We start from the raw sequence: 240638 nt of genomic DNA, 5'->3' as shown, positions 1-240638 counted from the left end.
ACGATCTGTACCCCAACAAGCCTGGTATTTTAGATAGAGCGAAAAGAGACGCATGATTACTTAATTTTGTGAAGAATAATTTACAAAGCCAACATTTAAACCGATTAACGACTGAGATTTTCTGTTTTGTCTATTTTATGATGCATGAGTCTCAACATTAAAAAAAAACTACTGAATGATAATAAAAGAAGAAAAAAAACATAGATAGAGATGTATGCAAAACCAAATCTTCAAAGCCTTCAGCGAGCGAAATTGAAACGAATATTACAAACAAGGAAAAGAACACAGTTTGAAGATTGATTTATTGAAGAAGCAAATCTAAGAAAGTAAATATCGTAACATATCAAAAATCCATTTTTCCTCTAAACAGCATAATAAAATCGACAATTCAATAACCCGTTTCTGAACAGAGTAAGAATTTTAACAAACAAATAATAGCCAAGAGCCAAAAATAACCTAGCAGATTAAATAACATTCATCCCTCCCACGATATTGCTCTCTTTATCTCTATCTCTCTCAAAAATCGCATTTCTACCTTACTAGCGGTCACTGACTGTGTTTAATTCTATTTACTATTCTTCTATTAAGAGAACACACACGCATACTGTTACAGCCATTTCTCTCTCTCTCTTTCCTATCTATCGTACCTATATGTTCTACACATACCAATTTGTCCAGACAGTTAAAAAAAAGAAAGCAAATCCAATGTAGACAGCTCATTACCACTCTGAAACAGACTACATCTGCAGAAACGTATTTTTTTCGTGCATTGCAATATATTCACAAACCAACCCAAAACACATACATCTACATATGCATACACTTCAACGTTCATTCTGAATGGGCAGTGAAGCAATAGTCAGTCATCCGATGAAAGAGGGAAGCTCTACCAACAACAGTTATTGTTAATGTTTAAAGGAAGATAACAAAACTCGATAATACCTACATCCTAGCAGAAGAGAGAAAAGAAACGACTTAGATATAAATATGTGTAATTATTAAGGAGACCAACAAAATTGTATAAACATGTGGTTTTTAGTTAAAATCTAACTCTATGTTTTCTTTCATTTCCCTTTCGTTTCCCCGTGTCTGATTTCGCTTTGCTTTGGTTTTTGGTGATTTTCTCCGATTATTTGTTCGTTGATGTGATTCTCTTATTGTTATTTTTATTTCACAAAAGAAAATCTTTGTTCGTCGTTTCTATTATCAATCCTTCAGAAGTACCTACAGAATAAATCATTTCAAGATTGATTGTGATTGACATTGTCAAGGAGCCAAACTCTTATCGTAAGAATTACGGGAATTTTTAGAACTACAGTATAAACTCCATTTCTACAGAATCCAACCTACATAAAGGTATCCTTAACATCATAGTAGGAAAAAAGCACTAATTTTCAAAAATATTTTAACCGAAGTGTTAATATATCAAGAAACAGGAAAGTTTTCGCGATGTGAGTATTTTTTGTCATAAAAAATATTCTACCAACGTAAATTCTTGGTTGTCGGCTATCTCAGTCTTAATCAGCGAACGTTTTAATTTATTTTGCCCGACGTTTCGGCCATTTGTTGTGGCCTTTTTCAAGGGAAAAATGGTCTATGGACAAAAACGATAGACCATTTTTCCCTTGAAAAAGGCCACAACAAATGGCCAAAACGTCGGGCAAAATAAATTAAAACGTTCGCTGATTAAGACTGAGATAGCCGACAACCAAGAATTTACGTTTTCAACTTCCAGTCGCAACCCCCAATATATTCTACCAACTCTTTTTAAGGGGGCAGGATCCGTCATTGATTTCAGAATTTTCAAAAGCAGTTTTTTCGTTCAAAATCAAGAAAAATAACAGGAAAATGTGTTCACTGTATTCTATTATCCAACCGAAACACAGTGAACACATTTTCTTCGAATAATGTTTAGTTTTGAACAGAAAAACTGCTTTTGAAGTTTCGATAATGACGATGATTACGATGACGGAGCGTTGATCGTTAATGTATTCATCTGAGCAGAATCTCAATAGAGAAACAAAACAATAGATTGAAGTACCTTGTATCTTTCAATTCCGCACTTAAGGGGACACGGGAGACCGTGTTATTTTCCCTATCTTTCGTCTCACTCTTACAATTATCATCAAAACTTTGTGGAAGCAAATCTCGAGTTTTAGTGAACCGATGAAGCTGAAAATGTATCGAGTTGTGCACTACGTATATAGAATCATAGTGATACATTTTTCGTATCAATATATGGAGTGATTCTTGAGATTTGCTTCTTGAAATGGATAGGGTGATTATGATGACGTCCCGTGCGGCCTTAATGCTTATCTTTGACAAACACGCGTATTTCGACTACCACTTGTAGCCTTCTTCAGTGTCAGTTACTTGTATCCACTGGATGCGAGTAAGTGACACTGATGAAGAAGGCTTCAAGTGGTAGTCGAAATGCGCGTATCTGTCAATGATAAGCAATTAGGGCGGAACTGAAAGGTACAAGATACTCAAATATACTTTTTCATTATTCTATGAGTTGGGCTGTTAAGCTGTTGAAGGCATCCTTAACTTAACTTAAAATGCGAGCTGGTTATTTCCAGCCTGTACTCTCAGTGCCATTCAGATGTCCATCGTAGTGTTCCTTCCGCCTTTCTATCTATACTCTTGTCGATACAAACATTTGAGAATTTGTATGGAGCATTGTCTTCGGCCAGACATCACCTCATATATAACCACGAAGTACATGGAAAGTCCCTAAAGAATGTTCCGGTCCGCATTCTACTGATGACGCTTGATTTACTGGGCCTGAAACCAACCCTCAAGATTTCCGGAAGATCAAACTGAGTAGTTCAGCTTACTCATGTAAGTACGACTTATCAGCCCTAAATCAGCATCGGTAATACATAAACGCACTATAATAGCATCACTAATACAGACACACCCAACAACAGCACCTCCACCTCTTAGAAACTTTTTTATTGCATCAGTGATGCTTCTAAGTCTGGTTGTACAGGTATGCCAAGCATAATAGTAGTTTTTGCAATTACTCATCGTAATAGGCTGTTTTTGGCACGCTGAAGCTACGCACAAGTTGGGACCTTACAAATTAGCATTTTTCGTTTCTACATGTATACCTTTATTGAACAATAACATCTAAAGAAACGTTCGGATGTATGCAATTATGTTTACAGCAAGACTAACTCTGTGTTCAAGTGGGGCGGTTAACCTTACCATGGGCAAATTACCCCGCGTTGTACGAGGCAGTGATGTTGTTCCTAAAAAATCTTTCGAAATATACTCTGGGCTTATTCTACGAGTGGAGTGTAGTAGAAGAAGTAGTCTCCTGCTTCTCCTTATTGGAATGGCCGTAGGTCGGACAGACAAATAAAACACGTGTGTGTTCTATGAACTATAACGGGAAAGTGAAAATTTATTCTAGAATCTTAAGGCTAAGTAGCCCGTCATTCGTTTTGGCAACAATGATGACTTATCAGCTTGCATTTCAAAGTTATAAAACTCAGTCTTTATAGTTTATATTCACTTGAAAAAGTATCACTGTACGTGCTTACATGCATAAAGTATACTGATACTTTTTCAGCTGTGTCAGTGCAAAACCAATTGATTTTCTTTGATTCGAAATCGTGTGATGAATTAGCAACAATCATCAACGACGCGTACAAATTTCAATGACGGCCTACTTCGCCTTAACGCTAACCGCAACATGCGCGTAGCCATAGCAACATGCTTTAATTCAAATATTCATAAAAGATACTAAAAAATCATCTCCTACACTCCTCCTCGACGGAAAACTCCTGCAGCTTCACGAAAACTCCTCAGTTTTACGGACTGTAAAGGCTTCGTCATCATATCCGCAACCATCACGAATGTCGATTTCACAATTCTGCAGCAAACCTCGAATAAAGTTGAATTTCGTTTCGATGTGCCTCAAACGGCGACCAATGGTCAGTGAATTCGATTGTTTGATCACCCCTTGGTTGTCCTCGAATACCACCACTGGTGAGGTCACGTTAACGTCGAAATCGCTCAATATTCGGCGAACCCAACGAAACTCTTGGAGGATTTGGTGCTACTGAGTGTGAACCAAGTTTTCTTCTTCGAACTCCAGCTAATCGAACTACCAGCGAAACGGAACTAGTGTCGCCGGCCCAATCAGCGTTGACGTAGACCTTCACTACTGATCAATCAACTCCCAGGACCAACTCGTCGTGCAGTGTGTGCTTCAGGTATCGCAGTACACGTTTTGCTTCCAGCCAGTCAGCTTGTGTCGGGCAGCTAGTCTTCCTTCCCAGAATGGACACTGCGGCTGCAATATCCGGACGCGTTTTCACGGCCACTTTCAATAAACCACCAATCAAGTTGGCGAATTGATTAATATTTGGCAATTCGTCGGCATCTGTCTCCTCCTTTGATTGTGTGTGGCCGGTGCTGAGAGGAAACTTCGATGGTTTGGCATCCGTCATTTCGAAACGCTCCACCAATATTTGGATGTATATCGACTGATCAAAGCTTACGCCTTCACTGGATCGGCTCACCTCGATGCCCAGGAAATTCTTGATGTCTCCCAACGACGTTACTTCGGAATGCTGGTTTAGCTCTCGAATGATCCGCTCATACTCTTCTTCTTCTTCTTCTTCTTCACATGCAACGACCAGGTTGTCGACGTACACCACCAAGTAGGTGCACTTTTTCCCGGTTCGACGAACGTATAGACACGAGTCGTTTTTTCAATTGCTCGAAACCAATCTTCTTCAGGACCGTATCGAACGTTTGATTCCAAACTCGGGCGAATTGCTTCAGGTCATATTTTTCGAAACATGCACACTTTGCCCTCGTCCTTTGTAGACCTGGTGGCCTACGCATGTACACAGTTTCCATAAGAACCCGTGCAGGTAGGCTGTCTTCACGTCGGCGTGTTTGACGATCATCTTCTTCTGGCTAGCGACCAACAGCAGAACACAAAAGGTGACCTGCTTGACCACCGGGGCGAACACCTCGTCGAAATTGGTTCCGTACTTCTGTGTGAACCCCTGTGCCACCAGTCGAGCCTTATAGCACACACGTTGCCACGTTCGTCCAGCTTGCGCTTAAATATCCACTTGGATCAGATACCTTCCGCTCGGCGGCAAGGTCAGTCAACTCTCACGTGCGGTTTGCACGAAGCGATTGCAGCTCCTCCTCAATTGTAATTCCACAGTGCACTTTCGGGACCTTTGAGTGCTTCCTCGTACGTTCTTGGTTCGAGTGGTAAATTGTGTACCAAGCTGCTAGTTTCACGATACCGAACAGGAGGTAATGCGCCCCGATATACGCACTGGAGTGACTGGCTCATCAAACTTCTCGTCGATAGACTCTTCACCTGACTCATATTCAGCACACGAATCGGCATCCTCATCATCAGCTTGAAGCACCGATTACGTATTACGCGGTAAATCGATCTCGATAACATCGGTTGGCTTGATCGATTGCTTGAGTGGCTTCTCTCCATCTAAAAAACGTGCATCTCGGCTGCGAACGCAAACGGCATCACTACTCCATCGTTGCCCTTGGCAACACGTGCTTTCGGTTTTGACTGCTTGGCGTCGGGTTTTCGGCCCAGCGAAGGGCAATTGTTCTTCATGTGCCTGGTTGCTTGCAATGGTTGGCATGGACTTGATTTCGACGCGTTAAATGGACTCACCACGGCCGGATTTCTCGCTTCGCTTGAGGGCTTCATCAAGTTGCCTTTTCACCATGTCCATCGTCAATTCGTCTTCGGGGCGGCTCTCCAGTGCGGTCGTCAGAGCTTAATATGACGTCGGCAGGCTTCGCAAAATGAGCACAACCGTCAGAGTGGCTCCCAATTCCAGCCCGGTGTTCGCCAATCGTTGGAACAAATCCTCCATCTCGTGCAAATGGCGTTCCATGTCGTCGCCGTCCGAGTAGGTGAGGTTGCAAATCTGCTTCAAGATGGACACTTTCGATGTAAGGAAGGTTTTTTGGTGATGGTCCCTGAGCGTCTCTCAGATTTGCTTGCACACTTACGGATCAGTGACTGCTGCGTGATTTTCGACGAACAGCGAAATCGTCCCTTGCGTCTTGGCGTCTCCGTTTGTCCACGTCTTGGTGACTGGTTCTGGCGCGTCTGTGGTCATCTGATGACGTCGTCATCTCCTACATTCCTAGCCGACTTAAACATTGTTTCCCTCGACAGGGTCAACCTACGGACAGCTTTTGATGTTGAGGTAACTCTAGAGTTAGGTTTGAGTAGCTCTGAGCAAATTCCGTTGGAAAATGAATCGTTATTTTCAATAGGCATAACAACCAGTTTTTTTTTTTTGGTTTATTCTATGAGTGGTGTGAGGTTAGAAGTTCTAACTTAGAGCTGTCGGTCTCACATAGCGAGATGACAATACTCGACACGAGTGAAGTGACTAGCCTTGTAAATAAAATGGAGAGTCACTTCACTCGACTCTATTGTCACCTCGTTATGTGAGACCGACAGTTCTCACCTCACGCCACTCGTAGAATAGACCCAGTTATGTTTGAATCAATATGTCATTCGTTAACTCGTAGTGAAAATGGGTTAAAGTTTTTGGCGAAATGTTCAAAAAGATGTTAGAGAGTGCTTCGTGAAGCCCAAGCAGGACAGTTCGGTTTTGCGTCGTCTGATAAATTTGGCTCACGGTTTCGCGCATGTTTTCGTCGCCGGAGATTTTTTTTTTTCCTGTTTTCAAGCGTCTTGCTGGGTAGTGCTTCGTGAAGCCCAAGCAGGACAGTTCAGTTTTGCGTCGTCCGATAAATTTGGCTCACGGTTTCGCGCATGTTTTCGTCGCCGGAGATTTTTTTTTCCTGTTTTCAAGCGTCTTGCTGGGTAGTGCTTCGTGAAGCCCAAGCAGGACAGTTCGGTTTTGCGTCGTCCGATAAATTTGGCTCACGGTTTCGCGCGTTTTCGTCGCCGGAGATTTTTTTTTTCCTGTTTTCAAGCGTCTTGCTGGGTAGTGCTTCGTGAAGCCCAAGCAGGACAGTTCGGTTTTGCGTCGTCCGATAGATTTAGCTCACGGTTTCGCGCGTGTTTTCGGCTCCTAAGATTTTTTTTTCTGTTTTGGAGCGTCTTGCTGGGTAGGTATTTGGAAGGCACAAGCAAGACGGTTTGTTTTCGGGACGCCAAGAAGTTTTGCTGTCAGTATCAGTTTTGTGTTCAGTCGAGGATGGATTACCAACTGGTGAGTTCGTTTCATTCTTGTGATAACACATATTTTCTTGAAAGCGTAACTTTTAAGTAATTTTAAAACAAGCTTTGTATGGTTCGTCACTATAAGTGTCGGTATTATGTTTTTTTCTTATACAATTTCAATATACATATATTTGTCTCTTTTATACGTTATTAAAAATTATCTTTTGAATTGTTCGACATTGTGAATGTTGACGTATTTTTTAAAACTTGTACCATATCGAGACAAAATGCACAGTATTACTCATATGTAATTTTCAAACAAACTATGTATAGTTCGTCACTACAAGTGTCGGCATTATTCCTGTTTCATATAATTTAAAATATATACATGTAATTTTCAGTTTTCGTCATTAATAAAAACATCTTTTGAATAGAGTAGTGTTTGATCCTTCGACCTTGACATTTGCTCCTGCTGGGGCGGGTGATGAGGGCAGGATCAAACATGTCGCGCGTCGGTAGTGAAGCGGTGAAAAAGTGATCGGTTCGTTAGTAGTGTTTGATCCTTCCACCTTGACGCTGGCTCCTGCGGGAGCGGGTGATGAGGGCAGGATCAAATATGTCGCGCGTCGGTAGTGAAGCGGTGAAAAAGTGATCGGTTCGTAAGTAGTGTTTGATCCTTCGACCTTGACGCTTGCTCCTGCGGGGGCGGGCGATGGGGGCAGGATCAAACTTGTCGCGCGTCGTTCGCTCAGAGAAATGAAAAAGCGCCGCGGATCGCTAGTAGTGTTTGATCTATTGATCGCGTCGCTTGCTCTTGCGTGGGCGAGTGACGAACACTTGTTCGGCGTTTAATGCGATTATCGAATTATTTCGCGAATCCGGTTAGGCGTGATTATATCATGGCTCGCATCACCAAACATTGGTGACTCCCAGATCTTTACCTTATCCCACTAACCCAATATCCTCTCCATGACAACCGTGGAGATGCAGAGGTGATCTCGGTCTCTAGTAACAACGGTAGTCACACTAACATTCCTTCCCTTCCCCGATGACCGTAAGGACGTGGCCGGCGCCGTTATTGACTTTTAAATTTGAGCTCTCGATTTGTGCACATTGAAGAATGGTAAGCTAATCCCAAGCCCCATTCATTAATTCCCTGTGCAACTTCGATTGTTCTGGTCAATCACGGAGTAGCAACTACGGATTGTACGGTCATCTATGCTTATGCTTATGCTTATGCTTAAATGTTCAAAAAGATGTTAGAAGCGCGCTTTCACATATCAAACATATATTGAAGCTTTGAGGATTGGCAGGTAACGAAGCGCTAAGGAAGTTTGACAGTGAAGACATCTTGGCTATTTGGGGGCCCAGATAGCCGTAGCGGTAAACGCGCAGCTATTCAGCGAGACCAAGCTGAGGGTCGTGGGTTCGTATCCCACCGGTCGAGGAACTTTTCGGGTTGAAAATTTTCTCGACTTCCCAGGGCATAGAGTATCTTCGTACCTGCCACACGATATACACATGCAAAAATGGTCATTGGCATAGTGAGCTCTCAGTTAACTACCACAGTTAAGTGCTCATAAGAACACTAAGCTGAGAAGCAGGCTCTGTCCCAGTGAGGACGTAACGCCAGAAAGAAGAAGAAGACATCTTGGCTATGCAAATTCAAATACGTTTCCGAGTAGAAAGATTTTGGCGCTTTGGGACAAATTATCTTTCCAAGCCATTGAGGGACTACAACGGTGATTACATTGCGGAACACGTTTTTGTCTCAAGCACCAAAATACCACTATTCACTCAATTAAGGGCTGCTGAATCCATCGCCGTTAAAATATTATAGCAAATCTAGTTTTTTAGATATTTGTGCTTGTTCTGCGCGGCGTGTGAGTCGAGACGAGTCGCTCTCATCGCGAGTGACGTGAGACGACTAATGTTAATCAAATGAGAGCGCGTCGACAATTGTCACCTCATTCGACTCGTGTCACCTCACACGCCGCGCAGAATAAGCACGATTGGCTATTGAAAAATGCAAAAATTGATTATTGCAGCAAACTTGCATGCAAGTTTTCCAGCTTGTAAGTCAATTGATTTGCTTAATTTGCCGCAGAATGTAAACTTCATGTATATAACATTACTTATCATTAAAGTTTATAATATTTTCGATGCGGAAAAGTTTGTTTCTGATGATTAAAAAAAGTATTGTATTTTGCCATATAAAAGAAACGAAAAATTTTGTATAGAGACTGCAAACATGTTGAAAAAATCGATTTAATTTAAAATGTATCATGCAATTTCAACCAAATCATATCTAAAATGAAAAGTCCCATTTTGCATGCTTGGTGGATTAGATCACAAAAAAATTTGATAAATCATACTTTTAATTTTATGTAAACATCATTAAAATCAGAGTTTTATACAACTTTGGCAACATGTAGATAGAAATTGTGACGTGCTAGAACATTTCTGAAAGCGGTATCAGAAAAAAGAAACGGATTGCAGAAGTATTTATCAGCCGAGATTTCCCGCATCAATCAAGATCAAATGACCCTCAACTAACTCTACAAAAACCAGTACGCTGTAGGCGCTGCATTTCTATGGCCTTTGACCCTTGCTGAAGTACATGAAGCAATTTTCAGGAAGCTGATGTATGCTCAGCTGGCGTTTTGACCAGCCTACCTTGAGTATGCCCAAGGTTGTGTCTTGTTGGCATCTGCAACCGGCAGCAGAGATTATCATCTCATTTCTTAGCATGACAGCTTTTCTGAGTCTGCAACGCTTTCCGTTTTGATATCGAAGGCCTCTTGGTTGCGGGACTTGGCTTGTGTGTAATTATTGGATAAGTCAATCGGGAGCACGACAGAGACTTCCTGACTCAAAAACCTCAGGGTCGGCATGCTCAACAGTATAAATCGCGGTCAGAAAATTATAGGACTTAAATTAGTTAACCACAGCCCTTTTTACTAAAATGTATGGGCTGGCTAGCTTAACTACCGCTTTCATAAACCAATCTAATCTAACCTTACGCGGAGCCCCTTTCTGTATCTACCACACCTTTCCTATTCAGGATCTCTGTAGATCCTGACGGGTGTAGCTCACTGACGCAGATCTCTACGTCGAACTGCAAACGCTGCAATTGCGTGGTCCCTTCGGATGGCTTTTTTACAAGGGAAAATCTGTAACAACAGTGATCTCATTTCTGCTGTCAACCTCTACATATTGTCCCATAACACGCGTTGGTTTCTCTCTGGTTGAAACGTTGAGCATCCGGGCATCATCCCGGCTTTTTTTAAAGTTTGGTGTGCGCTAGCTACTCTTAAGCACATGATACGTGGTTTCCAACCCCTTTCGATTTCTGCTCGTTTGAAGCGTTTTTACCATACTGGTCTTTCATACCTCAATATGGATTGCGCCACGCCTGCCAGGAGCTTGCGTTTGCTGGCAATTACAATAACTGAGCTGTTAGACATCATCCTCGAAAGCGCCGCTATAGCCGTAGATGCCCTTTCACAGACATATTCAACGTGGCTAACGAAGCTGAGTTTGTCATCGATCATTACCCCGAGATGCCTAAGAGATCGCTTGGACTCTATGGACACCTACCGAGATAAGCACCCGTTCCTTGGACTTGCGGTTGTTGACCACCACCACCTCAGTCTTGTGGTGGGCCAGTCCTAGTTTCCTAGACCTCACCCATTCCTCAACTATGGATATAGAGTGCGTTGCTGTCAACTCTACTTCCCGCATTAATTCGCCACAGGACTTCCGGCCACTAGGTTGATGTCGTCGGTGAAGCCAACAATATTAACACCCATCGGAAGGGGCAGCCTCAGTACTTCATAGCACATCGTATTCCATTACATCGGTTCCAGGATTGAACCTTGAAGTACTCCTGCGGAAATTCGAACGCTTTTCTGCCTCGTCTCTGTGTCATAAAGTAGAATCGTACCATCAAAATAGCTTTCTAGAAGCTTACACTACTGCACCGGTACCTTGAGGCGGTAAAGTGCGTGTGCTATTGCTTCCCAGCTTACATCCAGAGTGACAAACGCGCAGAACGGATGCCGCTCCTTTTATGCTCGATTGCCACCACAGCTGTCTGAACGACCGACTGGATAGCGTCCAGAGTAGATTTACCTTTCATGAATCCAAACTAGTAGTTGGACAGGCCTGTTGAGGATCAGCCTCTCCAACAACTTGCTCATCGTTGACAGATAGGTCTATACGTCGATGGGTCACATGGGGGTTTCCCCTTTGGTAGTAGCACCAATTTCTGTCGCTTCCATATGTCTGGCAAGATTCCTTGATCTATGTAGCGTTTCATCGCGGTTCTTAACATGTCCAGATCTGGGCTCTTATGGAAACATTCGGGATACTATTGGGTCCCGGTGCCTTATTTGATTCGAATGATTTCACGATTTGCTGCTGCTGCTACCGTTTCGTCCGTCTGCGTCAACAATCGTCGATAAACTGATCTGAGGACACGATGCGATGCTCTTTTATACGTGCGTTCATTTTTGACAACCCAAGTGATTGGCTCAATTGATTGACCCATGAGCGGTCGCGAGACCTGATAGGGTATAAAAGCGTATGCTTGCTTTTTTCACTTTGTATTTGGCTCAATCTCTATTACTGCAATATATTCAACAAATCAAATTGCTGAGTTTCAGTTGATAAATTTCAGTAAAAAATTGCTCATTTCAGCAAATGATAATTTGGTGTGTAGTTACCAGCAAACATTTATCGCTCTCCGAATCGGCCATATAATATAATGCTAGTGCAAGACTTGTAAGTCATTTAAAAGTTATATACTAGCACTACATATATGCCAATTTGGCGAAATATAGGACTCCGCGTGCTTATCAGTTACCTGGGTTATAACGATCTCTTCGCTTTCAATTTTAGGTTTGGCGTTAAATTTCCGACCGTTTCAGTCGACGAACTATTGGCAAGTGAAGTTATAATGAAGTTGTCGACTGTGCGACAAGTGGCTAGCTCAGAGTCAGTCTTCTCAAGGTCGACACTATACCTGCTTGAAGCTACTCACAACACAGTTCTAGGCAGAAGTGGACAAAGGGTACAAAAAACCAACGGACGTGCATGCCGACCTTTCCCTTTTATAATTGAAAAAAGAGCTATAAATATATTTTCTTAATTTTTTATTTTAGATTTTAATTCATTTTGTTGTGAGGGCTAGCGTTAGGGCTAGTTCGTCTGTGATGTTGGAGCTCATGCTGACGTGCGTTGGAGGGTAAAAGCTTGTCATTGACATACCTTGCTCAGGGTCTAGAAGGGTTTCTCGATGCTACTGGTGCTTGAAGGGGTTACGAGACCCCCGAAGAGACTGGTGATCAATCCCCAACAGTGGGCGAGGGTGGGTGTATGGTTCTGCTGCCGAGTTGTATCCAGGGGTTCCGGCCACGTGGTTGTCAAATTTCGACTCAGAGAACAAATTAGTGGTGGCCAGCTGAAGCTGTCGACTTGGCCGGCCATCTTAAGAGGCCACATGGGGGTCGAATTTCAACCTGGGGTTCTTAGGGAAAACCGGTGCAGTTGACCAGAATTGCTTGGCCACCGAAATCGAGGATGATACCTTCCGGACCCTCCGTTGCAGTACGGGAATGGAGCTTGATGGACAGTTCGGAAAGGGGTCTCCACCAGGCAGTCTGGTGAATCCTCCTACTGGGGAAGTCGGGCAATGCCGCCGTTGGCCGAATCTATAGGTTGAGCTTGATTGTTGGCTGACGCCAACGGGTGAGGCTACTAGGATGATTGGTGCGGATGCTTTGGCTCTTTATTCCTCGGGACTTCGATTTGCGAAGACGGCTGATGGTCGGCTCAAGTGATCGGCTGATCAACCCTTCACTGAGAACAGCGTTGCGGTTGAAAATACTATATCAGAGTATTAAATTAAATACACAACGCCACTTGATTTGTGCAGACCTGAGACGAGACTCGCGAAGACGGTCTTCTTTTTCTGTGATAGCTGAGTTTTTTTTCTTATTCCACTTTGTGTTTATACCAATTATGCGCATGCTGTTCAAATCCTCACATGAATCTCTCAGCAAAAAATGATTGAGTTAGCATCACATCGAATCATAAATAGCCGTTTGAGTGAAATTTCATGCCAGTAAACGTAGCAGAGATTATAAATAATTAATCTTCTGCTTAGATTTATCTGCAACTTTGGAAAAAACTGCTCCGCCGAATGAGGTTTTTAATAACAGTTTACTTTGAACACAATACTTTTCACTTTTTCAGCCATAAAAACGGTGGGCTGCATTTGACGTTTCGTGAGAGGGGAATCTGGGCTGCATATGACGTTGATATTTTTCCTCTTCGCGAGTCTCTCTCAGGTGCAGACTAAATTTGCATTTATTTTGTGCATTCAATATTACCATGGCACCATTTGTATAGTAAAAATTACTATATCATGGTTAAAAACTTGCAGCAGACCAGAATCGAACCGAGGATCTGGCGATTGTCAAGCGCGAACGCTAGCCGCTCGGCTATCGAAGCGGATGGATTGAGAGGGAACAAAACGCAAATAAAAAGCGTTCATGATTGTAATTCTGGTCGATAACTCATTCTCATATAGATTCAGCATCCTCGGATGCAGTTCCAAATCGGTTCCACCGTGTACGTGGTACAGTGGTATACTGAAGCTACACTGTAAATAGTGGTCGGGTCAGTGATGGAAAATTTTTCTTGACAATCAATTTTCGAGCTGTTTAGTGGAATACCTATAAATAAATGAAAAATCGAACTTAGTACTATACCATATAATTCCTCTTGACCTAGAGTTTGTATCCTTTGACAGATGCGCGTATTTCGACCTCAACTGTAAGGCCGTCTTCAGTGTCGTGTACTAGACTAGTTGAGGTCGAAATACGCATATCTGTCAAAGGATACAGACTCTAGTGGAATTAAATGGTATAGTACTAAATTGAGTTTTTCGTGTATTTATATTCAATTTTTTGAGATAAATTTCGATTCTAAGCGAGCAAAGATATCTTATATTTTAAGATTACTAAATTTATTTTCTCCATTACCAAGTGTTTTATTACTTCAGTTTAGATTCCTTTAGATTTCGTTCTTTGTGGGTATCGTGTGTGATTGATGTAAATGTAGCTATAGTGTATATTTTTTGAGATAAACATATACAATTAGAACATTATTTAAATCATCGACAGTACCTTTTAAACACGATCCAAAAAGTAAACTAACTTTGATATGCTGTGTAAAGAGGAAGAAGATGAAGAATTACAAAACCGAAATGTATAGAGAGAATTCGCACAAGTTTATTCCAGCTTGCGCCTTACGTCTCTGTAAGTGTACCTTTTGTATAGACTTATTTTTTATTGAATAAGAACTAACAGATTTAAACGATATTTATTATTGGTAAATTAAAACCAGTGAATGTAAATATTTTAAAACAGAAAGAATAAAATAAATATGTAACTACATTTGCCACATTTTCCCTTTACATGGAGTCTTGTTATTGGAGAAAATTAAGAATGCTCCTTAGTTAAGACTAGTTATGGCATCCAGACTTTAAAATTTGTTAATGTTTTTCAAAAAATGTATTAGTGTAGATGAAAATTCGCGCGAGAGAAATACTGCTACTAAACAACTAGGGCCCGTGTGTAGTATCTAAAACTAAAACGAACGGTGGAAAGCTTTTACTTACTTCGAGCTCGGCAGTTCCGAGGAACCAAACTATGGGATATTGTCGACGATCGGTATTTTTGTGTGATGTCAATTATTGGTACATGATTGTGGGTTGCAGCAAACTATTAAACCTGATGATCATCATGATTAAGTGTTTGGTTTCCCTTAAGAAAAACACGAAAGAAATGTATTCCCACAACTAACTCAACTGATAGGCTTAGATGAAAAACCAAAACAGAACTATTCAGATGATGTACAAATGGTAAAAGCTCATAATGTGTTTCCTTCAGCAAACAACCACAAGTCCTAAATTTGTCATTGTTAACTCTTATTATCACTAATCGTACCAATCGTCACACACATACGGACAGTTTAAATAATAAAAAGAAAATCCATTTCTAATGAAATAATGAATAGACTTTATGCATTAAACCGAAGAGGAAGAAAAAGAATGAAATAGCAGTTTTCACTGTGATGGAAATCAAAATAAGCATACCGAATAAATGAGGAAAATAATAATTAGATTGATTTATTGAATCCGAATCACCTTTTATTCGAAAGTTTATCGTTTTGCGGAAAGTTGTTGGTTTTGTTTGCCAGAGAAGGACTCTAAGCTAAACTGCGCACTATGGTTCTTCGAACATTTAGGGGGAATTGTCTTCCGGAAGGTTGGTAAGGCTTGGCGTACCATTGGTACCTCGCGTACCTGAAGGAATAAACTAGACCCCTCTGTGCGGTCTTTAGCCTCTAGCCCAGCAACTCCTATCCCTACCTCCTCGCGATACTTGCCGGGGTACGAGTAACCTTAGGGAAGATCGGGTAACCAACCCCCGGTGGGAACTTTGGTCGTATGCTGACAGGGAAGGGTGGGTTTGCTTTTGCTTTTGCAAACCTTGAGCGTCTGTACTCCATGTTAGGAGTGGCTCACAACAGCGTCTGTTCCCCTTGTCAGGGGCGGCTGATCATCGTCCGAGTGCCAGAGAAGAACTCTAAGCTAAACTGTGCACTATGGGCCTCCGAACATTTAGGGGGAATAGCCCTCCGGAAATCTAGGGGGTTGGTGTCAGGCCCTGCAAGCCAGCCGTAAAAAATCAAGCTACGAATAATCAACGAGAGAATACGAACCGGGACAATCGGCAAAGACCACAGCGACGTAAAGGGACTAGCGATTGGAAACTCGGTACGTGGAAGTGTAAATCTCTCAACTTCATCGGGAGCACACGCATACTCGCCGACGTGCTGAAGAACCGCAGATTCGGCATCGTAGCGTTGCAGGAAGTGTGTTGGAAGGGATCAATGGTGCGAACATTTAGAGGTAACCATACTATCTACCAGAGCTGCGGCAACACACATCAGCTGGGAACAGCTTTTATAGTGATGGGTTATATGAAAATGCGCGTGATCGGGTGGTGGCCGATCAATGAGAGAATGTGCAAGTTGATTTTGCCGCCTTCAAGAATATGACCATTCGTAGCACCTACTTCCAGCACAGCCTTCCATACCAATACACTTGGAGATCACCACAGCAGACAGAATCGCAAATCGACCACGTTCTGGTTGATGGTCGGCACTTCTCCGACATTATCGACGTCAGGACCTATCGTGGCGCTAACATCGTCTCTGACCACTATCTGGTGATGGTCAAACTGCGCCCAAAACTCTCCGTCGTTAACAACGTACGGTACCGACGGCCGCCCGGTAAGACCTAGAGCGGCTCAAGCAACCGGATGTCGCAGCGGCATACGCGCAGCACCTCGAGGCTGCATTACTGGAAGAGGGTGAGCTGGATGAAGCCCCTCTTGAGGATTGCTGGAGAACAGAAAAAGCAGCCATCATCGATGCAGCTGAGAGCAACGTCAGGTACGTGGGACGGAGTCGACGGAACGATTGGTTCGACGAGGAGTGCCAGGAGGTTTTGGAGGAGAATAATGCAGTGCGGGCGGTTATGCTGCAGCAAGGGACCCGTCAGAACGTGGAACGCTATAGACGGAAACGGCAACAGCAGACCCGCCTCTTTCGGGAGAAAAAACGCCGCCTGGAGGAGACGGACGAGCGTGAGGTGATCGAAAGGTGGAAGCAGCACTTCGACGAGCACCTGAATGGCGCTGAGAGCACAGACAATGAAGGACGGGACAATGGAGGAAATGCCTTCGCCAATACTGCGGAAGATGGAAACCAACCAGCCCCCCCCCCTTTGAGGGAGGTTAAGGATACCATTCACCAGCTCAACAACAATAAAGCTGCTGGTAAAAATGGTATCGTAGCTGAACCCATCAAGATGGGCTCGGAGAGGCTGGCCATTTGTCTGCACCGGCTGACAGGCACAATCTGAGACACATAACAACTAACGGCAGAGTGGAAGGAAGGGGTAATATGCCTCATCTACAAGAAAGGCGACAAGTTAGATTGTGAGAACTTTCAAGCGATCACCGTTCTAAATGCAGCCTACAAAGTATTATCCCAGATCATCTTCCGTCGTCTGTCACCTGTAGCTAAACAAATTCGTGGGAAGCTATCAAGCCGGCTTCGTTGACGGTATGATCGTATCGTACCGTATCATATCTTTACTGTACGGCAAATCCTCCAAAAATGTCGTGATTACCAGGTCCCGACCGCGTAGAGATGCATAATCATGGACGAGAACAGCTTTCCCGGGAAGCTCACGAGACTGATGAGAGCGACGATGGAAGGTGTGCAAAATTGTGTGAAGGTTTCAGGCAAACATTCCAGTTCGTTTGGATCCCGCCGGGGACTACGACAAGGTGATGGACTTTCGTGCCTATTGTTCAATATTGCGCTAGTAGGTGTTATGTGGAGAGCCGGGCTTAACAGCCGGGGTACGATTTTTACGAGATCCAGTTAACTTGTTTGCTTCGCGGTATTATGGACATCGTCGGCTGAACATTTGAAAAGGTGGCCGACCTGTACACCCGCCTGAAACGCGAGGCAGCAAAAGTTGGTCTGGTGGTGAATGCGACCAAGACAAAGTACATGCTAGCTGGTGGGGCCGATCGCGATAGGGCTCATCTACACTGAGAACAGCGTTGCAGTTGAAAATACTGTATTAGAGGGTTAAATTAAATACACAACGCCACTTGATTTGTGCAGACTACAATTGCATTTATTTCAAATATTTTGTGCATTCAATTTTACCATGGTACCATTTCGACAGTAAAAATTACTATTTCATGGTTAAAAACGTGCAGCAAGCCAGAATCGAACCGAAGATCTTGCGATTGTCAAGCGCGAACGCTTACCGCTCGGCTATCGATGCGGTTGGATTGAGAGGGATCAAAACGCAATTAAAAAGCTTTCTTGATAGCTCAAACGTGATTAGAATCACTGCTGTTAAATGTCAACATTTCGGAAAAAATAAAATGCTTATAGCAAGCTCGCATTAGCAAATATTGGCAACCGATAGTAATTCGGTGAAGGTCACCCTGAAAAATATTTTCCGATGACTTTTTATACTAGGAGCGATGATATTAACAATATTCAAATGTCAAAGTCACGTGAAATTCGTCACATTTAACAACCCTGATTGGAATAGTAAATTTAAAACTTGTTCGTGGTTCTCGTCACTTCAACGCTTTTTTTCAGTGTATGTAGCAGTGTTACGATAGACAGGGATACGTTCGAGTTGGTCGACGAGTTCATCTACCTTGGTCTTTGCTGACGGCTGACAATAACGTTAGCCGTGAAATACGGAGGCGCATCATCAGTGGAAGTCGGGCCGTATGGCCTCCACAAGAAGCTGCGGTCAAAAAAGATTCACACCCCCCAGGTAACCATAAGCCGTATATCGGGCCCAACCCACCATATACGGCTAATATATAGTGCTATTGAACGGCTTATTGGCATTATATCAGCTGTAAATCAACATTTTGGCCCAATATACGGATTATTGGTTACCTGGGCCTCAACAAATGTAGCATGTACAAAACGCTCATATGGTCGGTAGTTCTCTACGGGAATGAAACGTGGACGATGCTCGAGGAGGACTTGCAAGCGCTTGGAGTCTTCATGAATTCAAACTTCGATTGCTTAGGACGCTTTTTGGTGGTGTGGAGGAAAACGGTGTGAAGGATGAATCACGAGCCCAACTTTGCGGCAAACCCACTATCCAGAAGGTGGCCAAAGCTGGAAGGATACGATGGGTAGGGCATGTTCGCTGCGGATCTGGTTGGTACAAGAAGGTGTAGCGCGCAGCGAGTTAGGTAGGCGGATTAAGTGCGTATCGATTTGGCGAGCGTGGGGCATGTGATGGAGAGATGTGACCACGAACCGAGTGGCGTGATATTGTTGATTCAGTATTGTCTGTTTAGATGTTAACTAAATAAATGAATGAATGTTAGAAAGTTTGCATTCTTATCCCTCTAAGTTCATATAGTACAAGTCAGAAAAAGCGCACCTACCGGCCAAGTTATCAACTAAAAGGATACCGTTTTGATTCATATTACGGACATTTAAGGCCTCTGTGGAGTATAAGTCATCAAAAAGCATATAAATTCAATCATTCTGTATGATTCCTTCCTCCTTTTAGACTTTAAAACACTTAACTTTCAAATGGTGAGTGAAGATTTTGATTCTGCAACACGAATAATTTAAAACAAATAAAAATTTGTAGACTTTTCATAATCATAAATAGAAAAGTCAAACCATTAAAGAGACGTCCAAGGTTGTTGGGCATTACAATTTTCATAGATATTAATGAAAAAGGCTCTTCAAAACGAACCCCGAAAGTGAGAAATATTGAACGGAAAAAATTGAAACATTCCGTGTGAAATGATTCCCATACAAAGTAGAGTGTCCGGAATTTCAAGCTGCCCGTAATATGAATCAAAACGGTAATCATCAACTTCTAAAGGCACGGTGTGCTGAAACTCATATATTATCGAACTTGCATGAACCTCCGATCTTTTTTCACTTAAAGTTAGCCTTGGTAGTCAAAACAAGCTTGCGACATATAAAAAAATCTTTTATCGGCAAAAAAATGAAAAAAGTCGATTTTCGTATTATTAGAATATTAGAGTTGCACTAATGTTTATGAATTTCAACAGCTTAAAGCCCAATTTGACATATCTTGAACACGAATGAATTACCAGACGTTTAAAAATGAGCATTATTTCTACCTACTCACACAATATGACCAGCCCTTCGGGGTGTGACGTTTTTATCGACTTCGCTTATTGACATAATCTATCTATCTATATAAATAAAAATGGAATGATGTTTGTATGTCACGAAATGGCTTGAGAACGGGCTATCGGATTCTACAAATTCTTCCATAGTTATGTTCCTGAAGTGTTCCGACGTGTTTGTGTGTATAAAAAGCACAGGATATTGAACGGGAAAGTTGAAAAAACAGGAGTGAACGGAACTTCCATTTTGTACGGGACGTTTCATGACGTTTTTCAACAGCCTACTTGATGGCAAGACAAAGTTTGCTGGGACCACTAGTCTTATATAAATTTAGAGTAAACATAGTGCAATGCTACAATTTTTCAATCTTATATATGTTTTCTCAATTTCTCTAATTTAAATCATTAGAATTCGTTGAAGCTTTCTTAAGAAAGTAGAAATGAGCTTGAGCTTGATTGGCAGCCCGTGGTTGCTACTCCAGTATCGCCAGATCAGCCGCATTTACACAAGGAACCAACCATATGACTGCATGGGATTAACAGACACCCTCTGTTTATAGGTGCTGGACCTCACTGTGATTTTTTATTTTTAGGCAATAATGGCGCCTGCTACGTCAGAATGCTGACCAATGAGGGGAAGGGGGAGGAAGATTGATTATGCATTATATATTACTATTTTTTTTTGTCCGTCTTCGGTTCTAGCAAATGCTATGAAGTGTGATAGATCAAGTGAGATATATTAAGAGTGGATGATAGAAGCAGGTGGAAGATGCAACTACAAAGTTCATGGAAAGAGACGGGCCTGGGATTAAACCCATAGCCTTCTGCTTATGAAGCAAAAGCGGTAGCCATTGGACCACCAACCGCGTCATTTCTCAAGATAGTAGAAATGTTAATAAAATTATACAATAACACACAGCTTTAAAATAGTGCGGTTCAAAATTTGAAAATGTTTGAAAATCCAATCTCCCATTCGTTTCTTACCATCCTTTCCATGAAAATAGTGTTCTGTGAAATTTTCAGCTCTCTAGGTGGTGATTTAAGGTGGCCCAAAGACTATGTAGCATGTAGGTTTATATTGAAATTACTATGGAGAAATTTTGAGAAATGTTTCAAACACGCTAGTACTTTAATGTAAGTACAAACTTATTATCCCATAGACAAAAACTCATTCTTCAAACCATAATAAAGAAATTTGCTGAAGAGAAAAATCAATCCGACGGATAGCAGAAGACATATATTGATTCATAGCGAATTGGTTGAACACAAATGTTCCAACTCGACGCCCGGCGGTCTCTCCGGTATGGGGCACTCCACTTTTGAGAAACCTGAAACGACGTCGCAATGCTCTTCAACGTAGACTCCGTCGCCACCGATCGCTTGAAAATATACGCAGTTTTCATCGCGCCTGTGATGAGTATCGGGAACTCAATTCGTCTCTTTACAAGTCATATGTGTTGCGAGTACAATCAAACCTTCAGCGAAATCCAAAACAGTTTTGGAACTACGTGAATTCCAAAAGAAAAAGCTCGACCATACCGATGAGTGTTTTCCTGAACGATTCCGTTTCCTCGTCACCTTTGGAGAAATGTGAACTTTTTGCCGCCCACTTCTCATCTGTATTCGATGCGAAACCCGCATCCCCATCTGAGGTGGATTCTGCTGTATCAGATGTCCCTAGCCATGCCATGGTCTCGCAAGCTGCCAAAAAATTGAAATGCACATTTTCACCTGGTCCGGACGGTATTTCTTCAGCCGTATATTGTCGTTGCATGAGTGCTTTGGCTGAGCCACTATGCCGGATTTTCAATCAATCTTTTGTTGATTCGACTTTCCCCGCGATTTGGAAACAGTCATTTCTGGTTCCGGTACATAAAAAAGGCGAGAAACGGAATGTACCCAAGTAGCACACATGTTATAAATGTGGTAAAATAACTATTATATAACTAAATCTAGCTATATATCAGTTCATATGCCCTAATTATAACATGTGTGTTACTCGGGTAATTAACTATAGAGGTATCACTAGCCTTTCTGCTGCATCGAAGTTGTTCGAGATGATCGTGAGCGATGTTATATTGGCGCAAGCCAAAGGCCATATTTCCATTGATCAGCATGGCTTCATGCCTGGACGCTCAGTGACGACGAATCTGCTTGACTTTTCAACGACCTGCTTTGAACAATTGGAAAATGATGCTCAAGTCGACGTGATTTACACTTATCTTAAAGCAGCGTTCGATACAATTAACCACGACATTCTGCTGGCGAAAATATCCAAACTAGGCGCGTCGAATCGACTATCATCATGGTTACTCTCCTATTTAACCGGAAGAACGCTGCGAGTCAAGGTCGATTCCTGTCCTGTTCCTGTCGGCGAGCTTTACAAGTATGTCTGGAGTGCCGCAGGGCAGTAACCTGGGTCCACTCCTGTTTCTTTTATTTTTCAACGACGTGATGCTGCTTCTAGGGCATGGTTGCAGGCTTGCATATGCTGACGATCTTAAGTTGTACTTTGTCGTACGCACAGTGGAAGACTGCGTTCGTCTACAAGCCTTGTTGGATATGTTTGTTGATTGGTGTAGACGGAACCGTATGACGCTGAGTGTACCCAAATGTATAGTTGTGTCGTTCTATCGAATGACTCGACCGATTATGCACAATTATGTTGTAAATGACGTCGTTCTTAAGAGAGCCGATAGTTTTTGCAATTTGGGAGTCTTGCTGGACCACAAGCTCACGTTTAATCTGCATCGATCCAATGTAATTGCGAAAGCTAACCGTCAGCTGGGATTTATAGCAAAAATCTCCCGGGATTTCACTGATCCGCATTGTCTGAAAGCTCTTTATTGCTCACTCATACGACCTATTTTAAAGAGTGCCGCTGTAGTGTGGACCCCTTATCAACTATCGTGGAGCTTGAGGTTAGAAAGCGTGCAACGGAAGTTTATGCGACTAGCACTGCGGAACCTTCCTTGGCGTAATCCGTTGAATCTGCCGCCATATCCGGATCGCTGTAGGCTGCTTGATTTGGATACGCTGGATCGTCGACGCAAAACCCAACAAGTTGCTTTTATAGCCAAACTCATGAACGGCGAGGTTGACTGCTCCCGATTGCTCTCGATGCTGAATTTCCGTGTCGCTCCAAGGGTTCTACGTGGCGGCGCCCTTCTGCAGCAAAGATTTCATCGTACTGCTTTTGGAAGTAACGAGCCTTTTACGTCGATGATCCGTGTATTTTCTATGTTTGAAGATCTCTATGACTTCGATGGTTCGTCCAACCAATTCGTTTCGCGTGTGAGGAGCTCGGACTTAATATAGGATTTAGTTTCAATTCATGTAGACAAAAGTCAGATGGATAATATACAAATATACAAATATATACAAATATGAGTTTGATTGTTATTATTTAGCTTAATATGGGATTATAGTCCTGCAAACATGTACAAAAATCCCAAACAAAATTAGCTCAGAAGAGATTTGTTTCTTCAGCAACATCTTTCATTAAGGTTTGAAGAATGAGTTTTCAATATGGTATGATAAGTTTCTACTTACATTACAGTACTAGCGTGGAACATTTTTAAAAAATTCTCTATAGCAATTTCCATATAAACCTATATCGTCTTTGGGCCACCTTTAAATCACCACCACAAATTTCACAGAACACTATTTTTATGGTAAGGATAATAAGGATGGTAAGGAGCATATGGGAGATTGAATTTACAAACAGTTTCAAAATTTGAATCGCCCTACTGTAAAAACTGACATCTATAAAATATAGGGCACTGCACTGTTCAGATTTTGTATAAAATTTTCACTTTTACTGATCTTGTTGTTTACAATTTTTGAAAAGAGTGGTAAATAAAAGAAAATTTTCACGTAGAGCTCTATATGATATGTATACATTCAAAACTATAGACACAAATATTGTAAAATATCGTTACATACACAGAAAATGTGAGATTTCAAACCAAATCAATTATATCCTTTCATTTCTCGTATGTCTAACAATATTATGAAATTTCTACCGGGTACCCCCGTTCGTTTGACCGCTTTTAATCTGAATACTTTTTAATTTGTACCCCGCTAATTTGCACATCGTTCAGACTAAAAATGGTTCAAACGAGATGTAGCTCTTGGAACAGAGTGAAGTGAAATGGAGCGCTGTGGAACGGAATGCAGAATAAAACAAACCAGAAACTCGTTTTTCTGTTATTTGTAGAGTAACCAGAAGTTCAAATTAAAAATGAACCCCGATGGTTTGCATGAGGTACCCCAAATTTGTATGTAGAATTGTATTGAAATCCAGCAGTCAATAGTTGGGTTCATTTCCCAGAACCACACATCATTAAAGTATCCATATATTAATTCACTTACTAAACTAAATACTAAAATTTGTATTTTCATGTTAGTAATTAAAATTGTAGTGTCTGTTTGCAAGCTGTGTTCTCTATAAGTTTGAAGTCGTGCGGGATAACGTCGGATCGATTTGCTATCTCTGCTGGATTTATTCTTCATCTTATGACAAATGATTGTGGCGAAGACACAGGTGTAGAGCAATAATGGGTAAAATGGACACCTTTTTATTATAGGAGAATATAAAGATTCTATTCATTGTACAGGACCAGTATTACGTAGTAGCGCGTCTTAAAATTGGTCGGCGTTAAGTCAGAGAGGACCAAGTACAAAACTTGGAAAAATTGGACTATTCTCTCATTAGATGCGAAATTAACTTACCTCCGTTACACTTTGATCAGATTTGAAGAATGCTGTAACTGCGAGAGATATTTAATAAATTTACTTTGGATGATCAACAAAAATCGATAAAAGTGTGCAGTCAGAATGGACCAAGTGCTTATTACCATATCAGCGAAAATGATCAGCGCGCTGAGGAATGTGAGGAAATGAAAAACATTTCAGGATATTTGTCTGATTTTTCAACATCGAATCATTCTTCTACTTATCCATCAATAGAAATTTATAAATATTGCTTGATTCGATGCATTTGAATTTGATTTTTGACCATTTACCATATTTGGATGGGTGGTCAGAAATTGCAACAAATTCTGTGCAGACAGAGCGGACCAAGTGTTGAAAAGCAATAAAATGATAGATTACTGCATTTTTTGAGTCAATTTCCGAGTCTGATAGAAGTTTACGGTAGTCCTATGGTGTATGTATGGCATGTTCTAGGACCCGCTTATTGGGCCAGCATATCTTGGTCGGTACTCAATATTTTCACTTGGTCCACTCTGACTGAACGCATATTTGAATATTTCTGGTCTTCAATGCCCTGACCCTGGAAAACCTTCATTTTCAAGCTATCATAATGTCACTGAATTTGGTATTTACTATATGGATTATTTAAGAATTCACGATACTCGTGTCGAAGAGTCTCGATAATCTGTTTATCTTAAAGATATGCACCCAATTTGACCATACAAGCATTAAATGATTGTTATTTTCCTAGAAATTGTTCAGTCAGAGTGAACCAACTCACTGAACGGTAGTCTTTAGTTCAGTCAGAGTGGACCAAGTACACATAGTCCATCAAAAAATCGTTCTTTTAGAGTTTAGGATTATGATTTTTCATGATTATCACTTCACGTTATATTGTTTGAAAGTAACATAGAGACGTGTAGAAATATTGAACCAAAATTTAAACGAGTTCAAAAATTACAGAGCGTTAGACTTTAAACCCATTTTTCTCAAATTATTAAAAATGTCACTTGGTTCACTCTGACTTGACGCCGACCAATTTGCCTTATTGTTCAATACTGTTTCATACTTACCTTTCGATCTTAATTATTTGGTAGCCCTTATTATGGATTGTATGTCATGAAATCAGCATCATTATGAAAAATATAAAAAAATGATAACATGGACTCTGTTCCATCAGAGACAAAAGGACACTGCATCACGTTTCATTGAAATCCTTTCCGTTGATTTATTAACGCCCACACGAACCGAACTGGATGCAATTTATCGGCCAATTTGTCACCAGTGACTTGCACGCGAGTACAAGAAGGAAACCCAACAATATTCTGTGTATGCACGAGTACAGGGCGGTCGGCTTTATTTCGATTCTTTTTATTTATTCAATGGTTCCACGTGTAGGTATATTTTTGTGCTTTTACAATTTCTGTGTGCTTTACGTCGATTAGCTGTTGTTTTTTTTTTACATGCTGGGTGACTAAATGCTAAATTTTTTTTTGGGATCATTTTACGAGAGAAAAGTTTTTGACACAACGTTTTCGGGAAGGGGAAAACTTATTTCCCACCTGGGTGATCTGTTTTTTGTTTTTGGCTGAGAGGAAAGACTCCTCAATATTCGTTTACCGGTCTGGTTGGCTTAGTTGCTAATCTTACGAGCTAAACTTATAGGTTAAAACCTTTCACTGGGTTGTTAAATAAAATCAATACTACAAAACAAAAATAAATCACAGAATGCAAATATTTTCTTACACCTTAATATGGTTATAAAAATACTGGAAACACTTAGAGACTGTCGTTGTTAATATTTTTGTTTGTGTGTTTCGTTTCGCTTAATACTACAAAAGCGAATTACAACAAGCATAGATGCAAATTCGTTTCATTTTTTTGATTCGGTACGTCACATTTACATGTTGAATCCATTGAGAATGCTTCAAAAGTGACTTACATAAATAAGTATTATGATATATCAGAGTAAGATTTTTTTAGATCCATAAATATACAAAAGTTCGAGACAAAATGGCATCATCAGTTTTGTGCAGAAATGGCTTTTGCGCGGAAAACTACTCTAGTCGCGAAATGGCAATAATTTACACTGATCAATTTATTTTGGCCGATTGGACTCGTGGTTCAGTTGCAGATGTATTCGTCCTTGCGTACATTGCACGTGTCGCACTTGACCGAACAGCACCAGACGAACTTGCAGTTGCACTTTTCTTCGACGTTCCGGATCCGCGTCTGATACCCGCGGCCACAGCACAGCAACCGGCAACCCTCGATGCCGTACGATGTGCGATTGCAGAATCGTCCTCGTGTGCCAAATATGCCGAGGCTGGAAGGAAAGGATAAAAGTAGTAAGTATTAGAAAAAAATTAGATCCGTGATTATAGACGATGATCTTAAACTCTTGATCCGTATTAAAAACGTGAGGAGAAGGCAATTTCAACGCACTCGCGATCCTGCTATGAAAATTATATGGCAGGATTTGCAGAAAGAAATCAAAAAACGTTTTTCTCAATTAAGAAACAAAAATTTTGAAAATAAAATTTCTCAATTGGACCCTGGCTCTAAGCCCTTTTGGAAATTATCTAAAATCTTGAAAAAAACCTCAGAAGCCAATACCGGCATTGAAAGAGAAAAACAAATTATTACTAACTAATTGCGAAAAAGCTCAAAAACTTGCTATGCAGTTTGAAAGTGCGCACAATTTTAATTTAGGACTTACTAGTCCCAATTGAAAATCAAGTTACTCAGGAGTTCGAAAATATTCTCAATCAAGAGAACGTTTTCGAAATTGCCTGGGAGACTGATTTGGAAGAAGTGAGAACTATTATTAAAAAATTCAAAAATATGAAAGCTCCTGGCGATGATGGAATTTTCTACATCCTCATCAAGAAACTTCCAGAAAGTAGCTTATCATTTTTAGTTGATATATTTAACAAATGTTTTCAATTAGCATATTTTCCTGGCAAATGGAAAAATGCTAAGGTTGTTCCAATTTTAAAACCAGACAAAAATCCTGCAGAAGCTTCTAGCTATCGTCCAATCAGTTTGCTTTCCTCCATCAGTAAACTTTTTGAAAAGGTTATTTGAACAGAATGATGGCCCACATCAACGAAAATTCAATTTTTGCCAATGAACAGTTCGGATTCCGCCATGGACATTCGACCACTCATCAACTTTTACGTGTAACAAATTTGATCCGTTCCAACAAATCTTAAGGCTACTCTACTGGTCTTGCTCTTCTAGACATAGAAAAAGCATTCGACAGTGTTTGGCATGAAGGTTTGATCGTAAAATTAAAAAAAACTTTAATTTTCCGACATACATTGTTAGAATAATTCAAAGTTATCTGTTAAATCGTACACTTCAGGTTAATTATCAGAACTCCAGGTCTGAAAGACTTCCTGTAAGAGCTGGTGTTCCTCAAGACAGCATTTTGGGACCAATATTATACAATATTTTCACATCTGACTTACCTGAGTTACCTCAGGGATGTCAAAAATCCTTGTTTGCGGATGACACAGGCCTCTCCGTCAAAGGACGAAGCCTGCGTGTCATCTGTAGTCGATTGCAAAAAAGTTTGGATATTTTTTCTTCATACTTGCAGAAATGGAAGATTTCTCCTAATGCTTCCAAAACTCAACTAATAATATTCCACATAAACCAAAAGCTCTTTATTTGAAACCTTCAAGTAGACATGTTGTCACGATGAGAGGGGTTCCAATAAATTGGTCAGATGAAGTTAAGTATCTAGGGCTCATGCTAGATAAGAATTTAACTTTCAAAAATCACATTGAGGGCAATTCATGCCAAATGTAACAAATATGTAAAATGTCTCTATCCCCTTATTAATAGAAATCAAAACTTTGTCTTAAGAACAAGCTGTTGATATTCAAACAAATTTTCAGGCCAGCCATGTTGTATGCTGTACCAATATGGACTAGCTGTTGTAATACCAGGAAGAAAGCTCTGCAGAGAATTCAAAATAAAATTTTGAAAATGATTCTGAGGCTTCCTCCCTGGTATAGTACCAATGAGTTACATAGAATATCCAATGTTGAAACATTTGAACAAATGTCAAATAAAATAATTAATAATTTCAGGCAAAAATCGTTACAATCTTCTATTGCCACGATTATTGCGTTATATGTTTAGGTTAAGTTAGGTTAAGTATATTAAAAACTTTTTTTTTCTCTTATAAGCAGGTGAAATCAACTCACCTGTAAAAAAAATCTGAACTGCTACGGCAAATGAAATGTAATATGTTGTTAACAAAAAAAATCTTAGATTTGTTTTACCAAATTAGGATGATAGTGTTGTCTAATAACACAGAACACCTAGATATAAGAAATAATGAATGTAATGTTTGGAATGATACTAATAAAAAAATTAAAAAAAAGTAGTAAGTATTATGAGTAAGAAAACAATATGATGCTATTCTAGATACAATAGGGTAACGAATTTTTATTTCGTTCTTAAACGCTAACAGTTGGCGCCAGCGGTAAAAAGTTCAGTTTCTCTCCCTGGTCACCGAGCGGCGTCACTGATGTTTTTATTACACTCACTGATCGCGTTACGCTGGATTCTCAAATTTCTCAAACTTTCAGCATAAGCGCATGGAATGGTATAGTCGAGATCTGTCAAAACGTATTGAAAATAATGAAAAACGTGGCCCCCGGGCTCCCACATTATAGGGCCCTCACAAGTCTAAACGAACAAATTTTTAGTTGAACTTTGTCGAATAATTAGAATCAATGCAATAGTACGTACTTTTTGGAGTCATATCATCACATCATATCATATCATATGATTTGAAAGATATAAATAAATAAATAAAATTGGTATAACATAATATGATAACATTCAGAATGGTTTTTTTCCACTTCACTAGAAAGATTAAGAAAGATTCAAAAACTGGAATAAACAAGTAGAGTTCCATCCTTTAGCTTAAATTCCTAAAGATTTTCTTACGTAAACTTTTTCAATTACAACGAAAGCTCCATCACCGAAGTTTAGGGCTAGTTTCGAATGCAATGTATATATCTACAGATCAAGTAATAGGACCTAATTATTTAGATATTTATTTCGATAATAGCTCTATAGATCACTCTGCAGGGCTGTAGTGTTTAAGTGCTTTGAAATATGCGAACTTTAGCGCCCTATAGCTTGAATAAAGAGATTTAAAATGGACCAAACAGGAAGCAGAAAAACAATGAGGAACCTAATAGTTAGGAACCAGAAGATAAGAGTTTGTTACTCCATCATAGAATCAGGCCAGACATTTCTCTTTTATGTAATTTCTCGTGGCATTACGACAGTGTTACTGTATGTATTTTTTCATGATTTTCGCTAGGAATTGAGTGTGGGCTAAGGTGTTTTCTCTAAGATTCAGAGATGTTTCGGAGATTCCTCTAGGAATTCATTAAGTAGTTATTTCGAGTGAAATTCCTCCAAGAATTTTCCTTAGGAACTCCTTCAAGAATTTTTTTTGTTGCTACCTCGAGAACATAAACTGTATTTTTCCAAGCATAATCATAGAAAATATGTAGGAAATTCTATCATGAATTTCTCCAATGGTTATTTTAGATATAAGTTTTCCAGGATTTTATCCAGTGATTTTCCATCGATTTCTTTAGTATACCCTCCATGATTTACGTTCAGAACATCTTTAAAAAATCTTTCTAAGATCTCCTACAATAACAATTAGAGAATTCGGTTGAAGGAAGGAAAAATATCTGAGGGAACTCCTAGTTCAGTCTCTGGGGAAAAAAGAGGTAAACCTGAGGAAATTACTGAAGGCAGTATCGTTGGAGTGCTCAAGGGTTTCCTGGAGACAACACTCTAAGCATCCTTTCAAAATCGTTAGAAGAATTGGTAAAGGATCCTCTAGAAAAAACAAAACCCGGAGATATTACTGTACGAGTCCCTGAAAGTATTTCAGATGAAATCTCAGAACATATCACTAGAAGATTTCTTTAAGTTTTTTTTTTTCTCACATGTCACAGTGCTTCCAAGGGCCTAAATTCGTGATCGAAAATGTTTTGCACCAGAAAAGTTGGTTTTAGAGGTATGGTGTCTTCAGAGAAGTTGTTCGGATGTTGAAGCCCTTCTTAAGAAAGAATTATTTTAGTGATGAATCCACCTAGCAGTGAGATAGATTTTTCACTTTTTTGCAAAAGTGGAGATACAGCAATGGTGTCTTCGGGCAAAGTTGTAGATAATTTCACTACATGAAAATTTGCTGAAGGACACTTTTGCTCTATCTATTGAATTTTAAGAGATATGGGTCATTTTTTTGTGACCCCTTAAAACTAGTTTTTTCGTTATATCTCTTTCTGGATATTTTTAAAAATTTTCACATGTTCTACAAAGTTGTTTTAATTGATAAAATATGCATTTCTTCAGAAGACATAAAAAAATGTATCTCTTATATTTCGGAGCTATATGATATTTTATGTTGAAAAATCGACTATTTTCACCTTCCTCTAACATTTACAGGGGCAAATTGGGGCAACATTTTTAGCTTGCATATAAAAGAGTTAACTTAATAGCTATCAAATCCATGGTAACTGACACGTGGCATGCTTTCCTTGACTACAAAATATGTTCCGTAAAATGTTGAAAAATTAAAAGTATGCAGCTTTTAATACCTTGTATTTTTTAAATACGCCATCTTTCATGGGTCTGGGTCATTTGGTATAAAGTCATTTGGCATAAGTTCATCTGGCATCAAGCCGTTTGTTATAAAAGACATTTGGCATAACGGTCATTTGGCACAATGGTCATTTAACATACACACATTTATAAAGAACAGGTATATTTTGAAAGAAAAATTTTTATTCTAATTATGCGAAATGACCGTTATGATAAATGGGCCATTATTTCAATTGGGCGTTATGCCAAATGACCATATGCTAAATGGCTTTAAGCCAGATGAACCGTTCCCATTTTTCATGGCTGAGTGGAAAAATTATCAGGTCTTCTAGGATATGATATTTTCGGTTATGACTGTAAAAACGTGATCTCTCAAATACTAAATATTTTTGGATATTTGTTAACGTGAAATAGTAAGATTATATTAAGTAAATATTGCACTAAAACTTTTAATACACAAATCTGGCGAAGTAGGCATCGAACAACCAGTGATTTTATTTTAGCTTTGTGCATTAGTAGAAAGCATAAAATAAGAATATAATGCTTGTTAATTCAATATTTGTTCAGTTAAGTGCTTTTAGAATGCGACAGAGATATAGCATAAGTCGGCCATTGGGATGACATCTCTAGATTCCGATATGTTTCACTTTAAGCACAGTGGATAATGTAAATAATCAATTCGCCTAGGACTACATATCAGCATATGAACATTTTGTAATAATAATAGTTAAAAGATAGTCTTTTATGGAGAAAGAAATTGTTGAGAGAGAGGATCAAATAAATAATCTACATAGGCAAAAATATTAAGATGTGGATAGTCGACTGTATGTATTATCGCACAGAAATATATAAAAAGGGTCTTATTTTAAATTTTCTTCTTCACATGCTCAAAAAGTAGTATCTAAAATCTTAAAAAATACACATATCAGCGAAATTATAGCTTGTTTATGGTAACAAATGATAGTTCCGTTTGAAGCCAATTCTGTTCGTATGTCACGCCACTTTAGTTTTATTTATATGAAAAGACGGATAGATTTATAAAAATTATGTTCTCTTGTGATTTGTATTCAGAGCAAAATACCAAAACTAAAGAAAACATTCTTTCCTTTATTATTGTTATTATTATATTATTACTATTATTATTATTACTATTATTATTATTTAAGCTTAAATAGGAATGACTTCCGTTTTAAGGCAAATAAATTACTAACATTATTCTATGTGCTTATACTACGTTCAGTGTAGAAGCTGATGTTACGTAATAAAGGCTATCTCTAAGAATTCATACATTCTAATTTTCACTGTAAATGAGAAGTTATGACGTTTGATTTCAAGATATCCTATTTTAAGCAATATCACCATTAGCTAAACCGAATATATCATTGCGTAAAAGACCTGAAAATTGTCACTCAGCCCTGAAAAATGGCGTATTTAAAAAATAAACGGTATTAAAAGTTGCATAAATTTTAATTTACAGTTGCATAATTTTATTTACAGAACATATTTTGTAAGGCAAGGAAACGCAGTGCCACGTGTCAGTTACCAATGGATTTGATAGCTATTAAGTTACTCTTTTATATGCAAGCTAAAAATGTTCCGCCCCAATTTGCCCCTGTAAATGTTAGAGGAAGGTGGAATAGCCGATTTTTTCAACATAAAATATCATATAACTCCGAAAATAATAAGAGCATATTTTTTTTTGTGTCTTCTAAAGGAATGCGTATTTTATCAATTAAAACAACTTTGTAGAACATGTGAAAAATCTCAAAATACCAGAAAGAGATATAACGAAAAAACTAGTTTTAAGGGATCGTTCACAAAAAAATGACCCATATCTCTAAAATTCAATAGATAGAGCTAAAGTGTCTTCAGCAAATTTTCATGTAGTGAAATTATCTACAACTTTGCCGAAGACACCATTGCTGTATCTCCCACTTTTGCAAAAAGTGAAAATCTATCTCACTGCTAGGTGGATTCATCACAAAAACATTTCTTTCTTAAGAAGGGCATCAACATCTCGAACAACTTCTCTGAAGACACCAATACCTCTAAAACCAACTTTTCTGGTGCAAAAACATTTTCGATCACGAATATAGGCCCTTGGAAGCACTGTGCATGTGTGAGACGAAATTCTTGAAAAACGTACTGAATAAACCGCTTTAAAGTCCTTTGAGTTTTTCTCTGGGAGCCTGTAGGATTTTGCTAACGAGATTCACTGCAATCAGAATAAGAAAAAAAAGGAAACTTTTAATTCTCATTAGAAATAGAGACTTTTTAGAGACTTAGGGGCTGTCCATTAACCACGTGGACATTTTTTTTTCTGGGACACCCCCCTCCCCCCTCGTGGTCCTTTGTCCATACATTTTTTTTTAATTTTGTATGGACCGTGGTCAATGTTCAGAATCCCCCTCCCCCCAAATGACAACGTGGTTTATGGACGACCCCTTACATTAAAGACCAAGTATCTAGAAAAAATACCCTACAAACAAGCCTACACCAATTCTTCAACTCAAATTGTTAAGTAAATCTGTTGTATCAAGGTGCCAATTAGGAGGGAATCATTAAAATAATTTTGTTGTTGACGAATAAGCCTCAAAAAAACATTGAATTTTACCTGTAAAAATAGATCTATTAGAATATCAAAGAAAACATAAGTTACATTTATTTAATTTACAATTGGTTTACCTTCATAAGGTATTTAACGCATTTTTCGAACGTTATAAAATAGTTTGACTTTCGGTAATGAGAACCTAACAAAACATTAAAAAATCTAGTCTATAGTAAAAGTATCAAAATATTTTTCCTGGAAAATGACACCCACCCCCCCAAGACAATGGTCCCGGGCTCCCGCATTTGTAAATCCGGCCCTGCTCAGGATACTCATAGAAACCACACAGTATACCCATAGAATTCTCACATAATTCCTACAGTAGGGTGCATAGCTACTTGGGCACTCACATGATTCACTTTGGCATGGGGTTTTTCTCGACCGAATCATTTGAAACTTTGTAATAAGAAGCGCTTCGATACGACACACATTGTGACCAAATGTGAGCTTAGTAGCTTCTAAAAAAAACCCACTGCTGAAGTGAATCAAAAGTGCCAAGAATAGGATCCGGCTCCTATCTCAACAAAATTCATACAGAATTCTTAAAGGTATCGCACAATGTTTTCAGAGGATTCTCACATAAACTCTTAAAAAAATGTATGAATAAGAGTTTATGCCGTCACTCACAGTTATGAACCTTTCATAGTTTTAAAAAAAAACATATTTATGGCTAACCGTTGTAAACGATTTAATGTGCAGTCACACATATTTTACAGATTTGAAATAAAAGCATGGAATGAGCTCATCAATTGATCCTTCATCCTTGATTGAGCAGCTTCAATCCACTCTCAGCTTTACAGACTTACTGAGAAACGCAAACTTTTCCGCACTCGTACAACGCGGGACCGAACACGATGGTCTTGATTCCGTCGCTCACCCTACTAGAGCATGCAACGGAATCGAAAGACCACACACTACCTTAAGGATCCGCATTAAAATACTAGTATTCAAACTGGAATTCCAGGATTTAAACTGGAGTTCAAGGATTGAACATACACTGAAATTCTTGGACCCACATACAATTCCAGAATTCACACTGATATCCTACGATCTACATTCTGAACGTTTACATTTACAACCCTATCCATATATAGAATAACAGTCGACTCTCAACATCTCGATGTTCTCCATACAGGGAGATATCTACACTACCCGTCATAAATACGGACTCACTGAAATAAGTATTGCAACACTCAGCTGAACAATGAATCACCCCCAAAAAGTTTAGCATCACCTCAAAACAGGTTAATTCACATTGCTATATCTCGAGATCCTTACGACTTGCAAAGAAGCGATCTTCAGCAAAGTTGTTCAGGGGATCAAGGACATCAGGAAAGAGAACAGTTTAGTTCACGATTTTGCCGTTAGGTGACGCTAGTGAGCATGTAAAACTGAGCATTTTGAACTAGTTCTAGCTTGTGATCCATAAGAGATAGAAAGTTCGGGTCTTCGGCAAAGTTGCTCAGGGGATCAAGGAAATCCGGAAAACGATCAGTTTAGTTCGCGATTTGCCGTTAGGTGACGCTAGTGAGCATGTAAAACTGAGCATTTTGAACTAGTTCTTAGCTTGTGATCCATAAGAGATAGAATGTTCGGGTCTTCGGCAAAGTTGCTCAGGGGTTCAAGGAAATCCGGAAAACGATCAGTTTAGTTCGCGATTTTGCGTTAGGTGACGCTAGTGAGCATGTAAAACTGAGCATTTTGAACTAGTTCTAGCTTGTGATCCATAAGAGATAGAATGCTCGGTCTTCGACAAAGTTGCTCAGGGGTTCAAGGACATCCGGAAAGGGAACAGTTTAGTTTCGCGATTTTGCCACTAGGTGGCGCTAGTGAGCATGCAAAATTAAGCATTTTAAACTAGTTCTAGCTTGTGATCCATAAGAGATAGAATGTTCGGGTCTTCGCAAAGTTGCTCAGGGGTTCAAGGACACCCGGAAAGAGAACAGTTTAGTTTGCGATTTTGCCGCTAGGTGGTGCTAGTGAACATGTCAAATTTAGCATTTTAAACTAGTTCTAGCTTGTGATCCATATGAGATAGAAAGTTTCAAGTCTTCGGCGAAGTTGTTAAGAAGGCCAAGTACATCCGGAAGACAAACAGTTAGGTTGTAGATTTCGCCACTAGGTGGTGCTAGTGAGCATGCAAAATTGAGCATTTCAAACTAGTTCTCACAAGGATCACAAGCCACATGAGATAGAAAGTTCGAGTCTCGGCAAAGTTGCTCAGGGGTTCAAGGACATCCGGAAAGGGAACAGTTTAGTTCGCGATTTTGCCGCTAGGTGGCGCTAGTGAGCATTTAAAATTGAGCATTTTGAACTAGTTCTAGCTTGTGATCCATAAGAGATAGAAAGTTCGGGTTGAAAACCCGAGACCCGACCATCTCTACTAAATAACACATGATGGATTTTCATATAAAAGTGAAATTTTTCAATAGTAGTTCAATACCTCCAGCAGTCCTCAATAGCTATCGAATATCGAAATGAAGTATTTTTAAATGTTTTAAACATTTTTTCCAATACTTTTATAATACCAAAATGAGGTATTTGACAACTGAACAATACCTAATTATGGTATGGTACCAAAATATGGTATGCATAAGTTGTTGTGAGTTAATTTTCCCCTCCTCTTGTATTTCGTATCATTGGTAACGTCGGATAACAACTGCAGCAGGGAAATTCGAAGACAAGTACATGATGAAGAGGAGCGCAACGAGCTAGGTGGTTTGACCAAGTGGAGCAGGAATCTTGGAAGTGTGGGCCATGGACCGAGCTAGTTGGCGTAACATTGTGGCGCAGGTCATGTCTTGAAGGATGTAGCGCCATCAAAAGTAAGTAAGTAACAACTATGCCAAAGACACCATGTGCCTATCTTCTTCTTCTTCTTCTTCTTCTTCTTATTCTTCTTCTTCTTCTTCTTCTTGACATTAACGTCTCCACTGTGACAGAGCCGGCTACTCAGTGTAGTCTTAGAACACTTCTACAATTATTAACTCAGTGTTTTCTTTGCCTAAATTGCCCATTTTCGCTATCGTGTGGCAGTTACGGACAATACTCTAACTTATGCCCTGGGAAGTTAAGGAAATTTCCATCACGAAAAAGATCCTGGATCGACCGAGAATCGAATCCAGACACCTTCAGCAGAACTTTGCTTTGTACCCGCGAACGCTAACCACTCGGCTAAGGAAGGACCCTGCCTATCTAAATGTTACGAAATAATATGTTTTTCTATCTCAATGTTACGTGAATTGATCACAAAACTTTTTGCATCAAAAGATGTCCTTTAATATACCAAGAAACTTCTCCCATTAAATTATATCGTTAAAATCCAACGGTTTGAGCGGTATTCAAAAAGCGCACGAAATCGACAAAATAAAACACTATGCACTAAGGACCAAAAATGGTTTCGAAGCATTTATGCAAAAACTAATAACCACCAAAGCATCCTTACAATAACCCAGACAACCAAAATGTACGTATGACAAAATCACCTGGAGGCTTTATATGTGCAAAATTTCACTTATAAGATGTCGCGAAAAAGCCTTCTACGTACAAAAGTGGAGGCGATATGCGTGCATATATTATGTGATGAACAACATACAATGCGAGTGTATCAATATTCTACCGAACTAACCTGTGATCTTATGCGACTTAACTTATGATAACAAATGTTGATTTGACAGCTGCTACGGATTGATTCGACTTACTTTGTACGAGTGTACGAGACGAAATAAAATGTACAAATGAACTCAGAAAAGAAGTGTTTTATGCGAGGAAACTCATCAATCTGACTAGTTTACCCACGGTGCTGTGCGGGTTTGATGTAATTAGTACGAATAAACGAGTTGTAACGTGCACTTTCATGCGATTTCTGGTTGTCTGGCTTAAGCCTAGATATGTCCTTAAATAAACAAAAATATTAATATATTATTTTTATTCTGTTCGATGCAATGAAAGTTCGACCGAAAATTACTTTTTTTTTTGTCTGAAAACGAAAAATAGCCATAACTGGTCCTAATATTGTCTTAAGAACAAACTGTTGACAAATTTACAGGCCAGTCATGTTGAATACTGTACCAGTATGGATCAGCTGTTGTAATATCAGGAAGAACGTTCCGCACAGGACTCAAACAAAGACTCAAAATTATTCTGAAGCTCCCTCCCTCGTTGGGTATTGAAGATTTATATAGAATATCTAATGTTGATACATTGGAACAAATATCGAATAAAATCATTATAATATTAGGGAAAAATCGTTGCAATCGTATATTGCCACAATAAATGCGTTAATATATCTAGGTTAGGTTAGTTGAAAGCATTTTTTTCTCTTATAAACAGCTGAATTCAACTCACCTGTAAAAGTTTTGAGCTGATACAGCAAATGAAATGTAAAGGTTGAGTCCAAATCAGGAGGCTTTGTACTGCCTAACACATAACATCTAGATATAAGAAATGAATGTTACGTTTGAAATGATACACAACACACAAGCGTGCGATTTTTACCTGTAAAAATAATGTTTCAACTCGTAGTTCACTCTGATGATGTAAATACGGAAGAGTTTACCTACGTATAGCGGTATTCATTATTACCTTACCTTACCTTACCTTAGACTGACTACACATATCAATGGTTGCTATTCCGTGATTGACCGAAGTCAGTGAAAATGCACAAAGAATCAACTAGAAGTTCGGCTGGGATTGGCCATAATCTTCTTCAGTGTGCATAATTCAGTGCCTCTATTTATACAGGGTCAATAACGGCGCCGGCCACGTCCTTGCAGTCAGGTGGGATTGGGGGAAGGAATGTTAGTGTGTAACCTTTGCTATTTGGAGACCGTGTTTGCCTCTGCATCTCCACAAAGGTTACTGGGAAGGATGTTTGTTAATGGGGAGGATCGTTGGGTCAAAGGATTCACTTTGATAAGTGATTAGACCATGATAAATAGTTTTTTGTCAAATATAAATATGCTTTTATGAAAATATATTATTTTCATTTGATATGAACAATTTCTATGTAAAGGAAAATTATGCCGACACTTGAGGTGACGAACCATTCAAAGTTTGTTGAACAAATATCTAAATGTAACATTCCTGTAGCTGTCAGGACGAAAGCATGTGTTATTATATTTTACTTATTTGAAAAGAAACCAAAACTCGATTGGCTGGAACATCATAGAACACTCTTATTCTTATGCCGACACTTACAGTGGCGAACCATCCAAAGTTTGTTGAATAAAGTGAACCTTTCGCAAGTCTACACTTGTAGTGTCGAACCATTCAAAGTTTTTTTTTTATAATTACAAAAATAAAGATAAAAAGAAAGGGGTGTTTTGAAAACAAAAAAATGTTAAACATAAATAATTCATGAATTAGAGTTTATGTCGACACTCACAGTGACGAACCATTCATAGTTTGTTGAAAAATCATATTTACGTCCTACCGTTGCATCGATTAAATGTGCAGTCATACATATTTTATAGATTAGAAATAGTAGCATGAAACGAGCTCACCAATTGATCCGTCATCCTTGACTGAGCAGCAACAATCCACATTCAGCTTAACTCGTTTGCTCGGCTATATAAAAGCACTCAGAGAAAATAGGCGCACGACCCGAGAAAGAAAACAATTGACGACTGCTCGGGCTTTCTTGACGCACTGCCAAGGAGCAATCGTCAAGGTCGAAGATCAAACAGAACTAACCGATCGCGGAACTTTTTCACTTCACTCGACCGACGCGCGACAGTTTAATCCTGCCCTCGTCACCCGCTCCCGCAGAAGCAAGCGTCAAGGTCGAAAGATCTAACAGAACTAACCGATCGCGGAACTTTTTCACTTCACTCGACCGACGCGCGACAGTTTGATCCTGCCATCGACACCCGCTCCCGCAGGAGCAAGCGTCAAGGTCGGAAGATCAAACAGAACTCCCTACGTATAGCGGTTTTCATTATTTTACCTAAAGGTTTTGTTACCCCCCGTTGACTTATACCTACTAGGCTTTCAGTGCTATAAATACCGTGTGTCAAAGGAGCAGCGATACAGACTTCTTTGACGGTGCATAGATTACTTATATTATATTTGTACATTGTAAAACACACTAGAATTCTTTTCAGTTCTAGATCAGAAGTTAGAAGCCTTAGACAAATTCGAAATATGTATCCTTATATCCACTTACCTTTCATTTTCCTCACAGTAATCGGGCGAATCTGCGATATACACGAGATCGGACTTGTTCACTTTCTTGTACTGAGAATCCTTCCGCTTCAATTTTTTGATGACACCTTTGTTTTCAACAGGCTGTGAATATAAATGTGAATTGAAAGTTTGAAATCTCAATAAGCGATTCGATTTAGAAACACTTACTTTGACTAGAGCGGCAGCATCAAACATCGAACCGAGAGTATCGGCCATCAATTTCATCGGCGGTAATCGACGCCAGCAGACACGGGTCGTACAGGATCCGGACATCCCGTGGCATTTGCACACTTTTTGCATTTTAGCTCGCAGCGTCTGTAACAATGGTTCATATGTTAGAATCTAAGAACTAATTATAAGCAAATTATCAAATAAACTAACAAAACAAAAGAAAATGCATGAAAACTTACTTACTCTTCGAGCTGCTTCATTGTTGTGGAGATTCATCAACCCAAAGCTCGTGGAGCGATCCTCCTGATGATCGACAAACTGTCGAGCCTGCTTGATACCGTAGTTGACGTCCTCCGAACATCCACCCCAGGTCCATTTGCTGTGCTTCTTCCGCTGAATGTGGTCACAGGTGCACATGGTCAGCTCTCCCTTGGTGCAGTATCGCGTTATGGTCCAAGCCAACGACGCTGAGTTTATTGCGCTAAGATACGCAGTTTCACGATTTCCTAGATGAAACAGATATTAATAGCAATAAAATGCAAATCTTAGTGGAAATCTCTTACCTTTATCATCGAAATTTCCGTAGAAAATTTCGGAACCACGTCGGACAGAACAATTCCACCTGCTGTTCTGGAAGTAACCTTGACACTCATATTTGGCGATGTTTGCTGCATTCACAATAACCTGCAATATAACGAAATAAAAAAATGACTTCAATACTAACATTGTAAAGCGAAAATAATAGAGTAGGTGTAACAGTTATGGGCAGTAAGTTGGTTAAAAAATATGTTTTACTCCACACCTTCCAATCGAATCAAGATCAAATCCTAAGTGTCCTCTCAAAATTGGAGCTCATTTGGATGAAAACTGAGACTGCAGAAGTCCTTCAAAGTTTTGTATGGGAATTACTATGGGAAAAGCGATTCAATAAATCGATCATAGTGTTTGCTCATGTGATCTTGAGAGAAGGCTGGATCACAATGGACCAGTGCATTAGTTCACTATTTGACGTTTGAGCGGTGCCGTGTTATTTATGTGACCATGGCAACGAGTGAATTCGGCACCGCTCAAACGTCAAATTCGTGAACTCGTGCATCGATCCATGGACCAGTGCACGAGTTCACTATCTGACGTTTGAGTGGTGCCGTGTTATTTACGTGACCATGGCAACTAGTGAATTCGGCACCGCTCAAACGTCAAATTAGTGAACTCGTGCATTGGTCCATAGTGTCGCGCTGATGCCGCGTTGTTTTGAAAACATTGCGTGCCATATGAGCCATCACAAAGACGCGTTGCACACTTCGCGTCACTGCACTAAAAATCCAAAAATGTTCTAAACCGAGCGCGTCGTGCGCGTCAGCACGTTGATTTTGAAAAATATCAAAATTGACGCGTTGGTTTCCGTCCTCGCCTAGTTGTCGTTTGGTGTTTCGGTCATCATATCGATGGAAGGGTCTTCTAGTCAAGATAGAGTTGTCCGAGAATTAAATTAAATGCTTTTCAACAATCGAATCAGCACCTGAACAACAATTTTGACAACTTTACTGCCCGCATAACAGTCCCATTTATATAGAAAATCCCATATAATATGGGACTGTTATGCGAGTATGGGCAGTTTATGAGGAGTTGGTCTTTTTGAAAACAAGGACAATGCAGTGAAGAACGCATGTTTTTTTGTTTCAAATAAGGTTAATATCCCAACATATGCTCTTTTCTTCTTTTTTCTGGTATCACATTCCTACTGGGAAAGTGTCTGCTTTGTCGTAAGACTACGTTTTTCTTCTTTATACAGGAGTGAAATTGGATTTCCAAAACCAAGAGCGTTACGTTGCACAGTGGGCAAAAACCGACCCAAAATCGCACTTATTTCGTGCCGCTGATTTCAGGAGGTGGGAAGTAGCTATTTTCATTGAAAAACATGCGAGGAATCGAATGGCGCCATTTTCATTCACCGCACGCCATCGGAAGTACCTCATTTTGCCCCATTTTCCCCTTTCTGATATGAAAACTAGAGTAACTCTAAACTGTTTTTAGGAGTTTATTTGCTTCTGCTGATTAAAATCGATGAATTATATTATTGAAAACCCATCGGCAAACCAAATATGTATGTACTGACACTTGATTTACAATTCATAACTCGCAAACCCTTCCATTAAAAGTTTGCGAAATGGACTGAGGGATATATCGAACTATGCGGACCACGACGAATAGCTCATTTTACCCCTTTTCCCCCAATATTTCTTCATATATGGCAGTTTTACGATATTTCATATTACTGCCGCCAGATTTTCAATTCAAACCGACAAATCCTATTGTAAAACAGTAGCATGTGAAAGCGAGATATGCGTGAATCATGGTTTACGAACCATGTTAAATAGCTCATTTTGCCCCTTTTCCCCTATAATTAGCTTTATACAAAGGTTTTACTATATTTCTGAATACTGCAGCCAGATTTTAAACATTAAACATATAATTTATTTTGTAAATAGTATGGGAATTTGACAGATGCATATATCAAGCTTAGCGTACCATGGTGAATAGCCCTTTTCCCCTACACTTCGATGCATATGGAAGTTTAACGATATTTCACATTACTGCCGCTAGATTTTCAACTCAAACTACCAAATCCTTTCGCAATACAGTAAGAAACATATGCGTAAATCATGGTGTACGAACCATGGTAAATAGCTCATTTTTCCCCTTCTCCCCTATAATTAGCTATATACGAAGGTTTTACGGTTTTTCTGAATACTGCAGTTCGATTTTAAACTTTAAACATATAATTTATTTTGTAAAATAGTATGGAAAATTGACAGATGCATATATCAAGTTTAACGTAGCACGGTGAATAGCCCATTTTACCCCTTTTACACTATACTTCGGAATATATGGAAATTTTACGATATTTCACATTACTGCCGCTAGATTTTCAACTCAAACTACCAAATCCTTTCGCAACACATTTAAGTAAAAACGACATATACGTATACATACGTTTCTCTTAATTTATCGTTGGACCAAATTCTGACAAAAATACAAAAATATTCTAATACATCGTTAATTTATTCGTGACAAGGTAATATTCTATCTGATATTTGAATTGCTATCTTTAAATTATTTTTTGTTCTAGCATCATACATCTCAAAACTAATAAACGCTTCAGGTCGTCACAACAGGAGGATTCCAACGAAAGCGGTATTCAAGACAATATCCATCGTATTGTGCATTAAACTGATGCAAATTTTGAAGTTTTTGCTCCCCTATGCTTAAACGAAGTCAATTATGATGAAAATGATCCTCCCAAAATTTGAAGTGATACGGAAGAAACTTGGTTGTGCAAACGCCATTTGAAATTTATATGAAAATAACTATGGAAAAGGAAAACCTTATGTGTTCAGTTCCCTAACTGCTCGTCATAATAATCTATGGAAAAGTGAACACAATCATATCATGTGAAAACTTCCCAGCTACAACTTTGCCGAAGACCACATTTTGATTAAATGTCCGGATAATTTGTTATTCTTGATTTCAAAGTTCAAACCACGCTGAGATGACCATTCAATTATTTTTAGAGCAACACTGCTTTTTTGCTGTAGAACATAGTAGCCTGGATTACTTTGATCTATTCTTCCCGCCAGGAGCACCACTGTTGCCTGCCGAGCAGTTGGTTAAGCATGTAAAATGCAAACCCACTTTATGTTGATGAATAACAATTTATCCTGACGTCCAATCAAAAAGTGGTCTTCGGCAAAGTTGTAGCTGGGAGGATTTCACATAAGAAGAATTTGTTCACTTTTCCACAAAATATTATGACGAAGAGATAGAGGTCTGAACACAAAATATTGGCGTCTCCATATAAACATCAAATGGCGTGTGCACAGTCAAATTTCTTTCGAATCACTTCAAACTTTGGGAGGATGCTATTTACCATAATTAAAACCGTTTAAGCATAGGGGAGCTATAATTTCAAAATTTGCATCACTCTATTGTGCATTCCACACTAGACTGGCCCAGCTCAGTATGGGCGAAAAATAAAGTTGTATGATTCCACGGGGCACCCACCAGGATTATTTCTTGGGGTTAGAGGAAGCCTTTCTGAAAAATTCAGCTCATTTGGTCGTTCCATGAGCTTGCGCCTTCCCTGGCAGCATTATAAGCTAAATACGGAACGTAACCCTTTACTTAGGGTCTTTGTCATCGGTTGACACCGCAGAATCGTGAAGTATTGACCTGTGAGGACTAGAGCTATATTCAACACTTCTTCCAGATTGTCGACGCACCATTTTGAACCAATCCACGCTGCACCAAAATCTATGTAAGTTGTATGGTGAAACTGTAGAGTCAAAGTACATGTATATTAGTGCATGACAAATAGTTTGTAAATCACGATTCTGTGATCAATCTAGTGGTCGTATGTTTGTTCAAAATGCTGAACATGAACACGAGAGCAATCGAAGGAACATTTGCGAACGCTCACAGAACATGAGCGTTCAAAATGCATCTCTGATTTCAAATACTGTTCACTAAACTGTTTCTTGACCAGTTGTAATAAGCATCTATCGATCTGAAAATTTTCTACATGTTAGTTTCAATAAAAAAAAAATCCATTGCAAATGTCATATTATATAAAGCAGAGCATTCATATTAACGCTTGTATTGGGTTTCGAATTCCGATATCCACAACTTTTACGCACATTGATCAGAAATAATTAAAATTTGCTCGAAGGCGAAACATTAGTGATTTTCATTTATTGTAAACTATTTAAATAAGTTTTATTGTCCTTCCGAACGCGTCCATGAATTTTCAATGATATATAAATCCCTAACCAAGACATCAACTTGATATACCAGATTGGTCGATCAGATGAAGGCGAAGAATACGAAAGGGAGGAACATCGTCTGCTATTCAAATTGTGTAAAACATACTACTCTCGACTGATTCGGTTCATTTCATTTAAGCTTTCAAGCTAGTAAGAGCTCCTCGTGATAATCGCAGCATCGGTACATTCAAGATACAATCCCGTTAGACATCACTACAAGAAGCCTCATGATCGGCTGATCCGAGAAGTTGCCAATCTTCGGGTAAGTGGAATCGCTCAAAATTGAGCTACGTTTCCAGATTTCGACTTAATCCCTGCAGTTGTCATATAGCCTATTTCCCAGATCAGAAAGCGAAGAAATATGCTAAATAGGAAATAAGCTATATGAAATTGATGTCTTGGCAGGGGATGTACAATTTGAGCATTATACTGTTATTGAATCCCGAAGGCACTGCAGCAGCGTCCTCGGAAACATCCTCAAATTATCGTATTGTCAATTATTCGTAATAAATCAGATATTGTGTGATGCTACGAGATGAATTAAGAGATTATTGCAAGTATGAAATTTACACATTAGGATATATTACACAAATAACTCTTTAGTACACACTTGTTGGCCCTGAAAAGGGCTGATTGAATTTTTGAATTCGAGTAACACGGACTCATTTTGACGGCGCACTGGTTGAAATCCTCCTCGTCCGATGAGGTTTACGGCTTCTTTGGGGTCTTCTTCATCACGGCGGTCTTTGAAACTTGGTGGGGTTTTGCTTAAGAACTGCCCTCTTTTTTTTCCCCCTTATTCTCGGATACCAACCACTTATTCTTCCTTCCTTCCTTCCTATTCTTCTTCTTGGCGGCGGTAGCGGTGATGGCTTTGGCTTCGGACGGTATCTTCTCTCGATCGGTCGACGGTCAGCTTGATTTGAGCGAAGCAAGACAAACGGGAGGGTTCTTCGCTATCGATGTCTGTGCCTCAGAAGCAAGCCGATCTGTTGCCTGTTGAGATGCGATTCAAGCGGAGAGTGAAAAGCAAATAACGTCAAATTTTCTCTAGCACCCCTATTTAGAGATTGGCTTGAAATCAACGTTCTCTTTTGAAACAGTTATTAAACTATTTGGACAGGTATGTGGGATTCAGTAAGTAAACGACATGACCCTTTTATGCCTTGTCTTCGTAAGCCAGCAAAAAGTTAAAAGAGTTTTTAATATTTCATGCCAACGTAACACTCTTGGTTTTGAAATTCAAATTTCACTTCTGTATAGAGAATTATTATTTTAGTATCAAACTGAGCAGCATAAACAGATGCAAACACATTCAGTTTCCGGTGGTAAGTACCTGTGCTTTTACTGTTCATAAGTCGCAAGATGGATCTTTCCCCGAGGTCGTGTACGACTATGACAAAAGCCAGGAACAGCAATTGATATATGTTGGTTTGTCGGGGGGTTACTTCACTGCAAAGGTTATTTTTGACAAACTCTACCATTTCTTTCAAGTTCCATCAAGCCAAAGGCAACCATTCTTCCATAAGAGTTGACTTGGGGAACGAGCTGCAGCGCTTGGGCAATCATCGATTACACGGTTGCTTGGAGATGAAATACTGGATTATAGCGGCCCTGCCTGCTCATTGATGAGTATCAATGTACAGAGCTCAAATGCTCATGCAATGGATATTGCTACAGACCAAATTCTGACCAGTGTAGAATTCCTTGCACTGAGTGAGACTTGGCTAGATGATCACTCCTCCGTCGACATTGCTGGCTACAGCTGCATCAACCAGTTCAAACGCCCAGGCGTGAGAGCTGGAGGTGTGGCGATTTACCAGAAGGATACGTAGCTGTTCCTCACACAATTCAAAAGATTAGTGAGGAATATGATGCAATGCTAGGCGTAGCAGATCAGGTGGGAGACTTTTGTGCGGCATCGATTATGGTTATGGACATTGAAGTACTGCTAATAACAGTGTACATTTCTCCAGGTACTACTGTGCAAGATACGAAAATGTTCATGACCCGTTATTTATTCAATTATGTAAAACAAGATACTCCTATTGTAGTCACCGGTGACTTTAATATTGACGTTTACAAACAAGAAAATATTAAATTTGTCGATTTCATGAATAAACATTTTAATTTAAAATGAAACGACCACATTAGGTTCTTGTATTGATTTAACGTTTATTAAAAATATAAGTGTAGAGTGCAGCCGATATTGTTAATACTTTTCTTACCATAGACCGATTCTATCGATTCTCACTATCGAAGTACCCGAGCTATCAAACATCTAATCTGCTGGAGGAGTTTGGCACACTACAGCTGGAGCCAGAACTATAACTGATCACCCAACCAAACAACACAAGGAAGCGACGACCAAAAAATAATTAAATCATCTGGCACATCACTGGATTATTCCTGGAACACCGAACTCGGAACCACAGAACGACAAATGGTCCTTTTCAGGACCACAAAAAAAATAGTTCCACCAAGGGAGTGTTGACTTACAGGTTGATTCCGAGGTTAGATATCTGGGTTGGGTCAATAGGCGCCGTGGGGAACTAACATTCCACCTGACACAGGTCCTACCGGGCCATGATTGCTTTAGACAGTATCTACACCGTTTCGGTCATGCGGGTTCTCCCGAATGTCCAGTTTGTGCAGGTTTAGAGGAAACGGCGGAACACGTTTTGTTCGTGTGCCCGCGTTTCCGCACAATGCGTGACCGCATGTTTGCCACATGCGGTCGGGACACGACTCCGGACAATCTGGTTCAGAGGATGTGTGAAGACGAGTTTGGCTGGAATGCTGTTTCATCGGCTATCACCCACATCATCTTGGAACTACAAAGGAGGTGGCGAGTGGACTCGAGGAGTGGCTAATGCAGACGCTAAACAACAGGTGGTCCAAGGGTTCGCAGTCGGCTACGTAGGTCATACCGGTGTCCTACGGTCGAAATCGACCCTTACAGCGATTAAGTGGCCGCGGGGAGAACATCCTGCTAGCGTTGCTGTCGTGGCGCTGGTCTACTTGGTTGGATACGAGCCTCTGGTTGTTCGGGGCAGGTGAAGGCCCCTTTGTCAGCAATCCCAGCTGGTGCTAGCTGATAGGGCCTGAGCCTTCAGTAGGTCAAATTGCGAAGCCCGCAGTATCAGTTCTTGATACCTGCGGCGCAGCTGGTCGCGGGCGTTGTGGTCGACCCTGCCCGCCTTCAGCGGACAATAGGAGGTAAGGACCACCTGGGAAGCTGACAAAGCGCCAGCATGCTACCTTGGTGGACCCCCCAAGCGTGTCATCGATGCTCGTTGCTGCATGGCTACGCAGCTAACCTGGAGTTTGCGATGTGCAATAGCCCCTCTTCGAAGCAATGCCTTCTTGGTGGTCCCGGAGAGACGAAGGGTTTGGCGGCAATGGGAATGGTTTAGTGGGTCGGGGGTGTAGTCCTGTTTACTGCTTGCATGTAGTAAATGGTCCCCAACCCTACACTCCCGGGCCTTGGTCCGGAGTCTGTTGAGCAGATTATCCCCCCATTGCTAAGAAGGAAAAGATAGGATCACCAAAATGAGTTCAAAAGAGTTAATTTCTGAAAACTTCATCCGATCAATAACAACACAAAACTAGTACACTTACAAATTCATACACATGGCAAATTATTAATAATCTTAAACTACACTCATACTCAAACTACACTGTCATTCAAACATCATAATCATATCAAATCCTTTTTAATGTATTTTACTTTTAAATCCGAATCTCTGAAAAGGCTTCCAAACCAAATGACAGATTACCTCCAGGATTTTTCTTGGGATTTAAACCAGGAATTTCTCAGGGAATGTCCTCCGAAAATTTCTCCGAGAATTTCTTCAGGAATTCCACTGGGATTCTTCAGGAGATTTCAAGGATTCATCAGGCGTTATCACCCATGAACTTTCTTCTTTTCTTCAGAAACGAAGAAAACAATTTTCTTCAGAAATTATTCCCATAAACTTGCTCCGGAGATTTCCTCCAGAAATTCTAACGGAGATTTGCTCCAAGAATTCATCCGTGGATTTCCTTCAGAAACTCCAACGATTTGCTCCAGGTATTTTTATGGGGATTTTGTTCAGGAGTTCCTCCAGAAACTCCTCTGGCGATTTGCTCCCGAAAATTCTCCGGAGATTTTCTCCCAAAAATTTCTCCGGACATTATTTCTAAGAACTCCTCCAGGGATTTCCTCCAGGAATTTCTACAGTGATTTTCTCCAGAAATTCCTCCGGAAAGTTATTTTCAAAAGATTCCTTGGGAGAATTTCTCCAGGAATTTCTCAAAGAATTATCAATAGCAATATTCCTCCGAGAATTTTGTCCAGGAATCCATCTGGGGATTTCATCAAGAGCCAGTTCGCGAGAACCGCAACCCCCTTTCCAAGGGAAGTTGTATTGATGTTCTCGGATCAGGCTGAAATTTTCAGGGATTGTTCTTCCACATAAAAGAAGATGTTTTGCAATATTTTAGATTTTTATATTAGGGGGAAGTGGGACAAAATGACCTTCAATGATTTCATGTCACTAAACATGCAAAATCACAAAAATAGAAAGAAGTTCCTTCGACGATATTTTCAGACTTTTTTTTCCGGAGAGTTCCTCCAAGAAATTTTTAAAAATTTGCCCCATGAATTTCTGCGGGGATTTCCTACACGAATCTTTCCGGGGATTTCAAGGATTCCTTCGGAGGGTATCCTGAAGAATTCATTAGAAGATTTTTGCTAGAAATGTTTCAGGGAATTTATAATAGCAATTCCTCCAGGGATTTTGTCCAGGAATTGCTCTGGGGATTAAGGTTAAGAAGTAACTCCGGGGATTTTTTCAGAGAATTTATCTGGAAATTTCCACCAAGAATTTCTCCGAGGATCTGCACCAGGAGATTTCCCTCAGGAATTTTTCCGGAGGTTTCCCTCAGGATTTTTTCCGGAGGTTTCCCTCAGGAATTTCTCAGGGAATTTCAACGATTGCTTCGGGGATATCCCTGAAGAACTCATTTGGAGATTTTCTCCAGGAATTCCCCAGGGGATTTGTAATAGCAATTCCTCCGGGGATTTCGTCCTGGAACTCATCTGAATCAATCAAATTTTTTTCCAAGAATTTCACTGGGGATTTCCTGCGTTGATTTTCTCCAGAAAATCTATCGAGGATTTTTTCAGACAATTTTTCCGGAGATTTCCTCCAGGAAGTTTTCGGGGTTCGCACCATGAATTGCTCCAGGGATTTCCTCCACGAATTTCTCCTGAAATTTCAAGGATTCCTTCGGGGGTATCCCTGAAGAACTTATTCGGAAATTTCCTGCCGGAATTCCCTGGGAAATTTATAATAGCAATTCCTCCAGGGATTTTTTCAGATAATTTATCCGGAGATTTCCACCAGGAATTTCTCTGGGGATTTGCATAACACGCTCAACAAAGAATTCTGGAAAACGTGAACTGTCAAAAATACACCATGAACTACCACAAATGGTCACATAAACATGATCTAGTTCACGGTGTATTTTTGTTGTTGACGAGTTCACGTCTGCTGTTCAGGGATACGAGAACGGATTTTTTTTCTGTGCAAGAGATTTCCCACAGGAGATTTCCCTCAGGAATTTTCTAACAGCAGTTCCTCCGGGAATTTCGTTCAAAAATTCTTCCGGAGATTACATACAGGAATTGCACCGGGGATTACCTCAATGAGCAACTCCGGGATTTCAGGGATTTTTTCAGAGATTTATTCCGGAGATTTCATCCAAGAAGTTTTTGGAATTTCTCCGAGGTTTTCCTCTAGGAGCTCCTCCGATGATTTCGAAAATATCTACTACTTCGGGATTTTCTCAACGAAATCCTCTGGGAATTTACAATTGTAATTCCTACGCAGAAAAAATTCCAGAAAATTTTCCGGAAGTTTCTTTCAGAAACTCCTTTGGGCATTTGCTCCAGTAATTCCTCCGGGGTTTTCTTCCGGTGATTTCCTCCAAGAACTCCTCCAAGAATTTCCTCCAGGAATTAATACGGGGATTTTCTCCACGGATTCCTCCGGTGATTTTGTTCATATATTTCTGCGAGAATTCCTCCAGGAATAGCTCCGGAGATTTGCTCTGGAAATTCAACCGGGATTTCCCCCAAGGATTTGCTCCAGGAATTCATCCGAGGTTTTCTCCCAGGAATTGCTGTGGGAATTTTCTCAAGAATTTCCTCCCGGGCCGAGGATATTCTTCAGAAGTTCCTCCAGAAAAAAATCCGAGAATTTCTCCGGGAACTCTTTTGGAGCTCCTTTAGGAATTCCTTCGCATTTCCTCCGTAGTTCCTCTTTTTCTCATATCTCCAGGAATTCTTCAGAGTTCCTCAAATAATTCCTCGGAAATGCTCAAGAGTTCCACTAGGAATTCTTCTGAAGCTAGTTCAAAAAATTCCCTACATCCCCTCCGGGAATTATTCCTCCAGAAATCCTCAGGAAATGTCTCAAGAGTTTCTTCAGGAATTCCTTTAGAATCTATGAAAGTGTGGCAGTGCATGTATTAGTAGGGTGGGGCTTATTTCCAAAAATCTTTCGTAGTTAGGATTTACAAAGTGGAAAATGATCATCGGTCCCAAAATAACATCCTGTGAAAAAATGAGAATTTCTGGTGAAGGTTTAGAGGTGGCGCAAAGGGCGTAAGTGCAGTTTTACCATTTTAGTGAACTCTGAAAAATTTTGGTATGCTTTTCAGCTTGTTTTGGCGATTTTAGGACCCTTAAGGGCAAAAAATGACCTCAAAATTGCGATATCTCCACTCCTTTTAATGATATTTGACGAAATATATTTTATGCATGCGATTTTTGGCCCTTGACTAGGTTACAATGACTGATTACTATGAACCCGAATAAGAATAGCTGGGGAGGATTCCTATGCTTGTAGAATGGAACAAAGAGCAAAGAAGAATGATAGAAAGACCAAAAAATATAGAAGAATATAAGGTGGGGTGGGTTAAACAGGGGGGAGGGTGTAACTGATGATATTATATTAGAATCAACTATGGAGCCGTGAAAATATCTCGGTTGGATGTATGAGATGTGATTATATGCAAGTTTAACACTCATTTAGTATTTTAGAATGTCCGTTTGATATAACTCCAGCAATTGCTTTTATAATCTGAAAGAAATTACAGAGGGGCCCAAATCCATACAGGCTCAAAATCCGTACGCTTCATACAAATAGAAGGAGTTTTATATGAAGTGGAAGGGTTTAGATTCATTTGTTAGGTTTCCAGCAATAACACTTCTCGAAGACTTATTCAAACAGACTCAAGTCGGAAAAGTTAACAAACTTACTTTATCAATCCTACGTGTTTCGCAGACGAAATTCTACACGTTCCGCTCTAAACCAACTCGATTTTTCACTTTTGAAACGTTTAATTTCCGGATTTACAAAACGACGAAAGTAAGATTCTCCACTTTCGTAACCTAAACGCTACTTTCGCCGCTCTGTTGTATGGGAGACAAAGTGACTTAACCACGAATCAAAACAAAACACTACTTGAGCCGATTTTACACTGGTAGAAAAACGTCGAAAGTAACTGAATGAAACGGCTTATCATTTTGTTATAATTATTTTTGTGGGAAATAATAAAAACTACCTAGTTTTTGAACGCAAACAGATTGTATGCTAAATTTAAGTGATGTACACGGCAAAAAAATGTTAAAAAGGTGGTTCATTTTAAAACAGTTTTAGAAGACAGGTTGTGATTCTTGTTAATTAATTTTCTCAAAACCGTATGAAAGTTACTTACGTCGATTTGAAAAAGTAATCGAGACTTCTTGTTAGAATTTCCACAGGAATTTCTGGATTATGATGCCATTTCAACAATTAATTGCGTTTGGGGTTCCAATACTTCACTTTCGCCACAACACCTTCAACATAACTTCGGACAAACGAAAATGCAGATGAAGTTCAATACATCGTTCTACATCTGTATTTGAAATCGATGTGTATAAACAACAGCAGAAGGAAAAAAAATCGGTAGTCAAAATTCAAAGTAGTGCACGAGCTTCTATGGGGTGCAAGAGATAAAGCACTTCAGGTTGAAAACCTCTCAAATAAAACCAAAATTAAGTCGTCACAGTTACCCGCGATTTATTTTATATGGTCGCAATTTACGATTTCCTTCGCTTGTCTTGTATAAAAGTTTAATTCTCTTGTGTTCTCTTCTCCAGTTTTTTTTTCTCTGTGTTGTCCCTTTTGTGTTGGATTGGGGATCCTGGCCATCCGGCAGACGAATACCGGCAAGAAATTGGTATCAACGCCATGACACGATAATAGAGCTACCACGCTATACCTCCCGGATGAGCTGCAGAGAACCCTAAACCCAATCCTTACCATGTCCTTCCCTTTCAAAATTGTGACCATTAACCTCGAGTTGCCACGAGTACCCTGGCTCCATCCCATACTAACTTTGGAAATGAAAAAGTAAATAAATTGTAAATAGTACAAAAAACGAACTTCGGCTCCGCAAAGCGTTACACGCATTTGAGCCCCAAATAAACGAACTAGTAAAAAAAAAAGTCGTCACAGTTGTGAAACATGTTTTTTAGGACAGAGTTACATGAAGGAATTTTCACAGGATGTCCTATGTATATTTAATAATTATATAAATCAGTTATGAGTTTAATAGATACTGCGTAAGGCTGAATTTCCAGGATGTAAATTTTGCAACGGTCCCTTTCGATATATTGCTATCATCATTCAGAAAAAAAAAACAACCAAACGATTATTGAACTGAAGCAGTAAAGTGACGTGCATTTATCTATATCTACCAGGAGAATAATGATGAAACTTCGCATGGAATTAAGGACATTTTAGCCGTTATTGAAATTTTTCCATAAAGGCCAATAAAGTTGCAATAAGTTCCAATAAAATCGTATACATGGGTCGAAAACTAGAGATGGTTAAAAAATTGATGCTCTTCCCCTACTTGAAGAAAAATTGCTCGAAATATTTCTGAAGTAGGTAATATTAAATAGAAGTCAAGGGGTCGGACCTGGTGTAGTGGTTAGAACACACACCTTTCACGCTGAGGATCTGGGATCGAATCTCATCCCCGAGAAAAAAAATGAAAAAAAATGAAGTCAATAAATATAATTATCGTTTTCTAGATTCCTCAGTCACCCTCCCACCTGTTTAACCCACCCCACCTTACATTCTTCTGTGTTCTTTCACTCATTCTTCTTTGCTCTTTGTTCCATTCTACTAGCATAGGAATTCTCCCCAGCTATTCATATGCTTATTCGGGTTCATATTAATCAGCCAGCGTAACCTATTCAAGGGCCAAAAATCGCATAGCATAGCATAGCATAGCATAGCATAGACTGACTGTACATGTCAATGGTTGCTACTCCGTGATTGATCGGAACTGGTAAGAATTGCACTACGATCCAAATGAATAAGGGATGGGAGTTTCCGCTTATTTTCGAAGTACAATTTTAGCAGATCTAATATTATTGATCAATAACGGCGCCGGCCAAGTCCTTACAGTCAGTTGGGGAAGGAATGTTAGGGTGTAATGATTGTTGCTTCTAGAGACCGAGAATACCTCTGCATCTCCACAATCACCACGGGGAGGGTGTTTATTAGTGAGGGAGGAAAAGATCTCGGAGTCACCATTGGTCAGTGATGCGATCCATGGATAAGGAGGGAAAATACAACTTAAACTTAAAGCTAGTTTTGTATTTTGTCTCGAGAAGTTTTCGGTAGAAGATATAAAATATACGTCAACATCCATTATGTCGAACCATTCAAAAGATGTTTTTAGTAATGGCAAAAAAAAAATATATATGTATATATTTTAAATAATATGAAAAAGGAACGATGCCGACACTTTTAGTGACGAACCAAACATAGTTTGTTTGAAAATTACAGAAGAGTAACGCTGTACATTATTGTCTCGAGATGAACAATTTTTGATAGGAGTTTTAAAATATACGTCAACATCCATAATGTCGAACCATTCAAAAGATGTTTTTAGTAATGTTAAAGAGAAAAAATATATGTATATTGAAATTATATAAAACAGGCATAATGCCGACACTTGTAGTGACGAACCATTAAAAGTTTATTTGAACATTAAATAAAATAACGTTTTCCTGAAAATATGTGTCATTATAAGCATGAAACGAGCTCACCAGTTGGTAATCCATCCTCGACTTAACACGGATATCTTTTCGCACTCACACAACGCGAACCGTAAAACTTCTCGGCGTCCCGAAAACGAACCGTCTTGTTTGGGCTCTCCGAAACACTGCCCAGCAAAACTCGCGAAACGAAAAACAATCTCCTGGCGTCCCAAAAACAAACCGTCTTGCTTGGGCTCTCCGAAACACTGCCCAGCAAAACTCGCGAGACGAAAAACAACTCCCGGCGTCCCGAAAACAAAGCGTCTTGCTTGGGCCCTACGAAACACTGCCCAGCAAAACTCGCGGAACGAAAAACAACTCCAGGCGTCCCGAAAACAAGGCGTCTTGCTTGGGCCCTTCGAAACACTGCCCAGCAAAACTCGCGAAACGAAAAACAATCTCCTAGCGTCCCAAAAACAAACCGTCCTGCTTGGGCCCTCCGAAACACTGCCCAGCAAAAATCGCGGAACGAAAAACAACTCCCGGCGTCCCGAAAACAAGGCGTCTTGCTTGGGCCCTTCGAAACACTGCCCAGCAAAACTCGCGAAACGAAAAACAATCTCCTAGCGTCCCAAAAACAAACCGTCTTGCTTGGGCTCTCCGAAACACTGCCCAGCAAAACTCGCGGAACGAAAAACCGTTAACAAAATTATAAGAGCTCAAGTGGCTCCTATTCAAGGGCCAAAAATCGCATGCATAAAATATATTTCGTCAAATATCATCTAAAGGAGTGGAGATATCGCAATTTTGAGGTGATTTTTTGCCCTTAAGGGTCCTAAAATCACCAAAACAAGCTGAAAAGCATACCAAAATTTTTCAGAGTTCACTAAAATGGTACAACTGCACTTACGCCCTTTGCGCCACCTCTAAACCTTCACCAAAAATTCTCATTTTTTCACAGGACGTTATTTTGGGACCGATGATCATTTTCCACTTTGTAAATCCTGACTACGGGAGATTTTTGGAAATAAGCCCCACCCTAATGTATTAGGTATTGGAAAAAACGTGACAGAGGGGGGAGGGGTCTAGAAATCACGAAAAACGATGGACGTTTGAATTTGAATCTTATACAAATCAAATTGAATCTTATACGGATACGATCCTGATTTCGTTGCTCACTCCACATGACAGGCAACAGATTCAATGGATCAAACACTACTACGCACATCGCGAACCGGACACAATTGATCTGGATTCCGTCGTTACACAAAGGATCATGCAACAGTTTCAACGGATCAAATTCTACTCCTAGCTCTAGTCCGTTGAATAAAACACCCTTGAATATGAGAATAGAATGTAAACATACTTATTTTTCAGATCAGAAAAGCATGACTAGTGATATTGCATCATATTTGAAATGTAATGAAATGTAAACATAATATGATCGGAAAAAGTGTAATTTCTCGTCATATATTCTGCGATTTGGGGCCTTCCTTAGCCGAATGGTTAGAGTCCGTGGCTACAAAGCAAAGACATGCTGAAGGTGTCTGGGTTCAATTCCCGGTTGGTCCAGGATCTTTGCGTAATGGAAACTTCCTTGACTTCCCTGGGAATAGAGTCTTATCGTACCTGCCACACGATATGCGAATGCGAAAATGGCAACTTTGACAAACAAAAGCTCTCAAGTAAAAAACTGTGGAAGTGCTCATAAGAGCACTAAGCAGGCTCTGTCCCAGTGAGGACGTTATTGCCAAGAAGAAGAAGAAAAAGAAGAAGATATTCTGCGGTTTTCAACAGATGTCTTCTATGCTTATTAAAACTCAAATAACCTACTTAATGTTTAAAATGGTTTTTATAGGCAACTACTAATATTCAATTCTACAATTCGAGATTATGTCCGGTTTTTAAGGCATATTGTAAGAAACCTGAAGTTCGTAGATACAAAAGTAGATTACATTATTTTCACAATTTTACATTTCAGTTTGTCCAAATTCGTAGACATAAAATTTTAAACAGTTTTTCTTCAAAACACCGTTGGCTGGTTTAAGTCGTAATAGACATGCCAACCCTAGTTACATATTGTAGGTTTATCAATGTGGTATTAAAATATATTAAATTGTATAAAACCTATAATTTTTAAGTTAGGAATGTTCGATGTCCCCAGATAATATTTGGACATTATTTTTCCAAATTTGAACATGATAGACAGTTTCGCACACAAAATTATAAATTAGCAGTTAACCTAAACATTCAACAAATCCGAATCTGAAAATTCGTTTAAAAATGCAATATGTCTACTCACAAGAGCAAATCTCCGCCGTACGGCAATCATTCCACTTATGGATACGTACCTTCAGCAGTTCCGGGTTGTTGTAGCAGATTTCCCTTTGATGTTGGGTGAAAAACGTGTTCTCGTTGTAGAATTCATACGTCCGGTTGGAGTCCCGGTGGAAGTGTTTTACATCAAGCGACAGGTCCGCCACTCGCCACCAGTTGCCATTAGTGAACTTATTGCAGTAGATTAGCACAATCAGCAACAGCAGCATGGACTTTCGTTGGACTGCATTTCTGCTGAAGACCTGATTTGTCGGCGGCCAGCTGGGACGGAACGGCGGGAATATGCTCGATAGTCGGAAGCAAAAGAATGTCTTATGCTTCACCATTTTCCACTCGTGCTACTCATCGGATATTAATGATGTGCCATTTCAGCAGAGAAGCTCTGTAAGAGAAAAAAGGAAAAGGATGAAAAGTTTTCAATTAGGGATTTTCGAATATAAAAATCAATTGAAGCTCGACAGAGCGAGAAGAACTGCGACCAAATTTTAATAACCGAAAATCAATATATTTGGATAGTATAAAACGAGAACATGTGTTACTGCAGTGCCAGAGTTGAGATGGGAATCAAATGGGCTCAAACGAGAAAAATCATATCGGGTTTTATTACTTTTATCGAATTGGCAGATGCGATCTTTCTGCTGCTTCTTTGACGAAACATGTGTTAAGGGAGATTGCATTTAGAACGACGCTTGATTGATCAAACATACCGTCGAGCGGTATTGATATCAATCTGGATTTTTTTTTATTTTTGTTAGTCGAAGTAGTGTTTTCGTTAAGCGAACTCGTGTATTTCGGTAGTTTTGTTCTCTTTCGTTAACAAAATCCTGTGATATTTCACCATGAGATGCGCTTTCATGCAAAAAATATTTATGAAAATTCTTAGATCAGTAGTAGAGAACCGGTCCGGTCTCCTCTACAAGTTTAGGAATGCAGGGTTGAGGCCCATTAAAAATAGAATGCGCCACCTTAAAGAAATTGCTCTCTAGCTTGTAAAACCCACCAATTTGGCGTCACGATGTTAGTTTTCGCATCTTTTCATAATCACTGTGTTATTTAAAAAGAAAATAACTTCAAAATGTATTAGTTTTGGAGCTTCGCAAATATCATCAAAAATTACCTATTTTTCAACACTATAGGCAAGACGGTCATCGAATAAACATCGCAAGTAATTCAATTCCACTTGTAATGATATTTTTATTTTGCTATTAATATTACTTACAAAGCAGAGGCTAATTGATAATTGAAAAAAAGCAGTTTACCGTCATAGGGGATACTTTATAACAAGGTTTATCACATTCGGAACTCTATACTAGTCAATTCGAATTATTAAAATGGTTATTTTTATCTCTATTTAATACGATATTTTTATTACTCTTTTAAAAACGTTTCAACTAGATCTGCACTAAGTAACGGAGGGATTCCACGGAGGCATGCAAGTCGATTCTGATCGACCATTTCACAAATATCTGAAACTTTGCACAGTTTTTCAGTTCCATCTAAATCTTCATTTTCCGATATCAAATCTTCAAGTTGAGTCTCGACTAACTTTTCAAAAGGGTGTATGTGAAAATGGTTCAAAAATATTCAAAAAGCTGCACAGCAAAAACGGTTCGGTAAAATCTTATAAAAATCCACTGAAATTTTATTGTTTTTACAAAAGTTGATGTAAATACGTGGAAAATAGTACAATTTTATCATATTTAGCTTAAACTATAATGAAACATATTGTTAAGCTTAAAGAGAAAACAATATTTTGTAATTTTTATTTAAAGCAGGGGTGGCACACTTGCCCCAAAGTCCGCTTATGGCGAATTCCTGTAGATGATGTAGAGAGGGTAAATGCTCCAGTTCCTTTTCGCCTAGAGAAAAACAAAACCAACGGCATGACGTAAAATCTATAATGATTTACTTTCACGTCATGATGTAAAAGTAAATCATTATAGATTTCACGACATGCCGTTTGTTTTTGTTCATGAAATTTTAAGAATTGGCGTAAATTTAAATCGAATGATTCACTTCTTTTATGTGCATCTATGAAGACTTAAATTTACATTACATTTCCAAAGAGTGCAGGATCTTCAAAAAGCGTTTATTTGAATTGCGGAACAAAAAAAAAACTCAATTAGTGATAGAGGTTAAAGTGATTATAAAACGAAGCCATACCTCAAATTTTCAAGAGCACAAGACTTGAGAACCAAACAGCGCTCCGCGTTGAAAATTTATCCCATTGGTCACCACCAGCAAGCAAGCAATTTGATTGATTTTCAACACGAACTGTTGACAGATTCTCCAGTCTTGGGCTCTTGAAAATTCCAAGTATAGGTTCGTTTTATAATCACAACAATGGCTGCTCAATCGAGGATGGATTATCAACGAGTGTGTTAATTTTACGCTTTTGTTTCAACTATGAACTATGAAAAATAATGTACTAAAATATTATAGCCTCACATTTGATTCGAAAACTAAAGACTTTACTTTTATTAATGGGGCTGTTCATAAGCTAGAGGTATCTGCCGAATAGGGTCCTAAAGCCCTGTTCCAATTTTAGTGCAAAATGCTTAAGTTTAGGCTAAAAACACATGTTAACTCATTTTTTTAATGTTTTTCGTTTCTTTAAATCCAAAAAAAAAACATTTTTTTATGTTTCTTCAGATTTTGTTACACCCCTTGCCTTAAACTCAAATTTTGGGTATATTTTCTTTTCCGTGTCCCTTCCAAAATGTCAGATAGGAACAACCCCAGTGTTAAAACTAAAAGCCCTGTGGTGTTTTTGTCGACTAAGCGAATGTCAAACATGATCAAAAGTGTCAAGGTTCAATTATGGACCAAATTTTTATATTAAAGTTAAATATGATACAGCCGATATTTGAGCGGGAAAAAAATACCAAAGTAGTTGCAGTAACATGCTCTTTCATATTAATGAATAAAAACAAGATTTCATTAAACATTTTAGGACCCAATTAAAAATGGTCGAAGCAGCATTATTGGGGTGACGACGATTTCTTTTGCAGCGGCGGCGGCGTGGATCGACGCAAAATCTTATATTTGTCGAAAAATAATATTTTTGTTTTCTAAACTTTTTTTGTAATCTGAACCAGAAGCCAAATGGGTTGGTGGTCTGATGGCTACCGCTTCTGCTTCACAAGCAGCAGGTCATGGGTTCAATCCCAGGCCCGTCCCTTTCCTCGTACTTTGTAGTTGTATATCTCTCACTTGCTTCTGTCTTCCATTCTAAATCTATCGCACTCAAACTATTCGTTCATAGCAAACGCTAGAACCAGAGACGGACATGAAACCGTTTCCCTAACGCTTCCATTCTTCCACGCGCATGCCTTTCCTTACGCCTGATACATAGGCAGTCTGCTAACCACAAAAGAAAATCTCTCTGCCATGCCTTTTCCACCAATCCATACACTCCGCATGTACTGGCGTCAGGCTATCGACATGATGGAGACACCATCTTCTATGGTGACAGAGGGCTCGATTGGCTTGTCAGATAGATCGGGCCCGGGACATCCTGTCTACTGCAAATCGCTGCAGTTGATATAGGGCATGTCCATTGCCTGACTGGCGTAGATGCAGTCGGTCTCCACGGTCTACAGTGGGCTAGTATAAGTGCAACATCATTTCCTCCCCCTTTCCCACATTGGTCTGCATTCTGACGTGACAGGCGCTATTATAGCCTAAAAATAGAAGATCACCAGAACTTATACACTGATGGTGTCTGTTAGTCCCAAACAGTCATTCGGTTGGTTCCTTGTGTAAGTGCAGCTGATCTGGCTATACTGGAGTAGCATCCATGGGCGGCCAATCAAGCTCAAGCTCAATCTGAACCAGAAGCCAAATGGGAGTCGCACTTGGTAACATTAAGATTGAAAAACCCAACTGTTTTAAAGTTTACTAAGCATATACATTTTTGATTGATAACAAAACTACGCGAAATGCTTATACCCTACTAACACAACTACCTCATCCTGTGATGTCTATGAAGATAGTTTGGGTTCCCTGTATCTTCTACATAAAGTAGACGTTGAACTAACATTCCTTCCCTTTCCTTAGCGATTGTGAGGACGTGGCCAGGTGTACAATTTGATGCTTGTTTTGTTAATTTCTAATATGTAGAAAAAAAAGCGTTAACTCCAAAACGATTTTTTTGCGACACTTCTTATTAGATTTCTCAAAACGAAAAGAGTTGAGAATTGCACAGCCACCCACGATTTGTACAGTCGTTTATGCTATGCTATGCGATAACAAAACTACGCGAAATGCTTATAAAAATACAATTTACTAAAAGTTGTTAATTAGAGTCGTGAGATTGTAAATAAGGGTAATTCGACTTTTTTTTTACAAAAGTCTCGTTTACAAATGTTATTAAAAATTATGTGCTGTTGTTATGAGAGTTAAAACTTATGAAAGTTTGAATCGGTTTAATATGAGAGGAATTTGAAAACACAATTTCGTGCCGACCCACAGCGTGGTGTCTGCTGGCCAAAGACCACGTGCCGTACATTTTTTGTAAGGACTTAAGACCACAAGGGGATGAGTAGAGCCGTGCGCCGCCGCATCACGCAGCTTCCGCCGATTCATTTTACGTCACGTCGGCGCTCAATGAGGTAGGGAGCCGGATCCAATTCTTGGCACTTTTGATTCACTTCGGCAAGGGGTTTTTTGAAAGCTACTGATCTCACATTTGGCACCAATATGCGTCGTATTGAAGTGCTTCTTATTGCAAAGTTTTAGGCACCCCCATGGAAGTGCCCAAGTAGCTCTGCACCCTATTGGTGGCGCGCCGATCAGCATTACGCCGCCGGTTTTGGGTTTTAACGCCGAACAATTATTTATTCATCTCGAAAAGAGAAAATAATAATATTTCTACGAGAGGAAGCACCAACAAATATTTAGACATTATTTTGGACTAAATTGACGCTTATATTGAGTGAAATTATGAAAATTATCATTAAATTGAGGTGAAATTATGAAAATTATCAAAAATTACCACGCGTAATGAGTTAATTAATTTAATAACCATGCGGATTGGATTACCGAACAGCTCAATATAAGCGTCAATTTATATTAGAGTGTTACTGCCTGTCTGTAGTAGTCATGTCGTCACTTGAGTGAGAACGACACGTTGATAGCCTTCCCACCTCTTTACTCTTCCACAATACAGTTGTTGTGGAAGCCATGTAGGTACGATAGGCAAACAGTTTCAACACTAAATAAATCACACTCTCTTTTCCCGTGTGTGTAGTTAACATGAGATGGATGGATATGGGTTATGAAACGGGTCCGCGTGGTCTGTAGGGATTTGACTTCTAAACTTGTAACCAACTCAGTTATTGGGTCACCAATAACACGTCTTAACTGGTTGAAGTATTGGGATGGAATAGCTTGTTAGGAAAAATAACAGAGGGTGGTTGCTTGATAGTAACACCTAGGGTTAGGGCGATTGCTACTATGTTAATACCCCCTCTCAATCGGCCATTCCAATTTGGCTGCATAGCGCATCTAGTCGTTTCTGGTCCATTGGCTTCGTGAACATATCTGCTAGCTGATGCTGAGTTGCAACATGTTCAATCTTCAGACGTCCATTCGCAATATGATCACGCAAGAAATGGTGCTTTATGTCGATGTGTTTCGATCGTTTCGATTCAAAGTTCCGGGCCATTCCGATACATCCTTGATTATGTTCGTAAATAACGAAGGCTTCGTCCTTTTGCTTCAGTTGTAGATATTCAAGTACCCCTGCTATCCATATTCCTTCTGACGCTGCGGAACTCAAAGCTACATATTCAGCTTCGCTGGACGAAGTAGCAACTGTAGTCCAAGAAACCAGATTTCCAAACACCTTGAACACATAGCCGCTCACCGACTTCCTGTCCAAAGTATCCGATGCCCAGTCAGCGTCTGCATAACCGATCAAAAATTCCGCATCATTGTTTCGCTTAAACTCCAAATGCCTTGACTTCCTTCCCTTCAGGTAGCGTACCACTCTTTTCAAACATTTCCAGTGAGATGATGAAGATTTCTGTTGAAAACGCCCCAGATAACTAACGGGAAAACACAGGTCTGGTCTGGTACACAGCATTATATACATTATGGTACCCAGCAGTTCACGATACGGTTCATTTGTAGATTCTCCATCTTCGTGCAACAAAAGTCCTTTTTCAAGTGGTGTTTTAACTGGATTACAATCCGACATTTGGAAACGATTCAACATCTTTTCAATATTTGACACTTGCGATAAACGTATTCTGGTGCGATCCTCGTTATATTCCAGCTTGATTCCCAAGAAATGGTTAGCTTCTCCAAAATCTGACATGGCAAAAACAGACATCAGCTGCTTCTTGAGTTTCAAGATTGACGATTTCTTCCTACCAACGATCAGCAGGTCATCTACGTAAAGCACGATGTAGATCTCATCTCCATTTTGACTTCAACGGTTTAACACCTGCCGGGCAGCTCGTGAAGTACCACACGTGATTCTCATCCATCGAACGAAGCTCGTCTTCCACCGCTTTCAGCCAGACTTTTCGATCGGGGCGGCCATTGATTTCAGTGAATGTCTCGGGGGCATCTGGTAGAAGTAAACTGGCAGAAGTTGCTCTATACCCAGTTAAGTAATCTAACAACTTACCGGGTAACCTGCGCTCCCGTCCGCTCTTGTAGCGGTCGTTCTGTTTGCGCGTCGCTGAACTCTTCTTCCGGTTCACTTTCACGAGCATCGACTTGCTCATGATTATCAGGGACAGCAACATCTTCGTTCTGGGCTTCTCTTTCCGTTTCCGTCTCGACTTCAACTTCACCTTCCCCCTCTTAATTTCTACCGGATCGTCCAACTTGCGGAGGTTTGCCAATACGGAGCTTTCACTTACCAAGTGATCACTGCATCCGGAATCTAATTTGAAAACGATCCTTCCGGCTCTCTTGCGTCTACATGGGTCCACATCCGCCATGAAACTCACCGCATTCTTCACAACTGAATTTGCTTCACTTTTGCTTTGTAGACGGCAATCTTTCTTGTAATGACCCCGCCTACCGCATCCGTGGCACTTTCCGTTGAACTTTTGCTGTTTCTTTTGCTTGTGTCCATGGCCAGTAAACGCTGCCGGTTTCACCTCTTCGAATTCTTCCTGGCGATCAGTCCGTTTCGATTCTTCTGCTAATAACCGTTGCTTGACGAAATCCAGCGTTAATTCTTTCTCAGCCACGTTCTCCAAAGCCGTTACAAGTGGGTCGTAGGTATCAGGTAACGTTAAGAAAAGCTGCGACACCAGATCTGCCTCCACCAAAGTCGCGCCGGCCGTCTTCAGCTTTCTTACCAATCCATCGAACTCCAGAAAATGGCTTCTCATGTCGATTCCGTTCTTCATACGGAGGCGCGCTAGTTGCTTCCGGATGAGAGTCTGGCTGGCAACGGACTTCTTAGCGTATGTTACCTCCAAACTTTCCCACATCAGCTTAGTTGTCGTCTTTTCGCGAACTACCTCCAGACAGTCGTCCGCCAGGCAGCTAACCAACAGCGCTTTTCCCTTACGATCCTTTTCGACGAATTTCGTCCTCTCGGCTGCTTGTTCCGGCACATCTTCCGTTAGCACCTCCGAGACTCCGTCCGCTTCCAGGAAAAGCCTGTCACGGTAGCTCCAATTTTCGTATCCTCCAATATTTCCGCGAAATTGCGGGATTCCATGAGCGAGATCCTTTTGCGTGGTGCCCATAACCTATTGAGGGTCTTGACTCGTAGTGTAAGACACGAACACGTAACGTAACGAACAAACTAGCTTTATTGATAACACGTCTTAACTGGTTGGAGTATTGGGATGGAATAGCTTGTTAGGAAAAATAATAGAGGGAGGTTGCTTGATAGTAACACCTAGGGTTAGGGCGATTGCTACTATGTTAATAGAAATGAATTTTAAAGTAAATGCGGTTATTTGGTCTTACCATCCTTGGGTGAGACATTCCCCCTGACCCCTCCCCTTTTTCTAGGTAACAGAAAAATCATGGACACCGGGGTCCTTAATTGGTTTAAAACGGATATACCAATATCTAATTAAGCTAGAAGCTTGGTGTTTTCAGCAAAGTTTTTCAGCATATCAAGGGCTATCCGACGATTAGTAATTTGATTGAGAATTCTCCCGTAGGTGGCACTAGTTACAAATTTTATTCAATCATCTATATCTCAAGATCCTTATCAGCTCGAAGGTTGGTGTCTTCGGCAAAGATATTCATCCACTAGGCTGCACTAGTGAAACAAATCTTCAATCTTCCCTACCTCAAGATCCTTATCAGCTAGAAGATTGGTGTCTTTGGCAAATCTGTTCAGCAGATCAACTGCTATCTGGCGGTGGAGAGTCTAATTGGAAATTCATCCGCTAGGTGACGCTAGTAAAAAGAAATCTTCAATCTTCTCTACCGTTGATTCGGCCGTTCAAAACCTGATTGGGCACATGATCGTAGTAAATCAGCAAACAATATGCAACAGTATTGTTGCTCAAGATTCTTGTCAGCTAGTATGTTTGGCAAAGATACTCGGCTATATTCAGCTGTCTTCGGCCAAGCCGTTCAACAGATTAAGGCTATCTTGTGGTGGTAAATCTGATAAGAAACACATCCACTTTTTGGTGCTAGCAACCAATTTTCTTCAATCAGATGATCCTAATCAGTCTCAAGATCTTTATCAGGTAATCAAGTGCTATATAGCCATCTGTCGAACAACTTGGCCGAAGACAGATGAATATAGCCGAGTATCTTTGCCGAAGACTCCAACCTTCTAGTTGATATGGATTTTAAGGAACAATACCGTTGCATATTGTTGTTTATACGGCCTTAGGGTATTGCTCACTACATAACAATTTGAAACGCATTGGTAATAATTTCTGGTCAGCCACACATCGGCGCCAATATTTTTTACCTCCAGATTGCCCTCAATCTGCTGCATATCTTTGCTGAAGCACCAACTTTTTAGCTGATAAGGATTTCAAGGTACAGACAATTGAATTACAATTGTTACTAGCGCCATTTATCGGATAGATTCTTATTCAGACTTTTTACGGCCTTTTAGGCCTAATTCGCCTGGACAGCTTTGCTGAAAACATAAACTTTCTAGCAAATAAGGCTGTGTCTCGAGAAAATTTGTTACTAGCGTCACCTAGCGGTAGAATTCTCAATAAGATTTTTTACCTCAAAAAAGCCATAAATCTGCCATATCCTTGCCGAAAACATCCACCTTCTAAATGATGGAGATCTTGAGGTAGAGAAGATTGAATATTTATTTTTACTAGCGTAAGCTAGCGGATGAATTTTCAATCAGACACTTCACCGCCTGATAGCGCTTGATCTGCTCAATAGCTTTGCCGAAGACACCAGTCATCGAGCTGATAATGATCTTAAGAAACAGACAATTAAAGAAAATTCGTTTTTAAATTTGTTTTACAAAATTAGGATGATAGTGTTTTCTAATAACACAGAACACCTAGATATAAGAAATGAATGTAATGTTTGGAATAATACTAATAAAGAAACTAAAAAAAAAAATCGTCACTAGCACTTCTTAGCGGATAAATTCTCTATTAGATTTTATACTTCCCGATAGTTCCAAACCTGCTAAATATCTTTGTTGAAGACACCAACCTTCACGACAATAGGGATAGACTGAAGATTTCTTTTTACTATCACCACCTAGCGGATGATTTACTGAACCGCTTTGCCCAAGACACCTACTATCTGGCTAGGATCTTGAGATGCAGACAATTGAAGAAAAATGGTCACTAGCGCCACCTAGCGGGAAAATTCTCAATCAGGCCCATAATTTAGTTGAAATTTCTCGATAAATTTGAGATTAAATTGATTTTTCAACATGCTTGCAGTCTCCATACAAAATTCTTAGTTTCTCTTATATGGCAAAATACAATACTTTTCTGACCCACAATAAATAACTTTTTACTATCAAAAATATTATGAACTTTGTATTATTGTAAGTATTGTATTATTGTAAGTATTATTTTACACATGAAGTTTGAATCCTGTGACAAATTAAGCAAATAAATTGTCATACAAGCTGACAAACTTGCATGGAAGTTAACTCAAATAGTGTTTTTTGCATTTTCGCAACAATGATTATCACAAAAACTAGACGTGCTATGATATTTTTTAAAACGGCAATGGATTCAACAACCCTTAATTGAGTAAATAGTGCTATTTTGGTGCTTGAGGCATTAATCGTGTTCCACAGTGTTATCAATATTTTGTATTTCAATCAGCGAAATTTTGCTCCATATTAGATTCGAACTCTTGCACCGGTAGGGCAAAAGTTCGTTGAATAGAATCCATAGAAGGTTAAATAGAAAAGAAGATTAATATTTAATACACGGATTTTGCTCATATTTTCTCAGTAGTTTCCGTTTATTTTTTCTGGGGGTCCAAATGAATAAATTTGGGAAGTATAACATAAGATTTTGGTTGTTTGATCTTTATGGGCCATCCTAATACCTATGCGCATGTTCAGTACATGATTTCGATCTACAAACAAATATACTAACCGATAATGCGTTTAATTTGAATTTTTTTTTGAAAATCATTCTATTTATTCGAATAAATCGAATTATGTGTTTTTTTTTTGCAAAAACAATTGATTTAAAATCGGTATATAATCCGCACTCATCTGACAGAGTATGTTGTAAAGCAAAGTAAAAAAAACAACTTTATGGCTGGTTGGCATGATGGCCGATTCCAAGACCTGCAAAATACGAACCAAATCCTCAGCCCTCCCCGAATGTCTGGATTCAGCATAAACAACGGTAAACATACATGCGAGATGCGAATGCCATATCTTTCACCAGAATAAAATATCAGATTTCAGCAAAATTGGTGGTACTCAGTAGCAGGAAGACGAAATGATAGATGAGAACGAAGAGCCAAGCGAAAATACTTGTGCCGGTGGTTATCGTAATGAAGAATGCTTGTAATACAAGCAGCAAAATATGTGAACCGAGTTATGTACACGAAAAAAAAACGGGAGCTGCAGACAAAAGATTCCTTTATTGTTTTTCATCTTCTACACCAGTTATGCTGCTTTGAGTCGGTTTGCCGGGAAGGGGAAGATTTCTAGCGAATTGGCAGAGATCCTAATGATGAGGAATGTATTTACGAAGCTTATTACGGTTGGACACCACTCCAGATTGTGCTTTGCTTCGCGATGGAGATGGGGAATATGGTTTCCTGGAGGTAAGATTGCATGGATCATAGGCATGAACGTGGTTGCTATAGGTTGTGGATGTATTTCTCGGAAAATACTTATCAATATTTCCCGTCTATTCAATGGGAACCAACCAAAATTAAAAGATGATGTTAATCATAGGATGATCTGTGTCACATTTTGTATATGAATGTTTCATAGCTTCACTGATTACAAATACATGGTTCCTGGAAACATTAAATTGAACAAAGCATAGCATAGATAGCATGCACAGACTGACTTTACATGTCAATGGTTGATACGTCGTGATTGATCGGAACTGGTAAGAATCTAAATGGGACTTTCCATTTACTCTAGAAATGCACATTTCAGCAGCCGATATAGGAGCTATTGGGATATAGGGATATTGATCAGAGGCCTCCCTTAGCCGAGTGGTTAGAGTCTGCGGCTACAATGCAAAGCCATGTTGAAGGTGTCTGAGTTCGATTCCCGACCGGTCCAAGATTCTTTAGTAATGGAAATTTCCTTGACTTCCCTGGGCATAGAGTATCCATCGTACCTGCCATACGATATAAGAATGCACAAATGGCAACTTTGGCAAAGAAAGCTCTCAGTTAATATCAATTAATAGCTAAGGAGCAGGCTCTGTCCCAGTGAGGACGTAATGCCAAGAATAAGAAAAAGAAGATATTATTGATCAATAACGGCACCGGCCAAATCCTTACAGTCAGTTGGGAAGAGAGGGAATGTTAATGTGTAATGATTGCTGCTTCTAGAGACCGAGACTACCTCTACAATCACAACCGGAACGGCGTTTATTAATGAGGGAAAACAGATCTCGGAGTCATCTTAGGAATGGGGGATAAATATTAAGGTGATTATAAAACGAAGCCAAACTTTGAATTTTTAAGTGCACAAGATGAGAGTATCTGACAACATTTCGCGTTGAAAACCAATCAACTTACTTGCCTGCTGGTAGTGACCAATGGGATAGATTTTTAACGCGGAGTTCTGTTTGGTTCTCAAGTCTAGTGCTCTTGAAAATTTGAGGTGTGGCTTCGTTCTATAATCACCTTAACCTTACTTAAAACTAGTTTTGAATTGTTGTGTCACGGTAAAAAGATATTGGTAGAAGAAAAAAAGTATGTCGGCATTCATAACTTCGAACTATTCACATGATATTTTAAGTAATGACAAAAATGAAAAGTATGTGTATATTTAAACTATATAAAACAGGATTAAGGGCTTATGCCGATACTTGTAGTGACGAACCATCCATAATTTGTTTGAAAATTGCCTGTGTTATCATAAGCATGAAACGAACTTACCAAATGCAGAGGCGTCGCGTCCACATGTGCAACATGTGCACTGCACAGGTGGCAAATCGTTCATCATAACAACCTACAATTTCTACTATTATTGAAGTACGGTTCTTCAATTCTCTCAATAAAATTTAGCCTATTTCAATTATCTTTATCATTGATCATCACAATTTACACCTTTCAAAATATTTGTTGTTATATTTTTGGTATTCAAATTAAATGCAAAAGCTGTTTGGTGCGGCGCGAGATCTGTGTCCTAATTTTCCCTACGCGCTCAGTGCGATGCATGCTACGCAACACTTTGTTCCACGCTACACGTTGCTGCTGTGACGATGAAACCCAACGTGTGCACTCTCATCGGGAGACGCGTTGCCTTTCGTCGTACACACAATTCTGTATATGTGGTAGAATGTTTTTTGCACTACAAATGCCAGTGTGTAAGTAGCCAAAGCGTCGACTCTGGCCGGTGCACAGTCTTGCCACATCAATCTGTGCGAGCGTGCGGTGGGAAGACAAGAGACAAATCAATCCACGAGAGAGATCCATTTTGCTTGCTCTCTTTTTTCCTTCGCTCTTTCAACATCACCACGCTTGTGGTGTGGAGTACTGGCGTGATTTTTTAGACGGCTGACGGTAAGAAGTTTCTGTAAGTTTGAGACCCAGGGCCCGCGCGTATTTTTGTACAATACTGGTTAAGAACCTCGCTTCCAGCATACAGTATTAGCGCGGTGGTACTTGTGATGGTCAATCGGAAGACAATCAGAAAATGAATTCAAAAGCGGTCGTGCCCTCCGTACCGTCATCGTCAGTATAACGCTAGTGGTGTGGTTTAAAAGCGAGCAATTTTCTTGATGCGTGCACCAAGTACACGAAGCGAACGATCTTGTATTAATTCTATGTAAAAATATGTGGGTTATGATCACTAACTCTATATTGCAATATTAGTTAGGATCCAGTGCTTTATAAATCGAAACTGATGACCCGCATAATTTGAATTATTTTCATATGTAATTTTACAATTTCCCCATAATGATGACTAATCGTTAGAAATGAAAAAGTGAGTAAATAAAACTAAACAACCCGATTAGCATCTGCAATCATGTATGTTTTTAATCAACTGAAAGACTAAAAACAAATATATTTGAAAACGAAGGTTAGTAAAGATTGATTATACATTTTATTACCTTAGAAAAAAATGGTTTGAATCCACGGTGTACCTAATAATTACATATATAAAATGACACTTATGTTGTTTTCGTTTTTAGGAACTGGGTCGGTTATCAGCACATAAATAATCCAACGTCAAGCAAATTGTAGTTCGGCCGAACTTGAATCGGGTTGGGGTTGAAACTGTGGTTCAGAACAGGTTGCGTCAGTTCCAACCTAGGTTAAAAAACGAATTCAACATAAATTAGAAGTGCACAGGTTGATAATAAGGCCACGCGACGCCTCTGACCAAATGGTAATCCATCCTAGATTGAACACGATTATCTTTTCGCACTCGCATATCACAAACTGGACACGATTGATTTTGATTACGCCGCTCCCCTAAAAGACAATCAAATTAGAATCAAAAAATGAGAACAAAAGCGAAAAAATGGTATTCGATGGTGTAACGCGATTCATCTAAAAGCTCCTAGCTGAAATTGAAACTCCAAAAACTAGAGGAGGAACGTGCTCTGGAGCACAAAGAAGCGGAAAAGCAGCGTAGTTATCTCAACAAAAAGTACGAAACGGTCGCGAACACCAAGAATCGGTAGCGGAAACACCAATTTCTCTCCTCGTGCATGTTTAACACCGAACAGCTAAAAACGTGAACAAGCTGCGTACGAGCTCAACTACGACGTAGCATCATCTGTAAGTCAGATTTCTGCATCTCACCACTATGCAATCTCAAAAGACCTGTTTTTTTTCCGGAAATCCCAAAGACTGGCCGATTTTTCTGTCGTCGTTTAACAGTACTACATCGATGTGCGGTTTCACGAATGATGAAAACATTATAGAGATAGATTGCAGAGGAGCTTGAAAGGTCGAGCGTACGAAGCAGTAAAGAGTCAGCTGATGCATCCAGCAAATGTGCCTGGGGTTATTAGCATTCTGAAGATGATGTTTGGGCAGCCTGAGGCCATTGTGCATTCCCTTGTAGCCAAGATCAACGCGTTACCAGCCATAAGAGAGGAGAAGCTAGACTCTTGTAGATTTTTCAGTGCTTGCGGCTTAGAGGACCACTTATATAGGGTGATGTGCTAGTATCCATCGTATTAAGCATTGGTTAGTGAGAACTGCAATTTTCCCAGTATTGCAGTTAATGATGCTTATACAAATCGATGCCAAACAGTTCTTTCTCAAAACGGCTTTAGCATTGTACAATAACATTTTGATAAATCTCGATCTCTTTTTGGAAATAATGCAAAGAAAATGCATCTTACCGTATTCTCAATCCGTCGTATCGTTTTCAACACCGTCGCAATCAGTTTCCAGATTCGTCTCACAACTTACGGCTCACTGTGTGTATTGAGTGGTTAAAACACAACATATCAACGCTATAATAAAATGTTTTACTAGAATATATAGATCTACGGGCATCTTCCTCCATTCCTTCAGCATGATGGAATATACTAATTTCCTTTAAAATTAATTGTTCGTCATCAAAATTCAGCCCGAACATATGAACACAATTCCTTTTGACCGTACAATTATGGCATTTGCTCACAGTACAGCGAAAACAACACAATCAAAGGAATCGTATTTTTACGTCGAGCGTCGCGCACACATTGATGCACACAAGCTTTTTTTTCAGTACGACGGATTGAACTTTGTTTAAATTCTTAATTATACGCGGCGGTTGAGGAAATTTCGTAAAATTTGGTGATTTATTGAAGTTTTACGGCGTGTGATTGGAATGAAATCCTTCAGTGAAGAAGTACGAAGGATTTCCATAGTGAAAATAAGTGCCCGGCGAAGTAAGTCACCCACGGGGGCGGGAAGAAACTTGTGTTGGAAAGTGGTGTGGCTCAGTCGATCGCTAAGCATTTCTCCCAAATCGTGTTCGTCCATGCGATTTCGGTAAAAAAGTGCAAAGTGGATGATTGAACTGAAGTTATTTACCAAAATACAGTAGTTTTATTGCATTTTTGGTGTACAAGTGTACAAACCATAACAGCTTTCACAAAATTACACTTGGATAATGAATCTATGTTGCAGGTAAGTTTGAATATCCGCCGTAGTGGAACATTTAAAGTTTGATACGACGAATAGTAGCGCTTACGACGAAGAAGAACAAAACCCTAACGTGTACAGCAACTATGTAGTAGCCAAGCTTCCCCCAACATTGAAGCTAGATTGGGCCTGTTACCGTTTATCTATGCCTCGAGTCAACTTAGCGACATTCGGAAATTTCCTCTATTCTCTTGCTGAGGCCGCCAGTACAGTCGTTATGCCTACGATTGTCACGGATCATCAACCCGGGAGCATCATGACAGCTGCAGTACAACGTCAATAGGCCTTTTCATGTGACAGGTCCGTCTATGCATTTGTTTACATCGGTGGAGGACCGGTGCATACACGAGGCTGTCATTTTCGTAGAAGAACTGTCAAAGAGCTTCCTGATCAGCTGTTTTGGAACGTCATGTGAATAGGCCTATGTACCGAAAAAATTTGGTCCGTGGTACTGTCAAACTCAATGAAATCATGGAGTGTGCTCAAGATAGGGCGTAAACTAGAATTATGCTTGATGGACATAAAAATGTTTTACAATTTTTGTTTGGCATTTATAATAGCATTATAAACGAGTGATCACCAAATAGCGATTCTTTGAAAGGATTTGTACGATCATCGGGAAGATTTTGTATGGCCCACGAGGGAGTTTTGAATAGTGGTGTGATGTGGTCCGTATGCTGTAAGTTGCTTATAGTAACCGATCCTTTGTTTACGAAATTATTTTTTGACCACTTGACAATTCAAAGCGAGAAAAATTTGTTAGGGATCGTTCAAATATTACATTTTGAATTTGTTTATCGGCATATCGGTCTATTTTGCTCGAAGTAAGAGGGAGCACGGAGAAAGCAATGAATACTAGATGGATAGGTACCGTAAGGGAACGGCGAGAGAAATTGGATTAGATGTTGAAGAGGGCATACCATATGAAATAGTATTACTTGAAACGTCCTTCCTTGTGGCTAACGTTCATATATTACGTAACACAACAGGGGGAGGTAAGGGATATTTTGTAGTGTTACGGTCCATACAATAAATTGAAATTTTCCATACAAAACCAGCAACTTCAAGGGGGGAGGGGGTTTAAATTGACAAATTTCTTCGTTACGTAATATTTGAATCATCCCTTAGATATTTACGATGATCATTAATTTATGGGAAATTGACTGTAGTTATAAGCTTGAAATCAATCTGATATCATATCAATTCTCAGTACATTTTCTTTTGCGGATTTGAACACTTTTTTTCTCATACTCACCACCAGATATCTAAGTTTCAATCAAATAAGTCTATGAACAAATATACGATGGCGTCACGCTGCAATTTCAGCGAGAAAAAACCTTTACTGCGGGCAATGTATTCAGAAAAATAAACGATTTCGTTGCACATTCATGGACAAGAATGCTCCAGTGGCACAGCCGAGAAACATTCCTGACGAAAATTTTAATGGCTGAAGCGGGAATCGAACCCTCACCCCATGACACGATACGCTTAAATGCCTGACGACACTAACCGCACGGCCACGAGGCCCACAATATTTTATTTTATTTTGTGTTACGGCCAGCGCTTTCTTTGAGGGCATAAAAGCGATCCACTAATCAGTTAGGCTGTATTGTAATCATTTCTTATGGATTACTTTCCCGCAAAACAAAGCACTAACAGGTCATTTAATCATTTCACCGAACGAATTGGTGCGCTCTTATGTTCGTTTGGTGCTTAAACTTGGTGATTTTATTAAATTTATTTCCATTGGCAGACGAAAATATCGGACTCGCCCTTATTTCATTTCATTCCATTCGTTGTTTTGCACCCGTCAACAACGAAACAAAATTCCGATCTGCCATAGAGCGCTGCATATGACGAGCCTAACCTCACTTATTTGACAGCTGCTGGTCCTATTGTTTACGTTTCGGACTTAGTCGTTTTTTCCATCTTCGAATTTCTATCACCAGCATGCTGATGGTGACGATTTTCCACGGTAGGAAGATAGAATAATACGATCCGTGGGTATCTGCAGTGGATTTGACCTCTCCTCGCAGCAAACTTTCACGAAATTAGGAATGATTCGAAAAAAGTACCAAGTCCAAACTGTAAACAACAGGACCAGTACCTGTCAAAATTGATGCGTGACGTCACAGTGCAGTGGAGTATAGTGAAAAATTGTGCCGGCAGCGGTGGATGGCCCCATTGTTTACGTTGCAAGTAGGTAGGGGAATTAGGGGCATAATGGACACGTTAAGCAAATTCCATTTTAAGGCCATAAATTGGCAATGTTTTTAATTTACCCCCGGCTAATTTTCAAGTTTGATGTTAGTACGACGTGCTAATTCATTCATGGTAGTAAAAATCATATCAAATGTCAGAAAAACGAGATAGAAAATTGGGTCAAAAACTAGGCTGGTAAAAAGGTATCGGGGCAAAATGAACACTTGTGTGAAATTTAGTGATTCCAATATATTCAAAGACTGTCAATCGTTCCGATATATAAAAGGGCTCTTTCTCAATCATAATAGCTAAAAGAACATTTCTGGAATCGTTACTTTTTACAAATAATAGATTTTTCCACCGCCTTGCTTATAAGCCAATTTGAAACTGAGAAAAACTTGAAGTCAAATTTCAAAGGACAATTGAAGCAAAAAATAAAGTTTTATACCGTCAAACATTTTAAATACCATACAGATTACCTGCAGTGTGGAGGTGTCCATTTCGCCCTGTGTGTTCATTATGCCCCTAATCCCCTTACGTGAAAATTGCGTTATCTGTCACTTCGCGGGGGGGGGGGGGGGGGTTGGTTGCGGATCATAAACAGACTCGACATTACTCTCGCCAATCGAAAACAGGAAATGCCTTCTTGAATGCTCACTTGGAATCTCCAAGCGAAATATCAGCATCGAAACCCTTTACACCGAGCACTGCCATCAACGTCGATGTACCGAAGGACCGTGTCAACAGTGAGTGCCCGATATGTAGAAGTAGCTACAAAGCGGCAGATAAGTGTCCTCAAGGCAACATTTTGGGACCAATATTATACAATATTTTCACATCTGACTTACCTGAGTTACCTCAGGGATGTCAGAAATCTTTGTTTACGGATGACACAGGCCTCTCCGCCAAAGGACGAAGCCTGCGCGTCATCGGTAGTCGATTGCAAAAAAGTTTGGATATTTTTTCTTCATACTTGCAAAAATGGAAGATTTCTCCTAATGCTTCCAAAACTCAACTAATAATATTCCCACATAAACCAAAAGCTCTTTATTTGAAACCTTCAAGTAGGCATGTTGTCACGATGAGAGGGGTTCCAATAAATTGGTCAGATGAAGTTAAGTATCTAGGGCTCATGCTAGATGAGAATTTAACTTTCAAAAATCACATTGAGGGCATTCAAGCCAAATGTAATAAATATGTAAAATGTCTCTATCCCCTTATTAATAGAAAATCAAAACTTTGTCTTAAGAACAAGCTTTTGATATTCAAACAAATTTTCAGGCCAGCCATGTTGTATGCTGTTCCAATATGGACTAGCTGTTGTAATACCAAGAAGAAAGCTCTGCAGAGAGTTCAAAATAGAATTTTGATAATGATTCTGAGGCTTCCTCCCTGGTATAGTACCAATGACTTACATAGAATATCCAATGATGAAACATTGGAACAAATGTCAAATAAAATAATTAATAATTTCAGGCAAAAATCATTACAATCTTTTATTGCCACGATTAATGCGTTATATGTTTAGGTTAAGTTAGGTTAAGTATATTTAAAGCGTTTTTTCTCTTATAAGCAGATGAAATCAACTCACCTGTAAAAAATCTGAACTGCTACGGCAAATGAAATGTAATATGTTGTTAACAAAATGATTATTGTTTTATGGCTATATCGGTCATTGTACAGCTGCGATAGTTCAATGACCGATATAGCCATAAAACAATAGTAATTTAAAAACAATCACGGTCGAAACCTTCTCCTATGTTAACAAAATGTTAATAAAATCTTAAATTTGTTTTACCAAATTAGGATGATAGTGTAGTCTAATAACACAGAACACCTAGATATAAGAAATGAATGTAATGTAATGTAATGGAATGATATTAATAAAAAAATTAAACGAAAAAAAAGAATCTTGAACTTTCTCGTGACTCGTGCTGGGCTACCATAGTGGATTGTGTCGAAGATGCCTCCGGCGTCATAATGGAAACTGTAACACGAAAGAATGTGGTAAGGACGGGTGTACCTTCAAGCATCATGTACTGCTACACAACTATCAGCAAAAACCTCAAGAAGCCATTTCAAGTACCGTACCGCAAACCTCGATCTCTGAAAGGCCGTACCATAACGGTCAAAACGTATGCCTTTTTTGATGAAGGTTCAGAACTTAGCTTGCTCGATGAATGTCTGGCGAAGTTGTTGGAACTGGATGGTGAGGTCAGCCCATTAGGAGCGCAACGAGGAGAGCTCCAGTATGGTATTGGTAAACGTAGAATTCAAGAATTGTACAATCAGGCGAAATCTTTCAACCTGAACGACGTAAGGACGGTTAATGATTTACTTCTCCCACATGAGACAGTCGATATGAAGGACCTATCGCAGCTGTACCCACACCTTCGAGGGCTTCCAATCGATTCCTACCAATCAGCACAACCACGTATACTAATAGGCCTAAAACACGCGTATGTTGGTTTAATTTTACACAGCAGAGAGTGTGAAATGAATCAATCAATTGCATCGAAGACTCGATTAGGATGAACTGTGTATGGAGGCTGTGTGGATGGCGTGCTCAACGTAGTACAATGTGCGTTCCATGTATAACAGTGAAGCGACAAGTCGGATGAAGCTTTGCATCTCGCCATGAAAGAATACTTCAGCTTGGACAGTCTCGGAGTTATGAAGCCTGCGAGTTTGCTGAAGATCAACGCGCCAAGATTCTCCTACGAACCCTCACCAAATTCAAGGATGGTCGATATGAAACTAGACGACTCTTGCGCTACGACGACGTGCGTTTTTCCGATAATTGTTCTATGACTAAGCGAAAATGATATAAGGAATTGAATAATAATCATGAAACTATTTAAAAACATTTAATTTGCTTTAAATTTTTGCTCCTTCGCATCTATAGTGGTACATCAGTACCCATAGTGCAGGGTCCGAATCAATGGATTGCGCCCCTAAAGGAACCATTCTTAAAACATAACTCCACTAAAGGCCTAGTGTTCCTATTATTGGTGCAAGGCATTTTGCAGGGAAATTTCAAATTAATCGTGATTTTTATACATTTGAATGATAGTAGGATTTGAAATCTATCGATTAATACGTTAAAATCATTAATTCTATGACTTTATCACCGTGTTTTTAGCAGTTTTCCCTTAGGTGCACCACTAATGGTACATTTGCCCTACCTTTTAATGAAAAGTTTTCAGCGCCGTTCTGAAACAGTAGCACTGCAGACTCTAATTAAACTTTGCCCTTTTTGAATAAAAGAGATTGTTAGTATAAATATGGGCGAAGTAAAACAACACTTCTCAGTATTGGCTCAAAAGCATTCGAAAAATAAATGAATAATTTAAAATTTTGTTAAGGTATGTTTTGCAGTTTTGCGGATTAAAACTTTCTTTTCGATCAATGTAGCGATGATTGTTTTCAACATCAGCAATTAATTGCAATCTCCCCCTTGAGTGTGCAAAAGGGGAGGTACCTTAGCCGCCACAGCTGCAATTGCATTTCACCAATCAAACATCGTTGGCAAGCTGCTGCCTGGGGCAGGTTGGACAAGTACAAATCAAAACTACACCCATCTGCAGCGCTACCAGATGTCTTTGCATCTCTGTCGGATCATTACTTGGGCTGAATTATTTGCCATCGACTAGTTGGCCAGAGAAATAACCATAAATTTTATGAGATTTGTGCGTAGAGCTCTCGGCCAATGGGAGTTCGGTTGACGATTTCAAAATAGACAAACACACTCTCGGCTGGTGCAGAAGGAAGGCAGTCATATAGTGGTCATACGGCAGCCAGAATGGGGGGCCATTTAACGACAACTTGCTGTGTGGTTGAAGAGTATAATTGTGCAACGAATCGGAAACCTTCATCTCCACCGTTTATGAGTGCAGCCCCGGCGCTCGTCTCACGGATCGGTACCTAGATGTTTGCTTTACCTTCCAATTTGGCCTGCAGGCCTGCAGAGTGCATTTTGGGATAAGAGATGCACCGCGCTGCGCTGCGTCGGCTTTTAAAGTCAGACATAATTAAGCTGCAACATTTTTTACTGATCTGTCGATGATTGGGGTAGTAGGATGCGGTATTGGCACAGGTGTTCTCAAAGAGATACGTACTGAATTTTTCATCTCATTATCGATTACCGTAAAACGGGGCATCATTTATCAGCGGGGTAATATTGATCGGAATGATCATCCTAGTAAAAATTCCAAATCAACATTTTTCGTTGAAATATTTCCAACTTATTTATTTGTCATTGGTAACTTTAATGCCAAACATCGGTCATGGAATAGTTTCTCAAAGTAATTCCAACGGCAGAATTTTATTTGATGAGTGCTCTTCAGGATATTTCTCAATTCAATACCCTGATAGCCCTACGTGTTTTTCCTCTGAACACTTAAAATAATGCACATGTAAGATTTTTTACAAGGTTTCTAAAAAAACAACCCTCTAGCTAGTTTTTCGTGTTTTTTTCCAAAGACTCCTCATAAACCATATTCTGGAGAATTGTAAGAGAGCTCTCTGTAGGAGACGATTCTTTGGAGCCTCTATGATTTTAAGTTAGGATTCAATGTGAGCAGAATAAGAAAAAAACTTGTTGGTTAAAATAGATAGAAAAAAGGCCATTTTGAATAACATAGATACTTCCATTAAAATAGAGAATTTTTAGAGATTTGCTTCAAAATAGTGAAAAAGTTTATAAAAAGAAACTAACTACCGAACCTGTTTTTTGATCATTCATTTGGATCAACTTTTATTATCATTCACATTAAAAATATGAAAATCCTCTATATTTACAGCCCTTTTAAATCAATTTTATTCAACAAATTTGATAAAAATAGACCAAACTGCTCGTCTTTACTACCAGTGAGGTTTAGAACATTTCTAGATAACAAATGTATGAACCAGTAGAAAGCCTGTGAATTTCTGTAGTTTTTTTTTCTCTTGGCAGCCGGTTGGTGATCCATCTAATCGAACAAGTTTCCAGGAGAAAAAAAAAGATGGTTGAAAAATGTTTCATCGCGCTGAGATTTTAACAAATATTTCGCTGGAATTTACTCTTTATAAACTTTCTTAACATCGTCAAAATCTGCTCTAAATATTTTTTTATGAATGATGTCATAAATATCAGTAAGAATATGATTTAATCATTTTCCAGGAGTTAACTAAAAACTTTTTACAGAAAATTTCTACGACAGTTCTGAATCAGCCAAGAACTTAACTAGAATTCTAGAGTGTGCTGTGGGAGTTCTATAAGAATTGCTCTGAAAATCATCAAAAGATTCAGCAATGCTTTGATAGACTATATCAAGAACGATAGACTAGATCAAGAACCGAATTTGTAAAAAAGGTCGCCTCTTTGGTCACAATTTAATAATGAAATTCTTTACGTAATAATCGAAAATTTCAACAATTCCTTAATTAGTTTCAATTATTATTTGATATTTTAGATGATTCTCAAACAATAATTTCAAAATTCAACATTGAAGTTTAAGTGATTATCCTCGGATATTAATAGCCAATAAAATTGGTTTAAGCATAAATTAATTTTGTGGTGTTCATATTCTTATAGGGTAAGTGTTCCCTTAGTTGTGGGTGTTCCTATAGTTGCGGTAGTGCCGTTTTCACTGATTTTATTACATTAGCCACAGAACCGACACTGCCAATCGACGTATTGGCTTGTTGATACTCGGAATAGTTGAAAAGAACGTTCAAATAGCTATAAAACTGATGAAATATCACTAAAATTGCTAAAACTGTTCTTGCTTGTACCAATAGTTGCGGTAAAGTGTTCCTATAGTGGAGGATCCCATAAGAAAACCACGGATACCGCAACTATAGGAACACAAATTAAAAATATACCGCAACTAAAGGAACAGTGTATCAATAGTGGAGGTATTATTTTTCACTGACATGCCGTGGATTACTGCGATGCAATATTTTTTTCTCATTAAGTCAATGGTCGTTACTTCCCGTTAAAACATTAACATGTACTTTAATTGCGCTTCTTCAATTTAGGACGTTAAATGAAGGTCAAAAGTGCTTAGTACCTCCACTATTGGTACATCTACCCTAGGTCCTTTTGAAAAATTGCGTAAGAATTATTTAACAAAAAGCGCTTGGAATTTGCTACGAATTTTTAAGCACTGCTAGCTTTTTTCAGTAATACTCGTGTGGAAAATTTACTAAAAGAAGATTACAACTGTTCTAGAAGCCGCAATACTTTCTCTTCTTGGAGTTGGGTTTTAGAAATGATATTGTAAAGTGATCTGACAATCAAATAGGCTTTGTAAAAAAAAAATATACACTGAAAAAAAACTTTTATTTTCATGAAAAAATCGAAATTAAACCTTAAACACTTATCTTCGTTTTTTTTTTTCAATTTTTTTCTGTAAAATTTCAATGTAAAACCAGAGGTTTTAAGCACAGTTTCAACATGGTGCAATCTAAAATAAAAAAGTTTTTCTAAGAGCAACTTTTGGTGCATTTCTGAAAATTCAATTTCTGGCCGTAGAAAAGACGTTTTGATGCTGTAATATGATTTTTCACCCAAAAACAATTCAAAATGCTAATAACAATGATCTTCCTAAAACTAGCCGTTTTCAAGATATTTAGGATTATGAAATATCATAAAACTTAAGAAAATACGCCCGTTTCATAAGTTACTCCAGATGCTCCACCAACAATGTTACGTTTATCTCTTTCCACATTAATATCCCATGTTTTAAGGGCAGTTTCAACAAAAAAACATAATCAAATAAGTTGACATTTAAAATCTGTTCTATCCAGCTTTTTACGCTCGCCATGCTATAAAAAATTTGACAGGAGCTTACAACCGCCACTGAACTGAAACTCGAAAATAAATCCTTAGTAACCCATCACTTACTGAAATAATTTTCATTGCTTCTCTGTCATTCAAACTTAAATTTAATTTCGATTTTCATAAATAATGCTTTAATAATCATTCCCTTTTTTTAGGTTTTATTTAAAGCAAGTCCGCAATACCTGCAGCTTGGCCATATCATTGAAATCATATAGTGCTGTACAACACTTCCGAATGAAAATCATTCAAAGAATTGATGTCTGGAAAATGGAATGAAATTTACCTTGAAAATGGGGATCTCTGCTACTGTGCAATTTACACAATATTTTGTGAGAACATCTCCCAGGATTTCGTGATAATATTGCCCAGAGTTAAAATCGTGCTCACTATTACGCCAGACTCTTGCTCAAAAAAAAAAAAAAAACTTTTGTCATGAAATCTGTGATGATGATGTCCACGATTTTGAAATTATCCTCTTCAGTATTCTGTAAGAAATCTACAAAATATTGCGTGAGAATCTTACCTCATATTATAAGGATTTCGCCAAATACCTTGTTAAAATATAGTTCCGAATTTTGTAAAAATAATGTTAAGGATCTTTTTCAAAATTAAGTAACAATTAGGAAGCTTTACTGGTTAACTGAGAATCGTTTGCTGTAATAAACGTGCTAGGAGTTTCCTTAGAACCTTATCCAAATTTCCAAACTATAATCCTGTCATGATGCCTAAGGCGGCATCCACAAATTACGTAACGCTCGAGGGGGAGGGGGGGGGTAGGCTCAAGCGTTACGACTCATACAAAAATTTAAAAATTTCCATACAAAAAGCGTTACGGACGGGGGGGAGAGGGTCAAAAATTTTCAATTTTAGCGTTACGTAATAAATGGACGCTGCCTAATGATGTTTTTTTTAGGATTTTATCATAATCTCACCCAGAAATATGTGAAAACCATGCCTTGAACTTTGTAAGTATTACGGCCCGACGACATGCTGCGTAAATTGTTTCCAGAATTATGTAAATCTGACAAACTTATAACACGATTCTGTGAGACTTCATCGTATGATTTAGTAAGGATATGTTTGATATATTTGACTGTGTTTAGCGAATTTGTAAGCCATGGTCTTGCGCATTTCAAAATGCTAAGCCGGGTCTTTTAAACATTTCTCCTTCAGGTTGTTGTGAGGTATGGCCGACTAACTTTTTTAAGCCTAAAATAAAATAAATAGTTCTTCATTATTATATGTAACCATTATGACTACTTCCGCAAATCCAAACAAAATTTTCATTTGATTGACAGAAAGAAAACGATAAAAAATTGACTGTTCGTCAAGGCATGCTGAGGACATTATTCATAGTTTCAGTTCAGTGGTGATAGTCAGCTTCCGTCAAATATTTTATAGCATATTGTTTTTATGGCGAGTGTAAAAAGCTGGATACCAATATATATTAAAACAAATAAAAATATTAAAATTATGTACAATAATCGTGAGAATAAATAAATAAGGTTAAGAAGTTTAAAGGCGTTTTTCCTTCTTCCCCTCCTTAACATCATTCATATTATCATCTTCCATCGTAATACCACAGACAAACAGAAGTAAATTCTCTCGACCACAAATACTACCACCATCTAGTGAGCTTATTGAACGAAATAACTTTTTGTGCCACATGTCCAACAGGTGGCGGTAGTGTGAAATGTCAAACACGAAGGAAAGCGACACGCGCGCCTCTGGTTGTGAACTTGACAACTGTTGTATTTTAAACTGATCGTTAAATTCGTGGGCGATGGAAATTTATCCAGTGTTACGTCTGTTTGTCTGTGGTAATACTTATATTAATTCTCAACAATATTCCAACAATCATCCTGTATGTTTCGAACAGTTCATCCAACCGTCTAAACGTCAAAGAAAAAGTAGATGGGATATTAATGTGGGAAGAGATTAACGGACCATTGTTGATGGAGCATCTGGAATAATGCAAGAAACGGGAGTATTTTCTTAAGTTTTATGATATTAATATAATTCAATCCCAAATATCTTGAAGCGGTAACTTATAGGAAGATCATTGATATTAGAATTTTGAATTGTTTTTGGATAAAAAATCATATTGCAGCATTAAAACGCCTTTTCTATAACCAGAAATTGAATTTTCAGAAATACACCAAAAGTTGCCCTTAGAATTTTTTTTTATTCTAATTTGCACCATGTTGAAACTGCCCTGGGATATTGATGTGGAAAGAGATAAACGTAACATTGTTGGTGGAGCATCTGGAGTAACTTATGAAACGGGCGTATTTTCTTAAGTTTTATGATATTAATATAATTGAATCCTAAATATCTAGAAAACGGCTAGTTTTAGGAAGATCATTGTTATTAGCATTTTGAATTGTTTTTGGATGAAGAATCATATTACAGCATCAAAACGTCTTTTCTACGGCCAGAAATTGAATTTTCAGAAATGCACCAAAAGTTGCTCTTAGAAAAACTTTTTTATTTTAGATTGCACCATGTTGAAACTGTGCTTAAAACATCTGGTTTTACATTGAAATTTTACAGAAAAAAATTGAAAAAAATCGAAGATAAGTGTTTAAGGTTTAATTTCGATTTTTTCATGAAAATAAAAGTTTTTTTTTCAGTGTATATTTTTTTTTACAAAGCCTATTTGATTGTCTACCATCCCTCCTCAGACACTATTTCTCTATAACAAACGGTTTCCGAGGTACATTTTTTTTTAAATGGTGGTGCCAAAAATACATACGCCCTTATCAGAAGTTACTCTCGATTCTAAACGATCCCCAATTATATGAGATAATTTTCGACTCGTATACTTAATACATCTGCGCAGTTTCATCCAAATCGGAATGGTACATGTCAGATTTCAGCATTTTATGGACGATTTCGCGTGGAACCGCTCACTCTACTAAAAAAATGGAACATAGGCTAGTTAAAAAAAAATGCTTCCATTTATTGTGAAATTCTTGCCAAAACTACTAAAAAATGTTTTCTTGAATAGTTGTTGTGCAAATCATTACGAAAATATTATTTTATTTTGTTCAAACAAACAAAACTATAGAAAACTTTTTGTGATTAAGAGATTGGAAAAAAATAAAAAAGAGTTCTGTTTGATCTTTCGACCTTGACACTTGCTTTTGACGGGGCGAGCGACGAGGGCAGGATCAAACATGTCGCGCGTCGGTCTCGTAAGTGAAAAAGTGGCGTGATCGGTGAGTTCGGTTGAAGAAAGTGAAAAAGTGCCGCGATCGGTTAGTTCTGTTTGATCCTTAGACCTTGACGCTTGCTCCTGGGCAGTATGTCAAGAAAGCCCGAACAGTTTTTTTTTTATTCTTTTTGGGTCGCGCGCTTATTTTTTTTTCCTGAGTGCTTTTTTATAGCCGAGCAAACGAGTGAAGCCGAAAGTGGATTGTGGCTGCTCAGTCAAGGATAACGGATCAATTGGTGAGCTCGTTTCATGCTACTATTTCTAATCTATAAAATATGTATGACTGCACATTCAATCGTTACAATGGTGGGATGTAAATATGATTTTTCAACAAACTATGGATGGTTCGTCACTGTGAGTGTGGACACAAACTGATTCATGATTTATTTATGTTTAACATTTTTTTTTTCACAACACCTCTTATATACCTTTATTTTTGTAATTAAAAAAACTTTGAATGGTTCGACACTACAAGTGTAGACTTGCGAAAGGTTCACTTTATTCAACAAACTTTAGATGGTTCGCCATTGTAAGTGTCGGCATAAGAATAAGAGTGTTCTATGATGTCCCAACCAATCGAGTTTTTTGTTTCTTTTCAAATGAGTAAAATATAATAACACATGCTTTCGTCCTAACAGCTGTAGGAATGCTACATTTAGGTATTTGTTCAACTAACTTTGAATGGTTCGTCACCTCAAGTGTCGGCATAATTTTCCTCTACATAGAAATTGTTCATATCAAATGAAAATATTATATTTACGTATAAGCATGTATATTTCTCACAAATCATTGTTTATCATGGTCTAATCGCTTATCAAAGTGAATCCTATGACCCAACGATCCTCCCCATTAATAAACATCCCTCCCAGTAACCTTTGTGGAGATGCAGAGGCAAACACGGTCTCCAAAAAGCAAAGGTTACACACTAACATTCCTTCCCCCAATCCCACCTGACTGCAAGGACGTGGCCGGCGCCGTTATTGACCCTGTATAAATAGAGGCAGTGAATTATGCACACTGAAGAAGATTATGGCCAATCCCAGCTGAACTTCTAGTTGATTCTTTGTGCATTTTCACTGACTTCGGTCAATCACGGAATAGCAACCATTGATATGTGTAGTCAGTCTAAGCTAAGCTAAGCTAAGTTAAGAGATTGGAAAAAAATAAAAAAAAGGTTCAGCGATTTCAAGAATATATTTTTAATGCTATGCTCACATTTTGTTTTTATTCATATATTCAGTAAAATATACAAATTATTTTCACTTACCCCATTTACCCACTTGCCCCGCGGTACCTTACATAAATTACAGCTTGAAGAGCATGGTTACTTGGGATGTTTTTCGAAAACTTTATTCACATACCTACAAACTTTATCATGAAAACATAATTGACCTAGGGGCGCTCAAAGAGAGATTTGCCAAGGGCGTTGTGAGGCTACGCTATGGCTCTGGTCCTACCCAGGTATTTTTGTGCATAGTACATGTCCTACCTGTCCAACCCACTTCCCGCGCCACTGGATTACATACATTAAGTAAAAGTTAGATGGTTGAAATCTTCGAATCTGATTTCAAACAAAAGTTTTCGAATCCTCTGAATGAATAGAAAGCTTGATTGTAAATAAGTTTTTTAGACTGCCATAGCAGGAACATTTAGTTTGAGAACCGCTGAGGCGGCCTGCATCCGATGAAGATTGAGTACGAGAGACCAGCCCAGCAGCGACAAGGGTGGCGAAGGGGATTAACTTCTTTTGGCAGACATTTGCGCTCATTCGGAACGACTTGACCACGCTTAATTATTTAATTGCAGCGAGCTTTTTTTGCGGTGCACCGGAAAATTATTTTATATTAATTGCTGTTAATTATTTCGACATGCACCAGTAGTGAAAACCGAACGCTATTTTTTTACTATGTAATGTAGATTTTGAACATGAAAATATTGTTTGTAGATCAAAAATTCTTCTCAAAAAAGCTCACATTGATCACACCGTCAGTAATTGATTTTTCAGATCATAAATTTAATGTATTTCTTTCGATTAAAATTAATTAAACATACATTTTAGTCTGAATGGATACTTGCGTCTGACTTTGGTTATGGTTCATTTAGGTAAATGAAAACAAATATCTGTACGTAAAAAAGATACTTGTTCCACCATGTTGAAACCCCGGACCGATTGTGGTGAAACTAGTCGTGGGAGCATCCTTGCAGCGCATGGACGAGAAATCCGCCTGAACACAAACGAATGGACGAAAACTGTTTGCCTCTTAGTTTATTGCCGTTAATTTATGAAATATAGGAAATAAATAATGCAATAATTGCTCATTACTTGAGTGTTTGTTGACAAGATGAGCATCTTACGCATCGACCTGGCCCACACACGGAGCGCACCTGAACGTTGTCTGGTTGTGTTTTACGGTCTGCCAGTAATTAGTGTCAGTTGTGTATGTTTGTGCAAATTCGCTCATTGATTTATTGAAAGAGTAAACACAGTTGTTGCAGCGAGTTTCTCCAAGGAAGAAATTGATAATTTATTGCACGTTACATTTGTGTTTGAGATTGATTTGAAGTTTAAAAATTGCCTTATTTTTTTGCTTTTCAAGTATTGTGAACTATAACAAGCAAAGGATAAGTGCTTATCTTTGTATAGCTATGAAGTAACATCTCTTTTAGAACAAGCTTTTCATAGTTAATATAAAATAAGAAGGTATAAAAAGGCCGGCTCCAGAGGTACGTTCCCACGAATTGAGAAATTTGTAAAATCTCCATTTGAATCAATTGGCATCATCTACCTGATAGAATAGAGAAATGTGGAAGGAAATGGTGGTGAAAAGAAGAATAGAAAAAAGAAATCGCATAATCGAAATGAGAGCCTATTATAGGCTATAATAGCTAATTTCCACAACGGGTTAAACATGACAAAATATCTTAAAGATTCAGGCTTCTGAAATCAGTTACAAAAAAGTGTTCATCAAGTAATTGGAATTGCAGTTCAGTGAAAACTGGACAGTTACATAACAATCGAGTCAGTGAAGTCTACAGCTGCAATTCTACTTTGACCATTTTGTTAAACACTTTGCCCCACCGCAAAATAGCTCAGTAAAATACAATTTTGTTTAACGACATGAATCCAAACTACTCCAGTGTTGTTTGTGTTGAGTTGTTATCCTACAATTGGTTTGAAGCTTCTCCCAGCATTTCAAAATCGGGATAGCTGGCTCATAACCAATGAAGTCATAAATGCTTCATCACGAGCCAACTCATCTACCAATTCATTTCCAGCAATGGCATAATTTGCCCTCTGCACTGAAAACAGATTTTTTTTTCTCCTATCCATTAGGAAGATTTCGTACATATAAAGCCATTTTTATTCAACATATGAAATATGTGTATTTGAAACATTCAACATTATGAAATATTCTTGAAATACAAGTTCTTCGATTGATCGTTTGATCAACGAAAGCATTCGTTGTATCTGCAACGTTTTCAGAATCATTTAGTAAAGAATTTAGCATTGCCTTAGATCCCCCGCATCGCATGCTCAAAAATGTGTAATGATTTTCACGAAGGATTCCGTACATTGCTAGCTCGTTGCGCTCCTCTTCGTTCCGTACCGGATTCGAGGTGAACACCATTTTTTGTGGGATTATTGTCCGTCATTCTCACAACCATTTCCGCCCATCGTACCTTTCCAGCTTTGGCGACATTCTGGATACTGGGTTCACCGTAGAGTTGTGCAAGTTCATGATTCATTCTTCTCTTCCATACGCCGTTCTCACATAGTACGCCAAAAAATCGTCCTAAGCACACGTAGTTCGAAAACTCCTAGCGCTTGCAGGTCCTCTTCGAGCATTGTCCACGTCTCATCCCTAGTAACACTAAGCATTATAACATTGCACGTATATCAACAATACTGTTGCGACATTGCTTTTATTCGACAAATTACAAGAGCTGTCAAGCAAAAGAGCATTAACGCTACATTTCAAATGTAGGGTAGATGTACCAATAGTGAAGGTACTAAGCACAATTGAACTTCTTTTAACCGCCTTAATTCATGAAGCGCAATTAATGCACATGTTGATGTTGTAACGGGAAGTAACGACCATTGACTTAATGAGAAAAAAGATTTCATCGTAGTAATCCACGGCATGTCAGTGAAAAATAATACCTCCACTATTGGTACACTGTTCCTTTAGTAGCGGTATATTTTTAATTTGTGTTCCTATAGTTGCAGTAGCCGTTGTTTTCTTATGGGATCCTCCACTATAGGAACACTTTACCGCAACTATTGGTACAAGCAAGAACAGTTTTAGCAAATTTAGTGATATTTCATCAGTTTTAAAGCAATTTGAACTTTTTTTTAAGTATTCCGTGTATCAATAAGCCACCCACAACCAGTGAATCAATTGTCACCCAACACGCAGAAACAAAAGACATTGTCACCTCCTATTCTTGTTGCAACAATTTTATTCCGCAACATGAGTTTATCATCACTTGAACAGAATATGACAAAGATCGATCACCACGTGCGCAGCGATTTTCTGGGCTTCGCATTGCAATTTTCGAGAACTTTCTCCGTGTTGGTAAACATTGACACATTATCAAACAGCATCCACAAAACAAATTTGGTTTTGTGTTTAAAATAACTGACTAATCGCGAGTTGAAAAGGTTGCAACAATGTTGCGCTCTGTGATTGTCATGACAATTTTGATTGTGTCCTTTTCCGCAACAGTTGCGACAAACGGTTGTGAGCGAGCTTGCTTTGTTGTTTGTTTTTCGTCTATTTTGATGATAATTTGATTCACTGCCCACAACTAAGGGAACACTTACCATATCAATGCACTAATATTACTTTATGAATTGCTTGGTTGCTTTATAAACATTCTTGCTTTAGTTCGACTATATCAGGGCCTTTTCCTACTTTTAAATTACTTTAATGGTAGGCTTACGGCAATGCAGCTGATTTATAGAGGCAATGATATAATGCTCCTTGGTTACTTGGTATGCTCTTAAATGACTACTTATCTTCTTATCATCGTCTTGTACATGGTACACTAAGTACGGAGGTGAAATTTATCAGACCATAAGGTCTTGTGGAGTCCGTAGTAAGCACGACTTTCGGCAATAATACGTTTTCGAATCTCTCAGCAGCAGTTGTTATCCGACGTTATCAATGATCAGAGGTAGACAAATTCGTAGATCACCATCGATAATCACGCATCTGTCAATGGGTGCTCTGCCGTACTCGATTTCTCCAGCCAGCAGATATTTCGTCTTCGATGTTCTGCTTCACGTTCAGCCTGGTATACTGTTCAGCCACCACCTGCAACGTTCTTCCGACAATGTCCACGTCGTCAGCGAAACAGATTAACTGGCTGCATTTATTGAAGATCCTCCCCGCATGTTGAAGCCCGCCCGTTTCATAACACCTTCTACCGCAATACTGGCAGGAAAGACCATCGCCTTGTCGAAGTCCTTTGCGTGTTTCAAACGGGTCCGATAACGCTATGTCAATGGGCGTCAAATGCCCAGCTAGGTCAATGGGCGACCTCTGGCGATTTTTCTTTGCAAAAGTAAGTTTTCCCATAGTAAATCCCATACAAACTTTGAAGGGTTGGCGCTAAAATATAGTTTCACCGATCGAGCTGAAATTTTGCACAGTTGTTATGGGACCTAAATGCAATCCAAAAAAGGACTGGAGCGAGAATCTAAATTTTGTCCCACACTACTGCCCAGCTCGTGTCTGTTGCTCTGGTATAATGTTATAACCATCCCTACACGTATGCACCGTCGACCCTTTCCAGCAAATCTGAGGACGGACCTGGTGTAGTGGTTAGAACACTCGCCTCTCACGCCGAGGACCTGGGATCGAATTCCATCCCCGACATAGTCACTTATGACGTAAAAAGTTATAGTGACGACTTCCTTCGGAAGGGAAGTAAAGCCGTTGGTCCCGAGATAAACTAGCCCAGGGCTAAAATCTCGTTAATAAAGTCAAACCAACCAAACCATCCAGCAAATCTCCTGCAGCGCTACGACGTCGAACTTGTGGACCCTCAAAATTCGGGAAGAATGCGGGCATTTCCCAAGAAACTGAGAGACTTACAGTTCCATGATCCGAGTTTCCAATCGTTAGTCCTTTTTCGATGCTGGTTGTTCCGGTGCGAATTTACGTGGTATGCTTCTTATACTGATGATTTTTACGGCTGGCTTGTAAGGCCTGCACCAACCCCCTGTCTCGCCCGTGCACTTCACTGTTTAGAGTTCCACTTTGGAACTAGGACGATGATCAGCCGCTCCTAAAATAAAGAACAGACGCTGTTTGAGCCGCCCCTAATATGGAGAACAGACGCTCTGATGAGCTACACCTTCAGAAGAGAGGAGCCCCCCTTCCCTGTCTGCATACGACCAAGGTACCACCGTACCGGGCTACTCGATCTTTCCTAAAGTTACTTGAACCCCAGGCGGCACTGCGGGGAGTAGGGATAGGGTTTTCTCGATATCCAATTGTGTAAAAAAGTCACTGTGGAATTTACAATATGGTCAGCAAGCTGCTTCACATAAAGAGGCATGTTTGCCAAAATAGACACCAGAGATGTGATGATCGATAATGCGTTCCACACATTTCAGAATAAAGGATGTAAGACTGATTGGTCTAAAGTTGTTCGCTTCTTCGTACGACGCAAGTTCTCCACTCAGGATAAACTTCACAGTAATATCAGCCAGGGTCTGGACATACTCCCGATTTGCAAGGAAGAGGTGCTTGAGGCGCTAATATTCTTTACCAACTAGTGCCTCTCTCATAGGGTGAAGGACCTTAACTGTAACACTATCGAACAAAGTAAGCCTGCATATTCCAGAAGTCACCCATCGACTTCCATAGTAATCCTGTCACATAGAGCGACAACCACTATGGGCGATGAGGTGGCCTACACGATTGGGTTTTCTTAAACATTATTGCATAGTAAACACTTCTATTAAGATATTCCTGGAATATAAAAGTAAGATCTTCTGCACTTCCCATTGATAGTGAATGTCAAAGTAAGAGTTCTTAGAAAAATAATTAAATTAGCCGAGTAACAGCCCTATAGACCAAAAAGGCGTATTAGCAGGCAAGTGGTTAATTCTTCCGTCGTCTGTCAACAGTAGTAAACGAATTCGTGGGAAGTTATCAAGCCGGCTTCCTTGACGACCGATAGTCAACGGACCAGATCTTTACTATACGGCAAATCCTCCAAGAATGTCATGAATACCAGGTCCCAACGCATCACCTTTTCATCGGCGGCATACGATAGTATCGACCGCGTAGAGCTATGGAAAATCATGGACGAGAACAGCTTTCCCGGGAAGCTCACGAGAGCGACGATGGAAGGTGTGCAAAATTGTGTGCAAGTTTCAGGCGAACATTCCAGTTCGTTTGGATCCCGCCGGGGACTACGACAAGGTGATGGATTTTCGTGCCTATTGTTCAATATTGCGCTAGAAGGTGTTATGCGGAGAGCCGGGCTTAACAGTAGAAGCATTAACCTAAGAATGCTAATGTCGCTGCTGTTCGTGTGACCAACATCTAGTTTGCAGCGATGTGACAGCGTGAGCACCGGTCCTCAAAGTGTCAAAGGCCAAAACAAAACATTCTCTATTGCGTGGGATCGATCAATTAATGAAAAATAGCAATTAAAGGTAATAATTAGATAAATCAATTTTGTGACAACAGCGCCATCAGCGTTCTACTACTAATATTTCTATTGGCTTAACAGACGGGGTACGATTTTTACGAGATCCAGTCAATTTGTTTGCTTTGTGGATGATGTGGACATTGTCGGCCGAACATTTGAAAAGGCGGCAGACCTGTTCACTCGCCTGAAATGCGAGACAACAAAAGTTGGACTGGTGGTGAATACGACCAAGACAAAGTACATGTTAGTTGGTTCGGCCGAGCGCGACAGGGCTTGCCTAGGTAGCAGTGTTACGATAGACGGGGATACGTTCGAGGTGGTCGACGAGTTCGTCTACCTTGGATCCTTGCTGACGGCTGACAATATTACGGTTATTAAGAAAATTTTCCGGTTTGCGGTAGCCGCTGAGTTCTACCGCAGCTGTCCAAGTTCTTCCGCAGGCTTCGAAATCATTCTATCATTGAAGCAAACAATTCAATCATAGTATGCTTGAAAGAGAAAACGGTATGGAAAAAAGCAACAAACAACAATTATTAAGACGGTATCTAAGGTATCATTGAAGCCTACTGATGATTTATCAGTACAAATCAGTGATGTGACAGCTGCGGTAGCTTTTCGTTGGACAGAAATTTCAATAACGTTAGCCGTGAAATATGGAGGCGCATCATCAGTGGAAGTCGGGCCTACTATGGCCTCCACAAGAAGCTGCGGTCAAAAAATATTCACCCGCACCAAATGTACCATGTACAAAACGCTCATAAGGCTGGTAGACCTCTACTGGCATGAAACGTGGACGATGCTCGAGGAGGACTTGCAAGCACTCGGAGTCTTCGAACATCGGGTGATTAGGACGATCTTTGGCAGTGTGCAGAAAAACGGTGTGTGGCGGCGAATGATGAACCACGAGCTCGCTCTACTCTTCGGTGAACTCAGTATCCAGAAGGTGGCCAATGCTGGAAGGATACGGTGGGCAGGGCATGTTGCAAGAATGCCGAACAGCAACCCTGCAAAGATGGTGTTCACTTAGGTTCCGGTTGGTACAAGAAGGCGTGGAGCGCAGCGAGCTAGGTGGCGGATCAAGTGCGCATCGATTTGGCGAGCGTGGGGCAGAACCGAGGATGGAGAGATGCGGCCACAAACCGAGTATGGACCAATGCACGAGTTCACTCGTTGACTTTTAAGCGGTGGCGTGTTATTTACGTGACCATGGAAACCAATGAATTCGACTCCGCTCAAACGTCAAATTAGTGAACACGTGCATTGGTCCATTGTGGTGTGAAATTTTTGATTCAGTGTTCTGTTTAGATGATAACTAAATAAATGAATAAATGAATGGTTTTTTGGGTTTGACTTTTTCAGTATTTCTTACATTTTTTTACGCGAGTTAATGCGGGACTGCTGGAGTGTGTGCGTAAGTAAGGGTATTTATTAACAGATCCATCGATGAACTGAGTACACTCAGTCGAAGAATTTTGACAGTAGAGGGGGCCACAACACGTGGGAAGCATACGGAAGCGTGCTCAGCTTAAATGTCATAATTATTGGACTCAGTGAATTCCGTTCACCAATGGATAAGTCAATGGCAGAGAGGCTTGCTATGGAAGACTGCTTACTGCCTATTATCAGGCGTTAGGAATGGCGTGTTATAATGATGAAAGACAAGTGTAGGAAAACGGTTTCTTGTCCCGTTTTTGGTTATATAGCGATTGATATGAACGATTTATGGTGTGGTAGTGGTAAGGGTGCAGAACCACTGCAGATTCACTTTGGCATGGGGGTTTTCTCAGCTGAATTGTTCGAAACTTTGCAGTAGGAAGCGCTTCAGTACGACGCATTTTGTGGCCCAATATGAGCTTTGTAGCTCTCAAAACCACCCTGCCCAAGTGAATCAAAAGTGCCAAGAATAGGATCCTGCTCCCTAGATAGAGTGTGGAATCAACTACAGAGAACAAGAAAAGGAACAGGTCCGAGATGGAACGCATGACTTGCTGCATATAAAACAAAAGCACTAGCCGTATAAAACTTCTTCATTAGTAGAAGTCAAGCCACAATTAGCTAGGTAAACGAATTTATTTCACTTGGAAATCTTTAGATTTTGCAAAGATTGTATTCAATCAGCTGATTTCACTCAACCAGAAAAAAATGTGCAAAGGTACTAAACGATCTACCAGAGCCTTCGATTCTGAACGACTCTGATTAAGGTGAACGGCGTATGTTCCAACTCCTTTTACAATCCATTCGATCTTATTGTTAGGCATGTGCTCTATGACACTATGACAAATGACCTACGGGCGTAAGATAGACAATGGAAATCAAAAAAGGGAAAAATTCTCGACTACAATTAAATTGAATTCATGATTGAATTGGGAAATCTATGCGTTCACTATTCATGCCCACTAGAAACACATTACCCTACATCATGATAGTATGCATACTCACAGTGTCATTTATTACTACGATGTGGCTTCCCTCCACGTAATGAAAATTTGATTTTCATTGAATCATGTAAATGCAGCAGCAAGACATAAAACGGCATCGACCACAAATCTTCTCCAGAATAAGTCAACTGACATTCATTACCCTACAAACAGCCTCTGTCACATAAAGCACACACAGTAGTAAGGAAACTCGACTCCCCGGAGATGCCATAATACTTTATTAACTGCTCGGTTACAGATGCTTGATAAATCATTCATTGATTGACTTCTCTGCAACTCTGTCGACGCGCTGCCAACGAAATGCTGTCGTCAGTTTGTCTCTCAATAAATAAATATGATTGCGATCGAATAACATTTGATCCTGCCAAGCCAACCCAAAGGAACCGAGATGTGTATAAAGGACTCGGCAAATACCTACCACTCAATCCCAGAACGACAATGTTTTGTCAACATCTGCTGTTTGCGCGCCTCAAGTCGTATCCTCCGTATCCTTCAAGCACAGGATGTGTCGGATGGTGTGTTTTATAGCCGGAGCGAATTCACATTGGGCCAGATCGTATAATTAGGAGGGAAAATTATTTGCATATGAAGATGGTGTTTTAGAACTACTTTGTCTATAATAAGGACTAAATTATGATATTATGGTCTTTTTCTTGGCATTACGTCCTCAATGGGACAGAGCCTGCTTCTCAGCTTAGTGGTCTTACGAGCACTTCCACAGTTATTAACTGAGAGCTTTCTTTGTCAAAGTTGCCATTTTTGCATTCGAACATCGTTTGGCAGGTACGATGATACTCTATATCCAGGGAAGTCTAGGAAATTTCCATTACGAAAAGATCCTGTACCGACCGGGAATCGAACCCAGACACCTTCCCTGCCGTTCTACGCCTATTTGTCCCATGTTCTATGTAAACCTTATACCGCGGTCCCCATGTGGATGGTTGTGATGGCTATGGCCGTGGTCATCACGTATATGGCAATCGCAGTGTCACCTCATTGAGTAGATTAATTGGGTATCCGCATTTAAATGCATCTGAGTATCCAAAGTTTTTCCTAGAACGTGTTGGATTCGAAAATATGGCGGCGGCGTATACTGCTGATGGTCTTCATGAAAGGAACAAGCGGATAATGCTGTCATCATCGAGGAAGCAACCCCTCTAACACGATGTAGGTAGCACAACCCTGGTTAGGTGGCCTGTCTAAGACGTTTTCACCAACCAAGAAAGGCAAAAGTAGAGCAAGCTGATTGATTTAACGGTAACAGACCCGGCAACGAATCGAAGAAAAAGAATGGAACGTCGGATCTTGAAACGTGGAACTTGGAATGAACTCACGCGTGTTGGGCTGCTGGCTCGTGAACTGTGGAATGTCGGCGTTACCGGCGTCGGCCGAAAACCGGATGTCATGGATGTCAGAACCTTTCAAGGCCCTAGTATCGTCTCAGATCTTTATCTCGTTGTAACTAAAATTCTGGCGCAGTCATCCAGCGTCACGTATTCCAGACTGATGAACTGAGACGAGCAGTTGGGATGAATCAACGTTTCTGCAGATGTAATCCATTCATAAAGCTGTGACAACTTTAGCGCTGGAAGTGATTATCACGAAGAAGACGAAACGACTGGTTCGTTGAAAAGTATCAGAGAGTGACAGACTTGGAGAATGTCACCAGAAGCCGTATGCTTGTGACCGTTACCCGACAGAACAGAGGGCGGTACGGATTAGCGAGAGCCGAAGAAAAGCACAGCAAGAAAAGCCAGTACGAAGAAACTGCAGTAGCTGAGGCCCAGACGACGGTGTTGACAGAGGAAAGCAAAAAAATTGCAAAAGCAAAAACAGCATGGACTGGAACAATATGCGGAAATTTTATGCGGTCAATGCGCGGCACATTACCGTATCAGTGCACGCCATGTGACAACCACAATATGCTTTTCGTTCTTCAATTCAGCCTAGATGATTATCAAATGCAGTATGTTATGCATTCGAAATTTTATGCGTCAACGCGCGGCACATTACCGTATCAGTGCACGCCATGTGACAACCACAATATGCCTTTCGTTCTTCAATTCAGCCTAGATGATTATCAAATGCAGTATGTTATGCATTCGAATCAAACAGATGACTACGATTTTCACCATTGCCACTTCGTGGATCTCAACATCGCCATCTCCTACATTGATTGGACTGCGCTGTTTTCACGGTAAGACAAACAGATGAAACGGTTCGTACGCTCTTTGATACTCTGAATGGGACTCTCAGCGAAAATGTACCGCGTAGACGTCGTAGATGCCAACCATTTAACCATTCCACCGCAGCTGTGGAAAGTTGCATCAATAAGTCCGATTTTCAAATCTAGTTCCAATCAGACTGCTGAGAACCAACGCGGCGTTTCCGTTCTGTGTTGCGTGAACTAAAGTCTTCGAAAATTTAGTTCTTAACGGCTTTTTATGCAGGCTGCTCAGCCGTTAATTTCAGATGATGGAATTGTTTAGAACTTCTATAATTATAGCACGCAAAGATACATAGGCAGTCTGCTAATCAAACAGCAAGCCTTCCTGCCATAAATATACCATTCCTACACCTTCCCGCATAAACTGGCGTACCCGGTCTACTGTGGGAAGCCAGTTTAATGCATCATCAATTCCTCACCCATCCTCCCATCCACTGATTTCGTATCGACTGCCCCCGAGAAGAATCTGGGTTTTCCGCGCTGGATTACTGATTGGCTCAAATTCATACCTGACAAACAGTGAGGCAAACGGAGCATAATCTTGAAACTTCGCTTATTACGTATCAGGTGGAAGTTCACTTTCCCTTGGTTTCTTTCATACCAATCTGACACATTTGTATTAGCTGATGGGTCCATCTACCCTTAGTGGAATTGTCCCATTCCTGCTGCCAACTTCTGAGCGTTGCCTCTTTACACGTGTCGCGGACCCCTCTGGTACCTCTTTGATTGAAGCATTGAACATCTTCCTTGATGATGAGCCCGATGGGCGTCATCCCGGCTATAATGCACACGGCTTTTTTAGATACCGTTCGGTATGCGCTTGATACTCTTAAGCACATGATCCTGTACCTACTTTCCAACCGCTTTAGGTTGCTGCTCGTTCTCAGCGCTATTGACCAGATTGGTCCTTTATACCTTAGTATGGATAGCGCCACGCTTGCCATGAGCTTGCGTTTGCTGCGAAATAAAAGCAGAGCTGTTAGACATAATCGTTAGCGCCGCTATAGCCGTTGGATTGCCCTTTTACAGGCATATTCAACGTGGCGTAGCGAAGCTGAGCTTGTCATCGATGCCTATGGGATCGCTTGGACTCTATGGTGCAATCACCTACGAGATCAGCGTCCGTTGCTTAGACTTGCAGTTGCTGACCACACCACCCCAATCTTGTGACGGGTAGTCCTAGTTTCCTAGACTGTTTCCCTCCATCGATTCGCTATAGGACCACTAGAGTGATATCGTCGGCGAAGCCAACAATATTAACACGCCGTCGGAAGGGGCAGCTTCAGTACGGTACATCGCATTCCATAACATCGGGCCCAGGATTGAACCTTGAGGTACTTCCCGCGGCAATTCGAACACTTTTCTGCTCTTCCTCTGTGTCATACAGGTAGAATCCTACCATCAAATTAGCTTTCTAGGAGCTTACACAAAAACACTGGTACCTTGAGGCGGGTGAAGTGCGTGGGCTGTCGCTTCCCAGCTTGTGCTGTTGAACGCATTCTTCACATCCAGGGTGACAACTGCGCTTTCTGGCTGTCTGTCGATCATGAACTGTAATAATATCAGCAAAGTCACTGCTAAATGATTCATTGCTTTAGGATTTATTCGACACTTTGAAGTCGTTGTATTGTACGTACGTCGTTGTTGGAAAATGTGTCCCTGTATGCTCCGTCCCATCAACTACGTGAACGTAACCTGCGATTTGTCTTCATACGGATTTCATAAATCCTCTAGATAAATGTTTTCGTGCGTTTCAAAAATGTGATGTGTTGTGTTCGACTTTAACCCTCTAATACCCAAATTTTTTATTTTCGGTCTGAGTATCATTTTTTCGCTATCTTAAATCGATTCTAATACGTTTTGAACTATGATTTATTTTTTATTCGCAATTATATGAATTTTTGATTTTTTAATTTTCCGTGATTTTTCCGTGTAACTAACAGAAGATTCGATTTGAAATTATTTCAATTCCACCAGTCTCTTTAGTGATAGGTTCATTGTACATTTTTTGTGAGGACCGCTCTACAACGAAACAGATATTTATATTGTGAATGGATCCTAAATAAGCTCCGGGAATATAACTTGCAGACTCACCATCTGTTTATTGATCTCAAGGCAGTGTACGATTCAGTGCATAGAAATGAGCTGTGGCAGATAATGTCAGAACATTATATTCCGGCGAAACTAGGCTGATATGTACATGCTACGCTGAATGGTGGCAACCTCGATTGTGACGTTAGACGGATTGAAGCACGGAAGGTCCATTCACCAAATTTGCATAACGCTGGAGGAGTAGGTGGATGATTGAAAGATGTTACGGATCATACAAAAACTGAATCACATTCATACATGAAGCGTTACAAGTGGGTGTCCAAAATGGTCAATTTCAGTATTATGAAATAAATTAATGAGGCCCGGAGACGCACTTTTGAATTTATTGTTAAAGATTGCAATCGAGAGTGGCGTGCAGAAAACCGGCTTGGCTTTGTGGACGATATTGACTTTTATTGGAATCGATCGCAGGTCAGTGGAGGAGACATTCGTTCCTCTGAAGAGGGAGACAGCTAGGATAGGCCTCACCGTCAATTCTACCATAATGAAGTACATGGTTGCCAAATTGAGATAGAGGTAGGTTTGGTAGTATAGGTGCTGTGGTAGTGTTGATGAGGATGTGTTTGAGATTGTTGAAGAATTTGTTTACGGCTTGTGACAAGTGACAACGATGTTTTCCGCTAAGTGAAAAGACTCGCAATCGGAAACAAAAATTCACCCTGTATAAAACATTGATTCTTCCGGTGACTCTCTACGGGCATATAAGCGGTGGACGTGGAAAGAGGCAGACCGGCAAGTCTTCGGTGTTTTCGAGCTTACTACGGACAATACTAGGTGGGAAACTAGAAAATGGTGTATGATGTCGGAAGGAAGAATTTGTGACAATAATATTCCCCAATAATATATTTCAGGTGAAGTATTCTTATTGAAAATATTGATGCTCCTAGAAATAATTCAACTATAACAAGAATTTTCATAAGTTCAAAAAACTTTTATATGCGGCTTATATACGGCTCGTTACAAAACTCGATATTAATCAGCTTTAGTCGTGTATATCATGTATGAAAAATCTTCATTTGACAACCATGGTTGCATAATATACAGGGACCATCGAGAAAGGGAGAGTTCGAGACATACACTACCAGAGCTGTTAAATGACCATGAATATCACGTGACTTTGACAATTGAATATTGCTTAATATCATCCTTCCCCGTGGAAATAACCTTTTATCTTTGGACGTTCTATCTGTTCGACCTTTTGTTTTTTTTTGACCTTTTGTCTTAGATTCTTCGGCAATTTTTTGTGTTCTTAGAGCTGCAACGACGGTTTCTTGTGCTCCCTTGGGACTCTAATGGTGGTAAGCTCCATCGAAGTTAATACGCCAATCGCGTATTATCCTAGATTTTACTATAGTAAAATCGAGGATAATACGCGATCGGGCGTATTAACTTCGATGGAGGCTTACCACCATAACTCCTTAGTAAAGATAAGATCCCAATCCTATATACAGGGTTTCTCAACCGGTGGTCCGCGAACTTTTCAGAGGGATCCGCGAAGCAATTGAGAATAAGTGCCGTTTTTTATTGATGATAAAGAGTAAGATGTCTCATACTAAGTTAGTTACAAAAAAGCATTTGATAAATCAAACATTATTGAAATTTAACTTATTTTTCCTTTTATAACAAGGGAAAGTGCACTAATTTTCGACCAATTCATACGATTTCGGCCTACTTTGTATGAAAAATCCGAAAATAAACACAATACTCTTTTAGATCGAAAGTTAGTTCTTACCTCCTACGCAAATATTAATAAACTCCCGATTAGGGGATTACAACTGAATTATTTACAGAATTTGTTACTTAGATACCATCAGTGCACCAGTATCCGCTCATGTACCAGTAGCCCGCTCACACCGAAAAAAAAGATAAGTTTAAACAAAATAAATATGAAAACTATAGCCACTAGACGATTCAAATCGACAAATTGAATTATACTGTGGACAATCTTTTGCGTATTTACTCAAATTACCTTACTTTTAAATCTCGTGAGCGGGGCTACTGGAACATGAGCGGATAGTGGTGCACTGATGGTAGGACGTTTTTTGTAAAACAATATGTTATAATTTTGGCAGGGTTAGTAGTTGAAACAACAAAAAATACAACAAAATTGCCTCTATATTAAACAAAATTGAAACAAAATATGTTATAATTTGAACAAAAATATAACTCATTATGTTATAAATTAAACTACTCATTTTAAGAACTTCCATAAATGACTTATAACAAAATTTGTTATTTTTCTAGCATGCAATATAGCTGACCATATATGAACAACTAGTATATTAAGATTTAAAATGTTTTTAATTTTAATTTTTAATTTTAGTTCATTCTATCATTAGGGCTTTTGTAGTCTGTTGATATTGACTGTTAAATAAACTATTGTCAGATACTTTGTAAAAAATTGTGTTATAATTATGATTATAATTAAAACAAATTTAAGGCTGCTTTCGATATAATAACTGATTTTGTTTACATTGTATTATAGGTTCTTCAACCAACTGCACATAATGAAACATAAGTGGTTATTTGTAACTAATTTTGATAAAATTGGGATACAATTTTGTTGTTATCCACTGGTCTGGCTACTTTTGATGTCATTCTTTCAATGAGAAATTACACAAGTGTAACACTACCCACCATAAGTATGGAATCGTTGTTCAGAAGCGAGAAATTGCGAAATTTTCAAATGCAATCATTTTTAAAGTACGAATATTTAGAAGAAGGCATGTTTCTACGAACCTGTTTACTTAGACAAAATTCAAAACATTGTGGAATATAGTTTGTTTACTATGTGCCCAAAAAATTCAAAATTTGACAATTTCGTCAAAATAGGCTATATTTAATGCCTTAAGAAATCGTACACAGTTTTAATTTATAGTTATTTCCAACATTCAGTTTAAATTTCGTATCCATCATTTCGCTAGAAGCAGAGCCACCATCGTCAAAATTGCTAACCAATAAGTGCTGCCTCTCATTGCTTTTAAGCTTCTGACCAACTTTGCTGAAGACACGATCATTCTAAGTGGTCAGGTTTATGAGCTAGAGCCTGCTAGGATATGACCAAATTACATGCACACTAGCGCCACGTAGCGGCAAAATGGCGCATTAAAAATTTCAGCTGATGAACGCCGTAAGGCTTCTGAGCAACTTTGCTGGAAGACCGCAGCTTTTTCTAGAAAGCTAAGGTTTCCAAGATATTGCGTCATCAATGTAATAGTTTACGGGTGATGCTAAACTTTTTGGGTGGTGCAGCAATATTCAACTGAGGTGTTGCAATACTAGATTATGCGATTCCATACTTATGGCGGGTAGTGTAGATTTTTTTAATAAACAGTAGAATGAAAATCACTCCGTTAGGAAAACCATAAACAGACGTCATTACGTCTTCGCAAATTGTTTTGAATTCCTAAAAACTAATATAGTAACTTTGATAATGGTCATATCGACATAAGAAGAGAAGATCGGGAATGTTCATCATATCGAGATAGTGACATATCGAGATAAGGAGGATATTAAGATATGGAGAGTAAAAATGTATGTAGAATGAAGGGACCGAAGAAATCATCGACATAGGAAAATTAAATTCATGTAGCACATCGATTTGTGGAGAGTCGACTGTATTTTTCTCATAATTTTGCAATCCAGCCCAAACGTGGAATGCCGGATCAAAACGGGGGTGACCGGACGACGACAAAATACGACGGAGTGGGTGGCGAAACGGTTCTGTCAACGGTAGGCGATGCAGTGGAAACAGTCGTCAGAGAGCACGTGTTGTCGTTTAAACACACCAACCCTAGAGATCAGATTCGAATCGCCCCTTTTTCGGCGCGTTCATATCAGACATATCGTCAACGGTGATCTGATATTTTATTTATTGCCTTCTTGCTTGCATCCTTTGCTTCTGGTTGTGGCCTGTTCTGTCTATGGCAGACGATGGAGTATTTGTTTGCAGTAGTCTAGTAAGTATTGTTCATAGTTGGCTTCTAGAATTTGTCATACGCGGATAATGGGAAGCCATTGCTGTTGTTTGTTTAAACATAGGATTTCCGATTGTTTGTGACAACCAGCAATTATGTAGAAATCCCGCATGTTAAAAAAGCATCTTAAAAAAAAAGAAGAGGAATCAAGGTAGATAATCTACATTTTTTAAGAAAGGGCACATTTGAAGGAAGCATCACGCTAGACAAATGTCTGACATGCAACGCCCAATGGAAACAAAAGTTCAATCAAATGGACGTAGTGGCTTAAACCTTTCCTACAAAAAAAAAAAACGCCTAACGGAACGGTCGGATAACATGGAATAAGTCTATAATGCCTAACACCGTTCAGGGAACGATTCTCAACACAATTCCACAGCAGAGATTTATTGACGGGTGCTCTCCAGGATATTTCTCAATTCAATACCCTTCAACTATTGATTTGCTTCTAATCGACACCAGTCAGCTTCGTAGCCAATGCTGAATTTTATTCTGATCAAGTCTCATGTATTTTTCAAATATCATAAAAGAGCAATTTCTAATCGTATTAGTTCTTCTTTCAATTATTTTAAAAATTATAAACGTTTTTATGAATAGAGATATTTTTATTTGCAAATACAACCTCACACTTGAATAATGGCCCTAAGAGTTTTTGAAAATTATTTTGAATTTTTAAAAAGCCTCAAAAGCCGATTCCGGCGCGTTTACAATACGATTTGTAACTCCTCTGAAGATGCCTCGCTTAACCGAATCTTGTTCAAATGTCTTGCCGAAGAATCAATTGTCACCCAACACGCAGCAACAAAGACATTGTCATCTCCTATTCTTGTTGCAACAATTTTATTCCGCAACATGAGTTTATCATCACTTGAACAGAATATGACAAAGATCGATCACCACGTGCGCAGCGATTTTCTGGGCTTCGCATTGCAATTTTCGAGAACTTTCTCCGTGTTGGTAAACATTGACACATTATCAAACAGCATCCATAAAACAAATTTGATTTTGTGTTTAAAATAAGTCATTAATCGCGAGTTGCAAAGGTTGCAACAATGTTGCGCTCTGTGATTGTCATGAAAAATTTGTTTTTGATTGTGTGCTTATCCGCAACATTTGCGACAAACGGTTGTGAGCGAGCTTGCTTTGTTGTTTGTTTTTCGTCTATTTTGATGATAATTTGATTCACTGTAGTCTTGCACATGTCAGGGTTCTTATGATGTGATCCCTGTAGGCTTCCATATCGTACGGGAGAGTAACCAGCTGTTGCTTACTAATCAAAACTTCATGAATGGGCTCTCATCGCACCAGTGTTAGTCGTTGCCAGCCGGCTCACACTAAATTGCAATTTATTATCCCGTTCACACCTCGTGCTTTCCTCAAAAAATGGCAAACCAGTCAATTGGTGCGTGGTTCCAATACCGGGGCGTGTGTCTACACTTATCAGAAAAATGTGTTGAAATTTATTTCCAAAACTTCTCCACCGAGAAGGCAAAATTACGACTAAACTTTTGTTTTGTTTCGAGTTTTATTTTTACGACGTCTGGCTTGTTCCTAAAAAGTTTCTGTTTGAAGATGATGATGCTATTTCCTAGAAGTAAACATATCGAGAGAACGCCGGTAGCAGTCAGCAGTCGTGGCTTATGACTCGTCCATCGTCAGTTTTCGACCTAAGCCCTAATATCACAAGAACAGCGTATGAGTAGAGATTGAATATTAGGGTGTCACAGAAAAAACAATGTTTGGAAATCACGGTGTTGAACCGTAGAATGAAAGAAACCTATTCAAAACAGTCTTGTAGAACAGAAATACCATCTAAAATCGAGATTGATAATGGAAAATGACCGATTTTGATACAAAAAAGTATACGAAATATTTTGACGTTTTTTGCAGAAGTTTTCCAACTTCACTATTTTTCTATGAATCAACAACGCTGACACTTAGTACGATCCGTCATCGATGATTTCTCATTTTTAGAGCTTTGACAATACATGCAGGAATCTCATAGAGCGTGCACTCAGTTTTTCATTTACTTTTTGTACTTTGATTCTCATCCACCCACTGACATTCAGTGGCAGCAAATTCATTTTTAGAACATTGTTTTATTTTCTTTTGCACCCTATCGAACATCCAAAGACGAAGATTAAGTTCTGTAATTGGGCCAATTCCACGCTCCATGTGAGACGATGCCAAGAACAATAGGGTTCCATGGCGACTCCCGAAGCCTTATCCGTGATGCACACGAAATAAATCATTTTTCCCCGAGAACGAGAAAACATTTTCCGCTTTTGCTTGTTCTTGCCACTATTCGCACAACAATCAGCCAAATTGGAGATCAAATCCCTCGTCTCCCCCGAATGAACTTGTCGAAAATAATTCCATAAATAGTACGTTTAATCGAACCGAAAAAGAAGTCGACATAAATTCGGCATCATAATTTTTATAGCTCTACGATTTTTCTTGCCGCGCTCGCCTCACACACGTCTGGCCAGGGTTGAGAAGTGGGGGAAATGCGGGGCCTGATGGTTGATTTCGCTAAACATTCCCCATCTCCTCCAAGCGACGGAAGACTTGAACACGACGACCGACGGTAAGCATAAGGAGCAAGCAGAGCATACCCAACAAGCTCATAACTTGGCGTCGGCGGCACTCTCTGTACTTCGGAATCGATTCGTTTAATAATGTGAAAAACGCAGTCTTATTTCTGTTGGAACCGCTCTTTTCCACATGTGTTCTTGCTGTGCTTTCCGACCAGCGGGAGGTGTCGAGAAGATACTTTATTAGTGTGATTTGATGAGTGCTGACTGTGGCGTTCGGTGGAAGTTGTAAGTAATTGAATGTTTCAAGAAAGCTGTGAAAATAGCTCTATTTTCGGTGCATTTTATTGTATGTATTCGATGAATCTAATGCGAGTCAGTCAATCAGTCAGACAAAGTTACTGGAAGATTTGACAGATTTTTTTATTTATCATAAATAATTTGCTGTTTCAAATTCCGCGCAAATAGTTATTTATGCAACAAGTTGCAAAATGATGATTTTTTCAACACGAGTCGTACATTTATTCGACGAGGGTTGCCAAGTTGGATAAATACGCCCGAGTGCTGGAAAAATCGAGTTTTGAAACGAGTTGCATACACCACTTTTTTGCTATTACGAAAATTGCGATGCAAGTTGAATTACAGTTATGACCCAATTTTGTCAGCCCCCGATTTTGTCTACCCCCGATTTTATCTACCCCCGATTTTAGCACCCTTTTAGACCCGATTTTGTCTCCCCCGTTTTTAGATTTTAGCGATCTATACTGGCCATATTGGGTGCATAAAGACAATTATGACTTTGGCCACGTCTAACCAACCATCTAAAAATCGAATTTTTGAAATTTGAAATTCTTAATAATTATCCAAGAAACTTATCAATGTTACTTTGGATTACGGTACATATAAAATGGAAGTAGAAAAATAATGTTCATATTAACAAAATCATAAAACTAAGCCATTCATTCATTTAGTTAACACCTACACAGATATCACTGAATCAACAATTTCACGCATCTCTCCATCCTCGGTTGTGCACTACGCTCGCCAAATCGATTACTATAAATAAAACTAAGTACTTAATTTAAAATAAAACATGAAACCAGTCGAAAAATTTTATCCCGATTTTAGCTCTTTCCTGATTCTGTCAACCCTAAATGCAGCATGGGGCTGACAAAATCAAGACATTACTGTATTTCTAAATAGAAGAACAAACATATTTCAAGAGAAGCCACAAGAGCATCCACACGAAACATCGACTTAATTTTCAATCAGGTAGGCTGTGATGCATTTGTATGACTGTCACAAATTTTCACGTCAATACCTTACGTACTTCCGTCTCTATTTTAAATTCGAGGACGTACCAGGTGACACATCGCAATTCAGTTTCCAACTATTGTACTCATGTGCCTCCAAGAACCGTTCAGGAATTGCTTTCAAGAATATGAGGTAAAGTTTTGAACATTTTGGGAATGATTCTACTGCCTCTTTTTCGAGCCGATTACAAATCAGTATGGCTCATTGGGCTCACCTGAGTCGGTTTGGGTTAGACCAATGCACTATGGTCCAGGAATCAGTTTTACGCGGAAAGATGCATTTTGAGCTTTAGAATGAAATATTAGACAAAAACGGTCTTCTACAAAGTTGCTTGTATTAGTTGAGCCCTTTGTTTGGTTTTATTGAAAATTAGGGTGGACCACATTTTCATAGAAATTGTGTAACTAACTTTCTTTTTTGTAGAAATTATATTATACATGCTTCAGCAAAGTTGTAGACCATTCAATTTCAAGCAACTTTGCCGAAAAAAGTTTTTTTGTATCTCTTAAATTGACCGATTTAGAGCTTTTTTCCTACGGTGACATAGGGTGGTCCGAAAAACTGGTTTTCTGGCTTCAATTCAAATTTCTCATCAAAGTAGTCTATGAAACACTTTACGAGCTTTGTAAAATTCGTAATTTGGTGAGTGAAGAAACTCGCTATCTCCTTCCGTTTAGGAGTTATTGTTGTTTTTCTCTCAAAAACATGCCTACTTTGATTGTGAATATCTCTGATTGGGGCAAACATAAAAAATATCTTTTGACGGCGTTCAAAATACAAAATAAAATTGTATATTATATCAAAAAATTACAGATGTGTTATTTTTGTAACTCTAATAAAACGTCTTGAAAGTCACATATTTTTTATCACAAATACTTTAATAACTTTTGAACTAAAATAGATATCAACAATATTTTTGCATGAAAATTTGCGTTTTGATAAGTTCTAAAAGTCGATCATAGACGACTTTGACGAGAAAATAATATAAAAAAACTAGAGTTCAAAAACTTATTTTTGTTGGACCACCCTGCGATGATTAGGAAAAAATGCTCTAGATTGGTCAAATTTGGAGCTACAGAAAAACCTTTTTTTGGCCTAGTTGATCAAAATTTCAAGTTCTACCCAAGTAACCATAAGCACTAATAATAAGCCCTTAATCAGCATCATAGATGCGTACATGCATTATAATAGCACCACAAATGCTTACACACCTTATAACAGCACTTCCGCTGCATATAAACCCTATTACAGCATCATTAATGCTTCTAAGCCTGATGCATACAGGCATTAAATAAGCACTATATTGGCTTTATATTCGAATACAGGGCATGTTTAAATGCCATCCAGTGTTTTGACAGATATACCACGTGCTCTGTGTTTGCATATAGTGGTAAGAGGGAGTCAAACATAAATCTTCTCACTACTACAATTGCAGGTTTTATGACGGGGAAAAGTGATGGTTTAAATTGGTCACTTTTCTTTCCAATACTATTCATCTTATGTGGCCGTAGGAGCAAAGGAGCAGGACAACAACTCAACAATACGGGTGTCGCAGGTTCGAGACGCAAAATGAGGAATTTCATCATCATAACGAGGATCAAAATGTGGCAATTGCAAGTCCTCAAAAGGATGAAAACTACCAAAACGAATATGTCTGATACGGAGAAGTACTATCTGTATCATTTTATTACATTTTTTGCATACTATTAGAGGTTTCCGTTTTCATTCATTAATTTATTTACCTCGTGTACCAGTTGCTTGGCCGCATACGCGAAAGCTCTCTTGCTGCGTACGCAAAAGCACAAAATAATCGCCCTAAAAACCTGGCGAAAACAACTGACGTTTCTCACGTGGTCTTATATCAGCATTAGTGGTGCAGAGAACCACGGTTATATCTTGGCACTATAATGGCACGCTATTTCGCCTTTTCTGGCGTTATAATAGCATTATATGCGTATATAAAACTGACATTATCGTCGTTCATAGAGGTCTCAGGTCTTCAGGTCTGACGACTTCAGATACAGTGCTGAAAAGTGCTACTTTTCAGCACCGTTTATAGTGCTGAAAAGTAGAAATTTTCAGCACTGTTTTTTACTGGTAGGAAAAACAGGCCATTAGGGTAAATGACCCAACAGTGGAGGTATTAAGCAAGCGCCATTCACATTTTATAACTTCCGAGATTAATGTAATTAATAATGCTAATAAATTTTACTTGTAACATGTTCAACGATGTCTCGCGCACCTCTTCTAAAAATAAAATATTTAAGAAATTCACCATTTGTACTTGAAATTTGCTAAATATTGAACCAACTAACTGCTCCTATAGTTGCGGTAGTGTTCCTATAGTTGCGGTATAAAGTGTTTTTTGAAACCAAAGAGTTCTAAACTATAAATTCAATCAATTTACTACAAGTAGTAGTTATTAGGGAAATGAAAGAATATACTAGAATATAAATTCGAATGCAATCCAATTTAAAATATCATTTATTCATATATTACAATTCATATCAATCGAGATGTTAACCATCCGCTGCAAAACTAAACATCACATAGTATGACTGCTTGAACATGCAAACTTCGAACACGTTTCGACTTCCGCGGATGGCCAACACGGCTTTCGTTTTTGGATGTAGAAAAAACGAAGTTTCATCACCGTTGTACACTCTCGACGGGTCTTGAAAGATGTCTAATTGGCCACGTTCCTCCAAGTATAATGAAACTTGGGTGAACCAGCCGCGAATGTCGGCCTCGGATACTTTGGCACTAGCTGAAGAAACAGCTTCAGGTGTCCTCAAAGTGATAGATTTGTGTCTTCCAAGGAATCCGTTAAACCATTTCCGTCCTGCAAAGTACTTAGCTTATAAGATGAAGTTGGGTGTCATAAGTGATGCAGATCTTACCGGGTACGTTGTTCCGATAAGGATTGGGTCTGGAGGTGGCATCAAAGAAAGATTTGATTTTGGAGTTTAAGGTTTCTTTTACAACTGGGATGCCTCTCTGTTGTCGTTCCTCCAACCACACAACGAGCTTTTCCTCCTCCTCTTTAGATATCACAGTTGCAGGGCCTTTCCGAGTTTTCTTGCTCCATTTGCTACTCAACCTGAATCGGATGGTAGACTCCGGGATACCGAACGACTTCGAAGCACGGTAAATTGATTGTCTCCCAGTTTTCACGTTCAGTACGGCCTGACGCACTGCATTTTCATCTGGATACGCTTACCAACACGCCGCTTCTTTTTTTGACCCGATTTGTCTTGCGATGCCATTCTAGAATAAACTGGTAATTTATCTTATGTACAGATAATATTAGAGCAGTAAATGTACCTACTGAATGTGCTCAAGTAACTGTAAAATTATTCACTGTAAATGCCAAACTGCAGATCACGAAAACATGGCGCAACTAAAGGATCACAATGTGCTGTGGTGTACCAATAGTGGAGGTACTGATTTTATCGTTATTTTGTCATTATTAGCTATGTTTCAGGTTTAAAATGATAAATAGACATACTACTTAGGATGTTGAAACATTTTCATTGAATATTTGGGTCAGACAATTGTGATTTTCATTGTTTCGTGCAAGCTTGCTACTATGAAAATGTTAGTGAATGGCGCGTGTTTGAACCGGTGCATGGAAAGTTATAATTTTTGAAAGATACGTTAACTTTTTATACGAAACTAGTGCTCCACAATACTTAAATTAAGAATATTTGTGACATCCATCATGTTCCAGAAGAAAGGTCAGTTACAAATAAGTTAATTATTCCTTTATTAGGCCCATACCGCAACTATTGGTGCTACCACAACTAATGGATCATTGACCCTATGTGATTCATCCTTTCGATGAAAAGTAGGCTTATTTATAGCGGAATTGCAAAAAATATTTACATCAACACCTGTTTGAATTGACTAATAATCTCTTATTTCTAGTTTTTCTGTGTTTAGCAACATTAAAAATAAAAAAAAATAACATTTCAATAACAACTTGTTACATTCCATTTGCCATAGCAGTTTGAAATTTTTACAGGTGGTTTCAATTCACTTGCTTCTAAAACAAAAATAAAAAACTTTTTAAAAAACTTAACCTAAATATAGAAAATAGCATCTTTTTTCTAAATTCCATCATATTTTTTGACATTCGTTCCAATCTTTCAACATGGGATATTATATTTAATACATTAGTACTGTAGCAGAGCTTCATAATTATCTACATTTTTATAGTCTTCTGTAGAATACTTCTGGAATTACAACAGCTAGGGTACCAATTATAGATAAACCACAGACAAACAGACGTAACAGTTAGAAAAATTATCAATTCGAAACATAGTCACGTGAACATTTACGCCCAATGCTAAAAATACTTCTTTGGCCAACCGCGAACTAGGTGGCGGTAGTGATCAAACATAAATTTCGAACAAAATTGATGCGATCGTCACGAGTGGCCCGTCCAAATATTAGAATTGGGCGCTATTTTGCTGTGCGATGAAAATAAATAGAGTGTTACGTCTGGTTGTCTGTGGATAAACTAAGAACAAAATATCATACAAAAATGATACTAATACTTTTTCATGAGAAGGTGATTAACCACAATTACTTTAGATTGTAATAACGAAATACACAGTTCGAACGAAACGTGTAAATGCACATAATTGGAGCGTGGTATATCATGGATATTTACATGATATGTCATGTAAACATCAATTATATGTCATGTAATTCAACAGGATCCTATGTGATTACGTGACATATAACACATATTTACATGATTACAGCCTTAAGTTTACATGGCGTCATGTTTACATCGCATAAATGAAGTTTACATGACGTGCAATCTTCATAATTTTCAACTGTGTATGACAGCAAACGTCATTTTTGACCGAGACATTCGTTTATCGGGGCCGCGCTCAAGTTCAGTTTTTCATTGATTGCTACATTTCTTTGAATGAGGAAATATGAATAATTCATTAAATAGTCTACAAAGTACTTGAAAGATCTTGGGATTGAATTGTGAAACATAGGATTTGGTGTAAAATGCATTGAAAATGGTATCCAATCAATCGGTTAGTTGTTCAGGGCACAACTGGTAACCAAGTGGCCAAAGGGCCAATTCCGGAGGCCGTCGAACGGTTACCACGGCATCCGGATAAGTGGTCAATTTATGTTTTTGGTAGAACCAACCCGTGCGGCACATCAAATTTTGCAGAATTTTATAACAAACTGATCCAAGACGTGGCCAGCTGAGTTTGGCAATATTGTCTAAATGGGTTACCATGTCAAATTTTTGGGTTCCCTTGGGGGCCAATTCAATCATTTGATAGAACCATATCATGCGACCTATGAAACTTTTCAGAATTTCATACAAAATTCATTGGAGATGCCTTCAATTATCTAAGGCAACATTGGTCACCTATTGGTACCGTAACAGGTTCCGGGACTCCCGGAAAAGTGGTAAATTCGTTCATTTGATTCAACTACATCAGGTGGCACATAAAGCTTTTCAGCATTTCATACAGAATTCATAAGATATTCATTTAGTTACCTTAGTAAATATTAATTACCCTATGGTTCCATAACAGGTTCCAGGATTCCCGGATAACTATCAAATTGAAACATATGGTAGAAGCCATGTGGTACACCAGTTATCAGTTATCTAAAGTATCATTGGGCACCTAGCGGTTCCGTAACAGTTTCCGGAGTTCCCGGATAAGTGTTAAATTCAAAAATTTGATAAAACTAAAGCGTAGGACACATCAAAATTTGCAGAGCTCAATACTGAACTCATCAGGCATATTTTAAGTTGTCTAAGGTAACATCTAGTAGTTTCGTAGCAGAAAAAGTGATCAATCCAAGCATTTCATAAAGCTAAACCGTGCGGAATGTCATCATTTAGATTTAGATTTCCATTTTAAGTTTATCAAAAATACCTACAGTTATTTTAGTGATCTTGACTGGTATTTTGTAAACTTAGTTTTGAATTTCGGCCTGCAGTCATAATCAAAAGCATTTGATTGGGACTGCAAGCTTAAATCCAAAAATAAATATCTACAGGTCAGTGTTGTGAAAAACTCAATTTCTCACAACTCACGCCTGAGATTTTTCATGCGTGAGTTGTCAATCACGCAACTCAGCAGTCAAAAAATCATGGATGAGTTAGCTCACCTTTTTAACTCATTGTCTCGTATTTCCCCAGTTTACTCACACACGGCAATAATTCCTTGTTAGTCTGGTAAAATTATAGTAATTCTTTCTAACGTAAACAAAAACATTCGGGTTTCACGAGTTTTTACCGGGATTTGCGACTGAATCATTTTTTACGGTTTGAGTTGATTGAGTTGATTTTGCATCAAAATCTCAAGCGTGAGATTTGTGAAGCAGATCTCTAATGAGTTTGCTCTCACGGGAGCGCGTATTGATTGACTTTTGAGTGTGAGTCTATCAACACTGCTACAGGTATATTGACTAACATTGGCCACTTAGTGGTTCCCCAAGAGATTCCGGGAAAGTAGCCAATATAAATAGTTGATAGATTTTTTTTTGTGCTGCTATCATAAATATATGCAGTTGTATCATACAACATTTGATCAACAATGTATATAACTGATTAGAAAATTCTCCAGCTACTTTGCCTGATGGAATATTTGTCATCTGGTGCTCCATGAACTGGAAAAATGCAATCACCAGGTTGTGAGCAATCCGCAAAACAAAAGTTCCATGCTCACTAGCGCCGCCTTTGTGTCGAGCTTTGTGGCTCAAATAATGTTAGCCCTTGTGCCGAAGACGCCATATTTCTAAGTGGTCAGGCTACTGAGTTATCGCCAAACAAAAGTTTAATGCTCACTAGCGCATGTCAGCCCTTGTGCTACTGAACAACCCTTCCGAAGACACCAACCTCCCAAAACATCAGGATCCAGAGATATCATATATCTTACAAAGTTTGCATCCTTATCCCTCGATGTGCATATTATGCAAATCAGGAAAAGCGCCCCTACTGGCCAAGTTCTTAACTAAAAGATATACGAGATATTCAACAACACCCCCAAAGTGATGAAATTCCATACCCTGGGTTTCCTATAACGCTCTAGTGTGTCTTATAGGAGTGCGCATGAGAGGAGAGCGCGTTATAGGAATACGTTTAATAGGAGACCTGACTGTATTTAAAAAGTTCACTTATCCAACACACTACGAAAAAATCATGTGATTTTACGTCTTTTGGATGCACATAAAAGAAGCGGGCCGAATGACATGAATTTATGTCACATTTCAAATACCATAGCGTCTGATTCGGGGAATGCCGATCATGTGATCATGTGATAAAATAATCACGGGGATTTAAACGTGATTAAATAATCACGGGGAATGCCGATCAAAATCATATGATTTTACGTCTTTTAGATGCACATAAAAGAAGCGGGCCGAATGACATGAATTTAGGTCACATTTCAAATACCATAGCGTCTGATTCGGGGAATGCCGATCATGTGATCATGTGATAAAATAATCACGGGGAATTAAACGTGATTAAATAATCACGGGGAATGCCGATCAAAATCATGTGATTTTACGTCTTTTGGATGCACATAGAAGAAGCGGGCCGAATGGCATGAATTTATGTCACATTTAGATAACGTGGACAACTCTGATGAATTATCTATAAAATTTTCAAGAATCCTAGACTCTTTTTCAGAACCACTGAGTGACCAATATTATTTTAGATAACTGAAGACATCCTCGATAAACTATTATCAATACTCAATCATATCAAATATTTGATTTAATTATTTATTCGCGAATCCCGTGTTACGTGGCCGCTAGGTTCACTATTTCATTCGAGATAACTGCAGACATTTATGATGGATGCTCAAAAAAAAAATTAAAAGATATGTTGTGTCACAAGGCTCAGTTCCATCAACTATTAGAGGAAGAGCACTAATTTTCGAACCAGTCATACACCATTCATGCCAACTTATAATGTTCAACCGTCTTAGACGTCTCTTCAGTTTTGACTATTTCAATTGATGATTTGTCTTTTCTATTAATGATTTCCATGAGCTGTCTGGAATTCGAATCAAAGTGTCCGGAATATGAGGCAAAAGTGATGAAACGTCTGGAATAAGAATCATAAAAAGGTCACACATTTCGATTTATTGAAAATTATTCAAGTTTCGGAAGCTTATTTTTTATCCACCATTCAAAAGTTGAGGGGTTCCTACGCTCGATAACGCTGAGAAATCACACAAAATGATTTTTTTGTATGCTCTATGCTGAGTTATACCGTTTTGATTCAAATTCCGGACAGCTTCTAATTTCGGACACTCTACTTTGTATGGGAAAGGTTTCAATTGAAATGTTTCAAAATTTCCTGTTTGAAAGTTCCCAACTTTCAGGCGCGTTTTAATATGAATTTCAAATAGCAATCCATGAAAATTTATAATGCGCAACTTGTTTTGACGTTGCTTTTACGAATGCGGGAGTTTAATTATAATTTAACTATTACGGTTGTTAAGAAAATTTTCCGGTTTGCGGTAGCCGCAGAGTTCTACCGCAGCTGTCAAGGTTCTACCGCAGGCTTCAAAATCATTCCATCATTGAAGCAAACAAATCAATTATAGTATGCTTGAAAGAGAAAACGCTATGTAAAATAGCAACAAACAACGATCATCAAGACGGTATCCAAGGTATCATTGAAGCCTACTGATAATTTACCAGTGCAAATAAGTGATGTGACAGCTGCGGTAGCTTTTCATTGAACCGTAAAACGGAAAGTTTTCCGTAAAATTGCAATATTAAAGTTTTTCTTTTCGTGAGTTGTCCGGAATTTGAAACAAGGTGTCCGTAAAATGAAGTAAAAGTGAGGTTGCGTCCGGAATAAGAATCAAGGAAAGATCATTAATTTCTATTTATTTTAGGTAATTCAAGCTTTGCTCACCGTTCGGTAATTCAAGCTTTGCCCACCGTTCGGAAGTTGAGTGTTTCAAAAGTCTGATAACGCACAGGTATCATGCAATATGTTTCAATTTATATGATTTTCAATCGGTTATACTTCACAGTGTCCGTGATATGAATCGAAACGGTAATAACAAGTTTTTACACAGGTTTCTATGCACACATTAAATCGAGCAACAAGAGACCCAGATAGCCGTAGCGGTAAACACGCAGCTATTCAGCATGACCATGCTGAGGGTCGTGGGTTCGAATCCCGCTGGTCGAGGATCTTTACTTAAAGGAAATTTTCTCGATTCCCAGGGCATAGAGTATCTTCGTACCTGCCACACGATATACACATGCAAAAATGGTCAATCGGCAAAGAAAGCTCTCAGTTAATAAGTGGAAGTGCTCATTAGAACACTAATCTGAGAAGCAGGCTTTGTCCCAATTGAGACGTAACGCCAGAAAGAAGAAGAAGAGTTAATCAGAGTTGTTCTGAAATTCACTCGAGAGGTTGCTCAGGAGCTGTCCCGCCCCTAGGTCCGTATTGAACCATATCAAAAGGTCCGGATTGGATCAATGCACATTTAAACCAGTTGAGCAGAAACAGTGCATAGACATATCAAAACCATATGGTCAGATGAATGCTTTGGCTTGGGGGATTCGATTATAAAATAACACGGATAGATTGGAGAATTATTGTGAATTACAGAAGCTTGGAAGTAATGCTAACCGATAGCACACTAAAGCACGTCAAAACAACAAACCAATATAAAAATCAAACGAATTAACTGAAAGGCGTCAAATGTTTTGCGTTAGATCCTAGCCAGTCGGTGGGTAGAAAAACGGCACACACGATCTTTACAGTAGCGCCAGTATTGAGAAGTTTTGAGATATGTTCCAAACATGCTATTACTGTCATGCAAGTACAAACTTTTAATTCCACAGTAAAAACTCGTTCTCCAATCCATAATAAATGAATTTGCTGAAGAGTGAAATTCAATCCGACGGATAGCAGAAGAGATATTCATGAGTTTGTTTGCTATTATTTAGCTTAATGTGGGATTATACTGCCGTGAATCGCAAGTCAGTCCCATCTGCATTTTCGCAAAATTGAGTTGAGTTCAGTTTTCAACATAACTTCCAATGCTCTTTCGGCTGCCCTAATGAGATAATAAGATTTATTCGGAAAAAGTAGGAAAAACAGCTAGTCAAATTGTCCCATAATGAAAACTAATCGCATGTCAGTCCCACTACAGACTTTTGCACCGTGTGACACAAAAATGAACCGTGTTTTGATCATCCTTATATTTTTCTTAGAAATATATTGTAGTAAAAAGCAAATTGTGAAAATTTCATTAAGATTTGAGCATGTTCCAGTCCTCTGGAATTTTTTGAATATTCTAATGGAAAATGAGTTTGAAAACTTCACAGCATTTTATAGATGGGACTGACTTGCGATTCACGGCAGTAAACCTGTACAAAAATCCCAAACAAAATTAGCTCAAAAGGGATTTGTTTCTTCAGCAACATCCTTCATTAGAGTTTGAAAAATGGGATGATAAATTTCTACTTCCATTACAGTACTAGCGTGTTTGGAACATTTCACAAAATTTCTCCATAGTAATTTCCATAGAAACTTACAATGTCTTTGGGCCACCTTTTAATCACCACCTAGAAAGCTGAAAATTTCACAGAACACTATTTTTACGGTAATGATGGTAAGGAGCATATGGGAGATTGGATTTTCAAACATTTTTAAAATCGCCCTAGTCACCACCAGCGAGTGTTTAGTGGGTGAAATTTTCACCACTAACGGTTGTCTGGTTTTCTAGATTCATATTCTTGAAAATCCGTGGTTTGGCTTCGATGCATCTTCACCTCACGACTGATTGTCGACTTCATAGTTTTTTTTTTGACATCTGACAAAAAATAATTTTGATCTTATAATATCTGAACAAGATATTGTTCAATACATCTCCATGTTTATTTTTAATATTATTCATGATCTTTTATCTCTTATCTACAACAAACCAGCAGAGATTGCAGTAAAAATTGCTAAAAATTCAGCAAGAAAAATGTTGACTCCAGCAAAGAAATATTGTTGTGTAGGGAAGCACCAGTAACAGCACCTACCAACACATATTTCATCCCACAATTCGGGACGTGTTCACATATCGTTGCGATGGCGATGTGAAAATGTGCGCCAAAAACATTCACAACCTGCGAAGGGGGAGTGACGACGACGAGTTGAGCTGAACTGAGCTGCTCGTGGTGAAGTGAAAACAGATGAAAGACAACAAAGAGCTGAAGCCGAAAAGAGGAAAAATTAGGGGAATTATATGAAGTAATGCTTCCCGTCGTCGCCGTCTCCGTTGAGCTCAAGCAATGAGGGGGAGGGGAAGGGTGAAACAAACAAGCATTGAAGACGATTACGATTTTTTTTGCAAGTTTGATAGTTTCCTGACTTTTGTATTACACGGCTCATCAAATCGTTTATTTTATTTATTTTATCAATTTCTCAAACACTCGCTGCTCAGGACGTGAATAAATGTTTGCCTCTTTGGCTCAAATGCAACTGAATGGTTTGTACCTACGTCAGTCTTGTTGGCATATGGTTAGTTTCTGCTCGAAGATGGGACGGATTCTGTTGTTCCGTTCAGTAGCGAAACAATTGTACTCATTTTTTTTCGTGATTATAAAACCTTGAACAATTCATCTAGTGGCGGTTGGATCATTTTTCGTAATTATCAAGATATAAAAGAGCGTAACTTAAGTTTTAAGGTTTAAATATGGTGATGGCTTCGTATTACTAATTATTGTTTTAATAAATAATCAATATTTGCTCAAGGTGTCAAAATAGACGGGTATTAAGGACTGTTCATTTTATAAAGTGGACACCTTGTTTATGCTATATCTTTTTTATTTATTGATGAAATCGTAAACGGTTTTCTGTGTATCGTTCAACTATTATTCTACAATGTTATGAAAATACAGAAACTTACAAAATGCTTTCGGTTGAAGAACTAAATAGTTTTTGCAAAAACTCCTAAGAAAAACTGTTCGTCAAGTTTAAGCATTATTTTTCGCATGAAAAAAATCCTAAATTTAATGAACAAATTGTACGTTGGTATCCTTTACTATTCAACTTAAGGTAGAGCTTTTAAAAACATCAATAATATTCCATCAATTCCTGACGCTGAGTCACTTTAGTGATCTATTCCTTATGGTCAAATTTGCTGATACACCATCTTTTTACTACCAGCAAAAAGTAAAGTAATAAGCGTGTTCAAAACTGGTTTAGATTACTAAAGAAACTATATATGTATAAAAAAAAAAGCAAAATCTTGAGTTTTAACCGCATTCTTGGGTACCAAATTTACTCTTTATGGTCGTTTTATTGAAAAATCCCATACTTTTAAAATTATATACGCATGTTTATCGATCTAGAGCAAACTGTAAGCGTTTTTCTCAAAATATTTTGATAGGTAGTCTCAGAATAACACATTCTGAAAATAATACATGCAAAATAAATTTGATTTAATTCAAGCAGTGTTCCCAATCTTGATGATTGTCATTGTGCTTTGAGTGGTCTTCTGAAAATAAATTATTTGTTTTTCTAATAATTATAATTAATTAATTAATAATAATAATAATTATTTGGCTTTACATCAATTATCTTGATAAAGCCTCGCCAACAATATTTCGCCAATTCCCTCGGTTCATGGCCGCTTCTCTCCATCCTCGACTGTGACCCACGCTCTCCAGGTCCTGGTGTACCTGGTCAATCCACCTAGCTCGCTGCGCCCCACGCCTTCTTGTTCCGACCGGATTCGTGGCGAACACCATCTTTACAGGGTTGTTGTCCGGCATTCTTGCAACATGCCCTGCCCAGCGTATCCTTCCAGCTTTAGCTACCTTCACGATACTGGGTTCGCCGTAGAGTTGAGCGAGCTCGTGGTTCATCCTTCGCCGCCACACGCCGTTCTCCTGCACGCCGCCGAAGATCGTCCTTAGCACTCGGCGTTCGAAAACCCCAAGAGCTTGCAAGTCCTCCTCGAGCATAGTCCACGCCTCATGCCCATAGAGGACTACCGGTCTTATGAGCGTTTTGTACATCGTGCATTTGGTGCGGGGGTGAATCTTTCTTGACCGCAGTTTCTTCTGGAGCCCATAGTAGGCACGACTTCCGCTGATGATGCGCCTTCGTATTTCCCGACTAACATTGTTGTCAGCCGTCAACAAGGATCCGAGGTAGACGAACTCGTCCACCACCTCGAAGGTATCCCCGTCTATCGTAACACTGCTTCCTAGGCGGGTCCTGTCGCGCTCAGTTCCGCCAACCAGCATGTACTTTGTTTTCGACGCATTCACCATTAGCCCGACTCTTGTTGCTTCGCGTTTCAGGCGGGTGAACAAATCTGCCACCGTTTCAAATTTTCTCCCAATAATATCCATGTCGTCCGCGAAGCAAACAAATTGTCCGGATCTCGTGAAAATCGTGCCTCGACTGTTAAGTCGAGGTTAGTTTTTCTATTATGCTTAAAATATGACGTGGGGACTAAATCAACAACTCTATGAAGGCGTAAGTTATTTTTATTATAAATACTATATTATTACTTCCGTCTGGACGTACTTTAAACCTTAAAATTCTACTCATATCAGTTCCATTTAAATTTAAGATATTTTTCTTTAAAAAAAATTGATAAAAAATGATTTTATGATATCTGCAAAATTGCTTCTCCAAAAATAACTTGATATTTTTTAGCAAGCTTCTAATTGATGATGCTTTCTAAGTACAACCATTTTTTTGAAAATAAAAAATATAAATTGTCGAATTTTCCTGCCGATTTTTAATAATCCTTGATTTTGATAACCTCCAAAAATCGACCGTTCTAAACGTTGTGCCTTATTATTGTGAAATCATATTATTTTGGTAACTTTTTTATTACCACAGCATTGTACAATATTAGTCGAACGATGTACAGAAAACCGATTTCGATTTCATTGATAAATTAAAAAGATATTGCATGTCCAAAGTGTCCACTTTATAAAATGAACAGTCCTTAGACTAGCCCACTAGTTCGTCTTTTTGGTCTTATACTGCTACTGTACGGCTAATATAGGGCATGACACCTCTATATTAGCACCTGAGAGAGACTCGCGAAGAGGAAAAATATCAACGTCATATGCAGCCCAGATGCCGCTGTCACGAAACGTCAAAAGCAGCCCGTCGTTTTTATGGCTGAATAAGTGAAAAGTATTGTATTAAATTTAAGGTATTATTAAAACCTGAGTCAGCGGAGCAGTTTATCTAAAAATGCTGATAAATCAAAACACAGAACTAGTTATTTATAATGCCTGCTACGTTTTCTGGCATGAAATTTCACTCGAAATGCCGTTTATGCTTCGGTGTGATGCAAACGCAATAGTTTTTTGCTGAGATGGTCATGTGATAGCTTGAACGGTTTGCGCAAGTTTGATGTAAACACTGAGTAGAATAAGAAAAAAACTCAGCAATCGCAGAAAAAGAAGACCATCTCCGCGAGTCTCGTCTCAGATTAGCACTATACTGCCGTGAATCGCAAGTCAGTCCCATCTGCATTTTCGTCAAAATTGAGTTGAGTTCAGTTTTCAACATAACTTCCAATGCTCTTTCGGCTGCCCTAATGAGATAATAAGATTTGTTCGGAAAAAGTAGGAAAAAACAGCTAGTCAAATTGTCCCATAATGAAAAGTAATCGCATGTCAGTCCCACTACAGACTTTTGCACCGTGTGACACAAAAATGAACCGTGTTTTGATCATCTTTTTATTTTTCTCGGGAAGATATCGTGGCGATAAGCATATTATGGCATATAAGGCGTTGAGGGTGGCGGAGGAGCGGAAACGAAAAAAAAGCAGACAAGAAACGGTTTAGCAACCATATTTTCAAATTATGTAGCGGGTTATATGGAGCTTTAAATATTGCTTCAGGTGTTTCTTGAACAAATAAGGAGATGCCTCACATTGCTCATAATCTTCTGAACAACTTTGCTGAAGACACGAACATTCTAGGTGGTCAGGTTCATGAGCTAGAGCCTGCTAAAATATGACCAAATTACATGCACACTAGCGCCAAGTAGCGGCAAAATGGCGCATTAAAAATTTCAGCTGATGAACGCCGTAAGGCTTCTGAACAACTTTTCTGAAGACCGCAGCTTTCTAGAAAGTAAGGTTTCCAAGATATTGCGTCATTAATGTAATAGTTTACGGGTGATGCTAAACTTTTTGGGGGGTGCTGCAATATTCAACTGATGTGTTGCAATACTAGATGATGCGATTCCATACTTATGGTGGGTAGTGTAGGTAGTTTTTTGTAGGTTTAACGAAAGGACGTTCAATGTGAAATAATCTTGTAGACACTGCAGATCTATTTGAATAAGCCGCGCTATATTAGCGGCTTCTGTGCCACTATACAGAAGAACCTTATCATCAGCCAAGAACTGCATTCTTCCATGTAGTTTAAGGCGTGATAGGTCATTGATAAATACAAGGAACAATAGTGGCCCAAGAATACTACCTTGTGGGACACCAATCGATATATGGCGTAAGCAGCTTCTTTCACCGTTGGCGGTAACAAATTGTTGTCGATTACCCAGATAATTTTCCAACAACAGCAGCGCTTTTCCTCGTATACCGTAACATTCGAGCTTACGAAGCAGGAGAACACATGGTTTATAGTGTCGAATGCCTTTTTTAGGTCCTGGAATAATGCTCCTGAGAACTTACGCTTATCAAGAGAACTATATATATATATATATATATAATACCACCGTTGCAATACCACGCAACGCAACGTAACGCATAGTATACAATTTTATTTTGTCTTTTGAATGCTATCAAAAGATATTTTTCTACCCACAGCCAAAGTAGGCATGTTTTCGCGAGAAAAAAAAACCTATAACTCCAAAACGGAAAGAGATAGCGAGTTTTTTCACTCAACAAATTACGCTTTTTGCAAAGCTCTAAAGTGTTTCATAGACTACTTTGATAAAATATTAGAAATGATTACGCTAGAGAGAGAATACCAGTTTTGCTTGGACCACCTTATGACCTGTCATTAAACAAACCTTGGCCATAACAGTCTCTATATGAACTTTCAACCTAAATAGCAACTGCAAAACGTTCTCGTTCATGTGTTCGAGTTAATATTTTTTGCTGACCAATAGGAGCAAAATCAGTTATTTGTGCGGCTGTGTTAAATGAATGTGAGCGCTTTTTTCTCAAAACCTACTTTTTTTCATATGCGACAATTATGCCTTTATGGGCAGATCGGCTCCGTAGAGCTTTGAGAAAACAATTGAGCCTTCCAAATAAACGTTTACAAAAAAGAATGGAATGGTGTTTAGAGCCTTCCTTAGCCGAGTGGTTAAAGTCCGTGACTACAAAGCAAATCCATGCTGAAGGTGTCTGGGTTCGATTCCCGCTCGGTCCAGGATCTTTTCGTAATGGAAATTTCCTTGACTTCCCTGGGCATAGAGTATCATCGTACCTGCCACACGAAATACAAAAATGGCATCTTTGGCAAAGAATGCTCTCAGGTGATAACTGTGGAAGTGTACATTAACAGCCGTTACTCGGCTTAGGAAGACCCTCACAGCCCCCATATAATGACCTTGACTTTGTCAAGTATCTTGGTTCTTGGTACCTTTTTTTAAAAAAACATTTTAAAACCTTCATTTTGTTTATGGATAATTCTGAATACGACCCCCAAAAACGGTCGTAAAAATAATTCGGAGTATAAAAGTTAATTGAACAAATGGCATATTTGTCGTTTTTACTTTTTTTTATTGATTGTTTCTCTTTAAAGTAACTTGAAACAACCTAGGTGTTCAAAAAAAAATCAAAATCTTGCCCACATTTCGCATTCTTAGGCATAAATCTGAATCACAAATCGTTCAAAACGTGAAACTTTTTACCAATCGCTTATTTGAAGGTGGAATTAATTTCCACGTGAGGAAACACAACGATAGCTTTTATTACATTAGTTACTCAGCAGTTTGTCTGACTATCGATCTCCTCACTTGCCTACAAGCATATCATATAGCGCCTAATTAGGTCCTGTTTACCGAGAAGTCTCGATGGCTGTGGCAAACGACGACAATGTGACAACGTCAGTAAAAATTGCTAAATATTCCATAGAAACCGACGTAAAGAGTCGCTGCGGATAACTGGCTTTCAAGTGTCATCGTTTTAGTACATAATAGAGCTTGTCTAGAATGTTAATCGAGCTGACGGGACAGATATGCTTCGAGTGGGTATCCGTCTTATAGTTATAGACTCAGAGACAGAAGACGGTTACAGCAGAACAGATATGATCACGAGAAAAGTGATGCAATGATTCTTAAAGCTCTGCCCTACCATCATGGCAAGTACTAATTTATGCACTCGTGAAGATGCACCACCATCGTCGTTCGATTTTAATGCTTTATAATAGACTTTGGAACTGCACACGCTATACCATACAATTCTGTGGCTGTGCATTAATGTAGCAAGTGGTTGAAAGGCAAATGTATGGGACGAGTAAATAATATTGTTCAACGTTTTATAGCAAGTGGATACCTTAGAAGCAAAATATGTTCAAGATTCCTACTTTTCAATATCACCTATTTTCATATGATTAGAACTACATAGGTACTTGATTGTCTGAGATATGCTTAAAAATTCCATTTGGCATCGCCCACCTTTAGGCGTTTGTCGCAGAGTTGTTATAATTTAGTTATCGTATCGTAAATCTTCTCGTAAACATTGAAATGAAAAAAAAAAAAATAGCTAGCGGATTTCATATTCGAAACTCCTAAATTAAGCATAAAGAGGTGTTGTTGTGTTGTTGAAATTTTAACAATCAATGATAACACTGCGGAACAAGTTTTTGTCTAAAGCACCAAAATAGCGTTATTTACTAAATTGCTGAATCCATTGCCGTTTTCAAAAAAGTTATAGAACGTCTAGTTTTTGAGGTATTGACTGTTGAAAATGCAAAATTTGACTATTTTAGCCAACATCATATACAACTGCCAACATCATATACAACTGCCAACATGTTCAATTGCCAAAAAAGCACTCAATTAAGGGATTGATCATTAACCACATGGTCATTTTCTCCGGATTTCCGGAAAACCCATCCTTTTGTCCATACAAAAAAATAAAATTTTGTGGACCGTGGTCTTTGACCAGACACCCTCTTCCCACATAAATGACCACGTGGTTTATGGATGACCCCTAATAACTGTGAAGGTGCTCATAAGAACACTAAGCTGAGAAGCAGGCTCTGTCCCAGTTGGGACATAATGCCAGAATTAAGAAGTCCCACATTAAAAGCGATTATTATTGCAATAGTAAATTTAAAAACTTTTTCATGGTTGTTATTAATTCAACTTTTTTTTTGTGCAGAGAAGTTTTTTTTTCTATCTATCAGAGCCGAAATACATTACAGTGATACCTCCATGAGTCGATGTTCCATAACTCGATATCGACTCATGGAACCATACTAAAATCAAAATTTCATGGTTACTACGATGGTCCCCTCAAACAGCTTTCCAAAGCATTTGTTTCCACGACTCGATATTTCCATGAGTCGATGGTCCCTTCAGATATTGACTCATGAAGGTTTGACTGTACAAACAAATACCATTTCATGGTATTAAATTAAATACCAGCATCCTATAGTCTGGTCTTTATAAGATTTAATTAATAATTAGAGGCAAAATATCAAAAGCACAGTAGGCCGCGCCGCAAGTGGTTGTGTTTTCAACTGTCTTTCACGTTTTTTTCGCTCTCTGCGTGATGGGTTTTACGCGATTCCGCTTGTGATTCGACCGGTGCTATGCCACCCGGATAGTTTTCCTTTCGTGTATTAGAAATTATAGCAGTTAGGTAAAGTGTACCAGTTATGGCCATAATGGTTCCCTATTTGGCCATATGTGTTTTCCCAAAATCTTTCACATTTTGAAAATTTTCGAATGTATTTGATATCAAACTACTAAAACACACCGAACGATTAAAAAATTGAAGATAATCAAACTATCGCGTATGGCGAAATAGAGAACCATTATGTCCATAACTGGTACACCTACCCTATTTAGTTGTAACATTTAATAGTGGCATTTAGTGCTTTTTTTCAGTTGACATGAATACAGTTTGAATTATGGAAACCGCTTTGTTTCTGATCGTCGTGCTAGGTGAAGGAGTGATTCAAAATCAATTGTCCAATTTCACTATCTTCATCCAAAGTGAATCTGAGGTAATATGCACCTTAAGGCAAAACGACTCACGGTGTTGTTTTAGTGTATTTACGAAGTAATTGGGGGCGATTTTCATCAAGGGATGGTAGTTGGGTATTGCATCCTCAACATGCAATTTTACGAAACAAACTCCAAGAAAAATGTCTAGAATGTCTAGAATATTCACTGCAACCCCGAGAAGTCGTTTTGCCCCGGTGGTACATATTACCGCAGATACCCTTATTCGACAGCAATACTTCAATGGTCGCGCTGTTGTAGTTTGTGTAACACATGTGGGAAAACCTTTTGGAAAACATGGTTTTTTATACGCATTTTTTTATACTATTTCGTAGCAAACGGAATCATTTGCTTAGATCGGATTTGGTGAGTTTGTTCCAATTGAAGTACTTATTTTCAATGAAACTATGGCTATTTCAGAGGGTGAGTCAATTTTTTTTTTCTAGTTTCAGAGAGCGAGCAATGGCGCTTAAACCAAAACTCTTTAGCTAGGACACAAGCTGGTGCATATACCTGTACCCCATGCCTGGAAGACACGCGCTTGGAGTGACATTAAATTTATTAGCAACGTCACTCCCAACCATTTAGATCCGGTCGTATCATTCGCTTATAGTTGATCCTAAACATTCCCTATTATTCAACTGTTTGACATCTATGAGGGCGTCGCACAGTGGGACGAAATAAAAAAATGGGGCATGTGTATTTGGGTGAAACTATTGGGTTAAGCGTTCCAATCTTTTCTACAAAGTTCCATTATTTTTTGAGTACTTCATTTGGACACTGAAAAAAATCACTTTAGGTGAAGAGAAGAAAATAAACTTTTTTATTCTAAAAAAATCTAAAATATTGCGACCGTCGTGATATGATGTTAGATTTCGAACTATAGGAAGGCTGCATCAATGACAATCGACTAAAATTCAAATGCAGAAAATCACTTGGCGTAGTTAACGTCATGCGGTCGTGTCTTGTACACAACCCCCTCTGATTTTTTGTATGCTTGTTCCTTTTTAACATTAAATCAAAGTGCACATTTACAACTCTGCAATGCAAGTAGTAACAACTAATATTAATATAATGCTATTCCACAAGCTATACCCTTCTCACATATGCAGAAATAATTCCAGGGGTTTAGATGGATCTATTCGTTCAATTGATAATTACGCTTTCTTGTAAATAAACTATGTTTTCAATTATTATTTTTTCATCTGTTACATTTTTTATTCTATTTTGAGATCTACTCTTTGCCCATTTCAAACGAAAGAGAAATTTATGATTTGTACATTACTTCTGAGGAAAAGATGTTGTCTTCTCCGTGCAATTCACTGAATTTTGTTTCTTAAAGTCTGTCGAATGCTATGATTCTTAATAATATACCCACCCCGGTAGTATTAACCCTTTAATACCCAATTTTGGCCTTACACTAGATACTGCTTGAATATTTTTGAAATTTTTCAAACCTTGGAAATCAACATGATTGTCATTGATAGCTATTAAATCTTCCAAACCTTTGTAGTCGTTCTGGCACTAAACCGAACAGCGCCATCCGCATTTTTACTAGCGCTGCCGTTTCTGTACGTAAAACCTAATATAAAAAACAGTCTTACATGTGATCAACTTATTACAGTCGAATATTGCTAAAATTAGCTAAAACCCTGCAGTGTTTTCCCCAAGCAAATATAGAGTTGCAAGTAGTAAACTCTATATTTGCTTGGGGAAAACACTGCAGGGTCGAAAACTAATATGATTGTTTGCAATCGTTGAGATAAAAAAAAATCCAATTTACAATTATCAAAAACTTAATAATTTTCTACACTTGCGACCAGAAATACTTTTTCCGTGATCTTGAATGGTGAGCTAATCTGGTGAGCTAATGGTGAGTGATCTTGAATGTTTTCATGAAGTTGGTACCTCTGCCAACTACCATGATTTGAAGAGTTCTAACTTTGGATTAGCTCTATTGTCTCTAGTACTAGACTTTGGATAGGAAAGTGGTTCATTTTGCACAACATGCTTTTTGTTATAAAAAAATATATTCATTTGTAACCGATTTACTTCCGTTTTTCACTGATTGCTTCAAAATCAAATAAAGGTTCTTCATTTTCCGAATGGAAAAAATGTTTTGACTACCGGTCCCCCAAGAGGTGGAAACTTGAAGCCAACGAATATGCCCATTTACGTATAGGACAACTTTTCTTATTCAAACCTTGAGTCATTAGCGGAGCCACTTCCCGTGGACTTAATAAAACTAAGGTTCCATGGGAGATTTACTCGGTTCTCAAACTATCTTTGTAAAGGTGAAAGGTTTGAAATTCCAGGTTTTACATAGTGTTTCATTTTAGTGTTCACATTATAAAAGCCTCTATCTAAAGCTGGTGTAAATTGTGTCTTTTACATTTTTCGATAGCAAAATGCTTCTTCAATTATGTCATTATACTTTTAGTTTAGCTGTAAAATAATCACCTGCTCCGCTAATTGAGTGAGACTGTATACTCTGTTAGAATGGGAGTCACCAATGCAAGCGCTTCCTTTCGCATTATTTCCATATTTAAAATCATGGCTTCGATTATGAGTTCCCATTCATTAGCATCCCGTTCAAATTCCCTTCATTATGATTATGATATCATCATTATCATCTCATTACCTTCCGACATTGGGAGCTACTCTAATTTCTCTTTCCGAACCAAGCAAGGGCAGGATAGACTGGTTTAAATAGTAAAATTGGTTTCAGCTTAAACATCTAATATCCAACCACGTCTTAAGGTTTTTTTTTTTGTTTGTACATTATTACTTTTTCACAGCTTTGAATTCAAAATAGTTATTTTTCTGGCCAATAAGTAGGACCATATCACGCATATCAGGAAAGTTCATAATGACTTCCAGAACATTTTTAAAAATGTTTGAAAAATTTAATTATTTTATAATTTACAAACATTGGAGTTTTATTTAGAGTGTCATACATAAATATTTTGGATTTTTCCATAATCAACATATCATAGAAACAAAATCTGGTCGTATTATGTTTATATCAATTTTTTCTCATATGATGTTTCAGAAAAAAAAATCAAGTTTTATTATGTATCAAAAATGTGTAACTAAAAGAGGCTTCAAAAACAAAAATAGGGAAAAAAACATAAATTTGTATTTTAAAATAAAATATTGCTCATAATGTGCTTATATCGATTTTATATAACGAAAAATGTCATTCAGAACGAAAATAAAAATTAGGGTTTTAGAAATTTGTTTTGCGGGTTTACAATTCATCTGAAGTGAAATTTTACGAGACTTCCTCTTTTTGGTTCGTTAGGCTCAGATTCAAAAACTTGATGTTCTCTGTACTTGACACACCGGTCTAAGTGACAAAGGTAGTGAACGTATAATTTTTCACGCTTCGTCGCACAACATTTAATTATGATATGCGCATTCACGTTAGTCCGTCCCCATCCGCGATAGATTGTGATGAGTCTCCCGAAGTCCGCGCGCTTTGGCGCCTGGGAATGGTTCCAATCTCGACAAGCCGATCAGCTGCAGATGGAAAGGCTTTCCTGGCGGCTCCAAAGAAGTGCGAATAGGTCGGCATGCGTGAAGCCACGGCTTGACTTTTTATGCAGTAAAAATATTAATTACCACAGTTATTTACAGTAAATTAAACCACAAAATTATGCACCGCTGCCTGGTTGACTGGTTGGTTGAGTTACCTTCTGATACACAGTGGTCCAGATTTTGAAAAGCTTGGTAAACTTCCTTATTTCGGGTTATTAAATCTATTTTGGGCAAATTCACAATTGGTTTATTCTCGTATAACAAAATTGGGTTTTCATATATTTTAAGACTCTCGACTATTAAAAAAAAACTTACATTTAGTAAGCTTTGGCAAAAGGAATCTTCTCTAATCGAATCTTTATTCTTGAAAGCTACGGTATTTGTAAGAATTTTACGGTATCAGGAAGCTGGCCTAATATTAGGAAGGTTAATGATACTTTAAAAAAAAAATTGCATCCAAGAATGCTGAATCTAGGTAAGAATGAGTTTTCGATTAGAAAAATTACATAAACTCAAAATTACACAGTTTTTTTCAAAAATGTATTAGGCGAGTTTTGAAGCAAAACTTATAGTTTTCGAACTGGATTCAAATTATGGTATGTGTTCTTATCTTATACTGTAGTTGAATGTGTAACTTTGTTTTTCAACTTAAAACATTTCTTAGAAATAGGATTTTTCTCAGCTTTCTGAAAAACTGAACCTCTGTTCGCCATCGTTGCGACGAGTGCGGTTTTGCTAACACGGCACGAACAAATTGAGATCGTGTTTTAATGACGGGCAACAAAGCGGAATGTGTAAAACAAAGCCGCAAAGTGGGATGTCTTCCTGGAATGGATTGCGAAATGCCGTCCTGCTTCCGACAAGTATGCGAACAACTTCATCAGAGTTTCACTCCGGTAGGAAATTGTCGACTCCTGATTCTTCTTTATCATCCTTTCGTTACGTTCCAACTGTGACAAAGTCTGCTGCTCTGCTTAGTGCTCATAACTGCACTTAAACAGTTATTAACTAAGAGCTACTTTTGCCATTTGACCGATTCCGCAGGAGAATAACGTGTGGCGAGCACAAAAATACTCTATGGTCTAACAAGTCAAGAAAATTTCCTTAGGGAAAAGATTCTCGACTAGCAAGTTTCGAACCTACGAGATCCTCATCATGGTCAAGCTGAATAGCTGCCAGTTTACCTCTACGGCTATTTGGACTCTCCGGATTCTACAATATTCAATTGCGTCACATTTTTTTCTTTCACATAACTAGATATATCAAATCAGTTATAGTTCGTTTTCATCATCATAATCATCAGTATCGCCACAGACAAACAGGCATAATACTAAAGAAAATTCCATCGACCACTCATTTTACGATCACTTCAAATTTCGCTATGTTTCAAACTAGAGGGTCTTGTTTCCCTGACTCAAAAATATACCGGTATTCGGGATTTTATTTTTGAAAATCCCGGGATTTCCCGGGATCCCGGGACAAAAAAAAGCTTCCAAAATGACTATAGAACGGCCGGAGCGGATATTGAAGGAGTGTTTAGTTTTATAGAGCAGTTTTATAATAACCGAACCTGTTTTTGAAGGTTAAGTCAAAATAAAATAGGCAAAAACAATCTTCTCTTAGATTTAATTCATCAATATTTCACCTATATCTTAAAGTCAATGGGCATTTATTGAAGTTAATTTGAAACTAAATTCAAGGTGATACCAATCACTCTCAAATTTAACCAAAACTATTTTCATTCTTGTGTCATATGGAAACTTCATACTTTTAAATTACAGCCACAGGCATGTTAGTCCTGGCAAAGTGTAAGATACATTGGGCAAACTAAAACGGTTACGGTAAGACAAAATGGCATTGATTAAATTTTAATATGATGATTCAACCACCAAAGCATTTTTTGACAAACGGAACAAACTGTAGAAAACTAAGCATTAGTTGCCTTAAACCTCAATAAAAACGCTTATTGAGTAAGCTAAATACAATAACAAAAATACATTCTTACAATAACAGTCACCAGAAAAACATGCAGCTTGTTTTGTGTCATTATAAGAATATAATACAACAGCATTTTCTAGTTCAACATAGAATTTCGGAAAATCCCGGGTTTTTTTAAAATATCAAGACCCTCTATTTCAAGCCTCATATCTAGAGGCGCGGGCTGCAAAATGGTGAGTCGACAATCATGAAGGAGCGATCAACACAACTCTGGTCCTCACAAGTTCCTACCTCGCGCTTCCACGGGTCAAATGATGACAAAGATCGCCAGCTAAGGGTTGCGTACTTAGCTGGTAGTGCAGCCATTCTGACATCAGCTAGAGTGAGAAGGTACGTTCTGAGCGTCTATACACCAGGAAGTGCGGCTCAAACAGTGTGTCTGTTCTGGCATCCAGCGGCTGAGTATGAAATGCTGTATCACGTCAACTCCACCTAAGATGGCAGTCCCATCAACGTGATATAGGTAGCGCGACCCCGGTAAGGTAGCATATCGAATTCATTGTCCACCACGAAAAATGGAGAAAGAAGTAGAAACGAACGTTATTTTCGGCAATCGACCTGACAACGAAATAATGACTATGATTGGAAACTCGGTACCTGGTATGTCTGGACCTTAAATGAACCTGGACGAGTGAGCCTTTTGGCTCGTGAATTGCGAAAAGTTGGCGTGTGCGTGGCTACTATTCAGAAAGTGAATTCAGAGCGGTAGACCCCGTCGCTAACACCGCATTCAAATACAACATCTACCACAACGGTGGCGATAAAGCTTAACACGGAGTCGGTTTCATAGTGATCGGGAAGCAGATGGAGCGCGTTATAAGATGGAGACCGATCGACGAGCGGATCTGCGAATTGAGGATTCGGGGAAAGTTCTTCAACTACAGCCTATGGAGAATGCCCAAAACACGACGTGAAAATTTTCATCGGCGCCGCTAATGCGCAGGTCGGAAGAGAGAACTTCTTCCGCCCTATCATTGATACAGAAAGTCTTCACTCTATTACCAACGACAACGGCCTACGTTTAGTGAACTCTGCTGCCACCAGAGGGATGGCCATCAGTAGCAACTTTGTACGCAAGGATATCCGCAAGCACACCTGACAACACCTAAATGGCGAACTTTGCAACCAAATTGTCCATGTTCTGGTAGACGGCTGACATTTTATTGATGTCATCGATGTTAGAACTTTCAGGGGCCCTAATATCGACTCAGACCACTATTTCGTTGTAAGCAAAATTCGAGCGCGATTATCAACCGTTTCGAGTTCTAGGAATCGACAATCGTTGCGTTTAAATATCAAACGCCTGTCAGCAGATGGTGTAGCAGCGGACTACCATCAAAAGCTTGACGAACGGATTAGCGAAATCAATGAAAGCGTTGACCTCAGCAAACTGTGGGAGTCAGTCCACGGAGCGGTGAGCACAGTAGCGCGAGAAGTGGTAGGTACTGCTCAACGGAGACCAAGGAACGGTTGGTTCGACAAGGAGTGTCAGAGAATGACAAACGAGAAAAACTTGGCTAGAAGTCGGATGCTGGTGTCTGGTACCCGTCAGAGCAGAGAGCGGTACAACGAAGCAAGAGCAGCCGAAAAAAGGAGCCATCACAGAAAGAAAAATGAGCATGGAGAGGCAGTAATTTCTCAGTTGCAAGAAGCTATGGAACAGAACGACATGCAACGATTTCACGAATCCGGCAATGGTGTGCGGAGAAAAACAGTTCCGTCTCCCGCCATGTGCAACGACCGCGAAGGAAGCTTGCTGACGGACAAAACAATGGTGGCCGCCAGGTGGAAAGAGTACTTCGAGTCATTGTTAAATGAAGATTACGGAAGTTAATATGGCAGCAGTATCCAAATCGATGACAATGGACAGGCTGTGGAACTTCCAACGCTAGATGAGGTAAAGAAAGCTATTACTGGGCTGAAGAACAAGTCTGCTGCGAAGGACGAGCTCCCGGCCGAACTTCTCAAACACGGAAGTGAACGGCTGCACGAACTCCTTCACCGTATCATTTCGAGGATATGGAAGGAAGAACAAATGCCTACTAGGTCTCATTTGCCCTTTATACAAGAAAAGACATCGACTGGAATGCGCCAATTACCGCGGGATAACACTCCTTAATTCGGCGTACAAAATCATGTCTGGAATTCTATTCAAAAGATTGAGACCGTATGAGGAGTCCTTTGTCGGCGAATACCAAGCTGGTTTTCGAGAGACCGGATCAACGACGGATCAAATGTTTACCCTGCCTCAAATCCTAGATAAATTCCGGGAGTACAACTTGCAGACTCATCATCTGTTTGTAGATTCCAAAGCAGCGTACGATTCAGTGAAGAGAAACGAGTTGTGGCAAATTATGTCCGAACATGGCTTTCCGGCGAAGCTGATTAGACTGATTCGTGCAACGCTTGATGGACCGAAATCAAGTGTGCGGGTGGTGAACGAGATTTCGTCATCGTTGGTAACCTTAGATAGATTGAAACAGGGTGAAGCTCTTTCTAACTTGCTGTTTAACATAGCGAAACGAAGTACATGATAGCTGGTGGTCAACTTGGGTCAGGACGTGTTAGTGGTAGCAAAATGGTGCTAGGTGGTGAAAAGTTTGAAGTGGTGGAATAATTTGTGTATCTTGGAACACTAGTGCTTTGCGATAATGATGTTACCCGCGAGGTGAAAAGACGTATGGCAGCTGCGAGTCGGGCTTTCTACGGGCTGCGTAACCAGCTGCAGTCCCGTAGCCTGCAAACGAAAACGAAACTCGCGTTATACACGGCACTGATCCTTCCGGTTGTCCTATATGGTCATGAATCATGGGCATTGAATGAAGTCGACCGAAGAGCTTTCGGGGTGTTTCAACGTAAAGTGCTGCGAAAAATACTCGGCGGTAATCTAGAAAACGGCATCTGGCGGCTTCGCATGAATCACGAGTGTATAGAGAGGTGGGTATTGTCAAGCGCATAAAATAGGGCAAGTTGCGTTGGACTGGTCACGTTGCTCCGAACCCGGAAGAACAACAAGTATAAAGTAACCAGAGGCGCGTGCATCGTTTTGACGTGTTTAACGTTACAAACTATAGCCATCTTCAGATAAAGGGCAAGCTCGAAGTTATTGCAACACTTACAACTGGCTACAACTTTTTTCCACTTGACAGAAATCAACCAAGTTTTACACAGTTCTTTTTTCAAGTGTATTGTTTACATCCTGTGAATTGCTTAGTTGTGTAGTTGTTGAAAGTGAGTCAAATGGAGGCGCGTGAAAAAATTGTGTACGCTGAGCGTATTGCGCTCACATGACAAATCTGGAGCTGTCCCATCGTGCTTTGGTAAAAATGCTGAAAATCTGTAATTCAACTGTCTGAAGAGTAATAAAAAGGTGCAACGACCGGTTGACTATCGATCACAATCGCGGACAGGATGGTAACAAGTCGGAAGACGGAGGAAAAGGTTAAGGGCCAATTCAGCCGCCAAGTTACGTCTAGAAAGATAAGACAAAACATTCAAAACATACAAAACATCCCAAACCGCAATAAACGGCAGCAAACTGTGGACAAAACCCGTGCTAGGAAGCTCTACACAGAGATGTTGACCAAATACAGTTGCTGTGCGATGGATGACGAAACATATGTCAATGCAGGCATCAAACAAGTGCCAGGACAGGAGTTTTACATCGTTTTCATCTGTCACGACAATGAAAGTAATGGTTTTAACTAGGGTAACGTATATAACTTGGACATGCATATAATATGGACAGGCAGGTCGTTCTATGCTCACTTACAATGAGCTGATGAGGAATTTATGTACGAAAAAGCATGTATTGCATTATTAATACACTATGCTACTTATTAATGATGGCGATTTTCATAACAATTACAAATTGGATTCAAAAATACCAATATTGTAAATTGTATCAACAGAACATCTGTGAAACCTACGAATGCAAGAGGATGTGCATTTCAAAAGCATACATTAAATGCAATAATAGCTCTCAGAATTAGCATTCATAACAAGTTTGAAAGTGAAAACATGATTAAATATGTCTAAAATTTAAGCTAAGTTCATCTAAAATCTTAACATGAGTATATAAGGCATAAACCAGGTGGTGTCCAAAATAGATTATGGTTTATGTTCAGTTGATATAATTTGGCCATCTGATGAAACGCACTGGAATGTCGCACGCATGCATACTTGCAGGCGTATTTCGTGGATCTTATGATATTAGCTTGCATTAAATGAAATTATTGATTATCATTAAAATAGACATCCAATAAGCGAAAAAACGCGTAAGTCACATGTAAACTCTTAAAACATTATAATATGACCGTATTTTTAAGAAACCATTGAATAGATATTGAGATAACGCCCCTGTCCAAATTATATTCTCATGAGGGTGTCCAAAATGTATATTTGGTGTCCGAAATGTATAACAGACAGGTTGCTAAAAACGCTATTTTGGCAGCTAATGCTACAGTTTATAGGCTTTTTCTCCCCAGAAACTAAAAATACAATGAGACATTAGGCATATATGTATTATAACGTAATTAAATATTAGTATCTAAGGCAGTTAATCGATCGCCGTTTCCAGACATATCCTTAGCCTGTCCAAAATACATAATTTACCCTAACCGTAGACAAAAATAGCTGCTGCCGTTTCATGAGTTATCCAGAATTTTGTTAAACACTGTTTTTGGACTGTTTTTGCTAAAACTATCATGAAATCTGAAAAATTTTGCTAGTAAAAGATGTTAATTTACTTTGTTATAGCATCGAAAACTTGTTGACAAAGTATTTTAACAATGTTTTCGTACGGAAAAATGGCCAAAATCCTTTTTTTTACGATTTTTAATAAAATGTCATACAGCGCTATCCACGTAGGGTAGAAGCACCGGTTTTGGCCATACGCCAGTTATAGCCATAGTGGTGTTTGGCAGTAGGCGTTGTCGCGAACGGTCGTGTTTTGTTTTGCTTGCCACACTTTTTTCATGCTCTCGTTTCGCGATTTTCCGATGATGTGGCTGGTGCTACGCCATCCGGATTGTAGTTCGTAAGCAAATAATAAAAAAAAACCTTGATATCGAATAGTGAAAAAAAAACTCTAGCGCGTTTCGTGTGATCAAAAATTTCTTCAATGTAATGTTTTATAACCGGTTCTAATTGGCTTTGCTAATGAATTTCCACCCGATTTTTTTCGTTAGTGTGTTGGTATTTTGGCTGACAGTATACTACGCCACCGAATGGTTTCACAAAAAAAAAAACATTTTGTAATAATTGTGAAAAAAGCGTGAAAGTAGGAGTAAAAATGTGGTCTAGAAATGACAAGTGGTATGTGCGTCACAAGGAGAAGTGAATGCACCTACCAAATTAGTTGCTGATTTGATTTGACAACGCCGCCTTGGATGAATTTTGGTGAGAATGTTCTGATTATATAATTATCTGTACTTGAACATTAAATACGCGCCAGTTTTAAAGTAACCATCTTTGAAACAGGAAGTGTGTATGCATTATCATTATCCGTTTGATAACGGTTATGCATACATGCGGGGCTTGTTGTGAAAGAAAGTGACTTCTGAATGGACGTGACTCTCCAGCCATTCTGAAATGGGTCACCGGATCTGCAATAGAGCTATCACCTTCTAACTCCCGGACTGAAGCTTTTTGCAAAAAATCACACACACACGCTAGTTATAGCCATAGTGGATTATACATCGTTTTACATTGCCAATCATCACGAAACATTTGTGTTCAGAAGATCACATTCAAATGATACAGCTACATTCATTTAATCGTCTGCATTGATTCAAAACATATGAAAAACAATCAATTTTCCTTATAATTTTAACTCCCATACATCTAATTTGACCAGGGTACTCCTAATTTGGCCACTCTCATAAGAAATCAATGTGATTGGCCAATTTAGGAACCGAAATTAAATCTCTAGCCGAAACTGGTTCTGGTGGCCTATAATGACCAACGACATTTTCAAAGCGAAAAAATGGTTTTAGCTCAGTTCGGATATTTTACACACATAATATGGATTGAAAGCTTGCATTGGACATAATTGTAGTATATTGTAGGGCTTCCCATATAATTTTTATTGACAATTGCTCTTAGACTGGCCAAAACCGGTGCTTATACCCTAGGTGGTAGAGGTGTCTTCGGAAGAAATGTCAAAAAAGGGTCAATGAACAACTTTGCAGAAGAAACTTCTAAAGAAAGTCTACGAAGCTCCTATCAGAAGAAAAAACTTATCTAGATCAGTTTTAACTTATCTAGATCAAATCCGAAGGAATCAAAATGTAGTGCAAATTATTCCAAAATACTTTGTTGAAAATACCAAATCTCTAGAATGCACCAAATCTCTAGAATGCATATCCTAAGCTTTTGAAAACAGCGATCTGCCTCAAAGTGCGCCGTATCACTTTTCCAGGGGCGTCGCAAGCTGATTCACATTAAATTTATAAATCAGCTTATACTCATTGAAAACTCTACAACAGGATTTTTTGCCAAATTCGTGATTCAATTGCACTAACTTTGTATGGGAAACATTTCAAATTAACACAAAATAGTGCTCATTGTGTTGATTGTCATTTCAAAATTCATTGTTGACCATGTTCGAGATACAAAGCTCTGCTCTCTTAAAACAAAGTTAAACAGGCTCTTCTGGACCAACACATTTGTGTGTAATTTTCAAACATGCTCTATTTGTGCTGATTTATGCTTATTTTTTTTAATTCCATGGTATATTGAGATGCTTTAAGTATCTTTGTTTGTCATTTACTTTGTGAATGTTTTGAAATCACTCACATGAAATGTTGATCCAGAAGAGTTTTGTGCGAATCATGCTCAAGTTTATGTAACTTCGTTTGCTAAAATATTATTATTATTGTCCTCATTTGAGTGGCCCAAAGTTCAGCAACCAAGAATTGTTACTAATTTTTATTAAAAATATTATTATTACTCTTCGTCATGGGTTTTTCTCTAAAACCAATCGAGATTAAAATTTTCATCAATATTCTTCGCACGTAAGCGCATCTTCCTGCTGAATTTCATAAGATTTAACTGTCAAAACCTCTCATGACGAAATAAACAAAGCTTCCGAAAAAACTGTAGTTCCCCTGTATATATTTTTCTGATATTTAAATGTTCAGTCTTGTTTATTTTAAAATTAATTTTGAGTACAGAAGGTTTTCTATTATCTCTGAAGGTTAAACGTTACTGTTTCTTTAAGCTATTGATTATCAATAAACAAGTAATTCTTAGGTGTGCCATGTCATTCCTAGAAAATTTTTCTAAGGGCGCCATGATCATGAAAAGATTGGGAACCTCTGATATAGTGTGAATTGGGTGATATATTTTAACCTTCCGGTCGTCGCGCTGTTGACCACCGCCAGAAGCACCTGGCTGATGCTGTGTATGAAAAACGAGGTTTCATCGCATGTGTAGTACAAAATATAACAGCGCAACTACTGAAGTGTCAACTAGATTTATTATTAATGTTAGATCCGTTCATCTGTGGTATAACCAAACTCGAATTTACTTCTCATTAGGAGCGGCTTCGCATGTGAATGTGTTTCAGCCAATTTCAAACGCCTATGCCATCGCTTCCCAAACTTGGCTTTCACGACCCCCCGACCAATCAGCGCCTCGTTTTGGTCGTTCAACAAAAAGCGAGGAGACGAGGCGGTGGGGGGTCGTGAAAACGAAGTTTGGGAAATGATGGCCTATACGATTTGGTTGTGCACTGCCCATGTTCGCATGATTTACATTCTACATAATCACCAGCAATATCATTCTTGCATCTGTTAACAATTTCAGTCATATAATCTGTTCATTTGCTAAAGATTGGAACAGTTCCAATTTTCAAACATTGGAGCAAATTTGATAATTTCAGGCGAAAATGGTAATATGCTTTATATGTTCAGCTAATTTTTTTTTTATTTTATAAACAGGCGAATTCAACTCACTCGTAAAAAATCTGAATTGCTACCGTAAATCAAGTGTAGTATGTTCTTAATGGAAGAATAAAATTAATGACTCAATTTAGTTTTAACACATTAGGAATATAATGTTTCCTAACACAAAGCACCTTCATATTAGAAATAAATGTAATGATTGAATCTATATCAATAAAGCAATGAATAAAAAGTTATAAGCAATGGCGCTTCAAACCACATGTATAAATCAATGATCTTCGCCGTTGCCCAAAGTCCCCTCCCGACCAATTGGATGGATCGAGATTCTACGCGGCTCCTAGGCGGATCATCATCATCAAACGGTTTCAAGTACCAACTTCCCCGAACATTCCCAGAAGACACTTTTAGTCTTAGACGTCCGAGAAAGATAAACAAAACATTTGGAGAAGTACACGAAACGTGCATTACTCGGGGAATAATGTCAATGTAAATAATTGTTTATCGAGTTTGAAATGTACCGATAGATGCCTTGGGAGGTTCAGAAGACTGTTGAACTATTCCCAGGCACTGGCTGCCTGCCTTTTTCCCGATGCATAGAGGAGTAACTGGATTAAATTCCTGGCCATATACTTATGAGCCTTTTATTTTTGTGAGATATTTGAATGTCTGCTACATTATGTAGCAATAATATAAATGCAATTACGGTGGGATTACGTTTTTCGCATGCTTAATTTTAGGCACTCCTCGATTTTAGCATCCGTTTTTGGCAACGTTTTAGAATGCCATTGAAATTTGTAAATTATTGTTAATATAATTGTGTTTTTTGTTCTAGTCATTTGATCAGCAGCTCACGCCTACTGCATTTCAGAGCTCTACCTACGTTGACATTTCGCACCAACTGCTGTTGCGTTTCATCCTTCTTATCTTGGTTCGCCTTTACAACTCCGTCATTGAAGCGAAAGTATTCCCGACTATCTGGAAGAACCCGATTCCTAAAGTCTCAAATCCGGTAAATCCCAAGGATTTCCGGCCAATAACTGTAGTGCCTGCAGTTAGCAAAGTGTTAGAAAAAAATCTCCACACGGGACACGGGCATTCGTTATCCCTCAACACACCAGCTCGATGAGGAAAAGCATACTCATTGCTGGAGTCATCAGTTGGAATCAATTATCATTAGGAACAAAACAACTAAACACAACATCAAAGTTTAAAGCAGCACTAAGAAATAATGTAAATCAGCTTCAATAATTTTAAATCGTTCATTGTTTGTTTAATTAGTTTCCACATCTGCAACTTTTCTTATTAGTTTTTCAATTGTTTTTTCCTTGACCTGACAAAAGGTTAATCCCAAAGGTTTGCGTTTTACTAATAAAATACAATACAATACAATACAATTTTAAAAGAAGGTGATGGCCCATACATACAAATAGTATGCATAAAGCTCATAAAACATCATTGAAGACATTTATGAGCTTGAGCTTGAGCTTGAGCTTGATTGGCCACCCGTGGATGCTACTCCAGTATCGCCAGATCAGCTGCACTTACACAAGCAACCAACCGAATGACTGCTTGGGACTAACAGACACCCTCAGTGTATAAGTGCTGGTGATCTTCTATTTTTAGGCTATAATGGTGCCTGCCACGTCAAAATGCAGACCAATGTGGGGAAGGGGGAGGAAATGATGTTGCACTTATACTAGCCCACAGTAGACCGTGGAGTCCGACCAAAGACAAATTAAAGACCCCGATGTCCCTTGCAGTTGCCCAAAATTTTATGGCTCATAAGATAATCTAGAATGCCGTGAAAAGTTGCGATCTGTCAAACTTGGGTACCTTTTGTACTACCAAGGGACCAAATGCAGTACTAGAAGTGGTACACTGAGCCCGAGTGTGACGGACCTGGTCCGACTGCATCTACGCCAGTTCATGCGGAGTGTTCCTTGAATCACATTCAATAATTTCGTTTGCGTATTTGGTAAAACTCATTTACTCGCTGTAACTGCTTCCGTTTAGAGCGATTACATATTCGAAAATAATCATGTTAATCACCATGAGAAAGCTTGAAAAGTTATCAGCCCCTGGTAAAACATTTTTTTTTTTTGCAATTTCTCATCGTAATAGGCTGTTTTTTATCACGCCAATCTGTCATGAAACGGCCTACTTTCCTGCACTGTGCGTATGCAGTGCGGGAGTAGTCATCACGCAACTGAAATCAGTGCTGTAACGATTCATTACGCAACGCTTTTTCATAACGCAACTGTTTTGAGTTGCGTAATGAATCATAACACAACAATTTTTCAGAAATTGTAAAATATTGGTGAATGCATTCCGATATAATTTCTGATACCCTCAAGTGGTCTTCTATGAAATTGCAAAAAATGTTGAACGTAACTCGTTGCAGAACTCGATTTTTACAGCACTCGTCGTAATTATCCTACTCGGCAAGCTTCGTATAAAATATATAAATTTACAACTCGTGTTGTAAAAATCATCATTCTGCAACTTGTTCCGTAAACTACTATAACAGGCTTTAAACATATTCACGGTCCAGTTCTCTAGTTTCAGACAGCTTGATTTGTTACAGTGTCTCAAAATACATTTATTTTTCATGGATTTTACCGATTATAGTATCAAATATACAATCAAAATAAGAAGAATAAAAATTTAGAACAAAAATCTGTGATCGAGCAAGCGGTAGGTATTTCGGCTCAATTCCGTACGGTAAAGAAATTTAAACTATTTTGAATCACACATTTCTTCTTCTTCTTCTTGGCATTAACGTCCTCACTGGGACAAAGCCTGCTTCTCAGCGTAGTGTTCTTTATGAGCACTTCCACAGTTATTAACTGAGAGCTTTCTTTGCCAAAGTTGCCATTTACGCATTCGTATATCGTGTGGCAGGTACGATTATACTCTATGCCCAGGGAAGTCAAGGAAATTTCCTTTACGAAAAGATCCTGGACCGACCGGGAATTGACCCCAGACACCTTCAGCATGGCTTTGCTTTGTAGCCGCGGACTCTAACCGCTCGGCTAAGGAAGGCCCCATGAACATTTGTGTTGGATTAAAACGAATCACAATAGACATGTTTAGCTAAACCTACGTTGTGGTACATACTACTGACTTATATCACAGAGCATAGTTGTAGTGGTTAATGAGGGTTGGGCTCTACACCGGTTGCATTTTGTCCGATCAATCTGATGTTTTTTTGATTGACGGTTAGCCATTGGCGTAAATAAGAGGACCTGTGACTAAAGAATTTGTTTCTTTCATTTTACCTAGTTCTGCATTTATGTAAAATTTCTGAAATTAGAAGACATAGAGACGTAAATTATATTTTCAATGAGGGTATCAGGGTATCAAATAAAGCTGATGAATCAATTTGGGACACTTTTCAGGTTTCGGCTGAAAGTCTCTATAATGAAGCAAATCAATCAATCACTTTTCAGTAGACTGGCCCTTAAACAAAAAACTTGTAAAACTTAACGGGGCACCCCCTAGATCTAAGCCTCAGGGTAAGAAAAACGCTCTCTCAAAATTTCAACTCAATTGGTTGCTCCACCAGCTGGCGCAATCGATATGAAGTTTGTATGGGATATTCGTCTCAAATATATGGAAAATTGATCCTATGTCACTGTTTCGTTCCGTATACTAATTGTTCGCGTGCAAATAAGCCCAGAATGACAAATACACTAGTTGATACCCTAATGAACATAATTGCAGAAAGTTGTACCTGGATTTAATCTCATTTTCATTACTTTTTCAGTTGTTGAAATTTAGGCTTAGATCAGCACTCCCGTACAGTCACTTATATGCATGCGACATGTGCCTCAGCTCGCCCAGCGTCATAGGTGGCTATGATGCGCTTAGTGGTTACCTCCAAGCTATGTTGAAGAAATACAAGCAGTATTGCATGATATACTTCAGTTGGTTAAACACCAACTATATTAATTAAGATCATGGTACAATCTTCTACAATATTCTTCGCTATTATATCAAGTAGTGTTTTTGACATTCTGGGTCCAATTGAACGCGATCATCAATTTTCCTGAACCAAACAGTAGATGATGTGCTGTAGCTCATATATTTGAGCTGGAAATCCCATATTAACTTCAATTCAAATGCGCCAGCTCATGTAACGACCAAATGAGCTGAATTTTTCAGAAAGGCTTCCTCTAACCCCAAGAAATAATCCTGGAGGGTGCCCCGTGGTATCATACAACTTTATTTTTCTCCCATACTGAGCTGGGCCAGTCTACTTTTCAGGTTTCGATCTAGGGAAAGACGGGGTAAGACTGCCCGCCTAAGCAATTTTATTTACAGTTGTATTCAGAGTAATAGTAGTGAAAGCCGATTTTCATACAAAATGCCTAACTTTGGCATGCTGGGCGAGCGGCTGTGTTTTGAACTTTGTGTCACGTTTACCTCGACCGCGTTTTTTTTTCCAATTCCGCTGATGAAAATAAGATGTGTGATTTTTGACGGATATGCAAAAAAGGGTGTTTAGGAATTTGAGTACATGAAACTATATTTTGCCAACAGCGAGAGTAATGATGTTTATCTAGTTCGAGACCAGTAAAACTAGCTCAGATAAGTTTATTAGCGAAATTATTCATTTGAATACGATTTATTCGTGCTGTTCGGGATTTGAATCAAGTTGTTCGGAATATGAGACAGAATGAACACAGTGTTCGGCATTTGAATCAAAATGTGTTCCATACTTTGACGTAAAAACAAAACTAAACAAGTTTAAATGAACAACTTTATCGGCACACTTAACAGCTAACAATTAGACTTTGCGAAGATGTTGAAACTTCTACAAACATCAGCTAAGTTATGCCTATAAGACGCATTTATGGTGGTAAACTCCATCGAAGTTACGACGCCAATCGCGTATTATCCTCGATTTTACTATAGTAAAATCGAGGATAATACGCGATTGGCGTATTAACTTCGATGGAGCTTACCACTATTAAAGTCGCTGTTGGCCGGAATATCAGTCAAATTCACTGTACTTCAAGAAGTATGATGTTTTATTTTATATTGTTTATCCTATATGTTAAATCATTTTTTCGGTAAATTAATTCTTAAATCTCAGATACCTATTATCACCTTACGACACCCATATTATGTAAACATATCTGAATTTGGCTTTCATTTTAACAAAATTGACATCAGTTCACTTGAATAACGATGAATAACGTAATTTTTGGACCTTTTTTGGAATAAAGTAATGGTAGCGATCTCTTATTTCTTATTTCAAAGCTAATTTTCACAGTTCATATTTCACTTCACCGAAGCATATTTCATATTTCATATTTTTACAAAAAATTCCATTGCGGAATCCTCAGGTGAGTAAATTTAGATCAAGTTCAATATCGATGAGCAAAAACATTGTTTATGACATATTACCCAAAATGCTTCGGAATGACAAAAATCTTATGATTAAGTAAAGTGCCGTCATTTTCATGCCATAATGGAGGTGGTCCGCCTTACCCAAGCGGGCGCTCTTACCCCGTCTTCCCTTACCATTGTATGAAAGTACGTTAGCGTTAGCGTTAGCGTAGTTACGGTATACTTCGTAGATTGGATACTAGCAACATTTATGTTTCTTTTTAATAATCTCATTCGGACTGCTTTCAAGAACAAGGATGGGGAATATTCTTTAATCCCATCTTAAACAAGAAGAATATCGCTATTCCTGGCCACGCCCATCTTTACCGTAACTTGGGATAGCTCATAAGTGCTACGGGGTTCGGAGAGGAAAAAAAAGTCAGGATTCGCTTCGAAAGCTAGCGATAGACCCATGGCATTTATTGTTTAAGCGTTTTGAATTTAATCTTTTGAATTCCGACAATCAAAGAGAAGCTATTTATCGTATTTAAGATATATGGGTAATTAGATTCCGCATAGAACTTTCCGTTTTAAATGATTATGTTTGCGACGAATCAAGTGTGTGTATCTGCTTATTAATAATTTAAAAGCAGAACTAATCCCTCAAGGGTCATCGGAGGAAAAGAATAGAAGACAACAGAAAAAAAAAACAGAAAACCACTACGCGTAAGATCTTCAAACCTAGTACTTTTTTAACTATTCGGAAATTGAACATTAGAAACAAAAAAAAACGTATCCAACTTATTTTGAAGAAATGGCGGCAATTCTAAAAAATAAAAAAAAACAGTAAAAAAGCGCCTCTTTATGTTTAAACTAAAAAAGCTCAAAAACGGAGAAAATGTGGAAATAGTGGCAAATTTAAAACATATTTCCACCTACATGCGAACCATTCGATTATCTGTGATCCCGAACCGACGATGCATATCACAAAAATAAACAAATCGTTCCCGCGGCACTTATCAAAATTCAATTATTGCGAACAATATTCTGATAATGCTTTGGAACAAACTCACCGGATCTCCCAATTGGGTGTAGCTGGTAAGATGACCAATCCATTTCCAACAGTTGTTCGTATTACCACGTACGCCAACCGTTAGGCTCAGGTAGCATTATTTCCCTAGCAAGAAACCGAACGTCCCCACGGCACACCTCAACACATTGCTTCTCCGGAAACCGATCTACTCGTCCTTCAAAGCTTAAATTGCACCGATAACACCATTCCACAAAAACAAATGACAGCCGAATTTTTTTTTCACGTCCACTCGCGCTCACAGACTGCTGCGATCTCTTCGAACTGAAGATGAAATCTCCTTACCATTGTATGAAGGTACGTCACTAAAACCTAAGACAAGACGTGACAGGTCACAGTACAAAAATGAAACCAATTGCCTGTCAAAAAAGACCACTTATCATTGGTCGTTTTGGCAAAGGCCTACTTTCACATTGATAAGTTGGATTTCAACAGGGCACTTTGTTGCTAGCCCGGCCGTGTTGCTAGATCATAAATTAAAGTTTCATAAAAAGTTTGAGAATTTTTCATGAACTCTTTTTGTTTCGAATCCATTTATATTCCATGTTAACTTTTCGGCATTTGCTCCTACAATACTAAAATCAATTAAATATACTTAATTGAGAGCAATATAATGGGAATTGTGTATATTCCCTCTACAAGTATTGCCAGTTTCTAATATAAACCTGATTTTTTAAAAATAAAGCATCCTCTATTGCACTATATGAATGAAGCGTGCAAGAAACAACCAAATTGTGGGCATTGATATTTGAATTTGTTCACAATATTTGCTTAAAATGAATACTGGTAGCACTGGCTTTTGTATCGTCAAGGATATCGGCCGAAAACAACTGGGCAGTCTTAGTTGAGCTGTCACGTCCTGTCCTAGACTAAAACCGGTTCATAAATATTATCGAAACAAGCATTGTAAAGTTATGTAAATCCTATACGATCTACTACCTCCAATGAGAAGGGTCGTGACCCCCCTTAAGTCTGATGGCTATTTACGCCTATGCATCTTGGAGACTACGTAACGCTTAAAAATGTTGCTGAATGCATTATCAATGAAAAAGTAATCCTGGAGTAAAAACATTCAATAATGTTCCATTTCACAGAATTCAAGACATTCGCAGATTGTGTCTGGTATTGAGGCCACTTTATGGTCAATTTTGTATAAAAATACATCGTTAAAATGAAATGCAAAATTGGAACATTACAAACATGATAATATTTATCATGTTCAAATGGGCAACAAGATCGCATAAAACCAATTTCCAATAACCACGAATTATTAATTTAGAGGCTTAGGTGTTCGGTATACTCTAGTATCACTCTTTTTACAAGCAAAATAACTACCAACTTTTACAGCTTATAGGCTGGTTTGCTACTGACAAGAAAAGGAATCGCCTATCTCGATGCGTGGAAAATTTCTTCCAAAAAATGGTCAAGTAAATCACATTTTTCTGATCGCAGTACGCAGTTGAGAAGAAATGTCACTTCAAAGGGGGTTCTCTGTAGGAAATTTCTTGACCCATTCAGTCAAGGAATTTCTTTACTTTTCTAAACGTCTGTTAAAATTTTAGCCAAGAAATATTTCCTGTTACTCCCATGTGCGATGGTATCTCCCGCCAGTTGCATTATTGTCGAAAGGATCCGACGGACGGATGGATCTGTGCCGAGAAGAAATGTTTCTATCCAGCAATGCGTGGACTGTGGAATCTGTGTTGTAAGGGAGGAGGTGGGGGCAAGCCGGCACTACATGTGTGCTTATCTACTTCCCCATATAGACAGGCGCGCGCACGTTAGGGAGATGGTTGGGAAAATTTAAATACCATTAATTAACACAAACCTTTTCGGAGTTGTCGGTGTTGCTTAATGAACTTTTTCTCCCCGGGTTCAGCTTCTCTCCTTTGTACCCGAGCTCTGGTGCCGTCGACGGATGGTGAGTTGAGTAGAGTTTGAGGTCCACAGTTTGTTGCTGGCCGCAGGTCGGAACTTTTAATCTGAATAGATTTTTCTTCTTTCTCAATGTTTAGAAATTGTCGGGAAATACACAACGCGCCGCACTGCACTTGGACCTAAATAGGTATACAAACACTTGGTGGAGTCGTTACGACTTTCACATTACAGTTGCATTACACTGTTGGTGGCGGAATAGAGAAACTTGTTTTCCTCTGTTTTTCTCAGATGCAGTATTTCACTCACTTTGGACTACTTCTATTACAAACATTAAATTGCAATTTGGTTGGGGGTGGTTGAAAATGATTTTGCTCCATTCCACTTTGATAGAACGCTTACAAAATTGTTTCAGATTTCAGATTAAAAATTTTAGATATAGATAAATATTAGAGACATTTCACATCAAAGTTTGACTATCGCGAAGTACGAGACTTTTGAGTTTGGCGGCTATACAAAAAAATGTTAAAAGCTTAAACGCAGTAATTATCAAATGGGTAGTGCGTACCAAATCGAGTTTGAAGCACCCATCCTTTTATCACATTTTCAATCACTGGCAGTTAAATGAAAATGGTATTAGTTAGTGGCTAAGGGCCTGAACGGTAGGAAGAAAGTGGAAGCAACATTTTCAGTTCAATGCGTGGAATAATGTTGAATGAATGAATGAATTTTCTTTATTAGAGAGACTTTCAGCCCTTGGCTGGTTCGTCTCTTCTTTCAAGGGAATAATGTTGAGTATTGATATAGATATTGGGATTCATTCACATATTGCACCGAAAATTGTGATTTTTACACCCACCGTCTCCCTTGTAACACTTTTTGTATGAATATTCTACAATTTTTGTATGAGCCGTGACAACATCAGAACACTAAGTCACCCCCTCCGACGTCATGAAATTTGTGAATGAGCCCCAAGAACATATTTCTGCACTGGAGAATTCATTGTCAAACATAAAGTTGATATGCGGAGGTGAAGCAAGCATAGATCAATTCGTATGGCAAGTTTAAAGAAATAATACTTTTTTAACAGTTGATGATTTGGGGTAATGCTATAATCATGCGGAATTTTAGACTCGATTATCCGAATTATGTTATTCGCGATTTTGTTTTTAGTTTATTTTTATTCAGAAATTTTGAGTAGTTTAGTACTATAATACACAATATGTCTGTTTTAGCAGTATTGTACGTAAACAGTAGGAAGGGAAGGGGATAAAAATGGGTTTGTTTTACACATTAAAACTCGATTTTACGTAGTGTAGGTATCCAAATTCATAAATTCAAATGAATATAAAAATTTCATAATCATACATATGATTATTTGAAGAAATATGAGCGAATCTAAGAACTGCAGTACGGCTGACATAAATAACTTCAATTATGATTGCATATGATAAACATTATGCATTCAAATTATCTGCAATTCCTACAGAGATTTCATCATGAGTTCCTTTAGTAATTCCATCAAAAGTCTTTCCAGTGATTCCGTCAGGAGTTAATTCAGAGATTCCACCTGGAATTCCTTCAGGGATTCCATAAGGAGTTCCTCTAAAAATTTCATCAGGAGTACTTCTCGGGATTTCATCAAGAGCTCCTCCAATGATTCCATCAGGAGTTCCTTCAAGAATTCTTTGAAAATTCCTCCAAGGATTCCTTCAAGGATTTTATCAGGAGCTCTTATAAGGATTCTATCAGGAGTATAAAAGGGCTATCATCAGAGTTCTTCTGGGGATTTCATCAGGAGTTACTCCAGGGATTCCATCAAGAGTTCCTTCTAAGATTTCACCTGGAATTTCACAAGAGATTCTATCAGGAATTCTTCTAGAGATTATATCAGGAGGTCTTTGAGGAATTCTTTCAATATTTCTTCTAAGAATATCGCAAGGAGTTCCTCTAGGGATTCTATCAGGAGTTCGATCATAAATGTTATCAGAAATACTTTCAGGGATTTCATCAGGAGTTCCTCCAGGGATTCTTTCAGGAGTTAATCTAGGAATTTCATCAGAACTCTCAAATGATTTCATACATACATCGAGGAGTTCCTTCAAGAATATCTTCAGGATTTCCTCCAAAGATTCAATTAGAAGTTGGTCCAGGGATTCCATCAGGAATTCCTATAGAAATTCTATCAGGAGTACATTGCCCATAACTGCATATTTGTCACATTCGGCATTTTTGACAATTTTGAGTTAATACCTAAGAGAGTTATCAAATAATAAATACTTTCGATCAACTTACTGAAATATATGAGATTATTCTAGAAAATTCGAAAAAAAAAATACCAAGTTGGTTGGTCACATTGGCAATTGTAACTGCATAACAGCCACCTTGAGATTGTACATGAGCCTCGTAATGTAGTAGCAATGATATTTCTATCAGAATTATTTTCTGACTATTTACCCAATATGCGATATTAGTTGTACAAAATTTCAGGCTCAAATAAGCACTTTTGATTTCTTAGTGATTTTTAGAAATTTTAGTTTCCTCTCATATTGCAATAAAATCCCAGCAAACCAGAGCTCATATAAGGATGTTCATTTCAAATTGTATAAATGTACAACTTTCGTTGGAATTGGATATGATGCAAGAATTAATTGACTGAAATCGTTAATGAAGTCATAAATTTCATCTGACTTGAATTTGCATCTTATAGAATTCCAATTTAATCTTACCAAATATCTAACTTCATTCTGCTACTCCATTACGATTTCTTTTTTACTTGGTATGAGTCTATTATAATCATCAATTAGAGATTACATATGAGTTCATCTGATGTAGAAATAAAATCATACAAGGCAATTCATAAACATAAGTACTATTGACTTACCGGTTAAAAGAACATCACCGTTCAACAGAAAAACAATGAAATTACTTTGCATTAGTATTTTCGTACGATGTCTATAACAAAATGCTGCACTTCGTTCCAACTGCAAACGTTAACATGAAACCTTCAGTGTTGCACTGGTTTGGTCATTTGCCAAATAACAATTAAGATCGGTAACATTCTCAAACAATGCTCTACAGTGTTTCATTTATATTTGCTTAGAAACCATATGCTGCAATGACAGCTGCGTGGCATAGTGGTAGCGTATTAAGCTAGTGATCTAAGGGTTTTTTATACGTTTTTATTTTATTTGTTTGTAAAAATTAAGTCATATAAACTTCAATACACAATCATACATGAAATTATTGTGAACGCCAAATCAAATTGTCAGGAGTTGTATTGACCATGATAAATTCTCTGAATTGTACGTATATGGCCTCCAGATTTGTGCGAATAGAGGGAATGTGTGCATTTTATACAATTTGTTTTTACCGAATAAGTGTTCACTTTATTCACTTGCAGTCTCAGTTATGTGAACATATTTGTTGGCTGGGATGCATACTTGGTATCCCATTTACTCAATGCCTACTTATGTCGAGTGTTACAAATATGAAGTTATGGGCAATACAGTAAGGCTTTGATCAGAGTTCTTCTGGGGATTTCATCAGGAGTTCCTCTATCAGGAAAAAATGGCTCAAGCGGCATGTTCCAATTTTGATATGGAATTCCTCAAAAGATTCTATCAGAAGTTCCTCTAAAAACTATATCAGGAGTGCCTCGAAAAAGTTCATTAATATTTCTTCTAGAACTTTTATGAAGAATTCTATCAGGAATCTTATCTTGAGTTCCTCCATGGATTTCATCAGGAATTTCTATAGGGATTCCATCAAGAGTTCTTCGAGAGATTCCATCAAGAGTTTCTCTTGAGATTTCACAATTATCATGTCAATGTTTCTCTTACGAATATCATAAAAAGTTCCTCTAGGAATCAGTGGAGGAAGTCTTGAATAACTTGTAGAGAAACCTTTGAAGGAATCTCTGGAAGAATGCTACCTAAAGGTAAGCCTTAAGAATTTTCCCCGGAGGAATTTCTGGTTGAATCGGTGGATAAATTTCCAGAGAAATTATTGATGAAATGCCTGGTAGAATCCCAGGAAACATTTTTGATGGAATCCCTAGTATAACCCATAGACTCCTGGAAAAACTTCGAAGTAGAATAACTAGAGGAAAAACTTCGAAGTAGAATAACTAGAGGAAACCAATAAAAGATTATGGATAGAATGTTTGAAAAAATTTCTATATTATCTAATCCACGATACGGTTTTTTTTTCTGATTTCTATAATGTTGACCCCAAATCAACTGCATAAAAATATTATTTTTTTAAACTTGCTTGAAACTTTCATAAAACAAAATTTTGTATTAATACAGTATGTAGTGTCGAGCAATCGGTGCCACTACTTGTTATCTATATAAATAAAAATGGAGTGGTGTTTGTATGTCACGAAATGGCTCACGAACGGGTCAACGTATTTGAATGATAATTGCTCCGTTTGGTTCCTCAAGGGTTCCGACGTGTTTGCATGTATAAAAATCGCAGGATATTTACCGGAAAAGTAGGGAAAACGAGAGTGCACGGAACTGTCATTTTGTATGGGACGATCCGAAGCGTTTTTCAACAGCCTACTTGATGGCAAGACGAAGTTTGTCGGGACCACTAGTATGAATATAAAACTTGAAACATTTGCGTTTTCAAATGAAATATTTATGAAACCTCCCCAAATATGATCAATATTCCCCCGGATTACGGTACTGTAAAAATCTTAAACTACACTCATCATTTAATTTTTCACTTTGGACCTCCTAAAGCTACTGTGAAAGTTTTAGAGGAATCCATCAAATCTAAGAGCAAGTTCAACTAACATGACGTTTTTTGAAGAAACCAATCAACTGTATGGGATAGACTGTTCCAATTGTACTTTCCACAGCGTATAGGTGGTGCTATGAATTTATGTCATTAATGACTTCAAGATTATACAATCAATAGAAAACATATTGCAATACACCTAGAATCTTTTCGTTTGACAACACGTAATTTCTAGAGAAACTCTCCCGGGGTGAAACGGGCAACTCCACAGAAAAAATGTAGTTTACGTAACAAGCCGCAGAATGATGAATTTCACAGCACAAGTCGTACATTTATCCAGCGAAGCTCGCCGCATTGGATAATAGCGAAGACAGGTGTAAAAATCGAGTTTTGCAACGAGAGTATACGAAATCTTATCGGGATGGGTTCACTATTATTTTGCAATTTCTGAAAATTGTTGTGTAATGATTGTTTACGCAACTGAAAACAGTGGCTTAATAAAACAAAGTTGTGTAATAGTCATTACGTAACTGATTTCAGCTGTGTTATGACTCCTACGACAATCCAAAATTCAGGTCAGTATAGTAGGCCGTTTCATGATAGATTGGGGTGATAAAATACAGGCAATTACGATGAAAAATTGAAAAAAAATCAAACTTCCTGCTTATTGAAGTCTGTTATCTATTCATTGGGGAATCTGCAAATCACTAACGTGGCTGAAAATGAAAATGCAACATACATTTTCTCATTCATACAATTTTCAACTCGTTGAACCCCATTTTAGACTGAAAGAAATCCATGTTCAAATTTTCACAGTAGTTTCTGAAGGTTACTTGGAGTAATTTGATCTGGTTGCTACCAAATAGCAGTTTCTTTCAAGGATGCAGAAAATTTCGTTGGCACCAATGACATTACATGTTTTCTAGTTGATGAAACTATTTTATATTTTACTAGTAGTCCTTCATTCTAGTAGTATTCATTTTTATAGTTAAGGTTAATTTACGATAGAAATATTCACTGTTTTGTAATACTGCTGGACCAAAATCCGGAGTAACATTGATCAGTTTTTTGGATATATAATAAAAGTTTTATCTGAAAATTAAAATGTTGCATGTTTTATATTTTTTAAAACAAGTACTGGTACCAATACCTTGGCTATATAATGAATTTTGTTTTAAGTGTCTTTGAAGTTTTTTCTTTGAACTGTAAAGCGCGAAAGTTACTGGGAATACAGCGTTTTTGTTTAGAATAATTTTCAGTAATAAATTTTGTTTTTTACTGACTTACAGTAGTTGTCATCACTGAACTTCCGTTATATTTAGGCTTTACCGAGAAATGAGTTAGTGCAGTTCTATACAATACCGAAAATTCAGTACCGTAATCCAGGGTATCATTGATCAGCGGGGTAACATTGATCGGAATGACTCATCTCGTAAAAAGTTCGTATCATTATTTATTGATGGAACATTTCCAAATCATGAATGGTGATTCTATTTCTCATATTCATAAGCTAATGAAAGTGAAGATTTTTGTGAAAATTGCGTTTCCCTTATGCGTATATTTGCCAACTTTTCGAAACAATGATTTCAATGGGTAAGGATGACACTACCGAAGATCCATGTCTCACATAAGTTCTGCAAACTATATGAGCAAGGAAAATGCAATTCTTACTAAAAATGACATCGCTGAAAACGATTCCGTTATCAAAACTTTCAAAGGAAGGTCAATTAGGCAACATTAACAAATTACTGTAAAGAATATAGAATTCCCTTAGGAAACTGCCTACCTTTAGGCGTATTCCGTGGTTCGAGGTGTTTTTAATTTTAAAACAACTCAAAAAGTAAATGACTTGTAAGCGTTTGGCCTTCATATTCGGCATCGGGGGTCATGATTTAAGTAAGTAACGACATTTTCAATATTACCGAACGTTGTTCACATAGGTGATCAATGTTACCCCATATCAGCTAAATCAAAAAAATCACTTAAAATATTTATTTAAACATGCTTAAATCTTTCAAAAAATAAAATGGAGTATATAGTCACGAGCTATGGGTGGCAGTACTTGTTTTAAAAATATAAAATTTGCAACATATGCATTTTCAAACAAAATATTTAAGAAATATTCAAAAAAAATGATCAATGTTACCCCGGATTACGGTACCGTAAAATGGAAGAACTTTGTTAGTTTTTGGACGAAAATATGATTATTTCTGCATTCTGATTTCAGGATTAATATTTTTTTAAACAAGTGCTGGTATCTTATTTATCAATTGTAGTTGAAAGATTACATAACTAAACTACTGTTTGACATTATTAAAGTTTGAAATGGATTTGAGCATGTTAATTTAGTTCTGGAATTACAAAATTTTAATTTGTAATTTGTTTATTTATTTTTACGGTAACTTGTTAGTTTACACTTTTTATCAAGTCAAGGAAATAGCGATTGTATTATAGCTATAGTATGGTATATAGTATTGAACTATATCTCTTGATAGAAAACGATTGAAAATCTTGTTTCGACATTCAACATACCATAAATCAATCGTTTTTGGAATATAAATTAGTTTATTCTGAACTTGCAAAGTTACCCGCATTATCAAAGATACCCCGTTTTACGGAACTCACTCTTTTGTAGTTAAAATGAAATGAAAACACGCAGACAACTGGTGGTACCATAATCCGGGGGCAAATCACTGTTTTACATATTTTTATTGTGTTATCCTTTGGAATTCAAATATTGTCAAATAAATTTCAATAAAATCAGTACTTCATTGATTTTTATCAATTCATGTAATCCATTATTTTTGAAATAACATTTAATAAATCGGAAAATTAGTTTAACATAATATAAAAAACTAAAAATTACACATTGGGGTGAAATTAATCACCTTATAACAAAGCAAACTTTATATTAAATAAAATCCCTATCTACAAAATTTGGGTCTCCTGAATTTAGAAATGATGTAAAAGTTCTTACAACTCGAGTATTTGATAATTTAATTGTAAAATTAAATAAATAAGCACGTTATTTGAGAAAGAACGGTATTATGAGCAAACAGCTGTGCTTGTTATGCTATATGAATTTTAAAATGAGTTCAGTAATTCACACTTCAGCGGATTGGTTAGTATCGACATTTCCAACAGTGTTTCTTACACCTTCCTTAATAAAAATGAAATAATTCAAAATCATTATTAGCCATCTATAAACTAGAAAACTTGTAATGTCTGAGATGCCAACGAAAAATACAACATTCTTGGAAGATAATGCTAACTTGTACCGATCTGATCAAATTCATCCCAGTGATCAATTTGCCCCCGGGTTACGGTACCATAGTAACCAAAACCGAAGAAACCAAAAAGAAATATTAAAAATAACATATGGATTTGGTGGAAAGGCATGCCAGGATGCCTTTTAGATATTTTAGAACAGCATGGCGCTAAAACTTGAGCAGCCAGCAAAATAAATTTCACTTACAATTTTCACTGAGTTATTAAATAAATTTTATTGGTCCATGAATTCTTCAATTCACCTAAAACTGTTTAATCCAAAAACCACGTAAAATTTTACCGATGTCGGTTACCTAAACTAGCTATGTAATGAATCATATTTTTCTCTAAGCCTGCTTTGTTAAACCTAGAGGTAATTGTACACGTCTAAAAATCGACATGTACATACAATGTACAGGCTAGACATAGCAAACAAGCATGTTCATCAAAAACTACCAAACGACTAAACATTGTACAGTATGGCCCATAAAAAAAAAATGCGAAAATTGTTTGAACGTGAATCTAGCATCCACAAGCGTTATTTTCATTGTTTTTGCTAGTGAATGTAATTTCTGATTATTGTAGTATATTCTAACATAACTTCGCTAACTAGGACAATTTTTGTCATATTTTTCTTACTGCCCTAAATAATGTAATAAAGCAAAGAAGTTCAAAGGTTTTGTCCGCCCAAAGCTAGAAACAGCGTCTGATTGTCGTATAAGGTACCCCGGGGCAAGTGAGAATCCGGGGTAAGTGGGGCGTTTCGTCATAGCTAAACTAGGAAAAGTTTTTCATGGGGGTATTCTTCTAGAAAGTTGAAGATACAATGACAAGGAATGTATTTAGTACTAAACATATTGTTATTTTTATTACCATGTGGTTCATGTAACAGTTGTCAGTTCAGCGCCATTTTCAACTTGCATGACAAATTGTGACACGTTTAACGTCTTTGGCATTGACTCGCAAAAAATAAATGTGTTTTAAAACAAATTTCCATCAGTAAGCTATAATTTTAAGTATTATTACAAGCTGCTAACGATAAACCAGTATTTTGTTTTCATTTCATATGAAATTTTCGATGGTCTATCTTACCCCAAACTATATTTGTACCTGGGGTAAGTGGGACCTATCAAAACAAAAACCAGAATCAAAACTTTTCGTACACGTTTCATACATTTTCCTAGAGAGTAGCACTAAAACATTCAAACAAATGATTTTCATCAAAAAAGATCAACCTCAAATTACGTAATTGCATAAAAGCGAGAAGAAAAGTGTTATTATCCTTTATTTCTTATTTTTTTTTTTGAAATACGACTTCAAAATTGTTCAATTTCTCTTTACGCTTTTATTGAGGAGTTTTCAGTTAATATTAAATGTGAGGTGACATACTATTAAATAAGGGTTTCTTCCTAAAACGTAACGTATTTTGTGGTTGATCCCTTATGTACATCAAATATGTACTTGAAATTGAAAACCTATGACTTATCAATCCTATTATTGTAATGGTTGACTTACTAATGTGGATTGACGCATGAAACTGGATGTGTCCCACTTGCCCCGTTTAGCGAGGTAACTGCGTCCAATGGCTCATTCTAAAACTTTCTTCCAAGGTTTTCACAATTTCGAAATTATTCGATTAGTTTCATGCACACATCAGCAAATATGTTGCCAAAACGTGATTGTGTTGTTGGATTTGAAAAATATTGACATTTGAAAATTTTATTGAACAATTTGTTTGAACTATCGTTTTTTTTCGTTCCCACTTGCCCCGCGGTACCTTACTCTGGTGATAAATTTTCCACCTTCAAAAATCACACTTTATTGTTGTAAATTTTAGTTTGTTTGGTATCAGAGGATGGAGGAGTTCTTAGAGAACGTGTTTTTCATGGTCACAATAAAATATTTTGCCAGGGTCATAGTTTAGTTTTGAGGGCATTTGCGTCTTATAGGTTTGATATGCCTTTATTTTTTGTTAAAGTTTAGTAAAAATAAATACGGAGGCCTATAACAGATTTTTAAGGATGAAATTTGTTTCTTCGGTTAGAGACAACTTATATCAATACTAGCTCATAGGTTTTGAGCAGAACGGAGCCGCTTATCACACTTATATGAAGGTTCAATGAAAGCTCTCCAAAATGAGCCGTTTTTTAGAAAATATGTTTAAGTCTCCAATGATTCAAGTATGAACCGATTCTATCATTTGATATGGGCGTATGCTGGAGACATGGTCTGTAAAGAATCTCACGCCATCGTTGATGTTTTAGAAGCTTTCATCACACAGATATTGAACTCGACGTCCGCATGATAAAATTTGAAGGTATGCTTCCAATTCCTAGAGAGGAATGTGTAAGGTGAAAGTAACAGATAAAAATCATGTCCAAAGCAAAAAACTGAGTCTAAATAGATTAAACAATACAAGTAATGAATAATATTTATGTTTCATTCACATTTTCTTTGTAAAAACTTCCATTAAACATGATATGACGATTTTCGCATTTTTTTTTATGGGCCATACTGTATATGCCATGCAATTGGTTAAGGCTCTAGTAAGAACCGATCATTTGTCCATCATCATCATAATTGACAAAATAAAGAAACAGACGTTTTAATTTTTCTAGAAATTTTGTCCGTTCCGAAGAAAACTGCTGTTTTGAAAAGACCTAACCCAAATAAAATTTTATATAAACAAATTGAGCCGAAAAGACGTGTAACTTTTTGGCAAATTTCACTTCAATTTTTCCATATGTAATGTTTAGTTTTCCAGTAGTTATTAAAACTCACAATTGGCTGGTTAGCCGTAAACGATAAATCACAATTAAAAAGTATGTTCATTTAAGTTGGAAATAATCTCATCCAAATTAATGGAAAGAAGAAGTTGCTAAAATCCATTTTTGTACTGAATTGTCGACCAAAAGTAAATATATGGCAATCGTTTCAAATTCTTTAAAATTCACATTATTCGGTCTGCTGACACAATTTCCTAAAATCTACCACACACATCGAAGAGCTCTAAATTCAAATTTCAAACCAATACTCAGAATTTGAGAAATCCGAGAAAAATAAATCAACGGCTCCTGCAACTTGTCTGTCTGGCCACCTACGATAGCCAATTACTGCGAAAGGCAGGGCAAACTTGCAGATCGCAACTTCCGCCGAATATTTTAAACATATTGAACCGTACACCATCGGTCCGCACGATATGGTCCAGGATATTTTCCCAATCAATCAGCTCCGCTCCAGAATGATGGAACCACAACGGCTGTAATGCGCTGCGGCCGTGATCTGCATTCTGTTTATTTACACCAACTCGGCAGCACTTGAACTGATTTTGATGAATCGCACAATTTGGCGTATTGATATCTTTCTTCCAACCGTAGCAGGCGAGGTTTGCCTAACATCTCCCGCGACTCTCTTTTGGCTACCGTCGATCTTCGTTTCTACACAACCACTGTCTTCGTCTTCGTTTTCGTCGCGGCCACTTTTGATGAGCCGGTTTCGTCTATTCTTTTTTCTCCGCAATTTTTGTTTTGTTTTTATTCGAATTTTGCACGTTGCGATTCACGGTTTCCTCCAGCCACGTTGTTCGTTTGATGTTCTTTCAGCAGATCGTTAAATTAAGCGATAATCGATATGTTAAGCACTCAACGAAGTTCACTTCTCGCGATTCCAGCAGACAACACTCCGGAATATCACGACACGGCTCTAAGATCGAAGGGCTCACCCAGTAAATAAACTTGTTTGCTTTTCTTCGCGGCTCAAATCGCTCACATCTTAACCTTTATCGGAGAGCTTGTTACCTATTCCACTTATTTGTTCGCACTTGCAAATTCCTAAACAAAATCTCTCACTTCAGCGCACAAACGAAGCCAGTCAGCGCACACTAGATCACTTCGGAACCAACTCGAAAATCCACGAATCCAAGCAACCGCCCCTTTCAGTTCACCTTTGAAATACAAGAGATTTCAACATCAACCACCAGGGGAAGATCAAAATCCATATCCCGGTTCCAGCAACAGATAATTCTCCCCGGATGCCGAAAGTGCGCCCAAACCGTTCGAAAGTCAGGAATGAACTGGTTCGCGCTGCCACGGCCAGTCAGGGACACTCTCCAGTGCAAGTGTTCTGCTTCCCTTCCGTCTTACAGGCGGGGGTTGGCATGATTTTGAGTATTTTCTCCCGCGGCACCTACACCTATCAAGTAATCCCTTCGCAACATGATATGCATGGAATGGGTGGCGATGAGGGAGGAGAGAATTCTAGCAATGGGCGCTCACTCGTTCGAAAAAGCATGCTTTGGACAATGAGAGAGCGAGCAATCCAAGCAACCGAAGGAGTTTCTTTGGAGCATGGCGAACCCACTCTGCACCCACCGAAGTGCATTGAGAAACCAGGAGAGAAAAGAGAATGCTTTTTATTGGTTGGCTTCTGAGAACTTGGAATTGATGATAATAACAAACCAGCCACCGCTTTTTGATTCTCTGCCCGGCGTTGGCGGTTGGAGCACATGCCGCTTGCGACGAATGGCGCGATTTTATGGATCGCAAGAAGGATATCTTGAAGATCAATCTTGTGTTTGGGTTGTAATGAACTTTATGAATCTGCAGCATTCACAGTCGTCCCACAATTTTGAATACCGTAATCCGGGGTAACATTGATCAGGAGGGTAACTCATCTCGTTGAAAGTTCAAATAAAGATTTATTGATGAAACATTTTCGAATAATGAATAGTGCCTCTCTTTCTTATATTCATAAGCTAATGAAAATTAAGGTTTTTGCCAAAATTGCGTTTACTCCATGCGTAAATTTGTCAACTTTTTGAATCAATGATTTCTAGCACTTTCACTGGCACTACCAAAAATTCATGTCTCACATGAGTTCTGCAGACGATGTGATCAAGAAAAATGCGATTGTTACTAAATATGACATCGCCGAAAACAATTCCGTTGTCAAATCTTTTATAAGTTTATTCAATTAGGCAACATTAACTAATTATAATTAAGAATGTAGAATTTACGTAGGAAATTGCCTACTTTTAGGCGTATTCCGCGGTTCAAGGTGTTTTTAATTTTGAAATAACTCAAAAAGTGAATGACTTGTAAGAGTTTGGTCTTCATATTCGGCTTCAGGGGCCATGATTTTAGTAAGTAACGACATTTCTAATATTACCGAACGTTGTTTACTTGGGTGATCAATGTTACCCCCTATCAGCTGAATTAAAAAATCACTTAAAACATTTATTTAAACATGTTCAAATCTTTCGAAAAAAACAAAATAAAGTATAAAGTTAGGAGCGGTGGGTGCCAGTACTTGTTTTAAAAATATAAAACTTGTAACATTTGTATTGTGAAATGAAAAATTTGAGAAAAACTCAAAAAAATGATCAATGTTACCCCGGATTACGGTAGTTAATAGATATGGATCAGTGTTGAATTGAATGGCGCATATCTCGCCAAATATAGTTGCAATTACGCGGAACACATTTTACCTACGTGAGAAGTGAATCTATGATAAAGATTTTTTTTCTGTTTCCCAACCTTGATAACAATGAAAAAAATACTACGTGTACGTTTCAGCGAGCTTTCCACATGGTCGGGGGTCGGGGATCCACAAACCCTCTGTTGGAAAACGTGTAACAGTGCGCAATCAATTCTAATATGCGTTAAGCACTTCTTTCCGTAGGGAATAAAATGCCAACCCCAGTCCTAGAAATGTTGATTCATAATTGTGGGGCAGAGAAAATAATACCATAGCTATGAACCAAACATAAGACGATTCCAAAAGAAACGTATACTGTAGACCGTGACGGCCTTACAGTTGAGGTCGAAATACGCGTATCTGTCAAAGGATACAAACTCTAGTGGAATTAAATGGCACCTGGTAAATCCACCTAGCTCGCTGCGCCCCACGTCTTCTTGTTCCGACCGGATTCGTGGCGTACACCATCTTTACAGGGCTGTTTTCCGGCATTCTTGCAATATGCCCTGCGTATCCTTCCAGCTTTAGCCACCTTCAGGATACTGAGCCTTAGAGTTAGGCGAGCTCGTGGTTCATTCTTCGCCGCCACACACCATTTTCCTGCACGCCGCTGAAGATCGTCCTTAGCACTCGACGTTCGAAAACTCCAAGAGCTTGCAAGTCCTCCTCGAGTCCAAGTCTCATGCGCGTAGAGAACTACCGTTCTTATGAGCGTTTTGTACCTCGTGCATTTGGTGCGGGGATGAATCTTTCTTATTTATTTATTTATTTATTTTATTTTATTTTTTAACTTCAAATTTTGAAAGAGGGAAAAGCCCCTTTGAGTGATTTTAAATTAACATCTTTCTCAAAAAGGCACAAAACCTCTTTATCTTTTCTGAACAAATTATAAAATCAACAATCTTAATAATAAAAGGCTCAAACGGTATTGATCCATAGCAGAGCAAGTTTCTTGAAAATGGGAAACGTCCAGGATTATTGAGATGCCACACACAGTAAAAAAAACTCTTCAAATCTGAAAAGAAACATACGAAGAAAAAAAAATATCACACATAATATGAAATTTCATTTAAAAACTGAAATAGAAGTTTCGAAATTGACAGAAACACATATCCTAAAATATCTCGAACAGATATTGGAGTAGGATAACCTGTATTTTGAATTTGTTTTAAAAATGTATTTCTTGGTAAGATGTATCGAGTACCGTAATTTCGGGTGAAATTGATCACTTTTCACGGTTTTTCTTGTCTGATTTCTATAATGTTCACAATGCCAAACAACTAAATGCAGAAAAACAAGTACGCAGGTGAGCCTCATCGACTTATGTACCGAAATTTTCTAACAAATGTAATTTTAGTGTTAACAAATACCTGTAAAATAAAAAAATCAGAGGATCTCATTTCGGGGTGAAATTGATCACTTGTCAATGCCATTATTGTTAGTTTTCAAAACAACTCTACATGATAAATTTGAGCTCCCTGAATCCGAATATGCTTTTCAAATTCTTGACAATGCAATATTTATATAAATAACGAATAATTAAATTTCAAGAATTACGCGGAAAACGCCTAAAAGTATGCAATTTCCTAAGGAATTTCCTGATATCTATCAGAAATTCAATTTATTTTAACCAAATCAGTGAATTGGTAGGAGTTTTGGTTATGAAATTTAGTTAAGGGATATATCTTAAGTATCCTAACAAACTTTCAGGATTATACCATGTCCAAATCCTTGTCTAGAACTAGAAGTTTATTGATGTTTGTCAATACAGCACCGTACAAGATTTTGAAATTTTACATTATTTTCATAGAAATGAACATTTTTGAACGCAAAAAACTTCACAACACACAATTTGGACATGCTTACGACAAACAACGTTCATTCACTGTGGGTTACATTGATATTTGTGCTCCTTTAGAAAGAAATAAAATCGAGTGACATAGTGATCAATTTCACCCTACTGATCAATTTCACCCGAATTTACGGTACAATGAAAAATTATATGATCTATGTCTTCATAGGATTCACCACAGTCACATAAATTAGAATATTTTATGTAAATGACTATTACAATTTTAATGGTTTGAAATCAATCTTGAAATACAGCAAATAAAATTTCTACTAACTGATAAATTTTCAAACCATGGATTTAGATTAACTTTTGGATGAATAGAATGACACCAACGCCCATTATCACTAGTGTCCCAAGACACTTGCCAATTATACAAAGTAGATTTTTTTAGTTATGGAAAATATTCAGATCCTGAAATAATGCGATTATATGTACTTCCACAACGAACACCTAATTTAGCTAAAGCATCAGCTTGTTCATTACCGTAAATTTGTGAATGAGCTGGAACTCATACAAATTTAATAATAAATCCTAATAAATTTAATTCAAGTAATAATTGCTTTATCATTAGAATAAGATGATGAGTTTTAGAATGAAAGTTTACTGAACGAATAGCTTCAAGACAACTAAGACTATCGGAACAAATAAAAAATATATTTGGTGAACGAGATTTTATCAAACTACATGCAAAATATAATGCAGTTAATTCAGCAATAAAAAGGGTGAATCTTTCTTGACCGCAGTTTCTTCTGGAGCCCATAGTAGGCACGACTTCCGCTGATGATGCGCCTTCGCATCTCCCGACTAACATTGTTGTCAGCCATCAGCAAGGATCTGAGGTAGACGAACTCGTCCACCACCTCAAAGGTATCCCCGTCTATCGTGACACTGCTGCCCAGGCTCTGTCGCACTCAGTTCCGCCTACCTTGTTGCTTCGCGTTTAATGCGGGTGAACAAACCCGTCACCGTTTCAAATTTTCTCCCAATAATATTTATGTCGTCTGCGAAGCAAATAAATTGTCCGGAACTCGTGAAAATCGTGCCTCGACTGTTAAGTCCGGCTCTCTGTCGTCATAATGGAGACCAATGAGGGGAGGAATTGATGATACATTTAAGACTAAGTAGCCCGTCATTCGTATTGGCAACAATGATGACTTTTCAGCTTGCTTTTCAAAATGATAAAACTCAGTCTTGATAGTTTATATTGACTTGAAAAAGTATCACTGTGTGCGCTAACATGCATAAAGTATGCTGATACTTTTTCAGCTGTATCAGTGCAAAATCAACTGATTTTCTTTGATTCAAAATCGTGAGATGAATTAGCAACAATCGTCAACGACGCGTAAAAATTTTAAAGATGGCCTACTTCGCCTTAAAACTGACCCATAGTAGACCGGATATACCCCTGGATCTACGCCAGTTCATCCATACGGTAATTTGATTGCAGAGAGGTTTGCCTTTGGTCAGCAGACTGCTTATGTATCAGGCGTAGGGAGAGGCGTGCCATAATGATGTAAGACAGGAAGCGTAGGGAAACTTTTTTTGTCCTTTTCAGATTTTAACAAATGCTTTGAACGAATAGATCAACTGTGATAGATTAAGAGAAACAAATGAAAGATAAAACTACAAAGAACAAGGAAATGGACGGGCCTGGGATTAAACCCACGACCTTCTGCTTATGAGGCAGAAGTGGAAGCCATTAGACCACCAACCCCGACCCATTTGGAATTCAAGGTAGATGATCTAAGTTCAAGATGGCGGTCGTGACATAGTGAATTGAGTCATGAAATCATGCAAAATGAATGGAACATGGAAGCCATTAAAAAATGAAAGCCTGAAACCATGGTGTATGCCGTTTTTCGTCGCAAACCTATCTCGGAAGTTTCAGCGACCCGACACGCCACCCGATAAACGGTTAGGACGAAGAGATTTGCGGATCTTCATTCATCTGCCTGAAGGGTCCAAAAAGGAAACCCACCAATCAATAGCAAACAACAATACGTATTTCTGGTTGATCGCACAGTAAGTTATTGGCCACGTGCCTTATCGTCTACTAAGAATCAAATACCCCGTCGGTCACCCACCATCGACCACACGCACCCAAGCCTAGTTAACACGCCACCAACCATCTGTCTAGTCTAGAGCATCCTCAATCCGTGAGTAAAAAAGTGTCTAAATTTACTTCTGAACTTTGACCCCTAGCAAGGTCCTTGAGGGCTAAGAAGCCGTACAAGAAACGGTAGTTTGCCGCGCGTTGTGGTGTACCGTAAAATCGGGTGTAATTGATCAGAAGGGTGAAATTGATCATCGTATCACACAATTTTATTTATCCGTAATGGAGCACAAATATCAATGTAAGCTGCAGTAAGTGAACGTTGTTTGTCGTAACTATTGTCGAATTGTGTGTTGTGAAGTTTTTTGCGTTAAAGAATGTTCATTACTATGAAAATTATATAAAATTTCAAAATCATGGACGGTGAAGTATTGACAAACACCTATGAACTTCTATTTCTAAGCAAGGATTTGAACATGGTATAAACCTGAAAGTTTGTGAGGATGCTTGAGATATATCCCCAAACCAGATTTCATCAACAAAACTCGTACCAATTAGCTCATATGGTTGAAATAATTGAATTTCTATTAGATATCATTGAATTCTTTAGGAAATTGCATACATTTAGGCGTTTTCCGCGTAATTCTTGAAATTTAACTATTCGTTATTTATATAAATATTGCATTGTTAAGAATTTGACAAGCATATTCGGATTCAGGGAGCTCAAATTTATCATGTAAAGTTGTTTTGAAAACTAGCAATAATGGCATTGACAAGTGATCAATTTCACCCCGAAATGAGATCCCCTGATTTTTTATTTTAGATATATTTGTTAACACTAAAATGACATTTGTTAGAAAATTTCGGTACATGAGTCGATGAGGCTCACCTTCGTACTTGTTTTCCTGCATTTAGTTGTTTTGCTTTGTTAACATTATAGAAAACAGACTAGAAAAAACTTGAAAAATGATCAATTTCACCCGAAATTACGGTACCCGAGTCTTTTAAGTTTTCGACAACAAGCTACCAATGGTGATCATTGGAAAATCGCAAAATTCGAAGCCATTCAAAAATGTGTTACATATTTTGCATCCAAAAGTGCCTGGATGATTCGTGATCTTTTTCGTAGGTGGTTTCACGAAAATTTTGTACACTGTGCGTAAATTTTCGGTTGATAACTGCATTCATCCCTAAGCTCTTGGACAATTGCTGTGCGCATCACATGAATGATGAGCATAAGAGTGACGATCGTATAATCACCGTCCACTTTTTACCTCGAAATGTGACAGCGATAATCCAACCTATGGACCAAAATGTTATTCAGAATTGCAAATTACGGTAAGTATCGCGAAAAGCTTCTGTTTCACGTCGTAACCCGCAATGGGAAAATCGAATGAAGCAATGCTTCAAACAGATCTCATTGAAAGATGTATGTTTTTGGACCCAAGAATCATAGACAGAACTGCAAAGCACTGTAATCACGCAGTTCAGGAAAAAAACGGGATCATTTTCAATCATACAGTAACAGTAAATAGTAGTTTGCGAATACCCTTTAATAAGTAAAAAATACCCATTATCGAATTGTTTTCATATATTTCATAAAATGGGTAAAAAATACTCTTTCTTTTAACTCGTATACAGTCTAAAAACGGGAAAAATTTAACTCATTAATGGGTGAAAATTAGTTGGCTTCGAAAAATCAATCCTGCGTGACGTGGAAGAGCCACTTGTCGAGGTGTTAAAGTTAATATTAATAATATAAAACAGGACGCCAATTACAGTCACCCCATAGTTATGGATAGCACAAAGATATGGATCAGAGTTGGCTTAAACGGAAAATATATCATCAAATAGAGTTGCAATTACGCAGAACGCATTTTACCTACGTGAATCATAAATCTGTACAGCATCGCAATCAACCCTAACACCTCTAGCATATTTGATTCATCCGTGTGAAATAAAATGTCATCCATATCCATAGAATCGTTGATTCATAACTGTGGGGCATTGAAGACCATACCACAGTTATAAACACACTTCTCGTTTACCTCACAGATAAATTGCTTTTATAGTGTTCAGATCCATAATATGAGTCGTTTTGATTCATAACAAGGACAGGACACTCCTATTCCAAGAGTTGTAACCCTGAGCAGGGCCGTCCATTTTCATTTCATTGAAAGCATTTTCAGTCCCCAACTGACTAACTCAAGCTTCCCTTTCAAATGAAACTCTACTGTTTCGTTTCAATCCAACAAACCTTTCCTATCATCGCAGCAAGCGTAGTCTTTCATTTCTTTCGTTCCGCTTGTGTATCGCGCGTCATAAATCAAAGGCTCACCTCAGCGAGCTGGTCTTTCAATCGGTGGTCTCTCACTTTAGGAGCTGATTAATTCCAATAAACGACGTGGTGGCCCGCATAGTTTCTCTATCTTAATTACTAACAAGTTACTTTATTTATTTATTTACTTCGTCAAGCATAGGTAGACTACATACAATAATTACTATACTTTCTTACATGCTATGGATTACTTCTATTGTTTTTTAGTCGTGTTTTAAGCTGCTCTTTGGACATAGTAATGCCAATGAATTCGCAATGTACATTATACTGACGCATCATACGGTTTATTGGTCCGTTTTGAGCATAATGCGTCCTGTATGATTTTTCTGAAAATAATTTTCTTGTTCTTAAATGCCGAGAGGGTGTGTAGAAGTTAGCTTAGCTTAGCTTAGCTTAGACTGACTACACATATCAATGGTTGCTATTCCGTGATTGACCGAAGTCAGTGAAAATGCACAAAGAATCAACTAGAAGTTCGGCTGGGATTGGCCATAATCTTCTTCAGTGTGCATAATTCAGTGCCTCTATTTATACAGGGTCAATAACGGCGCCGGCCACGTCCTTGCAGTCAGGTGGGATTGGGGGAAGGAATGTTAGTGTGTAACCTTTGCTTTTTGGAGACCGTGTTTGCCTCTGCATCTCCACAAAGGTTACTGGGAGGGATGTTTGTTAATGGGGAGGATCGTTGGGTCATAGGATTCACTTTGATAAGCGATTAGACCATGATAAACAATGATTTGTGAGATATATACATGCTTATACGTAAATATAATATTTTCATTTGATATGAACAATTTCCTATGTAGAGGAAAATTATGCCGACACTTGAGGTGACGAACCATTCAAAGTTTGTTGAATAAATACCTAAATGTAACATTCCTACAGCTGTCAGGACGAAAGCATGTGGTATTATATTTTACTCATTTGAAAAGAAACAAAAAACTCATTAGACATCATAGAACACTCTTATTCTTATGCCGACACTTGCAGTGGCGAACCATCCAAAGTTTGTTGAATAAAGTGAACCTTTCGCAAGTCTACACTTGTAGTGTCGAACCATTCAAAGTTTTTTTAATTACAAAAACAAAGGTATATAAGAGGTGTTCTGAAAACAAAAATGTTAAACATAAATAAATCATGAATCAGAGTTTGTGTCGACACTCACAGTGACGAACCATCCATAGTTTGTTGAAAAATCATATTTACATCCCACCATTGTAACGATTGAATGTGCAGTCATACATATTTTATAGATTAGAAATAGTAGCATGAAACGAGCTCACCAATTGATCCGTTATCCTTGACTGAGCAGCCAAAATCCACTTTCGACTTCACTCGTTTGCTCGGCTATAAAAAAGCACTCAGGAAAAAAAAATAAGCGCGCGACCCAAAAAGAAAAAAAAAAACTGTTCGGGCTTTCTTGACGCACTGCCCAGGAGCAAGCGTCAAGGTCGAAGGATCAAACAGAACTAACCGATCGCGGCACTTTTTCAGTTGCTCCAACCGAACTCACCGATCACGCCACTTTTTCACTTACTAGACCAACGCGCGACATGTTTGATCCTGCCCTCGTCGCTCGCCCCGGCAAAAGCAAGTGTGAAGGTCGAAAGATCAAACAGAACTAACCGATCGCGGCACTTTTTCAGTTGCTCCAACCGAACTCACCGATCACGCCACTTTTTCACTTACTAGACCAACGCGCGACATGTTTGATCCTGCCCTCGTCGCTCGCCCCGGCAAAAGCAAGTGTGAAGGTCGAAAGATCAAACAGAACTAACCGATCGCGGCACTTTTTCACTTTCTTCAACCGAACTCACCGATCACGCCACTTTTTCACTTACGAGACCGACGCGCGACATGTTTGATCCCGCCCTCGTCGCTTGCCCCGGGAAAAGCAAGTGTCAAGGTCGAAAGATCAAACAGAACTCGCCGAGAGGGTGTGTAGAAGTTAAGTTGAGAAAGAAGTGCAGCAGAATCTACACGGTTTGAAATAATGTTGTTTATAAAGAGAATCATTGCGAACTCCCGGCGTTGCCTAAGTGTTTCCAAGTTGATGAGCATGCAGCGTGCTTCATACGACGGAAGTGGCAGTACAGTCCAATTCAATTTCCGAAGGGCGTATAAAAGGAATTGCTTCTGTACTGATTCTATGCGTTCTTCGTGTACGACATGGTACGGGTTCCATACTAGGTGACAATATTCCAGAATTGGTCTTACATATGTAATATACAATAGTTTAACGATCAACGCTCCGTCATCGTAATCATCGTCATCATCGAAACTTGAAAAGCAGTTTTTCTGTTCAAAACTAAAAATTATTCGATGAAAATGTGTTCACTGTGTTTCGGTAGGGGAATAGAATACAGTGAACACATTTTCCTGTAAATTTTCTTGATTTTGAATGAAAAAACTGCTTTTGAAAATTCCGAAATCAATGACGGATCCTGCCCCCTTAATAGTATATGGGTCTTGAAAATTGTTACTGAACCTCTTAATGAAGCCAAGCATGCTGTTTGCTTTGTTTATTATGGAATTATAATGTTCTACAAAAGTGAGTTTAGAGTCTAGGATTACGCCCAAATCCCTTATAATTTTACACTTCTGCACTACTTGATTTCCTAAAAATACTTCGATTGGAGGTGTGACATATTTTCGACTGAATGCTATTGAATTACATTTTTTGATATTGAGTTGGAGTAGACTTTTTTTGCACCAAGTGAAGAATAAGTTAATGTCATTCTGGAATTCTTCTGCTTCGCTAGAATTACTTACTTCCATGAAAAGCTTCACGTCGTCTGCATATATAAGAAATTTTATTTTTCTAGGTAAAAAGGAAATGTTACATACATTAATATTGCAAAAAATAGATAAAATTCAATATGAAACATTTTGGTATATTTCAATGAACTCAAATGAAACGATGTTCTTACTCTTTCATTTCATCTTTCTTGTTCGCTACCTTCAATCAGTTAACGAAACGAATGAAAGTGGAAAGAAGAACGAAGCGACGCAGTTGTTCGTCACCATCGAGACGACACAACCAAGCCTTCGTGTTTCACAAAATGCTTTCGAAAATGCACAGCCCTGACCCTGAGTGAGTGAGTGAGTGAATGAGTGTACCCCCAGCATGTTGCCGTAAGACGTTATCCAACGTCAATACCATCAAAGATACCCCGTTTTACGGTATCCGAAATAATCACTTATTCACAGCACAGTTCCTCAAAAGAAGAAACAGTACAAGAATAATCACGCCTGTAATGATTTGAGATTGGGACGCTATAACAGCATTTCGACATCACGCTAAATGGTTGGAGCCTATATTTAGGAGTTTTTACACCACCTCTTGACATATCCACTTGGTCTGAGTCTGCTTCTCAGTTAAGTGTTTTCATAGGCCAGATCACTTCCACCGCCATTTATTTTTTTTTCGAATGCTTAAAAATGTAAGGGTTATGCTACTTTTCCCGTCAAGAGCGCCAGTTCTTCGAATAGCCTATTTCGCCGGTAAAATTTTGGCACTCATAATTATAATAAATTTATACCTATACTCCAAGGTGGTGGACAAACCGGTCATCTGACATGCACCCACCCTTCTTTATTTGATTGGCGGTTCAGAATCTTCGCTTCGTGGATTTCTATTTTCCTGATTTTGCCTCTATCTACTTTAAATTCCCTCGCAAGTTAAGACTTGATGCAATTTTGCTGTTTGAGACGTTGCCAAATTTCGGTCCGTTATTTTATATCGTTGGTTGGTCGACTGTAGTTTCTTGTTGATGATGGCAAAATTGAAAACTGTTATTTTATTTTGTCCAAAGTTTCGATCCGTTTGGGATCTTCCTCAGGGACTCAAATTGTTACAGTGCTCTTGTCCAGTGTGGTTCGGTAGAACCTGTAACTGTCTGGTGGATCGATTTTTCTCGCACAACTGCAGCCAGTTTTGGAAGCTTTTTCGGTGGGAAAATCGAACTTAAAGTGGCGCACCGGAATTTAGTACCTGATCGAATATCGATCACCATTGCACTATGGGCCAGGAACGCAATCTGACGGGACAAAATTAATAACTCGATAACGAAGCGTTTCCGGTATTTGGTGTCTTTGGCAAAGTTTTTTGTTACAACGAGGACCATCTATTGACATACACGGATAGTTCGTAAATCGTCCGCACAGGGGGCGCCACAATCTAACTTTTTACTGTGACGTTCTAGAGACTGGGCATGTTTGGCAAAGTTGTTCATTTTGATAAAATAAACAACTCTCTCGAAGACGTCAAAATTCCACAGCCTACTGTTTTCGAGTTATTGGCAAAATTAGCGAGAATGAGTTAAAAAAACGATTTTTTCACCCAATTTGACATTTTTCCTAAGAATTCTGTCTTATGATATTTACATCACGGAATGCCATCGACTGAGGTTCAAGATCACTGGGGAATTTTTCGGCTTCGCAGTCACCAAAGCAATCAAACAATTATTATTTTTCTTGCTTCCAACGTTTCGGTGTTTATTCCCTGAAGAAGGTGTAATTGTTTTGGTCATTAAAATTAGAGTATTTCTTGAGCCTGGAACTAATTTATAAAATCTGGAAATATCAGGGAATTTCAATTCGATAAACGAGTATACACCCTGTATTATTTCATGAAATTATTGTTCCGTAAAACGGGGTAACTTTGATAGTTTTTTCGGAGAAAACTTGAATATTTATGCATGCTGTTTCAAAGAATTATAATTTATATTTTTAAAACAAGTACTGGCATCCTAGCTATCGATTGCAGTCGTTAGATTGTCAGAAGATTTATTTTAAATGGATATATAATTTTTCATATAATCGAAAGTTGGTTTTCTGTTTTAGGGTAACTTTGATAATGGAGTATAAATCGAACAAAATTGAATGAATAACGAACATTTGTAGGTCATTGTATACCTCTAGGCGTTTAACGTTATATGGATATTTCTGACTTAGATTACAAAAATGGTCCCAGTTTGTGAAAATGCTTTCGCTAAGAGATTTGAGACCGTATTCAAGTTCTATGATAACTAGACTGTCAAAGATAAGTGACCAACTATTCAAAACTACATCAAATAGTGATCGTAGAACAGATTGTTTGTAAGCGTTTCGAAACTGCTAAAATTGTGTAAATTTTAAATTTTTGTATAAAAAGCCTCAAATAGATTATACCCCGTTTTACGGTATCTGCTCACAGTACAAGCTGGCTTTGAATTTCATCTCGAATTCGTCTGTTACAGTTTTCCGGTAGCTCAGAATTTAAGCAAATCTGGTGATTAAACACATATTTAAGGTTAAACAACCTAACAGTTTTCAAAAACGGAGGAATCTCCAAATTGATACCTTTGATCTGTATCCTCTGTTTCAAAACATCCAAGAATCAACGCTCTTCCCGCTTTAAAACAAATCTACAAGCTCCGGACAAGTAATCGTGTGCTCTAAAATTTTATTATTTAAGGATATTGATATGAACATGCTTTAAAATTAAAAGTAACACATTTACAAAATATATTGCTCACCTCGAGCCATGATGACAACAATTAACTGACACATGATCAAGTTTTCCATGGCATACTAGATTATTTGAATTATTGAAGAAAAACAAATATGTACCCAGTTTTAATCTGCACTTTCATCTACAGTACTCGATATCAGCTCAAAGAACTGCTCCAAAACTAAATTTCATGGCTTCTATGATGGCTTTTTTAAACAGTTTTCTGAAAAATTAAGTGTTATATGACATGGTTCTTACGAAAAATGTCAAATTCGGTGAAAAGAATTGTTTTTTTTACTCATTTTCTCTAATTTTGCCAATAACTCGAAAACAGTAGGCTGTGGAATTTTGACGTCTTCGAGAGAATTGTTTATTTTATCAAAATGAACAACTTTGCCAAACATGCCAAGTCTCTAGAACGTCATAGTAAAAAGTTAGATTGTGGCGCCACCTATGCGGACGATTTACGAACTATCCGTTTATGTCAATAGATGGTCCTCGTTGGTCCTTTGCCGAAGACACCAAATACCGGAAACGTTTCGTTACCTACCTTGATACCTTGATGGCTACAGCGTAGCGTCACGCCATTGCCGGGCGTATTGTAGAGCTCCATCTTCGTCGGTCTTGGGCGAAACATCTCCAGTTGTCCCGAACGTTTAGAGTCGCCAGGTCCTCTTCCACTGCGTACAGCCAGCGTATTCGTGGTCTTCCCCGAAGCCGCCGACCTCTACCTGGTTCCTGGAAACGTTTCGTTACCGAGTTATTAAATTTGTCCCGCCAGATTGCGTCCTTGGCCCATAGTGCATTGCTTTTCCTTTACCTTTATTTTTTCTTTGTTTTTTCTTCGGAAAACTGTCCATTCTCGCGATGAGTTCTTTAAATTGTTAGCTTAATATGTGCAGAGTTGCGCAAAATCAGTCATATCAGCTGATGGCTGATATAGTAAAACTATCAATATCACTTGCAAGTTATCAATATCACTTTGATTGAGAACCAACCACAGTGATGCGACATCGCATCAGAATGAGAAAAATGTACACGTCATGGTCGTGTGTTTTACTTACAGATGGGGATTTTTTTTTATTATCGTACAAATTGGGCCGAAGGGTCTCAGATTTTCATGAAACTTTTTCCACAGGCAGGGCTCATGGATATATGAATAAAAAAAAATTGAGAAAAATTCAGGGTCGCCTATTTTTCCGGAAAACTCAGGTGGAAATTTTTTGTTTTCCCTTGACACTACTTACTTTGAAAAATCATAACTCAACAACGAAACATTGTAGAAACAAAGTTTTTATGTAAAAATTTAAGCAAATTTTCTCAAAAATCCAAAAAAATATGAACTGGAAAAAGTTTTCCACTAAATTTTCCACCGTTGGGAAAATTCGTAAAGAAAGGCCGGAAAAACTATGCCCGAACTCGTGGAAAATTTTCAAAAAAATATTTTTGAGAAGGTAATTTTATAAGCTTTAATCACTGAAATTTTTGGAATGCACTTTTTTTTCGTTTTTGAGTTATGGCCAATTTTGTGAAAAATGTCCAGATGTGCCATATAAGACTTTTCTTTGAAAAATCATAACTCAAGAACGAAACATTGTAGAAACAAAGTTTTTATATGAAAATTTAAGCAAATTTTCTCAGAAATCCAAAAAAAAATATGAACTGGAAAAAGTTTTCCACAAAATTTTCCACCGTTAGGGAAATTCATAAAGAAAAGCTGGAAAATCTATGCCCGAACTCGCGGAAAATTTTTATTAAAATATTTTTGAGAAGGAAACTTTATAAACTTCAATTATAGTAACTTTTAGGATGTACTTTTTTTTTGTTCCTAAGTTATGGTCAATTTTGTAAAAAATGCACAGATTTGCCATACATGCCTTTTTCGTTTAAAAATCATGACTCAAGACTCATCATGACTTGTCGAACCGGTAATGGAGCACTTCACGCAAATTTTCATCTTTTTCGTAATCCACCGAACTCTATTCGAATGAAGCTTACTGATGAGGCCTTGGCTGATCGATCGTAGATTTGTCCTTACTGATTTGTGGCCGTCCAGTCCGAAGGGGTTACAGCATAAAGAATTGTATTCGTAATATTGAACTTTGTCCATTTCAACAGCTTCGGGAAAACTTTTTTTACTTTCCAAAAATTATTAAAGAGGAATATAAAGCTGATAGACAACACTTGCACTTTCTCACTGCTCTTTGTTAGTTTTTGGTAAACTTATGACTCTCAAGCCATTTCAACGCTTTAAACTTGAATTGGTAAATATCTATTTGTCATATTGTCTACCCATTTATTTGACTGTCAATTTTGTAGTTACCTAACAGGAAAAAAATTGCCTACATTCTGATTGAAGAAAACTTTGTAGTTTCGTTCTTAAGAAATTTTGTTTATGAACTTATAAATTTGTAAATATATGGTTCAAACAGGTCATCCTAGCAATATTTGATCATGTTTTAGGGACGAAAAATGAGCGTATTGAAAAATATTGTAGGATTGGATCTTATTGATCGCTCTTTTCAAATATACTTTGTTTGAAAGCTGGAATAGCTAATCGGGTTTTCATTATTTGTTTTCATAAACAGTGAAAAATGTCCTGGGAAACTGATTCCATTTCAAAAATTTCATATTTTTTAGATAATTTGAATCCGGTTCGACAAGTCATGATGAGTCTTGAGTCATGATTTTTAAACGAAAAGGCATGTATGGCAAATCTTTGCATTTTTTACAAAATTGACCATAGATCAGGAACTAAAGAAAAGTACATCCTAAAAGTTACCAGAATTGAAGTTCATAAAGTTTCTTTCTTAAAAATATTTTATTAAAAAATTTCCGCGAGTTCGGGCATAGATTTTCCAGCTTTTATGAATTTCCCCAACGGTGGAAAATTGTGTGGAAAACTTTTTCCAGTTCATTTTTTTTTTGATTTCTGAGAAAATTTGCTTAAATTTTCATATAAAAACTTTGTTTCTACAATGTTTCGTTCTTGAGTTATGATTTTTCAAAGAAAAGTCTTATATGGCACAACTGGACATTTTTCACAAAATTGGCCATAACTCAAAAACGAAAAAAAAGTGCATTCCAAAAATTTCAGTGATTAAAGCTTATAAAATTACCTTCTCGAAAATATTTTTTTGAAAATTTTCCACGAGTTCGGGCATAGTTTTTCCGGCTTTTCTTTACGAATTTTGCCAACGGTGGAAAATTTTGTGGAAAACTTTTTCCAGTTCATATTTTTTTTGGATTTTTGAGAAAATTTGCTTAAATTTTCATATAAAAACTTTGTTTCTACGATGCTTCGTTCTTGAGTTATGATTTTTCAAAGTAAGTAGTGTCAAGGGAAAACAAAAAATTTCCACCTGAGTTTTCCGGAAAAATAGGCGACCCTGAATTTTTCTCAATTTTTTTTATTCATATATCCATGAGCCACAGGCAGGAAAAAGTTTCATGAAAATCTGAGACCCTTCGGCCAAAACCCGTACGGTAATAAAAAAAAATCCCCAGATTTGCGCAATAAGAAAACCACATGACTCGAGTTTGAGTGTGGTAGCAATTTATATTTCGTCATTGACTTCACGGCATTCACGGTATCAACATTAGGTTGTCGTGTGAATCAAAACATGAATGTGAAAACTAAAAATAATGAAAACTCTGCTTTACATATTGAATATGAATGTAGTGGCCTGATGGGTCGATAGCTTTTGGGGGAGGAAGGATCCTTCCCAGGTTTCCTGATGGGGATGACTTTTGCTGACTTCCACGACGAGGGGAAGTAGCTAAGTTGGAGCCAGATGTTGGTAGAACTGGAGATTCAATTGCTTGAGCTCCAAGTAAAGGATGTTGTCGAAACCCCATCATGTTTTTGGATGTTTTGAGATAGGCCAGCAATTCGTCACCAGTGATCTCCAACTCCTCCGAGAAGTCGTTGGGAGATTGGTGTAGGTTAGTGATCCTTTATAAGAGAGATACGCGGAAGCTGACATTTCTGTCAAAGTGTGAGCCAATTGAGCAGCGAGAGCTGTCAAAGCGTGAGCCAAACGAACATGCGTTATGTTTGATTTGAACTTTTCTTGAGAAGTAATGTAATCCGCTTAAAATTATTGCGATGAAAGTTGTTTTGCGTAGAGCAAAAAATATGAAATATTTACCTGCTTTGAATGTTTGTCGATGCGATATTTAGTTAGTGATTTTTTCTGCTGTTTATTAGTTTGGAAATGCAGCTCAAAGATCTATAACGAAACAAAATACATTTTTAGCAATGAGAAAGTCATGTCCGTGTTACAATATTATTCTCGACGCCGGGCAAACTCAGCACTGCTGGTCTGTTGCCAAATCATTCCATTTTACTTCCATTTTACTGATCACTAGTGTAGGTTAGCTGCGTGTTCGGAGACAGCAGCTTCGTGTGGGCTAGGAATGTCTAGCTCAAGATTGTGGGAGCTGATGAAATGCCGACCTATCTCAGCAGCCTTCTCCGCAGGGGTTATCAAGCGATCCTTAGAGTCGGTGTTGTCTAATGGGATCAACGGTGGAATTGGTCTTGGTTTGGTTTTAAGAATTTTGGTCATCTTCAAGAATGGTCTAGCACAATCTGGGAGAGAGCGGATCTTTTTGGAAAAGTCTTCGTTTTTAAGGTCCACCATGCTGACCTTGACAATTGTGAAAATGCGATTAACTTCGCTTTTTAACGCAGGCAGACCAGTGCGTTGGTACTGCCTGCGTTTGGTGTATCGTAAACGAATGAGATTTTTGTTAACACGATCGATAAAAAGGGTGTTGCTCACCTGACCAGATGCTGGTACATGCTGCTCTCGGGCCACGGAGATGGCCTCTTCGACGCTCTGCAGCTGCCGGTCGATATCTTCCACGGACGCCAGAAGAGCCTCGTACCAGATGTTGGCGTCGACACACCGCTGGAATCGACCCTAGTCGACACGGTGGTGGTTGCGCTGATGCCGGTTGTCCAGGGAACATACTGGTCAGGAAGACATCGATGGTTGAGTGAGCCCGGACCGGCTCAGGCGGGTGGGTGGATCCGGGCTCAGGATGGTGTAGTGGCCTTCCTCCAGGTCCTGTTGTAGGATCAGGCCATTCCTGTTTCGTCGGGTGTTTCCCATGTCTCGTGCCTTGCGTTCAGGCTGCCAGCCAGGATGAACTGCTCCTGCCGCCGTGTCAGCTTGGTGAGGTCTTGCTTTAGGGCCGGCGATATTCCGTCATTGATGGTACCTTGCTTCGGGCAGTACGCCGCGATGATCTTGATTGGGCCGATGGAGGTTTCCACCAGAACACCAACGGCCTAGATGACTTACAGCTGGAAGCTCGGCACCAGGGTGCAGTTTACGTTCCTCCGCAGAGCAATCGCAACACCTCCTCCTTCAGTGCCGCACCGGTCAAGCCGCACAAGTCGGAAGGCGGGGATGAAGACGTTAACTTCCGGCTTGAAGTGCGTCTCCGTGATCACGGCTATATCTATGCCTTCCTGGTCCAGTAAGGTGGACAGCTCTCGGGTTTTGCTCCGTAGGGAGCAAGCGTTCCAATTGGAGATCTTGGTGATGACCTCACGGGCAATATTTATACCAGATTACAATTTTGCTCTCGTTAATATACTCTTCTCCCCGATGCGATTGCATCATCCTATTTCCCTTTGGTCGATCGCTTTTGCGCAGTTAGGTAGGGAATGATGCACAGCCAACTGCTGGCACTTGATGCGCTAGTTGTGACGCTAATATGACCTGGCCATCCTCAGAAATACTGTCAGTGTTTCAAGTGTTGCCAAAATGTCTTCGCTTTCGCGAACAGTGTGCTTGGTGAAAACAAAGCAAGAGAGGAAAGTGCTTTGTGGTGGTCTCAGCAATCGTATTCGTTTTCTCGAGACCTGTTTTTTATTTAAAAAAATTCAAACCACGAAATAAGGAGGAAAAAATGACTATGAACATTTTTGTTTAACAAAAGTGTCTGGTAAAATAGTTACATATGATGAGGACTACATTTTGACATTAAGTGACATTAGAGTGGTCCTACAAAATGCAGAAAAATGTATAACATATACTGCATATTCTACAAATACCTCCAGAGATACAATATACCATTTAAACCTCCAAGTTGTACCTTTCAGATCCTGCGTAAATTGCATCACCGTTTCCCCCTTTTTGAGATATTGAAGTTTAAAAAATATTTGTTTTTGAATAAAAATGGCAATAATCTCATAATGAATGAATAGAATCAATTAATACTTTCGCCACAATGCGCGTTTCAACTAGTACAAAATCTTTGCGGAAGACGTAATTTTAATAGAATTTGAAATTAAAAAGTTATGGGCAAAATAACAGTTTTTCATGGACTACCCTACCTTGCATCATTGGAAACGTCATAGGCTACAGTAAACATACACGGTTGGCGTCTTCAGCAAAGTTTCACTTGAAAAGCATAAATATTGGCAACAATATTTCCGTATTTTGTTGGACCACCCTTATTTTTTTGTTCGTATTCTTATTAGCATTACGTCCTCCTGGGACAAAACCTGCTTCTCAGCTTAGTGTTCTTATCCACAGGTTTTTACTGAGAGCTTTCTTTGCCAAAGTTACCATTTTCGCATTCGTATATCGTGTGGCTGGTACGATGATACTCTATGCATAGGGAAGTCAAGGAAATTTCCATTACGAAAAGATCCTGAACCGATCGGATATCGCACCCAGACACCTTCAGCATGACTTTGCTTTGTAGCCGCGGACTCTAACCACTCGGCTAAGGAAGGCACCAATGTCACCCTAATGTCACTTAATGTCAATATTTTGCAGAAGACACTTTTGTTCTAAAAATCATTTTCATTATCAAAATATTTTTTCCTCTTAAATTTGTGATCTGGTCCAATGTGCAATGCATTGGTATAAGCATAAACTGCATTACCAAGTTAATAAGTATGATTTATCAACTTATCAATAGTCAATCAGACGCCTGTAGTAATCGACCGATACACAAAATTATGAATGTTCCACAAGTACCGCTGTATGAGAGAAGCTTCTCGGTTTGAAAGACGAGAACATGGTACAAAAATTTCCCCCTGCTCGGATGGTGGGTAGGTTTACGCTACACGTTAGAAAATGTGGGGAATTTCTTTATAGCATAAACAATCCGTCCCAAGTTCGCCGAGGCTGAGGGTTCGCCACTGGCTGCAAGGAATGGATTTGCCATTTTCCTTCGACGATGTTTTGTCTTTTCCTCAAATTCTCATTCCTGCTCGGCTCGACTGTCCGGCTCATGGTGCCTCTGGTTTTGTTATTCCCGGGATAGCTTGGCCATGGCCATACTCCTCAGCTGGCATTGTACAATGTGGATACAATTTAAGCCGAAGAATTGGAGAGGAGATTTCTTTTTTACATCATGAAGGTAATCAAATTTTATGGGTCTGGGAGATTTGAGAATGTGGCGTGTAGCAGTTGAAACTGGACACCTGCGTTTTAGATGTAATTAAAAGTAAGAGCTCACCATGCCGTCGTCTGACGGTTGATGGGAACATTTCTCGCCTACGATTTCCGACCAATTTGTTTCGTGTTCAATGACTTGAAACAAATATATTCTAATGAGTATTTATGATTTACAAATTTAGTTGCAAAACAGCTGATTTTGGATCTAATATTAGCCAACAGCTTGTTACTCTGCAATATAAGCATATTTTTTACCCATTATCAGTTAAACTTGATCAATCTGACAAAAAATAGCTGCTAGTGCTATGAATTGTGCTAAAACGACTTGCAACACTTTTTAGTCAAATATTTTTTACATAAATACGGTTGAAATTTCTCGACTGGAAAGTATTGCAGAGTGGTATTTTCGGCGATGCAGTCCAATAACGAATCAATAGCTCTTTTTGCTCCAAGGTCCGACGTTTCAATATTTATAACATCTTTTTCAAGGATTCTGCAAGAATACATAATTATTACAAAAACAAAGTTATCAAGAACATTTTCAATTCTCACAGAAACAATAGCTTTTTTCAGGTGGCTAGGTTGAGGAATGGTTGTCGTACAACATATTAACATTATGTGCCAGTAACTATTATTGACCATGTGATCTTTGTAAATGTGTATTGTTAGTGATTTTATGTAATGTTTGTAGGAAGTTGTTAATGTTAATATGTTATACGACGACCATTGCTCATAATTCGGAGCCTGACAAAAAAGCCATTGTTTCCGTGAGAATTGAAAATGTCCTTGATAACTTTGTGTTTGTAATAATAATGTATTTATGTAGGAACCTTGAAAAATATGTAATATATATTGGAACGTCGGACCTTGAAACAAAAACGGCTTTTGATTCGCTATTGGCTTACATCGCCGAAAATACCACTCTTCTTACATATATTTTTTGGTGAAACACTGAAAAGTGACAGACAGGCAACTCTGGGATTTTATCTAAATCACTACCTTACGCAACGTAATCCACCTATCCCTATCCACGTACCAATGGAATTTGGAAGAGTGTAACTTTGTATGACCTAGAAAAGGTAATGATAAGCTTTTCTATTCTCCTTCACGTAAAAAAAATCTCACAATGATAAAACAATTGAATCTATCATAAAAGCACTCCCTCCATTTTTGTAACAGGTTCCAGTAATATTGGTAGATGTAGAGGTTTGTTGATGTGTGGATTTAATTCTCGCCTCAGTCCTGAAATTTTGCATTAATAATATAAACGATTCTGCATCTGCCTCTACATGCTCTTTCAGTGTCTAAATGAAACATTTTCAAACGAAAAATGTATTCCCAAGAAAGATAAACACGTGTCAGCGTTTTTAATCTCAGTGAACCGATAGATGGATGAAATGTAATTCTAGATTTTCGACAACTATGAAATAAAACTATCTGCCAGCAGCCACCGATTCACCTGTCACTGCAACGTATCACCTCGACAGAGAATTTTCCACCACGACACCTAAAGCCAAACCCAAAACATTGGCACAAAACCAGTCTAAATGGAAACATTAAACTTTCATATAATTTATCCTGGATTAAGAAAGGATTATCCGACCCCTTTTTCATCTGCTCATCCTCACCATATTAATGGGCTGCTGCCTCTGCTGCTACGTTGTGATGGGTGCATTCCAAGTTGTATGCAATCGCATTCTCAGCCATTCATCTAAATGTGTACCTCTTTCCATCACCCCCCGCCTACACCTTATGAATGGATGGACAGAAGCTGCTTATATGTGGATATGTGCTCATAATGTCTGGCTAGGCAAATGTGCCATAAACATCACCGCCATCATCGCCATCAGATTGAGCATTTGGGATCACATCCGACGATGGCAATCTCTTCCAATCGTGCCATATTCATAATGGTAATCGACTTCCCACGTGAGACGATTGAACCTTACGCACCAAATGCAGGCAAGCGTTGTCGAGCGTGAGGCCAGAGTGCATTTACTGGTGAATCTGGTAGGTACGGCCACATGGAAGTTTCTCTTCGTGGAAAACAGAGATTAAAGTGTGGCGATGCCTTATAAACCGTACCGTAGCCGATTGAAAGACCAAACTTAAGATCGTGGGTTCGAATCCCACCGTTCACGGATCTTTTCGGGAATTAAATTTACTCGACTTTTCAGGGCATAGAGTATCTTCGTATCTGTCACACGATATAAACATGCAAAAATTTTCAAAGCTCTCAGTTATATCTGGGGAAGTGTTCATAAGAACATTCCTGAAAGAAGATCTGTTCTTTGTACACGGTACAGGGATTAAATCCTGAGAAAATTTAGAGAATCTCTCACGTAACGCTCTCTGTAACAATCATAACATGCAGTACATTATGAGAGATTGTTTATCGTATACTGCTACAACTGATCAGATCGGGTGGATAGCAGTGCGTGATAAAACCCCTCTAAACAAGCTCCAAACCTGGCGGCACTGTTCCTATCGGAAGATCGGGGATTCGTATCAACAACATCCTTCATTAAGGTTTGATGAATAAGTTTTCATTATGGGTTGATAAATTTATAAATACCTATTGTAAAATCGGGTGTAATTGATCAGGTGATCATCGTATCACACGATTTAATTTATGCGTAATGGAGCACAAATATCAATGTATGCTGCAGTAAATGAACGTTGTTATTCGTAACCATTGTCGCATTATGTGTTGTGAAGTTCTTTGCGTTAAAGAATGTTTATTACTATGAAAATAGAGTAAATTTTCAAAATCATGCACATTGCAGTATTGACAAACACGCATGAACTTCTATTTCTAAGCAGGGATTCGAACATGGTATAAACCTGAAAGATTGTGAGAATGCTTGAGATATATCCCCAAACCAGATTTCATCTCTAAAACTCGTACCAATTAGCTCATATGGTTGAAATAATTAAATTTCTGTTAGATATCATTGAATTCCTTAGTAAATTGCATACATTTAGGCGTTTTCCGCGTAATTCTTGAAATTTGACTATTCGTTATTTATATAAATATTGCATTGTTAAGAATTTGACAAGCATATTCGGATTCGGGGAGCTCAAATTTATCATGTAGAGTTGTTTTGAAAACTAATAATAATGGTATTGACAAGTGATCAATTTCATCCCGAAATGAGATCCCCTGATTTTTTATTTTAGAGATATTTGTTAACACTAAAATGACATTTGTTAGAAAATTTCGATACATGAGACGATGAGGTACACCTTCGTACTTGTTTTCCTGCATTTAGTTGTTTGGCATTGTTAACTTTATAGAGAACAGACTAGAAAAACCGTGAGAAATGATCAATTTCACCCGAAATTACGGTATTTACATTACAGTAGTAACGTGTTTGGAACATTTCTCAAAATTTCTCCGTGGTAATTTTCATATAAACCTACTTCGTCTTTGGGCCACCTTCATATCACCACCAAGAAAGCTGAAAATTTCACAGAACACTATTTTTATGGTAAGGATAGAAAGTAAGATATGGGAGATTGGATTTTCCCCTATGTGAGATTATGCAGTGTACGAAATGATGTGGGTTTCAGTATTTTTATGTAGGGATTCATATTAACATTATATATACCAAGATGTTTTATGCGATCCTGTCATTGTACTGCAAATTGATGTCAAAAGCAGATCTGCCTTTTCGGGTGGCAGAATTGATCTTTAGGGATATTCGTCATTTCCGATCAATTCTGTTAGTAGTTTCAAAGCCAGCAGCATTCCACAACGAGGAGGCGATTAATGTTTTGGTTCCTTTCTATTCTGGGAAACGCAAACGCATGTTATTTTTCGTTGCCATTTCTAACGTGCCGAGAACTATTTAGAGAAGGTTCCATAATTAACCTTGAAGTACGCGGCTTTTTAGCTGGAGGTTCATCCTTCAAAACAAAACCGAGCCCTTTGTCGCTTAAATTTTTCGGTAGCGAACAAAAACTGTACATAACTGCATGGTTAATTTTCATCACAGCTAGCTCGACATCGATACCGTATTGTTTTCCCATTGGTATCTGTTATTTCTTCTACAACGTTTAGCACCACATCTCTTTGAAGCTCTCGTTTTTCACTAATTTTCACCAGAGTTGCTTGCTGTCACTATCAACGCTTGAAATTTGCTGATTTGTACAGGCCGACTGCGATACAATTCGAATCATTTCGTATCACATCAACATCATGCTGTCTACTCCATCACCAGTGCATTGATGGCGATAGACTATGGATATCACTGATGGGTCAAGTTTAGCCTTAAATTAAGCAAATAAAATGGCAATATATTGGTATGATATTCTTGATAGTGCTACAGACGGATTAAAACTGTGTGTTGGTCACGTGATCACTCATTCTGCAGTGATTGTGATCTAGAGTGCGATGTCGCATCACCGCTGTTGGTTGTCAGATCAAAGTGATATTGATAGTTCACAACTGATATTGATAGTTTTAGTCCATCAGCCATCAGCTGATATGACTGATTTTGTGCAACTCTGATTTTCACTCAACTAATTATAATCTGATTCTGTGAAAAAAATGAACGTTTGTTATTAGGGCTGCTGTTAATCTCAACTGGCGAGTTGAGATGCGATGTCACGCTACACGATAAGTTGTTCATCTGCAACAACCAGACAGCTCACCAAATGTGTCAGATTGGTATGGAAGAAACCAGGCTTCTGGCACCACAATACCACCCCATGGAAGGGACGAATTACCCTCGAGTTAAAGGCCCCCTCATCAAATAACAACAACTACCCCATGGGAAAAAACAAGGTACCGTAATCCGGGGTATCTTTGATCAGCGGGGTGACATTGATCGGAATGACTCATCTCGTAATAAGTTGGTATCATCATTTATTGATGAAACATTTCCAAAGCATGAATGTTGCTTCTCTTTCTTATATTTATGTGCTATTAAAAACTAAGATTTATGCGTAAATTTGTCAAGTTTGCGAAACGATGGTTTCAATGGTTAAGGATGACACTACCGAAGATTTATGTCTCACATAAGTTCTGCAAGCGATATGAGCAAGGAAAATGCGGTTCTCACTAAAAATGGCATCGCCAAAAATGATTCCGCTGTCAAAACTTTTATAAGTATGTTCAATTAGGCAACATTAACGAATTACTGTTAAGAATGCAGAATTCCCTTAGGAAATTGCCTACCTTTAGGCGTATTTCGCTGTTGGATGTGTTTTTAATTGTAGAATAATTCAAAAAGTAAATGAGATGTAAGCGTTTGAACACCATATTCGGCTTCAGGGGCCATGATTTTAGTAAGTAACGATATTTTCAATATTACCGAACGTTGTTTACATGGATGATCAATGTTACCCCATATCAGCTAAATGAAAAAATCACCTAAAACATTTTAATAAACATGCTTAAATCTTTCAAATAACAAAATACAGTATATAGTCACGAGCTATGGGTGGCAGTACTTGTTTTAAAAATATAAAACTCACAACATTTACATTTTTGGGTGAAATATTTAAGAAATATTCTAAAAACTGATCAATGTTACCCCGGATTACGGTACCATCTTCGGTTCCCACTGGGAAGTGGTTCCCCAAGACAGTTGAATGTTAGTAAACAAATAGTCGTTTCGGGACAAACAATGTAGAATGGCGACACCATACCAATACCAAAAGATTTATTTTGAATTGATATATAATTTTTCATATAATCGAAAGTCAGTTTTCTATTTTGGGGTAACTTTGATATGGAGTATGCATCGAACAAAATTGAATGGATTACGAACATTTGTAGGGCATTGTATACCTCTAGGCGTTAAACGTTATATGGAAATTTTTGACTTAGATTACAAAAATGGTCCCAGTTTGTGAAAATGCTTTTCGCTAAGAGATTTGAGTCCATATTCAAGTTCTATGATAACTAGGCTGTCAAAGATAAATAGCCAACTATTCAAAACAACATCAAATAGTGGTCGTAGAACATATTGTTTGTAAGCGTTTCGAAAATGCTAAAATTGTGTCAATTTTTAATATTTGTATAAACAGCCTCAAATGTTCTCGCTTCAAATGAAAATAGCTCATACATGAAGTGTCATACTAATATTCTTCAGTTTTGCATTCGTTTTGCTTAACCGATTAACAGAAATTATGATGTTTCGTTTAGTATGTGGTGGGTTACGCACTATCTACCCGCATTATCAAAGATACCCCGTTTTACAGTAATTACTCTTGAGTTTGATGCTCACTACAAAAACATGGCTACTTAACAGTGGGCTGGAATAAACCATGGGGAAGTGATTTTCCACCTGACGCAGTTTTTTTTTTATGTTTATTAACGAGATTTTTAACTCTGGGCTAGTTCATCTCGGGACCAACGGCTTTACTTCCCTTCCGAAGGAAATCGTCACTAATTTCTTTTTAGTGACTATCTCGGGGATGGGATTCGATCCCAGGCCCTCGACGTGAGAGGCGTGTGTTCTAACCACTACACCAGGTCCGTCCCCCAACGCAGTTTCTGTCAGGACATGGTTGCTAGTAGTAGACAGTACCTGCATAGGTTCGGGCACTCAGAATCTCCTGCGTTACGCAAGGATGGAAAATTTACAATTACGGTCAAAACCGAAAAAAAAACTAGTTAGCGTTTTTATTATCATTTTAGCAATATATTCCTCAATTAATCATTCTGAAGATTTTTTAATAGGCCTTCACCTATTTCATTTCATACCTTGTCATGCATTTCCATGATTTATACATATATTGCCAATAATATGCACTTCCTAATGGTACTCTTGAGACTTGTAAAATCAAACTTTTTCTTTGATCACGTACTTCACGCCATCGAGTCGGACAACATCCCCTCGCCGCGTTTTTTTTTTCTTAAATCAAAATTGTTCGAAAAATTAACTCAAACAGGCCACATCGTCGCAAAAATTGCAGATTTTGACAAAGATTCTAGAATAACAGGATGGTGGAGCCTGGCTCTCCAGTTTTCATCCGAAGCAGCTTTCCTCAGAGTTTGCTTCTCAGGCAAGATATCACAGGAAGCGAATATTAATATTAAGGTAAGTTAATTAATTGTGAAATTTATTCAGTTTAATCATCATTTTACAGTGGATTCCACGGAGACGGTTCATTCGATTGGTCGGAAGAAGCTGGAAAAATTTGCAAGGACGGACTTCAACGAGCGCGGGGGATTGAAGCTGCACGTGCAACAAGCTGCGGTGGACAAGACCGGAATACGTACCTACGATCGTAGCAATAATTTAATGGATCTTGAAAGGCAAAATGTAAAATAATTTATGAAGAATTTAAATAAAGACGAATATTATTTTTTTTTCTATTTTGTCCAAAACAAACAAAATGGTCAAATTAAATCAGTTTAGAGGATTTAACTGCTTTATGCATCATATTAATAATTTTCGAATATGCATTGCCCAATATAAAACCTGTTTATACTAGCAAAGCTTATTCCGCTAAAATTTATCGCAATGAGTGAATAGACCAAATAGGGTTTTAGAATGGTAGGGGAAGGGGTGGTAAAATGAACACCTCAAGGAAATCATCTTGTTTCTGATAGAAAACCGAGGAATTTGTATAGTTCTATCCCACAACATCAAAAACAGGGATTTTATCTATAGCAGCACCACGAATTCAGACTAAAATTGCTGAATTTTCACATATGTTTGTCGCTAGAAAAAAAAAACGATGGAAATGTTCATTTTACCTGCGCTATGTTGGTAAAATGAACAGCTGTTGGTGGTAAAATGGACATCATTCAAAAAACGCGAGCAGAACAAATATTTCTGAAAATTTTTATTGCCCTACCGAAAATACCGTTTTGATTCATATTACGGACAGCTTCAAATTCCGGACACTCTCGTTTGTATGGGAAACATTTCACATGAAATGTTTCAATTTTCGCCGTCCAAAAGTTGTCATTTTCAAGGCTCGTTTTATTAGGTTTATTCCATAAATATCATTGCAAATTTATAATACCCAACTACCTTAGACGTCTCTTAAGTGGTTGAACGATTTCAATTGATGATTTGACTGTTCCATTAATGATTATCATGAGCTGTCCGTAATTCGAATCAAAGCGTCCGGAATATGAGGCAAAAGTAAGGGAGCGTCCGGAATAAGAATCATGAAAAGGCCACACGTTTTGATTTATTTAAAATTATTCAAGTTGCGGACGCGTATTCTTTACCCACCATCCGAAAGTTAAGGGCTTCCGACGCTCGATAACGCTAAAAAATCATACAGAATGATTTATTTTGTATGGTCCAAGCTGGGTTATACTTCACTGAGGCCTTAAGGGTCCGTAATATGAATCAAAACGGTATATTCATTAATGATTGTAACCCATTCAAAGAGAAATCTAAAGGTATCAGATTTGACCTCATATCGTAACGATATTCCCCTCACTGAAAAACCTCAAGTTCTCCGAGCTAAAAGTTACGTCAGTTTTAATATTCAAACGTGGTTTTCTAAAATCTTAGTTTTCGTTGATATTTTCACTTCAATTGACCTACGAATCAACTCGAGCACTCTTATTTATGCTATAAATCGTCCGTGCGTGATAAAAATTTATCGAAATGCTGAATGCTGAATGTACAGTACAAAAATATATCGTAACTTAGAGCAATGCTCGTTGTTGGTTTATGTTCGGCTTAGGAAATTTTGTCTGAAATATCGAATAACTCATTCTGTATGATTTTTTAGCGTTATCGAGCGTCGGAAGCCCTTAACTTTCGGATGGTGGGTAAAGAATACGCGTCCGCAACTTGAATAATTTTAAATAAATCAAAACGTGTGGCCTTTTCATGATTCTTATTCCGGACGCTCCCTTACTTTTGCCTCATATTCCGGACGCTTTGATTCGAATTACGGACAGCTCATGATAATCATTAATGGAACAGTCAAATCATCAATTGAAATCGTTCAACCACTTTATGGAACAAACCTAATAAAACGAGCCTTGAAAATGACAACTTTTGGACGGCGAAAATTGAAACATTTCGTGTGAAATGTTTCCCATACAAACGAGAGTGTCCGGAATTTGAAGCTGTCCGTAATATGAATCAAAACGGTAATCGCCCATCTCGATGCGTGGGAAGTTTCTTGCAAGAAATGCTCAAGAAAAGCCCTTTTCTTCGATCGCAGTACGCAGTTGAAAAGAAATGTCAATTCAAATAGAGCTCACTGTAGCTGCACTTGATCGGCCCACCTAGCTCGTTGCGCGGATCCGGAAGGCGAGGGACCTTGTACCAACCGAATCTGAAGCGAACACCATCTTTGCAGGGTTGCTGTCCGGCATTCTTGCAACATGCCCTGCCCATCGTATCCTTGCAGCTTTAGCCACCTTCTGGGTTCGCCGTAAAGTTGGGCGAGCTCGTGGTTTATCCTTCGCCGCCACACAACGTTTCCCTGCACACCGCCAAATATCGTCCTAAGCACCCGACGTTCGGAGACTTTTTTTTGCGTGTATCTCTACGGGATTTCTTTTAAAATCATGGTAATTCTACTGGATATTTTTATAGGATTCTTAAAAAGATTTCATCGGGCTCTTATAGAAATTCTTCTCAAACTGAGTTTTTTCCGAAAGTTTTTCTAAGATTATTCTGGTAATACTGGAATTCTTACGAGAATGCCTCTGGATTCTATCGAATCGTCTGAGATGTTTTCCGAAATCCTTTTGGAATACTTTCGGATATATTTTGAGGGTATCACACTTAGAATAAATCACCGACGTCGGTAATTTATTTACCGAAATCTCAACAGCTGAACATTTGGTAATGCGTTCGGTAATCGATTAAAGTACAGACTGGTCGGTAAACTGTGATTTGCCATGAAACGTCAAAAATTGCTGAACGCTTCGGTAAATTTTTGGTCCATTTACTGATCTATACGGTAATTTAGGTTTTCACCCTTCGTTCGCCAGCTATTCAATCCATAAAAAAGAAAACAATTAATGATTTGATGCGATTTGTAAATCAAATAATCTTTTATTCATTTATTAATTTGATACGACGCAGTTTAGGCATTCCTCATATCCTCATTAATCTGAATCCGTTCTCCATGACGCTGGAATAAGGAATAAACGTTTGCACCTGAAAAGAAAACACCATCGAAATTACTGTCTTCAGTTTCTATTCACGGAACCAAACTCAGAGGATACTTACCAACAGTTTCTGATGGGTTTTGATGAATTCGTTTGTGTTTCAGTTTTGATGAATTCATTAGTGATGAAAAATTGTGTGACCTATTGCCTTCGTTGTGTCTTTGGTTGCACCTTTCAGGAGGATTGTATTGCACTGTAGAGGTCGGAATTGACAGTTCAAATTTACTGAAGGTTCAGTAATACTTTACCGAACTCGGTATTGGATCTGTTTTACTGATATTTTCGGTGAATAAAATTACCGTACTCGTTAAAATGGGATGACATCACCGATATACCGTAAATTGATTTAAAAATTCTGGTAATCTGGCAGTTAATTACCGAAACAACTGTAATTTCGGAAATTACAGGTCTGTTTCGGTAAATTTCATTACCGAACTCTGGAAGTCTGTTTGAGTATGTACTTTCGAAAATCCTTCTTGAAAATCCTATTAGGATTCTTTCGGATATTTTTGAATGACTCTTTGAGAAAACCTTATTGGATTCTTTCGGAAATCTTTCTGAGGCTCCTCTGAATACTTCCTTTTAGTTTTTTTTTTCTTTCATAAGTTCTTCCGGAATTACTTCTACGATGCTTCTGGGCACTCCTCCTGGATTTTTTAAGAGATCTCCGTGTGATTATTCTATGAAGTATCTCCCTAGGTTTCTTTCGGAAATTCTTCTGGAATACTCCTGGATTTCTTCCGAATATCTTACTGAAAGGCTTCATAATATCTTTTAAATTTCCGGTTTTTTATCGGGAATTATTCCTTCTCTTCCGTGAAGCTTCTGAGATTCATCCGGTAATACCATATCATGTAGATATGGGATTACCGGATCAAGAATGCTAACGTACGTTTTCTCTTATCTTAAAAGATTCCCAAGAGAATTTTTTGGAAGAATTACAAATGAATTTTTGGGTGCATTTCATAGATTGGTGTTAGCTTTTCCTGATAGTGGTATTAGTGAGCGTGATCGAGTTGAATTGGGCTCAACAGCGTCTCGCAAAGCTAAAGTTTACCAATGTCGATGTGCCTTTTTGAAATGTTCGTCCAGAATTGTAAGGCCGTTTTCAGTGTCGTGTAGGGGAAATTGGGGCAAGATGAGCACCCGGGGCAAGATGGGCACCCCTAGTTTGTGTCGTTCCTACCGATTTTTTTTCAATATTATCTTATTTGGGGTTCTGATAAATATCATTAAATTGATATGATGGCCGTAAATTTCAGCTTCAAAATCAACAGCACAACGTAAATATTGTCAAAAATACATAGAAGTCCAAAAATTTACTTTTTCGTATAAGATTTGTTCATTTATAAGTGATATCTTTTTAATTGTTTTAATTATATTAATAGATTTACACCCTTGGGGCAAGATGAACACCATGTTCAAAATTAAGTAAAAGTGTGAAATTATAGAACCACATTTACCTGTGGGCTTGACTTACGGTATCCTCTTTGCACAAAACATTTTTTCTAAAAAAATATATAAACAATCAATAAATTTTATCGATTTTTAAGTAAAATCTTAGTAATCTATGCTGCCCATAAAAGCATAACTGTCCCATATGGATTTCCGAACCAACACCTTTTTTCGTCGCAACATTCATGTTTTTATATGTACATTACTATGTATAAAAAAATTAACACACTTTGTTCGGAAAAGTTGCGGAAAAATATGAAGCTGGTGCAGTCCCATATTGAAAAATAAAGGCATAACAGTCTCTATATGAACTTTCAACCCGAATAACAATTGCAAAACGTGAGTTGTGTTCAAGATTATATTTTTTGCTGATACCTAGAAGCAAAATGAGTTATCTGTACGGTGGTACTAAATAAATATGGCATGAAGAAATGTACTAGAAAATTATGAACATTTGTATGAGAATACAAAACTCAAACTTCGAGCGCAATTTTCTCAATGCCTACTATTTCCATATGGGACAGTTATGCCTTTATGGGCAGTATGAAAAGTTATTTTTTTTTTGATACAAGTTTTAAAACAAGCTATTTTTTAACGTATTATTTGGAAAACTATTTATCACTTTTTAAAAACTTTTAATGGTTGGAGGTCAAAGTAATAATGTAAAAGATAAGGATGGTTACCAATTTTACCAAAATAAGAACGTTTAAGTAGGCTTCAATCGCGCTTATCCTTAGGGTGCTCATCTTGCCCCGCCTAACCCTACTAGACTCGACTAATATATGCTTGCTAACAATATGTATAATGATACACTTTCAGTTCATCTCTGTCTAATTTTTGAAAAGCAAAAAAGGATTTTGGCGCGCTCGAACTGTGAAATTATAATTCATAATATAAAGTCATAATTATGACTTTCACGTCTACCAATTTTTTTTTTCGATTAAAGCTTTCATTTACGAGATATTTGCAGTTAGATGCCTTTCCCCATACAAAATTAAACGAGAGAACTTCTGCTGATCAACTGTATGAAACATAAATAAAAAAAAAGGAAAATGACATGCGTTGAACCCAGGGGTGCATTTGTGATTAGTTCAAGTGGCGTCATTTCTGCCCGGCATCCTACGTCTTTCCTAGTGATAGGTAATTATGTTGCTGGGCTAGAATAAACTCATTGTCGGATGATGCGGTTGGGGGTGGCCTCAGTGTTGGTAAAACGCGGCTAATCCTCAAAGCGTATAAACAAACAAATTTACCATATTTGCAGCACTTTTTCATTTGTCAGCCTGACTCTTTATGAATAATTTAGCCAACGGCGACGAGGACGACGACGGCCGCTCATTGAGGCTGACCGGACTTGGCCGGACTGGGCAGGAAAAGGGTAAAGCCAAGTGATTTCCCGTTATGGTTATGGGACTGAGACTGCGGGCGGAACGAGTCCTTGTTCTGGTCGTCGTCGACGTCGTCAAGTATTGAAGGGGTGGAGGGATGGCCCGTTATGCAAAGTAAACAATTTTCTTGCTTTCCCCAGTAGAAAAGGGATATTCATTTGACTCACACATGCGAATCATGTAGATATGGAAGCTAGTCGGTGCACACCGGCAGTCGTCGTTACGTTGTTGTTAGGGAGCTGGACTGGATTGGAAGCATTCGGCCAAGGACAATCAACCGGGGCTGGCATTTAGCATAATGGGCACGAGGAAGCGGAACGGGGAAACCATAAAGCTAATAACTCGTAAAAATAAGTGCAGATTATGCCACATGGAATCGTTTCCAGTCCGTGCGGATTGTCGATCTCCGGGTTTGATGGGCTATCCTTCTGTTTCAGTGCGCTTAGTCGTCTGACGTCTTTCATACACACCCACAGCGCACTGGCACTATTATAGGGTTTCCTACAGAAGATTGAAACACATAAGGCTGAACGATCAGAAGTCTGAAATTATCAAAAGGTATTGAATTGATGCTCTATGCTCAGGGAAGACAAGGAAATTTCCATTATGAATCCCCTACGGTAATCGAACCCAGATGCCTTCAGCATGACTTAGCTTTGTACTCATCCTAGCCCACTGCGGTCTTTTCCAAACATAGCAGAATTCATAATTATAAAACTTAACGGATGATTTGGATTGTTCATGAATAAAGGTGACCATTATAAAGCACTTAAGAGGATCTGAAATAACCGTAAAAATGGTCATCTCGTAAAAATCAACCTAGACACACGTAGTTTTTTTTTCACGATGTCTTGTCATGACATTTGTTCATGAATGTCAAAACCATCCTTTATGATGTATAATAATGAATTTTAATAAGTTTAAAATGAACTTTGGTGATTTTTGTGTTCTATAATTATGATTTTTGACGTATTTGAAAAAAAAAAACGCTCAGTGGTCTAGAATGATTTTTACGACCAATTTTGGGGATCTTCCGGAGGGAGTTGTAGTGGTCATTTATGTCCATGGACAGTTTCGGTCATCTATTACGTTATATAATAAGGAATTCTGATTAGTTTACAAAACACTGCAGCTGTACAGGATGATTTTCAAGAATTGGTTATTTTTATGGACGTGGAGACGAACCAGCCACTGGCTGAAAGTCTCCTTAATAAAGATAAAAAAAAATATTTTTATGGATATTGCTGATTTTTCAGTGAATAAAGTTGAAGTCAAGTAGTCCCCAACATGTGTGAGGCTATCCATTTACCAACCGACACCTTTCTTGTAAGATTTGGGTCGCTTCTAAAAATCAGACCAAAAACCAGTGCTATTGGATCAGCTTTGTGCGAAAAAACAACAACAAAGAAAATATATATTTGCATCTCACAAAAACGTGGAAGGTTTCAGATAAATGTTGCGCCAATGCTTAAAGCTGGTACAACTATTTCCCATCAATAAAAGCTAAAACAATCGGTTCGATAATTGCTAGAAACGAGCGTTTTGAAAATTGTAGGTTCGTCCTGACATGTTATAAGTTCAAATGTATTCACAATTCCGCCTTATAACCCGATCTCTCCTCTGTGCGACATATTCAGATTACTATTTTGAGACCATAAACGTCCTCAACAATATTGTTTTAAGATCTTCAAAATACTATATGGATACGTTTAAATATTATTGGCTTAAGATCAGGTTCAGTTACACTCCTGTGCGACAAAATTCCGTATACTTCAGACCACCATTAGCATTAGTAAATCCTAAACACCTACACTCTAAATGTTCTCTATAACGTAGTCGGAAACATCATCTTCAAAAAACATCAAAGGGATGGTTAACAAATTTAGCCCAAAAAACTAAGTGCAATTACCCCACTGTACGACAGCGCTCCACATTTTTCGGTCCACCATCTGGAAGCTATTATAGTCTTCTACAAATTTCTGAACCAATATTCTTAAAATACTATATTGAAACTATTGAATAATAATTCTGCCCATTTAAAAGATCCATCAACTCCAGTGTGGTATTGAATTTAGGCAAGTTCTGACAACCATAAACGTCTGCCTGTCGAAAGTATACTTTTCAAAGTACACCGTTGAAAGGTTTGCTATATTTATTTTAAAATCAAATTCAATCACTCTACCATGTGTCAACATTCTAAATTATTTAGTCCGCCATCCGCAGGTACTGCACCGAAAACATTCTCAAAAAACTTAACAGAAACATTTTAATATTATAACAAAGAAACACGCCCCAGCTTTTACTAAGCACGACAATCTTCACGGAAACAGTTAATCAATTTTTACCAGTATCGGATCAAATTACTCCACTGTGAAGCAGAATGTCGATTGAACCAAAAACAATGTTGTGTATTTCTTTCAAATAAAAGTGTGAATAAAAGTGTGAGATTGCATCGAATCACGATGGTGTCTTCAGAGCACTTATTTTCTGATTTATAAAGAATAAGTCTCCCAAAGACACCTACCCGATTTGATGCCATTGAGCACTTTTATTGGCGCTTCCGCACTTGTAAAAACTTCTGCGATAGTTCCAGGGAAAGAAATGCCATTATTGCATATCATTTTTCCGACATCTGAAGCAATTGCCCACTGGACAGAGCCTGCTTCTCAGCCTAGTGTTCTTATGAGCACTTCCACAGTTATTCACTGAGAGCTTACTATGCCAATGACCATTTTTTGCATGTGTATATCGTGTGGCAGGTACGAAGATACTCTATGCCCTTGGAAGTCGAGAAAATTTCCAAACCCGAAAAGATCCTCGACCGGTGGGATTCGAACCCACGACCCTCAGCTTGGTCATGCTGAATAGCTGCGCGTTTACCGCTACGGCTATCTGGGCCCGTCTATTATTTGCCATATATACAAAGTAAAGGTTGAAAATGAATGTCACAACATCAAGTACATTTAATATGCAAAATATAACACCTGTTTAATCACATGGTCACAAAGCATATTTCCAGCATATTAGAACAGGCCTCATTTGTTGATGAACACCCACGGTTCCTCGTGGTGTCGCGTTACGCTGGAATGTGGCCTATACCAGTGATGCCAATACACGTATTTGTCTGTAATCAAACAGATTTTTTTTTCCTGTTTTTGCTTACAAATATCTGTGACCATGGATCACATAATTATGATATAAAAACAAATTTTCAAGATATTATAATATTACACGATAACATATGAAAAAGGCGTTGCGTAACAGTCATTACGCTACTAACTTAAGTTGCGTATGACTTACGACACTGTAGTAAAGTTTTTCCCGTTACATCGTGCTGCCGTTCACATTATGTTTGGGCTTATCGATACATCCATTCATGGAGGTTTAACTGTACCGTAAAACGGGGTAACTTTGATAATGCGGGTAACTTTGATAGTGCGGTACCCACCACATACAAAACGAAATAAGATAATATCTGTTAATCAGTTAAGCAAAACGAATGCAAAAGTAAAGGATATTTGTATGACACTTCATTTCAGAACTATTTTCATGTGAATCGAGAACATGTGAGACTTAATATACGAATATTAAAAATTGATGCAACTTTAGCAATTTCGAAACGTATACGAACAACATGTTCTACAATCACTATTTGATGTAGTTTTGAACAGTGCTTCACTTATATATGACAGCCTAGTTATAATAGAACTTGAATATAGTCTCAAATCACTTAGCGAGATCCATTTAAACAAACTGTGACCATTTTTGTAATCTAAGTCAGAAATTTCCATATAACGATAAACGCCTATAGGTATGCAATGCCCTATAAATGTTCGTAAAACCGACTTTCGATTATATGAAAATTATATACCCTTTCAAAATAAATCTTTCCGCAATCTATCAACTGCAATCGATAGCTAGGATGCCAGTACTTGTTTTAAAAAAAAATTACGTGATGTGGATAGATCAAAGGGGCCAGGATCAGATGGGCTGCCACCGTCATTCATCAAAGAGTGCTCAATCTCTCTCGCTCTTCCTGCATCGTTGTTATTCAATCGTTCACTTGCCGACAGTACTTTTCCATCAAGGTGGAAAGATGCACTGATCACGCCCATTCATAAAGCTGGGAACTTACACGACGTTCGAAATTACAGAGGAATTTCCATTTTAAGCTGCCTAGCAAAAGTTTTCGAAAGCTTAGTGTTGGATCTCGTTTACCCAACGGTGCAAAACGTCATTATGAATGAACAACATGGATTTGTTAAAAAACGTTCAACAACTACGAATCTCATGAACTATGTGTCAACGCTAATCGAAAATTTAGAGAAACGACAACAAATCGATGCGGTGTATATTGATTTTTCGAAGGCTTTCGACCAAGTTCCACATCAGCTTGCTGTTGAAAAACTCAAAAGGATTGGATTTCCTGACTGGTTGACAAAATGGATCTCTTCTTACCTCAGCGGCCGTTTTGCATCCGTGAAGCTTGGGGCGGTTAAGTCGGATCCTTTCCAGGTTACTTCCGGCGTCCCCCAAGGGAGCCATCTTGGACCGCTTCTCTTCGTGCTTTTTGTGAACGACCTCTGCAGTGAATTGAAGTCTTCCAAAACAATGTACGCTGACGATTTGAAAATTTTCCGCGTCATATCATCTCTAGTGGACTGTTGTGCTTTACAAGAGGACATCGAACACGTTTTGAGATGGTGTGAAAGGAACGGAAATGGAGGTGAATGTACAGAAATGTAACATAATCACCTTCGCGCGCATTCGCTCTCCGATAGTTTTCAGCTACGCAGTGAAGGATTGCTCTTTGAACAGAGTCTCACTCGTAAAGGATCTTGGTATTCTGCTGGACAGTAAACTACGTTTCACCGAGCACATTTCATCAGTCGTTGCCAAATCGTTCGCTGTATTGGGCATCTTAAAACGCAATGCTCGTGAATTTAAAGACGTTTACTGCCTCAAAACACTGTACATATCACTAGTGCGCAGTATTCTCGAGTATGGTGTAGTTATATGGACTCCTTTTCATGCAATGCATATAGAGCGAATCGAACGAGTGCAGAAGGCGTTTATCAGATTTGCGCTTCGACGACTTCCATGGAGGAATCGGCCTCATCTGCCTCCCTACGAACACCGGTGTGCACTGATCAACATGCCCACATTGAAAACCCGTAGAACTTATTTACAACGGCTTTTCATCTTTGATCTCCTCGAAAACAACATCGACTGTCCTGAATTGTTGACGCGACTTCGTTTTAATGTCCCAGCAAGAACTACTCGCAGAACGGAATTCTTTCGACGCTCCACGCATAGAACGCAGTATGGTCATAATAGTCCCCTATATGTTTGCTGTCAATCTTTTAACGATGTGAATCAATATTATGAATTTAGAATAAGTAAACTAGCTTTCAAATCAAGAATTAGATTTTAAGAATTAGTCTGAGCGATTTTTTTTTTAATCGAAGGCTGTAAATAAATAAAAAAAAAAGAATAAAAATTAAAAATCTTTGAAACAGCATGCATAAATATTCAAGTTTTCTTCGAAAAAATCAAAGTTACCCCGTTTTACGGTACACGTTATGTTTGTCATGTCTACCTATCTCAAGTGATATTAATTATTCTGCCTTTTGGCTCGGTACCTTTTATCTGTTCGTACCTACGGTATTTCTGAGCTATAAGTACTGGCTGCAGTTGGCGCAGAAGAGAGACTTCCCGAACTGTGGACTGATTAACATATTATTTTATTCTTTATGTGCAGGATATAAAAATGTTGAGTGCATATTGAAACAAGTATATATTTTCTCTATACAATAAATATCTGCATAACACTATTGCAGGGTTTCTCAACCGGTGGTCTGCGGACCCCTGGGGGCCGTGCAACTCTCTAGGGGGCCCGCGAAGCTATTGAGAACTAGAACTTTTTTCTGGATAATGAATGAGTGTGAGTAATCTCCTAGTTTGTTACAAGAGAGCATTATTCAACCTTTACAAACTTTTGCAGCAAGACCAATCTGAGGGTCGTGGGTTCGAATGCCACCGGTCGAGGACCTTTTCGGGTTGAAAATTTTCTCGACTTCCCAGGGCATAGAGTATCTTCGTACATGCCACACGATATACGCATGCAAAAATGGTCATTGGACATTGTGAGAGCTTACAATAATAATAATAACTGTGGAAGTGCTCATAGGAACACTAAGCTGAGAAGCAGGCTCTGTCCCAGTGGAGACGTATCGCCAGGAAGAAGAAGAAACTTTTGCTATGTATATGAAATATCCTTATCTCTATATATTTTTGAAATTATTTTTAGAGACATTCATATTACAGTTTATAATATTTGCGGTTGAATTCTTGCCAGCTTTCATAAGTAGTATAAGTATCGATGACCCACAGCCAATTGAGATTACCGACCCCAGTAAAATTTTACTGGGTTTTTGAACTACGGATTTTTCGGTAATTTTTACGATTACCGAAAAAAACCAGAAAACGAAAATATGTTTTGATTGATGAAAATTACTGACTTAGTCAGTAAACTTGTGAAGCGTTTTTTCTGGCTTTCCAGTTTCCCATGCTGCATGCTTTGCTTCTCCGGATACTTTTTTTTCAGAAATCAATACAAACTAAACCCCAATCGACATGGATACGACTTGCATTCTTCGTGAGAATAAACATCTACGGTATGCTCATATCTCAGTGGAAGTAATCGAAAAATGTGTGACAAAATCATTATTTGGTTGGTTTGCATACAAGAGGCAAACTCAATGATGCAGATGAATTTACCTTTTGTATGGAAACCAACCGAATTTACCAACGTAAGCAGTTAAATCGTGCTGAGCCTTTTTGGTTGCTTAAAATGGTTGAGTTTCTCACTAACTTTCGACTACTTACCACGAGAAAGCGCAAAATAGGTGCAGGAAAAGTTTGGTTGCCAAAGCCGTGTCTCCCGGCGCCGGACGATTTTACAGCAGGAGATTCTCATTTGACACTTTCCCACATGCGCATCAGTTTGTTTTGATATGATTTTGACGACAAGCCAGTAAAAAACACCAACTACTGAATATTCGGTAATTGTTTTTACTGACTTTTCGGCCTGTTCGGTAATGTAGCAAAATTGCGCCTGACAGCTACCGTAGTTCAGTAAAAAGTAAAAAATATTACTGAACGTCAGAAGTTTTCAATCAAAAAGCTGAAAGTTCGGTATTTTTTATGATTTATAATTGATTGAGTGTGCGTACAATGCGTAGTTGCTACTCCGTAACTGACCAGAATAATCAAAGTGCACAAGGAACTAAGACATGTTGCTTTCAATCTTCAATTTACACATTCGAGAACTCCAAACATTAAAAAGTCAATAACGGCGTCGGCCACATACTTACGGTTATTGGGGAAGGGAAAGAATGGACCTGGATCACATCTGCATTTCCATGGTCGTCATGGGAAGGAGTTTTGTAAGTGGAGGATAGTAGTCGGTAAGTCGTCACTTTTAGCGTTGAACCATGCAAACTTTTTTTTTCTCAAATAATAAAAATCAGGTAAAGGGTAAGGTATGGCGATTTTAGTGTTAATGTGCAAAAGCCTATGTCGAAACTTACAGTGACGAACTGTTCATATTTTGTTGAATCAATTAATGTTAGTAACATTACCACCGTTGACATGATACAAACAAGTTTCATAATATGTTGTTCATTTAAAATAGAAGCATGAAACGAGCTTACCAAATTGATCATCATCCATTCTTGATGAAGCAGCTGTAGCTACTGTAACCAGCATGCTCATTTCACAAAATCTAAATATCACTCCGGCGACGCGAAAACCTGAACTCGATTGCACTCAGAACACGTGCAAACTAAAACGAAAAAAAAACTCCGACAACGCAAAAAGAAACACGATTTTTCTAGTGAAGATGAAACGAAGCCAAAACTCAAACCCTTAAGAGCTGGTTCCTTAAAAGCCCAATTGGTTCCTAAGAAGCGAATAAGCAAGTCTCTTGAAATATCCATAGCAGCATCTAAAGGTGGTGCAAATTGTTTGGCAAATTTTTCGTAGATTTCACATTCTTCGGGGATACCCTAAAACGGGGTAACTTTGATAGTTTTTTTCGAAGCAAACTTGAATATTTTATGCATGCTGTTTCAAATAATTATAATTTATATTTTTAAAACAAGTACTGGCATCCTTGCTATCGAATGCAGTTGACAGATTGCCATAAGATTTATTTTGAATGGATGTATAATTTTTCATATAATCGAAAGTTGGTTTTCTGTTTTGGGGTAACTTTGATAATGGAGCATAATTCAAACAAAATTGAATGAATAACGAACATTTGTAGGGCATTGCATACCTCTAGGCGTTTAACGCCATATGGAAATTTCTGACTTAGATTACAAAAATGGTGCTTTTCGCTAAGATATTTGAGACCGTATTCAAGTTCTATGATAACTAGGCTGTCAAAGATAAGTGGCCAACTATTCAGAACTACATCAAATAGTGATCGTAGAACAGATTGTTTGTAAGCGTTTCGGAAATGCTAAAATTGTGTCAATTTTCAATTTTCGTATGAAAAGCCTCAAATGTTCTTGATTCAAATGAAAACCGCTCTTACATGAAGTGTCATACTTATATTCTTTAGTTTTGCATTCGTTTTGCGCAATTGATTAACAGAAGTTATGATAATTCGTTTAGTATGTGGTGGGTTACGCACTATCAAAGTTACCCACATTATCAACCCCGTTTTACGGTACTTCAAAATCTTGTGAAAATTTGTATGTAAGATTCTCTACGAAATCGTTGATTAATGCTTACGAATATTATCTATCTATTTTATTGATGTTTTTCGGTGAACAAATAAAACATTGATTTATCGTTTGCGTAACGTTTCGGCCTACTGCACTAATTCGGCCATCTTCAGACGCCTAAAATTTTTATTACAAAAAACACAAATTAATATAACATTTTACATACATTTTTTTCCCACCACAACTCACATATCAATCACCGCAGCTGAAACTACCTCCTTCCAATCCAGCTTGGAGATCACGTACAACCGTTCAGAGAGGTACTTTGCTGTTGTGGTGTATAGAGTTTCCAATTTTCCCGGGAATCGACTTCCCGGGAAACGGGAAATAAAATTGTCATTTCCCGGGAATTCCCGGGATCCCGGGAAATTCTTAAAACGTATAAACTGCTTATTTGATGGATTTTTTTCAAATAATTTATATTTTATGTACATTATATTTTAGCCCATTGCATTTGTACGATTGTTTTTCTCTTTTTTTATGAGTAATTTATTTACAGTATTGAACAAAACATTTGCTTTTTCGATTTTCCATACAAAATGGTCAATTTCAGAGTATTGGATCTAAGTCATTTATGGACCGATTTGAATGAAATTTGAATGAAATGTGCTCCAGAAATAACTTGAATTTTAACATACATTTTTGAGTGATTTTTCCAACCACGGGTTTTAAAGCAATAATGGTTTATCTGAAGTGATTTTTTTGACGATTTTTTATAATTGACATAACTAAGCAAATTGAAGAAATACCTTTATCTTCAGCAAAGTTGTAGATTTTCTAGACGAACAATTTTTCTGAAAACAGTTTTTTGTAGGGCCATTGGATTTACAGATAAACAGTTTCGAATTTTTCGACGAAAATTACTCTTTAGCAAAATCGTTATTACTTTTAAACTCGTGATTGGAAAAATCATTGAAATATATATTTCGTAATATAAGTTATGCCTAATGTCTTGTGAAAATTTGATATAAATCGGTCCTTGAATAACTGAGATCTAGCTTACCAAAATTGACCATTTTGTATGGAAAATCGGAAAAGTTGCAAATGTTTCCTAAAGAATGTTGGCTTTGTTTTTTGCTAGGCTTTATAACCAAAAAATAATAAAATTAAGTAAAATTAGATGTGGAGGTCATTTTTACCCAATCGTATGAAGTTATAATATTTGCAAACATTTAATACATCTTTTCAACACTAGAATACAAAACAAACAAATAGAAACTTTGAAAGCTTTATAACCCTACTCAAATCATGAAATAGATTCCTCAAAGTTTCTTTTATATTGTATTGCAAACTTGTACTGCCAAGTAGTAGGCTGTGAAATAAGCCATGCAAAAATCACCTACAAAATGTCAATGAAATGCATCCCGATTTGTTCCCTTTTTCCGGTTGATTTTACCCAAAATTTTAATTCACAAACACGTCGCATCTCTAGTGAGGACATTGTTTGATATGATATGAAAAGTAAATTGTGCGATGTTTTTATTTGAAAATAAATGGTCAATTCTGTATTTAAAGAGAGCTTCTCGGGAACTACAGAAATCCCGGGAAATACGGGAATCCCGGGAAACAGAAAATCATTTCCCGGGAAACGGGAATCCCGGGAAATCTCATTTCCCGGGAAATGTTCGCGGGATTGGAAACTCTAGTGGTGTACGTCAAGTTCTCGCTTCATCTTCTTTCGTTATTGGTCATTTGTCATAGTTTAACCACTAACGCATTGTAGTTAGTGTTGAACGAACCACACTCACGTTGTAGGTTGACTGTATTGCTTTCTCCTGCCAATTTGATATGGAAAGTCTCCGCTACGATCCTGCTTTCCTGGTCAGCGATGCGTTCAACAATTTTTGTCTCGTCGAAATTAAATACATGTCCGTCAAATAATGTGTGGTGTGTTAGTCCTGTCCTGTTGTCTTTTCGTTTAACGTCATTCTTATGTTCTCTTATTCTCGTGTCAAGTTTTCTTCCAGTCTGTCCTATATACATCTTTCCGTCTCCAGTGCCACACGGTACAGAGTACCGTTATTTCGGGTGAAATTGATCACTTTTCACTGTTTTCCATGTCTGTTTTCTATGATGTTGCCAATTCCAAACAACTTAATGCAGGAAAACAAGTACGACGCTGAGCCTCATTGGTTTATATACTCAAATTTTCATACAGTTGTGATTTAAGGGCTCAAAATCGCCTCTAAAATAAAATATCAAAGAATTCCATTTCGGGGTGAAATTGATTACCTGTCAAAACAATTATTGTTAATTTTGAAAACAACTTTACTTATTTAATTTGGGCCTCCTGAATCCAAATATGCTTGCCAAATTCTTAACAATTGCAAAATCTATGGAAATAATAAACAATTAATTTTCAACAATACCGCAGAAAACGCCTAAATGTAGGCAATTTCCGAAGGAATCTATTGATATCTATTAAAAATTCAATTATTACAACAAAATGAACAAATTGGTACGAATTTTGATGATAAAATTCATTTTGGCGATATATTTCAAGCATTCGTACAATTTTTCAGGTTGACACCATGTCCAAATCCTTGTTTAAAACTATAAGTTTATTGATGTCTGAAAATACCACACAGAACACGATTATGGAATTTTCTATTATTTTCATAGAAATAAACATTCCTTAACACAAAAAGCTTCACAACATGCAATTCGACAATAGTTAAGACAAACAACGTTCATTTACATAGGTTGCATTGATTTCTGTGCTCTATTAGAGGAAAATAAAATCGTGTGACAAAGTGATCAATTTCACCCTACTGATCAATTTCACCCGAATTTACGGTACACCACATTCTTCTGTTGTCCTGGTGGAATGGGATCCTTCAGCTTGGTAAAAATCTTGTTTTTCAGCTTGCATTTGGCACGGTGTGTTTCGTAGAACAAATTTATTTACAAAAAAATAGGTAAGTCTGAAACTTCGCCACAATAAAGTCTAGGTCTCTCGCGTTCATTTGCTGCAAAAACCAAAAAATCGGTCGGGGGGTCTAGAGTAATTTTTTTTTTATTGATTTCGAGGGACTTGCACATATGTTCCTATTTGCGTATATCTCGGGTCAAATTTTAAAAATGTTTGAGAATCCATTCTCCGATTTGTTCCTTGCCATCCTTACTATAACAATAGTGTTCTGTGAAATTTTCAGCTTTCTACGAGGTGATTTAAAGGTGATTTAAAGGCCCAAAGACAATGTAGGTTTGCGTGGAAAATACTATGAAGAAATTTTGAGATATGTTCCAAACACGCTTGTACTGTAATGTACAAACATGCTTGTACTGTAAGTACAAACTTATTATCCCATTGTAAAAACTCATTCTTTAAACTATAATAAAGAAACTTGCTGAAGAGAGAAGTTCAATCCGACGGATAGCAGAAGAGATATTCATGAGTTTGTTTGCAATTATTTAGATTTACATTGGATTATAGCCCTGCAAACATGTACAAAAATCACAAAAAAAATTAGCTCAAAGGGATTGTTTCTTCAGCAACATCTTTCATTAAGGTTTGAAGAATGATTTTTCAATATGTGATGATAAGTTTCTACTTACATTACAGTACTAGCGTATTTGGAACATGTCTCAAAATTTCTCCATAGTAATTTCCATATAAACCTACATTGTCTTTGGGCCACCTTCAAATCACCACCTAGAAAGCTGAAAATTTCACAGAACACTATTTTTATGGTAAGGATGCTAAGGAGCATAGGGGAGATTGGATTTTCTAACAATTTTAAAGTTTGAATCGTCCTAATGTACATATGATTGAATGTATATATAAATGAATGTACGTATGTATATCTGTAAGTAAATATTTAAGTATACTAGAAATACTGGAGAATGGATATTAGTCGAGATTTCAGTGCTTTGTTTTTTTCAAATGCGACCGGTAATTTTATAAAACTGTTATCCATCTATTAGTATCCACCTATTATAATAAAAAATAAAGCAACTATTTAAATTAAATTAAATCAATTTATCAAGATTTGTAATTTTATGGTCAAGTATGTAATACATTTGAAAAGATTCTGGTATTTCACTTTTGTATCACCGAGTAAAAAAAGAAATCTCGCATAATTTATAATCTCGTCCTAAAAGCCATAGGTGACCAAGTGTGTAACTTGTTATTACTAAGCAAACGAATGGATTTACACTTTATTTCACAATGCTAAAATGAAGAGAAGATCCTCCTCTGTCTCCCAGCGGTGACAGTTTTTATTTTGGTCCATTTATCTGCTTAATAACAACGAGCTACACCCTCGGTTACCTATGGTTTTTAGAGTGGAAGATACATAGATGCCCAACCTCGAATTTTCAAAAGCACAAGTCTAGAGAAGCAAACAACCGGTAGCTCACAGGTCACTCGCTGGTAGCGACCAATCAATAAAATGTTCAACGCACAAGGTGGTCAGGTTCTTTAGATTTGTGCTCTTGAAAAGTCGAGGTTTGATTTCGATGCATCTTCACCTTATAACGAGATCATAAGTTATACAAGAAATATTTCCTAATAACTTCTTACATCATTATGACCAATTTAAGCACGATTTTCAAGGGTTTTTGTAGGAAATATTTAAAATTATGCTTGAGACAGTTTTGCGATTATGCGTATATCATATGTCATGTATGCTTTTTACAGCCCTTTTGACCAAGAACAACTTTAATTTCCATGCCAAGGTATGCAAATGGTTTAATCTTGCATTTTGTCCCGTATCTCCATACGTTCAACGCAATGTGCGTCGGTGCAAAAACACATATCCATAAATACTTTACACAAAATTAAAAAAAAATGTTCTGGACCCCCCGACCGATTTTTTTGATTTTGGTCTCAAATGAAAGAGCAAAGTCTAATTGTTTTTAGTTTGAAATTTCAGACTTACCTATTTTTTTGTAATAAAGTTGCTCCACAAAGACACCGTGAGGCTTTTAGCTATTTTTTCCGAGCAAAATCCCCATGTCAGTGATTCTTTCTACGTCTATCTCTGCATCACTTTTTGTAGGATTTGAACACGATCCTTTCAAAAAGTAGATGAAAAAACCGAATTTAGTACTATACCATTTAATTCCACTAGAGTTTGTATCCTTTGACAGATACACGTATTTCGACCTCAACTGTAAGGCCGTCTTCAGTGTCGTGTACTAGACTCGACTCTAGTACACGACACTGGAGACGGCCTTACAGTTAAAGTCGAAATACGCGTATCTGTCAAAGGATACAAACTCTAGTGGAATTAAATGGTATAGTACTAAATTCGGTTTTTCATCTACTTGTAGGTACCGTAAATTCGGGTGAAATTGATCAGTAGGGTGAAATTGATCACTATGTCACTCGATTTTATTTCTTTCTAAAGGAGCACAAATATCAATGTAACCCACAGTGAATGAACGTTGTTTGTCGTAAGCATGTCCAAATTGTGTGTTGTGAAGTTTTTTGCGTTCAAAAATGTTCATTTCTATGAAAATAATGTAAAATTTCAAAATCTTGTACGGTGCTGTATTGACAAACATCAATAAACTTCTAGTTCTAGACAAGGATTTGGACATGGTATAATCCTGAAAGTTTGTTAGGATACTTAAGATATATCCCTTAACTAAATTTCATAACCAAAACTCCTACCAATTCACTGATTTGGTTAAAATAAATTGAATTTCTGATAGATATCAGGAAATTCCTTAGGAAATTGCATACTTTTAGGCGTTTTCCGCGTAATTCTTGAAATTTAATTATTCGTTATTTATATAAATATTGCATTGTCAAGAATTTGAAAAGCATATTCGGATTCAGGGAGCTCAAATTTATCATGTAGAGTTGTTTTGAAAACTAACAATAATGGCATTGACAAGTGATCAATTTCACCCCGAAATGAGATCCTCTGATTTTTTTATTTTACAGGTATTTGTTAACACTAAAATTACATTTGTTAGAAAATTTCGGTACATAAGTCGATGAGGCTCACCTGCGTACTTGTTTTTCTGCATTTAGTTGTTTGACATTGTGAACATTATAGAAATCAGACAAGAAAAACCGTGAAAAGTGATCAATTTCACCCGAAATTACGGTATTCTACTAAACAGCTCGAAGATTTATTAACTTTCAAAAAAGTTGTTTTTCGGATTGTTGGCAAGATATTTGGAAAAATCTTGATTTAAAGCCCAAACAAAAACTTAAATAGAAATTATAGCAGATTGTAGCATTTGAGGGTTGACTAAAAACGTTATTTTAAGTGTGCCTACCTAGTGGCAAGTATATCTGTTGAAAAACATTTGCATATACATTGATTTCTCGCATAATTTCTGATCTCGCCCTAAAAGCCATTGGTAACCATGTGTGTAGCTCGTTGTTTTGTGCATTTGAATGGATTTACACGTAATTTAACAACGCTGTGGTAAAGAAAGGATCATTCTTTACCTGCCAGTGTTTTTTTTTTATTCATTCATTTGCTCAGAAACATTGAGCTACACAAAGTCTATAAAAAAGATTGAGAACCACTGAACTAGCGCAATATTGAACAATAAGCACGAAAGTCCATCACCTTGTCGTAGTCCCCGGTGGGATCCAAACGAACTGGAATGTTTGCCTGAAACCTTCACACAATTTCGCACACCTTCTATCGTTGCTCTTATCAGTCTCGTGAGCTTCCGCATGCCGCTATCGTATGCCGCATTGAAATCGATGGCCGCATTTAGAATGGTGATCGCTCGAAAGTTCTCACAATCTAACTCGTTGCCTTTCTTGCAGATGGGGCATATTACCTGTTACGGCGCGTGAACAAACACGGGATTTTCGGACACCTATTTAGCACTTCGTTATTTGCTTGGAGAATGCTTTAAGCTGCGGAAGTTTATTTACAATTAGTTTTACAAATTTTTACTGAAGTTTTTATTTGCTTACGTATTTAGTCCTTCTTTTAATTTGTGCGTTCACTGTCCGCAACTGTCTTCAACAATCTATGTGTTTCTGTATAGAACAATTCAAGTAAATTATAAGTATTATGTATTTCAGTGTAATTCAGTGTACTTACGAATTCGATTCAACTAGAAACTAAGTTTATTGTAAGTTTTTAATGTGTTATAATGTAACTAATCAAGGAATCCAACAACGTTTTAATCTAATCGATTGTTCTGATGTCTGTTTTGATTATTCTTGCTGTTACCACCGGTGACAGCTATGCGATCACGGTAGGGTATGCAAGGTAGCCCCAAGGTTTCCCCCAAAGTAGTGGTAGTGCGCACAGTGGGTCTACTCATCCACATTCCCCGACCCGTATTGCTGTTTGGTTTCTTCAGCTATACCGCCAACTGCCACGTCAAGCACTGCCACTTTGGTAACTGGTCGTTGAAGAACTCCATTGACCGTCTGTACATCCACTCTTCTAACTCTGCCATCGTTGCCAGGAATCGCCTTCACCACCTTTCCACGTGTCCAGCTGTTTCGCATACCTTCGTCAACCACGAACACTAGGTCACCAACTGCAATGGGCTTGATGTCATCGAACCATTTAGTACGACGACAGATTATGGGCAGATATCCTTTTATCCACTTGACCCAAAACTCATCCAGTAATGAACGAATTAGATCCCAGTTCGCTCGAAGCGTTCGCCCACTGTCTTTGACGGGTTGCTGTAACGGCTGAACTATACCGTTTGAGCTAAGCATCAGGAAGTGGTTGGGCGTAAGCGCTTCATCCTCTTCCGTATCCAGTGGCACAAACGTCAATGGCCTGGAATTTACGATTCCTTCTATCTCGATCAGGAGAGTCTGGAAGGTTTCTTCGTCCGGCGTTCTGCAGGTCGATAATGTTTGTAATGAAGTCTTCACAGTTCGTACTAGGCGTTCCCACACGCCGCCCATATGTGGGGCAGCGGGAGGGTTGAACCGCCATTGGGTGTCATGGTTGGTGAATGTCCCAGCCAATTCACGATTCACCGCCGTAACTTCCGCTCGTAACTCTCTGCTTGCTCCAATGAAATTTGTGCCCTGATCACTATAGATCTCCTGTGGGGCACCTCTTCTGGCTATAAATCGTCTAATCGCCATCTTGCACGACTCGGTAGACAGACTGGCAGCTACCTCCAGATGAACGGCTCGTATCGTCAGACAGGTTATCAGTACAACCCATCTTTTGACGCTGCTTCTTCCAATACGAATAAGAAATGGCCCACAGTAATCGATGCCAATAAATGTGAATGGCCGGACATATGGGGTCAATCTTACAGCTGGAAGAGGTGCCATTCTAGGTGCCTTGGAGACCGCACGGTACACAACACACCATGAACAATTTCTGGCTACTCTTCGAACGATTGTCCTTAAACTTGGAATATGGAAGATTTGTCGGAGTTCGTTTGCAACGGTTTCTCCATACCCATGTGCGTAGCGCTGATGAAAGTGCTCAACGAGTAACTCGGTGAAACGATGCTGTTTAGGAAGAATTACCGGAAATTTTGGTCCGTACGGAACTAATTTAGCTGATCCAATTCGGCCTTCAATTCGCAGAACTCCATGCTCGTCCAGAAACACCGACAGCTTACGCAGTGGGCTGTTCTTATCCAACCGTTTGGCTTGCTCCGACGGACACTGTTGATTCTTGCGCACTGTGGACAGCTCTCCAGGATACTCTTCAGCTTGCACCAACTTCCAGAGTACAACTTCTGCATTTCCCAGTTCTTCTCTCGATAATACGCTTGCATCACAGCTTTCGGCATCACCTCTTCCCCGACAACGATTGATGAAGCGAAGAATGTAACCCACGGTTCTCAGCAGTCGTTGATATTTGGAGAAACGATGATATTGTATCAAAGATTCTGGAGCCGCTCGATGATGCGTGTGAACCGATCGCAATTCTTCCGGAGTACCCGCTGGTTGAAACTCTTGGACTGGCCATTCAGATTCGTTCTCGTATAGGAATTCAGGACCTACAAACCATCGGCTATCAGCTTGAAAGCTAGGTCCTTTGTCCCATTTCGTGGCCTCATCCGCAACGTTGAATCTTGTTGGAACCCATCGCCACTCTTGTAGACTTGTTTCGCTCAGAATTTCGCTTACTCTGTACGCCACAAATTGTCGGTATTTACGCTGGTCTGAACGAATCCACGACTGCACCGTTTTAGAGTCACCCCAAATCAAACGACGTGTTATTGGCAATGTGTGGTTTTCTTGTACTGATTTCATCAATCGAACTCCAATCATTGCAGCCTGTAACTCTAATCGAGGAACCGACATTGGTTTGAGAGGGGCTACTTTGGTTTTGGCGGAAACAAGTGTACATCGTACTTGTCCACGGTCGACAATCCTGAAATAAGCGGCGCATGCGTACGCTGTCTCGCTCGCGTCGACAAAAACGTGTAGTTCTATGCTGCGAAGGCTATGGGAATCGTATCCCGGGAAGTAACAGCGAGGAATCTTCACAATATTGAGGTTGCGAAGAACTTCCACCCAACGCCACCATTGATTGGCCAACTCCGCTGGAATCTGGTCATCCCAATCCACACCTGCTCTCCAAATGTCCTGGATCAAGCACTTGCCATGGACAACAAACGCCGCCACAAGCCCGAGGGGATCAAAAATACTCATGACAACTCTCAGAACTTCACGTTTCGTTGGGATTGCTCCTCCTACCAGCAGTTGTTGAATGTCGGGCCGAAAGTTGAAGCAGAACGTGAGTTCGTCACTTTCTGGAAGCCACATCATACCCAAAACTCGTTCTGAGTCGGTTGCTTTCACCGCAGTGAAGCTTTTTGTAGTCTTCGAACTCTCTTCCCCGACCCGTCGAAGAACTTGTTGGGAATTTGAGAGCCAGTTTCGAATTTCAAATCCCGCGCTTGCATGAATCTCTCGTACCTCGAGTGCAACTCGAACCGCTTCTTCAACCGTATCCGAACTGTTAGCATAATCATCTACGTAGGTGTTCTCTACAATAGCTGTTGCTGCTTCGGGGTAAACGTGCTTCCATTCCTCGGCGTTTTTGTTCTTGACGTATTGGGCAGAGCAAGGCGAACATGTTGACCCAAACGTCGCCACGTCCATCACGTATTCTTGCACCGGTTCATTAGGATTATTCCGCCACAAAAAGCGCTGAGCTTGCCGGTCTTCCGGCCGAATGATAATCTGGTGGAACATTTCTTTTATGTCGCCGGTGATGGCGATCTGTCGTTGGCGAAAACGAAACAGCACTGATGGAAGCGAGGTGAGGAGATCTGGGCCTGCCAACAGCATAGAATTAAGCGAAACCCCATTAGTTTTTGCGGCGGCATCCCATACTACCCGAACTTTTCCAGGTTTGTTTGGATTCTGCACGACCCCTAACGGCAAATACCAAACCCTATTTGGATCACTACTGGTTGATTCTTCATCGGATAGCTTATGCGCATATCCTTTCGCTTGGTAGTCGACAATCTGCTGACGCACGTTTGCATACAACTCCGGTTTCTTGGATAGGCTTCGCTCCAAACACGCCAACCGCTTCTCAGCCATGAATCGGTTTTCGGGAAATTCGATGCAGTCAAATTTCCACAATAAACCGGTTTGAAATCGGCCAGCTGCTGTACGAATGGTTGTCTTCTCCAGAATTTCACGTGCTCTACGATCTTCGACGGCTTCAACTTGTGGAACAAGTGCTACACCAACACTTTCCATCGAAAAAAAGTTCTTCACTGTATCGTGCAGCTGTTGATCTGACGAACGAACGCAAATGTGCAGATGACGATATTCAGGCGAATCGATGAGGCCTTCTGCCTTGCCGTAGATGGTCCAGCCTAATCTAGTTTTGGCTGCAACTGGCTCACAATACCTTCCTTCCCGCTTCTTCAAAGTTAACAAGAGTTTTGCGTTGTCGGCGCCAATCAAAATACGAGGGGCAGCACTTGTATAACTGTCCACAGGAAGGCCCTTGAGATAGTGAAACTTAAGCGCCAATTCATCGTAATGTAACGACTGTGGGGGAAGATCTAAGTTGTCGACCGTACGCACATAGTCCAACGTGTGCTTCCGATCTTTTCCAACAGCCGAGACTTCAAGTTTCACGTTCTGGGAATCCCTTTCGGTTCGCTTGATATTTCCGGTCCATTGTAGGCACAAGGGTTCAACTTCGCCTTCAACTCCCAGCTCATCATCCAGGTCCTTTTCTATGAGTGTGTGCGAAGAACCATCGTCGAGAAACGCCAACGTGTTAACTGATGCACTTTTCCCATAGAGAGTTACGGGAAGTATTCGGAAGAGTACCGGACACGGAAGCTGACGGTGGACATTCACTGTTGCTGACGATGCAGGCTGGCTTCTCGATGACTCTGTTGTTCCGGTTGTCGACGACTGAGGATCTCCTGGGTGTAACAACTTGTGATGACGCGCTTCGCAGCTACCAACACCACAAACTGTGGCCTTGCATGGCCACTTGCCGTGTGGAATCAAGCATCGGCGACAGAGGTTGAACTGTTGAACGGTTTTCCAACGATTTTCCAACGTCAACTGCTTGAAATTGTTGCACTCCTTCACTTTATGTCCGTCCCTTTTACACAAAAGACACGGCTTCGGCTGCTGGCTTGCATTCACACGTATTTCTTCCTTTCCCTCGCATATGGATTTCGCTTTGGAGTCCGTTGTATGGGTATTAACAAAACCCTTTTCTTTTCCCTTGGGTTTCTCTGGTTTTCTCACGGGTTCTGCGTAGAGGGTGACGTTGCTGGCTGCCGACACAATTGTTGCCATGTAAGAGCCAAAGCTACGTAAATCCACCACAGGCACACTTCGCTGATACATAGCCCAGTCCAGCTTAATGTTGGCTGGCAATTTGTCCACCAACTCTTGGAGTAGAGAGGGATTAGACAAATGAGCATCCATACCCATCGACTGTAGTTGACTGCACAAGTTCTGCACCACGAGCCCAAAACTGATGAGACTTTCCAGTTTATCTGCTTTCGGCGCCGGAGTGGAATACACCTTGTTCATCAAACACTTCACTATAAGTTCCGGACGTCCATAGAGTGTCTCCAAGGTGGCCATCACCTGCGGTACGGATGACGGATGGTAGAGATGTCCCCGAACTGCCTCCTTCGCATTTCCTTTCAGGCAGCGTTGTAGCCGCATGAGGTTTTCGTCGTTGGTATACCCACACATACGCGTTGAGTTGTTATAGCTGCTCACGAACAATGGCCAGTCTATGGGATCACCGGTGAATTCCGGTAGCTCCTTAGGCACAACATGTCTCGCGGCAATCTGCTGCGAACTCGGTCCACAATTTGCTGCTGGATTAGGGGTCGCTCCTTCCCAGTAAACACAAACTCGTATACTATAGCGCATAAGAGTACAAAAGTGGAGGCGATATACGTACATACGCCATAAGGCTGCATGCAAAATGTACGTATATCGCCTCCACATTTGTACTTTTATATCCTTTCATATACGATCATGTGTTTACTGGGTTGTGACACTAACGGCGTAACTATTGGGTTCGGAACACTCGGTACACTCGCGACAAACGGGCGAAAGGGAACATCATCAGGGAAGGCGGATTGCTGATTAATCAGATTCGGAACACTTCTACCGGTCCTAGCGAACGGGTAGGAAGGCACATGAACCGAAGACTGACGATTGATTGGATGGGAAATTCTCGGTTCGTATTGCTGTGGTATATTTCCAGCGAAAACGAAAGGATCGTTACTAAACGAGTTGGGAACTCCTGGCTGGTTAGATGGGAAGTAGTTTGACGAAACCGTCGGATTCCAAGGAGGAAATAATCTAGAACTTGGAACGGTGTTCTGTGTGGTACACTGTGTAGCGAAACTAACACTAGCCTGTGTCCTCACCGAGAGCGGGATGGCCGCCTGTCTACCTATTTCCTGATCTACTCGAAACGGGCCATGCAAGTTTGACATACCTGTACCTGCCGTATTACTTAGGCTAGTTACTGCTGCCGAAACGTTGCTGCTGTCGGGAACTGGGTATTGCTGTCGCTGACTGGATGAACTTCGCTTGAGGTTGGCCAACTGTTGTTGAAGTTCCTGAATCTCTCTCTCTAGATCCACCCTAGATCTGTCGCCGATGTGGGATGGAGATATGTTCATATCCCAAACCGCTGGCCTAGCTTGCTGTGTCGTGGGGGGAGATATGTTTGCTGCTACGTCGTCAGTGCGAGGCACTTGTCTTTCTTGCAGCGGAGTGCTAGACGTTGTTGGTTGTGACGAAGGAAGATTCGGAACCGAATCCACGGTACTTTGCACGGCGTGTGGCACGAGTATTCCCCACGAAGCGATATTATTACGGTCGTACGGATCAGTAGCTGCTACGGACTTGTTGAGAATGTCAGTCTGGGTAGAAACAATCGGAAACGTACCGCCACCCGAGCTTCGACCAGTTGCTTGAGGACCAACTTCGGTTATTGGCGTGGCACCGACGGGGACTTGGTTTGTCCCGAATCCAGCTGCCATGGCCAAATCGTTATTGTTCACCCAGTTCTCAACCTCACCGAATTTGCTATGTGTGCTAGAACGACTTTTCCGGCTCACACCGGCTTGCGATTTCTCTTCTTCCTGCAGCACTTCGTATTTCTTGCTAATGTACCGCTTCGCGATCTCCAACTTCTCCTGCATGATTCGCTGCCTTCGCTCCCTTTCCTCTTCTACTACCTTCTTCTGTAGAGCAGCTTCCTCCTCCATTTGCTCCACAAGTAGTTTCTCCTGCAGTTCTTTTTCTTCCTCTAGCCGAAGTAGCTCGAGTCGCCTTCTTGCCGAATTAGTGCTGGACGTAGTTGATCTGGTGGATTCCAGTCCGTGCTGTAGCGCGCAGGTGACACACGCAAAGCTGCGATCTCTGACACTTTCGTCAACCCTGGCGCAGGTGAAGTGAAACCACCTCTCACACAGGTCGCACTGGACCATCCATCTGTCCGCCACATCGGAGCGATTGCAGGAGGGACAACGGGCCGCAACGGAACTTTCTTCGTCCGTAAGCTGTCGGATGACACCGCGACGTTTACTTGTCGTCCTGCTCGAGCCCGGCATCTTCAAGGCTGGATGTGTCCACTTCGAGGTTAAATACCTTAAAGTTTGTTACGGCGCGTGAACAAACACGGGATTTTCGGACACCTATTTAGCACTTCGTTATTTGCTTGGAGAATGCTTTAAGCTGCGGAAGTTTATTTACAATTAGTTTTACAAATTTTTACTGAAGTTTTTATTTGCTTACGTATTTAGTCCTTCTTTTAATTTGTGCGTTCACTGTCCGCAACTGTCTTCAACAATCTATGTGTTTCTGTATAGAACAATTCAAGTAAATTATAAGTATTATGTATTTCAGTGTAATTCAGTGTACTTACGAATTCGATTCAACTACAAACTAAGTTTATTGTAAGTTTTTAATGTGTTATAATGTAACTAATCAAGGAATCCAACAACGTTTTAATCTAATCGATTGTTCTGATGTCTGTTTTGATTATTCTTGCTGTTACCACCGGTGACAGCTATGCGATCACGGTAGGGTATGCAAGGTAGCCCCAAGGTTTCCCCCAAAGTAGTGGTAGTGCGCACAGTGGGTCTACTCATCCACATTACCCCTTCCTTCCACTCCACCGGTAGCTGGTTCTGTTTCTTAGATTGTGCCTATCAGCCGGTGCAGACAAATGGCCAGCCTCTCCTGGCCTATCTTTATGAGTTCAGCTTCGATACCATCCTTACCAGCAGCTGATCATTCCAATAGTCGGTCTTGAACCTGGCCAACCTGAGCGTTTAGATCTCCTATGATGATTTTGACGTCGTGGCTTGGGCAGCTGCCGTACTCGCGTTCGAACTGCGCGCAAAAAGCGTCTTTGTCATCATCAGTGCTTCCGGAGTGAGGGCTGGTACGTCTATTATGCTAAGTTGAAGAACCGGCCTTTGAGCCTCAACTTGCACATTCTCTCATTGATCGGCCACCACGCCACCACCCGATCACGCGCCTCTGCACTATAAAAGGGTTCCCAGCTCGTGTGTGTTGCCGCAGCTGTAGTAGATGGTATGGTTACCTCTAAATGTTCGCACCATTGATTCCTTCCAACATACTTCCTGCAACGCTAAGATGCCGAATCCACGGTCCTTCAGCACGTCGGCGAGTATGCGTGTGGTCCCGATGAAGTTGAGAGATTTACAGTTCCACGTACCGAGCTTCCAATCGCTAGTCCCTTTACGTCGCTGTGGTCTTCGTCGATTGTCCCGCTTCATATTCTCTCGTTAATTATTCGTTGCTTGATTTTTTACGGTTGGCCTGCAGGGCCTGATACCAACCCCCTAGATTTCCGGAGGGCCATAGTGCGCAGTTTATCTTAGAGTCCTTCTATGAATCTCGAACGATGATCAGTCGTCCCTGACATGGGGAACAGACGCTGTTGTGAGCACACAAAGGGGTCTATTTTATTCCTGCAGGTACGCGAGGTACCAATGGTACGCCATGCCCAGCCATTTACCGTGCCGAGAAATACAAACAATGAATCAATTAATATGGATATTTGATTGAAGGTTGATTTGATTTATATTGAAAACTAGTGGTCCCGGCAAACTTCGTCTTGCCATCAAGTAAGCTGTTGAAAAACGCCATGGAACGCCCCGTGCAAAATGGATGTTCCGTTTACTCTGTTTTTTTTTTCAACTTTCCCGATAAATATCCTTTGCTTTTTATACACCCAAAACGTCGAAACACTTCAGGAATATAACTATGGAAGAATTTTCAAAATCCTTTAGCCTGTTCTCAAGCCATTTCGTGACATACAAACACCATTCCATTTTTATTTATATAGATAGATAGATATTCGAATATTTCATATTATAACACAGTGGTCCGGATTTCGATACAAAAGTGTCCTGATTTAAAAACATTACTAGCATCAGGTTCCAGATTTAATGACAAGACAAGCTCTTTTATTTTATTATTTTCTAGTAAAAACACGAATAATATTGAAAAAATCATCACTTCATCAAGATCTGGTATAAATCAATGAGTAAAATAATCAAACTTCAAAAATGTGTTTATAAAACATAATTAAATTAGAGTTTGAAAATTTTTGTCAGCTTAAGGCTAAGTAGCCCGTCATTCGTTTTGGAAACAATGATGACTTTTCAGCTTGCATTTCAAAGTGATAAAACTCAGTCTTGATGGTTTACATTGACTTGAAAAAGTATCACTGTACGCGCTTACATGCATAAAGTATGCTGATACTTTTTCAGCTGTGTCAGTGCAAAACCAACTGATTTTCTTTGATTCGAAATCGTGAGATGAATTAGCAACGCTCATCAACAACGCGTACAAATTTCAATGACGGCCTACTTCGCCTTAAATATAAATTGCCATTTGGAGACCGTGTTTATCTCTGCATCTCCACAATGGTTACTGGGATGGATGTTAAATAATGGGGACGATCGTTAGGTCACATGATTCACTTTGGTAAGCAATTATATCATGATAAACAACTATTTGTGACATATAAATATAATATTTTCAATTGATATGAGAAATTTTCAAGTAGAAGAAAATAAAGTCGACACTAACAGTGGCGAACCATTCAAAGTTTGTTGAATAAAGTGGCCCTTCGATAAGTTTACACTTATATTGTCGAACCATTCATGCTTAATAACAAAAATAAAAGTTAATGGAAAGGGGTGTTTAAAAAAAAATGTAAAAAAAAATAATTTATGAATAAGAGTTTATGGCGGCATTCACAGTGACAAAGCATTCATAGTTTGTTAAAAAATCATCATCACGTTCCACCGTTGAAACGAGCTCACCAATTTCTCCATCCAGTTGATCATTACGATAAACAAAGAAGTTTGAATTTCTTTTCAGTCTCCAGGTTTCAAATAAGTTTCAGTAATAACTGCTATATGTATATTATTGGCTGTTATACAATTAAACAGCTAGTCCTCTTTACCATTCAGAGCATGAGGAAGGATTTCAAGATAATCCAAAAAATATTTGGATCCATTAGCCTTTCATGTTCAGCCTTTTGTATTTCAGCTTCATGTTGGAATCCCTTATTATAGGATGTGATGCAGTAAAGCTTCTAAGGATGCGTGCCTAGTTTGTGGCTTATTGTGGGGTGATGTCGATGTCTGTTGATTTGCTATGCTTGTGCAAACATAATAAAATATGTAAGTAGGATTTGTGACATCTCGGCGGTGAACACAATTTATGACGCAATTGCGAATGCCATGGTGATGTAACACATAAACATATAATGTGGCAAGAAACAAGCGCTCGGAAAGGTTAACAAACTAAGATGCTTGATTGATACATCATATTCAGTCCTCCTATTTGGAAATGTACCATAAATTTATCAAAAATCACGACTAAGGGCAAGCTTTATTATATCTAAGTAGATGCTGCTGTGAGCATAGTGCAATTACCATCACTCACCGGTACCCTTATGCTCTCGAGCCATGACCAAGTGAGGTGTAATTATTCAAAGGCTTTTGGCAGATTTACGCGCACTTCGGTTTGGCTGCTGGACTGAGGAACTGGTACCTAAATCGTTTGCGGTTCGGAGAGGATCGGATACCCCCTTTTGCTTGTTTGAGGTTCCACTGGGCTGCCAGCAAGACATATGAGCGCTTTCTTTTCACACACTGCTTATTAGACACGTTCAGAATACGATATATCTTGCGGGCAGATGCATATAGGTGCCCGCGGCTCTTGTGGCTGAGCAATGATCGTACGCTCGACCGCAATAAATCTCCGATAGCTCATATGGTTGTTGAAAGTTGCGGTTACTCGTTCACGCGGCCGGCAGTCTCGTGCAAGCCTTGGCACGAACGGATGAGGCAATCCCGTTCATCCTGCAACCACTCAATCGTAACATTGTTACATGCCTTGAGATTCCTTAACTTCCATCAAGATTTTTTCTTAATTTCCAACGAAGAAATACAATTGAATAGATTTTTGATCTTGTTAGCACTTTTTATGCTGAATTTCGAGTAGAACGTGTCAGAGTTCTGTTTGATCTTTCGACCTTGACACTTGCTTTTGCCGGGGCGAGCGACGAGGGCAGGATCAAACATGTCGCGCGTCGGTCTCGTAAGTGAAAAAGTGCCGCGATCGGTTAGTTCTGTTTGATCTTTCGACCTTGACACTTGCTTTTCCCGGGGCAAGCGACGAGGGCAGGATCAAACATGTCGCGCGTCGGTCTCGTAAGTGAAAAAGTGGCGTGATCGGTGAGTTCGGTTGGAGTAACTGAAAAAGTGCCGCGATCGGTTAGTTCTGTTTGATCCTTCGACCTTGACGCTTGCTCCTGGGCAGTGCGTCAAGAAAGCCCGAACAGTTTTTTTTTATTCTTTTTGGGTCGCGCGCTTATTTTTTTTCCTGAGTGCTTTTTTATAGCCGAGCAAACGAGTGAAGCCGAAAGTGGATTGTGGCTGCTCAGTCAAGGATAACGGATCAATTGGTGAGCTCGTTTCATGCTACTATTTCTAATCTATAAAATATATGATTTATCAACAAACTATGGATGGTTCGTCACGGTGAGTGTCGACACAAACTCTGATTCATGATTTATTTATGTTTAACATTTTTTTTTTTCAGAACACCTTTTATATACCTTTATTTTTGTAATTAAAAAAAACTTTGAATGGTTCGACACTACAAGTGTAGACTTGCGAAAGGTTCACTTTATTCAACAAACTTTGGATGGTTCGCCACTGTAAGTGTCGGCATAATAATAAGAGTGTTCTATGATGTCCCAACCAATCGAGTTTTTTGTTTCTTTTCAAATGAGTAAAATATAATAACACATGCTTTCGTCCTGACAGCTGTAGGAATGTTACATTTAGGTATTTGTTCAACAAACTTTGAATGGTTCGTCACCTCAAGTGTCGGCATTATTTTCCTCTACATAGAAATTGTTCATATCAAATGAAAATATTATATTTACGTATAAGTATGTATATATCTCACAAATCATTGTTTATCATGGTCTAATCGCTTATCAAAGTGAATCCTATGACCCAACGATCCTCCCCATTAACAAACATCCCTCCCAGTAGCCTTTGTGGAGATGCAGAGGCAAACACGGTCTCCAAAAAGCAAAGGTTACACACTAACATTCCTTCCCCCAATCCCACCTGACTGCAAGGACGTGGCCGGCGCCGTTATTGACCCTGTATAAATAGAGGCACTGAATTATGCACACTGAAGAAGATTATGGCCAATCCCAGCCGAACTTCTAGTTGATTCTTTGTGCATTTTCACTGACTTCGGTCAATCACGGAATAGCAACCATTGATATGTGTAGTCAGTCTAAGCTAAGCTAAGCTAAGCTGAATTTCGAGTAGAACGTGTCAGTTGGCCCATTCTAGAAGAGGCTAAGAACTGGAATAGTTATGCCACACAAATAAAGCAATATTAATGGTATTTTAAGGCCAACTGTTCTATTGGTTATTGAGTTATGGTCCTTTATCAGTCTAATATACTCTTACTCAAGATTGGGAGTATTATCTTCTTCTTCTTGGCATTAAGGTCCTCACTGGGACAAAACTTGCTTCTCAGCTTAGTGTTCTTATGAGCACTTCCACAGTTATTAACTGAGAGCTTCCTTTGTCAAAGTTGCCATTTTCACATTCGTATATCGTGTGTCAAATGCGATAATACTCTATGCCCAGTAGAGTGTCCATTTCCCGGCCATTTTGGTAGTCCCGGGAATCGGGACAAATATTTAAACCTGTCTCGGGAAATCATGGGATCCCGTGATTTCTCAAACTTTCAATAAAACTAGTATTTTGGTTTAAATAGAAGTACAAATTCAGCCATTCCATGAAAAACCGATCTAGTGTGTCACCGAATTCTGTGAAAATTTGCTATTTTGTTCCTAATCCGAAATAAGGATACACGTGTTTTTGGATTTTTTGAATAGGGTGACCATTTCCGACATAGGGTTATCAGAAAAAACGCGATTTTGCAATTTTTTTATTTAAAAAAAATTATAAGTTTTGAACCGTTTTACCGATTTTTGATCTTTTTGGACAAAAGAAAGCTAAAAATTTTGACTTTTCAGGAAAAATAAAAAATTTCACAAATATTGTTTTTTTACATGAAAAAATATCTATAATTTCCGTTTTTTTCGTGTTTTGAAGGCCTCGGGACCGGGCTATTGCTATTCTCATTTTTTCTTGAAATTCAGAAAATTTTACGTTTACTGTCAAATTTTCAGTGATGTATGTTTTTTAGTTTTTGAGACATATATTTTTTTGAGATAAAGAATCAGTAATTTTACATCGGCACACACTGTAGATCTCAGTGCATTAGATTTTTTTTTTTTAATTATAACTTTCGAACAGCTCAACCGATTTCCAATCTTTTTTTATGGAATGAAAGCTTAAGATTTCAATTCTTCAGACAAAATTGAAAAATCTGAAAAAAAATTTTACATGCAAATATATTTAAAAATATAGGTTTTTTTTAGAGATTTTCATTTATTTTGCTGTAACAAAAATATTTTTTCAAAGTTTTATATTTTTTTCTGAAAGTTGAAATTTTAAGCTTCCATTCCATGTAAAAAGCTTGGAAATCGGTTGAGCTGTTCGAAAGCTATGATTTAAAAAAAATAAAAAATCCAATCTGAGACCTACAGTGTGTGCCGATGAAAAATGATTGATTTTTTATTTTCAAAAATTTATATCCATAAAACTAAAAAACATACATCGCTGAAAATTTGACAGTAAACGTAAAATTTTCTGAAATTTCAAGAAAAATGAGAACAGCAATAGCCCCTTTGGTATCGAGGCCTTCAAAACACGAAAAAACGGAAATTATTGATTTTTTTTTCATGTAAAAAAAAACAAAATAAATGTGAAAGGAGATTGGGCAAAAATGTATGGGGTTTGGTCCCGGAATGTACACGGATGATTCATATATCATTTGAAAGATTTAAATGGAACAAGAAAAAGTTGATATGGGGCCAAACATATTCGTCGTGGGAGAAAAAAGTTATGTAAGCTGGAAAGATGTGAAAAGAGGTATGTTTTGAATAGTTTTCTATTAATTAATATTTTCTTGCGCAAATGTTTTGAACTCGTGCGTATGTTTGTACTTATGGATGTTTTTATTTTACCCCGTTTATATTTTTCATATATTGTGATTTGACACAGATTTCAGGACGTTTTGTATTGCTGCAATGTTAATATTAAAAACATACGGAGATAAAATAATAAGGATATAGGTATGTGCGTTTGACAAACACGTCGCTTTAGGTAACAGTTGGACACAAATATCAAATCGTGTTATCCTTATTCAGTGTTCTAGTAATATGTTTGTATAAACCAGCGGTTCATGTACTCAGGGACGAATTTCCACACTGTTTTAACATTACAGTGATTGCGTTGTTGGATTCTGTTCTACGCTGGTGGAAATACCTCGCTTGTCGTACACAGTTTAAGCGTGCTGGAAATCTGCGCGACAGTTACCACACTTCTGTCTTTGATATCAATAACATCATACTGTCATGCTATTGCTTCTCAGAGAAGGGAATCTTTTGAACTGGAAGTAACTGTAGTGTTTGACTGTTTGCTGTGAATAAACTGCCAATAATCCGATCAGAACCATTTCAGTTTGCTATCAATGTCAGTTCCATTGGCGACGCCTAAGCACATGTACCTCCACAAATGCTTCGCAAAGATCGCTAAATACTCATGAGGATGTCAATAATGTGAATGTTCAGAAGTAATCACACTTGAGCTGGGAACAGCTTTCATCGTGATGAACGACATGCAAAAACATGAAATCGGATGGTGGTCGATCAACAAAAGCATGTGCAGGTTGAGGATCAACGGTCGATCAACGGTACAGATGATGACAAAGATGCAACTGGAACGCAAGTAGGCCTGACACCCAAGCTTCCACGTCAAGATCATCATGAGAGATTAGAACGCCAAGAATAGGAATAGAAATGGACGATTGGGAAGATCAGTGCTCTTTGACTGGCGAACATGGATGTCCTATGCTTAATTGTTTTGCCGCCTCCAAGAATATGGTCATTCGCAGCACCTACTTCCAAGATAATCTCCCGTACTAATATAACTGGCGATCACCATTGCAAACGAACCCGAATCGATCAGGTATTGATGGATGGATTGCACATCTCCGACATAATCAACGTCAGAATCTATCGTGGTGCTTACATTTAGCCTACTCTCTACCTGATAGTATGAAAACTGCGCTTAAAACTCCCTGTCATTAACGACGAACGGTACCGACGCCAGTCAGCGTGACCTTCAGCGATTGAAGTAGAAGGATTTCGCCACAGCATCGCTCCACATCTCGAGCAGTCGTTACTGGATTTGGTTTTGCTGGCTGAAACCCTTCTTGGTTGTTCTACTACAGCAAAAGTAGCCATCAACCCACAGGTATACTCATTGTGCGTTGATCATTTTGCTCCACGACTTTCGTATACCAACTCGTAAAACGATAATGCTTGACATTTTAACTTAAGACTACACATGTAGGAGTACATGTGATACTAAACATCCACGTATGCAGTATACAGCGTGAGATGATTTATACTAGCGAGCTAGATTGTCATTGTTTTAAACACATGAAATCCTAAAACTTCGCATATGTTACTGATAAGTTCAAACGAGCTTTTCAATTCACATTTAACGTTTTCTTAAGGCTGATGATGTTGTTCATTGAGGTTGAGCTGATTGTTTTATTGAACTCTTTGCAAAATTCGTTCTGGAGAAATATGTACTTTAGCTAAAACAATTACAGTCAGTTCTCTTATAAGACACCACACACTTTTCTTTCACCAATATCTCCCAACTGTTTTTCATCGAATGAAGCTGACTTTTTTATTTGAATATACAAGTCGTAATGTTATCTTTTTGCGAGAAAAAAAAGATTGGTCGGTCAATAAACTGCAATTAGTTTAATGTGAGTAGCAAGGTCTGGTAGAAAACTTAACTGAATACACGTACATATTTTATAACGATTTTAAAGTTATTACATCTAACATCACCATGTAATATTTTCATCTCTGAATCAAAGCTCTAATTCACTTCTTTAAAGCATAGAGCTTCTCATCATCATATAGGTGCTGAAAAAAATATATGTTTTTATTTTTAATCGATAAAAATATAGCAAAAAAATAAGAAAAAAACATTAAAAATCCATCTCAAACCATGCGGAATAACTTTTTTCTCCCACGACGAATATTTTTGACCCCATACAAACTTGTTCTTGTCTCACTTAGATCTTCCAAATGAGATATGAGTCATCTGTGTACATTCCGGGCCCAGATTTGCCCAATCTCCTTTTATATTTTTCCTGAAAAGACAAAATCTTTAGCTTTCATTTCGGTTTCAACGCTTCAAAATTTATATTTTTTTTTTAAATAAAAGTTTTGCAAAATCGCGGTTTGTCTGGTAACCCTATGTCGGAAATGGTCACCTTATTCAAAAAATCCAAAAACACGTGTATCCTTATTTCGGATTAGGAATAAAATAGCAAATTTTCACGGAATTCGGTGACCCACTAGATCGGTTTTTCATGGGATGGCTGAATTGTAATGATTTTTTTTCAAGAGAATAAACAGATAATGTAACTTTCTTATATAATATGTTAATTATAGCAAATCATATTCCATATATAACTTTCTTACTCTGATGGAGTGACTAATTAAAAAATCAAAACATAACTAGATTACGAGTTCGCTAGGGATTTTTTTTAATGTTTATTAGCTTATGAACAGAAGTAAGAGAATCACCACTTATGTAATCGCTTGGCACCAAATGCGAATGTTGTTTGAAGCACGAATGCATTGATGATATTTGCTAGATGTTTGCTTCAATCATCATTCATACCTAATTGAAAAAGCAAAGCTACTATGTTCAATTTTGTAACGTGAAATGAGGAATGTCGTATTTCCGACGATTTTCTACAATTTATCTGTAATTCGGATACGAAATTGATGTACTACAATAATGTTCAGAAATGGCAAAGGAATGATACTACGATTGAATTTTTATGATTAGGCGAGAGGTTAAGAATCTCGTAGAACAAAAACTGTAGAGAAATGTATGTATTACAGGCACTTCAATGAACAAAAATCAATTTTATGGGGTCAAAACCATCTATAATCGGCATACAGTGTTCTCAAAAGTTTTAAAGAACTAATAATACGTTGAACTAGTGGTATTTATTTTGATTTTCGTTTTTGCAAATTCTCGTTAGAATTTTTTTAAATTGAAAAATTGCCAAAAAAACACAAATTCGACTTAAGACACTTCCTAATCTTCTCCAAATTGGATGAAAATTTGTCTGGTAGTTTGTTTTAGTATTGCAATTAAGACTAGGGGGTGACTGGTTGAATCTCAGACATTTCGATTTTTGTGAAATGGTCTAATCACCATTCATGCGTTTAAAATATTTCATCGATAAATGTTGATTCGAACTTTTTACGAGGGGGGTCATTGCGATCAATGTTACCCCGGATTACGGTACATATACTAAGTGTAAATTATATTACAAAGTGAATGTTTGTTTCAAAGAATTCCTACGGGCCTAGAGTTTATGTAGTGTAAACGACTTCTTGGAAACCTCCATGACCCATTTCGCACGTTTTGTTATTTTTATTAGTTAATTCAGAGGTTCCCAAATTTTTGAAGATTGTGGCACCCGTAGCAATTATTTGGGAATGACGCGGTGCACCGGAAAAAAAACTGTAGGACGAGAACTTTCCTATGCACAAGCTTTGTATTCTTCATTTGTGCTAGTTTGCAATATGGACTAAACACGACAATAACTTGAAAAGGCAATTCGGCTGGTGAATATTAGATTCGGCGGATGGTGCTATGCTTGGATGGTGCAAATGTTCTGTGGAAACATGTTTTTCAAAGTGATAAAGGTGTTTTTTTCGGAGATCATATCTGAAGATGACTTGTGGAGTCTTGTTTTTTTTTCTTTACTTTTATTCGATTTGCTTGCGTTTTGTTCGAGAGTGCTCTGTGATGGCTTCAGCAACTTAATTCGCGCGACACGTTTTTTTTTTATCTCCTGTGTGCGTTAAGCGTGTTGATTCAACAATTGAAGTTTTTGTTGTCGATTTTTTGTGCGGTGCATGCATTTTGATGAGCTACACACTTCAAAAAAATCATGTAATTTTGTGTCATATAGCACCGACATATTAAAGCGAGTAAAATGACACAAAATTACGTTAGATTATCTTTTTCACTCGTAGTTTTGTGAGCAAAAATTGTAATTTTACTGCTGTCAATGTTGTGAGCTGTAAATTGCAAACATGACGTAATTAGTAAATGTATATTGACATAACCTCAACCATTCAAAAGGGATTCCCACTCATTTCTTTCGGACACTGAATATAAGTAATAAGAAACACTGTCTTTGACTGTTCCACATCTTGTTTTATTCTTTGCATAAATGTGTTACAATTAAAAATTATTCAAAATATCTGTTGGATTATTATATCGGTGGGCTTGGGTGTAAAAGGAAAATCTTCTACGAAATCGATGGAATCGGTTGCTCCACGATGACACTAAACACTGTCTTACAAATTATCACTAGCAGCTGTAAAAACGGATTTCTTGCACTAAATTATGCATAATTTCGAGGATTTCACCCCAAAAAAAGTATTCACTTGCTCCATATGTTTTGTTTGATTCCAACGGTGTTTGACGTTTCACGAACATGCAACCGTGGATTATGTCACCGTTCGTGTAATTTTAAGTTATTGGCGTGTAAAATCAAGTGAAGTGATTGAAAAGTTCGAATCGCGTCTCAAAATGGAACTGGATTTACTGGTTTTCAAGTTTACGTCATCGTTATCTCAAAAATAAATCAAATTTTAATTTGCGTCATGAACAATTACGTCAATCTCGATGACTACGTCATCATTAAAAATGAGAATTTTTTAGTGTGCATACTAAAAACAAAATTTCATGGTTACTATGATGGTCCCTAGAAGCAGCTTTCCAAAGGATTGCTGTTCCATGACTCGATATTTCCATGAGTCGATGGTCCCTTAAATATCGACTCATGGAGGTTTTACTGTATGAAATATTTCAGCCAATAACGCTGATATTATTAAAATTTATAATTCATATGTTAGGGAACATATAATTACACGTAATTCATCACAATATACATTTTTAGAAATAGTAGTTTTTGTTTACTATATAGATAAACTTGTATGTTGAAACTAGATAAAATTTACAACATTAGATTTCTCCTGTGCAAAGTATCACGCATGTACTTTAACGTCTATACTTATATAAGTAGAAAGTTGAAAGTCTTTTCATTACACTTCACATGTATTTTCCGGAATCTATTTGATTTTTCCACAAAAAAAATGTTATTTTTTCGGTACGGTGTCTAAAACATTAAAATGGGGGTGAGATTGGGTCAAGTAAGAACGATAGTAAATGAAATCACAAGTCCATTTTTTTACATTTTACGGTGTCGGGTGTTCTCTTCTTTCATTAAGATTTGTTTATTCTTTCTATATACAGCATCTCTGAAACATCAAACAAGTCTACTTGAATATTCCGTGCATTGAATAACAATTCAACGCATCCTGACAACTTCTCAAACCAGCAACTGTTTTTCGTGCGCAGCAACATCGTAAAATTTTAGTAAATGAATTTTTTCTTCAATTCAATTTCAAATTCAATATTTCATTAGTGTTTTCATATTATAGAAACATCTCACGGAAGTACAAATGAGTTGGATCGCTGAAATACCGGGGATTATGACGTCATCATCTGCTGAAACGTATTGATAATGGAATATCGCACCGAAATTTAGTTATTTGCGAAGGTTTAAAATAATCACTGTTACAGTACACCTTTGGGAAACCTGAATAGGCTTTATGGCAATGGGGATGAGACTTTGAAAACAATTTGATGAAAAAAAACAATAAAATTTATGTAAACTTAACGATAAATGTTGGGTTTACATATTTATTCTTATAGCTCTTCAATTCTTTAGTATAATCGTTCTTATAAGTGGGTTTAGCATACCTGTGAAACATCTTAGATATCTGTTCGTCTTGTTTGCATTGTATTTCATCAATATTTTTCAGCTGTGAATGGTTTTGCAATCATATTCTCAAAAATAAGTTAATTCAATTACAGTGACCCAATGTCACCCCCTCTATGGGGTGAGATTGGGTCATTTCTCATTCACTTGTGGTGCCGCTGTGAAAAGATATTTTTCTTTAATTTTTTGAACAGTTGTTAATGTACTATCAAAGTACATACACACCAAATTTGAAGTTTATTGGAGTTAAATTGCGATAGTTATTCAATAAATAAATCGTACATATCCCTTTTAGACCCATTGTCACCCCCAACGACGGTAATAAAAATTCTTTAACGCAAAAAACTTCACAACACACAATTCGACAATAGTTAAGACATACAAGGTTCATTTACTGCAGCTTACATTGATATTTGTGCTCCATTACGAATAAATAAAATCATGTGATATGATGATCAATTTCACCCTTCTGATCAATTACACCCGATTTTACGGTACCCGTTCGTAAGAGAAAGTTTTTTTCTCGGCACTGGGCTCAGGATATTTCAAAATAGGATATTTGCTAATGATAGCATACGTATTGGCGTTTTTGGAATTGGAACTCTATTTGATATTCTTCGTTTAATCAATCCTGATCTTTATGCTATCCATAGCAGTGGGGCGATTCCTAGGCTTTTAGTTCAAGAAATTTTAAATGATTTAGTTCCCTCCCCTTGGTTCTGCGACCTTGCCGCGATGGGAGGGCATAATCCATTAGCCCATATGATGGAAACCAAAGGCGTAACCTGTAGTGGTGTTATCACATTTTGGCATTTTTTGCTTAAAGCCGCGTCATAATTCATATGGCATAGACGCAATAATATCTCGGATGTGATCCAACGGACATTCTGCGTCATTGATAGAATTGATGCCCATTTCAAATAATTAATCTATTCGAAGTGGACATTAATACTATTGGTGACGTTCAGTTTGCCTTTTGCTAACCAGAATGATCCGTAGCCACTCTTACTATTAGCTAGCTAGATACATCGTTATCATATACGACGTAGGGAATACTTAGGAACTCTTAGGAAAATGACTAGTAGATTCACTGAGTAGAAATAAGTGGCGACAATCTTATTTTAATATGGTTTTTACATTGCCATAATAAGAAATACCTCTTTTGTAACAGCGGTATAAATAATCTAATTCCAGTTTCATTTTCGCAAAATTTACAAGTAGAAAGTAGGCGTTGTGAAGCATTGCATTTGCCACCGAAAAGTGAATCTTGTAGGAGACTGTAATAGAAGCCTAAGGTAACTTTACTCTTCAATATTCACTATAAAAATGACTATGGAAAGTAAGACGCTGAGATCGATCATTAGGGTACACTTGCTAGTTTCGAAAAATTGTTGAACAGACAAGGAAAGCGACTTTTTTCTTTAAGGATATATGAACGTAATGACCAATGAATACTTTTAACAACAAGAAATGAAATTAACTAGAACTACTACTCAGCCTAATTTTGTTAAGACTTGACGACACTTGACATTTAAGACTCTAATCTTACGTAAAAGACAATAGTAATCAGAATAGCACTTGAATGACAAATTATTCAAAACCATTTCGACTAGACAGTATTAGTAATGCACTACTATTTCAAACAAATTCTAATGGAGCTGCTGATTTTCATAATGCTTCTTTTTCTCAGAAGCAAGGGAATATGGGTACTTTTCAAAAACTACCACGTCACAATACTAATAAAAAACAGTGTTCATGTGGGCGCCATTGCCTAGTCCGTCTGAGTATTGGTCCTGGTAGAGGGGAAACTTGGCAAAAGCCAGACCGAGGGTTCAACCTTGACAAGTTAAGCTGTCAGGCAGCTCCAACTGAATACCATACAAAAAAAAAAAAAAAAAAAAGAAATTTTAAATGATTTAGTTCAAGAAATTTTAGGATTAGTGTCTATTTAGTCAACCGAAAATTTGGGAACCACTAAGCTCCAAAGGTAAAAGTATGAGACCGTCAGACAATCGGTTATGGTAAATCGATCACGAGAACTTTATTATCGTACTGTATCGCACTCTTAATTCGAAAATTTCTCAATTTGTTATAGCTGAAACATAAGCAAACTTAATCCGAAACTGAATAGACCTTTCATACTAGCACGACTCCTCCTACAATATCAAGACCAACTTCAATCCAGTGAGAAAATCCCATTTCAAACCCATCATGTCCAGAGTTGATCCCCGCCTCATATGACATCGAATGATGGTTTGATTAGTTTACTTCCCTGTCGACAAGCACATTGTTGACCCTAATCTGAAAAATTCGTCATTCCATTCAGCGTCAACAGGAGCGACGGATATCGATGCACGTTCAACCCCAACAAGCACACATGTAGGGGTCTCGACCGAGCCTACATTAAGGATAACAACCTAATCAACCAATAAGCCTCGCTGCTCAGAGATGCTTCGGGTTTTAACCCTTTTTTTCTGCTGGTCCTGTCTGCCGATGCTGGTACCCTTTGGCTGGCCTGATGCGAATACAGGTTGTATTGAATTGCCATTGTTTGGCCTCTTCATTCCATCTCCATTCCCTCAGAAGCGGTCCCCTTCCGAGAACGAAGCACCAGAACGTAACGTAACGTACGTAATTGAGTGGTGAAACAATGCTCATAAAATCTATTATGCGAAAAATCTCTTCCAGTTATGTGTGGCATATCGTCTTTCCTCATTATGGCTCTTGATGACGTTTTAAGAGGTCTGCGACATGCTTCGTGTAGAGGGCGGTAACCTAGGGCTATCAAGGGTTGGCCAACAGAAGGGTTGACAACGACGATGACGACGACAAGGACTCGTTCTCGTTGGATATTTTTTACTCTCAACGTTTTCACGGTGTTTCTAGTGAGGAACAATGTTCCCAAATAAAATTACTAATATAAAAATCACCATACAAAAGCGTAAGCCGAATTATATTCTTGGCACTTTTGATTCACTTCGCCAGTGGGTTTTTTGAAAGCTAATGAGTAGGGACAATGGAAATTCGCGATTTCGCGGAAGCCGCGAATTCCGCGAAATTTGGCCTTCGCCGCGAATTTTATGAAATCCCGTGAAATGCCGCGAAATTAGTTGAATTTGGCAAATTTATATGATAATCACGGTGAATTCCATTTTTTTTTTTGTGAAAAATGGTTTATGCATCTTGAAGTATGAAAAAGTGTGATGGGCATGTGGTGTGGGTTTATGTTTGAGGATCCAAAGGTTGCGGTTTCAATTCCAGTTTTGGTGTTTTTACCCTGTCCTTTGGTTCAGAAAGGGGTACGGGCGCGTTCTGCCAACTCGGTCGAGGCAGATTTCTTGTGTGAACAAGTTACAACATGGACGTTCTAAAGTGCCAGAATGAAGTGTTGCGCTTGTGGGGAGCACTTGAAGATGGGATGGAAGGTCATTACTTCGCGTTCGTGCTATACTTCTGCTTATCTATAAAGTTATATACAATAACCGACCCTTAGCTTAACTATTTAAATTAACAGTTGCAAATACAATAATCGTTTTGAGCTTACTAACATGTCGTCGCGTTAATTAAATCATAATGATCTTTTATCTACATCCGTCGAACCATTCTGAATGGCCGTTGTGAGAATATCACTAAAAACTTCTCACTTGTAATAAAGCTGGATTGTCCTACATTGAAACATTAAGGTTTTCGCTCTTTTGGATTCATTTTTTGTTGTTCGTCATCAGTAGCGTTGAGATGTCCTGAATGCCGCACATGACGTACCGTGATCATTGCCATGGAGTTTCTCGGAAGCTGCATGGGGATTGTTATCATGGGAATCCAAAGAGCGAATTTTCATTGTAGGTCAATACAGCAATAAAGCATGTAACAATCACTAACATTTCTTTTCTCTTTATCCTTGTTTTCATATCTAACCCGCCATTACAACGAGGAAAAAATCATCCGAGAGGAAAGACATGGCGTATTGGCCGAGACAAGATAAGTATTATGTTTCTGTAAATATTCTTATTATTGCAAGGTAAATCAGATCAACTATTTTTTTAACTGATAACATACTTATTCCACAGAGCTATTTTCAAAACACCACACAAAATCCCTCCTTTTCCATGTCCTTAGGCAAAACACTTCACTACCGCTATATGTATGACTGATTCATGTTCTTTTGGCCTTGCATCATTCATACGTGTATTGGAAGTCAAGAGTAGAAGCAAAACTTAAAGAACCTTCTGGTCAAAGATGTTGCGTTGCCTACTTCCCAAACTCGAAAACCCCCTCGGTGTATTATGGACGGTGTGAGTTTTCAAACTTATGCTGGAGACTTGGCCCCTGACCCCCTTGTACATCAATAAAATAAAATAAAAAAATAAAATAAAAAAATGGTTTATGCATCTTGAAGTGGAAATTCCATCAAAATGTATTTATTTTTAACTTGAACGTCTCTCTGGATTGCTATTTTCGTTTTGAATTTTACAGTACCACTCTAATATCAAATTTATCATCTTAATTTGTAAAATAAAAACTATATATAATGAAATTCCGCGAAATCTACACATTTAAAGGCTGTTTACACTGAAAATGTAAATTTTTGTGTGAAATATGGTCATTATTTTGGGACCGCGACAAAACAGCGAAATTTTGAATTCATCGCTTTGGTAGAACGCGAAATTTCAGGAATTTTGCCGCGAATTTATTGTCCCTACTAATGAGCTCATATTTGGCCACAATATGCGGCGTATTAAAGTGCTTTTTATTGCAAAGTGTCAGACAATTCGGCCGATAAAAACCCCCCATACTAAACTGAATCATGGAAGTGCCCAAGTAGCTCTGCACCTTATGCCACTTTATGTCAGTTATTTTTATTTGAATAGAAAATGTTTGAAGCTTGAAAATTAAATATTAAAAATTGATGTAAATTTTAAAAGATTTACAACTGTTTTACAATCAATATTTTATGAAGTTTTGAATATTTCATCACTTATCCTTGATAGTCTAGTTATAGTAGAATTCGAATTGTAGAAACTACAATTGTTTGACATATTGATCATTTTCATCCTATTTGACGCTAAATGTTTTTTTAATAGTTTTACGATCAAACTTTATGGATATTACTTGATCGCTTGTATCATTTTAGCATTGTACATTGTAAGAACATAATTTAATTCTTTTAATAGTGAAAACATGTCAAAATTTCATATCCCACTTTTTTTTTCATTTCTAGATAGGTAGATTAGAATTCATAAATTTACATGGTACATTCCATAGTTGACTCAATTTGCCAAAAAATCATTCCTTATGACAATAAGTGTTCAAAAACTAGTTTTCCAACATTCCAACAAACTTCCACACAATCACGTTTTGTGCGATCCTCATTGAGCACATGACGATGATGATGATGATGGGAATGGTTGGCCTGGCTGAATGTTGGGTTCTTGTGCTATACCTACACATGACTTCGGGGAAGTTACAGAAGCTGAAATGTGTGGGAATGGGCAATTATTATGCTTATGAAGAGGATTTTTTCATCTCCACATTTTCCTACCTTATAAACCACTGCATCCGTTCTGCCTTTCCCTCTCGGAACGGTAATAGCGCTTGAAATCTGTGCTCCTGTTCCCATTTCCTGGTTTGCATTCGAACGACTGGCTGCACACTCCTAAGAGCTTCGGGTTATATCCTCCTATCTTTGAGAGGCAAAGTTGCTTCTATGTTTCAACAAGCCATTGTTAACCGGATAAAGAGTATAGGAAAAAACCATGATGCTTATATTAGCTGGATTAAAACGAAGTTTTCCCCCTCTTCCTCGTTTTAAGGATAAAGGCCGTCGGGAGCGGGTTACTTCCGCGAACATGCAAAAGACTAATTAGACAGAATGAACATGATATTAATTAGTTGAAATCATCTTGCCGATCGAGGCGAGACAGAGTCAGACTTTTAAAGCTATTGGATCCCATTCGTAACAAACATGACACATTTTAGTTGGTCTTCCAGCATATTGAATTGCTGGAAACTCTTCAGCAAATTGTATTTGACTTACAATTTAGTAAAGTGAACTTTGTTTGCGAAATATTCAGTGAACTGGCAGTTCTTTGGAATGGAATTATTAGCAAACCATGTGACCCTTCCACAATTGATTTGAATCCCTCTACCAAAAGCATCATTTTTAACCACAATAAAATATTTACATCGCAATTAAGGATACTGGGGCGAGTTGGAATAGCTTGAATAAGATAAAATAACTATCATAGTAAAATTGTATAATGGTGCGAATTTTTATTAGAATTCCGTTTTTTGGAACTGGGTCGGTGATCAACACATAAGCAAACCAACGTCAAGCAAATTGTAGTTCAGTCGAATCTGAATCGGGTTGGGGTTGAAACTGTGATTCATAACGGGTTGCGCCAGTTCCAACCTAGGTTCAGAAACGAATTCGACATAAGTTGAGGTGATTATTTATAAAACAGAGCCAAACTTAGATTTTTAAAGTGCACAAGTCTGGAGTATCTGACAACCGTTGAACGCAGTGAAAATCGATTAAGGGGTCTATTTTGTAAATCGAGCAGAATCATGTGACTCGTCTGTAATCACTGTCGATCAAAGTAAGCAGGCATATTTCAGATGTCACCCGTCGACTTCCATAGTGATAAAGTCACATAGAGTGACAACTGTCGAAAAACTCGAGTGACAGAGCTGAGTCGAGCGATTTTTTCGGTCGACAGTGACTCCAGTCGAGTCATTTTTATCGACTCGACTTATAAAATAGACCCCTAAATTGCTTGTTGCAGGTTGACATTCGGGGAAAAGTAGCACAACCATTGATCACCTATCTAAACAATGTTTGGTAATATTCATACAGAACCGGATTTACAAATGGCCATTGTCTTGTGGGGGGCCTTTTCACAGAAATACATTTTGTTTCAAAAACATTCAAATTATTTTATAACGTTCAAAGTTACTTTAAAATAGACTACATATTTTAAATGTTTGCATTAGTATAAGTCAAATTATGTTATAACGTTCAAAAATGCTTTAAAACCTTCATGAAAGTAAACGTATTTTAAATTTAAATGAATATAACTTATATTTTCTTTAATATTGTATACACAGTTAAAAATAATGAATATTACACGTCATGTAAACTTCATTTATGCGATGTAAACAGGACGTCATGTAAATTTAAGTCTGAAATCGTGTAAAAATGTGTTATATGTCATGTAATCAAACATAATCCTGCTGGATGTCATGTAATATAATTGAAGTTTACATGACATATCATGTAAATATCCATGATATTTCACGCTCCAATTATGTGCATTATATGTCTCAGAAATTAACACGTTTCGTTCGAACTGTGTATATTTTTGCAGTATTCATATTGTTCGGGACTATTTTGCCACTTGGCAAATCACTCCGATATTAGTTTCGCACTGTGTTGGGTTTCGGACGCGCAAAGAAAAACGTGCGATCGATTTGCTGGACAGAATATAACTAAACCTTTATTTCTTTCAATTGTGGCATTTCTATAGAATCGAATGATTAAGCGGGTTGTGATGGAGAGTGAGAGTAGAGATGGAGTACACAGTTTGCTTCAAAATAAAAAAAAACAGAAAACTAAACACACTTTCATTTAAGTTAAGAGGATCCTCGTGAACATAGCGGCCCCCGTTGAAACACTTAGTTTCAACTAATATCAGATGTTATCCTTCGATTGTCTCCTCATCGATCGGAAGGACCGAAACTTCACTGACAGCACGCTTATAACGGCCGTGCGGGGTCTGTACTACGACAACTCGAACAAATCCGTCCTTGCCCGGTATAGTCTCTACCACACGAGCTAACGGCCAATGAAGAGGCGCGGTTTGTTCCTTCAGTAGCACTAATTGTCCTGGTTGAATATTGGACTGTTGTTGCTTCCATTTAGGACGTTGATGAAGTTGACTTACATAGTCGCGTGACCAACGTTTCTAGAGGTCCTGTACCGTCTTTTTCATGTCTTGTAAACGGTTTAATCGCCCTGGGTTGATTTGATCCAAGTCGGGATCAGGTATGACGACAAGTGGCTCCCCAACTAGAAAGTGCCCTGGTGTTAGAGCAGCTAGGTCATCGGGTAAATCGGTCATTGGAGATAGGGGGCGGGAATTGAGGATAGCTTCTACTTGAGTAACGACTGTATGGAACTGATCTAACGTAAACGCCTTGAGTCCCATGATGCGACGGAAGTGATGTTTGAACGATTTTATTCCCGCCTCCCAAATACCACCGAAATGAGGTGAACGTGCTGGAATAAACTGAAATTTGATGCCATTATCCAAGCAATAGTGTCGCCATTCATCGCCCTTGAACTGTTACAGAAATTCGTTGCGCGACATGGCGAGGTCACGATCCGCCCCGACGAAAGCGATTGCATTATCACAGTGTATTTCGACGATACGACCACGGCGCGCGACTACCCGTTTGACGGCATTTATACACGACGCGGTCGATAAATCAGCTACAACCTCGAGGTGTACGGCCTTCACCACTAGACATACGAAAAGCGAAACATACATTTTAACCGATGCACCCCTCCCAGTTAGCGGTCGGACGAAGAACGGCCCACGGTAATCCATTCCCGAATAAAGGAATGGCCTAACTGGTTTTATACGAACCTCTGGTAGAGGAGCCATGAGCCGACATCGAAAGCAGGTGATACATCGACGAACTACTTCTCGAGCTACATCTCGACCTCGGAGTGGCCAAAAACGTTGACGCAGGGTAGCAAGTAAGATTGACGGCCCACCATGTAACGTCTTGAGGTGAATAGCTCGCGCAATCATCATAGTAAACTTGTGATTGGATGGTAGTAAGATTGGAAAGCGGGAATCGTATGGAGCATTCATGTAGCGTAGCCGGCCATCGACGCGTAATAATCCAAATTCATCCATAATTAGATCCAAGTTACGAAGGGCAGATTTTGAACCAATATTCGACGATATAGATGAATCCTTCTGACGATTTTTTTTTTACTTCTATTGGAAAACTTAATCTTTGAACGACAAGTGCTAACAATTTCAAAGCATGGTCAATTTCCTCCGGCGATAATGCTCCGGTTGATTTCTGCTCTTTTGATAATTTGCAATTATTGTGGAATCGATAACAGTAAGCCACACATTTCAATAGTTTGGCGAGTTCCGAGTAGTTTCGAAAATATCAGGCTCAATTTGATTTGCAGGGCAGGCGATAGTACATCGAGCTTCGTCAGTGACGAGACGATCCTCCGGAATTGAGAAACGTGTGTCTGGCCAGTTATCCCTAGTGGTTTGCAAAAACTCAGGCCCATTCCACCATAACTTATCTTCAATGATCTCGCTGGCCATAGCTCCTCGAGAGATCCGATCAGCGGGATTCAGCTCCGTAGGTCTCCATTCAAAATCCTTAGTCAATCGCTGTATTTCAGCAATTCGATTAGAAACAAAAACCTTCCATGAGTTACTCCTTGATTGCAACCAGTATAGCACAATAGTACTATCACTCCACATCGTGACAGGCTCAGTGAAGTTGGTGGTCTTACGAAGGTTGTCAACAAGCTGGCTGCCAAGAAGTGCAGCGCAAAGTTCCAAGCGGGGGACCGTTTGACCACGCAATGGTGCAAAACGAGATTTTGAGGCAAGTAGATGGCTACGAAGCTCCCCACTTTCATCAGGCGAAACAACATAAATGCAACATCCATATCCCTTCATCGAAGCATCACAGAAGCAATGCATACTATAGTGCTTTTGAGCGTTTGATAAAACTCTTCGTGGTACTTGTAGATGCGATAGCTGATGAAGATCAGTACGAGATGCCAACCACCACATGTTTTGTTCACGGGAGAGCCCCGCATCCCATGGTAATCGTTCTGCCCACAAAGATTGCACAAATATTTTGGCTGTGAGTACAACAGGCCCGAGAAGCCCCACAGGATCGAATAAGCGAGACATTTCTGACACAACTACACGTTTCGTGATTGCTGTAGAGTCGGTAAGAGGTGGGACCTTAAACATGAATTTGTCAGACTTTGGAAGCCACAAGAGACCCAATGTTTTAACAGCTGTTGAACGATCAAGTTCGAGTTTGCTAGCAGTTTCTCGAACTTCCGACGGAACCATTTTAAGAACAGCGCAATCGTTAGCTGCCCATTTTCGCAAAATGAAACCACCTTCTCCGAGTAACTGGATCAACTGTTGGCAGGTTTCCTGTGCAATGTGCAGATCGTCGTGTCCTGCCAGAACATCGTCAATGTAAGTTCATTTCCTAATCACCGGTACTGCAAGAGGGTATTGTTGACCATCATCAATAGCTAATTGCTCAAGAACTCTTGTAGCAAGAAACGGTGAACTTGCCAATCCATACATAACCGTATTCATCTGGTAAACACGAACAGGCTCCGAAGAATCGTTTCTCCATAGTGTTTGCTGAAATTTTCGATCGTCGGGGTGGACCCAAATCTGCTGGAACATCTTTTGTGCATCAGCAGTG

The 240638-nt window shown here is 38.5% G+C and overlaps 1 protein-coding gene across 12 annotated transcripts; it reads right to left on the bottom strand.

Annotated features, from left to right (window-relative positions):
- Positions 1 to 26004: 26004 nt before the first annotated feature.
- LOC5571157 (protein Wnt-1) lies at positions 26005 to 160840 on the bottom strand. 12 transcript variants are annotated; one of them, XM_021844597.1, is made up of 8 exons: positions 160556 to 160840; positions 148699 to 149255; positions 57556 to 57923; positions 40861 to 40981; positions 40541 to 40803; positions 40295 to 40441; positions 40107 to 40228; positions 26005 to 27007 (listed from the first exon to the last, which is right to left on the bottom strand). In XM_021844597.1, exons 3-8 carry the CDS (start codon positions 57865 to 57867, stop codon positions 26806 to 26808), a joined length of 1167 nt encoding a protein of 388 aa, XP_021700289.1. In that variant the 5' UTR covers positions 57868 to 57923; positions 148699 to 149255; positions 160556 to 160840; the 3' UTR covers positions 26005 to 26805. The 12 variants fall into 12 exon arrangements, with proteins under 12 accessions (XP_021700289.1, XP_021700288.1, XP_021700290.1 ...); XM_021844596.1 differs by having other exon boundaries at positions 148699 to 149142; XM_021844598.1 differs by having other exon boundaries at positions 148699 to 149066.
- Between the last annotated feature and the right edge of the window lie 79798 nt (positions 160841 to 240638).

The sequence above is a fragment of the Aedes aegypti genome, chromosome 2, assembly GCF_002204515.2.
Source record: "Aedes aegypti strain LVP_AGWG chromosome 2, AaegL5.0 Primary Assembly, whole genome shotgun sequence".
NCBI classification, from domain to species: Eukaryota; Metazoa; Arthropoda; class Insecta; order Diptera; family Culicidae; genus Aedes; species Aedes aegypti.
Note: the sequence above shows the minus strand (reverse complement) of the source record. Positions and strands in the feature narration are given on the sequence as shown.

Coding starts and splice junctions, on each gene's coding strand:
- LOC5571157 (XM_021844597.1), bottom strand. CDS start 57,867: ATGGTGAAGCATAAGACATTCTTTTGCTTCCGACTATCGAGCATATTC. Junction 40,804..40,860: donor CGGAAATTTCGATGATAAAG/GTAAGAGATTTC, acceptor TGTTTCATCTAG/GAAATCGTGAAACTGCGTAT. Junction 27,008..40,106: donor TACTGTGAGGAAAATGAAAG/GTAAGTGGATAT, acceptor CTTTCCTTCCAG/CCTCGGCATATTTGGCACAC.